The sequence below is a fragment of the Carcharhinus amblyrhynchos genome, chromosome 15 (assembly GCF_965287045.1).
Source record: "Carcharhinus amblyrhynchos chromosome 15, sCarAmb.v2.hapA, whole genome shotgun sequence".
Lineage (NCBI taxonomy): Eukaryota > Metazoa > Chordata > Chondrichthyes > Carcharhiniformes > Carcharhinidae > Carcharhinus > Carcharhinus amblyrhynchos.
In genome coordinates, this window is record NC_137338.1 from 66,639,535 (window position 1) to 66,927,892 (window position 288,358).

Genomic DNA, 288,358 nt, shown 5'->3' on the forward strand with positions numbered 1-288,358 from the left:
GCACTGGTTTAGTATATTTCACACCTTTGGTGAGTTTTGCACTGACTTGGTGATTTTCACATTGGTTTAGTGACTGGTTCAGTGGTTTACACAACGTTTTAGTGATTTCCATACTGATTTTGCGATTTTTCACATTGATTTAGTGATTTTCACACTGATTTGGTGATTTTTCACACTGATTTTGTGATTTTTCACACAGGTTTGATGATTTTCGCACAGGTTTGATGATTTTCACACTTGTTTAGTGATTTTTACACTGGTCTGATGATTTTCACACTGGTTTGGTGATTTTCATGCTAATTTAGTGGCTTACATACTGATTTGGTGATTTTTCACATTGATGTAGTGAGTGATTTACTTGCTGATTTGGTGATTTTATTAGAATCCAGGCCAAAAACTCCGGGGTGTTTTGTAAAGTTAGCCTAGACCCTAAGTTTTACATTTGATTTTGGCATTGGGGAGCATAAGATGTTTCACTGCGGGTATGATTCAAATGATCCACTGGGAAACTTTTATCAAACAAAGTTTATTTAAGAACACAGTAAAATATAACAAAAAGAATTTGCATAACTTTAACCATTTACAAGACTTAAACGTGACACAGAATAACTCCTGACAGCTATCTATATGTGCTGTTCCAAGTTAAAACAATCTCTTACAGATATATATCTTTCTGTAGACTTAGCTTAAAAAATAAGTCATGCTCACACGAAGCTGGATCTTCAGCTTTGTAACACCTACGGAGAGAAATCCAGGCCAGCTGATTACAGAGATATATATATAACCTCAAAACAGCCAAACTTCAGAGAGATAAACTTAATCTTGAGCAGCTCCCAAAAATAGCCAAGCAGAGAACAGAAACTCCAACTCCAGAGAGAGGGAAAACAAACTGTTACTTCTCTTCATTTCGGGCTACTATTGAAAGGCAAAACTAAAAACTGGATTTTACTGTGAAACAAAGCTGTCCCGACCCACAGGACATGCCCTGTCAATCACTCCCAAACAAGATCCACACTGCGATCATAAAGAATCATTAAAACCACAGAACACTGCATTAGCCCAGATTAAAATCAACATGATATCAAACATACTGCCTCAGTAAATTGCCAAGGATGTAGAAACATCCTGCAGAGAAACATGATTAAAATATTTTTCTTAAGCCTCGTTACAATTTTCACACTGGTTTAGTTATTTTTCCACACTGATTTAGTGATTTTCATACTAGTTTATTGACTTTTCTAGTAGGGTAAACACTCATTTACACAATTTTCAGCACTTTTCACACTGGTTTGGTAGGTTACACACTGATTGTGATTTTTCACGCTGGTTTAGTGATTTTCACACTGGTTTAGTGGGTTACATGCTGAATGGATGATTTCCGCACTATTTGGTTTAGTGGTTTTCACACTAGTTTCACAGAATTACAGAATGCCTACAGGACAGAAGGAGGCCACTCGGCCCATTGAACCTGCATCAACCACAATCCCACCCAGGCCCTATTCCTGTCACCCCACACATTCACCCTGTTAATCCCCCTGACACAAGGGTCAATTTATAATTATAGTATATAATTATAGAACCCTACAGAGCAGAATGGGCGTTCCACCTAACCCTCACATCTTTAGAGTGTGGGAGGAAACGGGAATACCTAGAGGAAACCTACGCAGACATGGGGAGAATATGCAAACTCCACACTTACAGCGATCCAGGGTCCTTGGCACTGTGAGGCAGCAATGCTAACCATTGTGTCATCATGCAGTTTAATGACTGGTTTTGTGGGTTACATGCTGATTTGGTGATTTCACACTTGTTTAAAGATTTTTCACTCTTGTTTGATGGGTTACACACTGATTTGATGGGCTACACACTGATTTAGTGATTTTCACACTGGTTTAGTGGATTACATGCTCATTTGATGATTGCACACTGGTTTAGTGATTTGCATGCTAGTTTAATGATTGGGTTAGTGGGTTATGCATCAGTTTTGTGATTTTTCAGGGTGATTTGCTGGGTTTCACAGCGTTTGGTAATTTTTGACACTGGTTTAGAGACTTAACACGCTGGTTTTGACACGCAGTTTTCACGCTGGTTTGGTGATTTTTCACACTTGTTTCATGATTGGTTTTATGGATTAACCACTAATTTGATGTTTTTTATATTAGTTTTCACACTGATTTGGTGATTTTCATATTAGTTTAGTGATTGATTTGGGTAGTTACACATTGGTTTAGTGATTTTCACACTGGTTTGGTGGGTTGCATGTTAGTTTAGTGATTTCCACACTGATTTGGTGTCTGGATTAGTGGGTTTCACACTGGTTTGGTGATTTTTCACACTTGTTTCATGGGTTACATACTGATTTTGTTGGTTTTTCACACTGATTTGGTGATTTTCATACTAGTTTTATGATTAGTTTGGTGGATTAAACACTAATTTGGTGATTTTTCCCCTCACTGGTTTAGTGATTTCATAGAATCCCGACAGTACAGAAGAAGACAATTCAGCCCATCAAGTATGTACTGATCACAGTCCCACACAGACCCTACTCCATACATATATCCTGCTAATACCCCTGACATTCCCATGGCCAACCAACTTAACCCACACATCTTTGGACTGAGGGAGGAAACCGGAGCACTCTGAGGAAACCCACACAGACATGGGGAGAATGTGCAAACTCCACACAGACAGTCACCCAAGGCAGAAATTGAACCTCAGACCCTGGTGTTGTCAGGCAGTAGTGCTAACCACTGGGCCGCCCTGATTTAATGATTTTCACACTGATTTAGTGATTTGCACATTGATCTTAATGATTTGTCACACTGATTGTGTGGGTTACACACTAGTTTAATGATTTTCACACTGGTCTAGCAACTTTACATGCTGGTTTAATAATTTTTTCAGGCGGATTTAATGATTTTCACACTGATTTAGTGATTTGCACATTGATCTTAATGATTTGTCACACTGATTGTGTGGGTTACACACTAGTTTAATGATTTTCACACTGGTCTAGCAACTTTACATACTGGTTTAATCATTTTTTCAGGCGGATTTAATTATTTTCTCACTGGCTTAGTGGGTCGCACACTGATTTAATTATTTCTCACACTGATTTGGTGATTGTCACTCTGATGTAGCAGTTTTTCACACTGGTGCAGTGATTTTTTTTTCACGCCGATTTAGTGATTTTTCACAGTGGTGTTTCACACTGATTTTCTGGGTTACACACACTGCCTCCTCTGGCTTGTCTCACGCCTGCAGACTGATGTGCCCCCGCCTTCCAGCGCTACGTGGCCGGAGCTGGAGTGGGGACAGCGGGTCCCGGGACAGATCGCAGCCGCGTTCAGGGGCTGTGGCCACGGCTGTTGTGTGAGAGGGAGTTGCCGAGCCAGCTCTAGAGTCACCGTGAGTACAAGCAGTAATTAGAGGGATGGTGCCAGAGTAATTTCTGCCGAGAGAACTAATAATTAAAGTGCAGTTAGCTCGAGTCAGTGCAGCCTTGTCTGTAATTGGGGGGGGGGAGAAGCAACTTGCCAATTTCTTAAACTTCATCTTGTCTGAGTGTAACGGGGAATAACACGGGCGGGTTATATCCTGCTGTCGGTAAAGGAATGACCTCCGTTTCTGTAGCTCTCACCACCTCAATTAGCCCCAGCATCCTTCAAAGTATTTTAAAAACTTTGTTTTGGGGTTTAGTCACTATCCCAATATGGGAAACGTGGCAGAGTAGTTGTGCACAGCAAGCTCCCACAAACAGCAGTATGAACCTGTTTGTGCAGCTGAGAAAGATACTCAGCCTCTTTCCAAATGGTGCCAAAGTGGATCTTCCCCCATTCACCCTGGAGAAAATGAAATGAAGTCTCTGTTTAAAAGACCCACCTGGGTCTGCTGAGAGATTTGAACCTAGTTTAAGTCCACTTATTAGTGTAACAAGTAAGGCTTACATTGAGGTTACTGCAAAAATCCCGTAGCCTGCCACGTTCCTGCGCCTGTTCGGGTACACCGAGGGAGAATTTAGCATGGCCAACGCAGCTAACTGGCACGTCTTTCAGCCTGAGGGAGAAAACCAGAGCACCCGTAGCGAACCCATGCAGACGTGGGGAGAACATGCAGACTCCGCACAGACAGTGACCCAAGCCGGAATCGAACACGTGTCCCTGGCGTTATGAGTCAGCAGTGCTAACTGACCGCTGTGCCACCGTGTCGTCCCCGTGGCTGGTGTCACTCGAGCTGGCACTACTCAGCGTCACTGAGGTATACAAACACGTAAATCTGTTGCCTTTAACTTGAGCCCTTGTATGTGTCATGGGGTTTGGCAGCATCCAGTCTGATACAGGATATTCAGGAGATGGTCTCACTTTTTGTCACCCTGGAGACAGTTGTGTGCAAGTAAAGGTGGGCAGGTTGTTAACATGAATGGACCCACCCTGTGCCTTCCTGGGGGGACTTTGAGGTGGAGGGTTATGAAGCATCTCGGATTCTCGCATGTTTTATTGATTGATCAAATTCTGAGCTTGAGCAGTTGGTGATCTAGGTAAGAATGTGTCAATATGGTGGCAGAGACACCCAGTGTCAGCTGTAGTTCACCTCTGAGTCAGAAGGCTGTTGGTTTGACTCCCGGTACAGGAACCCGTGTACAAAATTTTCATGTTAGTGACTTTGTCCTCTAGAACTTAATTGATTTCAGGGACACCATCCAGTCACAATGGTCTTTCAGAAACCTTCGCTCATGTTAGTTCATTCTTAAGTTTCCTCTGAGGTGGTCAAGCAAATGCCCAATTGGGTCAAAGAACAGTGCAGCATAGGAACAGGCCCTTCAGCCCACCAAGTCCGCGTCAATCACTTTGTCCTATCTAGACCGACTGCCTGTATCCCTCTATTCCCCACTTGTTCATGTGTCTATCCAGATCGGATGAATTCAGCGCACTCTCATTCTGTGAATGAAGAAATTACAATCAGAGTTTGTCTAGGTTGGAAAGTGCAGGGAGAGAATGGGAGGGGAGGGGGGCGTGGTGAAGGAGTGAGTGGAGAGAGAACCCAAGAACCATGAAGGCAAGAGAGGACATGAGTTTCTCTCGATGAGGAAGAACAGGACTGAGGACAGGCAGTGAGTGCAAAGATGGCAGTTGGGTGAGTTGCTAGCTACAGGCTATAAATCTGGAATAGCAAAATACTGTGGATGCTGGTGTTGCTGAGGAGGATAGTTTTAGGCTACAGAATGATATTGATCGGCTGGTAAGATGGGCAGAGCAATGACAGATGGAATTTAATCCTGGTAAGTGGGAGGTTATGCGTTTTGGGAGACCTAATAATGATAGGATATACACAATGAATGTAGGTCCCCAGGGAGTATTGAGGAACAAAGATATCTTGGGGTACAAGTCCATAGATCCCTGAAAGTGGCAGCACAGGTAGATGGGTGGTAAAGAAGGCTTATGGAATGCTTGCCTTCATTACCTGGGGCATAGAATACAGGAGCAGTGAAGTCTTGGTACAACTTATTAGGCGCATTGGCTATGCTAAATTCTCCTCCCATCCTGGAGTGTGGCGACTGGGGTCTTTTCACAGTAACTTCATTGTAGTGTTAATGTAAGCCTACTTGTGATGCTAATAAATAAACTTAAACTTTATAAGACATTGGTTAGGCCACAGATGGAGAATTGTGTGCTGTTCTGATCACACTATCAGAAGGATGTGATTGTGCTGGAGAGGGTGCAGAGGAGATTCACCAGGAATTTGCCTGGGATGGGAAGTTTCAGCTATGAGGAGAGACTGGATAGACTGGGTTTGGTTTCCCTGGAGCAGAGGAGGCTGAGAAGGGGATCTGATAGAGGTATCAAAATTATGAGAGTTGGAGATAGGGAAGATTGTAAGTATCTTTTCCCCATGCCAGAGATGTCTAAGACTAGAGGTTTAAGGTCAAGGGTAGGTGGTTAGAGGGAATCTGAGGGTACAATTTTTCACCCAGAAGGTGGTGGAAATGTGGAATGTGCTGCCTGAGGGAATGCTGGAGACAGGTACTCTCTCGACATTTAAGAAGCATATAGTATCCTGGGAATTATTAATTGGGGCATAGAATAAAAAAGCAACGAGACACAATGGTTAGCAATGCTGCCTCACTGCACCAGGGATCCGGGTTCCATTCCAGTCTTGGGGATTCTCTGTGTGGAGTTATGGCATTTGCATGTTCTCCCCATGTCTGCGTGGGTTTCTCTGGGTGCTCCAGTTTCCTCCCACAGTCAGAAGTTGTATAGGTTTGGTAGATTGGCCAAGGTAGCTCTGTGAGGTTACAGGGATAGGGCTTGGGGATGGATTTGGGTAACTCTGGAGAGTTGTGCAGACTCGATGGACTGAACAGTGTCCTTCTGCACTGCAGGGATTCTATAGCTCAATTTATACAAGGCACTAGTTAGACCTCAGCTGGAATATCGTATACAGCTCTGGATGCCACACATATATGAAGGATGTGAATACGTTGGCGAGAGTGCAGAAGTGGTTTACAATAATGGTTCCAGGACTGAAATATCTTCAGTTATGAGGATAGATGGGAGAGCCCGTTCTCTTTGGAGAGAAAGAAGGTGAAGGGGAAATTTGATCTAGATGTTCAAAATCACGAGGGGGCTGGACAGAGTGGATAGGGAAAAACTGAGAATCAGAGGACACAGAAGTGATTGGCAAAAGAGATGATATGAGGAGAAACTTTTTCACACAGTGAATGCTTAGGGTCTGCAAAGCATTGACTGTGGTGAAGGCAGGTTCGATCGAGGCATTCAAGAGGGAACTGGATTATTATCTGAAAAGGGAGAACGTGCAGGCTTACAGGGAGAAGGTGAGGGAGTAGCACTGAGTAAATTGGAGTGCCAGCGCTGACATGATGGCCTCCTGAGCTGTAATGATTCTATGAGAATGGATAAACATGCATGTTTGAACAGGCAGTGGAGAAATCTCTCTGGAGTGACTGGAATGGAATTAACGTGATTTACTGCTGCAAAAATCTGTTGTCCATCTGTTTCTATCAAGCTTTACAAACACAGATGAATGAGTTTACGATAACGTAATACAAATGGTTTAGATCAAAGGGATTTGGTTGGTTATTGAGACATTTTCTAAGAACCACAAGCAGCTTCCACACAACTGTACAAAGAATGTTTCAACATATTTCAGTGTGGGTTTCCTCTGGGTGCTCCACTTTCCTCCCACAGTCCAAAGATGTGTGGGTTAGGTCGATTGGCAATGATAAATTAACCCTAGCATCAGGGGGATTAGCAAGGTAAATATGTAGGGTTATGGGAATAAGGCCTGGGTGGGATTGTGGTCGGTGCAGGTAGCCTCCTACTGCACTGTAGGGATTCTGTAATACAGTGGATGCGCTGTAAGATCACTAAGTGGTGAGTTTTGTGAAGTCTGTATTTGACTCCCGAAGATTCCTGCATCCTGCTAATCAGGATGTTTTATGTGTAAGGTTGTTTTTCCATGAGATGTGTGTGTAGACTTGATTTTGCGTCTTGGTTTATGTCTTGAATGTGAAAGAATATAGCTGACCCCCATCCTAAAAGCCAAGGCAATCGACCCACACATCTGGAAGAGTGCCTCTGATGTTTCAAACACACAGGAGATCCTCCAATCCGGTTCTAGTTGAGTGATACCTTGCTATGCCATGTGATCTTTATCATTTCCTGTTTAAATACCAAAGTGCGGGATTGCTTATCTTGACCAGCATTTGGACTAAGACATTAAACAGACCTTGTGTTTTATGTGCTCCTTTGCAATGATGCACTCAAGTTTAAACAAAACGAAATGTCAACATTCACGAATCGTTCTCTGTCTGCCCACCCATGTGGGCTTTCGAACTATTCGCATCAACATTTATCCAGCAGCGTCTGTGAAGCAAAACACTGCAGATGCTGGAAATTCTAAATCAAAAGGGAAAATGCTGGAAAAGCCCCCCCACGTCTGGCAACATCTGTGGAAAGAGCAACAGAGTTAAGGGCTGAATTGTCTAGTTTCGTACGTAGAAACATAGAAAATAGGAGCAGGAGAGGACTATTTGGCCCTTTGGACCAGCTCCACCATTCATTATGATCATGGCAGATCATCCAACTCAATCCTGTCACCCCGCCCCCCACAACCAATATCCTTTGATCCCCTTCACCCCAAGAGCTATATCTAACTCTTCTAGAAACCATACAATGTTTTAGCTTCAACTGCTTTTGGTGATAGTGAATTCCACAGGCTGACCACTCTCTGGGTGAAGAAATTTCTCCTCATCTCTGTTCTAAATGGTCTATCCCGTATCCTCAGTGTGTGGCCCCTGGTTCTGGCCTGCCCTGCCATTAGAAACATCCTTCCTGCATCTGCCCTGTCTAGTCCTGTTAGAACTTTATAGGTTTCTATGAGACTCCGTTTAGTTCTCCTGAACGTCACCAAATACCAACTCAATCTCTCATACGTCAGTACTGCCATCCTAGAAATCAGTGTGGTAAACCTTCACTGCACACCTTCCAGAGCAAGAACATCCTTCCTCAGATAAGGAGGCCAAAACTGCACACAATGTTCCAGGTGTGGCCTCCCCAAATTGCAGCAAAAGAGCCCCGCTCTTGTACCCAAGTATCACTACCGGCCAGAGTGGCGAATTTGGCATTCTGGATAAATCACCATTCACAGCTGTGGAACCAGAGAATCCCAACCATGGGTGAGATCAGAGAATTCTGGCCAAGCTTTCAAATCCAATAGGGGTAGGATTAGTAAGTTTGCAGATGACACAAAGCTGGGTGGTTAACAGTGAGGTGGAGTGTCTTGGGCTGCAAGAAGATATAGATAGAATGTTCAAATAAGTGGCAGATGGAATTTAGCCCTGGAAAATGTGAGGTGCTAACTTTGGGAGGAGTAATTTGGCAAGAAAGTACTCAACGAATGGTCGGACACTAGGAAATTCTGTGGAACAAAGGTATCTTAGCCACAGATCTCTGAAAGTGGAAGGGTTTGTTAGTAGTGTGGTGAAAAAGGCATATGGGATACTTGTCTTTATCAATTGAGGCATAGATTACAAAAGCAGGGAAGTCATAAGAACATAAGAAATAGGAGCAGGAGTAGGCCATCTAGCCCTTCGAGCCTGCCCCACCATTCAATAAGATCATGGCTGATCTGTCGTGTTGGACTTGTATGGGATTTTGGTGAGGCCACAGCTGAAATACTGTGTGCAGTTCTGGTCACCACGTTACTGGAAAGATGTGATTGCACTGAAGGGGGTGCAGAGGAGATTCACCAGGATGGTGCCTGGGATGGAATACTTAAGTTATGAAGAGAGGTTAGATAGGTCTGGGTTGTTTTCATTGGAGCAAAGAAGACTGAGGGAAGCGACCTGATCAAGGTGTACAAGATTATGGAAGATATGGACAGAGTGGATAAGAGCAGCTTAGTTAAAGGATCAGTCATGAGGACACACAGGTCCCAGGTGAAGGGCAGGAGGTTTAGGGGGGATATGAGGAAAAACCTTTTTATCCAGAGGGTGGTGATGGTCTGGGAGGGTGGTGGAAGCGGGTTGCCTCACATCCTTTAAAAAGTATTTGGATGAGCACTTGGCACACCACAATGTTCAGGGCTATGGGCCAAGTGCTGGCAGATGGGTTTAAAGCGTAGTATAGCACTGGAGCAGATCCTTCAGCCCTCCAAGCCTGCACCGACTGTGATATCTGCTTAAACTAAAACTGTATATACTTATGGAGTCCATATCCTTCCATTCCCATCCTATTCATGTAGTCCTCTGCCCCTTAAATGCAGCTATTGTACCTGTGCCACTATCTTACCTAGGTGGGAGTTCAGGTGCTCCTAATGTGTCAGTGCAGACTTGATGGGCCGAAGGGCCTCTTCTGTGCTCTATGATTCTATAACACTTCTTTGGTAGAATTATAATTTCTGCTGTTAAAAGGTAGGACAGCGGGGATGGTGTGGAGGGTGGAGCAGAAGAGAAGTTCGGGCTTTGGGTGGAGGTTGAGAGTGATTAAATTATCAACATAGCATGAAATCAAAGGCAAAGAAAAGGAGAATGGTTACAGTAAAAGAACAAAGCATTGGTCTAGTGTAGGTGTTAATAGCAGAATAAGGATCAGCACTGTCTGAAAACAAAATAGATTGTGTTACTAGCAGAATAAAGATAGCAGTGTCTGAAAGCAAAAGAGCAGAATATGTTAATAGCAGAATGAAGGTCAATGCTGTCTGAAAGTATGAACATGAGAACAGGATCCAGATTGGCACTTTTCCTTTACTGTTTCTGTCTTTGTCCAGACCTTTTAGGTGCAGAACATGAAACACACTGTCTGTAGTAGTCACTAGTTGTTCTCATGGAAAAATACCCATAGATTTGATTCCAGTGCTGTTAGATGGCAGTGGATGAATGGTGGAAGAAAAGGAATAATAAAGCAAGGCTTAAATATCTGACCTTGACTTTCTTCATACAACATTGGGAACTGAGGCACGCATCCAGCCTGTACTTGGGCGCAGGTTTTTGGGGGTTATGTTGTTGGGGAACAGTAGTTGTAGGAGGGACTTTACTCTCCAACTAACATCGGAATAGGAATTAGGAGCACGAGTAGGCCATTGGGACCACCTTGCTCCGCCATCCAATAAGGTCATGGCTAATCTGGTTGTGGCCTCAGCTCTACTCTCCTGCCTCTAACTCTGCCCCCTGTCCCCCCATTACGCTGCCCCATAACCTTCAACTCTGTTGATGATCGAAGATCTATCTAACTCAACCCTGAATATATTCAATGTCCCAGATACCCTCTGCTCTCTGAGGCGGAGAATTCCAAACATTAACAACCCTCTGAAGTAAGAAATTCCTCCTCATATCCTTCTTAAATGAGACACTGCTTATTTTTAAGCTGTCACCCCTCGTTTCTGATGCCTCCATGAAGGGAAACATCCTCTTGGCATCCAGCCTATTAAACCCCTCTCAGAACCTTATCATAACGCTACCACCTCTCCCACCACGGAATTGGAGTGGGTCCGACTACGGAAATTTCCATTGACCTCGAGTGGGAATTTCCTGTCTCGCTCGAGCGAGGCTGTAAAATCCCAGCTTATATGTTTCAAAAAGATCATGTCTCATTCTTCCAAACCGCAATAAACATGGGCTCAACTTTCCTCAGAAGACATTTATCCCAGGGTAAGTCCTAGTGAGCTTGGAGTTGTAGCCACAATGAGGTCAGTTATGGTCTTATCAAATGATCGAGCAGGCTCGAGGGGCTGAGTGGCTGACTCCCAATTCTTATATTGTTTAAAGAGCTTCTATCGTAAATCTATCCCTGTTTAGGCAAGGCGACTAAATTTGTAAACATTACTCTCAGTGTCCCTGTTTGATCTGATTGGTATGTTTGACACTAGCCTAGACTAGTGGAATCAGTTTCAGTTTGTCCCTGCTGGAACAGTGCAACTGATTTTGGCTTAGGACTTGACTAATTAAATTGTCTACTTAGGAGCTGTGCTTTCTGCACAGCAAGTTATTACCATCGCTCTTCTGGTCTGGCCAGTCTGTTGGGCAGGGTAACCAGGCTGACACGCTGGAACTGTCAAAAGAAAGATTTCTAGTTTGGACCAAGGTGTAGTTTGCAAGGGCTTGCCTAGATATTGATTTCTGAGCGACTTTGGGGATGGGTTGGAGGCCTAGGATGGTCTACTCTTCCCATCTCTCCAGGAGGTTCCACTGTGAGGGGGATGCAGTGCGGTGATGTTGGTCAAAGATGGTCAAGCAGGATGACCTTTCCAACCAGACAAGCATAGATGGAAGTGGAAGAGGCAGTGAGCAGCCCCAGTGTGGCTCAGCACCCCAGGAGACTGGGTAAGAACAAACAACTGTACAGCACAGGAACAAGTCCTTTGGCCCATTACGTCTGCACCGACCCATGACACCTCTCTAAACTAAAGATCTTTTGCCTCCACATGGTCCATATCCCTCTATTTCATACCTGTTGATATATCTGTCAAGATGCCTCTTAAACGTTGCTATTGTATCTGCTTCTACCACCTCCTCTGGCAGCGCGTTCCAGGCACTTAACTTCCTCAGTGTAAAAAAAATTGCCTTTCGCCATTAAACTTCCCCCTTTTACCATAAACCTATCTTTTTCCCAGTCAATTACTAGGGGCCATAGGTTTAAGGTGTGAGGGGCAAGGTTTACAGGAGATGTACGAGGCAAGTTTTTTTACACAGAGGGTGGTGGGTGCCTGGAACTCGCTGCCGGAAGGTGGTAGCGGAAGCAGATATGATAGTGACTTTTACGGGGCTTCTTGACACATACGTGAATAGGATGGGAATTTGGGCCCCGGAAGGGTTTTAGTGCAGGCTTGGAGGGCCAAACGGCCTATTACTTTGCTGTAATTTTCCCAGTAATAGAAGTTTCTACCCTGGGAAAGAGACCATCCATTCTATCCATGTGTCTCTTATAATTTTGTAAACTTCATCCCTCGCCTTGGGGAGAGCCAGGGACTTGGGTAAGGGTGGGTTGGCACTGGCACCTGATTGGCAGCGAGGACCCTGCAGAGAAACGCTGAGTCTCCTGAGGCAGTGATGCTCAGTAGTGTGGAGAAAATGATCCTCTTCCTACAGAGCCTGTGTCTTGCCTCCTTCCAACTGGATCTTAGCATCCGTTCCCTCTGACTTGAGGGGCATTGTGGCTGGGGAGAAAGCAGCTGGTTCTCCTGCTGTTGGCAGCAGTAGACTCTTTTACCTGACGGCAGGCTGGAAGGTGAAGTTACAATGCTGCTCCCACGTTGTACTAAAGCTGGCAACAGTTTCTGACCCAATTTCGTTTCCCAGGACTTTCTCGACTTGTCCCTCCTTCAATTTGCAGCCTGGCAAAATTCTGCCTTTGATTCCTCAGCACTAACATGTTGCATTTGAACAGAATATTCATGCATAGACTTCATACCATAAACCTTTTGCAGTGTTGTTAGTCAGTGAGTATGAAATTCTGCAGAGAGAAGTGAATTCTAAATGTTAATCATATCATAGGTAATTTCTAATATATAAATAAAATTGAAGATCCGTGTCAGCCATGGCTCAGTGGTAGTGTATTTGTCTCAGCGTTTTGCTCAGGACATTGTGGGCTCCAGCTCTATCCTGATATTGAACCACAGAGTCTTGGCTGTCACTTTAATGCAATACTGAGGGAATGTCGCACTGTCAGGTGCCATCTTTCGCATGAATTGATGAACTGAGACATCGCCTCTTCTCTCCATAAGATGTAACACATCTGATGATAATATTTGAAGAAGAGCATATCTCCAGTGTCCTGTTCTTTTCTTTCCCTAAATCAACATGCAGATGATGCCAAGATTGGTGGCATGGTGGACAGTGAGGAAGGTTATCTCCAATTGCAGCGGGATCTTGATCAATTGGGCCAGTGGGCTGATGAATGGCAGATGGAGTTTAATTTAGACAAATGTGAGGTGATGCATTTTGGTAGATTGAACCAGGGCAGGACTTACTCAGTTAATGGTAGGTGTTAGGGAGAGTTACAGAACAAAGAGATCTAGGGGTACATGTTCATAGCTCCTTGAAAGTGGAGTCACAGGTAGACAGAATGGTGAAGAAAGCATTCAGCATTCTTGGTTTCATCGGTCAGAACATTGAATACAGGAGTTGGGATGTCTTGTTGAAGTTGTACAAGACATTGGTAAGGCCAGGCTTGGAATACTGTGTACAATTCTGGTCAGTCTATTGTAGAAAGGATATTATTAAACTGGAAAGAGTGCAGAAAAGATTTACTAGGATGCTACCGGAACTTGTTGGATTGAGTTACAAGGACAAGCTGAATAGATTGGGACTTTTTTCTGTGGAGCACAGGACAAAAGAAAAGGGCAGCATGAACAAGTTGGGCCGAGAGCCCTGTTTCCATGCTGTAATCCTCGTTAACTCCATGACTGAGACTAATAAACAAAGAAATGGCCACCCAGTTATGTCTGAACCGGGTTTAGTCTTGATGAAGATATGCAGAAGTTTACAATCATGTGAATCGATCTCCTTTTGCTGATTGGAATATGAACAGCTTCATCTTCTAAGTGAGTGGTTAAATGTGGCACAATATTATGTCCCAATGGTCATGTAATATCTCACATTCGAATATTACACTCTCTGTAACCTTAGAATTAACAAAACATAAGTAGGGATCTGCATTCATATGGTGCCTTTATGACCTCAGATCCCAAAGAACTTTACAGCCAATAAGATACTTTTCGAAATGTGGTCACTGCGAGGAACCCAGCAACCAATCAGTGCACAGTAAGCTCCCATTATACAGCAATGTGATAATGGTCAGATAAGCTGTTTTTGTTATGTTAGAGTCATTATTTTATAGACCTCTGGAAAGATTTATAAAATAACGAGAGGTATGATAATGGTCAGATGAACTGTTTTTGTGATGTTAGAGTCACAGAGATTTATAGCATGGAAACAGGCCTTTGGCCCAACTTGTCCATGCCCTTATTTTCTGTAAAACTCCTAAGCTAATCCCAATTGCCTACATTTGGCCCATATTCCTCTATACCCATTGTACGCATGTAACTATGTAAATGCTTTTTAAAAGACAAAATTGTACCCGCCTCTACTACTATCTCTAGCGGCTTGTTCCAGACACTCACCACCCTCTGAAAAAATTGCCCCTCTGGACACTTTTGTATCTCCCCTCTCATCTTAAACCTATGCCTTATAGTTTTAGACTCCCCACCTTTGGGAAAAGATATTGACTATCTAGCTGATCTGTGCTCCTCATTATTTTATAGACCTCTACAAGATCACCCCTCAGTCTCCTCTGCTCCAGAGAAAAAAGTCCCAGTCTATCCAGCCTCTCCTTATAACTCAAAGAGCAAGTCCTGGTAGCATCCTAGTACATCTTTTCTGCACTCTTTCTAGTTTAATAATATCCTTTCTGTAATACAGTGAGCAGAACTGTACACAATATTCCAAATCTGGCCTTACCAATGTTTTGTACAACTTCAACAAGACATCCCAACTCTTGTATTCAATGTTCTGACTGATGAAACCAAGCATACCAAATGCTTTCTTCACCACTCTGTGACTCCACTTTCAAGGAGCTATCTGTAACTCTCCCCAACACCTTACCATTAACTGAGTAAGTCTTGCCCTGGTTCAATCTACCAAAATGCATTACCTCACGTTTATCTAAATTAAACTCCATCTGCCATTCATCAGCCCACTGGCCCAATTGATCAAGATCCCATTGCACTTGGAGATAACTTTCTTCACTGTCCACTATGCCACTAATCTTGGTGTCATCTCCAAACTTACTAACTGTGCCTCCTATATTCTCATCCAAATCATTAATCTCAATGACAAATAAAGTGGAACCAGCACTGATCCGTGTGGCACAGGCCTCCAGTTTGAAAAACAATCCACTACAACCACCCTCTCTCTTCTGTCCAGAAGCCAATTTTGTATCCATTTAGATACCTCACCCTGGACCCTGTGAAATTTAACTTTATGCAACAACCTACCATGAGGTACCTTGTCAAAGGTCTTGCAAAAGTTCATGAAAACAGCATCACCTGCACTGCCCTCATCTACCCTCTTGGTTACCCCTTCAGAAAACTCAGTCAAACTTGTGAGACATGATTTTCCACTCGCGAAGACTGTCCCTAATCTGTCCTTGCGTCTCTGAGGCTTGAGATTCCCCTGAATGTGGGCTTTGAGCCTTTTCAGTGGCTGAGTAGTGGGAAAACATCAGCAATTCACTGAACCATAGAAATGATAAAGCACAGAATGGGGCCGTTTGGTCTATCTTATCCATGCCAACCCAGTGACACCCAGGTGCTCTTTCTAATCCCATCTTCCTGCATTGGCCTATAGCCCTGTAACTTACAACACAGAAGGTGCAGATCCGGGTACTGTTTACAAGAGTTTAGGGTCTCTGTCGCCACCACTAACTCAGGTATCAAATTCCAGACACCCTCAAATTCTTCCTTGTGTCCTCTCTACAACTACTGCCACTTATCTTGAATCCTAGTCCCCTGTTTCTAGAAATCTCCGCCAAGGGAAACAATTTTACCCTGTCCACTCTACGTCTTGCCCTTGTTTTGTACACCTCAATCCTGTCACCCCTTAGCTTTCTTTGTTGCAAGAAAATAACCCCAATCTCTCCTCATGGCTACACTTTTCCAGCCCTGGCAACTTCCTCTGTACTCTCTCCAGAGCAATTATGTCCTTCCTGTAATGTGGTGAGCAGAACTGCACACAGTGCTCCAGTTGTGGCCTCACCAGTATTTTAAACAATTCCAACATTGTCCTTTCATATCTTCTACCTCGCCAATTATAACCTTATCTACCTGTACCACTACCTTTTGGGACATACACACTTGTAAGCGAAGAGCTCTCACTTTAAAAGCCTCCCTCAGTATATTCCTGTTTATTATGTAATCCCATTTACTATTTGACCTCCCTAAATGCATTACCGCACACATTGAACTCCGTTTGCCACTTTTTTGCTGCCCACTCCATCAATCCACCTGTATCATTTTGCAGCTTTTGGCTATCCTCTACATTATCCACTACACAGCTAATTTCCCAATCGTGTCCCCCATGTTCAAGTTCAAATTGTTAATATATGCCAATAATAATATATACCAATAATATATTGTTAACATAAAGCCACTCACCTGATGAAGGAGCAGCACTCTGAAAGCTCGTGCTACCAAATAAACCTGTTGATCTAAAAGAGACCAGATAAACCTGTTGGACTTTAACCTGGTATTGAGAGGCTTCTTAGTGTTAATATATAACACAAACAGGCAGGGGTCCCAACACTGAGTCATGTGGAATATCGCTTGAAACAGCTTTCCATTCGTAAGGTCAGTCATCTAGCCTTTGTTTCCTGTTGCTAAGCCAACTTTGGATCCAATTCATCACATTACTCTATATCTCATGGTTTTTAGCTTTTTGGAAGGTTGGAAAATTTCAGCCCAAGAGAATGAAGGCATGGCAGGGATGTAGGGGAAAGGTAGATAGATGATCAAATTGATTTTATTGAACGGCAGAGCAGGCTTGAAGGCCCGGTTTCATAAGAAAAGGTTAGAATGGCTATTTCTTTTTAACTGTCCTGGGAGAGGGGGCAGGGAAATAAGATAAGAAAACGGGCCAGCAACAAGTTTCAATGTGGGGTCCATATTTACATTCGTAATTTCTAATATAAAAAAAACCTACCAACTATGCCGCTTGCAGACCTGGTTACAGTGAACATCGCAGACCTGACTGCATGTTAGGCAAACTACTTTTGGAAAGGGGGCCTTAGACACCCCTGGTCATTGGTATTGGTACCTTGACCCATATGATGGATGGCACACAACCTGCTGTGGTGAGGTGGCACCATGCACCTATAGGATGGGAGAAGCATCTCGAGTCTACAATTCTTTACACAGATTCTTTAGTGAAATCTGCTTTTGTCCTTAAACTCCCCAAACCTTTACAAGACATCATGTCTTCAGCATCCTGGCAGTCTAGTCTAAACCGTGTGTTTTGTCACCATTATACAGATTGAATGTGTAATTTCCAGATTACTGCTGAGTGTTTAATTAATTCCCTATTAGATATTCTAAATCAGGCTTGTCCAACCTTTTCATTTGCACATTATCTTCGTTTTGGGGCCTGGTGAGAAGACTCTAGAACTCTAGTGCAAAAATGAACTGAATTTCAAACACAAATTTTGGGGTTTTAAAGAACGAAACAGTTTGAGCCAAAGGAAGGCAATGCAAGGGCGGCACGGTGATTAGCACTGCTGCCTCACAGGAGTGCTCAGGATCCAGGTTCGATTCTGGCTTCAGGTGACTGTCTTTTTAACGTTTGCCCTGTGTCTGTGTGGGTTTCCTCCGGGTGCTCCGGTTTCCTCTCACAGTCCGAAGATGTGCAGGTTAGGTTGAATGTGTGGCGTTGAGCTTCTTGAGTGCAGTGAAGAGTTTTCCATCACACTCCTGACTTGTGCCTTGTAGATGGTGGGCACACCTTCGGGAGTCAGGAGGTGAGTTGCTCCCCGCAGGATTCCCTGCCTCTGACCTTCCACAGTATTTATATGGTTAGTCCAGTTCAGTTTCTGGTTATGTAACCCCCCCCAGGCTGTTGACAGTAAAAACAAATTCAAAAAAGGGAATTGGGCAAATACCTGAACGGCAGGGTTATGAGTAAGACCAATTCTGTGAGATTAATTGGATGGTTGTTTTAAAGTGATTCTATAAATCCTGTTTATGAAAAGCTTTATAAACTACATTAAGTAAAAATAGTATGGGGGATAATCTGTTGGCCATACTATGCTGGTAAGGAATTCCTAGTTTTTCCAGAGATGAGGATAGTTTAACATTGTGAATAATTTCCGTCAGCTAATTAATTTTCATAGACAGGACCTAGAAAGCAGCGAGATCTGTTTGTAGTTCGTACTGATTGCAGAGCTTTTCCCTGCGTAACTATCGTAAGTAACGTCCTGTAAAACGTCACCAAGTCTCCCTGCAAAAATTCCAAAATTCCTGATACTGGAGTGTGGGAAATTCCAGCTTCCAGCTGTCCGGAATGTTACAGTTAGAAGATTGTAATTGTTTAAAAGGGGAACTATCGTCTGCCACTGCTCTGTTAAAAAACCTTTAAATGCATCCGTAGCTCGCTGGCAAGTCTGACGTAGTTGTAGTGGGACACTGCTTGGTGTTTATAGATGGAAAAGCCTTAAGCAATTGAGCCACAGAACTGTGAGCACTCTGCATCTGGCACTAAAATGACTGAGGGATTTTGAAATGTCTGCAATGCCCTTATATACTGAAGCACCTCAGAGTGCCACATGATTGATGTAGAAAACCTGAATATTGTTGTACTTCCTGCAATGGTCACTTTGAAATGTTCACAATGTTTTTTCAGATATATTATGAATAAAATATATCTTTGCAAAAATATTAAAATGTTAGATAGAGGTTCATTCAACATTTGGTTATAATACATATGAAAATAAACGCTTGTATTTATCAGTACAATTTTTCACTTCTAAAGTTCCAAAGCCCTTTAAAGCCAATTAGAGCAGCATGGTGGCACCTTTTTCCTCGGATGGAGAAAGCTAGCACGGGGGGGCATGGCTTTAAATTAAGGGGGGTAGTTATAGGACGGATGTCAGGGGTAGGTTCTTTACCCAGAGGGTGGTGAGGGATTGGAATGCCCTGCCTGCTGCAGTTGTAAATGCGCCTAGTTTGGGGGCGTTGATCTGTGGATAGGTTTATGGATGGAAAGGGATTGGTTTAGGTTAGTGGGTCATTGTTTTTTAACTGGTCGGCGCAACATCGTGGGCTGAAGGGCCTGTTCTGCGCTGTAATGTTCTATGTTCTATAAGACCAGCAGATAAAGGAGCAGAATTAGGCTATTTGGCCCATTGAGTCTGCTCTGCCTTTAATCATGGCTGATATTTTTCTCATCCCCATTCTCCTGCCTTTTCCCCATAATCCCTGATTAGTCAAGAATCTATCTATTTCTGTCTTAAAGACACTCAATGATTTCCCCTCCACAGCCTTCTGTGGCAAAGAATTCCACAGATTCATCATTCGTTGAAGAAATTCCTCCTCATCTCTGTTTTAAAAGATTGTCTCTTTAGTCTGAGGTTGTGCCCTCTGGTTCTAGTTTTTCCTACTATTGGAAACATCCTCTCCGTGTGTGATGACTTCAGCCAGGCTAATGAAGTTGGCTTGCTAGAGTATGAACTACCTGATCCCAGCGGCCCCCCCTCTCCCGGGTCAGGTGCCTCACAGCATGAGCTGCCTCATGGAAATGTCCTCTGTGCCCTTTGCCACCACACAGAGGCATTTCCTGTGCGGGCTGCTGCTGCACACCTTCCGCTACCACTTCCTTGCCTGTCACCTGGATATACCTTGGCAGGCCTTGTTGCCGCCAGGTGGCAGAGGTCCCCAGTGGAGGTCCCTCTACAGAGGGATCTCCCCCAGTTATCTTGGGGACCTGGGGTGGAGATTGCTGCACACAGCGGTGCTATACAACCGTAGGTTTCTTAGGTTCACAGGCTCCCAAGCTTGCCCCTTCTGTCGTCTTGTGGAGTCCGTGTCTACGTTCTATGTTTTAGATTGCACGCCCTTTTCAGTTTTTTGAAAAACCTTTTATTGATGTTTTGTTAGCACTTCAGTCCCACGCTCCTGATCTACGGGCACCTGCTGCGGAGGGGATGCCGATCTCCTTGTGAACCTGCTCCTGGGTTTGGCAAGACGCACCATCAATAGGTCCAGGCAGCGGGCGATCGATGGGGTCGTCCATCCCGACTGCCTGCCCCTCTACCGTGGCTACATTCGTGGCCAGTTGCCCCTGGAGAGGGAGCGTGCGGTGTCCACGGGTGCAGTTGATGCCTTCTGCGCCCGCTGGGCACCGCAGGGGCTGGGGTGTGTTATAGATCCCGACAATCACATTCTGATTTATTGTTTTAAGTTTCCTTTTGACTTTATTTTTTGTTTGGATTGTTCCTTCTCTTTTGGGGGAGCTGCCCCTTTTAATTTGTCCCTTAGTTAATTTGATTTAGTTTATTAAATTGTTACCAGATCAGAAGTACCTGATGGGTCTTAACTGATGGTTAAATCAGGGATCCTCATGCTCCCTATTTAAAGCAGGTGTGTCAGACTCCCAGCCTGCATTCAGCAGGGAAGCTGGCTGTGTATGGATGAAAGGTGTAAACTTGGTGATGAGACTTTCGCCTCTGTGGAATAATTACAGTGGTGATGAGGAAAAAGGAGTGACCTAAAGGAACTTACTGAACCTCCACACTATTGGGGATAAGCCATTGTTGAGAAAACGTGCTGCTGTTTGGGAAATTAGATTCTTTTGATCCGTGGTGGAGCACTGGGCCCGATATTTGGAAAGGATGAATGACATAATCTCAGATGAGAAGCAAAGGGTTATTTTGCTAACTGCATGTGGATCAGCGATTACGCACAGTTTAACTTTTCCAGAGGCACCAGACACAAAGTCCTGACAAGAATTGTCAAGCTTAGTTGAAGAATATTATGACTGTAAGCCACCCCTGATCCTGCGGAGGTGCCATTTTTATTCCATGTTTAGAGAAGCGGGGGAGTCAGTCACCAGTTTCCTAACAAGGCTAAGACATCTGGCGGAGGCTTGCGAATTCAGGGGGACACTGAATGAGATGCTCTGAGACTGGTTGGTGTGCAGAATTAACGATATGACTATATCGAAACGCCTGTTAGCGGAGGCCCAAGTTGCGGGACCGGCTCAGGACCCACGATTTGGTGGACGTCTGGAGACATCTCCACCCTGGCTCCAGAGCTTTCACTTGGTGAAGCCTGGAGACAGAGCGTCCAGAATCGACCGCCTTTATGTTTTGAGGGTGCAGGGGGCCGGCGTGCCGTCGGCCTCCATGTGGCAGGTGTTTGAGGCACTGGGGATATAAATTGTGAATGGAGGTCAGGTTAAAACAAAAACTTGGGAGTCTGAGGGATGGTCTATGTGTTTTCAACACCTTCTTAATCATTCCTCATTTAATCCAGCGGCTTTTGGGTTTTGATTTGTGCTTGGTCAACATTCCGGAGGAGTTGCAATGCTGTTAGGGAACATATTACAGGTCTGAAGAGGGAGGATGTCTCGGAAGAATCATTAATGAGGGTAGAACTCGGAAACAGGAAGGGGGTAGTACTATGATGGGGGTGTACTACAGGCCTCCCAAAAGTCCACGGAAGTTGAGGAATGGATATGGAAGGAGAATCTGGATAGATGTGGAAATAGTGGGAGACTATAATTTTCCTCGTATTGACTGGAAATCCCTTAGGGCAAGGGTCTGGATGGTGAGGAATTTGTCAAGGAAGGACCCTTGTCAGGCCTCATTTGGAATACTGTGTGCAGTTCTGGTCGCCTCACTATAGGAAAGACGTAGAAGCTATTGAAAGGGTACAGAGGAGATTTACAAGGATGTTGCCTGGATTGGGAGGCATGCCTTATGAAGTTAGGTTGAGGGAACTGGGACTCTTCTCCCTGGAGAGACGAAGGTTGAGAGGCGACCTGATAGAGGTTTATAAAATGTTGAGAGGAATAGATAGGGTGGATTCTCAGAGGCTACTTCCCCGGGTTGAAATGGTCACTACGAGAGGACACAGATTTAAGGTGCGGGGAGGAAAGTACAGAAGTGATGTTAGGGGTAAGTTTTTCACTCAGAGGGTGGTGAGTGAATGGAATCGGCTGCCGTCAGTGGTAGTGGAGGCGAACTCGCTGGGGTCTTTTAAAAGACTTCTGGATGAGTATATGGGATTTAATGGGATTGGGGGTTATAGATAGGTCTATAGATTGGTAGGTGTTGATGTGATCGGTGCAACTCGTGGGCCGAAGGGCCTGTTTGTGCTGTAGTGTTCTATGTTCTAAGGCTTTTTGGAGCAATATGTGGACAGCCCGACTATAGAGGGGGTTATACTGGACCTGATACTAGGGAATAGAACATAGAACATAGAACATTACAGCGCAGAACAGGCCCTTCGGCCCACGATGTTGCGCCAACCAGTTACAAAACAATGACCCACTAACCTAAACCAATCCCTTCTCGTCCATAAACCTATCCACGGATCTCTTAAGTGCCCCCAAACTTGGCGCATTTACAACTGCAGCAGGCAGGGCATTCCAATCCCTCACCACCCTCTGGGTAAAGAACCTACCCCTGACATCCGTCCTATAACTACCACCCCTTAATTTAAAGCTATGCCCCCTCGTGCTAGATGTCTCCATCAGAGGAAAAAGGCTATCACTGTCCACCCTATCTAAACCTCTAATCATCTTATATGTTTCAATAAGATCCCCTCTTAGCCGCCTTCTTTCCAGCAAAAACAACCCCAAATCCCTCAGCCTCTCCTCATAGGACCTCCCCTCCATACCAGGCAACATCCTGGTAAACCTCCTCTGCACCCTCTCCAAAGCCTCCACATCCTTCCTATAATGTGGGGACCAGAACTGCACACAGTACTCCAAGTGCAGCCGCACCAGAGTTGTGTACAGTTGCAACATGACGCTGCGACTCCTAAATTCAATCCCCCTACCAATAAACGCCAAGACACCGTATGCCTTCTTAACAACCTTATCTACTTGACTCCCAACTTTCAGGGATCTATGTACACATACACCTAGATCCCTCTGCTCCTCCACTCTATTCAAAGTCCTCCCGTTAGCCCTATACTCGACACATCTGTTATTCCTACCAAAGTGAATTACCTCACACTTCTCCGCATTAAACTCCATCCGCCACCTCTCGGCCCAGCTCTGCAACCTGTCTAAGTCTTCCTGCAAACTATGACACCCTTCATCACTATCTACCACAACTCCGACTTTGGTGTCATCAGCAAACTTACTAATCCACCCAACTATACCCTCATCCAGATCATTAATAATGAATGAACCCTGGGAATGAACCCAGGGAATGAACCCTGCCAGCTCATCAAAGTTGAAACATGTGGCGAGCAGTGACCACAATTCCATAATCTTTTGGACACTGATGGAAAAGGACGAGTGATGTCCTAGGGTTAAGGCGCTAAATTGGGGGAAGGCTAACTACAGCCAGATTAGGCAGGATTTGGAGGCTGTTGTTTGGGAGAGGCTGTTTGAGGGTAATTCCACATTTGGAATGGAGGAGTCTTTTACGGAGCAGTTGATCGGAGGACAGGCATGTGCCTATGGAAAGAAAGGACAGGAAAGGCAGAATTCAGGAACCGTGGATGACCAGGGAAATAGAGAGTCTAGTCACAAAGGAAAAGGATGCATATATGAGATCTAGGCAATTTAAAGACAGATGAAGCATTTGAAAAATATAGGTAAAGTAGAAAAGAGCTCAAACAGGGAGTTAGGAGGGCAAGAAGGGGGTCACAAAATGTCTTGGCAGACAGGATTAAGGAGAATTGGAAGGCATTTTATACATATATTAGGAGCAAGAGGGTAGCTAGAGAAAGAGTTGGTCCACTTGAGGACATGAGGGAAATTGTGTGTAGAACCAAAGGAAGTGGATGAGATCCTTAATGAGTACTTTGCATCGGTGTTTACAAAGGAGAGGGACATGTCAATTGATGATGTCTCGCAGGAATGTGTAAACCCTTTAGAATAGGAAGTGTTAGGTGAATTAAAAAACACTAAGGTAGACATACCTGCAGGGCGAGATGGCCTCTATCCCAGATTACTGAGGGAGACAAGATTTGAAATTGCTGGGCCTCTCACAGAAGTCTTTGTTTCTTCGTTGGCCACTGGTGAGGTACCAGAGGATTGGAGTATAGCCAATGTTGTCCCATTATTTAAGAAGGGTAGTAAGGATAACCCAGGTAATTATAGGTCAGTGAGCTTGTGATAGGGAAACTGTTGGAGAAGGTTCTTAGGGCCCATACACATTTGGAACCGGATGGTCTTGTTCGTGACAGCATGGTTTTGTATGTGGGAGGTCGTGTCTCACTAATTTGATTGAGTTTTTGAGGAGGTGACAAAAAAATGATTGAAGAGGGAAGGGCTGTGGAGGTTGTCTACATGGACTTCAGTAAGGCATTCGACAAGGTGCCTCGTGGCAGGCTCGTACAAAAGATTAAATCTCATGGGATCAGGAGTGAACTAACGAGATGGATTCAAAACTGACTTGGCTATAGACAGAGTGGATAGTGGTGGAAGGATGTTTTTCTGAATGGAGGTCTGTAATTAGTGGTGTTCCGCAGCAATCAGTGCTGGGATATAATACATTTATAAATGGCTTGGAAGAAAATGTAGCGAGTCTGATTAGCAAGTTTGCAGATGATACCAAAATTGGCGGAGTTGCTGATAGTGATGAAGATTGTCAGAGAATGCAGCAGGATACAGGGATTGGAAAATTGGGTGGAGAAATGACAGGTGGAATTTAATCTGAACAAATGCACGGTGATGCATTTTGGTAGGTTCAGGTCAGGTGGGAGCTATAAAATAAATGGCAGAATAATCAGGAGCATAGATACACAGAGAGATCTGGGAGTACAGGTTCACAGATCCTTAAAAGCGGCAGCACAGGTGGAAAAGGTGGTGAAGAAAGCATACGACATGCTAGCCTTCATCGGACAGGGCATTGAGTATAAAAGTTGGCAAAACATGTTACAGTTGTATAAAACATTGAGTTTGGCCACATTTGGAATTCTGGTCACTACACTACCAGAAGGACGTGGAGGCTTTGGAGAGAGTGCAGAAAGAGTTTACCAGGATGTTTCCTGGTATGGGGGGCATTAGCTATGAGGAGAGATTGAATAAACTGGGATTGTTCTCCCTGGAAAAGCGGAGGCTCGGGGCGACCTGATAAGCTTATAAAATTATGGGAGGTGTAGATAGGGCGAACAATTGGAAGCTTTTTCCCAGGGCAGAAATGACCATTGCAAGGGGGCACGAGTTCAAGATAAGGGGGGAAAGGTTTGGTGGGGATGTGCAGGGGAAATATTTTACCCAGAGGGGGCCTGAAATGCACGGCCAAGTGAGGTGGTTGAGGGCAGTTACATTAGCCACATTTAAGACTTATCTCGATAGGCATATGAACAAATGGGGAATAGAAGGATATGATCAGTTGGTTAGGTAGGTAAATTTGATCGGCGCAGGCTTCCAGGGCCGAAGAGCCTGTTCCTGTGCTGAATTGTTCTTTGTCCTTATTCTGCCCGTTTACAGGTGAGTCACATTCGGAGAGCGACCCTTCAAGCATAAACAGTCTGGGAGGTCGAGGGTCAGTGGGCAGGAAGTGACATTTGTTAGCTGTGTGGGGTTCAGTGGCAGGCCGCACAGTTGTTTCTTCAAGGAAGCTGGGAAAATATTCCACGTGTTTGGTGCTCCGCCCAGCCAGATTCTGGACAAAGTAATGCTAGAAGGCCGTGGGGTTTTCCCAGTGTCTTGTCACATTCATCCAAGTTGACGTCTCCCCAGCGCTGTTTATCTCTTTGTGATGACTCAGTGAATGGGACAATTTTAAAACTGCTGAAAGAACAAAAGGACCCAGGGGTACACAAATCCTTGAAAGTAGCAAGGCAGGTTAAATTCAACTGCCAAAAAAACAGCACAGGGTATCCTTAACTTTATAAATAGGAGCATGAGGAAGTTATGCTAATCCTTTATAAAATACTGGACTGTTTTAAACTGGAGTATTGTGTTCAGTTCTGGGCACTACACTTTAGGAAGGGTGTCAACACTCAGAGAGGATGCAGAAGAGATTTACCAGCAATGATTACAGAGATGAGGAGGATGTCAGTTCATTTTGGAGAGTCTGGAGACTGCTCTAGCCCTATCGCATGGAAGGTTAGAGGATTCCTGATGGTGATGTTCAAAATCATAGATACGGTGATCAAGAAAGTAGGGAGGAATCTCCTCCATTAGCAGGAGGGTTGATTGATTTAAGAGAATTTGCAAGAGATATCAACGGAGTCACGAGAAATATTTTTAGCCAGCAAGTTGCAGTGATCTGGAGTGCACTATCTTAAAAAAAGATGTGGAAGCAGATTCAGTCATAATTTTCAGAAGGAAATTGGAATAATACTGAAAAGGAGAAATATTTGAGGGTCGTAGGGACTGAGGAAGGGTGTGGGTCGTATGGGAGAGGTCTTTCAAAGATGGGTCGAGTTGTTGTTTTGTCCTGAAAGCAACAAACACCAAGGCATTCTGGTGAGTATTTTTTTAAAGACTTGGATTCAAACAGGATGCTCACAGCTGTGTATTTCTGTGCTTATGGTAAAGGGAGTCACATAACAGGCTTGTCAGCAGAGCTGGAGCCACGGATACTAAATTGGCCAAGTGACAGGAGAAGTGAAGTGAACACCATTTCTTCACGTTGAAGGAAAGTAGGCAGAAAGCTTCCCCAGGATTCTTCGCAAGGACCCCTCTTCTTCCTCGATATGCATCCTTAACCTAGACTGGAGTCAAAGGTGGACAAAGTTGGAGTCACAGGTAGACAGAGTGTGAGGAAGGCATTCGGCATGCTTGGTTTCATTGGTCAGAATATTGAATACAGGAGTTGGGACGTCTTGTTGAAGTTGTGTAAGACATTGGTAAGGCCACACTTGGAATACTGTGTGCAGTTCTGGTCACCCTATTATAGAAAGGATATTATTAAACTAGAAAGAGTGCAGAAATATTTACTAGGATGCTACCGGAACTTGATGGATTGAGTTTTAAAGAGCAGGTGAATAGACTGGGACTTTCTTCTCTGGAGCGTAGGAGGTTGAGGGGTGACCTTATAGAGGTCTATAAAATAATGAGGGGCATAGACAAGGTAGATAGTCAATATCTTTTCCCAAAGGTAGGGGAATCTAAAACTAGAAGGTATAGGTGAGAGGGGAGAGATACAAAAGTGTCCAAAGAGGCAGTTTTTTCACACAGAGGGTGGTGAGTGTCTGGGACAAGGTAGTAGTAGAGGCAGGTACACTTTTATCTTTTAAAAAGCATTTAAATAGTTACATGGGTACGATGGGTATAGAGGGATATGGACCAAATGTGGCCAGTTGGGATTAGCTTAAGGGCTTTTTAAAACAAAACAGTGGCATGGACAAGTTGGGCTGAAGGGCCTGTTTCCATGTTGTAAACCTCTATGACTGGGATGTGCGGAGCACCATTTCAGAATTTTCAGGTGATACAAAATGTTGAAGTAGTGTGAACTGTGAGGAAGAGAGCGGATGGTGACATAGGTGAACAGGATCTGATGTGAAGTGAGTTATTTTGGCATAAAGAACATGGAGAGGTGACATAAATAAAGGATACAATTCTAAAAGGGCTGCAGGAGCAGAGTGAGATGGGTGTATGTGTGTATAAATCATTGAAGGAGACAAGCGAGGTAGAGCGAGCGATTAACAAAATATGGGGAATCCTCAGCTTTATAAATAGGGAGATAAGTACAAGAGGAAGGAGATTATGTTAATCCTGTATCAAACTCTGGTGCAGCATCAGTTGGATGTTGTGTCCAGTTCTGGGTACTAAACTTTAGGAAAGATGTAAAGAATTAGAGGCCAGAAAAGATTGTTGAGAAGGGTTCTAGGGATGAGGAGCTTTGCTTACGGATATAGATTGGATAAGCTGGGACTGTTTTCCTTGGAGACGGGAAGGTTGAGAAGAGATTTGATTGAGGTGTTCAAAGTTATAACTGGACAGAGTAGATAGAGAGAAATTGACGCCACTGGTGGAAGGCTGTAGTGATGTGGAGATGCTGGCGTTGGACTGGGGTAAACACAGTAAGAACTCTGGTGTTGACAGACTTCTTACTGGGAAGGCTGAAGTACCAGAGGACACAGATTTGAAGTAATAGCCAAAAAAGAGTAATGGAAAATAATGGAAAACAAAGAGATCTAGGGGTACATGTTCATAGCTCACTGCAAGTGGAGTCACAGATGGATAGGGTGGTGAAGAAGGCATTCAGCATTCTTGGTTTCATTGGCCAGAACATTGAATACAGGAGTTGGGACATCTTGTTGAAGTTGTACAAGACATTGGTAAGGCTACAATTGGAATACTGTGAACAGTTCTGGTCACCCTATTATAGAAAGGATATTATTAAACCAGAAAGAGTGCAGAAGAGACTTACTAGGATGTTACCAGGACTTGATGGTTTGAGTTATAAGGATAGATTGGGACTTTTTTCTCTCGAGCGTAGAAGGCTGAGGGATGATCTTATAGAGGTCTATAAAATAATGAGGGGCATAAATCAGCTAGATAGTCAATATCTTTTCCCAAAGGTAGGGGAATCTAAAACTAGAAGGCATAGGTTGAAGGTGAGAGGGGAGAGATACGAAAGTATCCAGAGGGGCACTCTTTTCTCACACACGGTGGTGAGTGTCTGGCACAAGCTGCCAGATTTAGTAGTAGAGGGGGGTACAATTTTGTCTTTTAAAAAGCGTTTAGGCAGTTACATGAGTAAGATGGCTATCGAGGGGTATGGGCCAAATGTGGGCAAATGGGACTAGCTTAGTGGTTTTAAAAGAACAGGGTGGCATAGACAAGTTGGCTGAAGGGCCTGTTTCCATGCTGTAAACATCTATGACTCAATGGAAACAACAGAGAGAAAGATTCACACGGAGTGTGGTTAGGACCTGGAATGTTCTGCCTGAGAGTTTGGCGGAGACAGATTCACACAGCGAGTGATTAGGATCTGGAATATATTGTCTGAGAGTGTGGTGGAGACAGTCAGCCAGAGCTTTACCATAGTATCTCTACAATGTGGAGGGAGGTCATTCAGCCCATCGGGTCTGTACTGACCCTCTGAAAGAGCACGCCACGTAGGCCCGCTTCCCTGTCCTATCCCTGTAACTCTGCTCATTTACCATGGCCAGTCCACCTAAACCAGCACATCTTTGGCCAATTCTTTCAAGAGGGTATTGGAATATTGGAAGTTTGGTTGGGTTACCGAGGAGTGGGAGTGAGACTAGGGGATTTGCTCGTGAAGAGAGCTGGTACTGGCAGGATGGGCTAAATGGCCTCCTCCTGTGAAATAACCGTCCTAGGTTCCGTGAAATGTGATTCCTCCATGAAAGTCTGCTTTCAAAACAAAGTGACTGATGGCAGGAAGTAAGATATGTGAGGACATTGGTGTCTGGAAGGTGAAATAACTGGTGGTTTCTCTTTCTACGTGTGATGCTGCATCAAGCTCTCGGTGCGTTACTGTGTAGCGGCGCTATAAAATGAAGCATGGGATGGCACTTTCTGGCTGCTCCCTCCACTGCCACCCTCCACACGGCAGGTTTTCCAATGAAGGAGACTACTCACTATTGGCCGCCATGGGATCTTGTGCTTTCATCAATGACCACTTGCATTGCTTGCTGGCTGTGTCACCAGGGAATGCAGCACAGTGGGGGTGGGGAGGGTCACCTTTGGTGAAACCGCGAAGGGCTGGAAAATTCAGCATTACGGATTGACTTTGGCGTACTTGTTGATGCCCCTTCCCATTTCCTCCTTGTCCCTCTCCCACCCCCTCCACCATGTTTGGTGCTCCAATGTGATTATTTAGTCCGGTACCGGGAGCGAGGGAATCTGTCCCAGCAAAGACCGCACTTTTAATTTTGGGAATCTCCCGATACAGCACTCGGAGGCATGGGAACAGTGAGACAAAGGAGAGTCAAAGTTCACTTCATACCACCCTGTGAGTCAATGGTTGACTCATCTTGGCACTCAACTTTTCTCAATGTACAACAGATCCAGATGAAAATCCCAGCAGTGGGGAGCTTTAGAATGCTTCCTCCCAAGTTTGGTGTGGAAAAAAGCGAGCATTTATATTGTGCCAGTCACAACCTCAGCATATTGCAAAGCTACACAGTCAACTAAGCACAATTCTTGGATATGTAGTCAGTGCAGCAACTAATTTGTACACAGCAAGATCTCATAGCCATGTCTTAGATTACTGAAAGTAAAGTATTATTTTCTGATTTACTGAAAAAAATGTTTGGTAACTCGTTACAGTTCTTTGCCCTGCACTAAAGCTATCCACCCTTTAAGAGATGCCACATGCCAATATTCAGTTCTCCCCTCAATCTCCTCTGCCTTTTCACTCACTGTACACCAATCCTAGAAGGAAACATTCTCCAGAGTAACCTTGTAGGTAAATTTCCTCATCTCTGAACCATTTTGCTAAATCTTCCTTTGCATCCTGTCAGGGACCTTCACATCCTCCCTAAAGTGCTGTGACCAAAACTGAACATGATACTCTGATTAGGGCCTAACCAGAGCTTTCGAATGCCAAAACACATGAACTCTCTGCCCATTCCGCTAGCCTGTCTATGTCCTGCTGCAGGTGATTCATATTATTACTATTTAGATATCATCAAATAATGAAATGATACTCTCTGATCCAATCCTGATTGGGGAGCACCCATTTACCACCACTCGCTGAGTTCTGTCCTGAAGCCGATATTTTAACCATGCTGACGCTGACCTATTTCATTTTTCACCAGTGTTTTATGTAATATTTTATGAAAAGCTTTCTTAAAGTCCATGTAGACAAATTCCATTATGTTCTCTTCATCAGCCTTCTCTGTAACTTTTACAAATCCATGCTTTCTCTCCTTAAATAACACAAACCTTGCCAAATCCCTGTTGATCCGTCTCCTCCTTACGGATGGCATGGTGGCACCGTGGTTAGCCCTACTGTCTCACAGCACCAGGGACCTGGGTTCAATGCCGGTCTTGTGTCGCTGTCTGTGCAGAGTTTGCACGGTATCCCTGTGTCTGTGTGGGTTTCCTCTGGATGCTTCGGTTCCCTCCCACACTCCAAAGATGTGCGGGTTAGGGTTGATTGGCCATGCTAAATTGACCCTTTGTGTCAGGGGACTTGCAGGAGAAGTATGTGGGGTTACGGGGATAGGGCCTGGGTGGGATTGTTGTCGGTGCAGACTCGATGGGCCAAATGGCCTCCTGTATTGTAGGGAGTCTGTGATCCTGATTATTGTTTCTAAAACCTTATCCACCACTGATGTTAAATTGACCGATCTGTTGTAATTAGGATTTTCCTGACACCCTTTCCTGAATAAGGGTGTCACATTTACCACTCTCCAGTTCTCTGGCACCTCCCCTGTACCTGGGGAAGATTGGAAGATGTTGACAAGCCCATTCTGCTGTGTCCACCACCACCCCTCGGGACACTTGCCATGTGGACCCTGGGTGACTTATCCACTCGAAGCATGTCCGACATTTCCATCTTGTCTCTCAATCTTCACCCCATCCATTACCCAGACCATCTATACTATTAGATGTTATATATACTATTGTATAGTATATATAAACTACGTATATATAAATACCATTTCTATTTATGCTAACATTTTGTCAGATTTCTCCTCGGTAAACGTCAATACAAGATATTCATTCAGCATTCTAACCTTGCTCTGCATCTCCAAGCACCCGTCCCATTTCTTATCATTACTTAGTATTTATCTGCCAGCAATTGCGTTAGTTTTTATGTTAACTGCCATTCTAATCTCACACTCATTCTTTGCCAATGATTTTATTCTTCATTTTCCCTCTCAATTTATTGTAGTTGACCCAGTACTTGCTTGAAGAATTCCCCTGACATCCATCATGCACCTTTTTTGATGTTTCTCCAACTTCCTGGTCACCTGGCGGCCCCAGGTTTGACTTTTCCTCGTATTGGAACTTCCCGAGCCTGTACCTGAAATATCTCTGCAAAGATCACCTGCTGTGTAGCAATGTCTAGATTTCTTTCTGGGCAGGAGAGGCTGTCCTGTGGTCATTTTGCGCACTCCCAAATAAGGTCCTGGGTCCTCTCTGGAGACCATAGTGGATTTGAGATCATTTTATAACTCGATTCGAGCAATATTAGAACCCACGTTACCTGATCTTATTAAATGATCCCTTTTGTTGTTACGCTTAAACTCATCAGGTGTTTGAAGACCTTCCTGCTTATTGATGATGGCTGGAGTTGCTGGAACAGCAGTGTGCTGCACATGACGGTTATGAGACCAGACGTCTCCTGAATTTGTCCCCATTAACTTGCGGTGGGGAGCGAGAAGACTTGGAAACATTGCTCTGGGACACTCGAGAGTGAAACCCACAAGCCTGGGACCTGAGATAGGCAATGATGCTTCAGCAGGTAAGGCAGATTCATCTTGGAAATCCCTGTGTATGTGAGGGGGGGTCTAAGATCAGGTGAATCTCGCTGCGTTCTCCACACCTTTGTTAACTCTCTTCATTAATTTCAGTGGGAACAACTGCAACTATTAGCTTCTATACAGCGGATAGACTATTTCCAACCCTTTCTGGACACATCATAGAAACATAGAAAAACTACAGCACAATACAGGCCCTTCGGCCCACAGAGTTGTGTCGAACATGTCCCTACCTTAGCGATTACTGGGCTTACCTATAACCCTCTATCTTACTCAGTCCCATTGTACTTAACTAAAAGTCTCTAAAAAGACCCTATCGAATCCGCCACCACCACCGATGGCCCCCCATTCCACGCAGCCACCACTCTGAGTGAAAAGCTTACCCCTGACATTTCCTCTGTACCTACTCCCCAGCACCTTAAACCTGTGTCCTCCTGTGGCAACCATTTCAGCCCTGGGAAAAAGCCTCTGACTATCCACTCGGTCAATACCTCTTAACATCTTATACACCTCTATCAGGTCACCCCTCATCCTTCGTCTGTCCAAGGAGAAAAGGCTGAGCTGCCTCAACCTATCCTCATAAGGCATGCTCCCCAATCCAGGCAACATTCTTGTAAATCTCCTCTGCACTCGTTCTATGGCTTCCACATCCTTCCTGTAATGGGGAGACCAGAACTGAGCACAGTATCCAAGTGGGGTCTGACCAGGGTCTTATACAGCTGCAACATTATCTCCCGACTCTTAAACTCAATTCCTCGATTGATGAAGGCCAGTACACCATATGCCTTCTTAACCACATTCTCTACCTGCGCAGCTGCTTTGAGCGTCCTGTGAACTCGGATCCCAAGATCCTTCTGATTTTCCACACTGCCAAGAGTCCTACCATTAATATTATATTCTGCCATCCTATTTGACCTGCCAAAATGAACCACATCACTCTTATCTGAGCTGAACTCCGTCTGTCACTTCTCCGCCCAGTTTTGCATCCTATCGATGTCTTGCTGCAACTTCTGACATCCCTCCATACTATCCACAACGCCTCCAACTTTTGTGTCATCAGCTGGAACCTTTACTCATTTAATGTCTTCTGTCCCTCTTCTCCCCCTCTACCTTTCACAGTGGTTAGCACTGCTGCCTCACTGTGCCAGGGACGTGGGTTCAATTCCAGTCTTGGGTGACTGCCTGTGTGGAGTCTATACATTCTCTCTGTGTCTGAGTGGGTTTCCTCCGCATACTCCAGCCTACTCCCACAGTTGGAAGTGCTGCTTAGCTGCATTGGCCAAGCTAAATTTTACCTTTGTACCTGAACAGGTGCGGAAGTGTGGTGACTAGGATATTTTCGCAGTAAGTTAATTGCAGTGTTAATGTAAGCCTACTTGTGACACGAATAAATAAACTTTAAAAGACTGATTTGTTCCCATCATTTCCCAGTTCTGATGGAAGGCCGCAGAGCTGAAACGTTAACAGATGCAGGATGACCGGCTGAGTCTTTCCAGAATATTCTGCACTGATTTCAACAGTATTTTGATTTTCGTACAGAATCTTTAAATATCAAATGAAATTCCCCCTGAACCACATTGGGAGATGTTGTACAGGTAACCAGAGGCTTGGTCAAGGAATTGCCTTTTGAGGAAAGATTTTACAAATGGAAGTGGAAAGGGTTAGGGAGGGAATTCCAAGCTTTAGGAACCAGGCAGGATGATGTAAAGCAACGTGATGCAAAATGACTGAACTCAATAAACAGACGGAGTTATAGAACCCGAGGAGAGTGCAGAGGCTAAGGGAGATCATAGACATAAGAATAGGTCATCGTCAGTCTCCTCCTCCCCCTCACTCCTTGCACCCTTTACTATCCCACCCAGTCTAATCCCACTCTCCCCCTCACTCCTTGCACCCTTTACTATCCCACCCAGTCTAATCCCACTCTCCCCCTCACTCCTTGCACCCTTTAATATCCCATCCAGTCTAATACCACTCTCCCCCTCACTCCTTGCACCCTTTACTATCCCATCCTATGTAATACCACTCTCCCCCTCTCTCATTGCGTCCTTTAATATCCCACCCAGTCTAATTCCACTCTCCCCCTCACTTGCCGCACACTACAACAATAACTTATAGAACATAGAACATTACAGCGCAGAACAAGCCCTTCGGCCCACGATGTTGCGCTGACCAGTTAAAAAAACAATGACCCTCTAACCTAAACCAAACCCTTTCCATCCATAAACCCATCCACGGATCTCTTAAACGCCCCCAAACTAGGCGCATTTACAACTGCAGCAGGCAGGGCATTCCATTCCCCTGCCACCCTCTGGGTAAAGAACCTACCCCTGACATCAGTCCTATAACTACCCCCCCTTAATTTAAAGCTATGCCCCCTCGTGCTAGCTTTCTCCATCCGAGGAAAAAGGCTATCACTGTCCACCCGATCCAAACCTCTAATCATCTTATATGCTTCAATAAGGTCCCCTCTTAGCCGCCTTCTTTCTAACGAAAACAACCTCAAATCCCTCAGTCTCTCCTCATATGACCTCCCCTCCATACCAGGCAACATCCTGGTAAACCTCCTCTGCACCCTCTCCAATGCCTCCACATCCTTCCTGTAATGTGGGGACCAGAACTGCACACAGTACTCCAAGTGCGGCCGCACCAGAGTTTTGTACAGTTGCAACATGACGCTGCGGCTCCTAAATTCAATCCCCCTACCAATAAACACCAAGGCACCGTATGCCTTCCTAACAACCCTATCTACTTGATTCTCAGCTTTCAGGGATCTATGTACACATACACCTAGATCCCTCTGTTCATCCACACTATTCAGAGTCCTACCATTAGCCCTATACTCTACACATCTGTTATTCCTGCCAAAGTGAATTACCTCACACTTTTCCGCATTAAACTCCATCCTCCACCTCTTGGCCCAGCTCTGCAACTTGACCAAGTCTCCCTGTAGACTAAGACACCCTTCCTCACTATCTACCACACCTCCGACTTTGGTGTCATCAGCAAATTTACTAATCCACCCAACTATACCCTCATCCAGATCATTTATAAAAATTACAAACAGCAGTGGCCCCAAAACAGATCCCTGAGGCACACCACTCGTAACTGAACGTAACTCGAATACTTACCATCAACCACTACCCTCTGTCTCCTATCCGCCCTCTGTCTCCCTCTGTCTCCTATCCTAAATAACTTATATTTAGATAGCGTCATTAACAGAGTGCAACATTCCAGAGTTCTTCGCAGGAATATTTTGAAACAAACTATGACATTAAGCGACCCAGAGAATATTAAGTCTGACGACTCAAATCTTGGTAAAAAGATTTAAAGAAGGAGTGTGAGATTGAAGTGGAAAGGTTTATGAAAATCCACATTCTTGGGCTCAGGAAGCTGAAGGCACAGCCATCAATTAAATTGATAATGCACCAGGGATCAGTATTAGAAAAGCATAGATATCTCGGTGGGGATGGGGGAGGGGGAAGAGAGATTGGGAGGGATGAGGTCTTGGAAAGATTTGAAAACAAGGATGATTTTTTAAATGAAGGCATTTTGGATCTGGAGAGCAGAAGGTCCCTTATGTGAAAAATGGTATCTGTTGCAGTGCAGCACTCCCTGGGTACTGCACTGTCGCACCAGCCTGAATCGTGTGGTCAACTCTCTGGAGTGGGACTTCAGCCAAACTGAGATGGGAGTAACAGTTCTGTGGTAAAGCTCCCTCCCAATATTCCACCTGAGTAGACAAGGTTTAAACCTACACATGGGAGTTGTGTTATTACAGGAGGCATCAAGGGACTGTGTCGTTCACCCACCCGCCATTTCAATCCAGTAAAAGACAGGAAACTGTGAGCAGTTGCGAGAGGGCAAGTGCAGCAAACTTTGGGCAAGTTCTCGCCACCCTTCCCGCAAGATGTCTTGTCTCTGTTTCTAGCCTGCCGTCTGTAAGGGGTACTTTGTTCAACCTGATTCTTCTCAAATTCTCTTTGTCAACAGGCAGTGGAGTTCGAGAGTTCCTGAAATAAGAAGAGTTCTGTTCCCCCACCAGCTCCCGCAGGCCCAGTGACGTTGAATGGACAAAGCCTGTAGACGAAGGCAATGGATGTCCAGGTGCGGCCACTTCTGATGGGTGGGGTTAATTTAGTACGTTTGGGGTTCCCATGATAGAAATGTTATTAATAATGATGGAGAATGAAGATTAACCAGCGTGCTGAAAGGAAAAGAAACTCTAGTTATGAAGACAGGAACTGGAACAATTTCCCCTTGATCATATTGAGATGGTGTTAGTTACAGAACATGCCTGTTCAGAAAACCTTTTTAGTCTTCAGTATGTTAACAGGAAGTCTTCATCAGTCTCTTGTAACTCTATACATATATACAAGAAACTACTGTACAGGCAGGGAGCGATCTCATTGACTTCCTTCAGCACCGTAGGGATTCTTTCACCCCATCAAGTCTGCACCGACCACAAATCCACCCAGCCCCATCCCTGTAACCCCAAGTATTTACCCTGCTAATCCCCCTGACACCAAGGGGCAATTTAGCATGGCCAATCAACCTAACCTACACATCTTCATGTATAGGTCTACACAGGCCTCTGCTCTATCCCACACTGATCCTAATCCTAGACTCATTTGTCGTCTTCAAGTCCCACTTTAACCCTGTATGTGCCACGACCTTATAGTACAGGGAATAAGGATTCCTCATCGAAGCTCTACGGCGCAGAAGGAGGCTATTCGGCCCATCACATCTGCACTAAGTCTCCGACAGAGCATCTTACACAGGCTCGCAGCCTGACCCATACATTTACCCCACTATCCCCCTGGTTTCCTCACGTCAGTGATGATGGTTTTTCAATTTAACGCTGTGACTGGGATTAGCAGAAATGTATTTACACAGATGGTTGTTTGAACATGGAATGTCTTAGCTCAGGTGGTTGAGGCAAAGAGCTTCACATCTTCTCATAGAGCATTGGGTTAACATTTTAATCAGAGGAAAATACAGGGTTATGGGGAAAGACTGGGGCAGTGGCATTCATTTGGGATTGATACAAGGCGTGGGGAGAGAGTGGGGCAGTGGCATTAGTTTGGGATTCATACGTGACTATGGTAAGAGGGCAGTGGGATTGATATGGAGCTATGGGGGGAGAGTGGTACAATGGCATTAATTTGGGATTAATGTAAGGCTTTATGGAAAGAGTGGGGCAGTGGGATTGGTGTGGGATTGATACAGGGCTAAACATAGAAGATGGGAGCTGGAAGAGGCCATTTGGCCCTTTGAGCCTGGTCTGCTATTCATTGCAATCATGGCTGATGGCCTAATCCTGCTTTCTCCTCATAACCTTTGACCCCATTTGCCCCAAGTGCTATATCTAGCCATCTCTTCACAGAATCCCACAGTGGAAAAGGAGGCCATTTGGCCCATCGAGTGTGCACCAACCATAATCTCACCCAGGCCCTATTCCTGTAACCCCAAATATCTACCCTGCTAATTCTCTGACCTAGGGTCAACTTAGCATGGCCAATCAACCTAACCCGCATGCCTTTGGAATGTGGGAGGAAACCGGAGAACCCGAAGTAAACCCATGCAGACACGGGGAGAATGTGAAAACTCCACACAGGCACTGACCTGAAGCTGGAATTGAACCCAGGTTCATGGCGCTGTGAGGCAGCAGTGCTAACCACTGTGCCATCGTGATGCCTCCTTGAATATATTCAAATGTTTTGGCATCGACTGTTGTTCGTCCATCGTCATCGATGAGGATCTCAACACCATTAGTCATTTTGAGGCTGGTTGCGGTGTGTCCGAAGATGACTGATCAGGCCAATTCGGGCACGGAATGTCCTGGCACATATTGGACAGACTTGTGTAGTCACTGTAGTTGCTGCGCTGGTGGCTCTGGACTTGCGCAGCTCGCGCTTAAGTTGCGCTTCAGCAATACGCCTTGTTTCGTGAGCTTGACAGCCTTTGTGGATGAGGCAGCGCCAGGTAGGGCGGTTTTGTGCCATCATTCCCCAGGTGGTTGTGTCAATGTCAAGCAACTTCAGGGAGGCTTTGAGTGTGTCTTTGTAACGTTTCTTCTGCCCTCCATGCGAACGTTTTCCAGCAGAGTGTTCCCCAAAAAGGAGCTGCTTGGGTATGCGCTCATCTGACATAGGGATGACATGACCTGCCCACCGGGTCTGTGCTCTCATCAGCAGTGTGTGGACTGATGGTAGACTTGCTCTAGAGAGAACTTCAGTGTCTGGTACTTTGTTTTGCCATCGGATGCATAATATTCTGTGAAGACAAGTCATGTGGAAACGATTGAGCTGTTTTACATGCCTTCAATACACAGTCCACGTTTCACAGGCACACAGGAGGGTAGTGAGTAACACGGCGCTGTTGACCTCCAGTTTTGTTGCTGGGCTGATTCCTCGACGTTCCCATACAGTGGAGCGCAATCTACCAAAAGCAGAACTAGCCTTTGCTATTCTGCAGTTAACTTTTGCATCAATAGCCACTGCTTGGGAGAGGATGCTGCCAAGATAAGTGAACTGGTTCACTGCCTGTAGTTTCTGCCCTTTGATTGTGATTATGGGTTCTGTGTACAGTGCATGAGGAGCAGGCTGGTGCATGACTTTGGTCTTTTTAATGTTGATGGTGAGTCCAAAGTTGTCACACGCCGTGGAAAATTTGTCCATGCTGACTTGCATCTCTGGCTCTGAACCAGCATACAGGTCGCAGTCATTGGCAAAGAGGAAATCTCTCTCACTTTGGTAATAGCCTGAAGTCTCCTCAGGTTGGAAAGCTTCCCATCCACTCTGTACTTGAGGCTGATTCCAGTAACACCGTCCTGGAAGGCATCATTCAGCATGGCAGTAAACATCATGCTGAACAGTGTAGATGCGAGTACACAGCCCTGTTTGATGCCATTGGTGACTGGGAGTGTCTCAGAGGATTCTCCGCCATCCAGTACTCTGGCCATCATGGAACTGGCGTACCATTTGAATGAATTTGGGGGGGCAGCTGAACTTTGACATGATCCTCCACAGGCCTTGTCGGCTTGCAGTATCGAAGGCTTTCACGAGGTCAACAAAGGTTGTGTAGAGCTTGCGATTCTGCTCCTGACACATCTCCTGAAGTTGGCGCGCAGGAAAAATCATATCAGTAGTCCCACGACCTTTGCGGAAGCCACGGTGTTACTCTGTAAGCATTGAAATCGCCAAGCAAGATAAGCTTGTTGGTACTGCTCACTGCTAATAGTAGGGTGTCTAGTTCTTCATAGAACTTGTCTATCATCTCATCTGGCTTGTTCATTGTGGGGGCATAGGTGCTGATCAGGGTGGCTTGACTTCTGTTCTGTGGTGGAAGCTGTAATGTCTCAAGCCAGTCGTTCACACCCTTGGGCAGACTATCAAGTTGCCGAACAAGGTGACTCCTGAGGCGAATCCAATTCCAGCATCACAACGCTCATCGCTGCCATGACTGCTCCAGAAAAAAGTGTATCCACCTCCAGTTTCAGTCAACTGACCTACGTTGGCAAGATGGGTTTCGCTCAGGGCTGCAATGTCAATGTTGTATCTTGCAAGCTCTCTGACAACTAAGGCTGTTCTTCTCTCTGGTCTGTCTGCTGTAGGGTTGTCCAAAAGCGTGCGCACGTTCCAAGTGCCGATGGTGAGTGGTATCACCTTGTGTTTTATTTTGTGTGTTCGGCCACAAGATGGGATCCCCGCCAGCCGCGGTAAACTGGCCAAGGTGTAGTACAGCAGGCAATGTTTAGGGCACCTTTTCTAACCCCTTCCTTATTCTACGGAGGTGAGCAGTGCGTTCCCGAAGAGGGCTGCTTGGCCGTCCAGGTAGACGCCGAGTTCCGCTGCTGCTTCGGTCAGTGGAAAGCGACCATTAGACCTGAGTCGCTTGTGTGCAGGTCTGTGACTACAGCTCCCAGTGTATCCACACCTGTTGCTTCGTCACAGGACTTCAAAGGTTGAACACGATGACGATGGTGTCGAGATTAGCACTTCATTTGGATTAAAGTGAGGGCGAGTTGCGCAGTGTCAGCCTCACTCTCTCTTCCCAATTCCCATCTGGATCCAGAGGCAAGACAAGAGTCAAGACGGCTGGAGATGGGACTAGGCGCAGTGGATGACCAGAACGTCTCCTGTATCTTGTCCTGCTCTTCGCGTTCCATGACACTTGCAGAGACTGCCTTCTTGACGGTTGGACCATCCATTGGTTTCGTCCGTTCAATCTGCCGGACTCTGTCTTCACAAGCTGGGATAGACATCTCCCTATCTCACCGAGGGTGTCTCACCCGTCGGCTACCCTCACGTGGTTTAGCCGGCTTGTTGAAGCCATTGCCCGGGGCCTGGCCACTGTTGCATGCAAATGACCACGGAGAGCCACAGGTGAGAGCTGAGTGCTGGAGGGGACAAAGGGTGGACAAACCGCCCTGAAATGGACGCAACATGTCCCCCCACCAGAGGTACTACCCCTTCCTGACACCCCATGCACCCTACTTCCTGTGGGAATGAAATCCACAGGCTCACCACTCGTTGGGTGAAGAAATGTCTCCTCACCTCCGTCCTAAATGGTCTATCCCGAATCCTCGTACTGTGACACTGGTTCCAGACTCCCCCACCATCGCAAGTATTGTCCCTGTATCTACTGTATCCCTGTCTAGTCCTGTTAGAATTTTACAAATCTCTATGAGATCCCCCTCATTCGCATGGACTCCAGCAAAAAAAATCCTAACCTAGTCAATCTCTCCTCATACGTCAGTCCTGGAATTAGTCTGCTAAATCTTTGCTGCACTCCCTCGAGAGCAAGAACATCCTTTCTCAGAAAAGGAGACCAAAACTGCACACAATACTCTAGGTGTGGCCTCACCAAGGCCTTGTATAATTGCAACAACACATCCCTGCTGCTGTACTCAAAACCTCTTGCATTGAAGGCCAACATACCATTTGCATTCTTTACCGCCTGCTGCACTGCATGCTTAACTTCAGTGACTGGTGCACAAGGAGACCCAGGTCCCATTGCACATTCCCCCCCTCTCAATTTACACTCATTCAGGACGCAATCTGCCTTCTTGTTTTTGCTTCCAATGTGAATAACCTCACATTTATCCAATTTATACTGCATCTGCCGTAGATTTGCCCACAACCTGTCCAGATCCTGCAGAAGGATCTCTGCATTTTCGTCACAGTTCACCCTCCCACCCAACTTGGTATCATCTGCAAACTTTGAGATGTTACATTTTGTTCCCTCAACCAAATCATTAACATACATTGCAAATAGCTGGTGGCCTTGCACTAATCCCTGCAGTATCCCACTAATTACTGCCTGCCAATTTGAAAAGCACCCGTTAATTCCTACTCTTTGTTTCCTCTCTGCTAACCAGTTTTCTATCCATCTGAATACTTCCTCCAATCCTATGCACTTCAATCTTTCATATCATCCCTTATGCGGGACTTTGTCAAACTCTTTCTGAAATACCAAATATGTGGGGAAGGAGTGGATTAGTTTGGGATTGATACAAGGATATGGGGCAGTGGCAGTAGTTTGGGGATTGATTTGGGGCTATGGAAAGAGAACGGGTGATGAGATTAGTTTGGTATTGATACAGACAATGGGGAGAGAGTGGGGTAAGTTTGCGATCGATACAGGGCTATGGGGAAAGTGTTGGGCAGTGGGATTAATTTTGAATTACGTTGTATGGCCATGGGATTGCTAACATTTCGAAGTATGCGATTCAATGGTAACGAAAGTGCGAATTGATTTGCCATTTCCCACAACTTTCTGATAGTGCTGGATGCTCTGGAAATAACACTGCCTGGACAGTGATTATTGCTGAACGATGTATCATCAGAGACGTGAAGACAGATCCTACCCTGCTCTTAGAAAAGTAGCATCCAGTGTAGAATGAAAGCATTGGTTGAAATTGTACCTTCCCCCTTGCCCCCAGACTGACATTTAATGTGGGGAGTTCAGGGTGCATAATCCACACTCTGTCACTATCAAGTTACGCTTGGCTGAATGGGTTGAAATTCATGCCCTTCATTGTGTGATTTCTGAGAGGTGTTTGCTATTGTGTCCTTGTTTTTCTGGAGCACATTCCAGTGAGGGGCCGGGTTTAACTGTGGCAAAATTCCAGGGGCTGGAGTACGTGGGTTCTGGATCGTCCCTCAGCCAATTGGGCTGGACTTACCAAGGAACAACTTCATTTCTTGAAGTGACTTCCAACAGATCTGACTAAGTGACCAGCTGTGTATTAGTTTACACAGGATGCTAAATGACTGAACTGAAGATCGACGTGAAGGCAAGGGCTGTGAGATCAATTAACATTGAAGCCTCTCCCAGGGGCCCATGCAGTTACAAGGCTCATTTCAAAAGCTTGGAATGAAGACCATTAACTGTTTGCACAAGTGGATTGTTTATGTGGAGCCAATTCAAAGTGTTTAAACATCAGTGCTTGGTTGTTCAAATCAACAACAACTTGTGTTTATCTAGCACCACAGCCTTTACAGCACCAGAGGGGTCTAGGTGTATATGTGCATAGATCCCTGAAAGTTGGAAATCAAGTCGATAAGGTTGTTAGGAAGGCATACGGTGTCTTGGCGTTTATTGGTAGGGGGATTGAATTTAGGAGCCGCAACGTCATGTTGCAACTGTACAAAACTCTGGTGCGGCCGCACTTGGAGTATTGTGTGCAGTTCTGGTCCCCACATTATAGGAAGGATGTGGAGGCATTGGAGAGGGTGCAGAGGAGGTTTACCAGGATGTTGCCTGGTATGGACGGAAGGTCCTATGAGGAGAGACTGAGGGATTTGAGGTTGTTTTCGTTGGAAAGAAGGCGGCTAAGAGGGGATCTTATTGAAACATACAAGATGATTAGAGGTTTAGATAGGGTGGACAGTGATAGCCTTTTTCCTTGGATGGAGAAAGCTAGCACGAGGGGGCATAGCTTTAAATTAAGGGGTGGTAGTTATAGGACGGATGTCAGGGGTAGGTTCTTTACCCAGAGGGTGGTGGGGGAATGGAATGCCCTGCCTGCTGCAGTTGTAGATGCGCCTAGTTTGGGGGCGTTTAAGAGATCCGTGGATAGGTTTATGGCTGGAAATGGATTGGTTTAGGTTAGAGGGTCGTTGCTTTTCTCTTAATTGGTCGGCGCAACATCGTGGGCCTGTTCTGCGCTGTAATGTTCTATGTTCTAGAATAAAAATGAATCAACACCAAAGGATGAGCTGCTCACATGTATGAAGTCCAAGCTTGGTTAAAGAGTTATGTTTTAATGAGAGTCTTGAAAGGTGAGAGGAAGGGAGCTTGGGCGCCATGGAAGTTAGGAATGCGTTCGACCAGAATCGAAGGAGAACAATGATCTTGGAGGTTGATAGGGCTGGAGGAATTTACAGAGCAAAGAGGCAGAGTATTGGCCCAATCTATTCAACCTTTACTCATAATTTACCCAGAATCAGATGCAATTCTCTAGCTCAGGCCGAACCACTGATTTTGAGTTTCCCAGTGACGCCCAAGGGTACACAGTGACTGGACGGACAATTATGGAGATGTTTGGATCAGGTATTGGATTGGTTCAATCTCTCCCAAAAGTTGATGACTGCTGGCCTTAGGAATCTCAACTACAAATGTTCTTATTCACTGCACATCATTATCAGAAAAAGTTCCTTCAAAAGAATTTAGAATAGGATCAGGAACCACCCAAGTGAACCTGCTCTGAACTGGCTCCAATGCAAGTACATTGTTCCCTAACTCGGGACGTCAGAACTATACACAGTCCTCCCAGTGGGATGCAAGTCTCTCATGTGGCATCATATTGAATGTCTTCGAAAAGCTTTAAATTATATTGTAGGGAAATCCTGTCTTTCTGAAAAGTCTTCAAAATAAATTAAAGAAGGGTGGTAAACGCTAGGGACTGGAGTCAGTGGAAATGAGTGAGAAATCTCTCCACTGGGCTGGAGGCATACCTGGGATGAACAAAGATGGTTGGTGATTGGAGGTAAATCATCTCAGCTCCAGGACATCACTCGGGATAGTGTGCTGGACCCAACTATCAATGAGCTTCCTTCCGTGATATGGCCAGAAGTGTGGATGTTCAAGGATAACTGCATAATGTTCACCATTCGCAACTCTTCATACTGAAGCAATCCAAGTCCAATGCAACAAGACCTGGACAACATTCAGACTTGGGCTGACAAGTGGCAAGCAACATTTACACTACATAAGTGCCAGGCAATGACCATCTCCAACAAGAGAGCATCAAACCAATTCCTCATGACACTCAATGGCATTATCATTGCCGACTCGCCCACTATCAATGCCTTGGGAGCTACCATTTGAACAGAAATTGAACTGGACTAGACACATAAATACTGTGGCTACCAATGCAGGTCAGGGCTTAGGAATCCTGTGGTAAGTAACCTCCTGACTCCCCAAATCCATTTATAAGACAAAAGTCAGGAATATGATCAACAATCTCCACCTGCCTGGGTGGGTGCAGCTCCAACAACACTCAAGAAACTCAACACCACCCAGGACAAAGCAGCCAGTTTGGTTGGCACCCCATCTGCAAACATTCACTCCATCCACCACTGACGAACAGTGGCAGTTATGTGTGCCATCTACAAGATGCACTGCAAGAGCTCACCATGGCTCCTTAGGCAGCACCTTCTAAACCTACGACCACGATCATCTAGAAGGACAAGAACAGCTGATACCTGGGAATACCACACCTGGAGGTTCCCCCCAAATTACTCTCAATCCTGACTTGGAAGTATATCGCTGTTCCTTCACTGTCAATGGGTCAAAATTCTGGAACTCCTTCGCTAACAGCACCATGGGTGTACCTGTACAAAGAAAATACAGTCCAGGAACAGGTCCTCAGTCCTCAACCTGCACCGATCATGATACCTACCTAAACTAAAACTGTATGCACTCACAGAGACTGTATCCTTCTATTCCCATCCTATTCATTTATTCGCTGGTTGTCCCTTAAATACCGCTATCTACGAACTTATTATTCAGACCATCTACATGTTTCCCCAAATCATTTATATACACTAGGAATACCAAAGGTCCCAGAACTGATCCCTGTGGAACACAGCTAGTCACAGCCTTCCATTCAGAAAAGCACCCCTCTCCTGTTACCCTCTCTCTTCTGTGACCAAGTAAAAAGTCTGACAACACCAGGTTTTAGTCCAACCGATTTATTTGATAGTAAACTCACAAGCTTTCGAGAGGGCGTCCCCTTGAATGCTTGTGAGTTTACGAAGAGGGCGTCCCCTCGAAAGCTTGTGAGTTTACTATCAAATAAATCAGTTGGACTAAAACCTGGTGTTGTCAGACTTTTTACTGTGTTTACCCCAGTCCAACACTGGCACATCCACATCATGACTTCTGTGACCAAGCCAGTTTTGTATCCATCTTCCCAGCTCTCCTCAGATCCTTTCATATACTTCAGGGACTGCGGTCGTTCAAGAAGGCAGCTCACCACCACCTTCTCGAGGGCAATTAGAGATGGGCATGGAATGCTGGCCTAGCAGTGACATCTGCTTGACGAGGCCTATTTTGTCTCAGATTATTTATTGGTACTCTAGCTGCACAGTTCACTCAGAGTCTCCTCGGGGTGCAGTTAATACAAGTGATATTTGAGGGACTGTACTTGTTTGTGTTGATGGCTGTCCTGCAGCCCGGTCTTTATTCGATTCGTTCATGGCTGGGCCTGCGTTTATTACCCATCCCTAATTGCCCTTCAATTGAGTGCATTTAAGAGTCGACCACGTTGCCGTGGATCATGTGTAGGCCAGTCCTTTAGGGAAGGAAATCTTTCATCCTTATCTGTTCTGGCCTACGTGTGACTCCAAACTCACAGCAATGTGGTTGAATCTTAACTGCCCTCAGGGATAGACAATAATCTTGGATTGTCTTGGGATAGACAATCCTAGCCAGGGATTCCCAAATCCCAAGACTGGAAAAATCAACTGGGGAAGCACGGCAGATTTACTTCCCGAAAGGACATTAGTGAACCTGATTGGTTCTTACCAAAACCAGCAATGGTTTCACGGTTATCATTAGACTTTTAATTCCACATTTTTATTTAATTCACATCTCAACATCTGCCATGGTGGGATTTGAACCCAGGTCCCCAAAGCATTACCCTGGGTCTCTGGATTACTCGTCCAGTGATAACATCACTATGCCACTTCCTTAAAGGATAATTAGATAACTCAGCACAACCATCCCCAAGTGTGAAAGTATGGAGCAATCATTGTAAGACTTTCCCAGTTCATTCTGGAGTGTCTGGAAGGGACTGAGTGAGTCTGTGACTTGGCTGGTTTGGAAATAAACCTGTCTTATGGTACAGCTGAGCTTCAGATATATTCTTCCTCAACAATGATTGAAATAAGCTGCTGACAGGTCGGTGGCAACAAATTCGATCGTAACTTTCAAAGCAAAATGAGAGATATGCTTAAAAAGGAAAAAAATCTTACAGGCTAAGACTAGGGGGAGGGGAATTAATGGGATAGCATCTTTCAAAGAGCTAGCAATGGTATGATGGGCTGAATAGCCTCTTCCTGTTGTGTATAATTCTCTGATTCTAAGATCTATTGTCTGGACCTGCTTAACTAAACCTTGAATATTTGTTGTTTTGTAAATGTGCAGGAGAAGAGAGAGTCTGAAACTGAAAATGAACTGGAGGAGAAGGAGGCATCAAAGAATGATCCAGAAATACTGAAGGTGAGTGTCTCCTGTTGAGAATTCCATAGTGACCGGACACACAATTAACCATAAGACAGAGTCACGTTGACCAGTGATTAAGCTATGACTGTTTCCCCCTCTCAGTACATTGGAAAGCCTTGTGTTGAGCTACGGCTGGAAGTTTTCTGTTTAAAATACTGATCTGTCCTCACCTGTGTCCGTTCTGGACACCGCACTTTAGAAAAGGGTGTGAAGGCACTGGAGAGAATACAGCAAAGATTCCCAAGAATGATTCTGGGAGGGAGTTGTTAAAGTTACAAGGAGAAGCTGGGACTGTCTACCTGAGTAAAAAAGTGGAGAGGAGATTTGATAGAGGTCTGAATAGAGTAGAACAAGAGAAATTGTTCCCCATTGAAAGGGGCCACGGATTTATGGTGATTGGCAAAGAAAACAAAATCTACGTGAGGAAAAACTTTTACTGAGAGAATGGTAAGGATCTGGAACGCATTGTCTGAAAGTGTGGTGTAGATAAATTCACACAGCGTGGTTAGATCTGGAATAGAATGGGATCCATTTCTTTATTGCTGCCCCTTAGGCCGTGAGACCTATCTATCGATGTCAGATCACACGAACGAATTTGGGGGAGGTAAGCTCCCCCCAAAATTTTCAGGATCGAATTCATGTTAAAACTGGAGTGAATCATGTTGGTTTTTTTTCAGCAAGAGTTTCAAAATGAATCTTCCACACTGTGCATTGAAGAGTGCGCTAGTATGAATCCCATTGGAAATCAGCAGGCAGGCCCTATCCCTGCTGGAGAGGCCAGCAGCATAGTGCTGAGTGGGCCACTGCGCGTGCGCCAATCTGCCAGCGCCGAGATTGGCATATGTGCAGTAGCCCACACTGCCAGCCTCCCAATCGCTCCAGCCCCTGCCCCACGACCCCAAGTCACTGACCATGTGAACATATCTGGGCCAGCCCCGCCTCCCCCGATCTCTGACCCCCACCCTCACAGCAGGCCACGACGCCCCATTCCCACCCCCTTCCCCCATGCAGCTCCCATCACTGGCCGCTCTCCTTCTATCGCCTTGCCGAAATGGAAAGAGGCAGCGGGACTCCCTCCACCCCCACCAATCTCCCCTCCGGAATCCCCGTTCCTTCTGGCTTTGCCCCCTTAGCACTGCCCGATGTCTGGTGGGAAGTGCCAGGGTGCCCCCTGGATATTGCCACTTTGGGCAGTGCCAGAGGACCAGACTGGCACTGCTAAGGTGGCAATGTCCTGGCGGCACCCCCCCCTTTACCTCTGACCCTCTGTGGCCCCCTTCACTGCAGCAGGGTCCCGCCCTGCCAGCTCCCTGCAAGTGGGGAGCTATTGTAAACCCCCTGCTGGAGTGAACCACTCCTGACAGATGGGTGCGGGGAGCACTAGCAGTCCTAAAGCCTTCAATCCCGGGCCCACTAATGGGATTTGAAATACTTTCAAGTTAGCATTTCCGTAACTTATTCAGTTCCGCACAGGTTTCTGGTGCGGAGCTGACGGTGTTGGGAATCTGCCTGCTGGTGGTGCGTGGAGACTGTGATGCCCAGTGGGGAGCCTGCGAAACGGCCTCTGTATAAGGAGCACAGAGGGCTGGGAGAATTGCCCCCTTGGTCTTTCATGCTTATTGTTCTTTTACTCCCAGAGCGGGGATGGTGGAGTAGTGATAATGTCACTGGACCAGTAATCCAGAGGCCCTGGGGACATGGGTTCAAATCCCAACAGGGGAACTGGTGGAATTTAAATTTGGATAATAAATCTGGAATATAAAACTTATCTCGGTAATGGTGATGAATCATCTAAAACTCATCTTGTTCACTTTGTGCAAGGGGCATTTAAGGGGCTTTTAGATAAGTACGTGAATGTGCAAGGAATAGAGGGATATGGACCAAGTGTAGGCAGAAGAAGGTATTAGTTTAATTTGGTGTCATGTTTGGGTTGAAGGCCTTGTTCCTGTGCTGTATTGTTCTATGAAATCTGCCGTTCTTACCCGGTTGGCCTACATGTGACTCCAGACCAGAGCAATGTGGGAGGTTCTGATTGCTCCCGGAAATGGCTAATTGAAACCAACCACACCATGAAAGAATAGATTTTTAAAATTTGGGCCTTGATCACTGGTAGTTTCAAGGTCACTATTACTGATATTTGCATTTTACTTCAGATTTAAGTCGACAGGTAAGCAGTCAGCAGCATTTTCCCCTACGTGTGTTATTTGCAAGGTACTGTATTGGCTGTAGAGCTTTGGGATGCCCTGAGGTAGGGAAGTGCACTATATAAATATAGACCTTCACTGAACTGCTGTTGGATTTGGGTTTATTTACAGAGCGCATCATTGGATATCATTGATATCGGGAAAGGCTTGAAGATGCAGACGGAGAGACCTCACTTAGTGAGTCTGGGACGTGGGAGACTCAGTATCGCTATTACACTGCTGCCCATCAACGAAGGTATGAGACAGCTCTCCGGAAACTCTTAATAAATCCCAATTCTCCTCCTGGCTTGTATAAAGCAGTAACCTCGAATGCATTGACATGTTTTAGACTACAAAGGAATTCATCCAATCCCTACAATGCAGAATGAAGCTATTTGGCCCATGGAGTCTGCACTGACTTTAAAACAGAGCATCCCATCCAGGCCCTATCCCTGTAACCCCAATGCACTTTTTACTCCACTAATCCCCCAAACCCACACATCCTTGGACTGTGGAGGAAACCCAGTCAGACACGGGGAAACTCCACATGGACAGTGGCCCGAGGCCAGAATCGAACCCAGGTCCCTGGTACAGCGAGGCAGCAGTGCTAACCGCTATGCCATCGTGCCCCAAACACAAATTTCATCTTTTAGTACATAGGAACCTGGAATTTAGGGGCGGGAATAAGCCATTTGGCCCCTCGGTCCCCTTTCCTGCCTCCGCCCCCCCTCCCCCTCCCACCCCCAAAACCCTCAACTCTCTAGGTCATCAAAAATCTGTCTAACTAGGCCTTGAGTATATTCATAGAAACTAGAAGCAGGGGTAGGCCATTTGGCCCTTCAGACCTGCTCTACTATTCATCTTGATTATGGCTCATTGTCAAATTCAATATCCTGATCTCCCCTTCCTCTCATATCCTTTGATCCCTTTGGCCCCATGAGCTATATCTAATTTCTTCCTGAAATCAGACAACGTTTTGGCCTCAACTACATTCTGTGGTAGTGAATTTCACACATTCGCCCCCCTCTGAGGAGAAATTTATTCACCCATCGCAGTTCTAAAAGGTTTATCCCTTGTCCTCAAACAATGACCCCTAGTTCTGGACTCCCCCACCATTGGGAACATTCTTTCTGAATCCAACCTGTCTAACCTTGTTCGAATTTTATCAGTTCCTATGAGACCCCCTCTCACTCTTCTAAAGGCCAGTGAATATAATCTTCATATGACAGACTTGCCATCCCAGGAATCAGCCTAGTAAACTTTCACTGTACTCCCTCTATAACAAGGACATCCTTCCTCAGATAAGGACACCAAAACTGCACACAACATTCAGTGATCCAGCCTCCACTGCTCACTGGCGGAGAGAATTCTACAGATTAATAACCCTCTGTGAGAAAGCATCCCTCTTCATCTCTGCCTCGAATGGGGAGACTTTTTATTTTTAAACTGTGTCCCTTAATTCTAGTCTTTCCCACAAATGGAAATATCCTCACTTTATCCAACCTATCCAGTCCCCTCAGGATTGTATTCAGTAAGCCAATCTCTCATTCTGCTAAACTCCAATGGGTACAGGCTCAACTTGTAAGCTAAAGGTACATTATTAGGTTCTTGAGAGAGAATCCTGGAATAATTCAATCTTTGAAATTAAGGAATGAAAGGAAGGTTACGAGGCCCTTTGTCTTAATGGCTGCACAGATTCCCGTTGGCCAACCTGGGTTATGAAATGTTGATGGCTTTTGTATAGTTATCTTTGAATTTGGTCGGTGAAGCCTACCGAGAGATTGTTAGTGGATCTCCAGAGATAATGATGTGCAAGTTTCTCCGAAACTGCCAGATAGCTTATTTTGTTTGGAGTCACAGACAGATAGTGAACCAGATTAATATTTAGAACAGACAATGCTAGTTGTCATTACTATTACTAAGACTAGCTTTATGTTCCAGATTTATGAATTGAATTTATATTCCACCAGCTGCTGTGGTGGGATTTGAAGTAATGTCTCCAGAACATTGGCCTGAGCCTTTGGATTACTAACCCAATGGTATCATTACTGCTACATCACATTCACATGGGAGTGAACTGATCAAGGACATTTGGCCAGCTCTTTCTGACCATATTCCTGTCTTAGAATTACAAAGACAATGTTCAGCCATCTTAAGGATTTTAAATTTTTTTTTAGAAATGACCACTATATATGTATATCAATTCTGTAGAAGGATCATTTGGACTATTTATTAAATAAATAAAGGGTAGAATGGTGGTTAGCACTGCTGCCTCACAGCGCCAGGGACCCTGATTTGATTCCATCCTTGGATCACTGTCTGTGTGGAGTTTGCACGTTCTCCCCGTGTCTGCGTGGGTTTCCTCTGGATGCTCTGACTTCCTCCCACACTCTAACGCGGGTTATGTGAATTGACCATGCTAGCTTGTCTCTTAGTATCCCAATGTGTGTAGGGGGATTAGCAGGGTAAATACATGTGGTTATGGGGATAGGACCCGGGTAAGGTACTCTGTCAGAGAGTTGGTGCAGATGGGATGAATGGCTGCCTTCTGCACTGATAGGATTCTGTGATCTATGAACCTGCTCAACTTTTCTTCATAAGATAACCCACCCATCCTAGCAATGAGGTGGCTGACCCTTTTCTGAACTACTAATGCAATTATATCTGTTTCCAAATGAGATCATAACTATTCATAATGTGGTCTCCCCAATGGCTCTGTACAGCTGGAGTAAACTTCCCTTACTTATGTTCCATTTCTCTCACAGTAAAGACCAACATTCTTTACTGTACCTGCACACTAACATCCTATGATTCATGTACCAGTACACCCAGATCCCTCTGTATCGAAGTTCTTCCATCTCTCCGTTGAAATAATGTATGATTTTATGTTCTTCTGACCAAAATGGACAAGTTCACGTTTCCCCAAATAATTTATCATCTGCCAAACCTTTGTTCACTCATTTAACCTATCCATCTCTCTTTACTTCCTCATAACTTACTTTTCTATCTATCATCGGCAAATTTAGCTACCATCTTTTAACTCCCTTCATCCAAATCATTGATGTGGATTGTAAATAGTTGAGGTCGCAGCACTGCTCCCTGTGATATTCGACTAGTTACAGTTTGCTCATCTGAAAATGATCCACTTAACCTGAAATTGCTTCCTGTTAATTAACCAAGCCTTCCTCCCTGCTGATATGTTACTCCCAACACCATGTGCTCTTATCTTGCCAGACCAGGTGAGGACAGCAGATTTCCCTCCTCAAAGGACATTAGTGAACCAGATTAATATTTAGAACAGTCAATGCTAGTTGTCATTACTATTACTAAGACTAGCTTTATATTCCAGATTTATGAATTGAATTTATATTCTACCAGCTGCTGTGGTGGGATTTGAACCCATATCCCCAGAACATTGGCCTGAGCCTTTGAATTACTAACCCAATGGTACCATTACTGCTGCATCACGTTCATGTGGGAGTGAACTGATCAAGGACATTTGGCCAGCTCTGTCTGACCATATTCCTGTCTTAGAATTACAGAGACAATGTACAGAGTGGATAGGGCAAATCCTTAATCTATCTCCTTGCTTGCTGCAAAAACTTATTCAAATTGAATCCAATTCAAGGTCCTCACAAGGGAGGCAAAAGCTGACAAGAAAAGGCATTGCACCCCATGTTGAGCTTGCTTTGACATTTGACCTTAGTCAAAAGGCTGAGAATGTTTGACTGGCTGACATTTGATAAAGAGACATGACCAGAACCACCCCTTGAAGGTTGATATTCAGTTAAATCTCTGGAAGTAGTGGATCAGTTTAAACAAAACTGAATTCTGTAGGCTGATGAGATGAATCCTTGCTCTATACTGAGTTGCCACATTGCAGACAGGGTGGATGTAGGGATTACAATAAAGGCCAGCTCCCCTGGGTTGGGGAGGGGAGAGTCAGCAAGGAGGGTCCCAATTCTCGCTCACCAGCTGTGGTTCTGACAGCGAGGAGCAGAACAAGCTGTTCTGCTTGTAACAAACTTTCTACAGAGTTCAATTAACTTAGGGGAGCAGAATGACCAGCTTTGACTCCTTCATTTTCTGTGTGTGTGAGAGTCTGAGCTTGTGTGTGTGTGTATGTATGTGTATCTCTGCTGTAAACAACCTCAGAATGAAGAACAAACGCCACTGAAGATTTGTCCCATATCTAAATTGAATCATGATTTGACTTTAATCATTGACAGAGTCTTCACTCCAGATGTAGCAGTGGGCAGCAGGTATTGATTGAAAACAGACTGATGTTGCTTTCAAGTTTAGGGCTCACGATATTGAATGTGGACATAAAAATCACAGTTGTTTCTAACATTATAAAATTCCAGAAGTTTTAATGTAAACCCGATGAGTCCAATTGAGAAGGGAAGTTTTTTTGAAATTAATTTATGCATGTATTTACACTGCTGGCGATACCAATGATTTATTTATTTACTTACAGCGCTGGCTGGCCGGCATTTATTGATGTGGAGATGCCGGCGTTGGACTGGGGTAAACACAGTAAGAAGTCTGACAACACCAGGTTTAAGTCCAACCGATTTATTTGGTAGTAAACTCTCAAGCTTTCGAGGTTGACCTCTTTGTCGGGTGAATGGAGAGTTCACCTCTGCATGGGGAGACCATGCAGACGCTACGACAACGGATGAATGAACACCGCTCGACAATCACCAGGCAACACTGTTCCCTTCCTGTTGGCGAACACCTCAGTGGTCACGGGCATTTGGCCTCTGACCTTCGGGCAAACATTCTCCAAGGCGGCCTTCACCATCCTCGTGTGTGCGGAAGTTGGCTATCGGTCTCTGCTCAGCGACTCTGCGCTGTCGTGTGTCGTGAAGGCCACCTTGGAGAATGCTTGCCCAAAGGTCAGAGGCCAAATGCCCATGACCACTGAGGTGTTCACCAACAGGAAGGGAACAGTCTTGCCTGGTGATTGTTGAGTGATGTTCATTCATCCGTTGTTCGTTCATCGTTGATGAAGAGGTAAACCTCGAAAGCTTGTGAGTTTACCACCAAATAAATCAGTTGGACTTAAACCTGGTGTTGTCAGACTTCTTACAGCATTTATTGCCCATCCCGAGTTGCCCTTTGTGGTGAGCTGCCTTCTTGAACTGCTGTACACCATGTGGTGTAGGTACACCCACAATGCTGTTAGGAAGGGAATTCCAGGATTTTGACCCAGTGACAGTGAAGGAACGGTAACATATTTGCAGGTCAGGATGGTGTATGACTTGGAGGGGAGTTTTCAGGTTGTGGTGTTCCCAAGCTTCTGCTGCCCTTGTCCTTCTAGACAGTAGTGGTTGTGGGTTTAGAAGGTGCTGCACAAGAAACCTTGGTGAGTTCCTGCAGAGTATCTTGTAGATGATGTACACGGCTGCCAGTCTATCGGTGGTGGAGGGGTTGAATATTTTTGGATGGGATGCCAATCAAATGGGCTGCTTTGTCCTTGATGGTCCTGAGCATCGAGTGTTGTTGGAACTGTATTCATCCAGGCAAATGGAGAGTATTCCATCACACTCCTGACTTGTGTTTGTAGATGATGGACAGGCTTTGGGGAGTCAGGAGATGAGTTAATCTCTGCAGAATACTGAGCCTTTGACTTGCTCTTGTAGTCCTGGTATTTATATGGCAAGTCCAATTCAGTTTCTGGTCAATGGTGCCCTCCTGGCTGTTGATAATAGAGGATTCAACAATAGTAATGCACTTAAATAGCAATATGCTATAAAATGTTCTTGTCCACATGGGGATATTAGCAGGTTGTTCTGTTCTTTACAGAATCAGTGTAAATCTGTGGAGGGGGTCACCTGATGCTCCATTAGAACACCCCTGTCTCTAAGACGGGATAATGGAGAGTAGGAGGCTGACGGGTAATCTTATAGAGATGTATAAGATCATGAGAGGCATTGACAGGGTAAATGCATTCAGGTTTGGGGAATTGAGAACTAGGTTTAAGAGGGAAAAGAATTAATGGAAATCTGAGGAGCAATTTTCTTTCACAGAGGGTGGTACATATGAGGATAGAGTTGCCGGAGAAAGTGGTTGAGGCAGGGACATTGACAACATTTAAAAGACATTTGAATAGATATATGGATAGCAATGGTTTAGAGGGATGTGGGCCAAATGCAGGCAAATGGTGTTTGCTTAGATAGGCATTTTGGTCAGCATGAACCAGTTTGGGCCAAAGGGTCTGTCTCTGTACTGTACGTTCTATGATACTATAAATGGACAAACTATACAGAGGACACAAAGTTAAAAGTACAGGAGAGATGCCAATTTGTATCATCTCTTGTTTTTGTTGTTTACTTTGAGTGATCTCTGTGTTCATGTTGAAACTTGGTGAGGGAAGTGGGTTAAATATCTGCCTGTGATTCCCACAGGGCTACTGGGATCTTGTGAGTTTCCAACATCGATCTTCTGGTTTAACTTGCTGTTTGATCTCCTCATCTCTATCACCTCATCCCTCCTCAACTCTCTGCTCCTTTGATTCTTGCCTCTTGTGCTGTCCCACTCTCTTCCATGCCTCTAGGCCTCTATATCCAGGAAAATGCCTCCTGAACCATTCAGCCTCTCTCTATCATTTAGATCCTCTTGGAAATTAGCCAACTTCTACAATCTCCCTCTTTCTCTTGGCCTCCATTTCTATCTGATTTCACTGCTATGAAGCGACTTGGGGCACTGCTCTGCACGCCAGCTGCTCCATCAATGTGAATTCCTCCTAATAATCAATCATCTTTCTTAGTTCTTCATTTTCTTGGAATTGACAACATTTGCCATAATCTTGCTGCCGTTCACACTGGCGAGATCTTATGGGGCCAGCCAATGGTGCATTCCTGCTGCGAGTTTCCCAGCAGTATTCAACAGGAAACCCCATTGACAATGGCGGGATCGTAAGGTTCTGCCACCAGTAAGTGACACACCACCTCCCAATGCCACGAAACACACCGCAGAGGGGGAGGAAAATTCTGCCCGTTTTAATTTGTAGTATGTTAGGATGGCATGGTGGCACAGTGGTTAGCACTGCTGCCTCACAGCACCAGGGAAACTGATTCTATTCCAGTTAGGTTGAGGGAGCTGGGACTCTTTTCCCTGGAGAGACGAAGGTTGAGAGGCGACCTGATAGAAGTTTACAAAATGTTGAGAGGAATAGATAGGGTGGATTCTCAGAGGCTATTTCCCCGGGTTGAAATGGTTGCTACGAGAGGACACAGATTTAAGGTGCGGGGAGGGAGGTTCAGAAGTGATGTTAGGGGTAAGTTTTTCACTCAGAGGGTGGTGAGTGAATGGAATCGGCTGCCGTCAGTGGTGGTGGAGGCGAACTCGCTGGGGTCTTTTAAAAGACTTCTGGATGAGTATATGGGGTTTAATGAGATTGAGGGTTATAGATAGGTCTGTAGGTTGGTAGGTGTTGATGTGATCGGCGCAACTCGTGGGCCGAAGGGCCTGTTTGTGCTGTAGTGTTCTATGTTCTATGTTCTATATGGGTCATGTTTGTGTGGCGTTTGTATATTCTCCCTGTGTCTGCATGGGTTTTCTCCGGAAGCTCCAGTTTGCTCCCACAGTCCAAAGATGTGCAGGTTAGGAGGATTGATCTTGGAGGGTTACAGGAATAGAGCGAGGGTGGGGTGGGGGTCCTGGGTAAGATGCTCTTTTAGGCCATTGCTGCAGACTCGATGGGCCAAATGGCATCCTTTGCAGTGTAGGGTTTCTGTGACAATGTTACTTATTGGTCTCAACCTCTTCAGAGAGTAGTGAGATCAGGAGATGAGGTGAATTGCATTGCTGAGAAAACTGGATGAGGAGCTGAGGGAGAAAGGGACAGAAGTACCTACCAGGCGAGAGGGTGAGATGAAGTGTGGTGGAAAGAGGCACGTGTGTGTAGTATTAGCATGAACCAGTTGGGCCAATGGTCTGTTTCTGTGCTGTATGTTCTATCGAGAGGGCAGTGCCGTGGAGTAACAGTGGGAAGATGTGTGCAACATGTGTCTGAGACAGACTGAGAATCATCTCAGCACTAACATTGCAACCAATGTGCTGGCACCTGGATTGAGAATTCCAGACAAATTGTCCGGCTTATAATGGTTTGTTTCTGATTCTCAGGTAAGACCAGGATTGGCACGGAAGACGCTCCAGTACCTCAGGACATTATATTACAAGGGGAAGATGTGGAAGCTGAGCATTGCTTCATCGAGAATAGGAAGGGGCAGATCAAGCTGTACCCCTGTGGAAACTGCTGCACCATGGACGGGCTTCCGGTAAAAGAACCCACTCAACTGACACAAGGTAGGTGCAGTTTTGCTCATCCGATCTTCAGTTGTCATTGGCACACTATTTTGAAATATGACGGGTGTGTGTGCCATGTGCTGGTGGGCGTGCCAGGCCGGGCGAACGTTCCGGGCAGGCGGGTGTGTGCAGTGAGCAGCTCCAGTTGCAGCCCGGGTAATGCTCTTGTCACTCGTGAACTCTAAACCCTTATTGGAGATCTGCGAATAGAAGTCTGCCACTGTTGGAAATAATTCCAATCCCCTGAATCATCATGAGTAAAGACCAAAAATTGCTTTGGTTCCCTGATTCACGTCATTCAGTCGTACATAAATAGGCATGTTGTCAGCAGAGGTCGTGTTTATAAAGCAGGGTTGAACGTTGCTGTGTATCGGTTTCCGTGGGTGGAATTTGATGTTGCTCGGGTGGATGTGTGCCTGACCCGCAGGTGTGAGAAATCATGCAAAAGGATGCGGGACATATGTATCAACACCATCGCACGCTCGAGCAATATTGCAGCTGGTGTGTGCGAGAGTCAGAAGTGCACCCATAGACAATCCAGCTGGCAATTTAGCCCATTAAAGGGCGAATTACACACGGGTTAAAGTGGCCCATCTGTTCTTATGATTGGTGGGTGGGTGGCCTTTACGTTTTAGCTTCAACTTCGATCCAGGATAAAACTGTTGGGGCTGAAATAAAATTAAAAAGAATGCGTGAGAGCTGAGGTTTGTGTTTGAACGTGCTGCATGGACGGTCTCTCTACGCAGTGTTTTTCCAATGCTATTTACTTTTACCAGGTCTGCCGCTTCCTGAGACAGCTCTGCAATGGTTGTTCCCTTGAGGGAGAACATTGGAAATGCCAGCCCACATCCTCTCGTTTCTCAGTGAATATCGTTTTAATATAAAATTGTCTCAATAATAGTGACCCTGAAACTATCATCAAAAAACTCTATCTGGTTTTTCTTTAGGGAAGGAAATTTGTCAGTTTGGCTAACAAGTGACTTTAGACCAACAGTGCAGGAGAGGCCATTCAGCCCATCAAGTTTGTACTGACACTCTGACAGATTACCTTACCCAGACCCTTTCCCCCAACCCTGTCCCCACAACCACACATGGGCGGCACGGTAGCACAGTGGATAGCACTGCTGCTTCACAGCTCCAGGGTCCTGGGTTCGATTCCTGGCTTGGGTCACTGTCTGTGTGGAGTTTGCACATTCTCCTCGAGTCTGTGTGGGTTTCCTCCGGGTGCTCCGGTTTCTTCCCACAGTCCAAAGATGTGCGGGCTAGGTTGATTGGCCATGCTAAGAAATTGCCCCTTAGTGTCTAGGGACGCGTAGGTTAGAGGGATTAGTGGGTATAATATGTAGGGATATGGGGATAGGGCCTGGGTGGGATTGTGTTCGGTGCAGACTCATTGGGCTGAAGGGCATCTTTCTGCACTGTAGGGTTCTACGATTCTATATTTACTCCACTAAACCCCCATAACCTACACATCATTGGACACTAAGGGATAATTTAGCACGGCCAATCCACCTAACCTGTACATCTTTGGAGTGCTGGAAGAAACCGGAGCACCCAGAGGAAACCCACACAGACATGGGGAGAACATCCACAAAGTCACCCAAGGCTGGAATTGAACCGGGGTCCCTGGTGCTGTGAGGGAGCAGTGCTAATCACTGTGCCACCCCCAAGTTGACCCTTTGAAATTGCCAAGCAAGCCTCTCAGTTCAAGGGCAATTAGGGATGGGCAACAAATGCTGGCAATGCCCACATCTCATGAATGAGTAAAAACAATGTCCACTTCCCCCTCGTTCTCATAACCAGTGGCATCCAGAATTAGATGGAATTGTTGAGGCCTTATCAATGATTTATAAATGTTTGATGCAGCTTCCTGGGTTTTTTTTGTACTATTAACGAAGTCACAGATTGCAAATGTTTTTTAACAACGGTCTCAACCTATCCCCCCACGTTCAATCATGTGTACATATCACGCCCACCCCCGCCCAGGTCTTTTGGTACGACCCCTGTACAATTTACAGGAAGTATTGAGCAAGCTGGAGATGACCTGCAAAGTGGGAGTACAGATTATGAGGTCAGGATTCGGTGAACTGGTTAATGCCTCTGTGCAGAGATTCTGGTCAGAATCACTCTACACAAATGTGAATTTCTGCAGCAATTTCTGCCAGTCCCTTTTGGAGAGGAAGCCATTTGAGATTTATTGCGAGGAATGATTTCATTTCCCAGCAATCCTCCCTCGGAAAAACAGCCACATCTCTCTTCCCCACACCCCTGCCTCGTTCAGTGGGATTTCCTCTGCAGTTATGTGTGAATCTCTGTGCCAATCAATTGAAACTACTGGGGAAGGAAGAGATGTGATTGTTTATTCAGCAATCTCGCCCTCCAACAGAGAGGAGACTGCTACAAAGTCCCGGGTCACCTTTTAATCTCCGGCCGAGAAGCTAGAAGTTGCACTTAAAAATTTGTTTGTGAGATGGGTAATCGTGACCTCGTGGTTACAGCAGCCTAGCGATCAGGTATTAATTCCCATTTGATTGTAAAATTGAATTCAAGAATTGTACTGAATTGTACTGGTGCAAGCCAATAAACATTAAACCTACTTGATTGTTGTAAAAACGCAACTCGTTCACTAATATTGTGCAAGGAAGGGAACATGTACACCCCCCCCCCAATCAGCCTGGGCAGCTAGTGTCAGCAGCTCTGCAGAACGTAATGAATTGCAGGGCTATCCTGTTGGATGGAGGCATCTCCTGGATATGACTTCTTGGGCAGATGTGAAAGATCCCACCTCAGGGCTTTGAGGAAGACATTTATACCTCGAGCTGTATTACTAAAACAGATCAGTTGATCATTTCTCATTTGGGAGATCTTGCTGTGTAAAAATTGATTCTTGTGCTTCCTTACAATATATTTAAAGGATGCTATTGGCCCTGAAGCACTTTGGAATGCCCTGACATTGTGAAAGGTGCTACATAAATGCATGTCTGCCTTTCTGTGTGACTCCAACCTCGCAGTATTTCTGTTGTTCCAACTGACAATCAGGTGTTTGTCAATAACTTAATGTTTGTGTATGAGTCCTAGATAAATACAGCATGTTTCAGTCTCGATGCCCTCAGTGGCAATTATGAAAGGGCAATAATTGTGGCTGTGGCAGCCACATCCCGTAAAGTTTACTTAGTCTATTTATTCGTGTTTCAAGTAGACTTACGTTAACACTGCAATAAAGTTACTTGAAAATCCCTTAATCGCCACACACTGGTGCCTGTTCGGGTACACTGAGGGAGAAATTAGCATGACCAATGCACCAAACCAGTGTGTCTTTCGGACTTTGGGAGGAAACCCATGCAGACTTGGGGAGAGTGTGCAGACAGCACGTGGACAGTGATCCAAGTCAAACTCTGTTTCCTGGTGCTGTGAGGCAACAGTGAAACTGCCCCAAAGAATGTAGATTATTGCAATCCTTAAATGCACATGCACTAGTGTATGTGTGTGTGTGTGTGTGTGCGCGCATGCTCTACGCCTGTGTGCGCACACGTGCTCTACGCCTGTGTGCGCACACGTGCTCTACGCCTGTGTGCGCACACGTGCTCTACGCCTGTGTGCGCACACGTGCTCTACGCCTGTGTGCGCACACGTGCTCTACGCCTGTGTGCGCACACGTGCTCTACGCCTGTGTGCGCACACGTGCTCTACGCCTGTGTGCGCACACGTGCTCTACGCCTGTGTGCGCACACGTGCTCTACGCCTGTGTGCGCACACGTGCTCTACGCCTGTGTGCGCACACGTGCTCTACGCCTGTGTGCGCACACGTGCTCTACGCCTGTGTGCGCACACGTGCTCTACGCCTGTGTGCGCACACGTGCTCTACGCCTGTGTGCGCACACGTACTCTACACCTGCGTGCATGTGTGTGTGCGCATGCTCTACGCCTGCGTGCGTGTGTGTGTGCATGCGCATGTGCTCTACACCTGCGTGCGTGTGTGTGCGTGCACGTGCTCTACGCCTGCGTGCGTGTGTGTGCGTGCACATGCTCTACGCCTGCGTGTGTGTGTGCACATGCTCTACGCCTGCGTGTGTGTGCGTGCACATGCTCTACGCCTGCGTGTGTGTGCATGCACATGCTCTACGCCTGCGTGTGTGCGTGCACATGCTCTACGCCTGCGTGTGTGCGTGCACATGCTCTACGCCTGCGTGTGTGTGCGTGCACATGCTCTACGCCTGCGTGTGTGTGCGTGCACGTGCTCTACGCCTGCGTGTGCGCGCGCACGTGCGCTACACCTGCGTGCGTGTGTGTGCGTGCACGTGCTCTACGCCTGCGTGCGTGTGTGCGCACATGCTCTACGCCTGCGTGTGTGTGCGTGCACGTGCTCTACGCCTGCGTGTGTGTGCGTGCACGTGCTCTACGCCTGCGTGTGTGTGCGTGCACGTGCTCTACGCCTGCGTGTGTGTGCGTGCACGTGCTCTACGCCTGCGTGTGTGCGTGCACATGCTCTACGCCTGCGTGTGTGTGCGTGCACATGCTCTACGCCTGCGTGTGTGTGCGTGCACGTGCTCTACGCCTGCGTGTGTGTGCGTGCACGTGCTCTACGCCTGCGTGTGTGTGCGTGCACGTGCTCTACGCCTGCGTGTGTGTGCGCACGTGCGCTACGCCTGCGTGCGTGTGTGTGCGTGCACGTGCTCTACGCCTGCGTGCGTGTGTGCACATGCTCTATGCCTGTGTGTGTGTGCGTGCACATGCTCTACGCCTGCGTGTGCGCGCGCACGTGCGCTACGCCTGCGTGCGTGTGCGCGCGCGCACGTGCTCTACGCCTGTGTGCGTGTGCGCGTGCGCACGTGCTCTACGCCTGCGTGCGTGTGTGTGCGCGCGCGCACGTGCTCTACGCCTGCGTGCGTGTGCGCGTGCGCACGTGCTCTACGCCTGCGTGCGTGTGTGTGCGCGCGCGCACGTGCTCTACGCCTGCGTGCGTGTGTGTGCGCGCACGTGCTCTACGCCTGCGTGCGTGTGTGTGCGCGCGCACGTGCTCTACGCCTGCGTGCGTGTGTGTGCGCGCACGTGCTCTACGCCTGCGTGCGTGTGTGTGCGCGCACGTGCTCTACGCCTGCGTGCGTGTGTGTGCGCGCGCACGTGCTCTACGCCTGCGTGCGTGTGTGTGTGCGTGCACGTGCTCTACGCCTGCGTGCGTGTGTGTGCGCGCGCACGTGCTCTACGCCTGCGTGCGTGTGTGTGCGCGTGCACGTGCTCTACGCCAGCGTGTGTGTGTGCACTGTATGCCTGCGTGTATTGTGGTATGTGTGTGTGTGTGTCTGTCCTGTGTGTGCATTATGTGAATGTGTGTCTATCCCTCTGTGTGCACGCATTGTGTGTCTGTCTGTCCCTGTATATATGTGTGTGTGCGTATGTGTATTGTGTGTGCCTGTCTGCATGGAAAGTGCGTGTATCTGCCCCATATGTGTGTATTGTGAGACAGCATGTATAGTGTGTGTGTGTATGTATTGTGAGAGAGCGTGTGTATTGTGTGAGTGTGTGCCTGTGCATGTATTGTGTGTGTGTGTGTGTGTGTTTCTGTGTGTATAGATATTGTATGTGTACACGTATTCTGTGTATGTCTGTGAGTGTAGGTATTGTGTGTGTGTCTGTGAGTGTATACTGTTTATGCTGATTGCAATGTGGGTTCCTGAGGGGATTTGGCCAGCCTGTGGAATGCCCTGTTCCGTCTTTTGGGACCCTCCAGAAAGGAATTCACACTGGCATTGCGGGTTGGGTGGTCTTGCAAAGTGGGCACAGCGCACCGTCCCTGTTGAACCTCAACCAGAGTAACAACTGAATTTAAGTAGCGCCTGGGATACAGGAAAGTTTTTTATAGTAGGGTAGGCAAGACAAGATTTTCACACCCACAGGAGCTGGGATGGATTGCCTGGAGCAGTTCCAGCCGGGTCTTTTTCTGGGGAGATGTTGATTGGGTGAAGGAGTCTGCAGCATGAAGCAGACGCTGGAATGTTGGTGAAAGCTGGGGATTTTTATTGGGGAAACGAGCAGAGCGACACCTATTAATTATTGGATTGCACGCATTCTTTCCTGCACAATAAAAAGACTTCTAATGACGAGGAGACGGCTGGCTTCAATAAACATGTTGTTTGCCGCCTCTCACTCTCAGACAGCATTTAAGAGAAAACTTCAGAATGTCCCAGTACTTTGTAAACACTTTGCTCTGGACGCGGTCTCCTCCTAAGGGGCGGTGGGATCCCGGCAGACCCGCGTCTGAGCAGAGGCTGGGTTTGCTGGGGGATTTTAGGTCTCCTGCAGGCTGGAACTGAAGAGAAATTTCCTGGCGTCGCTGTCTGACCAGGGGCTGTCTGCAACGTCTGAGACAGCGATCGCCACATTCCAGAATACCAGACATCCTGTCCGATACAGGAGTGAAGGTCAGTGCCGGAATATGGTGGGGAACGTTTCAGTCTGAAAGTTTGAGGGTGCTTGACAGGGGTGGGGAGAGTTGCCAAACTTTTCCGATGGTCCTGGGGGTAGAATTGAGTGAGAGTGGGGAGGTGCAGAGAAAAGGCTGGATAGTAAGTGTGTGTGTGTTTAAAATCTGTGGCTAACACGCTGCCTTTGGGGGCTGTGCTGGTGTCTTGAGAAATACCCCCAGCCCCCAGTCCAGTGTGGAGTTGCCTGCTCTGGGTGTTTGAATGGTGAGGGCATTCAGAGAAGAGAACTCACTATTGCGGTGTGCAAAAGGGTGTTTAAAACCCTGCAGTGTCACATGCATTTCAGGGGGAAGTCATTAATGGGGTTGCGGGGGTGGGGAGAGACGGGAACAGAAGGATTTGCTGATGGGAATAGAATAGTTGGAGCTTAGTGTGTGCAGAATGGTCTCTCTCTCTCTCTTTCACAGTTCCATTTTTCCAGTAAGTTCAATGATTAAGACTAGTTTGAGCTGAAGTTGATTTGATTTAACTTTTAAGGGGCGTCTTGACAAGTACAGGGATAGGATGTGATCCCCGGGAGGGTAGGGGGTTTTAGTTCAGTCAGGCAGTACGGTCGGTGCAGGCTTGGCGGGCCGAAGGGCCTGGGTCTGTGCTGTAATTTTCTTTTCTCTCTTTGTTCTTGATTTATTATTGTCACATACATAGAACATAGAACATTACAGCGCAGAACAGGCCCTTCGGCCCACAATGTTGCGCCGACCAGCTTTTAAAAAAAACAACACTAACCCACTAATCTAAACCAATCCCATTTCGTCCATAAACCTATCCACAGATCTCTTAAACGCCCCCAAAGTAGGCGCATTTACAACTGCAGCTGGCAGGGCATTCCAGTCCCTCACCACCCTCTGGGTAAAGAACCTACCCCTGACATACAGTGAAAAGTATTGCTTCTTGCGCACTATACAGACAAAGCTATCGTTCGTAGAGAAGGAAAGGAGAGAGTGCTGAATGTAGTGTTACAGTCACAGCTCGAGTGTAGAGAAAGGTCAACTCAATGCGAGGTAGGTTCGTTCAAAAGTCTGATAGCAGCAGGGAAGAAGCTGTTCTTGAGTCCGTTGGTACGTGACCTCAGACCTTCGCATCTTTATCCTGACAAAAGCAGGTGGAAGAGAATATATCCGGGGGTCTGTGGGCTCCTTAACCATGCTGGCTGCTTTTCCCGAGGTAGTGGGAAGTGTAGACAGTGTAATGGATGGGAGGCTGGTTTGAAAATGGACTTCATTCACGACCCTTTGTAGTTTCTTGCGGTCTTGAACAGAGCAGGAACCATACCAAGCTGTGATACAACCAGAAAGAATGCTTTCTGTGGTGCGTCTGTAAAAGTTGGCGAGAGTCAGAGTCTTCTGAGAAAGTTGAGATGTTGGTGGGCTTTCTTAACTATATTGTTGGCATGGAGGGACCAGGGCAGGTTGTTGGTGATCTGGGCACTTAACTTGAAGCTCTCAACGATTTCTACTTTGTCCCCATTGATTAGACAGGGGCATGTTCTCCATAACATTTCCTGAAGTCGATCAGTGTCTCCTTTGTACTCTGGTCCTCATTGTTTGAGATCTGACCCACTATGGTGGTGTCATCAGCAAACTTGTAAATCGATTTGGAGTGGAATTTGGGCTCATAGGTGTAAAAGGGTTATAGTAAGGATCTGAGGACACAGCCTTGTGTGGAGGATGGGAGGTGTTGTTGCTGATCAGTGGGTTAGGCAGTCCAGGATCCAGTCGCAGAGGGAGGAACCAAGCCCCAGGCCGAGGAGTTTGGAGATGAGTTTCTTACGAATAATGGTGTTGAATTCTGAGTGGTAGTCGATAAGTAGGAATCTGACAAGAAAATGTCTGGGGGTTACAGGATTAAAAGGCCCCTCCCCACCCCCCCACGTTCCCTATTTATGCTGCACAGCAGTTCTGTACAAACCATGAAACATTCCCCACTACAACTGACTGACTGAACAGGTTAACTGGATATTTCACACGACTCGTTTGTCCAAGACCCACTGTGTTTAGAGTCTGAGGAAAGGGAGTGACTGCCTCACATACTCCCCTCTCCTCCCAGCCCTCTTCCCCTCCTCCCAGCCCTCTTCCCCCCCCCCCCCCCCCCGGGCCCTCGCCCTCTTCCCCCACCCCTGCCCCTGGCCCTCGCCCTCCTGCCCCCGCCTTCTACCCTCACCCTGGCCCCCCTGCCCTGTGTCCGCCGGCCCCCCCCCTTCCTGTCCCCATGGTAGATCATCGCGTAAGATTAAATCTCACGGAATCCAGGGTGAGGTATCTAAATGGATGCAAAATTGGCTTCTTGACAGAAACCAGACGGTGATTGTAGAGGGTTGTTTTTCAAACTGGAGGCCTGTGACCAGCGGTGTGCCTCAGGGATCAATGCTGGGTCCATTTATTCATCATTTATATTAATGATTTGGATGAGAATATAGGGGGCATGGTTAGTAAGTTTGTAGATGACACCAAGATTGGTGGCATAGTGGACAGTGAAGAAAGTTATCTCCAGTTGCAGCGGGATCTTGTTCAATTAGGCCAGTGGGCTGACGAATGGCAGATGGAGTTTAATTTAGACAATGCAAGGTGATGCATTTTGGTAGATTGAACAGGGCAGGACTTACTCAGTTAGTGGTAGAGTGCTGGGGAGAGTTTATTGAACAAAGAGGTCTAGGGGTACATGTTCATAGCTCCTTGAAAGTGGAGTCACAGGTGGACAGAGGGCATTCGGCATGCTTGATTTCATTGGTCAGGAGTTGGGATGTCCTGTTGAAGTTGTACAAGACATTGGTAAGGCCACACTTGGAATACTGTGTACAGTTCTGGTCACCTTCTTATAGAAAGGATATTATTAAACTAGAAAGAGTGCAGAAAAGATTCATTAGGATGCTACTGGGGCTTGATGGTTTGCGTTATAAGGAGAGGCTGGATAGACTGGGACTTTTTTCTCTGGAGCGTAAGAGGCTGAGGGGTGACCTCATAGAGGTGTATAAAATAATGAGGGGCATAGATAAGCGAGATAGTCAATATCTTTTTCCCAAAGGTAGGGGAGTCTAAAACTAGGGGAGGGCATAGGTTTAAGGTGAGAGGGGAGAGATACAAAAGTGTCCAAAGAGGCAACTTTTTCACATAGAGGGCAGTGAATGCTAGAGGTAGTGGTAGAGGTGGGTACAATTTTGTCTCTTAAAAAGTGTTTAGATAGTTACATGGATAAGATGGATTTAGGGGGATATGGATATGCAGGCAATTGGGATTAGTTTAGGGGTGACAAGTTGGGCTTAAGGGCCTGTTTCCATGCTGTAAATCTCTATGACATTAAGGTATGATTTTAAACAATTAGATAAGGAGACTCCTAGCTTGTTGGTCTCTTTAAGGGTTGTTGGTGAGGCTGCCTAGTGCCCTGGTTCTCTGGAGTTAGCTGACAAAGCAGTGAAGGCCTGAACTGGCCTGAAACCTGCTTTCAACATTGGACGCCGCACGGTATTTGATTTGTTCCTCTGGGTGTTTGAGGGATAAATATTGACCAGGACGTTGGAGGAGAACTTCTATTTATTGAATCTAAATTCACATTGACTTTATCAAAGGTCACTTTAACAGTTTGAATTCAAAGTGAGATAAGAAGCAAGTTTAGTTGACCTCTGTGTTTGATGTATTGTTTTTGCAGCATATCTGATACAATGCTTTTATTTCAACATAGTCTCATCCGACAGACCTCTCTGAGTGACTTGATTGGCACCCCATCTGCCCCCATAAACATTTAATCCCTCCACCAGTGCATATGAACTACAAGATGCACTGCAGGAGCTCACCAAGACTCCTGAAACCTATCATGAGAAGAACATGGTAATACCACCGCCTGCAAGTTCCCTTCTAAATCACTCATACTGACTTGGAAATATATCACCATTCCTTCACTGTCAGTGGGTGAAAGTCCATCCCGAACAGTACTGTGGATGTACCTGCACCACGTGGACTGACTGGTGTCCAATAACAATCCTGGAATTCCATCCCTAATAGCACTGTGGGTGTACCTACACCACATGGACTGCAGTGGTCCAAGAAGGCAGCTCACCACCACCACCTCAAGGGTAATCAGGGACCATAAGATCCTGCAGTGCAGAAAGAGGCCATTTGGCCCATCTGTACCGACCACAATCCCACCCCCAACCCCACGCGTTTATCCTAGCTAGTCCCCCGACACTAAGGGGTAATTTACCGCCCTAGGTGCTAGTATTATTATGTATTAACAATGACCACTTGTATTTCTATACCGTCCTAACGTAACAAAACATCAAGGTGTGTTATAAAACTAGATCTGACACTGATGCACATAAGGAGATATTGTCAGATGACTGAAATGGGTAGGTTTTAAGGAATGTCTGAAAGTAGGAGAGTGTGAAGGAGCGCAGTAGGGTGGGAATTCCAGAGGCACAGGGCTCAGGAAACCGAACCGGTGGTGGCTTGATTCAAATTGGCGATGCACAGGATTAAGGGAGTGCGGATATATTGGAGGGACTGGAGACGACTTATGGAGATTAGGAGGGTGAAGGCATTTGCAAAGAAGGCCAGAGAATTTTAAAATCAAGGCATTTCTTGACCATTGTAGGTCAGAGAGCACAACGGGTAATAGAAAAGGGGACTTGTTCTGAGGCACAACACCAATAGCAGAGCTTTGAATAACCTTGAGTTTGTGGAAATGTGGGAGGGCAACCAGGAGAGCATCGGAATGGGTGAGTCTTGAGGTAACAAAGGTATGGATGAGACGGCGGGGTGGGAGGTGGGGGGGGGATACATAGTTTGGTCTTGTTAATTTGAACAGACAGAATTTGATTCACTAAATGTTGACATGATAAAGACCTGTTTAAGACTTAACGTTTGCCCCCCCGAGCTGTGTCAATGTATCAAAGGTTATTTGATTAGTTTTCCAGAACCCTGCCTTTTCTTCACCTTCTGAATTCTGACTGGGCTCTGACCTTTCACTTGGTTCTAAACTCCTTTACTCAGGAGGGGCAATCACCCCGTTTAGCTCATCCACTCTGTAATAACCCAGATATCTTCTTTTGACTTGCTTTAGGATTGATTAAGAATACCTCCAGTCTGCATTAGAATCCCTACAGTGCAGAAGAGAGCCATTCGGCCCATCGAGTCTGCACTGACCACCAGGCCTTATTCTCGTAACCCCACATATTTATCCTGCTAATCCCCCCCAACACTAAGGTCAACTTAAAAAACAAAGAAAGTTACAGCACAGGAATAGGCCCAACAAGTCTGCACCGATCGTACTGCCCGACTTAACTAAAATCCCCTATCCTTCCGGGGGCCATGTTCCTCCATTCCCATCCTATTCATGTATAAGTCTCTATCGTATCTGCTTCCACTGCCTCTCCCGGCAGCGAGTTTCAGGCACCCACCACTGTCTGTAAAAAAAAACTTGCCTGTACATCATCTTTAAACCTTACCCCTCATACCTTAAACCTAGTTTGGGGGCGTTTAAGAGATTGGTGGATAGGTTTATGGACGAAAAGGGATTGGTTTAGATTAGTGGGTCAATGTTTTTTTTTAAAAATAAGACTGGTCGGCGCAACATTGTGGGCCGAAGGGCCTGTTCCGCGCTGTAATGTTCTATGTCCTATGTTCTATGTTCTATGCCCTCTAGTAATTGACTCTTCCATCCTGGGAAAAAGCTTCTGTCCATGACCCTCATAATATTATAGACTTCTATCAGGTCTCCCCTCAACCTTCATCGTTTCAGTGAGAGCAAACCAAGTTCCTCCAACCTCTCCTCATAGCTAATGCCCTCCGTACCAGGCAACATCCTGGTAAATCTTTTCTGTACCCTCTCCGAAACCTCCACATCCTTCTGGTAGTGTGGCGACCAGAATTGAACACTATATTCCAAATGCGGCCTATCTAAGGTTCTATAAAACTGCAACATGACTTACCAACTTTTAAACTCAGTGTCCCGACCGGTGAAGGTAAGTATGCTGTATGCTTTCTTGACTACCTTCTCCACCTGTGTTGCCACTTTCAGTATCCTGTGTACCTGTACACCCAGATCCCTCTGCCTATCAATATTCTTAAGGGTCCTGCCATTTACCAAATATTTCCTATCTGTATTAAAAATGAAATGTAAAAAAGCTGTGTTAAATCTGTAGTTGGAAAAATGCTAGAATCCGTCATCAAAGAAGAAATAGCGAGGCGCCTAGAAAAGAATGGTTTGATTGAGCAAACGCAGCACGGATTTAAGGGGAAGTCGTGTTTGACGAATTTATTGGATTTCTATGAGGATGTGACTAGTGCGGTAGACAGAGGGGAACTGGTGGATGTGGTGTTTCTAGATTTCCAAAAGGCGTTTGGTAAGGTGCCTTACACAAGGTTGCAACAGAAGGTTAGGGTGCACGGAGTTGGGGGTAAGGTGTTAGCGTGGATAGAGGATTGGTTATAGAACATAGAACACTACAGCGCAGAACAGGCCCTTCGGCCCACGATGTTGCGCCGACCAGTTAAAAAACAATGACCCTCTAACCTAAACCAAACCCTTTCCATCCATAAACCTATCCACGGATCTCTTAAACGCCCCCAAACTAGGCACATTTACAACTGCAGCAGGCAGGGCATTCCAATCCCTCACCACCCTCTGGGTAAAGAACCTAACCCTGACATCCGTCCTATAACTGCCACCCCTTAATTTAAAGCTATGCCCCCTCGTGCTAGCTTTCTCCATCCGAGGAAAAAGGCTATCACTGTCCACCCTATCTAAACCTCTAATCATCTTATATGTTTCAATAAGGTCCCCTCGTAGCCGCCTTCTTTCTAATGAAAACAACCTCAAATTCCTCAGTCTCTCCTCATAGGACCTCCCCTCCATACCAGGCAACATCCTGGTAAACCTCCTCTGCACCCTCTCCAAAGCCTTCACATCCTTCCTATAATGTGGGGACCAGAACTGCACACAATACTCCAAGTGCGGCCGCACCAGAGTTTTGTACAGTTGCAAAATGACGCTGCGGCTCCTAAATTCAATCCCCCTACCAATAAACGCCAAGGCACCGTATGCCTTCCTAACAACCCTATCTACTTGATTCCCAACTTTCAGGGATCTATGTACACATACACCTAGATCCCTCTGTCATCCACACTATTCAGAGTCCTACCGTTAGCCCTATACTTGACACATCCGTTATCCCTGCCAAAGTGAATTACCTCACACTTTTCCGCATTAAACTCCATCCTCCACCTCTCGGCCCAACTCTGCAACTTGTCTAAGTCTCCCTGTAGACTAAGACACCCTTCCTCACTATCTACCACACCTCCGACTTTGGTGTCATCAGCAAATTTACTAATCCACCCAACTATACCCTCATCCAGATCATTTATAAAAATTACAAACAGCAGTGGCCCCAAAACAGATCCCTGAGGCACACCACTCGTAACTGAACTCCATGTCGAATACTTACCATCAACCACCACCCTCTGTCTCTTATCCGCTAGCCAATTCCTAATCCAATTTCCTAAATCACCCTCAATCCCATATATCTGCAATTTCTGCAGAAGGCTTCCATGGTGAACCTTATCAAACGCCTTACTAAAGTCCATATATACCACGTCAACTGCCTTACCCCCATCCACCTCTTTGGTCACTTTCTCAAAAAACTCAATAAGGTTAGTAAGGCACGACCTACCCTCCACAAAACCATGCTGACTATCTCTAATCATTTCATTACTCTCCAAATAACTATAAATCCTATCCCTAATAATTTTTTCTAAAACCTTGCCCACAACAGAAGTAAGACTCACCGGTCTATAATTCCCGGGGAAGTCTCTGTTCCCCTTCTTAAACAATGGGACAACATTTGCCATCCTCCAATCTTCTGGCACTATACCGGTGACCAACGACGACCTGAAGATCAGAGCCAGAGGCTCAGCAATCACCTCCCTTGCCTCCCAGAGAATCCTAGGGTAAATCCCGTCCGGCCCAGGGGACTTATCTATTTTCAAACCCTCAAGAATATCTAGCACATCCTCCTTATCAACTGCAATACTGTCCAGTTTACAACCCTGTAACCTAGTGTTCTCCACAGCTACATTTATGTCCCCCTGCGTGAACACCAAAGAGAAATATTGGTTCAATGCCTCTCCAACCTCTTCCGGTTCCACACATAAATTCCCACTGCTGTCTCTAACTGGCCCTAATCTTGCCCTAACCAGCCTTTTGTTCTTAACATATCTATAGAACGCCTTAGGATTCTCCTTAATCCTATCAGCCAAAGTCTTCTCATGTCCTCTTTTAGCCCTTCTTAACTCACTCTTCAACTCCCTCCTAGCCAATCTAAAGCTTTCTAGTGCACTACCCGAGCCCTCAAGTCTCATCCAGACATAAGCCTCCTTTTTCTTTTTAACCAGCGAATCAACTTTCCTAGTGCACCACGGTTCCCTAGCTCGACCAATTCCTCCCTGCCTGACAGGGACATACACATCAAGGACTCGCAGTAGCTGCTCCTTGAAAAAACTCCACATTTCGGACGTTCCGAGACCCTGTAGTCTCCTAGTCCAACCTATGCTTCCTAACAGCTTATCTAACAGGAAGCAAAGAGTTGGTATCAATGGGTGCTATTCTGATTGGCAGTTGGTGACTAGTGGAGTGCCACAGGGATCGGTGCTGGGGCCTCTGCTATTTACCATTTATATAGATGATCTGGCGGAGGGGGCTGAGTGTAGGGTGACGAAATTTGATGATGACACGAAGATGCATGGAAAAGCAAATTGCGAGGAGGGTGTGGAAAGTCTGCAGAGAGATCTGGATAGGCTGAGCGAGTGGGCGAGGACCTGGCAGATGGAGTATAATGTTGGCAAGTGTGAGATTATCCACTTTGGCAGAAATAATAGTAGGAGGGATTACTTTTTAAAAGGTGAAAAGCTGCAGCATGCTACAGTGCAGAGGGACCTGGGGGTCCTTGTGCACGAGTCGCAAAAACCCAGTCTGCAGGTGCAGCAGGTGATCAAGAAGGCGAATGGAATGTTGGCCTTTATAGCGAGGGGGATAGAATATAAAAGTAGGGAGGTCTTGCTGCAACTGTACAGGGCACTGGTGAGGCCGCAGCTGGTGGTCGCCGCACTTGCAGAAGGATATATTGGCCTTAGAGGGAGTGCAGAGGAGGTTCACTAGGCTGGTACCAGAGATCAGGGGGTTGGCCTATGAAGAGAGACTAAATAGACTGGGTCTGTACTCGTTGGAGTTTAGAAGGATGAGGGGGGATCTTATAGAGACATATAAGATAATGAAGGGGATGGATAGGGTAGAGGTAGAGAGATTCTTCCCGCTCAGAAAGGATAGCAGGACTAGAGGACACAGCCTCAAGATAAGGGGGGTGCAGTTTAGATCGGAGTTGAGGAGGAACTTCTTCGCTCAAAGGGTGGTGAATCTTTGGAATTCTCTGCCTGTTGAAGTGGTGAAGGCTACCTCGCTAAATATATTTAAGTCACGGGTAGATAGGTTTCTGATCGACAGGGGAATTAAGGGTTATGGGGAGAGAGCGGGAAAGTGGAACTGATCCACTTCAGATCAGCCGTGGTCTTATTGAATGACAGGGCAGACTCGAAGGGCTAGATGGCTTACTCCTGCTCCTATTTCTTATGTTCTTATAAATCTTCCAAATTGCATTACCTCACATTTGTCTGGACTAAACTCCATCTGCCATCAGCTTGATTTCAGCCACGTGTTCAACCGATCTATAGGCTGCTACATTCTCTTCTACAACCTTTGTGTCATCTGCAAACTTACTAATCAAACCAGTTACGTTTTCCTCCGAATCATTTATGTATATATTACAAACAGCAAAGGTCTCAGCACTGATCCCTGAGGAACACCACTTGTCACAACCCTCCATTCAGAAACGCACCCTTCCACTGCTACCCTTTGTCTTCTATGACTGGGCCAGTTTTGTATCTACTTTGCCAGCTCACCTCTGATCCCATGTGACTTCACCTTCTGTACCAATTTAGCATGGCCAATCAACCTAACCCGCACATCTTTGGACTGCGGGAGGAAATGGGGGTACCTAGAGGAAACCCACACAGACAGGGGGAGAATGAGCAAACTCCACACTAACAGTGACCCGAGGCCAGAATTGAACCCGGGTCCCTGGTGTTGTGGGGCAGCAGTGCTAACCGCTGTGCCTCCGTGCCACCCAGAAGAATTTAAGAATTTTTGTTTGTTTATCTTGTTAGTTATCACCCCTGATTGGCCCAGAATTAAATGGAGCCAGCTCATCTCTGGAGCATTCTCAATTGGTTAGATTTTTTTCCTGTCCCCTTAAGTTTGAAATGTTGCTTCATAGGTTGCTGGAAGTGCTGTGGCTGATAGCAGCACAGCAAGGACAGAGGTGGCATCGAGACATCTCATCCAGCAGTCTTGCCAACCAAGTTTTTCTCCTGTAGTATAAGTTGCTGTGATTGAATGAAGTTTGGTATTCTTATGTTTGTCCATCTTATGGACATCTTACGTCCATCTTAACATATTCTTATGTTTTTCCAAGATGAAAAACGGATGACACGGTCACTGTCATTGTGGAGTTTGCAAGTGCTCTCCGTGTCTGTGTGGATTTCCTCTGGGTGCTCTGGTTTCCTCCCACACCTAAAGATGTGCATGTTAGCTGGATTGGCCATGGTAAACGCACAGGGTCATGGAGCTGGGAGGGAGCAGGGTTTTGAATGCTCTTCCACAGAGTTGGTGCACACTCGACGGGCCAACTGGCCTCCTGCACAGTAGGAATTCTAAAAGCTTTAGCAACCTGCCTCACTTTCAGCAAGGCTCCCCACTGCTAATGAGGAGATAGAAAGACTGAGATGGCGATAGGGTGAATTCAAGGGAAATCGGATACAGAAAATGAAATCGAGAATAATACTGGGATTCAGGAAGAAACGAAAAGTTTAAAAATGACATCTAATAATAGGGATGAGACTCCACAGTTGAAATGGTTGTTCACTTTGCTGGAGAATGGTATTTGTCAGAATATAAATTTTGCCATTCGAAGGGTACTCACATCACTAAGTACTGAACGAAGAACAACCCAGCAGGGGAAACAGGCCCTTCGGCCCAACGAGCCCGCGCCGCCATTTTAACAAAGCATTTACCTACACCTACCTTGCCCCATGTGTTTGCGAATGGTACCCCTATTGTAGCCAGATTCAGGGGCTCTGGGGAGCCCCTGAATTCAGGGGGGGGGAAATGGGTATTTTCCATCCAAATACTACGATTTCTTAACTTTTCTCAGGGTGTGTGAGGGTGGTCAGCATTTTTGCAAAGCTAAACCAAATAGGCTGAAAACTTGCAGCCGTTTGTACTTTCTGGATCTTCTCTTCCTCCTCACAAGATGCTGATTGATTTGCAGATTAATTACGGACGTTAAAGCCCGTGTCGTTTGGCAGCGAGTACGGGACCAGTGTTTCTGAAGCAGGGAGTAATTGTTCTGATTGGAGAGTTGAAGGAGGGATTCATTCCAGAGTTGCATTCATAATGTTTTCCTTTTGTCTTTGACCAAATATGGTGATGGATAGGGTTCCACAATCTCTGCCCCCCACCCCCTGTCCTCCCAACTAACCGCCTTCCTGCCTGAAGCTCCCAATCTGTTTTGGGAAATGTGTGGGCCATGAGACATCTGTGGAATTTGCCTGCCTTTTCGTGTTGGCTTTTGTGCAGATTGCAAAGGATGGCGCTTCAAACAAAACAAAAAGAATTGCAGTTTAAAAGGAATCTTGGCGAGCAGAATGTGAGTGAGCATCTGGCACGTCTAAGGATTGAATGCTTTCCAGATGTTAGGAGCTGTGTGCATGAATAATAAGCCTTTCTGACAAAGGTTCTGTGGCGAAGACTTGATGACACAGCAATTCTAATCCCGTCCTGGCCATTTGAAGAGATTTGAAGAACTGTTGCCTGCTTCTGACTAGTAGAAACAGAAGGTAAAAATTGCCATTAACAGTTAGCATTGCAGGAGTTTGTGCAGCGTGATTGTGACCAAGGGGTGCTGTAAGCCCCACTGGGGTTCAGAAGAATGCGAGGGGGTCTCATTGAAACGTATGAAACTCTGACAGGACTGGACGTTTCCCCTGGCTGGGAGGGTCTAGAACAAGGGATTACAGTCTCGGGGTAAAGGATAGGCCATTTAGGACTGAGGTGAGGAGAAATTTCTTCAGGTGGAATTCTGTAACAAAGAAGGCTGTGAAAACAAAGGCACTGAATGAAAGAAATACAGGATAGATAGATTTGATTTATTATTGTCATACAGTGAAAAGTATTATTTCTCGTACGCTATACAGACAACACGTATCATTCATCGAGAAGGAAACGAGAGAGTGCAGAAAGTGGTGTGACAGTCATAGCTAGGGTGTAGAGAAAGATCAACTTAACCATTCAATAGTCTGACAGCAGCAGGGAAGAAGCTGTCCTTGAGTTGGTTGGTACGTGTCCTCAGACTTTTGTATCTTTTTCCCGATGGAAGAGAGAATGTCCAGGGTGTGTGGGGTCCTTAGTTATGCTGGCTGCTTTGCTGAAGTATAGACAGAGTTAATGGATGGGAGGCTGGTTTGTGTGATGGATTGGGCTACGTTCGTGACCTTTTGTAGTTCCTTGCGGTCTTGGGCAGAGCAGGAGCCATACCAAGCTGTGATAGAACCAGAAAGAATGCTTTCTGTGGTGCGTCTGTAAAAGTTGGTGAGAGTCGTTGCTGACATGCCAAATTTCCTTAGTCTTCTGAGAAAGTGGAGGCGTTGGTGGGCTTTCTTAACTATAGTGTTGGCATGGGGGGGACCAGGACAGGTTGTTGGTGATCTGGAACCTAAAAATCTGAAGTTCTCACCCCTTTCTACTTCATTCCCATCGACGTAGACAGGGGCATGTTCCCCTTTATGCTTACTGAAGTCGATAATAATCTCCTTAATTTTGTTGATATTGAGGGAGAGATTATTGTCTTCATAGCGGTTCAGCAGATTCTCTATCTCATTCCTGTACTCTGCCTTGTCATTGTTTGAGATCTGACCCACTACGGTGGCGTCGTCAGCAAACTTGGAACTCGAATTGGAGCGGAATTTGGCCACACAGTCATAGGTGTATAAGGAGTATAGTAGGGGGCTGAGAACACAGCCTTGTGGAGCACTGGTGTTGAGGATGATCGTGGAGGAGGTGTTGTTGCCTCTCCTTGCTGATTGTGGTCTGTGAGTTAGGAATTTCAGGATCTCGTTGCAAAGGGAGGTGCCACAGCCCAGGGGATGAATTTCGTGGGAATAATGGTGTTGAAGGCTGAGCTGTAGTCAATGAATAGAAGTCTGACACAGGTGTCCTTGTTATCTAGGTATTCTAGGTTGAGTGCACGGCCAGAGAAATGGCGTCTGCTGTGAACCTTGTGCTGGTAGGCTAACTGTAGTAGATCCAGGTAGTCCGGGAGGCTGGAATTGATTCATGCCATGACTAACGTTTTGAAGCACTTCATAATAATCAAATCAAACCTTGTGCCTGTAACATAGAGTAAGTCATTCAAGGTTATGAACGAATTCTGAAAAATGGGATTCGAATAGTTAAGTGGTTTGTCTTTGATTGGCGTAAGTGCAGTGGGCCGAAGGGTCTTTTCTGCACTGTGTATCTCGTTAACTCTATGACAGGAGGAGGCAATTCAGCCATTATGAATCTATATTTGAGTTCCGTTCTCCCTCATTAGCTTTATATCAGTCGATAGTCTTGCCTAATGAAAATTTCAGTCTTGACGAATTCAATTGGCCAGTCAACGCAATTCTCTGCGGGAAGAAAATTCTGGATTTCCACTCCCCAGTGTGTGAATGACGACCTCCTGGCGACATCCATGAATAATCTCGCTTTCATTGGAAGGTGACACCCCTTGTTCTGGAACTCCAGGCCGGGTGGAAATCATTTCTCTCTCCATCCACCTAAACGAACCCACTAATCATCTTAATCGTTCCTGTGTCAGTGCAGACTCGATGGGCTGAAGGGCCTCTTCTGCGTTGTATGATTCTATGATCCTGAGTCTTTGACTGTCAACCGGTTCACATAATTTAACCTTTTTGGTTGTGATATTCATCCGCTGCATCCTTTCAAGGTCATTTGACTCTTTCTGAGGTTGGTGTCAGAATGGACTACAATATTCCAGATGTAGGTCCGAGCAGAGCTTTGTTGAGAGGTTACAAAACATTCATCCCATTGCTTCCGTGCTGTCCTGTGATAAAAGTCCACATTCCCTAAGCCTTTGTAATTATTTATGTATTTGGACCATTTAGCGATTACGCTGGGAGAAAGATAGGACAGTAAGAAGTCTCACAACACCAGGTTAGAGTTCAACAGGTTTACTTGGCATCAGAAGCCATGAGCTTTCAGAGCGCTGGCTGCCCCTTCGTCAGGTAAGTGGGAGTTCTAATCACAAACAGGGCATATAAAGACCTGTTGGACTTTAACCTGGTGTTGTGAGACCTCTTACTGTGTTCACCCCAGTCCAACGCTGGTATCTCCACAGAAAGATAGGAGGCAGTGAAGTTCACAAGGGCCAGCTCTGGCACTGCTGCTTTTCCTGATATACATAAATGACATGGATACTGGAATTTCCAGACTCGGAGGAGTGGCACACAGTAAGGATGACTGTAACAGCATTTAAATAGATGGGCAGAATGGGCAGGCAAGTGGCAAATGCAGTCTAGTTGAGAAATGTAAGATGAGGCATGGGGGAGGCAATCTCAATATAAAGGCACAGCCCAAAGTCTGTACAGATACAGAGGGAACTGAGAGCGCATGTGAATCGGTCTTTAAAGGTGGTGGAACATATTGAGAGAGAGAGTGAGAGAGAGATTAGTCAAGTGCCTCGGATCCTGGGCTTCACAATTAGAGGTACAGAGTACAAAATAAGTTATCCTGTACCTTTATAAAGCTCCGTTAGACCAGAACAAGAGTAGTGTGTCCAATTCTGGTCACCTCATATTAAGGAGGATGTGACGGTCCTGGACAGGATGCAGAGGAGATTTACTAGATTTACTAGATTCCTCTGGGAATGAGGGATTTTATCGACAAGGCTACGGTTGGAGAAGCTGTGGATGTTCTCCTTGGAGTATAGGAGATGGAGGGGAGATCTGATGGAGGTACATAGAACACTACAGCACAAACAGGCCCTTCGGCCCACGAGTTGCGCCAATCACATCAACACCTACCAATCTACAGACCTATCTATAACCCTCAATCTCATTAAACCCCATATACTCATCCAGAAGTCTTTTAAAAGACCCCAGTGAGTTTGCCTCCACCACCACTGACGGCAGCCGATTCCATTCACTCACCACCCTCTGAGTGAAAAACTTACCCCTAACATCACTTCTGTACTTTCCTCCCCGCACCTTAAATCTGTGTCCTCTCGTAGCGACCATTTCAACCCGGGGAAATAGCCTCTGAGAATCCACCCTATCTATTCCTCTCAACATTTTATAAACTTCTATCAGGTCGCCTCTCAACCTTCATCTCTCCAGGGAGAAGAGTCCCAGCTCCCTCAACCTAACTTCATAAGGCATGCCTCCCAGTCCAGGCAACATCCTTGTAAATCTCCTCTGTACCCTTTCAATAGCTTCTACATCTTTCCTATAGTGAGGCGACCAGAACTGTGCACAGTACTCCAAATGAGGCCTGACAAGGGTCTTATAAAGTTGCAGCATTACCTCCCGATTCCTAAACTCAATCCCTCGATTAATGAAGGCCAGTACACCATACGCCTTCTTGACCACATCCTCCACCTGCGAGGCCGATTTAAGAGTCCTGTGGACCCGGACCCCAAGATCCTTCTGCTCTTCAACACAACTAAGACTCCTGCCCTTGATAGTGTACTCGTTCATCCCGTTGGTTCTGCCAAAATGGATGACTACACATTTATCCGCGTTGAAGTCCATCTGCCACTTCTCCGCCCAGTCCTGCATCCTATTTATGTCCTGCTGCAACTTTTGACATCCTTCCAGACCATCCACAACACCACCGACCTTCGTGTCATCAGCGAACTTACTTACCCATCCCTCCACTTCCTCATCCAGGTCATTTATGAAAATAACAAACAGCAAGGGTCCTAGAACAGATCCCTGGGGCACTCCACTGGTGACTGACCTCCATGCTGAAAAAGACCCATCCACAACCACTCTCTGCCTTCTGCAGGCAAGCCAGTTGTGGATCCACAAGGCCAAAGGCCCTTGGATCCCATGCCCTCTCACCTTCTCAAGAAGTCTTGCATGGTGTACAAGATTATGGCAGGTTTAGAAAAGATAGGCAAAGAAAAGCTGTTTCTGTTAACTAACGGTACAAGGACCCAGAGACACAGAGCAAAGGTTTTGGGCCAGAGAAATAGTTGGTGGAAATATGAGGAATTCGATTTTTACACAGTGAGTGGTAATGACCTGGCACCGGTGCCCATGAGGCTGGTGGAAGTGGAGACGACCAATTTTGAAAAGAAATAAGAAGGAAAGCAGAGCTTATAGAGTGGATTGCTCTACAGGGAGAAGAATACAAGCATTGGGCTGAATGGCCTCCTGAATAGTTCTGACTCTATTGTTGATTGCCGTTTCTTGGACACCAGTGGATAATGTATTACTTTTGCACATTGAATTCCACTTGCCACGTTTTGTTCACCTCAATCTATTGCGATCCCATTGCAGGCTGTGTCTGGGTTTGTGCGTGTTGATAAATCTGAGAGTTCATATAACTGGGTGTATGTTTTCTATTTGTCTGTCCATCTGTCAGTTTAACCACCTTGGCCACACTGGCAAGATTTCCATTTGAAATCCTGTCATATCCCAATGCTGGATCATTCTGCCTCCAATTAATATTAAAGGAAGTGTCCCCAGTTTCCATCTCCCCCCTTTCCTCGTTGTAGGGCACGGGAGAAGGCCCGATGTGGTGGGAGAGATCTGTCGGTCCTCTGCGACTGCCTGCCCGATCTACACCACTACCACAGTCGGCCAGGGGTGGCACCCTTCAGCTACCCCACCACCGGGGAGAACTATCATGGCAGCTTTGACCCTGTGATCTGGTGCAGATTCATAATCATATTATTGCTAGTCACACGTCAGTCAGAAATGGGGAAGGTGTCCCTGGAAAGGTGGAGCTCCAAAACAGATGACACTGTTGTATTTGTTTACTGCAGGTTGTATTCTGTGCCTCGGCCAATCGAACTACTTTCGATTCAATCATCCCATCGAAGCCAGACGGATAAAGAATATGAAGCCCGACAATGAGAACGTAATCGCCTCACCCAACTTGGTTCCAGGTAGGAGACGTGAATATTTGGGGCCTAACGTGGTGTTCTGGGAGGTTGGGCGAGTTGCTTTGTCTGTCCGTGCTTACAGGATTGCTGTGTTTATTTTCAATGCCTGAGGTGCTGTGTCCCACCCTCACGTACTGCATCTTCAGGTGGGGATGGCTGGGACACTGGTGGGAAAATAGAACTGACTGTGAGCTAAGTCTCACTCTCTCCAGCAAAGAAAGCTGCTGTATCTTAGCTTGAACTTCACCAGCCAGAAAACGTGGTGAACCTGCCCAATATCTTTGCTCTCCGTTTCCCGTTACCCAGCCAGTTTCCTAACAATAATTCCCCTTCAATTCCATCGGTTTCAATGTTAACTAACGGTCTCTTCTGAGCAATCTTATCAAATGCCTTCTGAAAATCATAGACAATCCCCCGTTCAACCCCCCTCAGAAGGTTCATGAGGCAATGATCACCCTTCATAAATCCGCGCTCTCTCTCCTGATCCGCTGAAGTGTTTTGTTACTCTGTCCTTAATTACAGATTCTCGTAACTACCCAGCAGCAAATGTTAGGCTAACTGATCTATAAATCCCTGGTTTCCTCCCACTCTTTCCTCCCCCCCCCCGCCCCCACTCTTTTTTAAAGAAATTTTGCAATCTAAAAAAACACTCCCTGATTCGAGAGAACTTTGGCAGATTAGAATTTGGATATCAACAATATTTTCCCTATGTTTGGTAAACCACGGAATTGAAACCGTTGGCTCCTGAGGTTTGTGACTCTTTAATGCTGCTAATGTGTTATTTTGTTGACTTAATATTAATTTTCTTGGGATGTTTTGCATGTTGACTTCTATCGTGAATATTGACACAAAGTAGTCATTTAAGATATCTTGTCATTCGGAGTTGCCATTGGCTGTCTGTTTTAAATAAGGTCATAACATCATCAGGAGCAGGGTTAGGCTATTCAGTCCATCTAGCCTGTTCTGTCATTTGACACAATTGTGGCCTTAACTCGATTTTCCTGGCCCCCATTGCCCTTAACTCCCTTCCCTGTCACACATCTACTGAATTTAGCCTTGAACATGTTCAATGATCCAGCCTGAAATCTTCTGAGAGGAGAAATTCCTCCACATCTCTGTCTCAAATGGAAATAATTTACTGTTGATTTTCATATTCCTTGCAAAGTACTATTCACACTAGCTTTTCGTAGCTTTCACTATCTAAATATCACTGTGTAAATCCTGCGTTTCCAGCAATAATCTGTAGTCCACGGGAGTATCGCAATGACTCCCCAACCAGCTCTCTTGGGGTACAGCTCACTGGGGTGGTGTCCAGAACGTACAAAGATGCGCGGGTTAGGTTGACCAAGCTAAAATTGTCCCTTAGTGTACTAGGATGCTTAGGTTAGAGGGATTAGTGGGTATAATATGTAGGGATATGGGGGTGGGGCCTGGGTGGGATTGTGGTCGGTGCAGACTCGATGGGCTGAAGGGCCTCTTTCTGCAGTGTAGGGTTGTATGATTCTGTGATCGTCTGGGGACAGAAACTGAAACAAATCTGGTCTAATTCTTATATTATTTCTGACAGATTTTCCCAACATCAGAGAATACCAGGCAGCAACCCAGAGCCCGGCCTCCAGACAGTTTGGATCGGAATCGAGTTGCCATGGCTACGCAGATGACAACGCCATGCAGAATGTGGTTAACCTGATGAAAATGAGTCGGTATGTGGCACGGACTGATGGGAGGGCCCGGAGCCCCGCCGAGATCTCGCCCACTGAAGGAAGGCGATTCACGCCCAGAGTGCTCACCAGTCGCAATGCCACACCGCCACCGTTTTACCCTCAGTTCTCTCCCACCGCTGCGGACAGACCAGCCAGTGGTGGCTTCCAGAGGTTCTTTCCCGTCAGGTCGGCGGTTCAGCTGGCGGGCTCACCAACTCCTCCACAGAGTCCCCTGTCACCCATGGCTTCCTCCCCCTATGACGTCTACTGGGGGAGGAGACAGGAGCTGTGGAATGGTTCGCGAGCTCAGGGCCTTGCTTACGGGAGGCCCTTCATGGAGAGCCCCTCCAAATGGGGCGCGTGGGACGACACAACATTGCCGGAGAGCACCTGTTTGGGCCTCGGGTCAGTGCGGGCCGCTGTAAACCGTGGCAAGGAGTCGGCCAGCATGCCGTCCAGCCCGAGGATGGCTCGCAAGTTGTATCTGTCGTCCAACCCCATCGATTATTGCCCCTCTGCCCGGGGTAGGATTGCCATTGGTGAAGGGGCTTTTGGATCTGGTTCGCGGGCCAGGGAAGCATCCGCGAGTTGCCTCCGGCAAATGGGAGTGTACAGTCGCTCCCTCCCGAAACTACACAAGGCCGGAGACAACCATCTGGTTCCGTTTGCGTCCATTCAGTCTGGTGATTGTTTCAAACTGACAAATGTCTCGGATGAATCTAGGGATTTGGGTCCAAGGTACTTCCCTCTACCAATGAAAGAAGCTCATTACCCACACACAAACCAGACAGTGTCACCGTATTCGAGTAACGCAGCGGAAGGCCATGAGGAACATCACGTTACAGGAAGTCCGAGGGTCGCTCAGAAGATCTCCCTAACTTCGCCCCATTTGCACGGCAGAGATAGTCCGTTTATCCTCGATCCCAGGAGGAAGGAGTATCAGAACGGAGGGGGGGACTTCTCTGCCGATGGCATCGACCAGGTCTTCTGGAGTCAGAGCAGCCCCCTGGAGCCCCACACTGCCGACGGGGCTAAACTGACGGCACTGGGACAGCGGTCTGCTTCTCCCGCCTTCCGCAAGCGCACCAGCAGCATCAGCTCGATTGGGGGCAACGAGGAAGATTTAAGGGGTTATCATCAACGTCAAAAGGAAGAGAGACTCCGTGAACAGGAAATGGAGCGTCTGGTGAGTAGAGAGGCCCAGAAAGCGATGGCATTGTTGTCCTGCAGTTTGAGGAGATTAACTGGACGGACCCTTGACAATTTGCTGATGGACTTTTCATTATGGGTTCAGGCAGAGTCCACACACCTAACCTAGTGACAGATTTTACCCTCAGACTGAGGGAGTGAGGGAGAGCTCAAACAGAAGTTGAGATTTGTGAACTTCTAGTATGTTCCAGCAGTGCCTTGACTGAATTATTGGCACAGGGTCACAATAGCTATCAGCACACTGGGTGGACCTACATCACAGCACTGCAACAGTTGAAGAAGGCAGCTCACTACCACCTTCTCGAGGGGAATTAAGGATGGGAAATGATTAAAAAGTGATTGAGTTTTAGATTTGTCAAGGTTACCCCTTGTGCATCAGCTGACTTTGGTTTTCACTTCCTTTCAGCCCTTTATGGAAGGCATTCACAACATTTATGTGGTCCTAGGTTTACTGGAGATGCTACAAAAAGATCATTATTATCCTTTCAAGTAGGAATCTGATAAAACCGATCGTTCCAAAGGTCTGAAATAGGCCCAAAGTGTCCACAGTGGCAGCTGGGTTTTCCATTGCTGAGATACATTGCCCACCACGTTGGTAATTGCAGAGGTGTTCAGTGTCCCTGTTTAAAACGGGCACTAGGAACATTCTGGATGTCAATAGGGGCCTGCAGTCTAATTGAAGCCTCCCTAAACAAATGGTGGGCCCGAGGCCTGTGGCCTAGCGTGCTGGCCTTAAAGGAACTGCCATTAGCTGCAAGATACAAGGTGTCTAAAATCCTCAGTGACATTGGGAGATGCAGGGGTCTTGCATTTAACTCCACAGGAGACACTGCCAACTTACACTGCTCTATCCCAATCAATATGTACCATCCCCATCACCCTGTAAGTGATTCCTCCTCTCCCAGTTAATCTCCCTCTCCTGCTCCTGATTGATGCCCTCCACAGTCTGAACCCATTCGTCCTTTCTCCTCCTCATCCATCCTGCTGATAGCTGATTCCATTCCTGCTCAATTTCTATCCCCACCCTTGGCCTCCACTCTGTTTTTCCTGAACTATGTCCTTGTAGATTTTTATAATGTAGAGATTGTCTGTCTGTTGGCCACAAGTTGAAACCAATCACATTCACATCTTGTAATTCAGCTTGACCGTCATCCTTATGCAAGTGTGGGGGAATGAATGAGTGAGAGAGAGAAAGAGAACATGAGCGCGTGCACTCAGAGTGATGAGTATGTGGAAGTGAAAAAGAGCAGCATTGTATCCGAGAATTTCCCTTTTGCTCCTTTTTATTTCCACGTTTCAACTCTCTCTCTTGTGGCATCCCACTGCTAATTCTGTGATTTAAGCCCTTACAGTAATTAACATGTCATCATGGGAACATATATTGGTGGGTATCCAGTGTAGGAAATAGAGAGACTGTAATCATCTTGTGGTTTTTTTTTTAAAGCATTTACCAATTTATGAAATGTGGGTGTCACTCACAAGGTCAGCATTTATTGCCCATCCCTAATTGCCCTTGAGAAGATGGTGCTGAACTGACTTCTTGAAACCACTGCTTTCCCTGAGGTGTAGGTACACCCACAGAGGGCGGCACAGTGGTTCGACTGCTGCCTCACAGCTCCAGGGACACTGCTGCAATTCCTGGCTTGGGTCACTGTGTGTGTGGAGTTTGCACGTTCTCCCTGTGCCTGTGTGGGTTTCCTCCAGGTGCTCCGGTGTCCTCCCACAGTCCAAAAATGTGCTATTTAGGTGCATTGGCCATGCTAAATTCTTCCTTAGTGTACCTAAACAGGCGCCAGAGTGTGACGACTAGGGGATTTTCATCGTAACTTCATTCCAACATGAATATACTTGTGACTAATAAATAAACTTTACTTTAATGCTGTTAGGGAGGGAGTTGCAGGATTTTGACCCGGTGACAGTGAAGGAACAGTGATATAATTCCAAGTCAAAGTGATGAGTGACTTGGAGGGGAACCTCCAGGTGGGTTTCCAAGTATCTGCTGCCCTTGTCCTCGATGGAAGTGGTGGTGAGTTTGGGAGATGCTGTTTCTGCCTGTCACATACTTTTAGAAGTGAGAAGGCATGCTAGAGCATGAACATGGTGCGTAGAGTCTATATCTCTGGAGAAACACCTTTGAAGGTGTTTGTAAATATTGTGACGGTGAGTTTTGCTTTCCAAAGGAAGAAGCAGAAACTCCAAGGTAACAGTTTCTGGATTATTACCTGAGCCACTGGAATTGGACAAATAATATTAGAAAACAGAATGGCTGGTGGGAGAAGTGTGTACCAGTTCTTGGACATTGGCACCAGTACTGGGAAAAGTAGAATCTGTAACACTAGGATGGTTTATACCTGATCCATGCTGGGACTGATGTCCTATGAGCCATCTTACTAGGGAAGTAGAGAGAGTTTTATACTGAATGTTGCGGGCAAAGAATCAAAATTTTGGAAAATGTGATAAACCAAAGAGTAGAGACAAGGCAATAGAGAAAGGTACTAAAATGGGAAATGATAAACTGACCATGAAAGGAAGGGACAGAGACCATAAACCTAAGAGTAAGTCAGTGGACAAGGCTGGATGCTACAAAAGTAGTAAAAGGATAAAGCTAAAGGCTATGCATCTGAATGCATGTAGCATTCAAAACAAAACAGATGAAGTGATAGCTGAAATAGAAGTTAATACATACAATGTGATAATACTAAAAGAAGTACAACCTGATAGCTATCACAGAGATGTGGCTACAGTAAAACATGGATTGAGACCTGATTATTGAAGGGTATATGACATTTCAAAAGGAAAGGAAGTTGGGTAAAGGTGGAGGGGTGGCTGTCTTAAGTAAATGTAGTATTAGCACATTAGAGAGGAGTGACCTAAGTTCAGAAAATCTGAATGGAGAAGTAGTTTGGGTTGAAAAATTATAAAGGCAAGAATTCACTTGTGGTTGTGGTGCACAGGGCCCTCTAATTGCAGGACAGGGGGGTAACATACTGACATGGATTGAAGATTGGCTAGCTAACAGGAAACATACTTGGCATAAATGAATCTTTTTCTAGTCGGCAGGATGTGACAAGTGGTGTGCCACAGGGATCAGAGCTGGGGCCTCAACTTCTTACAATTTTTATAGATCTCTTGGATGAAGGGACTGAAGGTAGGGTTGTAAATTTGCTGAAAACACACAGATGGGTAGGAAAGTAAAGTGTGAAGCGCACACAAGGAGGCTACAAAGGGACATAGGTTATTGGCAAATGGTGTATAATGTGGACAAATATAACATTATCCATTTTGGCAGAATAAAAAGAAGCAAATTATCTAACTGGTGTCAGATTGTGTAACTCTGAGATTCAGAGGGCTCTGGGTGTACTTGTGCATGAATCACAAAAGGCTAGTATGTAGGTACAGGAAGTAATTAGGAAAGCCAATGGAATGTGATAATTTATTGCGAGGGGAATTAACTACAAAAGTGGGGAGGCTAAGCTTCAATTGTACAGTAAAGAGTCTCTCAACACCAGGTTAAAGTCCAACAGGTTTATTTGGTAGCACAAGCCACAAGCTTTCGGAGCGCTGCCCCTTCATCAGGTAAGTGGGAGTTCTGTTCATAAACAGGGCATATAAAGGCACAAACTCAATTTACAAAATAATGGTTCGAATGCGAGACTTTACAGGTAATCAAGTCTTAAAGGTACAGGCAATGTGTTGAGAGAGGGTTAAGCACAGGTTAGAGATGTGTATTGTCTCCAGCCAGGACAGTTAGTGAGATTTTGCAAGCCCAGGCAAGTCATGGTGGTTATAGATAGTGTGACATGAACCCAAGATCCTGGTTGAGGCTGTCCCCGTGTATGGAACTTGGCTATCTGTTTCTGCTCAGTGATTCTGCATTGTCATGTGTCGTGAAAGCTTACCCGAAGATCAGAGGCCGAATGCCCGTGACCGCTGAAGTGTTCTCCAACAGGAAGAGAATACTCTTGCCTGGTGATTGTTGATCAGTGTTCATTCATCTGTTGTCGTAGCATCTGCATGGTCTCCCCAATGTACCATGCCTCGGGACATCCTTTCCTGCAGCATATCAGGTAAACAATGTTGGCCGAGTTGCGAGAGTACGTACCTGGTGGATGGTGTTCTCACGTGAGATGATGGCATCCATGTCGATGATCTGGCATGTCTTGCAGAGGTTGCTGTGGCAGGGTTGTGTGGTGTTGTGGTCACTGTTCTCCTGAAGGCTGGGTAGTTTGCTGCGGACAATGATCTGTTTGAGGTTGTGCAGTTATTTGAAGCAAGAAGTGGGGGTGTGGGGATGGCCTTGGTGAGATGTTTGTCTTCATCAATGACATGTTGAAGGCTCAAAAGAAGACGTCGTAGCTTCTCCGCTCTGGGTAAGTACTGGACAATGAAGGGTACCCTGTCCGCCGTGTCCTGTGTTCGTCTTCTGAGGAGATCAGTGTGGTTTTTCGCTGTGGCACGTTGGAACTATCAATCGATGAGTCAAGTGCCATATCCTGTTCTTATGAAGGCAGCTTTCAACGTCTGGAGTTGCCTGTTGCGATCCTCCTCAACTGAGCAGATCCTGTGTATACAGAGGGCTTATCCTTAGTGAATGACTTCTTTAACGTGTTTCGGGTGGAAGCTGGAGAAGTGGAGCATCATGAGGTTATCTGTGGGCTTGCGGTACAGTGATTACTGAGGTGACCATCCTTGATGGAGATGCGTGTGTCCAAGGATGCAACCGATTCCGGAGAGTAGTCCATGGTGAGTCTGATGGTAGGATGGAACTTGTTGATGTCGTCATATAGTTGTTTCAGTGATTGTTCACCATGAGTCCAAAGGAAGAAAATGTCATTGATGTATCTAGTGTATAGCTTTGGTTGAAGGTCCTGTGTGATGAAGAAGTCTTGTTCGAACCTGTGCATGAAGATGTTGGCTTATTGAGGTGCGAATTTGGTCCCCATGGCTGTTCCGTGTGTCTGGATGAAGAACTGGTTGTTGAAGGTGAAGACATTGTGGTCCAGGATGAAGCAGATGAGATGTAAAATTGCATCTGGAGATTGGCAGTTGTTGGCGTTGAGTACTGAGATAGTTGCAGCAAAACCATCGTTGTGGGGATGCTGGTATAGAGTGCCGTGACATCATTGTGACAAGGAGTGCTCCTGGTTCAACTGCTCCATGTGTGCTGAGTTTCTATAGGAAGTCTGTAATGCAACAAAAGCTGGGGGTTCTTTGTACAGTGGGTTTCGGGACACCTTTGATGTAGCCAGAGAAATTTTCACACAGGGTCCCATTGCCCTGTGGCCGGATGTGTTGGCTTTGTATATCTTCAGGAGGCAGTAGAGATCTCCAATGTGGGGAGTACGTGGGATAAAAGCACGGAGGGTGCTCTGAAGGTCCAGATCAAAGGTCTTGATCGGTCTGTTGAGTTGACGGGTGTGTTCTTTGGTCGGATCTGTGGGTAACTGTCTGTTGTGTTCCTTGTTGTTCGGTTGTTGGTACACTTCTCTGCAGTAATCCATTCTGTTCAGTATGACGATGACCCCTCTTTTATCTGCTGGTTTGATAACAACGTTGTGGTTGGTCTTGAGAGCGCGGATGGCGTTGCGTTGTGCTTGGGTGATGTTCGGGGCTGTCTCGTGAGTGCGGCTGATGAATTTGGTGTTGACACACCTTCCGATGGCTTGGACATACATGTCAAGTTGAGGGCAGCAGCCTTCCGGAGGAGTCCAATTCGATTCCTTCCTGTTTGGTTGCTGCACTGCGGATCTCTCTGTCGGCTGCTCCGGTTCATTGGCTGTCTCATTGTGTTCGCTGTTGGCCTCTTGGGGTTTGTGGAAGAACTCCCGTAGCCTCATTCACCTGATGAATTCTTTGGTGTCTGCTCTGAGACTGATGGGGTCTATTTTGGTGTTGGGGCAGAAATTAAGCCCTTGGCTGTCATTGATGAAGTTGAACATCTCGCCAAGGTCATCCCTACACCCCCACTTCTTACCTTGAAACAACCGCACAACCTCAGACCATTGTCCGCAGCAAGCTACCCAGCCTTCAGGAGAACAGTGACCATGACTCCACACGACCCTGCCACAGCAACCTCTGCAAGATGTGCCGGATCATCGACACGGATGCCATCAGCTCACATGAAAATACTATCCACCATGCATATGGTACATACTCTTGCAACTCGACCAACGTTGTCTACCTGCTACGCTGCAGGAAAGAATGTCCCAAGGCATGGTACATTGGGGAGACCATGCAGACGCTACAGCAATGGATGAATGAACATCGCTCGACAATCACCAGGCAAGAGTGTTCTCTTCCTGTTGGGGAACACTTCAGAAGTCATGGGCATTCAGCTTCTGATCTTTGGATAAGTATTCTCCAAGGCGGCCTTCACAACAATGCAGAATCACTGAGCAGAGACTGATAGCCAAGTTCCACACATGAGGACGTTCTCAACCGGGATCTTGGGTTCATGTCACACTATTTGTAACCCCCATGACTTGCCTGGACTTACAAAATCTCACTAACTGTTCTGTCCGGAAACAATACCCATCTCTTTAAGCTGTGCTTAACGCTCTCTCCGCTCACCTGTCTGTACGTTTTAAGCCTTGATTAGCTGTAAAGACTAACATTCCAAACATTATTTTGTAAATTAAGTCTGTGTCTTTGTATGCCCAGTTTGTGAACAGAATTTCCACTCACCGGATGAAGGAGCAGCGCTCTGAAAGCTTGTGGCTTGTGTTATCAAATAACCCTGTTGGATTTTATCCTTGTGTTGTGAGACTTCTTACTGTGCTTACCCCAGTCCAACGCTGGCATTTCCACATCAACTGTACAGGGCATTGGTGACACACAACTGGTGTATTGTTTACAAAATTGGTCTCCTTTATTTAAGGAAAGATATTGGAAGGAGTTCAGAGAAGGTGCACTAGAGTAATACCAGGAATGGGCAGATTGTCTTCAGAGGAAAGGTTAGGTTTGTATCCACGAAAGTTTAGAAGAGTAAGAAGTGACTTGATCAAGACCTTTAAGTTCCTGAAGGGACCTTAATTACTCTTGTCACAGAATCTAGAACTAGGGATTACTGTTTAAAAATAAGAGGTCACCCATTTAAGAAATGATACCAAGATTGGTGGCATAGTGGACAGTGAAGAAGTTTTATCCAGGATTGCAACGGGATCTTGAATCAGTTGGGCCAATGGACTAATGAATGGCAGTTGGAGCTTCATTTAGATAAATGCAAGGTGATGCAGTTTGGTAGATTGAACCAGGGTAGAACTTACTCAGTTAATGGCAGGGTGTTGGGGAGAGTTACAGGACAAAGAGATCTAGAGGTACAGGTTCATAGCTCTTTGAATGTGGAGTCATGTGTGAGCAGGGTGGTGAAGTAGGCATTCAGCATGCTTAGTTTCATTGGTCAGAACATTGAATAAAGGAGTTGGGATGTCTTGTTGAAGTTGTACAAGACATTGGTAAGGCCAGGCTTGGAGTACTGTGTGCAGTTCTGGTCATCCTATTATAGAAAGCACATTATTAAACTAGAAAGAGTGCAGAAAAGATTTACTAGCATGCCATTGGGACTTGGTTTGAGTTATGAGAGGCTGGATAGATTGGGACTTTTTTCTCTGGAGCATAGGAGGCTTAGGGATGATTTTATAGAGGTCTGTAAAATAATGAAGGGCATAGATCAGCTAGGAAGTCAACATCTTTTCCCAAAGGTAGGGGAGTCTAGAATTAGAGGGCATAGGTTTAAGGTGAGAGGGGAGAGATACAAAAAGGTCCAGAGGGCAATATTTTCACACACAGGGGTGGTGAGTGTTTGGAACAAACTGCCAGAAGTAGTAGTAGAAGTGGGCACACTTTTATCTTTTAAAAAACTCTTAGACAGTTACATGGTAAGATGGGTATAGAGGGATAGAGCCAAACACGGGCAATTGGCACTAGCTTAGTGGTTTAAAAACAAAAGAGCAGTGTGGAGAAGTTGGGTCTAAGGGCTTGTTTCCATGCTGTAAATCTCTATGACAAGGATGAAGAGAGGTTTTTTTTCTTGAAGGGTGGTGAGTCTTTGGAACTCTCTTCCTCAAAAGGCAGTGGGAGCAGCATCCTTGAAAGCAGAGCTAGATAGATTCTTGATTAACAAGAGGGTTATCAGGGGTTTGCAGGAAATGGGATTACAATCAGATCAGCCATGAACTTATTGAATGGCGGAGAAGGCTCAAGGGGCCCTAAACTTAATCTTTCTGCCCGTTCATACGTTATTACTGCAACTTGGAAGGTGTGCACACATCAGGACAAATGTAAGAAGAGTTAAATTTTGTTTGCAGGAGAAAAAGGTGCTGACTTTTTTGGCAAATCAACTTCTGGTTGGTTGAGCCATTGCCATGGAGAACACACCAGGGAACTATGGTCCCCCATACTTATATTTGATTCAACAAAAAGTGCAATGCCCAACACTTTTGCCTGTAGGTGACAATTTGAAATCCTGGTGTTCTGGCCTGATGTGTGCAATTTGAAAAGTTTTGACAGGATGTCTCTTTATCAGCAATGCACGGTTCTGCATTGCCACATGAATACAAGGCATGTATCTTATCTAGTGCAGCCTGATAAATAGACAACTTAAATAAATCTTATGTGTAACAGTAAGTAAAGAGACATTATCATTCATTCTTACCACTATATATTTTTTCTCTCTCTCTCTTAGCTTCTCTGAGCCTCTCTGTTGTTCTGCTCAGCCTGTTTCTCAGCCACTTTCTCTGGAGCACAGTGTGTTGGGTTTTCTGGGGCGAGAGAGGATTTGGAAAGACCTTTTTAACAGATCTATCCAGAGACAGTGAAGCAAGTCTTTTCTGATTGGTGCTTGGAAAATAATGATTGTTGAATTGCTTTTGAATGAACCAAATAAAGTGAAATAAAGCATAGGTGATGGAACTGTTCCTCCCCCTGTCTGTTGGCCTGTCTCTCTCTCTCTCTCTGTCTCTCTGATTTTCCTCTCCACGATCTCTCTCGCTCACAAAGTAAAAAGAAACAGGAAATTTGTTTTTCTGCAAAGGATTGCACTTACTCCTGCTTTCAAACAGAGTTGACATCAGAGTTTCTTATGAAACTATTTGGGAATGAGCTTGCTAAATCCTTATTGGAGAGTCACAATGGTGTGTGTGTGTTTGGGGCAGTATCCATACTGCAGTTTCTCTGACTGGGGACTCTAATGTCACTGGATGGTGATCATTCTAAAGTGAGCATCAAATTGTAAGAACATGAGTGAAAGCACTTGAGCATAAGATTTGGAGCAGAAGTTGGCCATTAGGTCCCTCGAGCCTGCTCTGCCATGTGATACGATCATGATGGATCTGATTGTGGTGTCAACTCCACATTACTGCCTGTGGATTTTGTTCCTTCGTTGATCAAAAATCCACCTAACTCAGCTGAGAATAAAACAATGGCCCAGCCTTCACTACTGTTGAGGAAGAAACTTCCAAAGGCTAACAACCCTCTGAGTAAAGTAATTCACCTTATCTCCGCCTTAAATAGGAGACCTTGTATTTTTTAAACTGTGTACCCTAATTCTAGATTCTCCCACAAAGGGAGAAACAGCCTCTCAGCATTTATGCTGTCAGGTCCCCTCAGGATCTTGTATGTTTCATTATGTACACCTCTCATTCTTCTAAACTCCAATAGATACAGGCCCAGCCTGTCCAACTTTTCTTCATAAAATAATCCCCTCGTTCCCAGAATCTGCTAAGCGAACTGTCTCTGAACTGTTCCTAATGCAATTCTTAACTAAAAAGATCAATGTCCGAAACATCCAACCTTTCCCGCAGTTGGGCTTTTCCAGTCCTGCTGCAGTGAATGGCTGAGTGCCAAATTCTCCATTCTCGCTGGCAATGGGGCAGCGACAAATGAGATCGGAGAATCCCATCCCAAAACTATACATAGTACTCTCGATGCGGACTCACCAATGCCCTGTACAACCATAGTGAAACATCCCTACTTATGAAGAATATCCATTTTGCTTGCAATAAACACCCAACAATTCAATTAATTACCTTTCTAATCACTTTCTGTGCCTGTAATTATAATTCATGTACCCGGACACCTCTGTATCTCAGCTCTGCAATCTCTCCCGTTTAATCTATCTTTTATTCTTCCTGTCAAAGCGGCCAGCTTTGGTAAGATTAGAAGATCCTGCCAGTGGGAAGGATGGAAAAATCCTGCCCATTTCATCCTCTTGACAACTTACTTTCCTATATTTGCTGTCAGGAGCAAATTTAGTTCCCAATTTAGCCTGATCCTAAACATTGATTTTAGTTGAGGCACCAGCACAGCTCCCTGTGTCACTCCATTTGTTACAACTTGTCAACCCAAAAATGACTTTCCTCTCTGCTTCCTGCTGTCAATTCTCTCTGCATGCTAATATTACCCCCAGTACCATAAACCCTTATTTTGTTTAGTAACCTTTGATGTGGCACTTTATTGAATGGCTTTTGGAAATCCAAGTATACCACCTCTCACTTTATCTACTTTTACTTGTGTTATTTATTTAAGTGGTTGTACGATTACTATAAGAGTTGGCCATATGCTTTGATGGTGATGTAATTGGGATGTTCCACAGGCTTCTTTTCAGTTTCATTTTCTACTCTACACAGTTAACAAGCTCCTGCAATAAACCTGTTGTGTATCATGCTGAATGTATGTATGCAAACCACATCTTTCTCTTTCTGTGGAAAACCCACAACCTCTAACATAGTTAGGACGTTACAACTTGTTATACCTGCAAAACACCAAAATAAATTGGTCAAACAGGATTTCCCTTTCACAAAACCATGTTGGCTCTGCCTGACTACATTCTGGCTTTCTAAATGTTCTGCTTTTGTGGTCTCAATAATAGATTCTTGCATTTTCCCAACGACAGACATTTAGCTAACTTGCCTATAGTTTCCTGATTTCTGTCTCCTTTCTTTGTTGAATAGAGGTGTTGAACTATGAATGGTAAGATTTTAATCTTAAATGAGGGAAACATTCTGCATTTTTCATTGAGGTGTGATTGGTTGAATTCTTGTAGTTTTTAAGTCAAAGTTTTGATATTTCTCAACTTCTGAATTCTGATTTGAAAGGATTTTGAGTCTTTGCAGTAAATGGTTTGGGGCTGGTGTGGGTTAAGTTACAATTGGCAGCATTTTACAAGTCACAAGTTTACAGAGTTGGGTGTTGATAGACAGGCAAAGTCAGACGATGATAAAGGGCCAATTGGGGAGGATGTAAAAGTGATGACCAGGAATAAAGCAATTAGTCCCACAATGCAGGAGTGCTGAGTAAATCCCTGACTATTTCAGGCAGATTTATCCTGATTGTCAACTTGGAAATCTCTTTTGGAAGTGGGTGATGGAGTCAAGGCTTCAGTCAGCAGCTTCCAGAATTTACCTCAGAAAGCCATACTTCAATCAATCTGATCGCTTCACATGTTTCTGCCATTGCAAAGACTCTCCAGTGTGTGTGGCCTGTCCATGCTGAGAAAGTGGGGGACTAGATGATAGGGATGGGCTGGCAGGGGAGGGATCACCCAGTGGGAGTTTGCCTGGAGTTGTGGAGGTGGTGTTGTGTACTGAATGGGAGAGAAGCTATGGTGGAGGGAGTCTTGAGTGGGAGGAGCTTACATCTGTTTGACAGACGAACGCTGATTTAAGCTTTTCCCATTGTTTCCTCCCATCTAGTCCATGAGACCGATCTCCTTTTCCCACTAAACTGCTGATCACCAAACTATCCACACTGGCCACCATGTTAGTCTTTTTTTTATTCATTCATGGCGTGCGGGTGTCGTTGTTACCCGTTTGTTGCACATCCCACGTGCCTTTGAGAAGGTGCTGTGAGCTGCCAGCTTAAACTGTGGCCGTCCTTGTTTCTAGACCACAGGGTTTGCTGCAGTTCAAGAAGTCCCATCTCCCACCTATTTTCCTCTCCAATGTTCTTGACCCTCCCAAATCTGTTGCATCGTTCTCGGAACTCCATGTTTGTATCCTCCGATTAGATTTCCGTCTTGTCTCAGTAGCGAACCAGCTCTTATTAAAGTCACAAGTAACATCCCGTGTGACTGTGAAAAAGGGAAACTTCCGCTCCTTGTCCTTCTCGTGCCCTCTGCAGCCTTTCACACGGTTTGACCACACCATCCTCCTTCAACACCCTCTCCACCATCGTCCAGCTGGGTGCGACTGCTCTCACCTGCCTCCAATCTTATCTATCTAACCGTAGCCAAACAATCTCTTCCTGTTCCCAGCCCATTATCTCTGGTATTCCCCAGGGATCTATCCTTCACCCGCTCCTATTCCACATCTACATGCTGCCCCTGGGGTGAAATCACCTGAAGGTGCTGTGTTAGTTTTCACTGACGACCCCCAGCTCTACCACCTAGGACACAGATCGAACATTACAGCGCAGTACAGGCCCTTCGGCCCTCGATGTTGCGCCGACCAGTGGAACCAATCTAATGACCCTCGAACCTAAACTATTCCGATGTTATCCATATGCCTATTCACTGACCATTTGAACACCCTTAAAGTTGGCGAGTCCACAACTGCTGCAGGCAGGGCATTCCATGCCCTTACTACCCTCTGAGTAAAGAACCTACCTCTGACATCCGTCCTATAATTACTACCCCTTAATTTAAAGCTATGTCCCCTTGTGTTAGCCATCACCATCCGAGGTAAAAGGATCTCACTGTCCACCCTATCCAATCCTTTGATCATCTTGTATGCCTCAATCAGGTCACCTCGTAACCTTCTTCTCTCCAATGAAAATAACCTCAAGTCCCTCAGCCTTTCCTCATAAGACCTCTCTTCACTCCTGCACTGCTGTTACATTATCAACTGCTTCCCCAACCCATATCCAGTACGGGATGAGCAGATACTTCCTCAAATCAAGTATTGGGAAGATTGAAGCCATTGTTTTCAGTTCTCACTCCAAATTCCATTCCCTAGTTACCCACTCCGCACATCACCATGGTAACAGTCTGACATTAAACTGGTCTGTGTGTAACCTCGAAGTGATATTTGAGATGAATTTCCAATCTCATATTCGGACCATCACCAGGACCACCGATTTCCATCTCTGTAACTTTGTCCCCTGTCACAGCTCATCTGCTGCTGAAATCCTCACTCTTGTTTCTGTTACTTCCAGATTTGACTATTCCAACACACTGCTGGCTGCCCTCGCACATTCTAACTCCTATAACTTGAGGTCTGCCTGTGTCTTAATTCCTGTTCCCTGTTCATCGCCTGTACTCTCTGACCTACATTGGCTTCTGGTCAAGTAACATCTTGATTTAAAAATTCTCATCCTTGTTTTCAATTCCCTTCACGGCCTCATGTCCTCCCTATCTCTGGAATGCCCTCCAGCCCCACAGTTCTCTGAGGTTTCTGCGTTCCTTGAATTCTGAACATCTCTGATTTTGGTGGCCATGCCTTCAGCTGCCTTGAGACTTAACCTGTCTGTCTCTCCATCTTACTTTACTCCTTTGAGACACTCCTGTATCTATCTCCTTAAATAGTTTGGTGAAGTGCTTGGGACAGTCTGCCCTGTTAAAGATAAAAGCAAAACACTGTTTGAGCATTGGTGTTAAAATAATTCCCACCTGCTCCAGGTTCCCTGAATTTTCCTTGTTGTGGGATCTGATCAATGTTCAATCGGACACAGGAGTGCGAGCAAGGACACTAAATCCAGTGGGAGAGGTAAGGCAGGGTCAGTGCGCCAAGGCCACACAATATCAGTCTCCCTATGGGACCTGAAGGAAAGTGGGTTACTGAAATCTGGAGGGGATATGTCCACTTCCCAAACCGGTGGGGCTCCTGCTTTTCTCGTATGTGACGCTCTGGGTCTTGGAAGAAGGGCAGTGCAAAAGGATTCTAAGAATGGCTGGGCCCCCAGTGCACTGACTGAACGGAACAGGCCAATCGGCCCTGACGGTGTGTGGGGATGGTCCCTTTTAAGATCAACCTGCAGAGTAGGAGTCACATGATCCAGGGAACCAATCACAGAGTAGGATGGGGGGGGGAGGAAATCACCTGGGTGAACTGTTCCAGAACCTTCTCAGGAGCTGACTGCAGCCATGAGGCTGCAAGGCCCTTTGCCTGTAATTTACCTAGTTTTCCCCTAAACTAGTGAAGAAGCATACTTATATTTGACAACAAAGCTTTTTAAAAAATTATCCTCGGACTGAGTATCAAGTTTACATTGAAATTGAGAAAAGAAAATTGTTCTTTTCAAGAAACCCCACGTGAACAGATAGATCCATTTGACTCTTCCACGGAGTAGTAGGCACAATATGTAGACCACTTGAGTGAACGAAATAGGAGAGGTGAAGACAATTCTTCTGAGTGCTTGTGGAACCCAAACTTATAATCTGATTTCACAGCCCCAAGCGTGCCTGACTCCAGATCATTACGAGTATGGCTCCAAGGGTCGTGTGACTCTATCAGGGAGCAGGGTGGGGAATCACCCTGTAAAGCAGGGGTTTCTGTTCCAGAACTTTATGAGGAGTATTTACCTGTGGTGTTTTTACCCACCCCCACCCCACCTTCTCTGTCCTCACTGGCAGCTGGGAATCTCCAGTCCCGCTATTGTGAATGGGGATTTGGCTTTGCACCAAATTTTCCATTCTCACTGGCAGCGGCGGTGCAACAGCGGAGAAATCTGGCTACAGTCTGTTGTGTTTTCAGTTTAGTAAGGAAATGACACAGCTTCATTCAGATTGGGCCGACTCGGAGTAATGAATACAGTATGGGGGAGGCCCCAGAGGCAAACAGAAAATGCTGGAAAATGTGAGCAGGTCTGACGACATCTGTGGAGAGACAATAGAGCCAGTGTTTTAAATCTGGATGACTCAAAACGTTGGCTCTACTCTCTCTCCAAAGATGCCATCAGACCTGCTGAGACTTTCCGGCATTTTCTGTTTCTGTTTCGGATTCCTGCATCCGCAGTATTTTGCTTTTGCCTCAGAGACAAAAACTGTCCCTGTCCAGAAAGTGAATGCTTCAAGCTGCTGACAGATCAGGTTTACAACTTGGATGAACGGAAGCTTGCACTCATTGAGCTCCTATATTAGCACATCCCCTGACACCAGATCCCAAGGCCGGTCTGTTTGGATAGTGTTACTTACCCAGTTGTTCCAGTCTGTGTTTAACCTCATGAGTTTTTACTGCTTGTTGATCTGAACATGAGAGCGGATGTGGGGATGTCTTGTCAGAATATCACTTCCATCCACCCAGTTGGCTGCTGGAGGGAGGGTTAAAATCGAAGCATTTTTTTTTATGCTGCTAATTTGCTAAAGAAAAAATTGAAAATCTGGGTGAAAAGGACAGCACTGAGACCTACCTGCTGATCAGTATTTTAATTAACTCAAGAGGTGAAACCATCAACATGAGGTTTAATCCACTGGAAGCCCCATTATCATCATGTGAGGTAAGTCCAAGACAACCCACTAATGCCGCGTTATATTTTAATTGGGGCCTTGTGTCTGCTAAATAAATCTTTGCTTCTACGGTGGGGCGGTACCTCTTTATAAGCTAACTGATAATTGGTGTGGCTGATGAGTGTTGGTAGTTTAAGTGAAGCAGTTTGGCCCACGTGGTCCCATTTCATTCGCTTATTAGAGATTTTTTCTTTTTGAATTCTTTGTCTTTACATGGCACGGTGGCACAGTGGTTAGCACTAGGGATCCACCTTCGATTCTGGCCTTGGGTGACTGGCTCTGTGCAATTTGCACATTTTCCCTGTATCTACATGGGTTTCCTCCAGTTCAGTTTTATTTTCTAAGTTTTTCTGGACTCTGGACTGGTTCCTACAGATTGGAGGGTAGCTAATGTAAGCCCGCAATTCAAAAAGAAAAGTGGAGAGAAAGCGGGGAACTATTGAGTCTAATGTCGGTACTGGGGAAGTTGCTAAAGTATTATCAAAATTTCATAACTCAGCATTTGGAAGGCATTTGTATAATCAGACAAAGTCAGCATGGATTTACAAAGGGGAAATTATGCTTGACGAATCTGTTGGAATTCTTTGAGGATGTCGCTCGTGGAGTTGACTGAGGAGAACTGGTGGGTTTAAAGAACAAAGAAAATTACAGCACAGGAACAGCCTTTTGGTCTTCCAAGCCTGCACTAACCATACTGCCTGAATGAACTAAAATTCGCTACCCTTCCAGGGACCATATCCCTCCATTCCCGTTCTGTTCATGTATTTGTCAAGAAGGCCCTTAATAGTCACTGTCATATCTGCTTCCACTACCTCTCCCGGCAGCGAGTTCCAGGCAGCCACCACTCTGTGTCTAAAAAAAATTTGCCTTGTATGTCTCCTTTAAACCTTGCCCCTCGCACCTTAAACCTATGCCCCCCCAGTAATTGACTCTTCCACTCTTGGAAAAAGCTTCTGACTGTCCACTCTGTCCATGCCCCTCATAATTGTCTTCTACCAGGTCGCCCCCTCAACCTCTATTGTTCCAGTGAGAACAAACCAAGTTTCTCCAGCCTCTCCTCATAGCTAATGCCCTGCATACCAGGCAACATCCTAGAACATAGAACACTACAACACAAACAGGCCCTTCGGCCCACAAGTTGCACCAATCACATCCGTATCTACCAAGCCAAAGAACTATCTATCCTGGTGAATCTCTGGTAATGTGGCAACCAGAATTGAACACTATATTCCAAGTGCGGCATAACTAAGCTTCTATAAAGCTGCAACATAACTTGTGAATTTTTAAACTCAGTGCCCTGGCTGATGAGGGCAAGCATGCCATATTCTTCCTTGACTATCTTCTCCATCTGCGTTGCCACTTTCAGTGACCTGTGTACCTGTACACCCAGATCCCTCTGCCTATCAATAGTCCTAAGGGTTCTGCCATTTACTGTACATTTCCTATCGGTATTAGACCTTCCAAAATGCATTACCTCACATTTGTCCAGATTAAAATCCATCTGCCATCTCTCTGCCCAAGTCTTCAACCAATCTATATCCTGCTGTATCCTCTGATGGTCCTCATCACCATCCACAAATCCACCAACTCACTAATCAAATCAGTTACATTTTCCTCCAAATCATTTATATATATATTACAAACAGCAAAGGTCCCAGCACTGATCCCTGAGAAACGCCACTTGTCACAGCCCTCCATTCAGAAACGCACCCTTCCACTGCTACCCTCTGTCTTCTATGACTGAGCCATGATATGAGATGCCGGGGTTGGACTGGGGTAAGCACAGTAAGAAGTCTCACAACACCAGGTTAAAGTCCAACAAGTTTATTTAGTAGCACAAGCTTTTTAAGTGTCACTCCTTCAGGTGACACTACTCACCAGAAGAAGGAGTGACACTCTGAAAGCTTGTGTTACCAAATAAGCCTGTTGGACTTTAACCTGGTGTTGTGAGACTTCTTTTTATGACCGACCCAGTTCTGTATCCACCTTGCCAGCTCACTTCTGTTCCCATGTGACTTTACCTCCTGCACCAGTCTGTCATGTGGGACCTTGTCAAAGGCCTTACTGAAGTCCATATAGACAACATTCACTGCCCTACCCTCATCAATTATCTTCATCACTTCTTCAAAAAACTCTAAGTTAGTGAGACACAATCTCTCCTTCACAAAACCATGTAACCTCTCACTAATACGTCCACTTATTTCCAAGTGGGAATAAATCCTGTCTCGAAGAATCCTCTCCAATAATTTCCCTACCACTGATGTAAGGCTCGCCAGCCAGTAATTACCTGGATTATTCTTGCTACCCTTCTTAAACAAAGGAACAGCATTAGCTATTCTCCAATCCTCTGGGACCTCCCTTGTAGTCAGTGAGGATACAAAGATTTCTCTCAAGGCCCCAGCAATTTCCTCCCTTGTCTCTCTCAGTATTCTGGGATATATCCCATCAGGCCCTGGGGACTTGTCTACTTTAATGTTTTTCAAGAACCCCAATGTCACCTCCTTTTTGAACTCAACATGACTCAAACTATTTACACATCTTTTCCCAGACTCATCATCCACCAAAGTCCTCCTTCTTAATGAATATTGACGCAAAGTACTCATTTAATACCTCACCCATTTCCTCTGGCTCCACACATAGATTCCCTCCCCTCTCCTTGATTGGGCCAACCCTCTCCCTGGCTACCCTCTTGCTCTTTATATATGTATAAAGAGCCTTGGGATTTTCTTTAATCCTGCTGGCCAATGACTTTTCGTGACCCTTTTTTAGCCCTCCTTATTCCTTGCTTAAGTTTCTTTCTACTTTCCTTGTATTCTGCACTTGCTTTGCGTTTTCACAGCCTCCTAGTCTTGACAAATGCTTCCTTTTCTCAAGGACTAGGCTCACAATATCTCTCATTATCCAAGGTTCCCAAACCTTGCCATACTTATCCTTACAGGAATATGCTGGTTCTGAATCCCTATCAACTTACACTTGAAAGCCTCCTGCATGTCAGATGTTGATTTACCCTCAAACTTCTGCCTCCAATCTACATTCTTCTGTTCCTGTTTATTTAGACTTTCTGAAAGCTTTCAACAAGGTCTCACATAACAGAGTACTACGTAAAGTTAAAGGACATGGGATTGCAGGTAGTACCTCTGAGATGGATAGAAAGCTGGTTAGCAGATAGAGAAGCAAAAAGTTGGCATAAATGGGTTTTTTTCTGACTGGCAATCAGTGAGGTTCCGTAAGGATCTGTGCTAGGACCCCAACTGTTCACATTATATTTTAATGATTTGGAAGAGGGAACTGAATGTATTATCTCCAAATTTGCAGATGATAAAAAATTAAGTGGGAAGGTGAGCTGTGATGAGGATGCAGAGATGCTTCAGCATGATTTGGACAGGCTGAGTGTGGGGGCATCTGCATGGGAGATGCAGTATAATGTGGATAAATGTGAGGTTATCCAGTTTGGTAGCAATAATAGGAAGACAGATTATTACTTGAATGGGTGTAAATTGAGAACATAAGAACATAAGAAATAGGAGCAGGAGTAGGCCATCTAGCCCTTCGAGCCTGCCCCGCCATTCAATAAGATCATGGCTGATCTGTCGTGGCTCAGTTCCACTTTCCCGCCCTCTCCCCATAACCCTTAATCCCCTCTCTTATCAGATGGATCCTCAGACCTTGGAGTCCTCGTGCATCAGTCGCTAAAAGTAAGCACACAGGCAGTAAAGAAGGTGAGAGGATTTGAGTATAGAGATAGGGATGTATGGCTGCAATTGTATCGAGTATTGGTGAGGCCATATCTGAAATATTGTGTGCAGTTTTGGTATCTTTATCTGAGGAAAGATGTCCTTTCTATAGAGGGAATACAGCAAAGGTTTACGATGCTGATTTCTGGGGTGACGGGTCTGTCATATAATTAGGAGACACTAAGTCAGTTAGGGTTATATTCACTGGAATTTCGAAGTGTGAGAGGGAATCTTGTAGATACTTTTAAAATTCTAACAGAGTTAGGCAGGGTGGATTCAGAAAGAATGTTCCCATTGGGAGGGCATCCAGAACTAGGGGTCATAGTTTGAAAATAAGGGGTAGAACTGAAGTGAAGAGAAATTTATTCACCCAGAATGTGATGAATGTGTGGAATTCACTACCACCAAATGTAGCTGAGGCCAAAAAGGTGGTTTGATTTCAAGAAGAAATTAGATACAGCTCTTGGGGCTGACGGGATCAAGTTTTATGGGCGGGGAAGGGAGGGAACTGGATATTGAATTTGATCAGCTATGATCAAAATGAATGGTGGTGCAGGCTCGAAGGGCCTAATGGCCTACTGCATCTAGTTTCTATGATTCTATTCTTCTGTTGCTGAGTGTGACCTCCTGACTGGAGTACATCTCTTGGCTGCTGCTCAGTTTTGAACCATCTGATTTGGTGTTCAGATTCCCTGCCTCCCCTTGTCTTCCCCCACTCCCTCAACCTTTCCCCACTTCCCCAACCTCCACAACCATCTCCCAAGTTTCAGCCATTGTAAAGAAGTTGCTTTAGGTTAGTTAATAGAACAGCCAGACTTCCAGAGGTGGGCTGGCTTGAGATTTGAAACTGAGAAACACTTTCTCCAGGATACTGAGCTGCAGCAAAGATCTTGATAAACTCGAGTCACATAACTCCCCTGTTTTGGACTGTTTGTTCGACAAGACTGTTCTATCTTTCTCTGTGCCTCATTTGAATTGTCAGATTAATGGACGTGATGGTCACTAATGGCAAAGAAGGAATCCATTCAACCCATCGACTCCTTGCTGGCGCTCTGTAGGACATTCCAGCCTGCCTCATTCTCGATCCTCGCAAGTTGATTTCTTTTCAGTGTGGGATGAGTTTCCTTTCGAAATGATATCTATTGGGTGAAACCTGGTCAGAGCATGTGGTGATGGACCGCTTTCTGTTAGATCAAGTATGATTTGTACTGTATCTCACCGGAAGTGGGAGCTGATAATACAAGGGTCTTGTTAGCTTCTAACTTTACAGTTATTCACACATTGCTACCACTGATGCTATCTTATCAGCAGAAATGCAGCTTCTAATGATCCTCTTGTAAAACTGCAGTTTGGTTAAGGGGACTGGCTGTTCTGTTCAATACATTTCCCATTCTTCGTGCAGAGTTCCATTCAGTGAGCACAAAGCTCAGGGTGGCACGGTAGCACTGCTGCTTCACAGCTCCAGGGTCCTGGGTTCGATTCCCGGATTGGGTCACTGTCTGTGTGGAGTTTGCACATTCTCCACGTGTCTGCGTGGGTTTCCTCTGGGTACTCCGGTTTCCTCCCGCAGTCCAAAGGTGTGCGGGTTAGGTTGATTGGCTGTGCTAAGAAATTTCCCCTTAGTGTCCAGGGATGCGTAGGTTAGTGGGCATGATATGGGGGTAGGGCCTGGGTGGGATTCGGTGCAGACTCGATGGGCTGAAGGGCCTCTTTCTGTTCTGTAAGGTTCTATGGATTAAGAGCATCAGTGGATTGGTCTTCAGTCCATGTGCATTTTGGGCATATTACAGAATTTGATTTGACATTGGTGTAAATGGACAAGAGGAGCAGTGCTGGGCTAGCCGAGGAGTTGAATCATACAGCACCAACAGACCATTCAGCCCAACCTACCTGCGCTGGTTCAGGATCATCCTACTCCCTACTTGTTCCCCAGAGCCCTGTAAAAAAAAAAAAATTTCCCCTGCAAATAGTTATCCAGTTTCCTTTGGAAATGTATAATTGAATCTGCTTCCACTTTCAGGCAATAGGCTTTCCAAATCGTCATAGCTTAGTGTGTTATAGGTGGCACAGTGGTTATCGCTACTGTCTCACAGTGCCAGGGTCCTGAGTTCAATTCCAGCCTCAGCTGACTGTGTAGAGTTTGCACGTACTCCCCGTCCCTGCATGGGTTTCCTCCAAGTGCTCGGGTTCCTCCAAAGTCCAAAGATGTGCAGGTTATGTTGATTGGCTGTCCTCAATTGCTCCTTAGTGTCAGAGGATTATCAGGGTAAATATGTGGGGTTATGGGGATAGGGCTTAGGTGGGATTGTTGTCAGTACAGGCGCAGTGGGCCAAATGGACTCTTTCTGCACTATAGGGATTATACAAAATCATCTTCATTCCTCTGAATAAAATTGTGGCAGGTGGATTTTACTGTGGGGAAGTGTGTGAACCAAATAAAGGATAGATCCAAGCATTTTTAAATGGTGAAAAATTAGGACTAGTGAAATTCCAGAGAGTGTTTGGAGTTCTTGTACTAAAATTAGTAAAATTAGTGTTTGGAGTTCATGTACTAAGATTACTAAAATTAAAAAAGGGGAGGAAGATCTTCCATGGTTTTACATTGGAATTAGTGTGTTTCAAGACTGAAATTGGGCTTGTTCACTAACCATGACCCCATCAATATGATTAAATACATTTAATATTTCATAATGAGTTATAGAAAACGCTTAATCATTTAATAGCACTATCATCAACATTAAACGGTAAAAACGAAAGAAATATTTACACTTTGGACACAGAGGGAACGCCCAGCTCTCTTAGTCAATGTTGTGAGCAATCAACCTGCACCTCACTTCACTTGCCCTTGCATTACATGTGTTTCACTCCAGTCATATTCACAGACATCTTCAACCTCTCTTTACAATGATCTGAGGTCCCTCCCTATCTGCTTCAAGAAGACGACCGTCATCCCGGGACCTAAGAAAAACCATAGTCATGGCATGAATCAATTCCAGCCTCCTGGACTACCAGGATCCGCAACAGTTTGCCTACCGCTGCAACAGGTCCACAGCAGACACCATCTCCCTGGCTCTGCACTCAACCCTGGAACAAGGATACCTATATCAGACTCCTACTTATTGGCTATAGCTCAGCCTTCAACATTATTATTCCTACAGACCTCATCTCCAAACTCCGTGGCTTGGGCCTCAGCACCTCCCTCTGTGACTGGATCCTGAAATTCCTAACTCACAGACCACAATCAGCAAGGATAGGCAACAACACCTCCTCCATGATCATCCTCAACACCAGTGCTCCACAAGGCTGTGTTTTCAGCCCTCTACTACATTCCTTATATACCTACGACTCTGTGGGAAAATTCCCCGCCAATTTGATTTTCAAGTTTGCTGACGACACCACCATAGTGGGTCAACACTCAAACAATGATGAGACAGAGTACAGGAATGAGATAGAGAATCTGGTGAACTGGTGCGGCAACAATAATCTCTCCCTCCAATGTCAACAAAACAAAGGAGATTGTTATTGACTTCAGGAAGTGTAAAGGAGAACATGCCCCTATCTACATCAATGAGGACAAAGTAGAAAGGGTCGAGAGCTTCAAGTTTTTAGGTATCACCAACAACCTGTCCAGGTCCCCCCATGCCGACACTATGGTTAGGAAAGTCCATCAGTGCCTCAGCTTTCTCAGAAGACTAAGGAAATTTGCCATGTCAGCTATGACTCTCTCCAACTTCTACAGATGCGCCATAGAAAGCATTCTTTCTGGTTGTATCACAGCTTGGTATGGCTCCTGCTCTGCCCAAGACAGTAAGGAACTGCAAAAGGTCATGAATGTAGCCCAATCCACCATGCAAACCAGTCTCCCATCCATTGACTGTCTACACTTCCCATTGCCTCGGCAAAGCAGCCAATATAATTAAGGACCCCCCCCCCCTCCCCCCCAGACTGCGGACATTCTCTCTTCCACTTCCTTCGTTAGGGATAAAGATACAAAAGTGAGGTCATGTGCCAGCTGAGTCAAGAACAGCTTCTTCCCTGCTGCTGTCAGACTTTTGAATGGACTTGTCTTGCAGTAAGTTGCTCTTTCTCTACACCCTAGCTATGACTATAACACTACATTCTGCACTCTCTACTGTTCATACTCTATGAACAGTATGTTTTGTCTGAATGGTGCGCAAAAAACAATGCTATTCACTGTATGTTAATACACGTGACAATAATAAATCAAATCAAATCATAACAATAGGGAAAAAACTACACGGATGGAAATCACTGGAATGTGATAACACTGCGTGCGGCCAGTGGTCAACAAAATGTCTCCAGGGCCATATTCAGAATGCAGCTGGGCTGCAGGTTATCCATCTTCCTGTGCAGCTTAATGGGATCGAATGGTCTACTCCTGCATTCCTGCTGTCCAGTTAGCATAGTCTTAAATTTGTTTATTGATCCTGCTGCTCGTCGAAATGTTTCCCCTCATTTACTCAATCTAAACCCTTCATAACTTTGTGCATTCTCTCAAATCTTTCTTCGACGTTCTGTGCTCTAGAGAGAACAATCCCTGCTTCTCCACATCAACTGAAGTTGCTGGTATTATTCTCATAAATCTCCTCTCCAAGGCTTCGACAATCTTTCTGAAGTGTAGCGCCAGCAAGGGACAGAATAATCCATTTAATGATGAACTAGTGATCCATAAAGATTTGACTAAGGGTTATCTGGACTTGAAATGTCAGCTGTTTTCTCTCCTTACAGATGCTGCCAGCCCGACTGAGATTTTCCAGCATTTTCTCTTTTGGTTCCAGATTCCAGCATCTTCAATAATTTGCTTTCATCCATAAAGATTTCCCGTTAATTGTGTGATTTTACACTCTACGTAGCCCAAGATCCCAGACAAGACATCAGAACACTTCAGCAAGCGTATAGACACTCCAATCGTTTACAACTGATGGGACACCCAGCCTGCCAATGTTCAGATCCTTTTCCTGCCAGCACAGTGTAGAAGGGACTGTGGCCTGGAATACAGCCTCACCTCAAACACCAGTACTGAAGAGTGGAGGAGGGGACACAATCATTCCCCACTATCTTGGCACCCAGGTTGATAAGGTTGTTAAGAAGGCGTACGGTGTGTTAGCTTTTATTGGTAGAGGGATTGAGTTTCGGAGCCGAGAGGTCATGTTACAACTGTACAAAACTCTGGTGCGGCCGTACTTGGACTATTGCGTACAGTTCTGGTCGCTGCATTATAAGAAAGATGTGGAGGCATTGGAAAGGGTGCAGAGGATGTTTACCAGGATGTTGCCTGGTATGGTGGGAAGGTCTTATGAGGAAAGGCTGAGGGACTTGAGGTTACCTTCATTGGAGAAAAGAAGGTTACGAGGTGACCTGATGGAGGCATACAAGATGATCAAAGGATTGGATAGGGTGGACAGTGAGAGCCTTTTACCTCGGATGGTGATGGCTAACATAAGGGGACATAGCTTCAAATTAAGGGGTGGTAATTATAGGACGGATGTCAGAGGTAGGTTCTTTACTCAGAGGGTAGTAAGGGCGTGGAATGCCCTGCCTGCAGCAGTTGTGGACTCGCCAACTTTAAGGGCGTTCAGATGGTCAGTGGATAGGCATATGGATAACATTGGAATAGTTTAGGTTAGAGGGCCATTAGATTGGTGCAACATCGAGGGCCGAAGGGCCTGTACTGCGCTGTAATGTTCTATGTCTATCTTCCCGTCTTTCGGAAAAGAGAATGAATCATCAGAGACGTGGGTTATGGGTGGGCTAGACTTTGGAGGAAGAGGTGACTTTGGACCCGTGGATCCCAAGGCCCTTCATTGCTGGTGTTTTTCTCATTGAGTTAGAACTGGGTAAAGGAGCTGGAGTAGACCATTTGGCCTCTCAATCCTGCTCTCCCTTTCAGGAAGATCATGGCTGATCTACTTGTGGCCTTAACTCCACTTTTCTGACTGTGCCCTATTACCTTTGACTCCTGTAGATCGGATGGCCCAGCCCCCACTGCCCTCTGCGGTAGAGAATTCCCAAGATTAGTGACCATCGGAAAGAAGTCCCAGTTTTAAATGGGTGATCTCTTATTTTTAAACTGTGCCCCCGGTTCTAGATTCCCGCATGAGAAGAAACACCCTCTCATATCCACATCGTCAAACCCCCTCAGAATCTTTTGTGTTTAGATAAGATCATCTCTCATTCTTCAAAACTTCGGTGAACATTGGTTTAACAGCCTCTATCTGCTTGTTACACCCTCACAGAACTCAAATAAATTTATTAAAAACAATTTTTTTCCGTAAAACCATGTTGATGCTGTTTGATTGTATTACGATTTTCTAAATGTCCAACAACCACTTCTCAGGAATTGATTCCAGCATTTTCCCAATAACAGATGCTAAGCTAACTGACCAATAGTTTTCTGTTCTGTCTCCCTCCTTTCTTGAATTGTGGTGTTATTTAGGTGGTTTTCCAATCAGCTGCAACCTTTCTTTAAAACCCTTGGAGGCAGCTGATCAGGTCTAGAGGACTTATCAATCTTTAACCCCTTTAATTTTCCTAGTTTTTTTGCTTCAAGTGATACCGATTATTTTAAAATCGTCTGTTTCTCATCCTGCTTTTCTTTTATTTTCTGGATGTCTTTTCTGTCTTTTTTCTACGAAGATAGATACAAAATATTTAGCAATATAGAAACATAGAAAAACTACAGCACAATACAGGTCCTTCGGCCCACAAAGTTGTGCTGAACATGTCCCTACCTTAGACATTACTAGGCTTACCTATAACCCTCTATCTTACTAAGTTCCATGTACTTACCTAAAAGTTTCTTAAAAGACCCTATTGAATCCGCCTCCACCACTGTTGCCGGCAGCCCATTCCATGCACCCACCACTTTCTGAATGAAAAACTCACCCCTGACACCTTAAACATCTGTCCTCTTGTGACAACCATTTCAGCCCTGAGAAAAAGCCTCTGACTATCCACTCAATCAATACCTCTCAACATCTTATACACCTCTATCAGGTCATCCCTCATCCTTTGTCTCTCTAAGGAGAAAAGGCTGAGCCCCCTCAACCTATCCTCATAAGGCATGCTCCCCAATCCAGGCAACATTCTTGTAAATCTCCTCTGCACTCGTTCTATGGCTTCCACATCCTCCTTGTAATGAGGCGACCAGAACTGAGCACAGTACTCCAAGTGGGGTCTGACCAGGGTCTTATATAGCTGCAACATTATCTCTCGACTCTTAACTCAATCCCTCGATTGATGAAGGCCAGTACACCGTATGCCTTCTTAACCACAGCTTCAACCTGCGCAGCTGCTTTGAGCGTCCTATGACCTCGGACCCCAAGATCCTTCTGATCTTCCACACTGCCAAGAGTCCTACCATTAATATTATATTCTGCCATCCTATTTGACCTGCCAAAATGAACCACTTCACAGTTATCTGGGTTGAACTCCATCTGCCACTTCTTCGCCCAGTCTTGCATCCTATCAATGTCTCGCTGCAACTTCTGACATCCCTCCACACTATCCACAACACCTCCAACCTTTGTGTCATCAGCAAATTTATCAACCCATCCCTCCACTTCCTCATCCAGGTCATTTATAAAAATCACAGAGGAAGGGTCCCAGAACAGATCCCTGGGGCACTCCACTGGTGACCGACCTCCATGCAGAAAAAGAACCATCTATAACCACTCTTTGCCTTCTGTGGACAAGCCAGTTCTGGATCCACAAAGCAATGTCCCCTTGGATCCCATGCCCCATCACTTTCTCAATAAGCCTTGCATGGGGCACCTTATCAAATGCCTTGCTGAAGTCCATATAAACTATATCTACTGTCTTCCTTCGTCAATGTGTTTAGTCACATCTTCAAAAAATTTAATCAGGCTCATAAGGCATGATCTGCCTTTGACAAATCCATGCCGACTATTTTTAATCATATATCTCTCCAACTGTTCATAAATCCTGCCTCTCAGGATCTTCTCCATCAACTTACCAACCACTGAGGTTAGACTCACTGGTCTATAATTTCCAGGGCTACCTCTACTCCCTTTCTTGAATAAAGGAACAACATCCGCAATCCTCTGGAATCTCTCCCGTCTCCGTTGATGATGCAAAAATCATCACCAGAGGCTCAGCAATCTCCTTCCTCGCCTCCCACAGTAGCCTGGGGTACATCCCATCTGGTCCTGGCGACTTTTCTAACTTGATGCTTTTCAAAAGTTCCAACGCATCCTCTTTCTTAATATCTATGTGCTCAAGCTTTTCAGTCCGCTGCAAGCCTGCACTACAACCACCAAGTGAATACTGAAGTAAGGTATTCATTAATTACCTCTGCTATGTCTTCCGGTTCTATACAAGCTTTCCCACTGTCACACTTGATAGGTCCTATTCTTTCATATCTTATCCACTTGCTCTTCACATATTTGTAAAATGCCTTGGGGGTCTTCCTTAATCCTGCCGGTCAAGACCTTCTCATGACCCCTTCTGGCTCTCCTAATTTCCTTCTTAAGATCCTTCCTATTAGCTGTATACTCTTCTAGATCTCTAACCTTTGTTCAAAGTCTTTGCCAGTTCCTCATTTCCAGATATTAATTCCCCAGTCTCATCCTCTAAATGATTACTTTAGCTACTCTCTTCCTTTCTATACATTTGGAGAAGCATTGTTTTTCTATTTCTTTCCAGTTTGCTCTCATGTTCTAATTTTTTTCTCTTTATTTTGATCTTCCTCTGCGGATTTCTTAAGCTGCAGTCACTTTAAAGATGGGCAGTGAATGTTGGCATAGCCAGTGAAGCTTTCATCCATTGATTAAATAAAAGAGACTTAGGGCTGACTGACCAGCAATTCCCATATTCTACAGTTACAACACATCACCTGTCCACCCAACTTTATTAGATATTGTTTAACTAATTAGGATTTTAGGTTTAAAAAAATCACAATAATTATCTGTGGTTATATGAAGTAGTTTAACTAGTTGAGCTATGAATTTAGTTCTGTATTTACGCCTCTGTAGTATCAGTTTAAAGTATTTCCTCAATTTAGAGAAAAAAATGAAACTGTAAAGTTCACTAACCAATCACCTATGTGCTTATGTAATTTATGCCTCTGGAGCTTGGGTCTCTCCGTCTCATATTCCCTCTCCTGACCCACTCCTTGTTCTGTTAAAGACAAAAGCAGCACCTCTTCCTTCACTGAGTTGCTTTCCTAGTTTTCAAATTCTTGAGTTTAATACTGTGTCAAAGCTGGACTCTGTTGAGCTGGTCTCTATTTACTTAACGTTGATTAGTAGAAGCACCTTCCTTTTTCTTCATCTAGTATCTCGATTTAAGAGAATAAGCTGAGGATTACTTGTCAGAACCAATTTGGAACTCAACTCCTAGAGCGTCCTTTATTGTAGTGTTTGCTGCCATACACTGTATGTGTGCAGTTGCACTATTTGACTTGGTGATGTGGTTGTGAGCGATGGAATAGATGACAGCCAGGAGCAGAGAATAAAATGTTTATGTAGCAGAAAATAAACTCACTGCTGTGTTATTTCTCCTGCTCATAGAATCAATGCAGATAGAAGCCCTTCGGCCCATCGAGTCTGCACCGACCACAAGCCCACCCAGGCCCTATCCCCATTTCCCTACATATTTTACCCACTAATCCCTCTAACCTACATATCTCAGGACACTAAGGGGCAATTTTATCATAGCCAATCAACCTAACCTGCACATTTTTGGACTGTGGGAGGAAACCGGAGCACCTGGAGGAAACCCACACAGACACGAGGAGAATGTGCCAACTCCACATAGACAGTGACCCGAGCCAGGAATCGAAGCCAGGTCCCTGGAGCTGTGAAGCAGCAGTACTAACCAGTGTGCTACCGTGCCACCCGTGTTCTTCAAATAACAGAAGGTGTTTATTAACCTTGCCTCCAAACGTTGCTTTCTCACAAGTTTAGAGGAGTGAGAGGTGACTTGATCGAAGTATATAAGATCCTAAATGGTTTTGACAAGATGGACATTGAAAGGATATTTCCTCTTGTGATTAAGTCCAGAACCAGAGGGCACCCTTTTAAGACAGAGATGAGAATTAATTTTCAGTGAGAGAGTTGTGCGACTTTGGAACTCTATTTCAGAAGGTGGTGGAGGCTGGGACATTGAATGGTTTAAGTTGGAGGAAGATGGTTTGTTGTTGGACAAGGGGATCAAAGGTTATCGGGGGTGGATGGGAACGTGGAACTCAACAGATCAATCGTGACCTTATTGAATGGTGGAGTAGACTGGAGGGGTCGAATGGCCAGTCCTGCTACATGAGTAAAATGTTAGCAACTAAGGACAAGTAACTGATGGAGAAATATGAGATGCTGTAAATGAGTGTTTATAACACAGGGGTTATGGGGAACATCTAACATAGCTCCTGAAAACAGGTCTTGCTTGACAAATATGATTCACTTCATCATACAGTGCAAAGTAGAATGTTTTCACATTAAAAATGAAGAAATATCCTGACACAAAATGCAACAAAATAAATAAGTGACTGATGGATACTTGTCTTCAGGAAATGAGTACTCAGGAATGTTAATAAACAGGAATGTTATTCTTCTAATCAAATTTCATTAAATGAACAAAAATCAGCAATGCTGAAAATATTCAGCAGGTCCTGCAAATGGCGTGATTGGTTTTTCAAGCATGAACAAGTTGGCATCAGCAGCCACCTTGTGTTAGCATGAGACACAATTCCAAAAGAATCGCTACAGTGCAGGAGGTGGCTATTCAGCCCATCAAGTCTGTACCAACTCCCCGAAGGAGCATCCCATCCAGCACTGGTCCTATCCCCGCAACCCCATGCAGCATTGCACATGGCTAATCTACCCAAATTGCCACCTTTGGACTGTGGGAGGAAACCCACGCAGACACGGGGAGAATGTGGAAACTCCACAAACTCAACGTTGTATTACAGCTCAGCAGGCTTCTGAAAACTACTTAAGTTTAAAAACATTGACTTGTTCTCAAGACGGAATCAATATTGGAAAAGCCAGGTCTATTACCACACTGGTCACTTTCGGATGTGTTCGTTGTGGAACTGAGTCAAGTTAAGACTGGTTAAGGATAATCCTTTGCGGAAGGATTAGTGAACTGTTTGGTGTTTGTACTATAATGCACACTCATATTTTCCTCAAATTGCTCACTGCCAGATTTAGTAATTTCTGTTCCATAACTTGCTATGGTAAGATTTGAGGGTATGAGGGGTGGCATAGTGGTTAGCAGTGCTGCCTTGTAGTGCCAGGGAACTGGGTTCGATTCCCAGCTTGGGCCTCTGTTTGTGTGGAGTTTGCATCCTCTCCTGTCTGCGTGGGTTTCCTCTCAGTGCTCCGGTTTCCTCCCACAGTCCAAAGATGTGCGAGTTATTCAGCTAAGCTAAATTAACCCTGGTTTTGGGGTGATTAGCAGGGTAAATATATGGGGTTGGGGAGATAGGGTGGGCTCGATGGACCAAATGGCCTCCTCCTGCACTGTAAGGATTCTGTGACCATTGGCCTTTGAGTCCAATAAGCTAACGGCAGATTTGGGCTAGTTATAGGTATCCAGGGACATGGAGCAAAGGCTGGTAAATGGACTCAAGAGGTTGCCATGAGCTAGTAGGAGAGTAGGCTGGAGGGGCTGAATGAGTTGACCCTAATGTTCATACTTTAATGATTCAGTGACTATTGTGATCTCAATTTGCAGGAACGGCAGCGTTTGGAAACCATTCTGAACCTTTGCTCGGAATACAACAAGACAGGCGACAGCACAGCAGTAGCAGCAGTCAGCAACATTGAGAAGATTGGTGAGCAGCTACAGAAACTGGCTCTGTCGCCAAGCAGAGGGAGCTCGCCACACCGAGAGCCCAATGAGAACAGCTGCAGTGAAATGGAAACAAGAGCTCTGGCTGGAACCTCGCACGGTTCGCCCTCCGCGTTCGACCTGAGCTCGTCGGATCGGAGATCGGCCAGGCACAGCGGCTCCCTGGAGCCCGACAGCTGTGTGGAGTTAAACCGCTCCCACACCGGGAGGTCCTGGCGGCTGTCGACTCCCAGTCCAGCTGAGTGCTCTCTAAAGATTCTGGCTGATTCGCCGTCTCCTCGCCAGCACCATGGCCCTGTAGAGAGATTGTGTCCATTTGGTGACGGTGTGGAGGCTGGGGTCTCTGACGACAGCTGCAACCCGGTGAGTTCTCCTTGATCGATGCACCAGGCTTTTCCCTGGCTCCAGATTCCCACCAGGCCTCTGAGAATCCTGGTATTGAAGGTGTGCATGGACACCTTCCAGTAGTGGGATCATCTTCATACTCCTGGGATGTGAATCTAACCTTCAGCTGTGTGGGTGATAGTGAATGGGAAACACATTTAAACCATCATTATCATGTTTAATAGCAGGGAGAAAGAGACAGGGCCTAGAATAGGTACAAATTGACCATTTCCTGATTGGCATTGTTACTCAAGACCAATTTTACAACCCTTTTTTTTTGAAATAAGGTTTTACAAACAATTTGTTTCAGTTTGAAGCAGTTTAATATCAATTTCCTCTGCTCACCCTCCAAAGAGCTCAGCTGTCTACACTTACAGCTGTCACTTAACACATAGTTGGCCCAATGCACGTTTCATTTGACTGGGTGTTAAGTGACAACGGAGTGTCAAAGAGTAGATGATCTGGTGCCCAAAGACCCTGTAATTTCCATTTGGAATGGTGTGAACTGGCACCAGCTTTCCTAAGCTGTGAACTGTAGATCTTTCCAGCCCAGGAAGGTGCCATTCAGTTCATCAAGTACGAGGTAGCTCTTGACTCAAGCAATCCCTGGATTCTCGCCCCACGTTACAATTTCATCTGCTTTGCATATTCACCTTCACTCTCTTCAAAAGATCCAATGTCCATGAGGCCCAGTATTCCGAACAGTAAGAACAAGTTTTGCCCCAGTTGATGGGTGGAAGAGGGAAATGTGTAAACAAGTTGTATACCAGTGGGAGCAGCAGAGTTGATTTCCACGGGCTACTGTTTGGAATCACCTCGATTAGTAACTCGAGACCTGATGTTGGACTTCAGTGCTACGCAGTGACATCCAACACGAAGAGCTGATGTCTCGCATTGTTTTGTTTTAATTCATTTTGGGACATAGACATCTCTGACTGACCATCCCTAGTTGCCTTTTGGAGGCAGTTGAGAATCAACCATATTGCTGTGGCTCTGGAGTCACATGTAGGCCAGACTGGGTAAGATTTCCTTCCCGAAAGGACATCAATGAACCGGACAGGTTTTTCTGACAATTGACAATGGTTTCACGGTCATCAGTAGATTCTTAATTCCAGATATTATTTATTGAATTCAAATTCCACCGTCTGTCATGGCGGGATTTGAACTTGGGTCCCCAGAAGGTTAGCTGAGTTTCTGGATAAATAATCTAGTGATAATACCACTCGGCCATTGCCTCCTTGTAAACATTCCTTCTGCAACAGTGACTTGGTCACTGCAGGTTTTTAGACTTGAGAAGTTAAGCATAGTTAGGTCTTCAGGTCAATGGTTAGATGGGAGTGTAAGGATTGATAGAATGATTGGTGAACATTTTTCACTCACAATACTTTCCAAACTCGGATATAGAGACATGGAGCCTGGAGATAGCTGAATATTTTCTGCCCCCCTCCAATGGTTAACTTTGTTCCACTTGAACTGACAAAAGCTACTAATAGACACAGAATGAGAAGAACAATTTGCTCAAATAAATTGCTATTAAAGACCCCATGATCTTTTAAAACATGGTCGTCAAAACATTTGTGTCACATGATCATTGAACCGTTTGATGATTGGCTAGAAGCTGACGGTTCTGGGTAAACGTTGAGGTGACTGGTGCTTGTATCACTTCCTGTTAAAGTTCAACTGAAATTATCCAGTTTCCCAGACTTTCCAAATGAACATGATGTTTCAAATCATGCCTGCACTCAGGGACTGTATGTGCTACAGTAGTCAATAAAATGCCATGCTGTTGTTTCAGAAACAGGAGCTTTGTGGTAATTTTGGCAGTTGTCACACAGCGAGCACTGGGGGAGAAATGCCATTGGGATGTGTTGGTAGGCAGATGGGACAGCTGGTGGCTGTTCCATTACGGCATCTGGAAGGAGTGTTTGTGGAGAGGGGGAGAGAATGGCATGGCGCATTAAAGGTATAGAACCTTAGAATCCCTACAGTTCAGAGGGACAACGTTCAGCCCATCAAGTCTACACTGACCCTCCAAAAGAGCATTTTACTCCCCCTCAGTGTTTATACTCAACAAAAACCACCTCCAAACGATTATTGTCAAAAGTGATCAGCAGCATCTTTATTCCAGCTTTCTTTTAATTGCAATTATTTTATTCACCTCAACTACATAGAACATTACAGCGCAGTACAGGCCCTTCGGCCCTTGATGTTGTGCTGACCAGTGGGACCAATCTAATGACCCTCTAACCTAAACTATTCCAATATTATCCATATCCACTGACTATTTGAACGTCCTTAAAGTTGGCGAGTCCACAACTGCTGCAGACAGGGCATTCCACGCCCTTACTACCCTCTGAGTAAAGAATCTACCTCTGACATCCGTCCTATAATTACCACCCCTTCATTTAAAGCTATGTCCGCTCGTGTTAGCCATCACCATCTGAGGAAAAAGGCTCTCACTGTCCACCCTATCCAATCCTCTGATCATCTTGTATGCCTCAATTAGGTCACCTCGTAACCTCCTTCTCTCTAATGAAAATAACCTCAAGTCCCTCAGCCTTTCCTCATAAGACCTTCCCACCATACCAGGCAACATCCTGGTAAACCTCCTCTGCACCCTTTCCAATGCCTCCACATCTTTCTTATAATGCGGCGACCAGAACTGTACACAATACTCCAAGTGCAGCCGCACCAGAGTTTTGTAAAGTTGTAATATGACCTCACGGCTCCGAAATTCAATCTCTCTACCAATAAAAGCTGACACACCGTACGCCTTCTTAACAACCTTATCAACCTGGGTGCCAACTTTCAGGGAGCTATGCACATGTACCCTGAGATCTCTCTGCTTGTCCACACTACTAAGAGTCCTTCCATTAGCCCTATATTCAGTACTCCTGTTATTCTTACTGAAGTGAATCACCTCACACTTTTAACTACTTCCTGTGGCTTTCTGGGTAAGGACATTTCTCCTGAACGGTGATGAAATGAGATCTGAGTGTGACCTCCCCACTGTGCAAACACTGAGTTGAATTTTCCACGTCACAGCAGGGTGGGGTGGGGAGATGGGCAGGTCCGGAAAATGCAGAAGGCCTTTCAGAGATCCATCACTTTTTGGTGGCCTGGAAGATGCAGACAGCAGGAAGGATCCGGAAACTCCGGCCTCTCCACAGTGGCCTTTCATATTTTTAAGAACACCACCTGGGCCCCTCCCTTGGCATCCCCATTCCAAAGGGAAGATTAGAGAAGACCGGAGTTAATACTAATGGCTACAGAGGAGGCTGCTCACACTCACTATTATCTCAGTGACTGAATCAAACACCGAAAGGTGGTTTACTCAGTTGGTACCATCTTTGAGCCAGAGATTCAAACCCCACTCCAATGACTTAAGCACAAAGTAAAAAGTCTGACAACACCAGGTTTTAGTCCAACCTATTTATTTGATAATATACTCACAAGCTTTCGGGGGACACCCTCTTCGTCAGGTGAATGGAGAGTTCTGGCCTCAGACAGAGCATATAAAGCACAGACAGTTCAGAGATTAGAAACTGTCTGTGCTTTATATGCTCTGTCTGAGGCCAGAACTCTCCATTCACCTGACGAAGAGGGTGTCCCCCGAAAGCTTGTGAGTCTATTATCAAATAAATAGGTTGGACTAAAACCTGGTGTTGTCAGACTTTTTACTGTGTTTACGCCAGTCCAACGCCGGCATACCCACATCTTAAGCACAAAGTCCAGGCTGGCATTGCTGTGCAGCACTGAGCGAGTATCTATAATCACTTAATGCCTATCTCAGCTCTCGGTGAGGATAGGTCTGGCAGTGCCAGTCCAAGTCACCGTGGCAGTGCGCTTTTGTCACCTTCAAAGCTACCACAGGAGACACCTACAACCTCACTCAGTAAGAACATACAGATATAGAACATAGAACACTACAGCACAAACAGGCCCTTCGGCCCACAAGTTGCGCCGATCACATCAACACCTATCTATAACCCCCAATCCCATAAAACCCCATATACTCATCCAGAAGTCTTTTAAAAGACCCCAGCGAGTTCGCCTCCACCACCACTGACGGCAGCCGATTCCATTCACTCACCACCCTCTGAGTGAAAAACTTACCCCTAACATCACTTCTGTACTTTCCTCCCCGCACCTTAAATCTGTGTCCTCTCGTAGCGACCATTTCAACCCGGGGAAATAGCCTCTGAGAATCCACCCTATCTATTCCTCTCAACATTTTATAAACCTCTATCAGGTCGCCTCTCAACCTACGTCTCTCCAGGGAAAAGCGACCCAGTTCCCTCAACCTAACTTTATAAGGCATGCCTCCCAGTCCAGGCAACATCCTTGTAAATCTCCTCTGTACCCTTTCAATAGCTTCTACGTCTTTCCTATAGTGAGGCGACCAGAACTGCGCACAGTACTCCAAATGAGGCCTGACAAGGGTCTTATAAAGTTGCAGCATTACCTCCCGACTCCTAAACTCAATCCCTCCATTTATGAAGGCCAGTACACCATACGCCTTCTTGACCACCTATTCCACCTGCGAGGCCGATTTAAGAGTCCTGTGGACCCGGACCCCAAGATCCTTCTGCTCCTCAACACTACCAAGACTCCTGCCCTTGATAGTGTACTCGTTCATCCCGTTGGTTCTGCCAAAATGGACGACTACACATTTATCCGCGTTGAAGTCCATCTGCCACTTCTCCGCCCAGTCCTGCATCCTATTTATGTCCTGCTGCAACTTTTGCCATCCTTCCAGACCATCCACAACACCACTGACCTTCGTGTCATCAGCGAACTTACTTACCCATCCCTCCACTTCCTCATCCAGGTCATTTATGAAAATGACAAACAGCAAGGGTCCTAGAACAGATCCCTGGGGCACTCCACTGGTGACTGACCTCCATTCAGAAAAAGACCCATCCACAACCACTCTCTGCCTTCTGCAGGCAAGCCAGTTCTTGATCCACAAGGCCAAAGGCCCTCGGATCCCATGCCCTCTCACCTTCTCAAGAAGTCTTGCATGGGGGACCTTATCAATGTGGTGTGAAAGAAGCTCTGTGGTTGAGGTGCTACTTGATTCAATGGCCACAAAAGGTCAGGAGTCCTCAAGTGGCCTCACGTCTCCTGAGCGCAAGTCTTTCCTTGTCACCGGAGAAGAAAGATATGCGGAGAAATGAAGGTTGTTCTCCTTGAGCAAAGAGAAGTTTAATAAGAACAACATTGCAATGAAGGGGAAGCTGAGGGATTAGGGAGAAACGGTTTTCATTGGCTAGAAGGTCAGCAACCAGTGGGGGGAGACTTTCAGAGAACTGAGGAAATGAGAATGTTTTTTATTCAGACAGTTATGGTTGAAATGGCAGTGGGAGCAGTTTTATGAGAAACCTTCAAAAAGGGCATTTGATAACTTGTTATAATAAAGGAGAGATTTACAAAGCTATTGGGAAAGAGCATCTGAGTGGCACTGATTGGTTAGTTGTTCTGTATTCCAGCGAATACATCCTAACCTAGACTTTGAATAGTGTGGAGGAGCAGAGGGATCTAGGTGTATGTGTACATAGATCCCTGAAAGTTGGGAATCAAGTAGATAAGGTTGTTAAGAAGGCATACAGTGGCTTGGCGTTTATTGGTAGGGGGATTGAATTTAGGAGTCGTAGCGTTATGTTGCAACTGTACACAACTCTGGTGAGGCCGCACTTGGAGTATTGTGTGCAGTTCTGGTCCCCACATTACAGGAAGGATGTGGAGGCTTTGGAGAGGGTGCAGAGGAGGTTTACCAGGATGTTGCCTGGTATGGAGGGGAGATCCTATGAGGAGAGGCTGAGGGATTTGGGGTTGTTTTCGCTGGAAAGAAGGCGGCTAAGAGGGGATCTTATTGAAACATATAAGATGATTAGAGGTTTAGATAGGGTGGATAGTGATAGCCTTTTTCCTCTGATGGAAAAATCTAGCACGAGGGGGCATGGCTTTAAACTAAGGGGGGGTAGTTATAGGACGGATGTCAGGGGTAGGTTCTTTACCCAGAGGGTGGTGAGGGATTGGAATGCCCTGCCTGCTGCAGTTGTAAATGCGCCTAGTTTGGGGGCATTTAAGAGGTCTGTGGATAGGTTTATGGATGGAAAGGGATTGGTTTAGGTTAGTGGGTCATTGTTGTTGTTTTTTTTTAACTGGTCGGCGCAACATCGTGGGCCGAAGGGCCTGTTCTGCACTGTTATGTTCTATGTTCTATGTAACCAATTTAATCTCTCCTCATTTGTCAGTCCTGCCATCCCAGGAATCAGTCTGGTAAACCTTCTCTGCACTCCCTCCCGAGCAAGAACATCCTTTCTCCAATAAGAAGACCAAAACTGCACAAAATATTCCAGGCGTGGCCTCATGTCACTGTGGCGTCTGCACGTTCTCCTCGTGTCTGCCTGAATTTCCTCCGGATGTTCCGGTTTCCTCCCACAGTCCGAGAGACGTGCTGGTTAGATACATTGGCCGTGCTAAGTTCTCTCTCAGTGTACCCGAACAGGTGCCAGAGTGAGGTGACTAGGGGATTTTCTCAGTAACCCCATTGCAATGTTAATGTAAACCTACTTGTGGCACTAATAAATAAATTTAAAATTTAAACTTAACTTAAACCTAAACCTAAACCAAAGCCCTTGTATAATTGCAGCAAGATATCCCTGCTCCTGTACTCCAATCCTCTCTGTATTAAGGCCAAAATACCATTTGCCTTTTTTTACTGCCTGCTGCACCTGCTTGCTTACCTTCAGTGACTGGTGTGTGAGGGCACTCAGGTCTGGTTGCACATTCCCCTCTCTTAATATATGGCCATTCAGATAGTAATCTTCCTTCTCACTTTTGCTACCAACCTCGCTCTTATACACATTATACTGCATCTGCATTGATTTGCCCATTTACTCAGCTTGTTCAGATCACACTGAAGCATTCCTGCATCCTTCTCACAGCTCTCCCTCCCATCCAGCTTTGTGACATCTGCAAATTTGGAGATGGTACATTTAGTTCCCTCATATAAATCATTAATACATATTGTGAATGGCTGAAGTCCCAGCACTGATCCCTGCAGTGCCTCACTCGTCACTGCCTGCCATTTGGAAAAAGACTCATTTGTACTCTTTGTTTCCTGTCTGCTAACCAGTCTTGTAGCTATCATATAGCCACCCCTGTCCTACCACCTTCACTGGTTTGTGCGCATTTACCCGAGGAATGACTTGGCCTCTTTCCATTTGGACCCTCGGTTTTATATTGTCTCTCCGTCTTCTGCCTATTATTTACACTTCCTCCTTAAAAGCAGCGAATATGCCATTGTGTGGATGGCTGAGATATTTGTGTACTGACACCATACTCAGAAAGGGATGCAGTCCGGAAGGAAGAATGGGATTGTAGTGGATCTAAAACAAGCTAAAATATGATACAGCATGGTCAGGGAACAGCATCTGGAGCACTCTGCCTGTGGGCTGGACAAGTGTGACATGATGCAAATGATTCAGTGCTGACAGCTGTAGCCATTCATATTGTCTTAAAAAAGGAAGGAGCATGACACAGTCCGGTGAGATTTCCACATCAGCTCTATCCCGGGTGTTGTTTTATACTCACGGTGATATTCCTCACTGCTGCTGCAGAGCTGGTGGAGCCAGTAACTCAGCACTGCTCCTTTCACGAGAGATGTGCAGTTTTCTAATCGAGTCAGTGAGAAACTCGATGGTTCAAGTCACGGGAATGAAAACGGGAGGAGGAGTTTGGGGCAGATGTTGTTAAAAATGTGCCTGACCTGAACGGGCTGTGAAGTGCAAGGACTCGTGCGCATCAGGGGGCATTTCCTGTGGGGAGGAGGGAAGCTGTGGCAAGGTGCGCGATGGTGGCTGTTCCCCAGCCTGTCAGGAGGGACACTTGCTGAGGAGATGTGTCACCCCCAAGCTGTGATACAGAAGCCCCGCTCAGCGCACTCCGCTTTACTGTCTACGCACATCAAGAAACCATACAGCAAAGTGTTAGAGATACAGTGGGCCCCGAGAAGGGCAAAGAAGCAGTTTCAGATGAGATTCAGAAAGAGATCAAATACAATTACTGTACACAGTGAATGGGGAAATCAGATAGAAGTAGTGTACACAGTGAATCGAAAGATCAGATTGAATTACATCACATAAAGTGAATGGAGATGTCAGATAGAATTTGAGTACACTGGGGAGATCAGATGGAATACTGTACACAGTGAATGGAGAGATCAAATAGAATTACTGTACGCAGTGGATGGAGAGATCAGAATTACTGTACACAGTGAAAGGAGCAATCAGGTAGAATTCCTGTCCAGCGTGAATGGGGAGATCAAATAGAATTCACTGAATTGGGAGATCGCACTATTCACTGAATTGGGAGATTGGATTGAATTACTGTTCACACTGAATGGAGAGATCAGATGAAATTACTGTACACACAGTGAAGGGAGAGATCGGATAGAATTAGTGTACACAGTGAATGGAGAGGTCAGATAGAATTATTGCACATGCTGAATGGGGAGATCACATAGAATTACAGTACACAGAGTGAAAGGGGAGGTAAGATAGAATTATTGTACGGAGTGAATGGAGCGATCGGAATTACTGTACACGGTGAATGAAGAAATCCAATAGAATTCCTGTACACAATGAATGGAGAGATCAGATAAAATTACTGTACCCAGTGAATGGAGAGTTTGGATTGAATTACAGCACACAGAGACAGAATTACTTTACACAGAATGGAGAGATCAGATCAAATTACAGTACAGAGTGAGGGGAGACATGGGTAGAATTAGTGTACACTGTGAATAGAGAGGTTAGTTAGAATTGCTACACACATAATGAATGGAGAGATAGGATAGAATTAGTGTACACTGTGAATTGAGAGATTGGGATCAAAGGTTATGAGAAAAAAAAACTGAATTAGGCTATTGAGTTGGATGCTCAGCCATTATCGTAATGAATGGTGGAGCAGGCCTGAAGGGGCCTCTCCAGGCCTCTTCCTGTGCCTATCATCTGTGTTTGTATCTCTCCGTTCACTGTGTGTACACTGTGAGAAATCAAATGGAATTACTGTACACACAGTGAATGGAGAGATCAAATGGGATTACTGTACATAGTGAATGGGGAGATCAGAGAGAATTAGTGTACAGAGAGTAAATGGAGAAATCATAGAATTACTGCGTGAATTTGGAGATCACATAAAATTACTATACACAGTGAATGGAGAGATCAGATGGAATTACTGTACACAATGTAGCCAAAGATCAGATGAAATTACTGTGTACAGTGATTGGAGAGATTGGATAGAATTACTGCCCATACAGTGAATGGCAAGATCAGGTAGAATTACTCTACATTGTGACTGGAGAGATCAGGCGTAATTGTTGTACACAGTGGTGAGATCTCTTAGAATTACTCTACATTGTGACTGGAGAGATCAGGCGTAATTGTTGTACACAGTGGTGAGATCTCTTAGAATTACTGTACACAAAGTGAATGCAGAGATCAAATACAATTACTGTACACATTGTGAATGGACAGATCAGACAACATTATTGTGCACACAGTGAATGGATAGATCAAATAGAGTTACTGTACACAGTAAATGGGGAGATCAGAGAATTACTGTACACACAGTGAATGGCGAAATCAGACAAGTTGTGTACATAGTGAATCGAAAGATCTGATAGAATTATATTACACATAGTGAATGGAGAAATTGGATAGTATTACTGTACACAGTGATTGCAGAGATCAAATATAATTAGTGTACACAGTGAATGGAGAGATCAGACAGAATTACTGTACACAGTGAATTGGGAGATCAGTTAAAGTTACAGTACCCAGTGAATTGAGATTGGATTGAATTACAGTACACATAAATGAAGAGACAAATTACTGTACACAGTGAATGGAGAGATCAGTTCAAATTACTGTACACTCTGGGGAGATCACATAGAATTACTGTACACACAGTAAAAGGAGAGATCAGAGAATTACTGTACACAGTGAATGGAGAGATTGGATTGAATTACTGTAAGCACAGTGGATGGAGAGATCAAATAAAATTACTGTACCAGTGAATGGGGAGATCAGATAGAATTATTGTACACACAGTGAATAGAGAGCACAAAGAAAATTACAGCACAGGAACAGGCCCTCCAAACCCACACCAACCATGCTACCTGGCTGAACTAAAACCTCTACCCTTCTGGGGACCATATCCCTCTATTCCCATATTAATCATATATTTGTCAAGATGCCCCTTAAAAGTCACTATTTTATCTGCTTCCACTATCTCCATTGGCAACAGTTCCAGGCACCCACCATCTGTCTCGAAGATCTCCTTTAAACCTTGCCCCTTGCATCTTAAACCTGTGCCCCCTAGTAATTGACTCTTCTATCCTGGGAAAAAGCTTCTGACTATCCACTTTATCTATGCCTCTCGTAATCTTGTAGACTTCTATCAGGTCGCCCTTCAACCTCTGTCATTCCAATGAGAACAAACCAAGTTTCTCCAACCTCTCTTCAAAGCTAATGCCCTCCATACCTGGCAACATCCTGGTAAATCTTTTCTGTGCCCTCTCCAAAGCCTCCACACCCTTCTGGTAAGTATGGCGACCAGAATTGAACGCGATATTCCGAATGCAGCCTAACTAAGGTTCTATAAAGCTGCAACATGACTTGCCAATTTTTAAACGCAATGCCCCAGCTGATGAAAGCAAGCATGCCATATGCCTTCTTGACTACCTTCTCCACTTACATTGCCACTTGCAGTGACCTGTGTACCCCTACACCCAGGTCCCTTTGCCTATCAATACTCTTAAAGGTTCTGCCATGTACTGTACATTTCCTATCTGTATTAGACTTTTCAAAATGCATTACCTCTCATTTGTCCGGATTAAACTCCATCTGCCATCTCTCCACCCAAGCCTCCAACTGATCTATATCCTGCTGTATCCTCTGATTGTTCTCATTGCTATCTGCAAATCCACCAACCAAGTCCGCAAACTTACTAGTCAAACCAGTTACATTTTCCTCCAAATCATTTTTATATACTACAAACAGCGAAGGTCTCAGCACTGATTCCTGAGGAATGTCACTTGTCACAGCCCTCCATTCACAAACGCTTCCACTGCTACCCCTCTGTCTTCTTTGACCGAGCCAGTTTTGTAACCACTTTGCTAGCTCAGCTCTGATCCCATGAGACTTCACCTGCACCATGAGGGACCTTGTCAAAGGCCTTACTGAAGTCCATGTAGACAACATTCACTGCTCTGCCCTCATCAATCATCTTTGTCAATTCCTTGAAAAACTTGATCAAGTTCGTGAGACACAACCTTCCCTTCACAAAACCATGTTGCCTCTCACTAATACATCCACTTATTTCCAAATGAGAATAAATCCTGTCCTGAAGAATCCTCTCCAATAATTTCCCTACCACTGATGTAAGGCTCACTGCCCTGTAATTACCAGGATTATTCTTGCTACCCTCCTTAAACAAAGGAACAACATTGGCTATTCTCCAATCCTCTGGGACCTCCTCTGTGTAATCCAGTGTCCTCCACTGAAATCCCACTTACCTGATGAAGGGGCAGCACTCTGAAAGCGAGTGGCTTGTGCTACCAAATAAACCTGTTGGACTTTAACCTGATGTTGTGAGACTTCTTATTGTGTGTACCTCCCCTGTAACCAGTGAGGATACAAAGATTTCTCTCAAGACCCCAGCAATTTCCTCCCTTGCCGCTTGAGTATTCTGGGGTATATCCCATCAGGCCATGGGGACTTGTCTACCTTAACGTTTTTCAAGAACTCCAATACCACCTTTTTGATCCGAACATGACTCAAACCATCTACACACTCTGTGCCAGAGTCATCATCCACCAAGCCTTTCTCTTTGGCGAATACTGACGCAAAGTACTCATTTAATACTTCACCCACTTCATCTGACTCCACGCAGAGATTCTCTCCCCGAGAGATCAGATAGAATTACTGTACACACAGTGAATGGCAAGATCAGATAGAATTACTGTACATTGTGACTGGAGAGACCAGATGTAATTGCTGCACACAGTAAATGGAGAGATCTCTTAGAATTATTGCACACAGAGCGAATGGAGAGATCAGATTGAATCAATGTACACAGAGTGAATGGAGAGATCAGACAGAATTACTGTATACAGTGAATGGGGAGATCAGACAGAATTACTGTATACAGTGAATGGAGAGATCAGACAGAATTACTGTATACAGTGAATGGGGAGATCAGGTAGAATTACTGTACACAGTGAATGGAAGGATCAGATAGAGTTACTGTACACTGAATTGGGAGATTGGATAGAATTACTGTACACAGTAAATGGATCAGATAGAATTACTGTTCTCTGAATTGAGAGAGCGGATAGAATTACTGCACACAGTAAATGGAGAGATCCAACAGAATTACTGTTCTCTGAATGGGTAGGTCAGATAGAATTAGTGTACACATAGGAAATGGAGAGATCAGGTAGAATTACTGTACACTGGGAATGGAGAGATCAGATTGATTTACTGTACACAGTGAATGGAGAGATCGGACAGAATATTATATACAGTGAATGGGGAGATCAGATGGAATTGCTTTATACACAGTGGATGGGAGATCAGATAGAATTATTGTACAGATGACATAGAGATGAGATTGAATACGTGTACACAGTTAATAGAGAGATCAGGTGGAATTACTATAAACAGTGAATGGAAAGATCGCATAGAATTACCGTACACACAGTGAATTGAGAGATTGGGAAGATATTCCCAATGGTGGCAGATATCAGAACCAGGAGTCACAGTCTGAATTTTCAGGGTAGACCATTTGCGACAGAGGTGAGGAGACATTTGTTCCCCCAAAGACTGGTGAACCTGTGGAATTCATTACCACAGGATGTTATTGATGCCAAAACATTGAATGTATTGAAGAGGCGGCTGGAGAGAGCACTTGGTGCAAATGGGATCAAAGATAATGGGGGAAAAGCAGGATTAGGCTACTGAGTTGGAGGGTCAGCCATGATCGTAATGAATGGCGAAGCAGGCTTGAAGAGGCAAATTGCCTCCACATACTCCTACCTTCTGTTCCTATCAGATAGAATTCCTGTACACACAATGAGTGGAGAGAGCAGCAAGATTTACTGTACACAGTGAATGGAGAGATCAGATAGAATTACTATACATAGTGACTGGAGAGATCTGACATAATTGCTGTACACAGTGACTGGAGAGATCTCTTAGAATTACTGTACACAGTGAATGGAGAGATCAGACATAATTACTGTACACAGTGAATGGAGAGATCAGATTGAATCAATGTGCACAAAGAGAATGCAGAGGTCAAATAGAATTATTGTACACAGTAAATGGAGAAATGAGACAGAAATAGTGTACACAATGAATGGAAAAATCAGATTGAAATATATTACACACAGTGACTGGAGAGATCAGATAAAATTACAATACACACAGTGAATCGAGACATCAGATAGAAATACTGTCCACATGAATGGTGAGATCAGATACAAATATGTACACAGTGACTGGAGGGATCTGATACAATTACTGTACACAGTGAATGGGGAGATCAGATAAAATTACTGTGTACACAGTGAATTGAGAGATTGGAATCAAAGATTATGGGGAGAAGCGGATTAGGCTTTTGAGTTGGATGATCAGCCATGATTGTAATGAATGGCGGACCAGGCCTGAAGGGCCAAATAGCCTCCTCCTGGTCCTATCATCTGTGTTTCTATTAGATAGAATTCCTGTACATACAGTGAATGCAGACATCAGATTGAATTACTGCACTGATGAATGGAGAGATCGGATAGAACACACAGTAAACGGAGAGATCTGGTGGACTTAATGCAGTCACAGTGAATGAGAAATCAGATAGAATTATTGTACACAAGTGACTGTCTACAGTTAATAGAAAAATCAGATGGAATCACTGTAAAAAGTGAATGGAGATCGGATAGAATTACTGCACTGAATGGAGAGACAGATGGAATTACCGTACACAGAACGGAAACATCAGATAGAATTACTGGACCCAGTGAATAGAGAGATCAGATTGAGTTACTGTACACAGTGAATAGAGGGACAGAGGGAATTACTGAACACAGTGAAGGAAGAGATCAAATGAATTTACTGTATATCGGATTGAGAGTTTGGGATCAAAGGTTATGGGGAGAAGTAGGATTAGACTATTGAGTTGGATGATCAGCCATTATCACAATGAATGGCGGACCGGGCTCGAAGGGGCAAATAGCCTCCTGCTGCTCCAATCTTCTGTGTTTCTATCAGATAGAATTCCTGTACACACAGTGAATGGAGAGATCAGAAAGATTTACTGTACACACAAAGGATGGAGAGATCAAATAGACTTACTATAAACACAGTGAATGGAGAGATCGAATAGAATTACTATACTTCACTCAAAGGGTGGTGAATCTCTGGAATTCTCTGCCCGTTGAAGTGGTGGAGGCTGCCTCGCTAAATATTTTTAAGATGCAGGTTGATAGGTTTTTAATAGGCAAGGGGATTACGGGTTATGGAGAGAGGGCAGGAATGTGGAACTGAGCCACGACAGATCAGCCATGATCTTATTGAATGGCGGGGCAGGCTCGAGGGGCTAGATGGCCTACTCCTGCTCCTATTTCTTATGTTCTTATAAACACAGTGAATGGAGAGATTATAAATAGGATTACTGTACACAATGGGCGGCTGCAGCACAGTGGTTGGGCGGCATGGTGACATAGGCACTGCTGCCTCACAACTCCAGGGACCTGGGTTCAATTCCTGGCATGGGTCGCTGTCTGTGTGGAGTTTGCACATTCCCCCCGTGTCTGCATGGGTTTCCTCCGGGTACTCCGGTTTCCTCCCACAGTCCAAAGATGTGTGGGTTAGGTTGATTGGCCGTGCTAAATTGCCCGCAGTGTCCTGGGATGTGTATGTCAGACGGATTAGCAGGGTAAATGTGTGGGGTTGTGGGGATAGGGCCTGGGGTGGGATTGTTGTCGATGCAAACTTGATGGGCTGAATGGGCCTCCTTCTGCACTGTATAGTTTCTAAGATTTTATGACAGTGAATGGGGGGATCAGGTGGAATTTCTGCACACAGTGAACTGAGCAATCGAATCGAATAGAATAGCACACTGGGAATGGGGAGATCGGATGGAATTACGGTACACACTGGGAATGGGGAGATCAGATAGAATTACTGTGCACACTGGGAATGGGGAGATCAGATAGAATTACTGTGCACACCGGGAATGGGGAGATCGGATAGAATTAGTGTACGCACTGGGAATGGGGAGATCAGATAGAATTACTGTACACACTAGGAATGGGGAGATCGGATAGAATTTCTGTACACTGAATGAAGAGATCAAATTACTGTACACAGTGAATGGAGAGATCTGTTAGAATTTCTGTACTACTGTACACACAGTGAATGGTGAGATCGGATAGAATTATTGTACACACCGGGAATGGAGAGATTGGATAGAATTAGTGTACACACAGTGAATGGAGAGATCAAATAGTATTTCTGTACACAGTGATTGGAGATATCAGATAGAATTACTGTACACTGGAGTGATCGGGTAGAATTACTGCACACAGTGAATGGAAAGATTGAATAGAATTACTGTACACATAGTGAATTGAGATATTCCCAATGGTGGGGCAGTCCAGAACCAGGGGTCACAGTCTGAGTTTTCAGGGTACGTTTGGGACGGAGGTGAGGAGAGATTTGTTCGCCCAGAGAGTGGTGAGCCTGTGGAACTCATTACTATAAGTAGTAGTTGCTGCCAAAACATCAAATGTAATCAAGAGGCGGCTGGATATAGCACTTAGGGTGAATGGGGTCAAAGGTTATTGGGAAAAGGCAGAATTAGGCTATTGAGTTGGATGGTCAGCCATGGTCATAATGAATGGCGGAGCAGAATCGAAGGGCCAAATGGCCTCCTCCTGCTTCTATCTTCTTTTTGATTTCATTTCATTTATTATTCTCACATGTATTAACATATAGTGAAAAGTATTGTTTCCTGCGCACTATACAGACAAAGCATACCTTTCTTAGAGAAGGAAACGAGAGAGTGCAGAATGTAGTGTTAGGGTCTAGCAAAAGATCAACTTAATAAACTAAGTCCATTGAAAAGTCTGACAACAGCAGGGAAGAAGCTGTTCTTGACTCGGTTGGTACATGACTTCAGACTTTTGTATCTTTTTCCCAACGGAGGAAGGTGGAAGAGAGAATGTCTGGAGTGCGTGGGGTCCGTAATTACACTGGCTGCTTTGCTGAGGCAGCGGGAGGTTTAATCAGAGTCAATGGATGGGAGGCCGGTTTGTATGGTGGATTGGGCTACATTTTGTGAGCTACAAAAACCTTTTGTGGTCTTGGGCAGAGCAGGAGCCATACTAAGCTGTGATACAACCAGGAAGAATCCTCTCTATGGTACATCTGTAAAAGTTGGTGAGAGTCGTAGCTGACATGTGAAATTTCCTTTGTCTTCCGAGAAAGTAGAGGCATTGGTGGGCTTTCTTAACTATAGTGTCGGCATGGGGGGTTCAGGAGAGGTTGTTGATGATCTGGACACCTAAAAACTTGAAGCTCTCGACCCTTTCTACTTCGTCCCCATTGATGTAAACAAGGGCATGTTCTCCTTTACACTTCCTGAAGTTGATGACAATCTCCTTCGTTTTGTTGACATTCAGGGAGAGATTATTGTTGCCGCACCAGTTCACCAGATTCTCTATCTCATTCCTGTACTCTGTCTCATCACTGTTTGAGATCCAACCTACTACGATGGTGTCGTCAGCAAACTTGAAAATTGAATTGGAGAGGAATTTGGCCACACAGTCATAGGTGTATAAGGAATATAGTAGCACGCTGAGGACACAACCTTGTAGGGCACCGGTGCTGAGAATGATTGTGGAGGAGGTGTTGTTGCCTGTCCTTACTGATTGTGGCCTGTGAGTTAGGAAGTTCAGGATCCAGTCGCAGAGGGAGGTGCCAAGCCCAGGCCATGGAGTTTGTGTTTCTATGTTGGAATTCCTGTTCACACTGAATGGAGAGATCAGAAAGACTTACTGTACACAGTGATTGGAGAGATCAGAAAGATTTACTGTACGCAGTGAATGGAGAGATCAGAAAGATTTACTGTACGCAGTGAATGGAGAGATCAGAAAGATTTACTGTACGCAGTGATTGGAGAGATCAGAAAGATTTACTGTATGCAGTGAATGGAGAGATCAGAAAGATTTACTGTACATACTGAATAGAGAGATCAGATAGCATTACCGTACACGGTGAACGGAGAGATCAAATACAATTTCGATACACACAGTGAATAGAGAGATCGGATAGAATTACTGTACACAGGTAATGGAGAGGTCAGAGAATTATTACGCACAGTGAACGGACAGAATCAGGGGATCGGAACATTAGGTCAGCAAGCGTAGAGACTGGGGATGAGCATGGGGCCAAGACAAGGCTACCTAAGAGGAAAAGCAATCTGGGGGAGGGTGAACTCAGTGGGCCTGGAGGTCTTAAGTGCATCTGCTTCAATGCAAGGAGCGTAACAGGCAAGATGAACTTAAAACCTTAATGCATGCGCGAACTTGGATGTGGTTGCAATGACAGAGACTTGGTTAAAAGGAGGACAGGACTGGCAGCTGAATATTCCAGGGTAGAAATGTTTTGGGTGAGACAGAGGAGGGGCTAGAAGAGGTGGAGGAGTAGCTGGTTCGGGAGCAGATTACAGCAGTACAGAGGGCAGACAATTTGGAAGGATCATTTTACAAGACACTGTGGATAGAGCTCAGAAACAGGAAGGATCATGTAACGAGACAATGTGGGTAGGGTGCAGTCACTACGCTGGGGGTATACTACAGGCCTCCCAACAGCCCATGGGAAGTTGAGGAATGGATATGTAAAGAGATTTTAGACAGGTGTAGAAAAAAATAGGGATGTTGTAGTGGGAGACTTTAATTTCCCTCATATAGACTGGAAATCCCTTAGGGTTGGGGGTCCAGACAGGAAAGAATTTGTAAAATGTGTCCAGGAAGGTTCTTTGGAACAATATGTTGATAGACCAACTAGAGAGGGGGCTATACTGGACCCAGTACTGGGGAATGAGCCCAGTCAGGTCATCAAAGTTTCAGTGGGGGAACATGTGGCAAACAGTGACCACAATTCTGTAAACTTTCGAATAATCATGGAAGAGGATGAGTGTTGTCCTATGGGTAAGGTGCTGAATTGGGGGAAGGCTAACTACAGCTGGATTAGGCAGGATTTGGTGGCTGTTGATTGGGAGAGGCTGTTTGAGGGTAAATCCACATCTGGCATGTGGGAGTCTTTTAAGGAACAGTTGATAGTAGTGTTGGACAGGCATGTGCCTGTGAAAAGGAAGGACAGGAAAGGTAGGATTCGAGAGACGTGGATAACCGGGGAAATTGTGGGTCTAATCAAAAAGAAAAAAGAGGCATACATAAGGTCCAGGCAGCTAAAAACAGATGAAGCGACGGAGGAATACAGAGAAAGTAGAAAAGAACTCGAGCAGAGAGTTAGAAGGGAAAAAGAGGTCATGAAATGTTCTTGGCAGTCAGGACTAAAGAGAATCCCAAAGCATTTTATACATACGTTTGGAACAAGAGGGTTGGCAAAGAGTTGGACCTCTCAAGAACAAAGGAGGGGAATTATGCTTAGAACCCAAGGAAGTAGGTGAGATCCTAAATGAATACTCTGTATTAGTATTTACAAAGGAGAGGGGCACATTGATTGGTAGTGTCTCAGAGGGATGTGTAGACCCGTTAGAACAAATCACAATTACAAGGGAGGAAGTGTTAGGTGTTTTAGGAAGCATTAAGGTCAACAAACTCCCAGGGCCAGATGGCATCTGTCTTAGATTACTGAGAGAGACAAGAGATGAAATTGCTGGGCCTCTAACAGAAATCTTTGTTTCTTCATTGGACACAGGTGAGATCCCAAAGGATTGGAGGATAGCAAATGTGGTCCCATTATTTAAGAAGAATAGCAAGGATAACCCGGGTAATTATAGGCCAGTGAGCTTGATGCCCATGGTAGGGAAATTGTTGGAGAAGATTCTTAGAGAGAGGATCGATACACATTTAGAACTGAATAGTCTCGTTAGCAATAGACAACATGGTTTTGTACGAGGGAAGTCATGCCTCACAAATTTAGTTGAGTTTTTTGAGGAGGTGACAAAAATGATTGACAAGGGAAGGGCCGTGGATGTTGTCTACATGGATTTTAGTAAAGCAGTTGACGAGGTCCCTCGTGGCAGACTGGTGCAAAAGGTTAAATCTCACAGAATCAAAGGTGAACTAGCTAGATGGGTACAGAACTGGCTCGGCCATAGAAAATAGAGGGTAGCAGTGGAGGGGCCTTTTTCTGATTGGAGGTCTGTGACTAGTGGTGTTCACAGTAAAAAGTCTGACAACACCAGGTTTTTGTCCAACCTATTTATTTGATAATATACTCACAAGCTTTCGAGGGGACTGCCTCTTCGTCAGGTGAATGGAGAGTTCTGGCCTCAGACAGAGCATATAAAGCACAGACAGTTTAGAGATTACTGATTAGAATGCGAATCCTTACACCTAACCTGCTGTTCAAGACCTGAAGTGGCTGATAATGTGAGTGGAAGGAGCACTGATCACAGTTTAAAGAGATGTGTATTGTCTCCAGACAGTACAGTAAGTAAATACTCTTGCAACTCGGCCAACATTGTCTACCTGATACGTTGCAAGAAAGGATGTCCCGAAGCATGGTACATTGGGGAGACCATGCAGACGCTACGACAACGGATGAATGAACATCGCTCGACAGTCACCAGGCAAGACTGTTCCCTTCCTGTTGGCGAACACTTCAGTGGTCACGGGCATTCAGCCTCTGACCTTCGGGTAAGCATTCTCCAAGGCGGCCTTCACGACACACGACAGCGCAGAGTCGCTGAACAGAGACTGATAGCCAAGTTCCGCACACATGAGGATGGTCTCAACAGGGATCTTGGGTTCATGTCGCACTATCTGTAACCCCCGTGACTTGCCTGGGTTTGCAAAACCTCACTTACTGTACTGTCTGGAGACAATACACATCTCTTTTTAAACTGTGATCAGTGCTCCTTCCACTCACATTATCAGCCACTTCAGGTCTTGAACAGCAGGTTAGGTGTAAGGATTCGCATTTTAATCAGTAATCTCTAAACTGTCTGTGCTTTATATGCTCTGTCTGAGGCCAGAACTCTCCATTCACCTGACAAAGAGGCAGTCCCCTCGAAAGCTTGTGAGTATATTATCAAATAAATAGGTTGGACTAAAACCTGGTGTTGTCAGACTTTTTACTGTGTTTACGCCAGTCCAACGCCGGCATACCCACATCATGACTAGTGGTGTTCCACAGGGCTCTGTACTGGGACTTCTGCTGTTTATGATTATATATAAATGATTTGGAAGAAGATGTAGCTGATGTGATCAGTAAGTTTGCGGACAACACAAAGATTGCTGGACTTGCGGATAGTGATGAACATTGTCAGAGAATACAGCAGGATATAGATAGGCTGGAAAATTGGGCTGAAAAATGGCAGATGGAATTTAATCCAGATAAATGTGAAGTGATGCATTTTAGTATATCTAATGCAGGAGGGAGCTATACAATAAATGGCAGAACCATCAAGAGTATAGACGCACAGAGGGATCTGGGTGTGCAAGTCCACAAATCCTTAAAGATAGCAGCACAGGTGGAAAAGATGATGAAGAAGGCATATGGCACGCTTGCCTTTATTGGACGGGGATAGAGTATAAAAGTTGGCATATGTTGTTGCAGCTATATAGAACGTTGGTTAGGCCACATCTGGAATACTGCGTCCAGTTCTGGTTGCCACACTACAGAAGGACGTGGAGGCTTTGGAGAGAGTACAGAAAAGGTTGACCAGGGTGTTGCCTGGTATGGAGGGTATTAGCAATGAGGTGAGATTGAGTAAACTAGAGTTGTTCTCCCTGGAAAGACGGAGGATGTATTTTACACAGAGGGTGGTGGGGGCCTGAAATGAACTTCCAAGTAAGGCAGTTGAGGCAGACACACTAAGATCATTTAAGACTTACCTAGACAGCCACATGAACACACTGGGGATAGAGGGATACAAACGGATGGTCTAGTTAGGAACACATGGGCGGTGCAGGCTTGGAGGGCTGAAAGATCTGTTCCTGTGCTGTATTGTTCTTTGTTCTTTGAATTACTGAACACAGTGAATGGAGCGATCAGATAGAATTACTGCACACAGTGACTGGGGAGATCGGAGAATTCCTGTACATAGCGGGTAGGTCGTGCCTTACTAACCTTATTGAGTTTTTTGAGAAGGTGACCAAAGAGGTGGATGGGGGTAAGGCAGTTGACGTGGTATACATGGATTTTAGTAAGGCGTTCGATAAGGTTCACCATGGTAGGCTTCTGCAGAAAATGCAGATGTATGGGATTGTGGGTAATCTAGGAAGTTGGATCAGGAATTGGCTATCAGATAGAAGACAGAGGGTGGTGGTGGATGGTAAATATTCATCATGGAGTACAGTTACGAGTGGTGTGCCTCAGGGATCTGTTTTGGGGCCACTGTTGTTTGTAATTTTTATTAATGATCTGGATGAGGGTATAGTTGGGTGGATTAGTAAATTTGCTGATGACACCAAAATTGGAGGTGTGGTAGATTGTGAGGAAGGGTGTCATAGTCTGCAGGGAGACTTAGATAGGTTGCAGAGCTGGGCCGAGAAGTGGCGGATGGAATTTAATGCGGAGAAGTGTGAGGTAATTCACTTTGGTAGGAGCAACAGATGTGTCGAGTATAGGGCTAACGGGAGGACTTTGAATAGTGTGGATGAACAGAGGGATCTAGGTGTGTGTGTACATAGATCCCTGAAAGTTGGGAATCAAGTAGATAAGGTTGTTAAGAAGGCGTACGGTGTCTTGGCGTTTATTGGTAGGGGGATTGAATTTAGGAGTCGCAGTGTAATGTTGCAACTGTACACTACTCTAGTGCGGCCGCACTTGGAGTACTGTGTGCAGTTCTGGTCCCCGCATTACAAGAAGGATGTGGAGGCGTTGGAGACGGTGCAGAGGAGGTTTACTAGGATGTTGCCTGGTATGGTGGGGAGGTCCTATGAGGAGAGACTGAGGGATTTAGGGTTGTTTTCGTTGGAAAGAAGGCGGCTAAGAGGGGATCTTATTGAAACATATAAGATGATTAGAGGTTTAGATAGGGTGGATAGTGATAGCCTTTTTCCTCGGATGGAGAAAGCTAGCACGAGGGGGCATGGCTTTAAATTAAGGGGGGGTAGCTACAGGACGGATGTCAGGGGTAGGTTCTTTACCCAGCGGGTGGTGAGGGATTGGAATGCCCTGCCTGCTGCAGTTGTAAATGCGTCTAGTTTGGGGGCGTTTAAGAGATCTCTGGATAGGTTTATGGACGAAAAGGGATTGGTATAGGCTAGTGGGTCATTGTTTTTGTAACTGGTCGGCGCAACATCGTGGGCCGAAGGGCCTGTTCTGCGCTGTAATGTTCTATGTTCTATGTTCTATGAATGGAGAGATCAGATAGAGTTACTGTTCACAGTGCATGGAGAAATCAAAATTATTGTACATAGTGATTAGGGACCTCCGATACAATTATTTCAATTGATCAAGATCCTGCTGCAATCTGAGATAACCTTCTTCACTGTCCATTATGCCAACAATCTTGGTGTCATCTGCAAACTTACTAACCATGCCTCCTATATTCTTATCCAAATCATTAATATAAATAACAAATGACAGCAGACCAGCACTGATCCCTGAGGCACACCGCTGGTCACAGGCCTCCAGTTTGAAAAACAACCCTCCACAACCACTCTCTGGTTTCTGTCAAGAACTCAATTTTGTATCCATTTGGCTACCTTACCCTGAATCCCATGAAATTTAAGCTTATGCTACAATCCACCATGCGGTACCTTGTCAAAGGCCTTGCTGAAGTCCATGTAGACAACATCAACTGCACTGCCCTCATTTACCCTCTTAGTTACCCCTTCAAAAAACTCAATCAAATTTGTGAGACATGATTTTCCATTCACAAAGCCATGCTAACTGTCTCTAATCAGTCCTTGCATCTCCAATGTCTGTAGGTCATGTCTCTCAAAATACTTTCCAATAACTTATCTGCTACAGATGTGAGGCTCACTGGCCTGTAGTTCCCTGGCTTTCCCTGAAGCCCTTTCTAAACAAAGGCACAACATTTGCCACTCTCCAATCTTCAGACACCTCACCTGTGACTATCAATGATTCAGATACCTCTGCTAGGAGACCTGCAGTTTCCTCCCTAGCCTCCCACAAGATAATCACGTCCTGGGGATTTATCTGCGTTGATGCGCTTTAAGACTTCCAGCACCTCATTCTCTGTAATGTGTACACTCCTCAAGACATCACTAATTATTTCCCCAAGTTCCCTAACATCCATGCTTTTCTCAGCAGTAAATACTGATGAGAAATATTCATTTAGGATCTCACCCACCTCCTGTGGATCTGCACTTAGATGACCTTGTTGATCCTTAAAAGGCTCTATTCTCTCCTCAGTTGTTCTTTTCCCCTTTGTGTATTTGTAGAAGCTCTTGGGATTCTGCTATGCCTTATCTGCCAAAACAATCTGATGTCCCTTTTTGCCCTCCTGATTTCTCTCTTAACTCTCCTCCTATACTGTTCAAGGGATTCACTTGATCCCAGCTGCCTATGCATGTTCCGTGCCTCCTCCTCCTTCTTCACCAGGGCCTCAATATCCCGAGTCATCCTGGGTTCCCTACTTCTACCAGCCTTGCCCTTTGCTCCAAGAGTGTGCTTACTCTGATTAACACACTTTTGAAAGCCTCCCACTTACCAGATGTCCCTTTGCCTTCACACAGACTTCTCCAAATAACTGTTGAAAATTCCTGCCCGATACCATCAAAGTTGGCCTTGACCCAATTTAGAACTTTAACTTTCGGGCCAGATCTATCATTCTCCATAGCTATGTTAAAACTAATAGAATTATGGTCACTAGTCCCAAGGTGGTCCCTCACTAATTCTTCTGTCTTCTGCCTCAGAGAGTGGTGAGCCTGTGCAACACGTTACCACAGGAGGTTGTTGATGCCAAAACATTGAATGTATTCAAAAGGCAGCTGGAGAGAGCACTTGGTGCGAATGGGACCAAAGATTATGAGGAACAGGCAGGATTAGGCTATTGAGTTGGATGATCAGCCATGATCGTAGTGAATGGTGGAGCGGGCTTGAAGACGCAAATGGCCTCCTCTTGCTCCTATCTTCTATGTTTCTATCAGGTAGAATTCCTGTACACATGGAATGGAGTGATCAGATAGAATTACTGCATGCAAGGTGAATGGAGAGATTAGACAGAATTACTGTACACATGGTGAATAGGGAGATCAGAGAGAATTACTGTACACAGAATGGCGAGACAGATTGAATTACTGCGCACACACACATTGGAGAGATCGGATACAATTATTGCACGCAGTGAATGGAGAAATCAGAATTACTGTACACAGTGAAGGGAGAGATCAGAGAATTACTGTACACAGTGAAAGGAGAGATCAGATAGAATTACTGCACGCAAGGTGAATGGAGAGATTGGATGGAATTACTGTACACCGAATGGAAAGACAGAAAGAATTAGTGTACACAGTGAATGGAGAGATACTGCAAGCTGTGAATGGAGAGATCAACTGAAATTACTGTACAGACAGTGAGTGGAGAGAGAGAATTGAATGACTGTAAACAGTGAACATAGAGGTCGAATAGAATTACTGTCCATAGTGAATGGAGAGATCAGACAGAATTAATGTAGTGAGTGAATGGCGCAAAGAGATAGAATGCCTGTAAACATAATGAATGGAGAGATAAAATGGAATTACTGTATACACTGAATGGAGAGATTGGATACAATCACTGTATACAGCGAGTGGAGAAATCAGATAGAATTACTGTACACATAGCAAATGGAATGATCAGATAGAATTACAATACACAATGAATGGAGAGATCAGATTGAATTATTGAACACACTGGGGAGGTTAGATAGAATTACTGTACACACAGTGAATGGAGAGATTGGATTGAATGACTGTAAACAGTGAACAGAGAGATCGAATAGAGTTACTATCCGTAATGAATGGAGAGATCAGATAGAATTACGGGACACAGTGAGTGAAGAGATCTGAATTACTGTACGCACAGTGAAGGCAGATCAGATAAAATTTGTATACACAGTGAATGGAAAGATCAGATAGAATTACTGTTACCACAGTGGATGAGAGATCAAACAGAATTAATGTGCACAGTGAGTGGAGGGATCAGATAATTACTCTTCACACAGATTTGAGAAATTAGACAGAATTACTGTAAACAGTGAATGAAGAGACCTGAGAATTACTGTACACACGGTGAGTACAGAGATCAGATAGAATATGTATTCACAGTGAGTGGAGATCAGATAGAATGGCTGTACACAGTGAATGGCAAGATCAGGTGGAATTACTGTACACAGTGTATGGAAGAATCAGAATTAGTGTACAAGCAATAAATGGAGAGATCAGATAGAATTGCTGTACAGATACATGGGTAGATCAGATCAAAATTCTGTACACACAGTAAATGGGGAGATACGATGAAATTCCTGTATGCACAGTGAATGGGGGTATTGCATAAAATTCTTGCACACACAGATTAGAATTCCTGTACACACAGACCAGTTAGAATTCCTGTACACTTGAAAGGGGGAATCAGATAGAATTACTGTACAGTGTGAATGAAGAGATCAGACAGGATTCCTGTACACCATGTATGGAGGGATCAGATAGATTTAGTGTACAAGCAGTAAATGGAGAGATCAGATAGAATTACTGTAAACGGAGTGAATGAGGAGATCAAATCAAAATATTGTACACATAATAAATGGGGAGAGAAAATGAAATTCCTGTATGCACAGTGAATGAGGGTATTTTATAGAATTCCTGCACACAGTGAATGGAGAGATCAGATAGAATTACTGTAAACACAGTGAAAGGAGAGATCAACTGAAATTACAGAGTGAATGGAGAGATCGGATAGAATTACTGTACACAGTGAATGGGGAGATGAGGTGGAATTACTAGAAACAATGAATGGAGAGATCGGATAGAATTACTGTAAACACAGTGAAAGGAGAGATCAACTGAAATTACACAGTGAATGGAGAGATCAGATACAATTAGTGTACACACTGAACGGGGAGATGAGGTGGAATTACTATAAACAATGAATAGAGAGATCAGATATAATTACTGTACACACGTAATGGAGAGATCAGGTGGTATTAATGTATACACAGTGAATGGAGAGATCAGAAAGTATTACAGTGCAGCACTCCCTCAGCGCTGACCCTCTGACAGTGCAGCACTCCCTCAGTACTGACCCTCTGGCAGTGCAGCACTCCCTCAGTACTGACCCTCTGGCAGTGCAGCACTCCCTCAGTACTGACCCTCTGGCAGTGCAGCACTCCCTCAGTACTGACCCTCTGGCAGTGCAGCACTCCTTCAGTACTGACCCTCTGGCAGTGCAGCACTCCCTCAGTACTGACCCTCTGGCAGTGCAGCACTCCCTCAGTACTGATCCTCTGGCAGTGCAGCACTCCCTCAGTACTGACCCTCTGGCAGTGCAGCACTCCCTCAGTACTGACCCTCTGGCAGTGCAGCACTCCCTCAGTACTGACCCTCTGGCAGTGCAGCACTCCCTCAGTACTGACCCTCTGGCAGTGCAGCACTCCCACAGTACTGACCCTCTGACAGTGCAGCATCCCTCAGTGCTGTCCCTCTGACAGTGCAGCACTCCCTCAGTGCTGTCCCTCTGACAGTGCAGCACTCCCTCAGTGCTGTCCCTCTGACAGTGCAGCACTCCCTCAGTGCTGACCCTCTGACAGTGCAGCACTCCCTCAGTACTGTTCCTCTGACAGTGCAGCACTCCCTCAGTACTGACCCTCTGACAGTGCAGCACTTCCTCAGTGCTGACCCTCTGACAGTGCAGCACTCCCTCAGTACTGTCCCTCTGACAGTGCAGCACTCCCACAGTACTGACCCTCTGACAGTGCAGCGTTCCTCAGTGCTGTCCCTCTGACAGTGCAGCACTCCCTCAGTACTGACCCTCTGACAGTGCAGCACTCCCTCAGTACTGTTCCTCTGACAGTGCAGCACTCCCACAGTACTGACCCTCTGACAGTGCAGCGTTCCTCAGTGCTGTCCCTCTGACAGTGCAGCACTCCCTCAGTACTGACCCTCTGACAGTGAGGCATTTCCTCAGTACTGCTCATCAGATAGTGCAGTGCTCCCTCAGTACGGACCCTTTGACAGTGCAGCCCTCCCTCAGTACTGACCCACTAACAGTGCAGCACTCCCTCAGTACTGACCCTTTGACAGTGCAGTGCTTCTTCAGTACTGACTGACTGTCAGTGCAGCACTCCCTCAGTACTGACCCTTTGACAGTGCAGCACTCCCTCAGTACTGACCCTTTGACAGTGCAGCACTCCCTCAGTACTGACCCTTTGACAGTGCAGCACTCCCTCAGTACTGACCCTCTGACAGTGCAGCACTCCCTCAGTACTGACCCTTTGACAGTGCAGCACTCCCTCACTACTGACCCACTGACTGTGCAGCGCTCCCTCCGTACAGACCTTTTGAAAGTGCAGCACTCCCTCAGTACTGACCCTCTGCACAGCGCTCCCATGTCCCAATACCATTAATAGCCAATAAATTCCTTTTGAAGTGTAGTCACTGTTAGTAAGGAGGGAACGCATTAGACAAGTGGGTGCACAGTGGCACAATGGTTAGCACTGCTGCCTCACAGCAGCAGGGACCCGGGTTCAATTCCGGCCTTGGTTGACGTGTGGAGTTTTCATGTCCTCCGGTGTCTGCATGGGTTTCCTCCGGGTGCTGTAGTTTTCACCCACAGTCCATTAAATGTGCAGATTAGGTGGATTGGCCATGATAAGTTGACCATTAGTGTCAGGGGGATTAGCAGGGTCAATACTTCAGGTTGGGATTGTTGTTGCAGGCTTAATGGGCCAAACAGCGTCCTTCGGCAATGTTATGATTCTATGGAAGTAGTGCACAGTGAGTTCCAAAGGCAGCAAGATGATCTGATGAAGATGGGGCAGTCGGTTTTAGTGAGGGATTGACTGTGTTCTTCACTGAGGTGGACTCCCCTGATTGTCTTCAGAGTCATGATGTGGCTATGCCAGTGTTGGACTGGGGTAAACACGGTTAAAAAGTCTGACAACACCAGGTTTAAGTCCAACCGATTTATTTGATAGTAAACTCACAAGCTTTCGGGGTTTGTCCCTTTGTCAGGTGAATGGAGAGTTCTGGCCTCAGACAGAGCATATAAAGCACAGACAGTTTACAGATTACTGATTAGAATGCGAATCTTTACACTTAACCTGCTGTTCAAGTCCTAAAGTGGCCGACAATATGAGTGGAAGGAACACTGGTTCCACGTTTTTCCCAAAACAGTGGCAAGGTGTAAGGATCTGACTGAAAACCGGGGTGCAGGGAAATATCCCGATCTTCCCAACTTTTTAACGCAGGGAGGCATGTTTTGTATCCTCATTGTATGGAGGGTATTGGGGGACTAAAGTCTCTGGCAAGCTTGTTCCCAGAGAGATCGGGGTGCCCTTTTCAAAGGGCAATGACGGGAGAAGGAGTCCTTAATGCAGTTTTCAAAACTCTGTTCAAAACTGCATTAAAGACTTCCTCCCCCATCATCACTGGCATCTGAGCCTTCCCCTAATGACTGGCATCAGCTCTTTGGGGCATCAGTCTCTTCCCCATGATTGACTTCAACCCCCATGGGAAGCAGACCCCCATCTGAGACCTCCCCGTCACAAATCCCTTTGCGGCCCTCTCGTGAGAGATTCCAGCCACAACAGGATGTCAGCCCATGTTTAATGGGCAGGAAAATCGCCCCCTAAGATGCTCCCCACAAAGATTTATGCACTTTATCACTTTAAGGTGGCTGGGTGAAAATGAAAACCAAACTCCCCCTGAACGCACAGGCCGGGAATTCGGGAACAGTGAACATTGGGAATTTTTGGCACAATCTTGTTTCTGAGTCCATTTGCAAGTATCTCATTTGAAGTCAACTGAAACAAGTGATCCTCAATGAAATAATTTGATGTTTGATTTTCAGGAGGAGAAGGAATTGGATGAGAGGAAGAGGACAGGGAGAATTTCTCAGCTGGAAGAAGAATGCATGTTCATCCTCAATAATGTGGAGGAGATTAACCGAAAAATCAAAGAGCTGGATAATCAAATGGAGGAGTCTTCACAAGAGGTAGTGCATGAATAGTGGGGGGTGGGGGAGCGTGGATAGTGGGGAGGGGAAGTGGATTGTGACGGAGGGGGGATGATTTTCCCAGCTTGGGGAGGGACAATGGTTTCAGTAGTATTGTAGCAAATTGTAACTGTTGCAAATTCAATTCCATGTGCACAAATGTGAAGTCATAGAATCTCTACAGGGCAGGAAGAGGCCATTTGAGTCTGTACCGGCCACAATCCCACCAGCCCCTATTTCCGTAACCCCACACATTTACCCTGCTAATCCCCTGACACTAGGGTCAATTTAGTGTGGTCAATCAATCTAACCCACACATCTTTGGACAGTGGGAGAAACCGGAGCACCTGGAAGAAACCCATGCAGATACGAGGAGAGTGTGCAAACTCCACACAGACAGTGGCCCGAAGTCAGAACTGAACCTGGGTCCCGAGCGCTGTGAGGCAGCAGTGCCACCCCCACAAAAGTCATCCACTTTTGTCTGAAAGCGGACAGACAGGGAACTCTTTGAATGCTGAACAGCGAGAGACTGTCAATGTCCTAGGATAATTTGAGGGATCAAAGATATAGATCATTAAAACATCACGGACAGGCACAGAAAATGATCAGGAAGACCATTGGAATGTTGATGTTTAATTCCTGAGGACTGGAATACAAGAGCTAGTGGTCATTCTTCAAGCACACAAAGCCCTAACCTAGCACACCTGGAGTTACTGTGAGCCCTTCTGGACACTCACTTAGGAAAGACACTGTGAACGTTGAGAATGATGCCGGACTGCAATGGTTAAATTACAAAGCAAGAGAAAACAAACGAAGTTTGTATTCCCTGGAATTCAGAAGGTTAAGGCTGATTTGATCAGGGTTTTCATGATGTAGAGATGCTGGCGTTGCACTGAGGTAAACACAGTAAGAAGTCTCACAACACCAGGCTAAAGTCCAACAAGTTTATTTGTAGCAAATGCCACTGGCTGTCGGAACTGGCTGTACACCTGATAATCAGTTGTGCGGGACTTTGTGAAAGTCCCGCACTTTCTGGAAGTCCAAATATACCACATCGACTGGTTGCCTCTTGTCAACTCTACTAATTACATCTTCAAAGAATTCCAACAGATTTGTCCAGCATGATTTCCCCTTCATAAATCAGTGCTACTCTCTCTGATGCTGCCATTGCTTTCCAAATGCTGTGTTATAAAATCTTTGAAATTAAATTTGAGAATTTTCCCCACTGCCGGTGTTCAGTTTATTGGTCTATAATTTCCTGATTTCTCGCTACTTCCCTTTTTGAATTTTGGAATGACATTAGCTCCCCTCCAATCTTCAGGAACTGTTTCAGAGTCTATAGAATTCTGGAAGATGACCATCAATGCATCCGCTATTTCTAGAGCCACTTCCTTAAGTACTCTGGGATGTAGATTATCAGGCTATAGAGAATGTCATTTGGCAATTTGTTTTTAGCTTGTGCGCCAAATGTCCCAAAGAAATTTCTCTTTTTGATGATGTGATAATGTGGACAATATGAATGGAATGCTTTTATCCGTCGTGATGTTGTAGGCCTGATGTTGTTGACAGAAAGAGAAGGAAATTGTATGCGTTTTTTTTTTCACAGATGGAGATGGAGCGTGCTTTGTTGGAGGGGGAGAGGGACTCTGAGATCGCACATGTCCAGCATGAGAAAGATGTATTAGAGCAACTCCAAAAGAAGATAACTGATCTGGAGACCAGTGTTACATCCGAAAAGGCAAAGGTAGGAAGAATTGAAGAGGATTGAACTGTAGAGTCAAAGGCAGTCTGATTGTGGCTTTCATTTCCGTCTTGTCTTGGAGAGAGAGCTAATGTCTGCTCTCAGAGCCAGTGAGCACACAGAGCTGAAGTGTATCAGAGCCTTAAGAATGTCTTGTCGCTTGACCTGTGTTCTAAGTCAATGGCTCAACAGCACTGTCCAATTTACAACAGCGTAGTTTGGGGAGGAATCAGTTTAACAGTTCAGGAACGAAGAATGCCCTGGGGCCCGTTTTCTCAGGAAATTGGAGATTGCAGACTTATTAAGCGAATTACTCATAGTTAAAACAGAAAACAGTGGAAACACTTGGTATGCATAGAGGGTGAAACAGAGTTCACGTTTTAGGTTTGGGACCTTTCAACAGGCTGGAAGATCCCCATAGATCCCTACAGTGCAGAAGGAGGCCATTCAGCCCATCCAGTCTGCACCAGCCTCTGAAAGAGCACTCTACCTAGGCCCACACCCCTGCCCCGCTCACTCCAGCCCTATCCCCGTAATCCTGCACATTTTTGGACACTATGGGGCAATTTAACATGGCCAATCCAATACACCTGTACATTTTTGGACGGTGGGAGGAGACCAGAGCACCCAGTGGAAACCCACGCAAACACAGGGAGAGCATGCAAACTCCACATAGACAGCCACCCAAGGTGGGTCCCTGGTGCTGTGAGGCAGCAGTGCTAACCACTGTGCCGGCCATGTTTGAGATGAATGGTTGCTGACCAGTTACAGAGTCGTTTGGGGAGGGCAGAGATGGGGGCGGGGCAGGAAAAGATCAATCAGGAGAGGCCAATGGGTGAAAGGTAGGATGATGCAAGGTGGAAGGAAATGATAAAGGGGAAAATAAAGAAAGAAAATTGTATTTAGAAGGAGGAGTAAACTATTAGCGTGTTAGAGAAACTGGAAGGTCTATTTCCATTCCCTCCCTGGCCTCCTGTACTGTTTTAATGAAATTCAGCGTGAGCTCTTGAAACATTCAGCTTTCACACCAAGTTTAACAACTTTGTATCATAGTCCCCACCCTATTTACTGTCAGTCGTTCCATAAGCACTGAATGAGCCAATCTCAATTCCTCCCCACAGTCCCTGCCTTCTCCACAGAATCAATACATTCTGGTTATAGCCACTGGGGTTATATATATTCCAGGGAATAGTGTCGGGTGCAATTCTCCCAAAAAATTCTCCGTGTTGCTCCCAGTGGGAAAACTGGTGAGATTCCCGCTGGGAGCCTGGTTGTGATTCAGTTTGCAATTCTCTCGCACTTAGAATTTATTTTAGAGCGGGGACCTTTCCAAAAGACAGGGTTGACCACTTAGAGATCGTTGTGCAGTTTTTAATGGTCACGCCTCCCCTTCCTCCACATCACCCACCGTTTCCCCCCATACATACACATGCACGCACTCACACACACACACACACACACACACACGCACACGTGCACATACACACATGCACACACACACACACACATATACATATATCATAACTGTACACCTGACGTGGAACACACTCTCACCTTGACCCGAGGGTCAACCTCTCTCACTAAATGTCTGGGTCACACCCTTCCCCTTTCACTGGCATTGGCGTTTTCCCCCAAGTCAGCGATACCCCGCTATGGGTTGCCTAAGGCTCTGCCCCCTTCACACACCCCCTTTCTGGACCCACTCCTTGCCAGTGGCACCCTGCACCAGTCTGGCACTGCCAGGGTGCGGGGCAATGCCAGAGCACTGCCCAGCAGGAGGTCCCCGACCTCCTGCATGCTTCAATGGCCTTTGAGCCTCCTGGTGTGGCCGTCGCGACTTCTCCATTTGATTCGTGTCGGACCCTCTGAGGGCCCAAGAATCCAACTCCAAACCAACGCTGGATATTTAAATGATTATTTAGATAGCTAATCTGGTTCGTGCCCTTGCCAGGTTACGTTGTGACCCAAGGGCTGGGAAAATCCCAAAGTGGCTTCTCCCTGGGCATGAGTGCGCAGGACTTGGGAATCGCAGCCATTATCTTTGAGCACTTCACCAAATAAATGGTGGGGGGCAAAAATATCCAGTAAAATGATGATTAATTCTTCAAGCAGACTTGTTCTTGAGGAGATTACTCTGTCTGCCAAGATATAGTACAGAAGGTCAGAGCTTCACAACTTCCACTTCAGTTACGTAGATATAATCTGGGCTCACCTTCTACTGCATTACTGAGGGAGTGCTGCAATGTTGGAGGTTCTGTCTTCCAAATGACACATTATACTGAGTGTTAGGCTGAGTTTCCCCTTTCCTGGGAAGATTCCATGATACTGTTTGTAGAAGAGCAGTGTTTTCCCCTCAGTGTCCTGGCCAATATTAATCCCTTAATCCAACAACAATGGATTACCTGGTCATTATCACATTGCTGTTTTGGAAGCTTGCTGTGCGTCAGTGAGCTGCTGTGTTTCCTACATAATGGCACTTCATTGTCTGCTTTGGGATAATATAATGCTGTGAAAAGCAACTGTCTTGGTGCACACCCTTATGTGTATCTAATTCTTTATCTGTTTGCATTTTTGTTGCAGTGTTCAGAGAGGAATAAACTGTAATAAGAAAATAGCATCAACCACCAGATACTTAGCAGATGACTAAAGTATGATTTTGGAACTGAGTGATTGAATCTACATTCAGTCTGTGTGTCTGTGTATGCTTGTTGGTACATGTATGTCTGGTGCATGCACACACTGCAGTCTCAGTTAACATCTGACAAGGTCACAAAGGCCATTCCAAATGCACACAATTAAACATGTTGATCTCGGGAATCAGACAAGAATCAACAGGATTAGGAAACTCGGAGGCAAAGATTTTAATCAAACTAAAAGCAGTTGGTGGAGAGCATGGCAGTTTCGGTGGGGTGGCTACAGAGTTGGCACAAGGGCTGTGTGTTATCCCCACTTTCTGATTTATCACTGCCTCTGATCTCTGAAGATACCCTCCTGCCCCATCCTCCCATCCCTAGCCTCTGATCTGCTTTGATAGCCACAGTATTTATATGGCTGGTCCAGTACAGTTTCTGATCAATGGTAACCCCCAGGATAATGGGGAATCTGGCAATGGTAATACCATTGATGGTTAGATACGTTCTTGTTGGAGATGGCCATTGCCTGGCATCTGTGTGGCACAAATGTTATTTGCCACTTGTCAGTCCAAGCCTGAATATTGTCTAGGTCTTGCTGCATTTGGACAGGGACTGCTTCAGTATCTGAAAAGTTGCCAATGGTACTGAACTATTTGGCAGCATGGTGGCACAATAGTTAGCACTGCTGCCTCACAGCGCTAGGGATTTGAGTTCAATTCCCGGCTTGGGTGACTCTGTGTGGAGTTTGCACGTTCTGTGGATCTCCTCCAGGTGCTCCGGTTTCCTCCCGCACCCTAAAGATGTGTACGTTAGGTGGATTGGCCATGCTTAATTACCTCTTAGTATCAGGGGAATAGTAGGGTGGATACGTGGGGTTACAGGGATAGGGTAGGGATTGTTGCCAGTGCAGGCTCTGGGCAGAATGGCCTCCTTGTGCACTGTAGGGATTCTATGATTCTATTCTATGAACATTGTGCAATCAGTGAACATCCTCAATTCTCATCTTATGATGGAAATTATCCATTATTTTGTTGCCCATATCCAAACTCGCACAAACTCCTTGTTGCCTGTTGGTGATCTGTGTCGACTGACCCCCATCAGCTCTTGTCTGGGCGATGCCTCAGTTTTAAAATTCTCACCCTTGGTTTCAGATTTGTCCATGAACTCACCCCTCTCTACCTCAGATATCACCTCCAACCCCACTACCACCACCTACTGGTAGTATATAGTAGAAGACCCTTGTCAGGCCTCATTTGGAGTACTGTGCGCAGTTCTGGTCGCCTCACTATAGGAAAGACGTAGAAGCTATTGAAAGGGTACAGAGGAGATTTACAAGGATGTTGCCTGGACTGGGAGGCATGCCTTATGAAGTTAGGTTGAGGGAGCTGGGTCTCTTTTCCCTGGAGAGACGTAGGTTGAGAGGCGACCTGATAGAGGTTTATAAAATGTTGAGAGGAATAGATAGGGTGGATTCTCAGAGGCTATTTCCCCGGGTTGAAATGGTCGCTACGAGAGGACACAGGTTTAAGGTGCGGGGAGGAAAGTACAGAAGTGATGTTAGGGGTAAGTTTTTCACTCAGAGGGTGGTGAGTGAATGGAATCGGCTGCCGTCAGTGGTGGTGGAGGCGAACTCGCTGGGGTCTTTTAAAAGACTTCTGGATGAGTATATGGGGTTTTATGGGATCGGGGGTTATAGATAGGTGTTGATGTGATCGGCGCAACTCGTGGGCCAAAGGGCCTGTTTGTGCTGTAGTATTCTATGTTCTATGTTGTTCTAATATAGTTGAAATATAGTGTTCAATTCTGGTCACCACACTTCCAGAAGGATGTGGAGGCTTTGGAGAGGGTACAGAAAAGATTTTCCAGGATGTTGCCTGATATGGAGGGCATTAGCTACGAGGTGAGATTGGAGAAACTTGGTTTATTTTCACTGGAGCGACGGAAGTTGAGGGGAGACCTGATTGAAGTCTACAAGATTATGAGAGGCATGGACACAGTGGACAGTCAGAAGCTTTTTCCCAGGATGGAAGGGTGAATTAATAAGGGGCATAGATTTAAGGTGCAAGGGACAATGTTTAAAGGAGATGTATGAGGCGGATTTTTTATACAGAGAGTAGTGGGTGCCTGGATCTCATTGCCGGGGAAGTTAGTGAAAGCTGATATGGTAGTGACTTTTAAGGGGCATCTTGACAAATAAGTGAATAGGATGGGAATAGAGGGATATGGTTCGCAGAAGGGTAGGGGATTTTAGTCAAGTGGGGCAGCATGGTCAGCGCAGGCTTGGAAGGCTGAATGGCCTATTCCTGTGCTGTAATTTTCTTTGTTCTTTGACTTTTCTCTCTAAATTTGCAACATTCCCTTGACTCTGATCTCATGGCCAGGATATTTCGGATGATGCCATCCCATCCTGCCATCCCTGCCAACTCTGCCTTTCCCATAGCCCAGGTCATACTCTACTGATGTGGGATTTCTGCTTCTCGGGAAGTCCTGCCTTTGGCCGACAGCCCTCTTGTCCATACAGCAAGAGGAGAGGAACTTCCTGAAGATGTTGGAGGTGGAGTTCCAGATTGAATGGAAAAGTTAGTTGAGGAAAGGGCTGGACTGGAAAGTTGGTGATTGGAATTTTTGGTGGGTGCGGGGCCTGGGAGGGTGGTCCAATGGCCAGCAGATCTTAAGGGCAAGTTAGAAGAGGGCTTCTGATGGAGGCTTCAACCCCCCTCCTCAACTCCATGCCCTCCCCACTCTGCTATCAATTGGGAGCCTTGCCTCCTTTGCTTAGGCAGAATGGCCACCCTCAATCCCTCTTTCCTTTAAACTTTCCACCCTGGTCAAAACTTTCTCACTCAGGATTTTGGATGCAATCCCAAAATCTTCGTTATGGCTCAACTTCGGCTTTTCATTTCTCAGCCCTGTGTGAACCATATGGATCTCCTTCCCGCATTCTGGGTGCTATTGCAATTTGTCGCTATACAACCATGCTTGTTACAGTGCTGATGTAATGTGGCAGTTTCCGTGAACATTAAAGCATAGAATCCCTACAGTACAGAAGGAGGCCATTTGGCCCATCATGTCTGCACCGTCCACAATCCCACCCGGGCCCTATTCTCCTTTATTTATCCTGCTACTCCCCCTGACATTAAGGTCAAGTTAGCATGGCCAATCAACCTCATCCATATATCTTTAGTCTGTGGGAGGGAACTGGAGCACCCGGAGGAAACCCTCTCAGACACAGGAAGAACATGCAGACTCTGTACAGATAGTGACCCAAGGCCGGACTTGAACTCGGGTCCCTGGTGCTGTGAGGTGGCAGCAGTGCCAACCACTGTGACACCTTGCCACTCTCTTTGGGAGTTGTATCCAATCTTGGTATTGTTATCCAACTACAAATCGAATCCTGGCTTGCTTTGCCATAATTTCTTTCTGCAGGAGAGTGTCTATAAGCTATTAATTGGTTTGTCTGGTATGTACGTGCATGATCTGGAACAACACTGCATTCTTTTACTGTTTACAGTTAGTTGGCTCGTCAATGTGGGAAGATTTCCCCCATGCAGACTAGCCTGAGTGTGTGGTTCAAAAATTAAGGGTTGATTTAATTAAAGTGTTTGAGATGATTAAAGGATAGCGTGAAAGAAAGTATTTTCTCTAGCACAGAGCGAAGTCAAAAAGCCTTTCTTCACAGAGAGAGTGCGTGTAAAGCCCTCCTGCCTAAAGAGTTGTTGAGATTGGATGCCACATGAAATTTTAAAACTGAGATTGACTCCTTTTCCAGAGCAGGTGTGGTCAGGAAGGCGAATGGGATGCTGGCCTTCATAGCGAGGGGGATTGAATATAAAAGTAGGGAGGTCTTGCTGCAGCTGTATAGGGCATTGGTGAGGCCGCAGCTGGAGTACTGTGTGCAGTTTTGGGCGCCGCACTTACGCAAGGATATTTTGGCCTTGGAGGGAGTGCAGAGGAGGTTTACTAGGCTGATGCCGGAGTTGAGGGGGTTGAACTATGAGGAGAGGCTGAATAAACTAGGCTTGTACTCGTTAGAGTTTAGAAGAATGAGGGGAGATCTCATTGAGACGTATAAGATGATGAATGGGATGGATAGGATAGAGGTGCAGAGACTCTTCCCGCTCAAAAAAGACAGTAGGACTAGGGGGCACAGCCTCAAGATAAAGGGGAGGCGGTTTAGAACGGAGTTGAGGAGGAACTTCTTCACTCAAAGGGTGGTGAATCTCTGGAATTCTCTGCCCGTTGAAGTGGTGGAGGCTGCCTCGCTAAATATTTTTAAGAAGCGGGTTGATGGGTTCTTGATAAGAGAGGGGATTAAGGGTTATGGGGAGAGGGCGGGAAAGTGGAACTGAGCCACGACAGATCAGCCATGATCTTATTGAATGGCGGGGCAGGCTCGAAGGGCCAGATGGCCTACTCCTGCTCCTATTTCTTATGTTCTTATGAAAATGTGGGCGAACAGAATTCGAGCACAGGTTAGCCATGGGTGGGGCAGGTTGGACAGACCAAATGGCCTCCTCCTGTTCCGATGAAACCTGCCCTTTGTTAGACAGTTTAGCAAAAAGAATTGTTCCCCCTTTCCCCCACCCCGGCCCCCAGCCCTTTCAGCCCCATTCCAAAGCTGCTATGTTTAGTGTTGCCAGGAGGCGGGCGTTGTACCCGCACGCACAGACTAATTTTAAGTCACCTTTCCTTTGTGTTATTTCTGTGCTCTGCTTTTCAGGAAAAGACACATTTGAAAACTGAGAGAGAGAAAGTAGAGAGGCTGCAAGAGGGTTACTCTGAGTTGAAGAACAAGCTTGCTAACTGCCCAGATTCCATGAGAAAATGTTTACAGGAACAGTTGGAGAGGGTCAGTAGATTACTGGTTCCTGAGTTTGTGTTTTACACCCATTTACTTTCCAGAAGTCAGCAGACTAATTCTGTGCCTTTGCAGTGTTACGTGTCACGCCTACCACGTTCCATCCACTGTTAGAATGTGTGTCAAACTCTCCCACCATTTCCATCAGAGATCATTCAAGATGCTTCCTGGAAATAATTCCTCTTGCAACTTTATTCCCTCATTAAGTCAGATTAAACTGTTGAAAAACAATGCTTTAGACAGAATGCAGGGAACAATCCAACATTTGCCTGTTTATCAATAACGTGAGTAGGTGTAGATACTTGCCTTTTGCTGATTACTCTGCCCTGATGACCTTTGTATCTCTGCTGAAACTTGCTCTGTGATACGACCGTTCTGGCCAGGATTGTGTTGTTCAGTCTGAGCATGTGCGGAGTATCAGTATCAACCAGGACAATCTGTGACACGCAGGAACAGAACAGCTTTAATATGTAACTGGTTATTATTCCCAAAACTAATTGCAAAACAAAGGACAAATTTCAAAAATCTTCCTCAGGCAAAGTTTATCGTGGTGCTTTTGCTAAAGCAGACTGTGTTTTTCCTAAGACAGTGCGTGTGTGTGTGTGTGTGTGAGAGAGAGAGAGTGTGGAGATGGGGTGGATTGGGGTGAAAGTGTACGTAGGGCTGTGTATGTGGGGCGTATATGAGAGTAGTGGTGGGTGTGTGAAGGGTATATATGAGGGTAGCTGTGGGGGTGTGTGGGGGGGTATATATGAGGGTACCAGTGGATGGGAGTTTGTGGGAGGGGGGTTGGGGGTTATGTATCAGGGTGGTGGTGTGTGTTTGGGGGGGGGGTATGTAGCTGTGGGGGTGTATGTATGAGGGTGGGTGTGGGGGTATGTGTGTGTAGTTGTGGGGTGGGTGAGTGGAGGGTAAATATGAGGGTAACTGTGGGATGTGTGGGGTAAATATGAGGGTAGCTGTGGGGGTTTGTGCGTGGGGTATGTATGAGGGTAGCTGTGGGGGTTTGTGTGTGGGGTATGTATGAGGGTAGCTGCGGGGGTTTGTGTGTGGGGTATGTATGAGGGTAGCTGTGGGGGTTTGTGCGTGGGGTATGTATGAGGGTAGCTGCGGGGGTTTGTGTGTGGGGTATGTATGAGGGTAGCTGTGGGGGTTTGTGTGTGGGGTAAATATGAGGGTAGCTGTGGGGGTTTGTGTGTGGGGTATGTATGAGGGTAGCTGTGGGGGTTTGTGTGTGGGGTATGTATGAGGGTAGCTGTGGGGGTTTGTGTGTGGGGTATGTATGAGGGTAGCTGTGGGGGTTTGTGTGTGGGGTATGTATGAGGGTAGCTGTGGGGGTTTGTATGAGAATGAGGGTAGCAGAGGGTGTATGTATGTGAGGGATGTGTATGACGGTAGCTGTAGGTGTGTGTGTGTGTGTATGAGGGTAGTGGTGGGGGTTTGTGTGTGGGGTATGTATGAGGGTAGCTGTGGGGGTTTGTGCGTGGGGTATGTATGAGGGTAGCTGTGGGGGTTTGTGTGTGGGGTATGTATGAGGGTAGCTGTGGGGGTTTGTGCGTGGGGTATGTATGAGGGTAGCTGTGGGGGTTTGTGTGTGGGGTATGTATGAGGGTAGCTGTGGGGGTTTGTATGAGAATGAGGGTAGCAGAGGGTGTATGTATGTGAGGGATGTGTATGACGGTAGCTGTAGGTGTGTGTGTGTGTGTATGAGGGTAGTGGTGGGGGTTTGTGTGTGGGGTATGTATGAAGTTAGCTTTGGGGGTATGTATGAGGGTAGCTGTGGGTGTGCGTCCATAGAGGAGAGAGAGGGAAAAGCAGTTTTGTGGATTAGACACATGTAGTTTGTTTGTATAACCTCCTGCAACCTGAGGTCTCTGCGCTCCTCCAACTCTGGCTTCCTGAACATCAGAAATTCCTTCACTCCACTGTTGGAGCCTTGTCTTCAGCTGGCAAGGTTCTAATCTCTGGAATTGCCTCTCTAATCCTTTCTCTCCCTCTCCTTTTTCAAGTTGCTTCTTAAAATCCCTCTCTTTTGCCAAAGTTAGCTATCCTAATATCTTCTTGTGTACCTTGGTGTCTAACTTTGTCTGCTACCATTTCTGTGAAATACCTTGGGATGTTTTTGCTGTTTTCCAGGTGCTATATGAATGCAGGTTGTTCTGTTGTAGATCCCTTAGCTCTGGGAAACAGACTGTTTCTGTCTCGTTCTGTGGGTTGCAGATGGTTTGGCATCACATTGAATCTAAGAGAGCTTCAGGGTGCACAATAGCACTCACATCTGATTTACCATAGCTAACCTCATGAGGTTATTGGTTCTGTTGTGTGGGATGTGTGGTGTGTGGGCTGCTGGAGATGTCACTCATTTGGAATGCAGTGTGAAATTGGGTGAATCTCCTGCACCACAAGTTTTGACCACATTTTTGCACTCCAGTGGGGAGAGAGATTTTCGTAATGCCATCACCATCAATTATTGCTGGTTGTTGGAGTTCAAGTAAATTCCCAGACTGCTGGAAAGTTTTTATAATTAAAAGTAATTCTTAGTGGCTTCCTTGGAAATGATGTGTTTTATCCAAAAAGTCGCTCATTTTTGTGTGGTTATCGCGAGCTCTTCCTAATCCCAGGGACTGAGGAACATTCCCATCAAACAACAGGAACAGAGCAAGGACAAACTAGGGGCTGTAATTGCCACAAAGTGCTTATTCCCATCAGGAATCCATCTTGTGTTCAGCCAATCATGTTATAATGATCAAAGCATAACATCACTCTTGGTGATGAAGGAAATGCTGCAGCCAATTTATGTACAGCAAGCTCCCACAAATACCGGAGAGAGAAATGAGCGGAACCTTTCTGTTTTCAGTCATACTGGTTGAGGGATGGCTATCTTGAGGAGAACTCCCCTGTTCTCCTTCGTATGCTGTCATCAAGTAATACCTCGGAAAGAGTGATGATGACCGAGTGGACTAAGTAAAGAACGACTTATAAACAGGGATAACTATATACAGAGAGTGATAAAGATGTTACCTATTACTCCAACTCCAGTCTCCAGAATGTCGGGGAGAGCCCAAACTCAGCCTCAGGATTAACACGCTTCAGCCTGATTGGCAGAATGGGTAATATGAACCCCTAAAACCTCAACCCTTAAAGGGGCTCACTACCTTTAACATCCAGCTGAGAGAGGGGGTGGGGTCTTATCTGAAGGACTGTAGTCCTGACAGCGCAGACTTCCTCAGGCTAGATTCTTGGGCTCAAGTCTCTGGAGTGGGCCATGAATCTCCTGACTTGTGAGATGAGCCAAGGCATGGCTGGCGTGGAGTTATTTTAATGTTCCTCTATTTATCCTGCTCCGAAGACGGGTTATCAGCTTTTCCCGAGCTCTCAGTTTTACTGCATTACATTGTGGATATCACCTTCAGTACAAGGGATTCCTCAATGACATTGGGTTACACTGGGTGGGGACCAAGACATCAAGAATAATTTCTTTGGGAGACTGATTCTCACCTCCCATCATCATATCTTTTGGCCGAATATTTTCTCCTCTATCTCCATCTCACTGGTATTGAGCTGGTATTGACACCTCTCCTGTTCCTGAATTCTAATCGGTTCTTGTTGATTCTTCTCTCTCCACTGTTATATGTTTTCTTGACCATTTCTTCCTTCCTTTCCTGTGCTTTTCTTTCCTGAATACTTTGAGACCAGGACTGTTAAATCTGCAATCCTCCACATGGGGACAAAGAATCATTACAGCACAAGAGGCCATTTGGCCCATCAGGTTAACGGTGCTACGTGTCTCAGGTTACTCTTTGACGATCTGCTTACCTTTGTTCTGCCATCAACACATTCTGATGTCTTAATGTGTCACTTCAACACCCATCTCAGCCATGACCACCACCCTTAATCTTTTTGTCTATGACATTTTTGTCAATCTCTCCCTCGCCTCTATCCAGCTCCTACTGTTCCCCCCCCCACAATCCCAGGCAAGTTCTTCATCCATTGGAATGTTGCTTATTCTGGCACCAGGGAAACAATGCAACATACGAGGTCGGTCAATGGTTTCAGAAGTTCAAGTCAGTCCTCCTGATGATTGCATTCCACGCAACAGTGACATTTCTAGGCTTTATAGTGCAGCAATAAAGAACAAAGAACAGTACTGCACAGGAACAGGCCCTTCGGCCCTCCAAGCCTGCACTGCCCATGCACCCAACTAGACCATTCGTTTGTATCCCTCTATTCCCAGTCTGTTCATGCGGCTATCCAGTTAAGTCTTAAACGATCCCAGCGTGTCCGCCTCAATCACCTTGCTTGGCAGTGCATTCCAGGCCCTCACTGCCCTCTGTGTAAAATACGTCCCTCTGACATCTGTGTTGAACCTTGCCTTCCTCACCTTGGACCTGTGACCCCTTGTGTTCATCACCTCCGACCTGGGAAAAAGCTTCCCACTGTTCACCCTATCTATGCCCCTCACAATTTTATACACCTCTGTTAGGTCACCCCTTATCCTCCGTCTTTTCAGGGTAAACCCCAGTTTACCCAATCTGTCCTCATAGATAAGACCCTCCATACCAGGCAACATCCTGGTAAACCTTTTCTGCACTCTCTCCAAAGCCTCCACATCCTTCCGGTAGTGTGGCGACCAGAACTGGACTCAGTATTCCAGATGTGGCCTAACCAACGTTCTATATAGTTGCAACATCATATGCCAACTTTTATACTCTATGCCCTGTCCAATAAAGGCAAGCATGCCATATGCCTTCTTCACCACCCTCTCCACCTGTGCTGCCACCTTTAAGGATCTGTGGACTTGCACACCCAGGTCCCTCTGTGTGCCTATACCCCTGATGGTTCTGCCATTTATTGTATAGCTCCCCCCTACATTAGATCTACTGAAATGCACCACTACGCATTTATCTGGATTAAATTCCATCTGCCATTTCTCCACCCAATTTTCCAGCCTATCTATATCCTACTGTATTCTCTGACAATGTTCATCACTATCCACAACTCCAGCAATCTTTGTGTTGTCCGCAAACTTACTGATCACATCAGCTACATCTTCTTCCAAATCATTTATATGTTATCACAAACAGCAGAGGTCCCAGTACAGAGCCCTGTGGAACACCACTAGTCACAGACCTCTAACTGGAAAAAGACCTGTCCACTGCTACCCTCTGCAGACATTTGGCCTCGCAGAGCCATGGATTTCCTCCACTGCAGGGTGTCTGTTTCACCTCGGGTTCAGGGTCTAGATAAGATTTTTTCAGGACTTACCTGTCACCCTAAGAAAGCTACTTGACTATTTTTTTTAAAAAAAGCCATTTTTATTTATTTACAGTATACAAATCTCAGTAACCCAGTGGTTGGCACTGCTGCCTCACAGTGACAGTGACCTGGGTTCAATTCAGGCTTTGGGTGACTGTGTGGAGTTTGTATGTCCTCCCCATATCCTCTTGGGTTCCTCCGGGTACTCTGGTTTCCTCCCACACTCCAAAGATGTGCAAGTTAGGTGGATTGGCCATGGTAAATTGCTCCTTACAGTCCAAAGATATGCATGTTAGTTGAATTAGCCATGCTCATGTTCCACTTCAATCACTCAGTCTTTGGGGAAGTATCAAGAGAAGATTGGCTGTTTCTGTTATGTGTCACATAGAATCATAGAAAACCTACAGTGCAGAAAGAGGCCCTTCGGCCCATCGAGTCTGCACTGACCACAATCCCAGCCAGACCCTACCCCCATATCCCTACACATTTACCCACTAATCCCTCTAATCTATGCATCTCAGGACACTAAGGGGCAATTTTAGCATAGCCAATCAACCTAACCCGCTCATCTTTGGACTGTGGGAGGAAACTGGAGCACCCGGAGAAAACCCATGTAGACATGAGGAGAATGTGCAAATTCTACACAGACAGTGACCCAGGCCAGGAATCGAACCCGAGTCCCTGGAGCTGTGAAGCAGCAGTGCTAACCACTGTGCTACTGTGTCACCTGATACACAGGCTGGTTTTCAGAATTTCTTTGCAAGTTGCTGATAACACAATCTTCTCCGTTAGATGAAGCCCGTGAAACCTGGTCCACTGATGGTGGCCTGGCAGTTCTGGGTTTCCTTGTATTGAGGACTGGGCCTGTGGAGCTACTCATGGCATTCAGGAAGAAGGATAAAAAGGCTGAGGCAACAAAAGATAGTAATAATGTCTGTCATAGAGCAATCCCTATTGTAATGGAGCGATCCCTATTGTAATGGAACGATGCCTATTGTAATGGAACGATGCCTATTGTAATGGAACGATGCCTATTGTAATGGAGCGATCTTTATTGTAATGGAACGATGCCTATTGTAATGGAACGATGCCTGTTGTAATGGAGCAATGCCTATTGTAATGGAGCAATGCCTATTGTAATGGAGCGATGCCTTTATTGGAATGGAGCTATCCTTTTTCTAATGGAGCAATTATATTGTAATGGAACAAGCTTTTTGTAATAGGGCTATCATGTTTGCAGTGGCGTGATCGTATTGTAATGGAGCGATCCTGGTTATGGTGATGCAACCCCCAACTGCAGTTTACTGAGTATTTGATGGGGTTCTGTCTCTCCAGGATGGTGAACAGTTGGATTTGGAGGTGAAGCGATACGACGATTTGGAATTTCAACAGCTGGAACAGCAGAGCCGGCTTGAAGAGGAGAAGGAAACTCTCTCCAAACAGCTCCTGGGTGAAATGGCTGAGTACCAACAGATCATTATAGCAAGAGAGGTGAGGATCACTGACTCTCATTGTAGCAATAGACTGTATGATTAGTAAATCCCTCAGGGCTCCACTGAATTGAAGCTTGTTATGTAAACCTTCCACACTATGATTTTAACCTCCACTTACAGTGCCTCTACTGGCAGGAGCAGGTAATTACAGTTTATGGGGTAAAATCTGTCGTCTTTGGTGTGCAAGGATGTGGAGCAAATTGACAGCCTATTTCACACCGTACTGAATTGTTGGTTTCCAAATGGAAAGCTGGATCATTTGGAACCCGTCTCGCACTACAGGAAAGACCCTTTTCAGCCTTGAATAGTTTCCATTGGTGGGGGATTCCATTTCAAATGGGGAACGCAGTTATGGACACAGCAATCAGAAAGTTCACAGCAACGTAGGATTTTAACAAATCACCATCAGTGGATGGGTTACGTAGACAGAGGATGATGCTAACATGCATAAAAGCCGGCACTTCATTTGGGTGAAATTCGGGAGGTTTCTCACCTACATCTTCATTGGCAGAGTTAGATCTGTTCTGAGAAATATTGGGTACAATGGACTAGTCAACCACCCCCTACAGCAATCGGGAGTTTGAAACTCTCAATGATCACTTGTACCTACACACGTACAAAGCCAGCAACTGCAGTAGGCCACTCAGCCCATTGAGCCTGCTCTGCCTTTCAGTGAGGTCATTGATTGTAACCTCCTGCCAACACCCATAACCTTTCACCTGCTTGTTTATCAAGAATCTCTCCAATTCTGCCTTAAAAGTATTCAAAGACACTCCATCCGCTGCCCCTTATGAGGGAGTGGCAAAGACTTGAGCCTCTGAGAGAAGTCATTTCTCCACGTCTCTGTATTAAATGGGTAACCATTTCTTTTTAAACAGTGACCTCCGGTTCTAGATTGTCCCATAAGAGGAAACATCCGCTCCACATCCACCCTATCAAGACTCCTCAAGTGTAATTGAGTTTTTTAGAGCTTCTTATTAGAGGAACAGCTTGAGAGGGAGAAAGAGACATTCCTTCTGAAAGCTCTGGTTCATTCAGGTCCATCATGGGGAGGGACCCAATTTGGCTCCAAAACCGTATAATGGATTTTTAATGCCCTCAGGGTGGGTAGGGATGGTTAATCAATGTCAACATCGCACCAGTGATTACAAAGTGTGTTAACGTGGCGTGAGGGAAAGGTATTATGAAAAGAAAGACATATCATCAAAGCTTTTTATCTCACGCTCATTAGGACAAATTCAAGAATGCCAAATTTCAAATTTACAATACAGGAGAAAGGGCCGCTGATCGGTTGGCAAGTTGGCTTTGATTGGCCAAAGTGTTGCCATGTAGAAAACAGTGGGCTAGAGAAATCTGGAAGCAGCACACATTCATACGCAGCGACCCATTCACTGTAAACATCAGGAACCCTTATGCCTTCTTGAATTGCCCAGAAGCTGGAGGAGCCTTTAGTTCCCCATTGCTTTCACTCTTTTTTCCCCCCACGGTATAAATTGTTGTGATGGTTTGAAATTTGACATTCTTGCATTTGTCCTGATGAGAGAAAAACCTTGAACAACATTCACTAGGTTCACTAGGCTGATACCAGAGATAAGGGGGGTTAGCCTATGAGGAGAGATTGAGTAGACTGGGTCTGTACTTGTTGGAGTTTAGAAGGCTGAGGGGGGATCTTATAGAGATATATAAGATAATGAAGGGGCTAGATAGGGTAGAGGTAGAGAGATTCTTCCCGCTTAGAAAGGATAGCAGGACTAGAGGGCACAGCCTCAAAATAAGGAGGGGGGAAGCAGTTTAGATCGGAGTTGAGGAGGAACTTCTTCACTCAAAGGGTGGTGAATCTCTGGAATTCTCTGCCCGTTGAAGTGGTGGAGGCTACCTCGCTGAATTTACTTAAGTTACGGGTAGATAGGTTTCTGATAGACAAGGGAATTAAGGGTTATGGGGAGAAAGCGGGAAAGTGGAACTGAGCCACTTCAGATCAGCCATGATCTTATTGAATGGCTCGAAGGGCTAGATGGCCTAATCCTGCTCCTATTTCTTATGTTCTTATGTAACATGCCTCCCTTTTCCACAAAATTCCAGTACTGGATTACCAAGAGGACAACATTGTATGTTTTTAAGCTTAGTTTTTTTTTTGTCACTTATTTACTTACTAATAAACTTTGAAGTCTGAACTCGGTGCTGAATGGGCTGCTGTTGAAGATTGTTCTCATTGCTTTCCTTTGACAGAGAAGAATCACGTCATTGGGAAATCAGGCTGGTCAGATTGAACAACAGACTGAGCTGGAGCGACAACATTTCAGCAAAGAGAAGAACAGCTTACTCGCCATGCTGCAGCGAGTGAGTGTTGTAAACATAGCAGCTGGCTCCTCTTCTGAAATACTCTGCATCTTCCCAAGAAAAGCAAGGGATACATGCTAAGTGATCCCAACATAGGCACTGTCTTTTATTGAGCGTGTTCCCCATTGCGTGACAGTCCAAGGGGAATGATGTTCGCAAGGCAAAGACATTGAGGTTGGGGAAGAAAAGCCCATGGGAAATGAAAGGAGGGTCCAAAGGAGGTGAAAATAATTTTAAAAACAAAACAAAGGATAAAACATAGACAATCTGACCTTTGACCCAGAAAGGAAAGCAGGGCTGAATTTCATTAGAACCCTGATTGCTGAACTCTGTCATAGATCATCATAGAACCCTACAGTGCAGGAAGGGGCCCTTTGGCCCATCGAGTCCGCACTGAACACAACCCCACCCAGGCCCTACCCCCATATTATACCCACTAATCCCTCTAACCTCCACTACCCTGGGCACTAAGGGGCAATTTCTTAGAATGGCCAATCAACCTAACCCACACATCTTTGGACTGTAGGAGGAAACCCACGCAGACATGAGGAGAATATGCAAACTCCACACAGACAGTGACCCAAGCCGAGAATCGAACCCAGGACCCTGGAGTTGTGAAGCAGCACTGCTAACCACTGTGCCGTCCATTAGTTTCTCCTGGGAACGGGCTAATTGTGGAACTAGCTCCAGGGTTAATTTTCCAACTCGCTCTCCCCTCAATAACAGAAGCATTATTTCAGTTGGTTTCAACACTGGATTGTTTTAATTTTGTGATATTTATTGTTCTTGAAATTTGGCAGTCCAATCTGTAAGAACCTTAGCAATGTAAGGCAGGTCCTTGGATTGTGGTTAAATATAGGAAAACTCGCAGTTACCAATCATGGGATTACATAGGGTATGTAGCACAGAGGCAGACTCTTGGTTTTCTCTGGTACTATATCTTTTTAGAAAGAGTTATTAAATATGTGTAATAGTGCCCCAGCCATATCTTTAGAACAATTTGTGTCAAGGGGTATGGGGAGATTGCTGGAGTATGGTGTTGAGGTAGAGGATCAGCCATCATATTGAATGACAGAGTAGACATTAAAGATTAATTGGCTTACTCTTTTCCTATTAAATTTCTACGTTTCGGTCAATCTTGTCAATTCGCCATTTGGCTGTGGAGAGTTGAGTTTTTGGTGTGGTCAGATAGACTCAAATCAATGATGTTATCTCGCACTCAAGGTGATCTCTGATGTTATGATCCTCGCCCTTTCACCTCTGCAACCATCACTGCTGTGACCCTTGCCCTGTTACCTCTGTGATCCCCTGCACTAGATCTTTGCCCTTTCACTTCTACAATCCCCTGTACTCTGACCCTTGCTCTTTCAGCTTTCCTCAGTTTCATAAGGAAACTTGAATAGTGCCATGAGTGGAGTATAAATAGCAGATTGAAATAGTTTTCCTGATGATTGAGATCCTCTTTGTATAAATAGCAGATTGAGGCAGTTCCACAGCATGCACATAGCATTGTTGAAAGTTGCTAATTACCTTTAGCTGTCTCCGTGATGTTGGCTGTGATTACTCTGGAATGCTCCATTCAAATACGGGTGGTCAGTGATTGGGTTCCCAGCATTGGATGAGAGGCGTTTGCCAAATCTCAGCTCCTGCTTTCAGCAGGGTACTATTGCATGGAGAGTCAACAAGAGTCTCAGATTACAGGATGAGCTCTTAGTTTCCCACAGTGGCATGAAAACACCGGCTGTGCGGGGCCCCAAACCTTCTTCCTGGAGATAAAAACAAAATATTGCGGATGCTTAATTCTGATACATAAACAGAAAATGCTGGATAATCTCAGCAGGTCTGACAGCATCTGTGGTGAGAGAACAGAAGTTGGACTGGGGTAAACACAGTGGGAAGTCTCACAACACCAGGTTAAAATCCAACACGTTTATTTGGTAGCAAAAGCCACTAGCTTTCGGAGCGCTGCCACTTCATCAGGTAAATGGGAGTTCTGTTCATAAACAGGGCATATAAGGACACAAACTCAATTAACAAAATAATGGTTGGAATGCCAGTCTTTACAGGTAATGAAGTCTACAAGATACAGACAATGTAAGCAGAGAGAGCGTTAAACACAGATTAAAGAGATGTGTATTGTCTCCAGACAGAACAGTTAGTGAGATTTTGCAAGCCCAGGCAAGTCATGGTGGTTACAAACAGTTTGACATGAACCCAAGATCCCGGTTGAGGCCGTCCTCATGTGTGCAGAATTTGGTTACCAGTCTCTGCTCAGCGACTCTGCATTGTCGTGTGTTGTGAAGGCCGCCTTGGATAACACTTACCTGAAGATCAGAGACGGAATGCCTGTTACTGCTGAAGTGTTCCCCGACAGGAAGAGAACACTCTTGCCTGGTGATTGTCAAGCGGTGTTCATTCATCCATTGTCGTAGCGTCTGCATGGTCTCCCCAATGTATCAAGCCTCGAGACATCCTTCCCTGCAGCGTATCAGGTAGACAACATTGGCCGAGTTGCAAGAGTGTGTACCGTGTATCTGGTGGATGGTGTTCTCACATGAGATGATGGCATCCGTGTTGATGATCCGGCATGTCTTGCAGAGGTTGCTGTGGCAGGGTTGTGTGGTGTTGTGGTCACTGTTCTCCTGCAGGCTGGGTAGCTTGATGAGGACAATGGTCTGTTTGAGGTTGTGCGGTTGTTTGAAGGCAAGAAGTGGGGGTGTGGGGATGGCCTTGGCGAGATGTTCGTCTTCATCAATGATATGTTGAAGGCTCTGGAGAAGATGTCATAGCTTCTCCACTCTGGGGAAGTACTGGACAACGCAGGGTACTCTGTCTGCCGTGTCCCGTGTTTGTCTTCTGAAGAGATCAGTGCGGTTTTTCACTGTGGCACATTGGAACTGTTGAGCGTTGAGTTGAGAACCATATTCTGTTCTTATGAGGGCATCTTTCAGCATCTGGAGTTACCTGCTGTGATCCTCCTCATCTGAGCAGATCCTGTGTATATAAAGGGCTTGTCCATAGGGGATGGCTTCTTTAACGTGTTTAGGGTGGAAGCTGGAGAAGTGGAGCATCATGAGGTTATCCGTGGGCTTGCAGTACAGTGAGGTGCTGAGGTGACCGTCCTTGATGGAGATGCGAGTGTTCAAGAATGTAACTGACTGTCACTGAAATAACTATATGATGACATCAACAAGTTCCATCCCACCATCAGACTCACCACGGACTACTCTCCAGAATCGGCTGCATTTACAGAGGAGATGTCAGGGGTAAGTTTTTCACTCAGAGGGTGGTGAGTGAATGGAATCGGCTGCCGTCGGTGGTGGTGGAAGCGAACTCACTGGGATCTTTTAAGAGACATCTGGATGAGTACATGGGATTTAATGGGATTGAGGGTTATAGATAGGCCTGGTGGGTATGGATATGATTGGCGCAACTTGTGGGCTGAAGGGCCTGTTTGTGCTGTGGTGTTCTATGTTCTATGTAAGAGAAACACAGGACACGGCAGACAGAGTACCCTTCGTCATCCAGCACTTCCCCGGAGCGGAGAAGCTACAACATCATCTCCGGAGCCTTCAACATGTCATTCATGAAGACAAACATCTCGCCAAGGCCATCCCGTCATTCCCACATCCCCACTTGCCTTCAAACAACTGCACAACCTCAGACAGACCATTGTCTGCAGCAAGCTACCCAGCCTTCAGGAGAACAGTGACCACAACACCACACAACCCTGCCGCAGCAACCTCTGCAAGACGTGCCGGATCATCGACATGGATGCCATCATCTCATGTGAGAACACCATCCACCAGGTACACGGTACATACTCTTGCAACTCGGCCAACATTGTCTACCTGATGGGCTGCAGGAAAGAATGTCCCGAGGCATGGTACATTGGAGAGACCATGCAGATGCTATGACAACGGTTGAATGAACATCGCTCAACAATCACCAGGCAAGAGTGTTCTCTTCCTGTTGGGGAACACTTCAGTGGTCATGGGCATTGGCCTCTGATCTTCGGGTAAGCATTCTCCAAGGTGGCCTTCACGACTCACGACAACGCAGAGTCACTGAGCAGAGACTGATAGCCAAGTTCCATGCACATGACGATGGCCTCAACTGGAATCTTGGGTTCATGTCACACTATCTGTAACCCCCATAAACCCCCATTGCCTGGGCTTACAAAATCTCACTAACTGTTCTGTCTGGAGACAATATACATCTCTTTAATCTATGCTTAACCCTCTCTCCACTCACATTGTCTGTACTTTTAAGACTTGATTACCTGTAAAGACTCGCATTCCAACCATTATTTTGTAAATTAACTTTGTGTCTTTATATGCCCTGTTTGTGAACAGAACTCCCACTTACCTGACAAAGGGGCAATGTTCTGAAAACTTGTGGCTTTTGCTACCAAATAAACCTGTTAGACTTTAACCTGGTGTTGTCAGACTCCTTACTGAGAGAGAACAGAGCCAATGTTTCAAGGCTGACCATATGTCAGAGCTAGCTCCAGACTCAAAACATTGGCTCTATTCTCCTTCCTCAGATGCTATCAGACTTGCCGACATGTTCCAGCATTTTCTGTTTGTTTCATTCTTCCAGGGAGAATCACAGCAAATTTTTCAACAAGTGGGCACCAGGAAGAACTTGTCTAAACTTGTCTTTCTTGTACTTTGAGTCTGGAAGAGGTGATCTTATTGAGTTTTATTGGTGGGGGAGACTCGGGGAGAAAATATTCCTCTGGTGGGGGGGACAATCTCAAAATGAGGCCTTGCCATTTTGGATATTATCAGGAATCACAATGGGTAAAAGAATTCTGGAACATTCTGGCAGTTTGGATCTTTCCAACCCGAGAGGGATGGATTTTCCTGTTTGTAACAGTTATCAGGAAAATGAAACTAAGGCAGAAGTACGTTAGCTGGGATCTGTTTGGATAATGGTACAGTCTGGAGGGGCTGAATGACCTCTTCCTGTTACAGTTTCTCTCAAACAGGTGCAGCAAGGGTCAATCTCCCCCCCGCCCCATAAAGTGGGAGGAGTTTGCACGTTCTCCCCATGTCTGCATGGGTTTCCTCCAGATGCTCCACTTTCCTCCCGCACTCCTCCAAAGATGTGCGGGTTGGGTGGATTGGTCAGCGCTAAATTGGCACTTAGTGTCCCAAGATGTGTTGGAAAGGCGGATTAGCCATGGGAAATATGCAAGGTTACTGGGATAGAGCGGGGATATGGGCCTGGGTAAGATCCTCTTTCAGAGGGTCAGTGTAGACTCAATGACCTCTTTCTGCACTGTGGTGATCCTATGCTTAAATATCGCTTTAGGTAACATAAATCAGCTGAAACTAAATTAAAAACTATTTCTTTTCCTCCTCAGGAGAAAGAGAATTTGATGAGTTTGGAGAAGATGTATTATGACAGTACCGGTGGGGCAGGTCTCCCCATTAATCCCAACATATTTAAGGAGGTAATTATATCCTTTCAGCCTCATATATTGGACTTTAAATGATACTCTTCCATCTACTTAGCCTGCCCAGATATTAGCGTGAACAGTGTAAAACCAGCTACCTCGATTCTTTTAGAAACATTCCTGATACCCTGCTGAATTCCTGATTGCTGAATTCCTGCCACACTGAGAGGAAACTTGGCACTGACAATGTGGAGCTCCCCGTAAAGCTTCTCACTCACTCACTCACTCAATGATCGGTTTGGAGGTGTATGCTTATAGAAGCATAAGCTGGGAATACAGACCATTTCCAATAGCTCGAGTTACCCCTAACTTGATGCAGCCGACCTGACCCTCCATCCCCGACCCACACCCTGCTTAGGCCGTCTGCGATAGCTCACAGTTTGCCAGTCGGGTGAGGTCTGGTCACTTCCTGTTCAACGTGTAAATTGCCAGAGATTCTGTGGACGGTGTAACAGTCCCGTTCCTGCGGTTAAAGGTGAAACAATCTTTTGGTCTTAAAACTCTGCCAGTTGGCACATATGGTCAAAGCTGCACTGCAAGGGATTAATATCTATAAAGAAAGCGTCATGGGATGGACTAAAATTGTACCTTTTAGTTTCAGAAGGGGCTAGATTAATTTTAATCTGGAGTTAGTTTTGGTGGTAGGATAAGGAGGTAGCAGGAGAAGCTGCCTCACCCCCTGTCAAGCAGCTGTGACAGGATTGGGTGCGACACAGGGCAAAACCAGTGTCAGATTTTACTATTGGTTGAAATCATTAGAGAGCGCTATTGGGTGTGATGTAAATCTGACCCTTTACCCCTTTCCCCATTCCCTTGCGTTTCCCACTAAATTAGAATTTACTACTACAAAGTTTATCCTGGAAGGTAGTCACGCTCAGTTGCTTAGGGAAAAAACAGGGAGGGGGACAGGAGGCAGGGAGGGAGTACGGTTGCCATGGAGATGAGCCCACTGGAACTTTGGCCAAAGAAGGCTTTCCTCAGAAAATGCAATGACCAATTGCAGCAAATACTCCTGGAGATAGGGCAGGTGTCTGCCATTGTTTTGCCACGTGGTCACCTACTTTCAAATACTTACAGTACAATTCAGCTTCCCCCAGCCCTCACTGTCCTGTTTAACTATCAGATCTGTGCAGCAACTTCCTCTCCTCTGATGATGCTGTTTACTATACTTTTCCTTCTTTTTAACCTTTCTCTCTCTGCTCCTTCACCTCTTCCCTCTCAGGGCTATGTGACTGTCAACCAGATTAATCAGTTGTACAACAGCTCAAAGGCCAGTTGTCCCCCTGATTCTGTTGCCGTTTCGCCTGAGGCAGTTGCCGAAGCTCCCGGCCCCCAACAGGTAACTGCAGCTCATCACCGTGGGGGCAAGACTTGGCCTTGGCAAATTGCCAGCTGACCGGTAAAGAGAGCGGGAAAAGGGTCATCACAGCACCAGGAAGGGTTAGAAATCTATCAGGCCATTGCATGGGGTCTGGTGTTTGGATGCCTTGGGATCTGCCTGAAATGAAATCTGACCTTAATTGTTTTGATATGAAAAGGAGCCCCCCCCATCCCTCCATCATTCCCATTTCACATCTGGGCTCCTGCCTAAACTCATTTCCCCCAGTCAAGGCTTACCTGGTGCAGAGAAGCCTAACTGATGATTCTGGAAGGGTTGGTTGAAGGCCATCCAAATGTGGAGCTGGAAGGAGGAGGAGCTATGCTCCCAGAAGAAGAAAATCCTTATTTCCCCGTCTTACTGTTTATTTCTGGGTCCAATCTATCTGCACTTTTGCCCTTCCTGTGTGTCCAGCTCATTTCCTCTCTTGGACTCTGGGCCTTATTGTGGGCTGGAATTGGTAAAGCCCCTGGATAGCCCTTTGACAGGGCCTAATTTATTTGGATGAGGCCAGCAGTACAGTGAGGCCTGGCCATTCTCCTTCCACGTGACACCCGAAATGCAAAGCGTTTGTGTGGCATTTCAATCCCTCCCCCTCCACCCCTGCTCCCAGCGTCTAGCAGGCTGGCTGTGTCACATTGGCACTCGGTCGGCACTCCAGCTAACTCTTGCTGGATTGTTCTGGAATGTTTCTCAGGCCCTGCCGTCATTGCCCCGTTGAATCCATCATCCAGTGGCTCGAGGATGAGAGAACCTGTCTCTGATGAGATGGGCTGCAGCTTCTCCTGCCCCCCACAGGGATTTACAGGGTCATGGCACTGGCTGTTCTGGTTTCAGCCCCCACCCCTGCCTCAGCCTGCTCATGTCAGCCTCCACCATCACACCCCAGACTGAGGTATTTGCCATCTCTGAGCTGACTCTCAGTCTCCTATTCAAAGTCACCAAACGGGCAGTGTTGATTAACACCCAATTACTCTGTGCTGGGTTTGTTTTAATTGCTTTTGTTGGTTTAGCAAGCAGAGCCATCGCCTCCCCGACTTGGATGTGAACCCCCTCCTCAACTGTCCTCTCGCCCTGTGCCCAGACCACCTGCGGTGCACTGGCCTGATGATGTGGCACCTTGTGTAGATTCTGCTGCTTGTCCTGCTGTATCTCCTCCTCTTCCTTCACCACCTCCACTTCCTGCTAAAAAACATAGCAGACGCAATCAGGTATTGTCTGCATGTGTCTCCTTCTGCGACCTCTGTGTGAAGTCCTCTTATCTGTGAGCTTGGTGTGACTAACATTTAAAACAGAGTAAATGGCCCTCTTACAGGGGTTATTTATACAAACCTCCCGAATACAAATCTGCTGTCTTTCAACTCCAATGTGAAAATAATTAATATTCTCCCCTCCCTCTCTCTCCCCCTTCCCCTCACCTCCCTCTCTCTCCCCCTACCCCTCACCTCTCTCTCTCCCCCTTCCCCTCACCTCTCTCTCTCTCCCCCTTCCCCTCACCTCTCTCTCTCTCCCCCTTCCCCTGCCCTGCCATGCCGTGCCCTGGGGGTGGGGACGAGAGCCTGTGAGAGGCCCGCCGCCCCCTCGGGTGCCTGCACCCTCACGCTCTCCCTTTCGCGCAGTCTCTTTCTCTCCAGAACAGTGTGTCTTAAAGAATTCTCTGTCGTTTTCTGCAGCTTAACTGTAAGTTTCTACTAACCATTAGAACTATTTGCACATAGTAAAGGCCTGGGAGCTGTCTCCACGTTTAGGTCTATATACATTTCTGCTCAACACTACACTGACCCTGGGTCTGGGTCACATCACTGTGTGGATAGTACTGACCTCCACCCCACATTAACCCTGTATGTACCATATCTTTATACTACACCTGCCTCCCCCACATTAAAAGTTATCAGTCTCATGCATTTTACATTGTTTCTGTATTATGACTATGACTTTATTATCATTACAACAGTCTCACTGCCTCTTTAGTCTGTGAATTTGCAAGTAAGGTGGGCCAGAGGCTGAACAGCTCTTCCATATCTCGTTTGCTGTTCTGCCAGAGGAATGGTTGGTTCTGTTCATTCTGGCTCTTCCTGTTGGCCTGAAGATGGACTGGGATCTGGGTATCTTTCCTCCTCTTTCTTCATGTTGCTAAGTGACTCTGGCTGCTCAGTGGTTGCTGCTAATCTAACTCATTCAATGTGGGACAGACAAACATAGCGCTCATCTCCGTATCGTGTGTGCGCTTACGCAGTTTCAGTCCCTGAGAGGTTGTGGGTGAGTGTTAAGAACGTAAGAACATAAGAAATAGGAGCAGGAGTAGGCCATCCAGCCCTTCGAGCCTGCCCCGCCATTCAATAAGATCATGTTCCTGTGGAGTGGAGAAGATTGAGTGGTACGCAGGCCTCTGCTTTTTTCTTGTCGATGGTGGGAGGATCCTACCAGCTCCCTGTATCCCTTGTGGTTTGCAGCATGCTGGCTGGAAGCAGCAGTGTGCGCACAGTCGTTGGTGTGACCAGTTTTACTGAGATATAAGTCGAGGCTTCTCAGACTGCTGACCACTCTCTCGTACCATTTCCACTGGAGTTTTCGTGGACAGGAGGTCGATCGGACCACTGAGAAGGTTTCTGTGTCCTTCGGTAAGAATGGACAAACTTGTTCCATAAAGACAATTTGGAACAGAAGTCCCAGCCAGAATACTTTTATATGTTTGAGTATTTGATACTCTGCCATTCTGTTCGGCCAATGACAGATGTTGTCTTGACATTTTTTGCCATCTGGAGGGGATCCAGCACTCAGCAGGAATTCCTGTTCAGGAGAGAGGGAGGATAAAAGCCAAGTACTGCGGATACTGGAACCTGAAACCAGAAGAGAAAACGCTGGAAAATCCCAGCAAGTCTGTAAGGAGATGTTTCCCCTTGCTGCCGTCCCCACTCCCCCCCCCGCCAACTCCTCTTTCCCCCCCGCAACTCCTCTTCCCCCCCCCCCAACTCCTCTTCCCCCCCGCAACTCCTCTTTCCCCCCCCCCCAACTCCTCTTCCCCCCGCAACTCCTCTTCCCCCCCAACTCCTCTTTCCCCCCCAACTCCTCTTCCCCCCCCCCCAACTCCTCTTTCCCCCCCAACTCCTCTTCCCCCCCCGCAACTCCTCTTCCCCCCCCCAACTCCTCTCCCCCCCACTCTCTCCCCCCCCCAACTCCTCTTTCCCCCCAACTCCTCTTCCCCCCCCCAACTCCTCTTTCCCCCCCCCAACTCCTCTTTCCCCCCCAACTCCTCTCCCCCCCCAACTCCTCTTTCCCCCCCAACTCTCTTCCCCCCAACTCCTCTTTCCCCCCCAACTCCTCTTTCCCCCCCCAACTCTCTCCCCCCCAACTCCTCTTTCCCCCCCAACTCCTCTTTCCCCCCCAACTCCTCTTTCCCCCCCAACTCCTCTTTCCCCCCCAACTCCTCTTCCCCCCCCAACTCCTCTTTCCCCCCCAACTCCTCTTCCCCCCCCAACTCCTCTCCCCCCCCAACTCCTCTTCCCCCCCCCAACTCCTCTTTCCCCCCCAACTCCCTCTTCCCCCCCCCCAACTCCTCTCCCCCCCCCAACTCCTCTTTCCCCCCCAACTCCTCTTTCCCCCCCCAACTCCTCTTTCCCCCCCCCAACTCCTCTCCCCCCCCAACTCCTCTTTCCCCCCCAACTCCTCTTCCCCCCCCAACTCTCTTCCCCCCCCAACTCCTCTTTCCCCCCCAACTCCTCTTCCCCCCCAACTCCTCTTTCCCCCCCAACTCCTCTTCCCCCCCAACTCCTCTTTCCCCCCCAACTCCTCTTTCCCCCCAACTCCTCTTTCCCCCCCAACTCCTCTTTCCCCCCCAACTCCTCTTTCCCCCCCAACTCCTCTTTCCCCCCCAACTCCTCTTTCCCCCCCCAACTCCTCTTTCCCCCCCAACTCCTCTTCCCCCCCCAACTCCTCTCCCCCCCCCAACTCCTCTTTCCCCCCCCAACTCCTCTTCCCCCCCCCAACTCCTCTCCCCCCCCCAACTCCTCTTTCCCCCCCAACTCCTCTTTCCCCCCCCAACTCCTCTTTCCCCCCCCCAACTCCTCTCCCCCCCCAACTCCTCTTTCCCCCCCAACTCCTCTTCCCCCCCCCAACTCCTCTTTCCCCCCCAACTCCTCTTCCCCCCCCAACTCCTCTTTCCCCCCCCACAACTCCTCTTCCCCCCCCCGCACTCCTCTTTCCCCCCCAACTCCTCTTTCCCCCCCAACTCCTCTTTCCCCCCCCAACTCCTCTTTCCCCCCCAACTCCTCTTTCCCCCCCCCAACTCCTCTTTCCCCCCCAACTCCTCTTTCCCCCCCAACTCCTCTTCCCCCCCCAACTCCTCTTCCCCCCCCGCAACTCCTTTTCCCCCCCAACTCCTCTTTCCCCCCCCAACTCCTCTTTCCCCCCCCAACTCCTCTTTCCCCCCCAACTCCTCTTTCCCCCCCCCAACTCCTCTTTCCCCCCCCAACTCCTCTTTCCCCCCCAACTCCTCTTCCCCCCCCCGCAACTCCTTTTCCCCCCCAACTCCTCTTTCCCCCCCCCCAACTCCTCTTTCCCCCCCCAACTCCTCTTTCCCCCCCAACTCCTCTTTCCCCCCCAACTCCTCTTTCCCCCCCCAACTCCTCTTCCCCCCCCAACTCCTCTTCCCCCCCCAACTCCTCTTTCCCCCCCAACTCCTCTTCCCCCCCCAACTCCTCTTTCCCCCCCCCAACTCCTCTTCCCCCCCCAACTCCTCTTCCCCCCCCAACTCCTCTTCCCCCCCCGCAACTCCTCTTTCCCCCCCCCCAACTCCTCTTTCCCCCCCCAACTCCTCTTCCCCCCCCGCAACTCCTCGTTCCCCCCCCCAACTCCTCGTTCCCCCCCCAACTCCTCTTTCCCCCCCCCGCAACTCCTCGTTCCCCCCCCAACTCCTCTCCCCCCCCCCAACTCCTCGTTCCCCCCCCCAACTCCTCTTTCCCCCCCCCAACTCCTCTTTCCCCCCCCCAACTCCTCTTTCCCCCCCCCAACTCCTCTTTCCCCCCCCCAACTCCTCTTTCCCCCCCCCAACTCCTCTTTCCCCCCCCCAACTCCTCTTTCCCCCCCCAACTCCTCTTTCCCCCCCCCAACTCCTCTTTCCCCCCCCGCAACTCCTCGCTCCCCCCCCAACTCCTCTTCCCCCCCCCAACTCCTCTTCCCCCCCCAACTCCTCTTCCCCCCCCCAACTCCTCTTCCCCCCCCCAACTCCTCTTCCCCCCCCAACTCCTCTTTCCCCCCCAACTCCTCTTTCCCCCCCCCAACTCCTCTTCCCCCCCCAACTCCTCTTTCCCCCCCCAACTCCTCTTTCCCCCCCCCCAACTCCTCTTTCCCCCCCCCAACTCCTCTTCCCCCCCCAACTCCTCTTCCCCCCCCAACTCCTCTTCCCCCCCCAACTCCTCTTTCCCCCCCCCAACTCCTCTTCCCCCCCCAACTCCTCTTCCCCCCCCAACTCCTCTTCCCCCCCCAACTCCTCTTTCCCCCCCCAACTCCTCTTCCCCCCCCAACTCCTCTTCCCCCCCCAACTCCTCTTTCCCCCCCCCCAACTCCTCTTCCCCCCCCAACTCCTCTTCCCCCCCCCAACTCCTCTTCCCCCCCCAACTCCTCTTCCCCCCCAACTCCTCTTTCCCCCCCCAACTCCTCTTTCCCCCCCCAACTCCTCTTCCCCCCCCAACTCCTCTTCCCCCCCCCAACTCCTCTTCCCCCCCCAACTCCTCTTTCCCCCCCAACTCCTCTTCCCCCCCCAACTCCTCTTCCCCCCCCAACTCCTCTTTCCCCCCCCCAACTCCTCTTTCCCCCCCCAACTCCTCTTTCCCCCCCAACTCCTCTTCCCCCCCCAACTCCTCTTTCCCCCCCCAACTCCTCTTTCCCCCCCAACTCCTCTTTCCCCCCCAACTCCTCTTTCCCCCCCCAACTCCTCTTCCCCCCCCCAACTCCTCTTCCCCCCAACTCCTCTTCCCCCCCAACTCCTCTTTCCCCCCCAACTCCTCTTTCCCCCCCCAACTCCTCTTTCCCCCCCCCCAACTCCTCTTCCCCCCCCAACTCCTCTTCCCCCCCCAACTCCTCTTTCCCCCCCCAACTCCTCTTTCCCCCCCCCAACTCCTCTTCCCCCCCCCAACTCCTCTTTCCCCCCCCAACTCCTCTTTCCCCCCCAACTCCTCTTTCCCCCCCCCAACTCCTCTTCCCCCCCCAACTCCTCTTTCCCCCCCCAACTCCTCTTTCCCCCCCCCAACTCCTCTTCCCCCCCCCAACTCCTCTTTCCCCCCCAACTCCTCTTTCCCCCCCCAACTCCTCTTCCCCCCCCAACTCCTCTTTCCCCCCCAACTCCTCTTTCCCCCCCAACTCCTCTTCCCCCCCCAACTCCTCTTTCCCCCCCCCAACTCCTCTTCCCCCCCCCAACTCCTCTTCCCCCCCCCAACTCCTCTTTCCCCCCCCAACTCCTCGTTCCCCCCCCAACTCCTCGTTCCCCCCCCAACTCCTCTTCCCCCCCCAACTCCTCTTTCCCCCCCAACTCCTCTTTCCCCCCCAACTCCTCTTTCCCCCCCAACTCCTCTTTCCCCCCCAACTCCTCTCCCCCCCCAACTCCTCTCCCCCCCCAACTCCTCTCCCCCCCCAACTCCTCTCCCCCCCCAACTCCTCTTCCCCCCCCAACTCCTCTTTCCCCCCCAACTCCTCTTTCCCCCCCCAACTCCTCTTTCCCCCCCCAACTCCTCTTTTCCCCCCCAACTCCTCTTTCCCCCCCAACTCCTCTTTTCCCCCCCCAACTCCTCTTTCCCCCCCAACTCCTCTTTTCCCCCCCAACTCCTCTTCCCCCCCCAACTCCTCTTCCCCCCCCCCAACTCCTCTTCCCGCCCCCTTCCCCACCCCGCCCTCACCTCTGCCCCACCATTAACCCCGCCTCACCCTCGCCACCTGCCCCCTCGCCCCTCGAACCCCTGTCCCCCCTTGCCCCGTCCCCACTTGTTCCCCAACCGCCCACCCCCGCGCCCCATCTTGTGCCCCTACCCTGTCCTCGCCCTCACCCCATCCTGCTCCACCCTCGCCACCCGCCCCTTCACACTCCACCCCTCCAATGCCCTCGCCATCCTCTCGCAACTTGACCCCCTCTTGCCCCCACCCCCTCTTGTCACCCCTCTGTTGCCCCCACCCTACCCTCACCCCCCATTCCACCATCACTCCCGCCCCTCACCCCCCCCCTCGCCTCTCGCCCTCGCCCCACCCTCACCCCCACCCAATCCCTCGACCCACGCCTCGCCCCTCGCCCCATCTGAACCCTGGGCCTCCTCCCCTCCCCACCCCGCTTGAACCCTGGGCCCCGAGACCACTGACCCCGCCCCGCTCCCACCTCGAGGCCTCTGTCTGTGTCTGAATCTCCTGGTTGCTGTGGACCCTTCTCTTGCCACCCTCCTGCCCTCCAGCTCCCTGCCCCTCTCTCCGATTCCTCGCTGTGAGGGCCGGATGTTGAGGTGAGCAATGAGGTGCAGCTTTGCCTTACAGGAGGTTAGCCTGAGTCCATCGCTAAACAGGAGTGCTGACCCCAATATCTGAGTGAAATTAAAGTAAAATGACTTCTAATAGAGCAACTCAAAACTGGGACGTACTGTGTTTTGTTGTCCTTCATGGGGAAGATTTATTGCTAATTCACAATCATCTGGGAATCGGGGTTCAAATCCCATGACAGCAACTAGTAGAACTTAAATGCAATGAATAAATCTGAAGTTTAAGTTAGTCTCGATAACGGTGACCAGGAAGTGCTTGTGACCCTGAAAGGAAGTGTACCTTTCAAAGCATGACTTTAGCATGGACAGTGTTCTATTTTGACGTGTGTTATATTTCTACTTGTTTGCTAGAGATACTCATTTGAATATATTACGTTTCATTCCAAAGAACTTCCGTACTCTGGAGGATAGAAGGAAACAAAAAGAGGGTGTGTATCTGAGCGACACCGTGCCCAGGAAAAAATATGGTTCGACTACTGCATCCAAGTATAATAGTGCGACTCTGGGTCACAGTTCAACCCCTAAGGTCAGTCAATGAACAGAATAATCGCTAACAAATAGAGCACTATTTGTGTGAAAGCTGAGCCACATCTATAGTATCTGGTGTGTTACAGACAGATTCAGTGCTGCTTTGGAGGTGAAAGCAGACTTGAAATTGAGTCTGAGCCTAATCTACCTCTGAGCAGGAAATTCTGGTTTCAGTCAGGACCCCATAGGGGGAGCTCCCACCCCAGTGGGGAGTGACCGTTCAGTATGATCTGGGGATGAGAGCCATGATCACCTGGACTGTGGAGTTGGAGCAGTAGAAAGGGAACCATCCATGGCTCCAAAATGGACCTCGGCAGTCTCAGCATTTGATTCACTCCCAACTCATCCTGGCATTGGATTGGGTGGGCAAAGCAGGAGCTCACCTATATCTACGGGTTGAGTGCAAACATTCGCTCCCTCTGCAAACATTCGCTCCTGCTAAATTTCACTCCCTCCGCAAACTTTCACTCCCTCCGCAAACATTCACTCCCACCGATGGATAGTGGTAGCCATCTTTACCATTGACAAGATGCATTGCTGCAACTCACCAAAGTTCCGCAGACAATACCTTCTAAACCCCATGACCATGACCATTTAGAAGAACAAGGGCAGCAGATACCTGAGAACACCACCACCTGGAGGTTTCCCTCCAAATCACTCACCATCCTGACTTGGAAATATGTCACTATTCCTTCGCTGTCACTGGGTCAAAATCCTGATTCCCTCCCTAACAGCACTGTGGGTGCACCTACACCTCGTGGACTGCACCGGCTCAAGAAGCTGGCTCACCACCATCTTCTCAAGGGTAGTTAGGGCTGGGCAATAAATGCTGTTCTGGTCAGTGACACTTGCATTCTGTAAATGAATAAATAAACAGAATGTCCTCTGAGCTCTCTTCTCATGTCTGTTTTGCCAGTGGAAGTGGTAGCTGTCAAAAAATATCGAGAAAGAATTAACTGTTGTGATACTGACTCTGCAATTGGTAACTGTTCATTTAAGCTCCTCATTTTTACACATTGTATTTAATTTAGAGCAGATTCCAAACTCACTGATAAAGGAGAGAAACATCAAAAACCATGCTGAGAGCCCAGCTTCAATTCCTCACAAGTGTGTGAGATGCCTTGGGTGAACAGAGCAGAAGGATTGTATTGAAAAGTGGGCCGAGTCTTTGACCCAGCGAGGCCAAGAAAACGAGTCACGTGTGCTTCTCTCTAACTTTGATCCAAGGATAAAAGTCATTAATTAAATTAAAAAGTCTTGATGTTAAGCTGGTTGGCCTGTGACTCTTGAACGCAGCCTTCATGGGACTGTGTGAAACTCAAAGGCAGGGATACGAATGACCTTTGGTGTGTCACATCAAAGCCTTGCCACCTACTCACTCACAAGGCTGGCAACTCGGAGAAGAATCACTTCCAGTCTTCTTTGTGACTGGTGTCAAGGCTGGCAGTGAACTATCCTGTGTTGACTGCTGTCAATCAGTCCACTTTTATATCAGCTTGACTTTTCATTCTGGGCAACTTCAGTTTTAAAAATGATGTACCAATTTTCAGACTGTTGCTGCATCATAGAATCCCCACAGTACTGAAAAGGCCATTCGGCCCATTGGATCTGCAGAAACTCTGACAGAGTATCTTATCCAGGCTAAAATGAGGTGGATAAAGGGTTGTCTCCATGATGGTAACCATAACAGCCAAGTTGATTGTCATCATTTGGTTCACTAATGTCCTTTAGGGAAGGAAATCTGCCATCCTTACCTGGCCTGGCCTACATGTGACTCCAGATCCACAGCATGTTGTTGAGTTTTAATGCTGGCCTAGCCAAACCCCATGAAAGAATAAAGAAGTGCTGAAAGGTGCGAGTTAAATGCCCGTTTTTCCTCCACGTTTTCCTCATGTGATTCCAGTTGATCAGGGAAGCACTGGAGGAAAATTTCAACAAGTCTATTTATCTAAGTAGTCTTACATTAACACTGCAATAAAGTTCCTGTGAAAATCTCATAGTCGCCACACTCTGGCACCTGATCGGGTACACTGAGAGAGAATTCAGCATGGCCAATGCACCTAACCAACACATCTTTCTGACTGTGAGAGGAAATCAGAGGACCTGCAGGAATCCAATGCAGGCACGGGGAGAATGTGCAGACACCACTGAGACAGTGACCCGAACTGGAAATCAAACTCAGGTCCCTGGTGCTGTGATGCAACAGCGCTAACCACGGTGCTGCCCAAAATTGAAGTAATGAAGGAAGAGGAGGAAACTTTTATTGAGGCTTTTATGGTGGGAATCTTTCCTGAATTCTGAAGAAATTCCTGCAAGAGGTTGGTGAGCTCAGCAGCAAGTATACTATCTGATAATTGAATGTGTGGAAAGCAGCCCAAATCCCCAGTGAGAGGGATAATTAGCTACTGAAAACTTGGCTACATGCATGATTTTATAGTGAGTTGCTTCCTCGTGACCAGCAGTGGTGCACACATTGCAGTATAACTCCAGACTGCCCACCTGCACGATTGGCTTTTAGAGAATGTTGTACTGTATTTGAATGTGATCAATCTGTAAGCAATGCTTTTTCAAGGAGAATTGTCCAGGGTGAAATGTATTGGGCCAAGATCAGCGGGAAGTTATGGCAGCTGGATCAAGAGTTGGATAAAATGGACAATGTGTTCTAGCTCTGTCTCCAGCATACCTCCACTCAATTTCTCCGTTACTACGCCCAAAACAATCATTCCACCTAATTTCTTAACATTGACCCTGGTTCTGTGAATAAAGTGACTACAACTGCCCTTGGGTAAATTTACTTGTTACGAATTACTTGTTAACAGAATAGTTCCATTTCTATCTGTCCCACAGTCTCACTCACCACTGCAACAAAGCAACAGCTGCGGTAACATCCTACCTCACAACATGACGCTGACTGCCAAAGAGTTGGATATTAGAAGGCTGCAAGGACACAAAGGTCTGTAAGATCCACAATCTTCCCACTTAATGTAAAACTAAACATGTCCAAATGGTCATGATATTACTGGTCTCTATGCACTGTGTGAAATTACTGGTCACTGTGTTGTGTGTGATACTGCTGGTCTCTGTGCTGTACATGACATTACTAGTCTATGCTGTATGCAGTATTACTGGTCACTGCACTGTGTGATATCACTGGTCACTGTGCTGTACATGATATGACTGGCCACTGCTGTGTATGATATTACTGATCTCTGTGCTATGTGTGATGATGTTTGTCTCTGTGCTGTGTGTGATATTGCTGCTCCCTGTGCTGTGTGTGATATTACTGGTCACTGTGCTGTGTGTGATATTACTGCTCCCTGTGCTGTGTGTGATATTACTGGTCACTGTGCTGTGTGTGATGATGTTTGTCTCTGTGCTGTGTGTGATATTGCTGCTCCCTGTGCTGTGTGTGATATTACTGGTCACTGTGCTGTGTGTGATATTACTGGTCACTGTGCTGTGTGTGATATTACTGCTCCCTGTGCTGTGTGTGATATTACTGCTACTTGTGCTATGTGTGATATTACTGCTCTCTGTGCTGTGTGTGACATTACTCATCTTACTGGTCACTTGTGTGTGATATTACTGGTTACTGTGTTGCGTGTGATATCGCTGGTTTTGGTGCTCTGAGATATTGCGGGTTACTGTGCTGTGTGATATTACTATGACTGTGCTGCGTGTGATAGTACAGGTCTCTGTACTGTGTATAATATTACTTATTTGTGTGCTGTGTGAGATAATACTGGTCACTGTGCTTTATGTGATATTACTGCTCTCTGTACTGTGACATTATTGGTGACTGTGCTGTGTGAGATATTACTTGTCACTGTGCTGTGTGATATTACTGGTCTCTGTGATGTATGTGATATTCCTGTGACTGTGCTACATGTGCTATTACTGGTCACTGTCCCATGTTTGAGGTTACTGTCACTGCTGTGTGTGATATTACTGATGCCTATGTGTGAGCAATATTTTTGGTCACTACTGTGTGTGATATTACTGGCCTCTGTGCTGCAGGTGATATTACTGGTCTATGTGCTGTGTGTGATATTATTGGCTACCTGCTATACCATGTTACTGGTTACTGGCATGTGATATTATGGTGACTGTGCTGCATGTGATATTACTGGCCTCTGTGTGGTATGTGATTACTGGTCACTGTGCAGTATGTGATATCACTGTGACTGTGCTGCATTTTATATTACTGGTCTTTGTGCTGCAGGTGATATTTACCGGTCACTGTGCTGTGTGGGATAGTACTGGTCTCTGTGCCTTGTGTGATATTACTGGTCTCTGTGCCTTGTGTGATATTACTGGTCACTGTGCCGTGTGGGATATTACTGGTCACTGTGCTGTGTGGGATATTACCGGTCACTGCCGTGTGGGATATTACTGGTCACTGTGCTGTGTGGGATATTACTGGTCATTGTGCCTTGTGTGATATTACTGGTCACTGTGCCGTGTGGGATATTACTGGTCACTGTGCTGTGTGGGATATTACTGGTCACTGTGCCTTGTGTGATATTACTGGTCACTGTGCCTTGTGTGATATTACTGGTCACTGTGCTGTGTGGGATATTACTGGTCACTGTGCCTTGTGTGATATTACTGGTCACGGTGCCATGGCTGATATTACTAGTCTCAGTGCTGTAAGATATTACTGGTCTCTGCGCTCTGTGGTATTACTGGTGACTGTGTTCTGTGATATTACTGGTCTCCCTGCTGGTTAATATTATTGGTCACTGTGCTGTGTGTGACATAACTGGTCACTATGCCGTGTGTGATATGACTGGTCTCTGTGCTGAGTGTAGCATTACTAGCCACTGTGCTATGTGATATCACTGGCCACTGTGCTGTGTGTGATATTACTGGCCACTGTGCTGTGTGTGATATTACTGGCCACTGTGCTGTGTGTGATATTACTGGCCACTGTGCTGTGTGTGATATTACTGGCCACTGTGCTGTGTGTGATATTAATGGTCTCTGTGCTGTGTGACATTACTGGGCTCTGTTGTGTGCGATATTATTGGTCAATCTAGTATGCAATATTATTGGTCACTGCTGTGTGTGATATTACTGGTCTCTGTGCTGTGTGTGATATTACTGGTCTCTGTGCTGTGTGTGATATTACTGGTCTCTGTGCTGTGTGTGATATTACTGGTCTCTGTGCTGTGTGTGATATTACTGGTCACTGTGCTGCGTGTGATATTACTGGTCACCCTGCTGTGTGATATTACTGGTCTCTGTGCTGTGTGTGATATTACTGTCATTCTATTACTGGTGACTCTTGTGTGTAATATTGTTGGTCAATGCTGTGTGTGATATTACTGGTCACTGTGCTGTGTGTGATATCTTTGGTCCCTGTGCTGTGTGATGTTACTTTTCACTGCACTGTGTGTGATATTACTGGTCACTATGCTGCATGTGATATTACTGGTCTGTGTGCTGTGTGTGATATACTGTCCATTGCTCCTTGTGATATTACTGGACTCCATGCTGTGTGTGATATTGCTTGTCACTGTTCTAGCTGTGATATTACTTGTCTGTGCTGCGGGTGATATTACTGGTCTCTGCATTGAGTGTGATATTTCTGGTCTCTGTGCGATGTTACTGGTCATTGCTGTGTGTGATATCACTGGTGTCTGAACTGTGTGTGATATTAATGGTTTCTGTGCTGTGAGTAATATCACTGGTCTCTGTGCTATGTGATATTCCAGTTCACTATGCTGTGTGATACTACAGCTCACTGCTGTGTGTGATATTGCTCGTCACTATTCTTGCTGTGATATTATTTGTCTGTGCTGAGTGTGATATTACTGGTCGCTGCTGTGTGTGATATTACTCGTCTCTATTGTGTGTGATATTATTGATTACTGTGCTGTGAAATTACTAGTGTCTGTGCAGAGTGTGATATTACTGGCCACTGTGCTGTGTGTGATGTTATTTGTCACTATGCTGTCTGTTATATTACTGGTCTCTGTGCTGAGTGTGATATTAATGGTCTCTTGTCTGAGTGTGATATACTGGCCTCTGTGCTGTGTGCAATATCACTGGTCTCTGTGCTGTGTGCGATATCACTGGTCTCTGTGCTGTGTGCGATATCACTGGTCTCTGTGCCGTGTGTGCTATTACTGGTCTCTTGTGTTAGATAGTATTGGTCACTGCTCTATGTGATATGATTGGTCACTGTCTGTGTGATATTACTTTTCACTACGCTGTGTTATATTACTGTCTCTATTCTGCGTGTGATCTTTCTGATCTCTGTGTTGTGTGTGATATACTGTCCACTGCTGTATGTGATATTACTGATCTCTGTACTGTGTGTGATGTTGCTGGTCTCTGTGCTGTGAGATATTATTGGTGACTGTCCTGTGTGTGATATTACTGGTCACAGTGATGTATGACATTACTGGTTACTGTGCTGTGAAATATTACTGGTCTCTGTTATGTGTGATAATATTTGTCACTGCTGTGTATGATAATACTGGCCACTACGCTGCATGTGATATTACTGGTCTCTGTGTTGTATGTGATAATGCTGGTTTCTGTGCTTTGTGTGATATTGCTGATCTCTGTACTTATGTGATATCATTGGTCTCTCTGCTGTGATGTTACTGGCCACTGTGCTGGGCACTATTACTTGTCAGTGCACTATGTGATATTATTGGCCTCTGTGCTGAGTGTGCTATTATTCATTCTCTGCTGTGTGTGATATTACTGGTCATTGTGCTATATCATTGGTTATTGTGCTGTGTGATATTACAGCTCACTGTGCTGTGTGTGATATTGCTCATCACTATTCTGGCTGCGATATTACTTGTCTGTGCTGTGTGTGATATTACCAGTCTCTGAACCAGTTGATATTACCGGTCTCTTTGCTGCCTGTGATATTTCTGGTCACTGCGCTACGTGCTATTACTCGCCCCTGTGCTACGTGCTATTACTCGCCCCTGTGCTACGTGCTATTACTCGCCCCTGCGCTACGTGCTATTACTCGCCCCTGCGCTACGTGCTATTACTCGCCCCTGCGCTACGTGCTATTACTCGCCCCTGCGCTACGTGCTATTACTCGTCCCTGCGCTACGTGATATTACTCACCCCTGCGCTACGTGATATTACTCGTCCCCGTGCTGTGTGATATTACTCGTCCCCGTGCTGTGTGATATTACTCGTCCCTGCGCTGTGTGATATTACTCGTGCCTGTGCTGTGTGATATTACTCGCCCCTGCGCTACTTGCTATTACTCGTCCCTGTGCTACGTGATATTACTCGTCCCTGTGCTGTGTGATATTACTCGCCCCTGTGCTGTGTGATATTACTCGTCCCTGTGCTGTGTGATATTACTCGCCCCTGCGCAACTTGCTATTACTCGTCCCTGTGCTACGTGATATTACTCGCCCCTGTGCTGTGTGATATTACTCGTCCCTGTGCTGTGTGATATTACTCGTCCCTGTGCTGTGTGATATTACTCGTCCCTGTGCTGTGTGATATTACTCGTCCCTGTGCTGTGTGATATTACTCGTCCCTGTGCTGTGTGATATTACTCGCCCCTGCGCTACTTGCTATTACTCGTCCCTGTGCTACGTGATATTACTCGTCCCTGTGCTGTGTGATATTACTCGTCCCCGTGCTGTGTGATATTACTCGTCCCCGTGCTGTGTGATATTACTCGTCCCCGTGCTGTGTGATATTACTCGTCCCCGTGCTGTGTGATATTACTCGTCCCCGTGCTGTGTGATATTACTCGTCCCCGTGCTGTGTGATATTACTCGTCCCCGCGCTGTGTGATATTACTCGTCCCTGCGCTGCGCGATATTACTCGTCCCTGCGCTGCGCGATATTACTCGTCCCTGCGCTGCGCGATATTACTCGTCCCTGCGCTGCGTGATATTACTCGTCCCTGCGCTGCGTGATATTACTCGTCCCTGCGCTGCGTGATATTACTCGCCCCTGTGCTGTGTGATATTACTCGTCCCTGCGCTGCGCGATATTACTCGTCCCTGCGCTGCGTGATATTACTCGTCCCTGCGCTGCGCGATATTACTCGTCCCTGCGCTGCGTGATATTACTCGTCCCTGCGCTGCGTGATATTACTCGTCCCTGCGCTGTGTGATATTACTCGTCCCTGCGCTGCGTGAGATACTACAGCTCACTGTGCTGTGTCATATTTCTGGTCACTGTGTTGCATTATATTACTTGTCCCTGTGCTGTATGATATTACTGGTCTCTGTCCTGTGTGATATTACTGGTCTCTGTCCTGTGTATGATATTACTAGTCACTGTGTTGTGCGATATTACTGGTCACTGTGTTGTGTGTTATAACTGGTCTGTGTCCTGTGTAATATTACTGGTCACTGTGCTGAGTGTGATATTACTGGTCTCTAGGAGAATATTTGCTCAACTGATACCTAGGATAGGGGGCTGTTAACTTATGAGGAATGTGACAATTGTTAGTATCATAGGAATTAGGAGCAGAAGTAGACAAATTCAGCCCTTCAAGCCTGCTCTGCCATTCAATCAGATCAAAGCTGATCTCTCCCTGGTCCCAAATCCACCTGCCCACACATCCCTCAGATCCCTTTTTTTATTAGAAATATATCTCTAATCATTCAGTGATTCAGACTCCACCACACTACGGAGCAGCGAGTTCCAGAAATTCACCACCTGCGAGAAGTAGTTCCTCCTCATCTCAGTTTTAAATCTACCGCCTTTCAACCCAAGACCAAAGATGTGCATGTTAGATACATCGGTCATGTAAATTGCCCCTTAGTTTGGTTAGAGGGATTAGTGAGATGTATGTGTGGCGTTACAGAGATAGAGCCTTTGTAGAATTGATGTCAGTGCAGACTCGAAGGGCTAAAAAGCCTCTTTCTGCACTTTAGGGACTCGATACGTGTGACCTCTTGTTCTAGATTGCCCCACAAGAGGAAACATTTGGTCTACATTTACTTTATCAATCCCTTTTAAAATGTTATATACCTTAATCAGATCCCCTCTCATCCTTCCAAACTTCAGCAAGTATAAACCTAAATGTTTACCCTCTCCCCATACATCAACCTCTTCATCCCCGGAATCAATCTAGGTTGGAGTTGTATCTATCGGAGTTTTGAAGAATGAGATGATCTTCTTGAAACATTTCCACAGATCCTGTGGAGACTTGACAGGGTGAATGCTGACGGGATGTTCCCCTTTTGGGAGAGACAAACACTCAGAGACACAGTTTAAAAGCAAAGGTTCTCCAGTTTAAGACAGAGATTAGAAGAATTTTTTCTCTGAGAGTTGTGAATCAATGCATCTCTATTTCCCAGGCAGCACAGGGAGGCAGAGTCATTGAATATTTTTAAGGCAGGGGTAGATATGTTCTTGACTAACACGCAGGTAGGAGGTTGCCAATGGATAGGCAGGAAAGTGGGGTTGAAGTTCCAATCAGGTCAGCTATGATCTTATTGAATGGAGGAACAGGTTCGAGAAGGTGAATGGCCTATTCCTCATTTCGATATTTGTATGTATTGCTTATCTGACCCTGGCTGCTGTGTGGTCACTGACTAAATGTCCAACTTTTCTCTTGTCTGCAGGGAAATCAAGAAAAGGTACGAGACCCGAATTGCTGCTTAGTTTTATTTGCGTTTGCCACTGCTGGTTGTGTAAGCTGCTACAACTTCACTCTTACTCGATTAACTTAAATTATAATGTCACCATGTTTTGGGGCAAAAGGAAAGATATCTTTTGGAGTTATGAGCAGCAGCCTAAATATCCCTTGAGAAAATGATACCGTTTTCCCCCTCGGGGATGCCCTGATGAAGGCAGCCCTGGCAGACAGTTTGTGAGCTGTTGTGTGTTTGTCCTGTCGATCCCAGCAGTTCGAAGGAGGCTCTTGAATCTGAAGACAGTAATATCTCACAATTAGCTATTTGTGAGGCGCTGTTGGGCATCCATGATTACCTTTCACCTTGCAAAGCACCTCTTTCATCTCCACCTTGTTTGCCAGCTGCTGCTTTTGATGCATTGTGCAAGAGTTTTTGATTTGATTTGATTTGTTGTTGTCGCATACAGTGAAAAGTATTGTTTCTTGTGCCCTATACAGACAAAGCATACCATTCATAGAGAAGGAAAGGACAGAGTACAGAATATGGTGTTACAATCATAGTCAGGGTGTAGAGAAATATCAATTTAATATAAAGAAGGTCCATTCAAAAGTCTGATGGCAGCAGGGAAGAAGCTGCACTTCATTGATTGGTACATGACCCTTTTTATCTTCTTCCTCATGGAAAAAGGTTGAACTAAGCCCAGGGTGCGTGGGGTCCTTGATTATCCTGGCTGCTTTTCCAAGGCAGCAGGAAGTGTTGACGAAGTCATGGGATGGGAGGCCGTTTTGCATGATGGACTGGGCTTCGTTCATGGCACTTTGAAGTTTCTGCTGTCAAAGAGTGGCTGTGGAATAAGAGGAGATGGGATTTTGTTCGGTCTTGTCCCAGACAGCTGATTGTGTCCCAGTGGTACACATCACATCTTGTATGCTGCAATATGTCGGTCATGCTTCAGTTGGTTGCACAGGTATCTCTGAATCATGAGGTTTTGAGTTCAAATCCTACCCCCAGGTTTGAGAAGTCAAAGTCAGTGTTCCAGTAAAGTACTGTCAGAGGTGCTGACAAATGTCTCTTCTAACAACTAAATTTAAGATATCAGTCAAACTCATCACGGGGCAGCAAAGTGGCACAGTGGTTAACACACAGTGCCAGGACCTGGGTTCAATTCTGGGTCCTTGTGGAGTTTGCACATTTTCTCTATCTGTGTAGGTTTACTTTGGGTGTTCTGGTCTCCTCCCACACTCCAAAGATAGGCAGATTGGTGGATAGGCCATGCTAAATTGCCCCTTAGTATCCAAAGGTGTGTGGGTTAGGTGGGTTGACCATGATAAATGCGTGGATAGGGTGGGGGTGTACCTGGGTAAAATGCTCTTTCGGAAAGTTGGTGCAGATGCAGTGGCTGCCTTCTGCACTGTAGGTATTCTATGATTTGCACTTGCTAGAAGCAACACAGTCGTACATGGGGAACCTGTGTCTGTGAACAAAAGGAATATGCTCAGGCCCTGCTCCTTTTTGAATTATCCATAAACTTGGGGGAACCTATCGTTCTTCTTTGCTTTCTCCATGGCAACATCCTAGCCAATAAGAGTCGACTTGTCAACCTTTTTCCTGTGGTATAAATTGTTTTGATTGTTTTAAATTTGGGCTCTGTGTTTGTCCTGATGAGTGGGAGATGAAAAGTTTCAGCAGCATGTCTCTCTTTACACCAATATTCAAATAGCAGTGGGTTTTTGCGACAAAGATTATGTACAGGATTGCAGAAGAGTAGAAGTGCACCTTTTCACTTCCCATTACTCTCTCCCTGTCTTTCTCTCTCTCTCAGACAACATCACTCTCTGAAGTCCAAACAAATAGGTATAAACAAAATAGACCCCCTATAAAGCTGCCACACAAAATGCAATTCAATTCCTGATTTAGCTGAAATTGTTTGGAAACACGAAAGAGGATAAAATCTAATAGACATTTTATTTTAACTGTGAATTATCAGTGAGACAAATGAAAATCAGCAACTTTGTAAGTTCTTTCTAACTGGGAAAATTTCCAAAACAGACTAGATCAGCAGATGCTCTTCAAATGTGAATAAGAATCAAGTGGATCCCTTGAAGAGTATCAAGGTTGTTGGAATAGATTTGAGAGGGAAATCAGGAGGCAAAAAGGGAAGATGAGATTATAGATAAGGCAAAGGAGAATCCAAAGAGTTGCACAAGGTTAAAGAGCTTCTACAAATACGTAAAGGGCTAAAGAATAACTAGGGAGAGAGTAGGGCCTCTTCAGGATCAACAAGGTCATCTGTGTGCACATCCACAAGAGATGGGTGAGATCTTAAATGAATATTTATCATCAGTATTTAAGAAAGGCATGGATGTTAGGGAACTTGGGGAAATTAACAGTGATGTCTTGAGGGGAGAGGAGGAGCTGCTGGGTGTCTTAAAGCACATCAAGATAGATAAATCCCCAGGACATAGTGGGAGGCTAGGGAGGAAATTGCAGATCTCCTGGCAGAGATATTTGAATCATCGACAGACGCAGGTAAAGTCCCTGAAGATTGGAGGGTGGCAAATGTTGTGCTTTTGTTTAATAAAGGCTGCAGGGAAAAGCCTGGGAACTACAGACCAGTGAGCCTAATGTCTCTAATGGTTAAGTTGTTAGAAAGGACCCTGTGAGGCAGGATCTACAGGCATTTACAGAGGCAAGATCTGATTTAGGACAGTCAGCATGGCTTTTGTGAGTGGAAAATCGTGTCCCATGAATTTGAGTTTTTTAAAGGGGTAACCAAAAATAGTAGTGACAACAGTGCAGTTGATATTGTCTACATGGATTTCAGCAAGGCCTTTGGCAAGGTATCGTGTGGTAGATTGTTGCACAAGGTTAAATCTCACGGGATCCAGGTGAAGTAGCCAATTGGATACAAAATTCTCTTATTGACGGAAGACAGGGTGGTTGTAGAGAATTGTTTTTCAAACTAGAGACCTGTGACCAGCAGTGTGCCTCAGTTATTTGTTGTTCTGTTAATGATTTGGATGAGAATTTAGAAAGTCTGATTAGTAAATTTGCAGATGATACCAAGATTGGTGACATAGTGGACCATAAAGAAGGTTATCTAGGATTGCAACAATGGGCCAGTGGGCTGATGAATGGTAGATGGAGCTAAATTTAGATAAATGCCAGGTGGTAGATCAAACCAGGGCAGAACATGCTCAGTTAATGGTAGGGCATTGGGGAGAGTTGTAGAACAAAGGGATCTAGTGGTATAGGTTCATAGCCCCTTGAAAGTGGAATCACAGGTGGACAGAGTGGTGAAGAAGGCATTCAGCACGCTTGGTTTCATCGGTCAGAACATTGAATAGATGAGTTGGGACATCTTGTTGAAGTAGTACAAGACATTGGTAATGCCAAACATGGAATATTGTGTACATTTTGGGTAACGCTGTTTTAGAAAGGATATTATTAAACTAGAAAGAGTGCAGAAAAGATTTACTAAAATGCTACCGGGACTTGATGGTTTGAGTTATAGGGAGAGGCTGGATAGACTGGGATTTTTTTTTCCTGGAGAGTATGAGACTTAGGGGTGATCTATAAAATAATGAGGGGCATAGATAAGGTAGATAGTCAGCATCTTTTCCTAAAGGTAGGGGAGTCTAAAATTAGAGGGTATGGTTTTAAGGTGAGAAGGGAGAGATAAAAGGGTCCAGAGGTGCAATTTTTTTCACACAGAGGGTGGTGAGTGTCTGGAACAAGTTGCCTGAGGTAGTAGTCGAGGTGGGTACAATTTTGTCTTTTAAAAAGCATTTAGACAGTTTAATGAGTAAGATGGGTATAGAGGGATATGGGCCAAATGCGGGCAGTTAGGACTAGCTTAATGATAAAAACCGGGTGGCATGCACAAGTTGGGCCAAAGGGCCTGCTTCTGTGCTGTAAACCTTAATGACTCTAAGAGTCATGGTTTGTGGGTTAGTGAGGAATCGTGCTGGCTGAGTCAGTGTTTATATTCTTGTTGCTGCAATTGATATCAATCTGAAGGCAGGTACAGGGAGAAGCTAATCAGTTTTAGAAAACAGCCTGTGAAGTGCTTTCTTTTGGTTGAAGTTCATTCTTTTGATTTAATTTTGTCTTGCAAATTCTCCCCAGGAACATCCTCGCACTCCAAGGGGATTCGTAGAAAAGGTAAATGTCACGACTCGGAGAGAGTGGGATAGATTTTTGTTTCTTCACATGATCACATGTTCTGCAATGGGATATTGTATTACGGGTGGAATTCTGTGATGGGATGCTTTATTAAAGAGGGAATTCTGTAATATAATTCTGTATTACAGGTGGAAGTCTGTAATGGAATGTTGTATTACAGGTGGGGTTCTGTAACAGAATGCTGTATTATGATTGGGGTTCATTAATTGAATGTCATATTATGTTTGAACTTCATAGTGCCATATAGGCTTACAGCATGGAAACAGGCACTTTGGCCCAATGTGTCCACGCCACCCTTTTTTTTGAAACCTGCAAGCTAATCCCAATTGCCCACATTTGGCCCATATCTCTCTATACCCATCATACCCATGTAACTACCTAAATGCTTTTTAAAAGACAAAATTGTACCCGCCTCTACTACTACCTCTGGCAGCTTATTCCAGACACTCAACACCCTCTATGAAAAAGTTGTCTCTCTGGACACTTTTGCATCTCACCTTAAAGCTAGGTCCTCTAGTTTTAGACTCCCCTACCTTTGGGAAAAGATATTGACTATCTAGCTGACCTGTGCCCCTCACTATTTTATAGACCTCTATAAGATCACCCCTCAGCCTTCCATGCTGCAAAGAAAAAAGTCCCAGTCTATCCAGCCTCTCCTTATAACTCAATCCATCAAGTCCCGCTAGCATCCTAGTAAATCTTTTCTGCACTCTTCCTAGTTTAATAATATCCTTTCTATAATAGGGTGACTGGAACTGCACATAGTATTCCACATGTGGCCTTACCAATGTCTTGTACAACTTCAACAAGACGTCCCAACTCCTGTACTCAATGTTCTGACCAATGAAACTGAACATGCTGAATGCCTTCTTCACCATTCTGTCCACCTGTGACTCCACTTTCAAGGAGCTATGAACATGTACCCCTAGATCGCTTTGTTCTGTAACTTTCCCCAACATCCTACCATTAACTGAGTAAGTCCTGCCACGGTTCAATCTACCAAAATGCATCACCTCACATTTGTCTAAATTAATCTCTATCTGCCATTTATCAGCCCACTGGCCAATTGATCAAGATCCCATTGCAATTGGAGATAACTTTCTTCACTGTCCACTATGCCACCATCTTGATGGCATCTGCAAACTTACTAACCATGCCCCCTATATTCTCATCCAAATCATTAATATAAATGACAATTGCATCCCACAATAGCAGTTCTGTAATTGGATGTTGTGCTTTGGTTGGAGTTTTGTTATGGGTGGTGGTATTATGGGTGGGGCTTTGTAACGGAATGTTGTTATTACAGGTGGGGCTCTGTAACGGAATGCTGTATTATGGGTGGCGTTCTGTAATGGGTTGTGGTATTTCGGGTGGGGTTCTATAATGCGAAGCTGTACCGCAGTTGGGGTTCGGTAATTGAATGCTGCGTTACGGGTTGGATTTTGTACTGGGATGCTGTAGTGTTATAATGGAATGGTGTCTTGCAGGCTCCGGGGAACTTGGATCCCATTTTATCAATATTCAGTGAATTAACTCTTCTTTTACTTTAATGTTATATCAGATACATTGGACCTTGTGATTTCAGGATATAGACTTTGGCCTCTGAACCTCCGTTATAAACAATTTCTAAAATATCAATGTCATTGTTGAGAGCAGCAACTTTTCAAAGTTCAGTCTGAATTTAACATCTGTGTGGATCGTGCAAAGTAACAGCTCACCATTCCCCTTTCAAATCTTCCTGCTGCTGCCAGGGAGTTTTACAGGTGGAAGAGTTTACAGAACTTAGCTTGGATTGCATGATATAAATTGGCCTTGGGCAGAAAGACTGAGACGCTGGGGTGTTTTGTACATCAAGAGGAAGTCACTCCTATAACTTTGGGAAGAGTTTGGCTGAGGGAATAGGGTTTGATTGAGCTCCCTATTCAGCGGCTTTCTGTAAACGGCCAACAAGTGGGCTTCAGAGCTTCTGCCGATCTTGGAAATGACCCCTCCCCCCTCTCTACCGTGTAGGAGTTGTTGACTCATGCGTGTTTTCTGGCCCCCGAGCAGCCCATGAATATTTACTCTGGTTTTGATTAACACCAGCTGGAAGTCTGGAATTCATGCCAGCCTGGGGTTTTATAGATGTAAACGCGGATGGAATTTGTTTACAACAGCTTTCGATGCTGCTCACTGCCACAGTCACGGCTTTCACTCAATGGCTGATTCTCCAGATACTCTGACCCTTATACTCAACTCCTGTCTGGTGGTCAGGCCCTTTGTCTTGGGCTGAGCAATAGCCTCACTTTCTACACCAATATAGAGAACATAAGAAATAGGAGCAGAAGTAGGCCATCTAGCCCTTTGAGCCTGCCCCGCCATTCAATAAGATCTTGGCTGATCTGTCGTGGCTCAGTTCCACATTCTCGCCCTCTCCCCATAACCCTTAATCCCCTCGCTTATCAAAAACCCATCAACCTGCGTCTTAAAAATATTTAGCGAGGCAGCCTCCACCACTTCAACGGGCAGAGAATTCCAGAGATTCACCACCCTTTGAGTGAAGAAGTTCTTCCTCAACTCCGTTCTAAACCGCCCCCCCGGCGCCCAAAACTGCACACAGTACTCCAGCTGCGGCCTCACCAATGCCCTATACAGCTGCAGCAAGACCTCCCTACTTTTATATTCAATCCCCCTCGCTATGAAGGCCAGCATCCCATTCGCCTTCCTGACCACCTGCTGCACCTGGAAGCTGGGTTTTTGCAACTCATGCACAAGGACCCCGAGGTCCCTCTGCACCGTCGCCTGCTGCAGTTTTTCGCCACGTAAGTAATAATCCTTCCTACCATTATTCCTACCAAAGTGGACCACCTTGCACTTGCCAACATTAAATTCCATTTGCCAGCTCCTGGCCCATTCGCCCAGCCTATCTAGATCCTTCTGCAGACTCTCCACACCCTCCGCGCAATTTGCCGTTCCACCAATCTTGGTGTTATCAGCAAATTTCGACACCATACACTTGGTTCCCTCCTCCAGATCATAAGCTGGTGGTGTAGTGGTGGTATTGTCACTGGACCACTAATCGAGAGGCCAAAGCTAATGCTCTGTGGACATGGGTTCAAATCCCACAATAGCAGTTCATGAAATCTGGAATATAAAACTTGTCTCAGTTTTGGCGACCATTAAATGATCATCAATTGTTGTAAAAATCCATCTGGTTCACTAATATCCTTTAGGAAAGGAAATCTGCCATCCTAATCCAGTATGGCCTCCGTGTAACTCCAGATCCACAGCAATATAGTTGACTCTTAACTGCCCTGTGAAATGTCTGAGGGAGACACTGGTTCAAGAGCAGTTAGGGGTAGGCTGGCTAAGATCATGTGTATCAGATCTAGCCCAAGATGGGATGCAATGTCACTTTGGATTCTGTTTGTCTCTGTTGGGGCCATGAATTGGATTCAGTAGTAATCTGAATTTAGTTTTTGAGCAGGCAGTGAATGGATTTGAGTTTACCTGGCTCACTCTGAGCATTGGCTTTGTAACTTTAAGTTTGGAGTTTTAAAAATTTTTTTAAAATGTGGACTGCCACATCCGAGGAATGAACTTTAAAAATGACAGATTTCCGAGGCTGGGACTGGACTGGGTAGCCTGCTGTGTGCTGGGTACAGCCTTGTGAACCACACTGATCGATCTGGGTTTTAATTCAGCGGTTTGCATGGCTCTCAGACATGGTGCTTTCTCACACAATACCAAGATTCGTCAAATATCAAATGCAACAACTAAATCCTCTGCTACACATGTATCTCACTTTGGCAGAATATTCTTTGCATTGTGATTGTATGAGGGTGGGTGTGTGTATATGTGTACACCAGTGTGTCCCTGTGTCTGTATGTGTGTGTGTGAATGTGTGTGCCTGTGTCTGCCAGTGTGTTTGTGTGTGTGTGTGCGCCTGTATCTGTATGTGTCTGCCAGTGTGTTTGTGTGTGTGTGTATGTGTGTGCGCCTGTATCTGTATGTGTCTGCCAGTGTGTTTGTGTGTGTGTGTATGTGTGTGCGCCTGTATCTGTATGTGTCTGCCAGTGTGTTTGTGTGTGTGTGTATGTGTGTGCGCCTGTATCTGTATGTGTCTGCCAGTGTGTGTGTATGTGTGTGCGCCTGTATCTGTATGTGTCTGCCAGTGTGTGTGTATGTGTGTGCGCCTGTATCTGTATGTGTCTGCCAGTGTGTTTGTGTGTGTGTGTGTGTGTGTGTATGTGTGTGCGCCTGTATCTGTATGTGTCTGCCAGTGTGTGTGTGTGTGTGTATGCCTGTATCTGTATGTGTCTGCCAGTGTGTGTGTGTGTGTGTATGCCTGTCTGTGTGTGTCAGTTTGTGTGTGAGAGCTTTGATCGCAGAGTGTGATTTTGATGCCCCCAACAGTTCAGAAAATGGATGACAGGAAACTTGAGTGAGGCGTATCACTGGGAAGAATTTTACCGAGACCAAGAAGCCTGACCGTGGAGTCAGGAAGTGGGTCCTGATTCGCACAGAGGCGGGATGGGGGGACGTTTGGACCCCGGGTGGATTTTACTGCAACAGCCAGTTAGGAAATACTGATGAGATTGCCAACCAATTGAGTCAAAGAGCTGCTGGTCCAATCAGACACACTGAAACCTCAGCTCACCATCCATAGAGCGAGAGACCGCCTTCATATTGAGAGGCGTTTGACAACTGTGTTCCTGAACAGGCCATTTGGCCCCCCAAGCCTGTGCTGGCACACAATGCCTTTCCAAACTTCCAGAATGTTCTTATTTCTTGAGGTGAACCATTTTCCCTGATTTATGACACTGGTAATGTTGGACCCAGACTGGATGTTGTATAGTACATTTTGTAAATGCATTTGAAATCTTTCCTCACAAAAAAACAGAAAATGCTGGAAAATCCCAGCAGGTCTGACAGCATCTGTGGGGAGACAATAAAGCCAATATTTCAAGTCTAGGTGACCCTTCGTCAGACGGATCAGAGGCCATTTGTCCTCAATAAGGTCAGGAGCTCACTAGATGTGTTTGTAGTTGTTGTCCAACACAGGTCAACATTGAGTACTGGCAAGTCAACTACAGGAACCATCGCGGGCAAGCCCAAATCCCAACCTCCAACGACAGCTGAGCAGATTTAAAAACAAATTCATTCATGGGAAGTGGACATCTCTGGTGGGACCAGTGTTTATTGCCCATCTCTAGTTACCCTTGAGAAGGTGGTGGTGAGCTGTCTTCTTGAACCACTGTAATCCTTGAGGTGTAGGTACTCCCACAGTGCTGTTAGGGAGGAAATTCCAGGATTTTGACCCAGTGACAGTGAAGGAACAATGATGTATTTCCAAGTCAGGATGGTGAGTGACTTGGAGGGGAACCTCCAGGTGGTGGTGTTCCCAGGTATCCGCTGTTCTTGTCCTTCTAGATGATAATGGTCATGAGTTTGCCTTTGGTGGGTGAGGAGCTAGGACTACTTGTCCTCAGTATTTCAGGAGCAGGAAAACACCTGAGATGTTGGGGAGGATGGATGGTGTCTCAGACTTTCAGCTACTGTGGGACTGGAAGCTTTTTTGAGCGTCTAGTGGATGTTGTTGTGTAATGGTCCATGTTCTCACAGCGAGCTGTTCACACTCACGTTGCGATGGGCCATTCAGGAGTGAGATGCAGCCCCATCTTTGACAGTACATGGAGTTGACAGCAAAGTGGAACTGGCATGCCCCCTCCGAATTGTTGGTGGACGCTACCACCTGAGACCAGTTGTCTCCTCAGCTGGAGAGCTGGATCCCACCTGCAATAGGGGAATTTCAGAGCTGAAATGTAGTTACTTTCCGGGCAGACTGATTTTGTGCTTGGACAAACCTGAGGTAAGCAGAGAGAGAGTCTGAGGGGGTTTGGGAAGAGTCAGACAATGCCTAATTTATCATGGTGAATATTTCGAGGAGGTCACAAACAAGGTTTCCAGAAGGTAGTTGACTGTTGGCGACAATGAGAGTGCATGGAACTGAAGGCAGTCCATTGACGTACATTAGGAATGGGTCATGGAACAAGGCCTGGGGAATTTGGGGATTGTAGTTAGTGAGCCAAGTGATGGATTGAGTCATCCCCACTATTACTGATGGCTTTGGATTCACTCTGAAGAGGTAACTGCTTCTCCTCATCTGGTTTCGGAGTTGGTCTATTTCACTAGTTTACTCTGAAGATTGGAAGGGTTTGAATGGAATAACTGCTATTTTTGCTCTGTGGCAAGGAACCCGCCAGCACCATGCCAATGACGGGCAGAGGATCAGAGCGCAGGATGATGTCGGTGCCGATCGTTCTCCCTACACTGTCAATGGATGCAAGGACAGCGCCTTCGACGCCCTGAGCTTAGACAGCTCCGACAGCGTGGACACCAATGTCTCCGCCTGTTCTCCAGACAACATCTCCAGGTAAGAGTTTTCTCTGCCTCGGGATTTCCCCCTCACCCCATGAATAGTTATTTCTAGGAGCAATGCCCTCTCTTTTCCAGCTTTATAAACGTCGGGCAGCAGGAGCAGACACCTCGGGATGTTCTGCTGTGCTGTATCTTTGGTCAGCTGTCTTTACCCATCCATGAAATTTCCTAACATTGGGACTCTGTTACTTTACTGGCTGTTCTCCATTAAATTAAGCTCATCACAAACTCTACTGCCCAAATCCTAATGGAATCCTGTTCAACTATTACCCGCTGTGATCACTGATGTACCAGTGTCTCGTGCTCTAACAATGCCTCATGTCTAAAATTCTTGTCTGTCTGCTCCTTTCTGGCCACTTTATCCTCATCACTTCCTTATAATCTCAACTCTGCAGAGAGAGACCATTCAGTCCATCAAATCTGCACTGACTCTCCAAAAGCACATCTTATCTTTGATTTAGTTTATTATTGTCACATGTATTAGTATAAATAACAGAGCATACCATACATAGAGAAGGAAAGGAAAGGGTGCAGAATGTAGTGTTACAGTCATAGCTAGGCTGTAGAGAAAGATCAACTTAATGTGGGGTAGGTCCATTCAGAAGTCTGATCGGGGCAGGGAAGAAGCTGTTCTTAAAAGAACAAAGAACAGTACAGCACAGGAACAGGCCCTTCAGCCCTTCAAGACTGTGCCAACCATGATGCCTGCCTAAACTAAAACTGTATACACTTACCCAGTTTGTCTCCTTCCATTCCCATCCTATTCGTATATTCACTAAAATACCCCTTAAATGCTACTACTGTACCCTCTGTGTAAAAAAACTTACCTTGCACATCTCCTCTAAACTTTTCCTCATTCACCTTAAACCTATGTCCCCAGTACTTGAATTTTCTACCTTAGGAAAGAGCATCTGACTATCCACTCTGTCCATGTTACTCCATCTTGTAAAGTGCTATCAGGTCGCCTCTTAACCTCTATCTTTCCAGATTGAGTCGATGTGTGTACTTTTGTATCTTTTCCCGATGGAAGAAGGTGGGAGAGAGTATGTCCCAGGATGAATGGTTTCTTGCGGTATTGGATAGAGCAGGAGCTGTACCAAGCTGTGATACAACCAGAAAGAAAGAATGCTTTCAATGGTCTTTCTCCTCTACACTATCCTCGTAACCCCATGCATTTACCAATTCCCCTAGCCTTTACTTGGAGGAGGTAAAGGGTTGGTGGACCTTGGGGCAGTTTTTGTATGAGTGAATATTTTGAGGAAGGTTGATGGTGACAGATTTGAAGGGAAGGGGGGAGTGAGACCGTGCTGAAGCAGAAGACCATGAGCAACACCAGTAATCTTGTTTGAGCAGCCAATCCCAAACTATGTTCAGTTACAAAGATGCTTGGAATTTACCACTTTGACATAGAGAGCAGGTGGACTCTGCCCTCTGAAGTGGCATCTTTGGAGGCAGGGCATTTAGTTGAGCAGGAGGGGGAAATGGATGGATACCATGATGCTTTCCCCCTCCATCCCAATGAAGACCAGGGCAAGCAGGCCACTGCCTGAGGCCCCTAAATGGAGAATTAATGACCACCTACAGGCCTGTCACCACGTGGGAAGCTTGATATTTCCAGACGAGTCAGTGGGAGGGGGTGGGATTTGGCAGAATCCATCCTTCAAAGACACTCACTGCCAGATTGAGAGAGACATTATTGTGAAAGAGGGGGCCCCATGGAGAAACAACCTCCTGCCCTTGCTACTAACCCCTGACCCCTACACCCTCCTACACACCCCTGCAATCCCCTACTCCATGAAACTACTTCTACCATTCCATTCCCAGGGCCTGGCTCGCTTTGTCATCCTGGGTCTCTGGTGACTACCTTTTCTACAGTAGCCACTGTTGACCCTGTGAGCAAAAGAGCCGCCACCGATTGGCTCAGCAAGTGTGACCTCTGCCCCAGGGTCCTGATCCCAGCCGTCCTCTCCATCAACTGATTGGTCTGTGAGGTGGCGAGGAGCTTCTCTGGCTGGCTCTCCCAACCCCCCCATCATTGCCTCAGCAAGATTTCATCCTGGGACTGCTTTGTGCCAACACAAACTGGGGCAGGAGAGAATAATATTTGATGCAGAACCTGGCATCTTGAGTGTGATAAACTGAATTTTCCGATGACACGAGATTGGTCTGACGGTTTGATGGACCACATCCAGCTGTTAGCGGTGTGCAAAACAAAAGACCAGAGAACGCTACCACCTGATGTGCGCACCCCGGCAAGATGAGTAAAAGCTCAAGTGTGATTGATCGTGGCTTTTGATGCATGGTTTGAACCAGATGTTTCCTATTAATAACACACAATCCCTTTGATGTCAAAAAGAATAGCATCAGTCAACAGCAGTGCTGGTGCTAGACACTGAACTGCTGTTTAGCAACATGGCTGATTAAAAAAAAAATTAGCTGTTTAGTTAAGATCAAACTCTCTAATTGGGCAGTAAAATATGATGCTAAAATACAGCTGGTTCACTGGTTGTAACTTGAGCAGTATCTCAGTAATGGTTTGGTACTGAGATGGTCCACCTTCCCTTGTAACAAATTGGTTGGGTGAGATTGAGTGTCTTGGATTACGGGAAGATATAACAAGATGGTCAAATGGACGGATAAGCAGCAGATGGAATTTAACCTTGAAAAGTGTAAAGTGATGCACTTTGGAAGGAGTAATTTGACAAGGAAGTATACTACGAGAGGTCTGACACTGGGAAGTTCTGAAGAACAAATGGACCTTGGGTGTTTGTTCCAATATCTCTGAAAGTGGAAAGGCAGGTTTATAGGGTGATAAAAAAGGCATTTGGCACACTGGCCTTCATCAATTGGGGTATAGATTACAAAAGCAGAGTGGTCATGTTAGAGTTGTATAGAATTTTGATGGAGTACTGTGTGCAGTTCTGGTTGCCACATTATGGGAAGGATGTGAATGCACTGAAAGGGGTCCAGAGCAGATTCACCAGGATGTTGCCTGCAATGAAACATTTAAGTTATAAGAAGAGGTAGGATAGGCTTGGGTTGTTCTTTTTCTGGAGCAGAGAGGACTGAGGGGGTGACCTGATTGAGATGTTCAAGAGGGGCACGGACAGGGCGGATAGGAGCAACTGTTCTCCTTAGTTGAGGGGTCAGTTACAAGAGGGCACAAGTTAAAAGTGAGGGATGGGAGGTTTAGGGGGCACTTGAGAAAAAACTTGTTTTAACCCAGAGCTTGGTGACGGTCTGGATTGCACTGTCTGGGAAGGTGGTGGAGGCGAGATATCTCACATTCTTTAAAAAGTACCTGGACAAGTACTTGACTGGTCGGCGCAACATCGTGGGCCGAAGGGCCTGTTCTGCGCTGTAATGTTCTATGTTCTATGTTCTATATGTTCTGCACTACCGTATTCTGCGATTGTTCAGTGGTCTGAATAATCAACTCCGTAGATTCTTTCAATTCACCAAGGTCCACTTGCTCACTCAGAAAAGATCCTTTTCTGTGGGAATCCAAACTCTCCCCTGATTTTTATCTCACTGCTGCTTGTGGGAGCTTGCTGCACACAAAATGGCTGCCACTTTCCTACATTATAGCAATGATTACATTTCAAATTGTTTTTCATTGGCTTTTGAGGACTTTAGGATGCTCTGTGGTTGTAAGAAGCACTGTGTAAATGGAAATTTTGGCTGCTTTAGCCTTATTCTGATATCCTAACATTGGTGACAGTATTCACCCCAAGGTGTTGACATAGATCCTCAGCGTCATTTTATTTGACAATTTTTTTTAATCCCATTCCTGGGATTGGGCATCTCTGGCTGGGCCAGTATCTACTTCACTCAGAGGGTGGTGAGTGAGTGGAATTGGCTGCCATCGGTGGTGGTAGAGGCGAACTCGCTGGGGTCTTTTAAAAGACTTCTGGATGAGTACATGGGATTTAATGGGATTGGGAGTTACAGATAGTTCTATGGCTTGGCAGGTATAGATGTGATCGACGCAACTTGTGGGCCGAAGGGCCTGTTTGTGCTGTAGTGTTCTGTGTTCTATTGCCCACGAATGCCATTTCAGAGGGCAGTTTGGAATCACATGTAGGCCAGACTGGGTAAGGACAACAGATTTCCTTCCCAAAAAGGACATTGGTGAACCAGATTTTTTTTTATGCAATCAACAATGGTTTCATGGCCAGCGTTAATCCCAGATTTTTATTGAATTCAATTTTCACCATCTGTCGTGGGATTCAAACCCAGAACCCCAGAGGATCCCTGGGTCTCTGGATTACTAATCCAGTGACAATACCACGAAGCCACCACCTCCCCACAATTCTAACAAATAACTCAATACCAGCAAACAGGTCCAAAAAGATGTCTATAAACCAGATGGGACATTGGAGCATACCCTCCTTTCCCCAGCTCCATCTCTCCCATCTAGATCCCAAGGAAGCCAATTAGTATCCCTCAACCAGACTCTCAATATCTTGGCCATGTGACGTCTCGCTCACTCTCAAATACCAACTGCTGCTGCTTTCGTCTGAAGGAGAAACCCTTCTGTTAACTTTTTCTCTGCTGGCAGAGCACAGTGGGGCATCTGACACACAGCACTGCAGTCTGTGCAAGACAAACACGGTCGTAATTTTAGATCCATGGAACCATAGAATCCCTACAGTGCAGGAGGAGACCATTTGGCCATCGAGCCTGTACCTACCCTCAGAAAGAGCATCTTACCCAGGCTCACCCCCACCCTATCCCCGTAGCCCCACATATTTACCATGATCAATCTACCTAATCTTGGGACACGAAGGGGCAATTTAGCATGGCCAGTCCACCTAACCGGCACATCTTTGAACTGTAGGAGGAAACCGGAAAGCCTGGAGGAAACCCATGCAGACACAGGGAGAATGTGCAAACTCCACAGAGTCACTCGAGGCCAGAATTGAAGCCGGGCCCCTTGCGCTGTGAGGCAGCAGTACCAACCACTGTGCAACTACGACATTTAACATTAATAAATGATGAGTTGGGACTTTGCAGCAGACGTTTCTTTTATTGTTTACTCTTCTCCTACGTGGGAGATGAAGTAAGAGGTATCTTTAGTGTGGACTCACTAGCATGGAAAAGAAAAGGAGATGTCAAACTCACCGGGATTAAACTACCTAAACAAACTGGAAATATACTTAATCTCGGCACTTCTGTAATTCAACACAAATCAGAGCAGATAGGCTTTGGAAGCACCAAGACAGGTTTAATCCAAGGCCACAGCACAGATCAAAGTCCCAGGTGAAATTAGAAGGTGGCATCCTTCCACAGATACTTGTCTTCTTTGACCGAGCCAGTTTTATATCAACCTCATCAGCTCACCTCTGATCCCATGCAACTTCGCCTTCTGCACCAGTCTGCCATGAGGGACCTTGTCAAAGGCCTTACTGAAGTCCATGTAGACAACATCCACTGTCCTACCCTCATCAATCATCTTCGTCACTTCCTCGAAAAACTCAATCAAGTTCATGAGACATGATATCCCTTTCACAAAATCATGTTGCCCCTCACAAATACATCCACTTATTTCCAAGTGGGAATAAATCCTGTCTTGAAGAATCCTCTCCAATAATTTTCCTACCACTGATGTAAGGCTCACTAGCCTATAATTATCTGGATATTTCTTGCTACCCTTCTTAAACAAAGAACAAAATTGACTCCCAGCTGCCCTCTTGTAGCCAATGTTATATTTGAGAGAAGATCCCTTTTGCAATGAAACTCTTTCAAAGTGTAGGGGCTGGACTCTGGGCTATTCCTTCATTAAAGTTTTGTCATTTAAAGTAGGGGCTCTGTGAGAAACTCTTGCTCCCAGCCCAATTCTTTGCAGCATTAGTAATACCAAAAAAATGGCCAGTAAGAATTTTGGGAATTGCTGAAAAGACAGCCATGCTGCTGAAGTTTTTCATCAAGACAAATACAAGAATACCAAATTTCAAACTATCACAACAATTTATACAAGAGGAGAAAAAGACGCTGATCGATTAGCAAGACACTGGCTAAGACGTTGCCATGGGGAAAACAACTGGGAACTGTTGGCTCCCTGAGTTCCTGGGTATATCAGAAAAAGTGTACTGCCCGAGCATATTCCTTTTGTTTGCAGAGACAAACTCCCTGCATGTGGATATGTGTTGCTTTATAGCAAGCATAAATGAGTCACGTACTTCCCCTGTTGGATTCTCCTTGGATGATCCACCCTGTCCTCTATTGATACAATCTGGAGTCCAAAGGGTCAGGGATAAGGACAACCCTCGTGGCTGGAGATGAACTTGGAGTGGGAGGTGGAAGATCCCCTTGTTGGAGTCCACATGCAAACCAACGACATTGCTAGAACATGGAATAGGGTTCTACTGAGAGTTGAAAAATCAAATTAGTTGAAAAACTAAATTAATAAGCAGAACCTCAGAGGATTATTGTGGAGCACCATCGGCACCATGTTCAAATTGACATTGGATCAAAAAGACCAGGGAATTGATTGTGTGCTGAGAATGTGTGCTGAAAATGTGATATGGAAGACACAGGGAGTTTTGATTCATGGGGGAATCTAACACCAGTACTAGGGCGGAAGGGACCTGGTCCATTGGCACGGCTCCACCTAATGAACCTGAGTTTTAGGGCTGTAGACAGAGTTTGCAATTAAGAAGAGTGGGGAGGGGAGAGACTTCAGGTGGGAGGGAATATATAATTGTAAAGAGAAGGGACAAGGCTACAGTGCAGTGTGGTGTTCCAGAAAAAGGTAAGCAGAATGCAACAGGAATAACAATAATAGTGCAAATAAGGTCAAATCAGGAAAAAGTAGTAAACTGTTCAAATCAACAGTGTCTTATCTAATTGCGCAAAACATTCTTCACAAGAAAGAATGGTGCAATTCGAGATAAATTATCCGATGGCCAACACAGAGACATGTGGACCAAAGCTGCAAAATAAATATTTCAAGGACACCTGACCTTCAGTTGAGATGGATAAAATGGAAAGGGGGGGATGGAGGTAGCCGCTTCTGGTGGGACGTTACCTCTAATAATTAAAAGTGTCGTAACAAGGCTCAGAAAACACTGATGGGAGTAGTATGTAGGTTTTCTGACAGTTGTTATTCTGTTACCCAGAATATTAATCAAGAAAGCAGCTTACGTAATGGATAATCATGGGGAAATTATTTTTCTGTATTCTGGACAAACTAAATTAGTCAAAGTGGTTAGGAGGACAAGTTCCTGAAATGTATTTAAGACCGCTTCCTAGAACAATCTGTCAAGGATTCTGTCAGAATCAATTCATTTTAAATCTTGTTTTGTGTAAAATCTTATAGTGAGGGATCTTCTCAGGAAGAGTGATCATAATGAGAATTTCACCTTGAGTTCACTAGTAATTTACATTAATCCCAAGGTATTTCTTAGAATTTTCCAGCTAAACTTTTATTTTCTCTTTTAATTAATTGCTTGACCCATCTTTCTGCATGTCCCTCTGCTTTCACGTTTTTCAGCCTTTCGTGTGGAACTAAATCAAATGTTTTCTGCAAATCCATTTGCATACCGTAAGACTTTTCCTATATAAGAACATAAGAACTAAGAGCATGAGTAGGCCATCTGGCCTGTTGTACAGCCTTAATTTAAACACTTTCCAAGCATTCCAGTTTAATGAGACAAATAAGGACAGGAATTCAATTATTTCTTCTTCTTGGTCTCTTTGAGTTATTGCTTCAAACAAAGGACTGTAGTGTCTTTTATCCACAGTTCTCCACTCACTTGCAGAAGATTCTCTGTCATCCAGCAAATTGTGTAACCAGAAACCAATCATATGGCTTGAGCGTCCAATGCAATTATTTCTGAACAATGCCATTATGCTTCGTTCAAATGGCAAACTCCATACATATAGAACAGCCATAAAAATCAGAGACACAATGTCTGCGTCAATGTAACCAACTTCTCTGATGTGACCAACACAGGAAGTTTCGGATTATAGCTCCCAGACCAGAGTCTTTCTTACGACTGCATCTGGTTTTAATCTATAAGTTGACCAAAGATCCCAGCATGCTTCACTCTGTCGGAGATGCCATTTTGAAACCACTATTGTCATTACTGTTGTTAAATTATTATTGTAGCTGCTCTTTCTCCACCCACAGGCTCTTTGAGCCTGCTCCACAATTCAGTAAGATCGTGGCTGATCTTTTCGTGGACTCAGCTCCACTTACCCGCCTGCTCACTATAACCCTTGATTCCTTTACAGTTCAAACGTTTATCCAGCCTTGCCTTAAAAACATTCAATGAGGTAGCCTCGCCTTAAAAACACTCAATGAGGTAGCCTCAAGTGCTTCACTAGGCAGGGAATTCCACAGATTCACAAGCCTTTGTGTGAACAAGTTCCTCCTCGACACCGTCTTAAATCTGTTTCCCCTTTTTTGAAGCTATGCTCCTTAGTTCTAGTTACACCTGCTTCTATTTTATCTATTCCCTTCATAATAAATCAACTTGTGTGATTGCTTCCCATGCCTGAGACCAAACTGGAACAGCAAGTCTTGCTTAGTGGAATGTGGGTGAACTGTGGACTGGATGAGACACGTGCTGAGAGAAACTTCTCGAAAACCCCACGTTTCCCTCAGCAAGGCTGCAGTGCAGTGCATCCCACGAGTAACCCAGCAATAACCATCGCTTACAAACAGCCATCATGGGTAGATTTCTCTTGCTGAGTTTATACAACTTTGCAGCAGTCATCAACTTTATTATAAATTTAGTATTAGTGCCAATTCAGATACCTTCAGCTGGTTTTAGTTTGGAGAATGACAGAGTTTCTATTTTGCTTTGTGTTTTTGAGCAGTGCCAGTACGTTTAACGTTGCCAAGCTTGAAGAGATGGAACGTTTGCTAAAAGAAGCTCAGGCTGAGAAGGCGTGGCTCATTGAAAGCAAAGTGAGTTCTTGGCTGTTACATTGACAGACCATTTCCCAGTGAAGTCACTGCACTGTTACGTTGGCAGATCAGGAGCGCAACAGTGGTTAGCCACACAGCAGCAGGGACCCCAGTTCGATTCCAGCCTCGGGTCGCTGTCTGTGTGGAGTTTGCACATTCTTCCCATGTCTGCATGGGTTTCGTCCCACACTCTGAAGATGTGATTGGCTATGCTAAATTGCCCTTTAGTGTCAGGGGAATAGCAGGTTAATGGGGAAAAGGCCTGCATGAGATTGTTGTCAGTGCAGGCTTGATGGGCTGAATGGCCTCCTCCTGTACGAAAGGAATTCCATGACTCTAAGTAATCTGTACAAAACATGAAATCCATTTCATTGTAACCCCCAGTGAGAAAATTCAAGTGCTATTCCTCCAACACCCCTGTGTTCCATAGGTCCAGAGAATCCCTACAGTGCAGAAAGAGGCCATTCGGCCCATTGCATCTGGACTAGCTTTCCAAATGAGCATCATGACTTGGTGCTGTTCCTCCCTGCCTTTTTCCCCATATCCCTGCATATTATGGGATCATTTTGAACAGAAACATTGTCCTCTTGAGTGGCTCAATTGTACTTGCTCCCTAGAGAGCAAAAAGAGGCCATTCGGCCTAGTCTCCAAAACGGCATCTTACCCAGATACTCCCTTCTGACCTATCCACTGTAGCACATTTAGCATGGCTAATCCATCCAACCAACTCAATTATGGATTATGGGAGGAAACCGGAGCACTGCACAGACATGGGGAGAATGTGTAAACTCCACACAGTCACCCAAGGCTGGAATTGAACCCAGGTCCCTGGTGCCGTGAGGCAGTAGTGCTAATCATTGTGCCACCCTAGGACTTCCAATGACCTATATTGACCCCCAGTCGGGCAATGCTTCCAATTTAAAATTCTCATCCTTTCATTTTCAAATCCCATCATTGTCTCACTCCACTATCTCATATTCATCTCTAGATCCACAACCCTCCGAGGTATCTCTTCCAATCCTGCCTTCTTGTCCTTCTCCTACTTCTTTCACTCCATGATAAGTGGTCATGGCTTTAGCTACCGGCCCTGAAGTCTGGAATGCTCTCCTTAAACCTAAGCGGACTACCTCTCCCTCTCCTGTTTTAAGGTGCCCCTTAAAATTGTCCTCTTTGAACAAGCTGTGGCTAATATGAGGGAATTAATTCAGGTTCCAGCAAGGTTCATCACTTGAATACTACCATCACAATGCGATGGACTCAATGGGCTGAATGGCCTCCCGTGCCATTAAGACTCTGAGATAAGGATTGGAATTCTCCGGTCCTGCCACCAGCACACCCCCCCATGGGTTATGGAGTGACATCAATGGGAAATCCCATTGACTGCGGTGGGACTGGAGAATCCTGCCGCTGGCAAACAGCATGGCTCCTTCCGCTTCGGAAAACACATGACTGGGAGGCCGGAAAGTTTTACCCCACCATATTTCCTTAAGTGAGAAATGTTGTTTGATCAATTCTTGTGAGGTTATTGCCTCAACTTTGGGAGAGAGGTATGGTTATTGCTTCAGTAGGGTTACTATTCATGATTCAAGCAAGGATTGTTATTATTATTAACATGGAATCCTCAGATACTGAAGTAGTTCCGTGTCCAAATGCAGTAAGATCTGGACAATATCCAGGCTTGAGTTGCCAAGTAGCAAGTAACATTCGCGCCTCATGAGTGCCAGGCAATGATCATCTCCAACAAGCGATATCAAACAATCACCCCTTGATATTCAATGGCATTACCATTGCTGAATCCCCCACTATGAACCTCCCGGGGGGTCCACTGACCAGAAACTGAATTGGACTATAAGTACTGTGGCTACCAGAGCAGGAAAAAGGCTAAGAATGCTGTGGTGAGCCACTCACCTCCTGACTTACCAAAATCTGCCTATAGAATCCCTACAATGCAAAAGGAGGCCATTTGGTCCATTGAGTCTGCAACAAACACAATCCCACCCAGGCCCTATCCCCATAACACCGCATATGTAACCTGATAATCCCCCTGACACTATGGGTCAATTTAGCATGGCTAATCAACCTAACTTGCACATCTTTGGACTGTGGGAGGAAACCAGAGCAATCGGAGGAATCCCATGCAGACACGGGGAAAACATGCCAACTCCACACAGTGATCAAAGCCGAGAATTGAACCCAGGTCTCTGGCGCTGTGAGGCAGCAGCACTAATCACGGTATCACTAACATCTACAAGACACAAGTCAGGACTGTCATAGAATAATCTCCACTTGCCTGGATGAGTGCAGCTCTAACAACACTCGACAAAGTAGCCCACTTAATTGCTAGCCTTTCCACAAACATTCAGTCCTTAAACTGGAGATGAACAGTAGTAGCCGTGTTCATCATCTATAAGATGCACTGCAGCAACTTACCAAGGTTCCTTCGACAGCACCTTCCAAACCCACAACCACTATCAGCTAGGACAAGAGCAGCAGATACCTGGAACACCACCACCTGGAGGTTCCCTTCCAAGTCACTCACTCTCCTGACTTGGAAATATATCATCATTCCTTCACTGTCGCTGGGACAAAATCCTGGAACTCCCTCCCTAATTGCACTGTGGGTGTACCTACACCTCAGGAACTGCAGCAGTTCAAGAAAGCAGCTCATCACCACCTTTTGAAGGGCAACTAAGGATGGGCAATAAATGCCAGCAATATCCATACCTACGAATTAATTTTTGAAAATTGATGTGAGGAGGAGAGTGATACTGTCCCTGATGTGGGTATGAGGGAGTTGGGATGTTTTTTTTCTCTCTCTTATAAAGGACTATTGAACCTAGATAGCAGAGGGGGATTAATGAACCCTTGTAGTGTGCAGTAGATCACTCGTTCGATAATGCTAATGTTTATGTGATCCAAGTCACATTTCTTGAGCCAGAATTAATCGTTGTTTTCTGCAATAAGTGTGTGAGTTAAAAATTATGTTTTGCAATTGAGGAGCGAGAAATGGAAGCGAAGAAACAAGCTCTACAGGAGGAGAGGAGTCGGAGAGAGCAGCTGGAGAGGAGATTACAGGAGGAGACAGAACGTAGACAGCAGCTCATCGAGAAGGAAGTTAAAATGCGTGAGAAGCAGCGGTCACAGGTATTTCACACAATCAGGGGCTGTTTCAGATCAGAGGATTTTGATCACCAACCTTCGGGACCAGAGCTGGCAAACCTGGTACCCAGCCTGTGTTGGTTTATTTACTCGTTTTGTTAAATTCTGCCAACTTGGTGATTTGGGACCAACTCATCTGAGCTTTTGGTCAATCTCCATTCTAAACCCGAAGGTCCACTCCTGTCTCCAGTTTGGCAGTGGGAGCCAGCGTAAGTCTGGTACACAGCTGGTGAGGTGATGCCCACAGGCAGATGTCACGAGGACTCTGTGTGGCAATTAAGTTTGTGATTTGGTGTGGCTTGCCCCTCTAGAGAAAGAAGAGTTTTATGATTTAAGAAACTGATTATTATCAGACCTTTGACAACGAGGTATCAGCGTTGAAGCTATAGGCTGACAACACACTCTCACCATTTCCTCTCTTGTTCCTGTGGTGCCCCCATCTGGTCCAGGATGAACTGCAGTTTCCTCAAGATAAATATTGACAAGATAGACACCAATTTTTTCAGTACCCGTCTCAACCTCCAATCCCTGGCCACGTATCCACCTCTCCCCTGAACCAGCCATTGGTGTAACCTGTTCACAATCTTGGTGTCACTGTGAGCCCCACATTCGAAGGAAATTTCAGCTTTTTGAAATGAGAATAGGAATAGGAGTCAGCCATACGGCTCCTCGAGCCCTGTTCTGCCATTCAGCTAGATCATGACTGATCTGTGCACTCTTTTCCTGCACTATCCCCATATCCATTGATACCTTTAATATCTAGAAATCTAATCAATGTCTGTCTTGAAGAATTTCAATGATTGAACTTCCACAGCCCTCTGGGGTATAGAATTTAAAAGATTCACCACCCCCAGTGAAGAAATTCCTCCTCATCTCAGTCCTAAATGGCCTACCCCTTATTCTGAGACTGTGTCCCCTGGCTCTAGACTCCCCAGTAAAAAGTCTGACAACACCAGGTTTTAGTCCAACCGATTCATTTGATAGTAAACTCACAAGCTTTTGAGGGAGTCCCCTCGAAAGCTTGTGAGTTTACTATCAAATAAATTGATTGGACTAAAACCTGGTGTTGTCAGACTTTTTACTGTGTTTACCCCAGTCCAATGCCAGCACATCCACATCTAGACTCTCCAGCCAGAGGAAATATCCTATTCACATCTACCCTTTCATGCCGTGTAGAAATTGTCTACGGTTAAATGAGATCACCTCTCATTCTCCTCATTTTCAGGGTATACAGGCCCAGATTCCACCACCTCAGGAGTTAGTGTGATAAGCATTTGCTGCAGATTCTCTATTGCTAGTATACCCTTCCTGAGGCAAGGAGACCAAATCTATACACAATACTCTAGGTGTGACTCCAAGTCTCTATTCAATTGCAGCAAAACATCTTTACTCAAATCCCCTTATGTTGTGTTAGGGGCTATCACGATAGTTTTCTTGTTGTATTTAAAAATGGTCATTCCCCTCAAGTAGCCAAACAAAGTAACAGACTAATTTCAAGATGATTTATTAAACTATAGGACTCTGAATGTCCATTCAGACCAGAGTGAAAGATTCCAAAATCCAAAATCTCAGCTTTGGTTACTAGTAATCAACACGTACCAATAACAAGAATAGGAGTTGTCTCCATCTAATCATTAAAGGTTACATCATATCTGGGGTTACAGGTAAAGGGCCTGGGATTGTGGTCAGTGCAGACTCGATGGGCTGAATGACCTCCTTCTGCACTGTAGTGATTCAGTCAAAATGCAGTTTTTAAAACAAGTCACTTTACATTTGCTTAATCATAAAATCAAGTTGACATAAGGTTTTTACTTGCCTTAATTAAGAATTGTTTTCCCCGATCTTTAGACATTCCAACTGTTCCTGGTTATTAGAACATGGATCACTCCCTTGTCCAATGCAGATATTTATTGTCACGTGTATTAACATATAGTGAAAAGTATTGTTTCTTGAGTGCTATACAAACAAAGCATACCAATCATAGAGACGGAAAGGAAAAAGTGCAAAATGTAGTGTTACATTCATAGCTAGGAATAGAGAAACATCAACTTAGTGCAAGGTAGGTCCACTCAAAGTCTGGTGGCAGCAGAGAAGAAGCTGTTCTTGAGTCGGTAGGTATGTAATCTCAGACTTTTGTTTCTTTTTCTGAAGGAAGAAAGTGGAAGAGAGTATATCTGGGGTGCGTGGGGTCCTTAATTATGGTGGCTGCTTTTTTCGAAGTGTAGACAGGGTCAGTGATTGGGAGGCTGATTTGCATGATGGCCTGGGCTTCATTCATGATCCTTTGTTGTTTCTTGTTGTCCTAGGCAGAGCAGAAACAAAGAACAAAGAAAAGTACAGCACAGGAACAGGCCCTTTGGCCATCCAACCCTGTGCCGATCATGGTGCCTGCCTAAACTAAAAGGAGTCCATATGCTTCCAATCCCACCCTCTTTGTGTATTTGTCTACTTGCTCTTAAATGCCGCTCTCGTTACCTGCTCCCGCCACTTCCCCAGGCAGTGCATTCCAGACATTCACCACCCTTTGTGTAAAAAATTTGTCTTGCGCATCATCTCTAAACTTTTCCCCATGCACCTTAAACTTATGTCCCCTAGTACTTGAATTTTCTACTCTAGGAAAGCATATCTGAATATCCACTCTGTCTGTGCCACTCAATCTTGTAAACCTCTATCAGGTCACCCCTCAACCTCCGTCGTTCTAGTGCGAACAAACCGAGTTAATCCAACCTGTCCTCATAGCTAAGTGATGCACCATAGAAAGCATCCTTTCTGGTTGTATCTGTAGAAGTTGGAGAGAGTCATAGTGGACTTGCCAAATTTCCTCAGTCTTCTAGAAATTAGAGGCATTGGTGGGTTTTCTTAACTATTGTGTTGGTGGGGGCAGGGGGAGGGGGGGAAATTGATGATCTGGACACCTAAAAACTTGAAGTTCTTGACCATTTCTACTTCGTCCCCATTGACGTAGTCAGGGGTATGATGTCATGAGCTATGCCCAGACTAATGATCTTGGTGCCTGCCTGTGAAGGCTCTTATAAGAAGACATTTGTGTGATTTCACCTTGCGATGAAGGTCAGCAGACCATTTGCCTTCCTATTTGCTTGCTACACTTGCATGTTAGCTTTCAGTGACTCACAAATAAAGAAACTTGGGTTCCTTTGGACATCGGCATTTCCCAATCCCTCACCATTTAAGAAATACTCTGCTTTTCTGTTTTTTCTGCCAAAATGGATAATTTCACATTTATTCACTTCCACCTGCCCATGTTCTTGCCCACTCACTTATCCTGTCCAAGTCCCCGTGAATCCTCCTCAATCTCACAATCCCACCTGGTCCTGTAGAATAAGAACATAGGAATTGGGAGCAGAAGTAGGCTTGTAGCTTTCGAGCCTGCTCCACCATTCGATCAGATCATGGCTGACCTCTCCCTGGTCTCAAATCCACCTCCCCCACTGATCCCCTTATATTATTATTTTAGAAATACATTTGTGAAATGAAATGTTCTGTCTGCTGAGGAATGAGTTCTGAATGTGAAGCTTGGAGAATTGGGAATGAGGAAGTAAAGTAAGTCAGCAGCTTTGCAATGTGTTGTTGAAGAAGGATGTGATGGGTGAGCTGGGTGGAGAAGAGAATGACTGAAGAACTGAATGAGGCTGGGGGAACGAGAGGACTTTAAAATAATATTAAACAAGACAGATAAGGTTTTGGGCATGTTATCCATGCAGACAGTTTGGAACCTAATCACACAAAGGATTGACAGAAGAGAGAGAAGCTGATAGTGAAGGAAGCGACAGTTGCAGACATCTCTGACGTTTGATAAAATGGGGCCACTTTGCTTTTAACAAATGTTAAAAATCTTCGAGAGTCTACATCAGAGATTCATCAAATTGGTGCCTTGGATTTGAATCGCTAATTCTGATAAGTGATACTGCAACTATTTCTACTGGAATAACAATTAGATTGTAGAGTTTTGGGAGAGTAAATAGGAAAAACAAACTGGGCAGTCGGTAGTGAGGATCAATCAATTTAAAAGTAATTAAGAGAGATTGAGGAGAGAGTTTTGAAGATATTTATTGATTGCCAAATCAATGAATCCTTCACCTCAGGGAGTAGTTGAGGCACAGATCCTGGCAACTTTAAAGGGAAAATTGGGCTTATATCTGAATTGGTAATGTACTGGACTAGGGAGAAGAGACTGAATAGTGGGGTTAGTTTTGGATTAATACAGGGCTAGGTGGAGAAAGTGGGGCAGTAGGATTAGTTTGAGATTGATACAGGGCTAGGCAGAGAGAGTGAGGCAGTAGGATTAATTTGGGGAGTGATACAGGGATATGAGGAGAGAGTGGGTCAGTGGGATTAGTTTGGGATTGATACAGGACTATGGGGAGAGAGTGGGATCATCATAGAATCCCTACAGAAGGAAGCCATTCAGCCCATCAAGTCTACACCTTCCACAATTCCACCCAGGCCCTATTCCATCAGCCCTCATTTATTTACCCTGCTAATCTCCCTGGCACTAGTTAATATTTAGCATGGCCAATCAACCTGATCTGCACATCTTTGGAGTGTGGGAGGAAACCGGAGCACCTGGAAGAAACCCATGCAGACATGGGGAGAATGTGCAAACTCCACACAAACATTGACCCAAGCCGGGAATCGAACTTGGGTCCCTAGCGCTGTGAGGTAGCAGTACTAACCACTATGCACCCTATTAGTTTGTGGATTAATACAGGGATATGGGGAGAGAGCGAGCAGTGGGAATAGTTTTGGGATTGGAAGGACGTAGAAGCTATTGAGAGGGTACAGAGGAGATTTACAAGGATGTTGCCTGGACTGGGAGGCATGCCTTATGAAGTTAGGTTGAGGGAGCTGGGACTGTTTTCCCTGGAGAGACGAAGGTTGAGAGGTGACATGATAGAAGTTTATAAAACGTTGAGTGGAATAGATAGGGTGGATTCTCAGAGGCTATTTCCCCAGGTTGAAATGGTCGCTAAGAGAGGACACAGATTGAAGGTGCGGGGAGGCAAGTACAGAAGTGATGTTAGGGGCAAGTTTTTCACTCAGAGGGTGGTGAGTGAATGGAATCGGCTGCCGTCAGTGGTGGTGGAGGCGAACACGCTGGGGTCTTTTAAAAGACTTCTGGATGAGTATATGAAATTTAATGGGATTGGGGATTATAGATAGGTCTATAGATTGGTAGGTGTTGATGTGATCGGCGCAACTCGTGGGCCGAAGGGCCTGTTTGTGCTGTAGTGTTCTATGTTCTTTTGATATGGGGCTATGGGGAGAGAGTGGGGCAGTGCCATTAGGTTGAGTTTTGAGACACGGTTAGGGTGAGACCATGGGATTAGTTTGGGAATGATACAGGGCTATGGGGAGAGAATAGGTTGTGGGATAATGGAACTTGTTTTCAACTTCTATCAGACTTTGCTGGTTCCCAAATTTCTTTTGTAAAAACTCTATTAGTAATTATTTGTTTTTAAATACCCATCTAACTCTCAGCTTCCATCACATTTCAGACAGGACCTTCCAGAACAATACTGAGTGAAAAAGATTCTCCTCTCCCCATTTGTTCTTTTGCCAATGGTTTGAAATCTCAGATTTCTGGTTACTCTCCCATGCTTTGTAAGGAACCGTTTTTCTCCATCTTAGCTTTTGGACCCCCTGATTATCTCAGAAACATCCGAGGATTTTCTCCTCTGGGGAGAATCGTTCTAACCTCGCCAGCAAACACTCCTCACAATTAAAGTGCCACATTTCTGGCCACATTGTGGTCAACCACGTCATTAATCTTTCCACTGCCATCACATTACGCCCATTATGTGGTGCCCACATTTGTCCACAAACCTCCAGCTGAGGTCTAACCAGTGATTTAGAAAGTCCTGGGGTGTTTACTTTACTTTGATAACCAATGTGTTGTTTTGTAAAACTCTGCCACTTCTAAGGATTTATATGTACACCAATATTTCACTTCCAATCATCTCTGTCCATTTCCATTTTTCAAATATCCAGTAGTTACCAATGTAAAATCATCTGGTCTGTTATTTCCTGGTTTATCACTCTCTGTTTTCCATAAACTAACGTCAGTCACTCCCCTAATTCTTTGTGCTGTGATGTCCATCCCTCTCCAGTCCTCCATGCCGTGACTTCAGTCACTTACCCAGTCCTCTGCGCCTACTCCAGTGTTCATTGAGGATTGACAGATTGAGGTTAATATCTTTGCCATTTCTAACTTTGCTGCTTTCAGCAACTGTGGCTGCATTCCATCTAGACCAGTCACTTAGCAATTTTCAGAATTGTTAATGTTTGTAATGCATTTTCTCCATTTCAATCCATTCCTCTCTATTAGTGTCACTTTCACATCATCCACTTTCCCCTCATTAGATAGGTTGCCTCCCTGGGCGGCATGGTGGCACAGCGGAGACAGCACTGCTGCCTCACAGCACCAGGGACCTGGGTTCAATCCCTTGGGTAACTGTGCAAACTCCACACACATTCTCCCCATATCTGCATGGGTTTTCTCCCACAGTCCAAAGATGTGCAAGTTAGGTGGATTGGCTATGCTAAATTGCCCCTTAGGTGTCCCAAGCTGTGTAGGTTAGGGGCATTAGCAGAATAAATACTGAGTGGGATTGTTGTTCAGTGCAAGCTCGATGGGCCAAATAGATATGGGGAGAGATATCTCCCCAAATAGATTCTATGAATACATCAGCAAATACTCTGTCATGACACACTTTGGCTTCTCAGCAGGTCCAACATCTCCCTGGCTTATAGATTTTGTAAATCTATAAGCTGTTTTAATGGTTAATTTGATGTTGCTGCCTAATCTCCTCTCATAATGTTTCTTCGCCTCCCTGGGTAATTTTTTTCAATTTCCCCTAAGCTGAATATAATCATCCTTGTTAACTGACCTTGTTGCTGCCATTTTTCAAAGACCTCTTGCCCCCTCTCCCAAGATGGAACTCGTATCCTTGGCCTTCTAAACTGTAGTTTGTGTAATCTCTCCTTATAGTTTAACCTTTAAAATCCAGGCATCCTCATCCGAATCCTTCCCACTTCCCTACCTTGCTGTCCTCTTAACATGGTCCTTAAAACCTTATTCTTCAATAAACATGTGGTCGTCTGCCCTCGGAGTTGCTTGTCGATGATATTGCTGATTTTAAAAGACCTATTAATTTTAAAAGCCATATTTGACGATATCAAAGGCCCAATATAAAGACAAGAAGTTGTTATGGTAAAGACGCTGAATGAATGTCTGGATTTCTGGTGTTTGTCTTTGCAGGCCAGGCCCCTGACCCGCTACCTCCCAGTCAGAAAGGAAGATTTTGACCTGCGAACACACATTGAAACAGCTGGCCACAATGTGGAAACTTGTTACCATGTTTCCCTCACTGAGAAGACATGTCGTGGCTTCCTGGTCAAAATGGGCGGCAAAATCAAAACCTGGAAGAAGCGATGGTTTGTCTTTGATCGAACCAAACGCACTCTATCATATTATGCAGGTAGGAGCACTCCGCACCATTGGATTCTATCTACTCGCATCCACAGCCACTTTCAACTCTATCATCATTTCGGTTTAGTTGTTAACACAGACCGTAAAATGGCATTCGAACGTTTAAAAACTGTGTGGGGGTGGTGGGGGGGACGAGAGAGAGAGAGGATGGGTTGGAGCGAGTGGGAAGGGATGTTTCATCACCTCAAGGAATCTGTGGAGTTAAAATCCAGTGTTTCCTTCCAAGAAATGTCAACATCGCTCGATTTTCTCTTTTTTTTCTCCAGATAAACATGAAACCAAATTGAAAGGAGTGATATATTTTCAGGCTATAGAGGAAGTTTATTATGACCATTTGAAGAGTGCACACAAGGTAAAGCTATTTACTATTATAATACAGAGATGCCAGCTGAGCTTATTCATGAAGGTGTGTTCTCAATACTGATCCTCCCCTGAGGTGTGGTGATCCGCAGGTTAAATCACCACAAGTCAGCTCTCCCCCGGAAAGGGGAGAAAAGGCTATGGTCATCCGAGACAATGGCAACTTTACCTGTGCAGAGTCACCAAGTATATTAACTATCCATGTCCATACAGAGCATACTGTACATCAACCATCTGTGTACAATCAGAGTCACCTTGTATATTAAGCATCTGTGTTGATAGACACAGTCACCCTCTCACTGATCTAATCAAAAGTTCTTTGTACATTAATCTCAATTGTAAAATTGCACCAGTGCCCCTGTAGAATTTATGCTATGGCTGTGTTTACTTACTAGTCTGCACACCATAATACTTTGTAAATGTTCCCTCGTGCGCAGATTTTTAATACTTCCCAGCAGGGATTGAGTTATAATTTGCACTGAGCACTGACTAGTTTTAGTAAACAATAGATAGCAATGGAGCTGTTTAGAGCTGGCCATATAGGCGGCTACTCAGAGTGATTTGGTAATATCCTGCCATCAGGCTGCTCTTGTTATACCAGCCATTAAATATCACCGGCACATCACATTCACACCAGTATGCCTGCTTTGAAGAGTGATGACTGTCAAAGAGAACTCACCTTTTTGGACTCTATCAGCAGTTTTCTCCTTAAGCTCCCAACTCTTTGTTTATTTATTGAGGTTGTACCCTGGGTGTGACTGATGGGAGAGTAGAGTTGTTACAAGTCAGGTTGGATACTTCAAGGTGATCTATGAAGCTCGCCTGACCTGTAACGTTTTGTACTGAATTTGACTAGGATGAGCATGAGATGTTTCGCTTCAGGTATGTTTCATCTGACCCACAAAGAGTTTTTATCTAAAACAAAGTTTAATTAAGAATATTGTTGACATGTATAGTAAGACACTTAGCAAGAACTTGTAACAATTACAACGATAATGTGTAACCTAAAGGAAATATCTCTAATGTGTTCCAAGCAAAACCAACATTCAATACACAAAATCCTCCAAATAACCACAAAACAGGTTAGGTTAAAGCCCACGTGTTACAGGAATCTCTCGTGTTACAGGACGGCGCAACATCGTGGGCCGAAGGGCCTGTTCTGCGCTGTAATGTTCTATGTTCTATGTTCCTCTTGCTGAAAATCCTTTGAAGAAACTCAGAAGAGATTGTAATTGAATCTATTTCCCAAAACACAACTTCTTTAAGTCAGAACCAAACAAAGAGAAGAGACTGCTTCTTAGCTTGCTGCTAAGCTGCTTCCAAAAACACACTGCCCAAGACAAAACTAAAAGCCCAAAGGAAAAACCCTATCACCCGACTGCCACAGCTTAGCTCCACCACCCCCAATGACATCACTGAAGCTCTAAGCTGCATGATTTTTAAAAAAAAACTTTCTTGAAGGTGCACTCACATGACAGAGTGTGGGTCATAGTGTTTTGCCGTCCCCCCAGTTCATCTCTATATCTGGGAATGTGAGTCACAGTCTTTCCCTCTCTCCCATTCCTGTCTCTTTGGGAGTGTGGATCACAGCCTTTCTCTGTTCCCCTATTCTGTCTAGCTGGTTGAAATACAGCCTCTCTCAATTTAAAGCAACATCTCTTTAAAGCAACAAAGCAGCCCAATGATGGCAAAGGGAACATCAGTTAGCTACACGGGTCAGGAATGTGCTGATTCACAGGATAAACATCACAGCATCAGGCTGCCCTGTCAGAAGTGAGGACATTGAGATTCCTTTAGGATTTTAACTCAGTGTAGGGATCTGTGCAATGTGGAGACATTGCAGGATGATAGTCCAGTTGGTCATCATGCTTTGAACTTTGTATTCTGTTTCAGAGCCCCAACCCATTACTTACCTTCAGTGTAAAGACTCGAGACCGGATCTTCTATATGGTCGCACCGTCACCTGAGACCATGAGGATTTGGATGGATGTGATTGTGACAGGAGCTGAAGGTTATACTCAGTTCATGGTTTAAAGGAGAATTTCATGTCATTGTAACCTCACTGTGCATGCAAAGATTTATATAAATGTGTGTATGAGACTCAAAAAAAAACCCTCTCATGGCATTATCTATGTTATCTTGAAGGTATTGACAATCATACAGTTTACTTATTAAAATAGCAAATTATTTTACATCATTGGAGCAAGTTTCTGCCTATAGTTGATCTGGTGCCCCAGTGTGTGAGAATGTCACCTGGAATATATATATAAAGGTGCCTTCAGTGTGGCATTAAAGATGGAAAATCTGCTTCAAAGTGGATTGACAGAATTCGAAGGGCAGTCTTGTCTATTTTTGATAGAGTATTAAATGGTTAGCTGGTCTACATTATACATAACATCGCACTTGTATATTTCAATTAATAATCCTATAGGATTCCTGATCAGACACCAGGCCCACTGGGAAACAGGGTTCCTGCCAAGGTTGCAGAGGCCTATTAGGTGAAATAGCCAATGCCTGAAACTCCGTCAGTGCTGTAATGGGCATTGCGGGGCTTTTGCCCACTTAGTAAGCGCACACATCTCCCCAAATAACTACCATGTTTCAAAGTAATCACCCTGTTTGTTTCAAGTGGGTCCACGTACTGTTAAAGATAGAAGGACAGATGATGACAGTAATTTTATATCTTGTCTGTCAGCACTGACATGGCAATCTTTGGCAGGTGCTGACAGTTCTTGTGGCCTCTGAAAATTGGTGCCAACACATTGAGATTACTTTCCCTGAGAAAGGCAAGTGTATCAGTGGAAGTGGCTATTTCCAGCACTGAGCCAGACAGTATAGATCTCGGAGGTTTGGTAAATTCTGGATTTTTATATGGGTTATGACGGCCAGAAAGGAAGCAAAGTGGAAAATCTGATGGAGGAGAATCTCACTTTTAGCTGCCTCAGTTGGTTCCTGTATAATGGTCAGCGGTTTGTGATGAAATTGCCATGTGTATCACCAAGATTTTATTATTCAGCTAAATAACAAACCCCATGATATCGCAATCAGCTAACTGTGGTTCCTGTTATTGGAGCAGTCAGTTTATCAGCTGCCTCTGTGTACATGCATCTATGTTCAATATTTATTCAGTATTATTTTAAAAGTATATGTAAGGATTACAAATATCTAAGGAATTTTATATGTAACACAGTTTGGATTATTTTCCTATTTAAAATGTATTTGATATAATATTGCATCTTGCAAGCAAGTTTGAATAAAAAATGAATATCTCCTCCTCTGTTTTGTTTGATCCTTAATTAAATAAAATGATGACGTGTTGTTATACATGTTGCTTTAAGTGATAGTTTGACTTTTCTCATCTTCAGAGGTTTGTATTCACCCCACTGCTCTTTCTGATAAATATTAATGGGGAGGTGATGGTCTAGTGGTATTACCATTAGACTATTAATCCAGAAATTCAGCTAATGGTCTGGGGACCCGGGTTTGAATCCCACCACATCAGATGGTGGAATTAGAATTCAATTTTTTTTTAAATCTTGAATTAAAAGTCTAATTTTTGGATTTGGGCCAGTGTCTGTGGGAGTTTGCGCATTCTCCCCGTGCTTGCGTGGGTTTTCTCCAGGTGCTCCGGTTTCCTCCCACACCCCAAAGATGTGCTATTAGGGTGATTGGCAGTAATAAATTGTCCCTAAATTAGTTTCCCTCAATGTGGATGGCCATAAAACAATAGATAAGGGTAATGGGTGGAGGGGGGGACCGGTAGTGTTAAAATGGCAGCACGGGCTCGTTGGGCTGAAGGGCCTGTTTCCTGGGCTGTTTTTGTTCTTTGTTCTTTGTAATGCTGACCATGAAACCGTTGTCGATTGTCGGAAAACCCCATCTGGTTCACTAACATCCTTTAGGGAAGGAAATCTGCCTTCATGTGACTCCAGAGCAATGTGGTTGATTCTAAACTGCCCTCCAAGGGCATCTTGGGATGCCAATGTCCCATGAATGAATGAAAAGGTCATGATCTAGGCTTGGTTTTAACGCATCAGGGAGAATTTTCTCATCCCGCCCACCATGGGAATCGTAGCAGGGCAAGGGATGGGGACCACGCAAAGGTCTGTTGATCTCGGATGGAATTTTCTGGTTTTGGGGAAGTGTGGCCGTAAAGCCCCACTCAAAAGAGCAGTGAAGAGAATAGTGCCAGTTTTCAGGGGGACTCTGGCTGTCTGGAGGAATGGGTACAGACATGGCAGATTAACATAAGTGCATACCACCGTATGAGACACCGTAGTGAGACATTTCGGAAGGAAGACTGCGGACTGGCAATGTAAACTGAATGGAACAATGTTCGGTGGGCTGCAGAGAAAATGAGACCAAGTGTTTTACAAACAGTGATGTAGAATGCAGGATCTGACCGTGTCACTGTATCTCCCTTTCACACTCTCCCTCTCCTACGGTTTGTATTTTGACACATCTCTGAATTCTTGATTGAATAACATCCTGAGATATTTCAGAGTTTCTTGTTTAAAATAAAAACCAATCTTAATGATTCTACTGGGGTGGCACGGTAGCACAGTGGTTAGCACTGCTGCTTCACAGATCCAGGGTCCTGGGTTCAATTCCTGGCTTGGGTCACTGTCTGTGTGAAGTTTGCACATTCTCCTCGTGTCTGCATGGGTTTCCTTCAGGTGCTCCGGTTTCCTCCCACAGTCCAAAGATGTGCAGGTTAGGTTGATTGGCCATGCTAAGAAATTGCCCCTTAGTGTCCAGGGATGCGTAGGTTAGAGGGATTAGTGGGTATAAGATGTAGTGATATGGGGGTAGGGCCTGGGTACGATTGTGGTCGGTACAGAGTCGATGGGCTGAAGGACCTCTTTCTGCATTGTAGGGTTCTATGATCTACTTAGGACTCAGGAACTGTCAAGGAAATTTAGCTTCTCACTCTGAAACTATTAAAAATTATATTAAGAATTGAATCAGACTGTTCCCATTATGGAACTGTGCACTGTCTCTACTGATACACACGTTAGGATATTTGAAGGGATATGCAGGTTGTGGTTGAATGAATTAAATTACAAGATAAAAGCAAATGATTGTAGATGCTGGAATCTGAAACAAAAACAGAGAATGCTGGAAAATCTCAGCAAGTCTGACCGCATCTGTGGAGAGAGAATAGAGATAATGTTTTAAGTCACGATGATCATTTGCCACCTCTAATAGAGTCATCCTGTCTCAGATTGGACTATTTCACTCTCTGTCTAAATGAAGAATTCTATCATATTATGATCACTCTTCCCCAAGAGATCAATTAATCTTTTCCCATTGCACAGAACCCAGTCTAGACTAGCGTGTTCTCTGGTCTAAAAATCCATCACATATATACTACAGGAACTCCTCCACCATAATATCATTACTAGTTTGGTTTACCCAATCTATATGTAAATTAAAGACACCCACAATTACAGTTGTATCCTCATTGCTTGCACCTCATTTTTTGTTGAATAGCTTCTCTTGTATCTCTATTATTGTTTGAGGGCCTATAGACACCCCCAGTAATATTTCCTGTCCCTTGGTATTTCTTATCTCCACCCACAGATTCCAGATCATGATTTTCTAAGCCTTCCTCACTATTGCGTTGATTTCCTCCTTTACTAACAATGCTAACCCACCTCTGTTTTGTCTGCCCTTTCTAAATAATTAATACCCATGGATATTTAATTCACACCCTTGGTAACCCTGCAGCCATATCTCCATAATTGCAACATGTAAGGTGGGATTTTCCAGCCGCTATTGCCTCAAGATCGGAAAGACCCACCCGAAGTCAACAGATCTTTGCAATTTCCCGCCTGCTTCAATTCCCGTGGTGGGCAGGACAATAAAATTCCACCCTTATGGCCATAGGTATACAGCACAAATAAAGGGCCTTCAACCCATCTTGTCTGCACCAGTCAAAGACAAACTATCTAACCATGTCATAACCATTTATATCTATTTGTGCTCTTAATGTTGCACACATAAGGACACTCCACAAACTTGTTGAATAGTGACGCTGGATTGTGTAGATAGCCTACTTCTACTCCTATTTCCTATATCCCGGGTAAGAGAACCACTTGAATAATCATGTGTTCCATAATAAGTGTTCTATCTACATCATTGTATGCAACCTAACTTTATCTACATACATAGGAACAGGAATAGACCATTCAACCCCTCAAACTTGATCCAATTGGATGATAGTCAATTTGCATCTTAATTCCATCTACTCACCTTGGTATTTAATTATCCCTTAAATGCAACTCTGGGTAGCAAGCTCCACCTTTAAAATCCCATTCTCAGGGGAAAGGGGCGTCTCCTGAATTTCCTACGATTGGCTATTTTATATTGTGGTGTGACGGGGGGACAGTATTGCTGATATGTGCCCTATCATTTTCTAGATTATATCCACTCCTCATTCAACATGGCTGCTGAGTGCAGCCATGCCTACCAAGATGGCCACAGGAAGTCACATGACAGGCTGATGACGAATCAGTGCCAGCAAGGATCAGTTGTGCAACCTTATTGGAATACATAAAAGGAATGCTGCCTAAAGTGGAAGCCTTAGAGTGAAAGGTAGGGTTGCCTACTGTGTGGTTTGTGGATGATGAATTAGATTTAGAACTTGAGAACCACCTTGATAGCTATAACCTTTTCCGTTTTCACCTCAGTTAATTAATAAATTGTTTATTGACTGGATTTCTAGGTATCTACATTGTGCTTCAGAGTTCTACACTGATCATTGCCTGATCGATATCACTATTTATTTCCCTTTGTTTTGATTTCCATAATTGGAAGTTCTTTCTCCATGTTTATCCTTTCATGATCCTAAAGAATGCTAATGAATTAACGAAGGATTTTCTTTAGATTGGACAGGCCTTTTGTCTCTGGCCTACCTAACGTGGCCAAGTATGTAATGCTGGAAGTGTGAAAATCAGTAATTATTCTGCTTCGTCTCTGTTTCAGTGACGATTATCAGGTTTAAAACAGTCACTTGCCTCAGATAAATTTTACAAATTAATGTGCTGGATTTTCCAGCGAGGTTTCAGAACCTGATGACGGGTCTGTATGGGGGCTCTGCACTTGCCCATGCTGTCAGCGGGCTCACCAGTGCGACCTTCCAGGAGGCAGTCTGCCTCTGCCCTCACCATCCTGTTCAGGATGGGGGATGGGATTCTGAGGATTCAGGCCCATTCAGAGAGCTCACAGCACGGACAGGCTGGTGGGGAAAGCCTTCTGCAGGGTTAGTAATGGATACGCCTCTGTACACAGCGAGGACTGTTTCCATGTTGGTAAAATATTGCTGCCAGTGCAAAACGGCCCCCACGCGGGGTCTTAAATGATCGGCTGCTTCCACAGACATCCAGAAATATAAGATCAGGAGGAGGCCATTCAGCCCCTTTGAGGCAGTTCTGTTGTTCAGTGAGATGATGACTGATCCAATTCGATTGGATGATTCTATACATTATAACTGGAAACAAGTTTCAATATTCTGCTAACAATTAATGATGGTTGCCCTATTAAAAAGCACAGAATTAAAATCCTGCTCTATTCAATACGTAGCAGGGATTGTTTCAGCCGCTATATAACAGAGTAGTTGAGGTATTAAATGAATATTTTGCATCTGTATTCACTGTGAAGAAGTATGATGTAGTATAGAAAGCAGAAAGGGGGGCTGTGATATAATGAACAGATTAGCATTAAGGAGGAGGAGGCTTTAGCAGTTTCAGCAGGATTATAAGTTGATAAATCTCTCAGGTCCAGACGTAGTGTATCCTAGACTGCTTGCAGGGGCTGTGATGTTAATTTTCAAATCCTCTCTGGCCATAGGAGAGGTCATGATGTGGATATGCCAGTGTTGGACTGGGGTAAACACAGTAAGTCTGATAACACCAGATTTAAGTCCAATCGATTTATTTGATAGTAAATTCACTAGCTTTTGAGGTTTCCCTCTTCGTCAGGTGAATGGAGAGTTCTGGCCTCAGACAGAGCGTATAAAGCACAGTTTACAGATTACTGATTAGAATGCAAATCTTTACACCTAACCTGCTGTTCAAGTCCTAAAGTGGCCGACAATGTGAGTGGAAGGAGCACTGATCACAGGCATTCAGCCTCTGACATTCGGGTAAGCATTCTCCAAGGTGGCCTTCACGACACACGACAGCGCAGAGTTGCTGAGCAGGGACTGATAGCCAAGTTCCGCATACATGAGGACGGTCTCAACAGGGATCTTGGGTTCATGTCACACTATCTGTAACCCCCTGTGACTTGCCTGGGTTTGCAAAACCTCACTTACTGTACTGTCTGGAGACAATACACATCTATGTAACCTGTGATCCTTCCACGCACATTATCAGCCACTTTAGGACTTGAACAGCAGGTTAGGTGTAAGGATTCGCATTCTAGTCAGTAATCTGTAAACTGTCTGTGCTTTATATGCTCTGTCTGAGGCCAGAACTCTCCATTCACCTGACGAAGAGGGTAACCTTGAAAGCTTGTGAGTTTACTATCAAATAAATCGGTTGGACTTAAACCTGGTGTTGTCAGACTTTTTACATAGGAGAGGTGCCAGAGGACTGGAGGACAGCTAGTATGGCACATTGTTCAAGAAGGTCATTGAGTCAAACGTCAGTAGTAGGGAAACAATTCTGAGAGACAGAATTAATCTCATGTCTAACAATTTAAATTGAATAGTTTGAGGAACTGACAAGGCCACAGCTAGAGTATTGTGTGCTGTTCTGTTCAACGCACTATAGCAGGGATGTTACTACATTAGGAAGGGTTTGGAGGAGATTCACCAGGATGTTGCCTGGACTGGAATGTTTCAGCTATGAAGAGATGCTGGTGAGGGTGGTGGTGTTTTCCTTACAGAAGAGAAGGCTGGGGATTGAGGTGTGTTAAATTATGAAGGCATAGATAGAAATAAAACATTTCCCCATAGCAGAGGGATCAATAACCAGGAGACATAGAGATATGGCCAGGGACATGGGATGTAGAGGGGGGTAAAACTTTTTCATCCAGAGGGTGGTGGGGCTCTGAAACTCACTGCCTGAAAGGGTGGTAGAGGTGGGAACTGTCTCAACATTTAAGAAGCTTTTAGATGAACACTTGAAATACCATAGCGTACAATACTGTGGACCATGTGCTGGAAAATGGCATCAGAATGGATAGGCATTTGATGGCTGGCACAGGAACGATGGGCCAACGGGCCTCTTGCTGTGCTATAAAACTCTGACTCTGAGTAATGATGATGTGGAGATGCTGCCATTGAACTGGGGTAAACACAGTAAAACATAAGAACATAAGAAACAGGAGCAGGATTAGGCCATCTAGCCCTTCGAGCCTGCCCCGCCATTCAATAAGATCATGAATGATCGGAAGTGGATCAGTTCCACTTTCCCGCTTTCTCCCCATAACCCCTTAATTCCCCTGTCTATCAGAAACCTGTCTACCCGTGACTTAAATATATTTAGCAAGGTAGCCTCCACCACTTCAACAGGCAGAGAATTCCAGAGATTCACCACCCTTTGAGTGAAGAAGTTCCTCCTCAACTCCGATCTAAACTGTCCCCTCCTTATCTTGAGGCTGTGCCCTCTAGTCCTGCTATCCTTTCTAAGCGGGAAGAATCTCTCTACCTCTACCCTATCCATCCCCTTCATTATCTTACACATCTGAAGGGGATAAAAAGTCTGACAACACCAGGTTAAAGTCCAACAGGTTTATTTGATAGCAAAGGCCACTAGTTTTCAGAACAGTTGCTGCTGCCTCTTTGTCAGGTCAATCCAGTTCACCTGACGAAGGGGCAGCGCTCCAAAAGCTAGTGGCTTTTGCTACTAAATAAACCTATTGGACTTTAACCTGGTGTTGTAGACTTCTTTCTGAGTAATGATATCAGAATGGCAATTAAAATGAGCAAAGCCAATCTTTCACAGAAATTTATTGACAATGTGTCACCTCGTTCAGAGGAAATACGTTACATGGAAGATTGCAAGGTATTCACCAACTGCCCATACAGTCTGCTTCAATGTTATTAGGACAATGGAATAGGAGAGACAGTTACATTGTGAAGATAGTCATGATATCAGGAAGTTATACATTGTAAAATCTTAAGTTTCAAACATTCACGTAAAACTTCACTGGAATTCAACATCCGAGCTTTCAGTCTACACAATGTTGTTCAAATTGTTGAATTCTAAACGCTGTCATCCATCTTCAGCATCTGTGGTTTCGCCATACATATTTCTTGAAATGTAAAAGGATGTATACATTAGTTCTCCTCATGGAAACATTGGCTCTTTTGATTTCCCCCATAGATCTATCCTTGACCCCCTTCTATTTCCCATCTATGTGGATCCACCACCCCGGGCAATGTAACCTGAGCTCACCAACACCTTGTTCTGCCATTAATAAATTATCAGACACCTTGGGTGGGATCTGCAGGCCACGCTCACCCCCAAACGGGAAAATCCCGCTGAGATTAACAGATGTTTGCGTGGTCCTTGTCCCTTCCACTACAATTCCTGTGGCAGGCAGGACGGGAAAATTCTGTTTCTTATTTGACATTAAGGCAGAAATTTCCTCCCATTAAATAGTGGGAAGACTAAAGCCATTGTTTCAGTTCCTGCTGAAACCCCCTTTCCCTAGCAACTGACTCTATCCTTCTCCCGGGTGACTGTCTGAGATGAAACATCTTGGTGTTGCACTTGACCCTGAGACAAGCTTCTGAACTTAAGGACAAAAGTTAATGCCCTCCCCAGGTTTGGTGGCAGGAGGGTGGCAGTGGGAATAGTGTCAGCTTCCGTTCCACCCCCATTAAATCTGAGATCAGAAGGCAGTCCACTGCCAGTTGAAGTCCTTATTCACCCACTGGTGGGCATGGGGCTCTCCATGTGAAGCAAATCCTGTTGGGGTTGCTTGCGGATTCCCAGGGGATTCCCTCACCCAAAGGCACCCAGTCCCTGATCCAGGATATTTGTTTCAGCACCAAGGAGGAAAATGGGATTGAGACAGTGAATTAACTCCACACACCATTCCCCCTCTCCCATTTTCCTCCTTTAAGATACTCTATAAAATCTGCCTTTTTGACCAAGGATTTGGTCAACTGTTCTAATGGGAAGCGGGCAGGAAAGTGGAGTTGAAGCCCAAGATCAGCCACGATCAAACAGAATGGCAGAGCAGGCTCAATGGGCTGATTGGTCCATTCCTCGTTGTGTTTCTTTTCCAATGCCTCCTGATACCAACTCTATAACACTTCTATGAAGCACCTTGGGATGTTTTATTACATTAACGGTGCTAATATAAATATGTCCTTGTTGTTTACTAGGCATGTAATTTCAAAGTTCTCAATTGATTGTCAGAAAGGAATCTGGTCTACTCTAACCCAATCACCTAATCTACTCCTTTATCTAATCCATTGGAATCTCAATCCACTCTAACCTGTTCTATTCCAACCTAATTCTATTGAATTTGTTTTAATCTAATCTGCCCAACTTTGACCTATCATCTCTAAACTACATCAACCTAATTATCTAATGTATTCTAATCTTTTCACCATCACCTAACCAATATATTTGGGCTGGCATGGTGACACAGTGGTTAACACTGCTGCCTCATAGTGCCAGGGACCTGGGTTTGATTCCTGGCTTGAGTCATAGTCTGTGTGGAGTTTGCGCATTCTCCCCATGTCTGCATGGGTTTTGTCCGGGTTCTCCAGTTTCCTTTCACAGTCCGAAAGATGTGCGGGTTAGGCCCTCAGCGTAACTGAACAGGTGCCAGAGTGTGATCTTCACAGTAACTTCATTGCAGTGTTAATGTAAGCCTACTTGTGACACTAATAAGTAAACTTAAAACTATTCATGTTTCTAATTGAAATTAATATATCTAAATCTAGCCTCATTTACTTTAATTTAGTTTAATAATTCTAATTTTATCCAATCAACAATGATGATCGCTAATCTTTGAGACTGATAATGTTCGTCGGAATTTGGGTTGCTGCTCTGCACCGTGTTTTAGATGGGTTTATCTCTGCTGAAATAACAGGAGCAGATCCCCCGGGAAATGGGTGTAATGGAGATTGTCTGGAATCTGAGCAGCCCAATAGGTGAATTTGGATGAGATTCATTGTACACAAACATGAATGGTCTCCCATTTCAATTCTGAACTAAATTTTGAGATTGGGCAGCATGTATCGGCTTCTCAAAAACAGCGTTTAAACTCAAAACTGCTTACCACCTCCTTCCGAGATACTAAAAGCACTAATTTCCCAAGATTTTGGAGGATTGATATCCGATGTTAACCTGCAAAAGAAGAAACATCATCGTGGAATGTTCACACTGCCTTTCCAAAAGGCTATTCTAGTAAATGTTTCACTATATATTTAGACACCGTCACATAAATGATAACTTTCCTGCTACTTGTGGCCAGATTCATGCAGACAGGCCCCAAATCAAATATGTGGTCAAATAGGAACTCCATGTCAACTAACAAGGGTAATTCAAGTTGGCATGACAACTACAGGGAATGTCAACATCACTCCCCACTGACAGAATATTTAGTGATTGTAAATCCAGAACTGCTTCCAATTCCCGCTGTTTTTCAACTAACAGGTTTGGTTTCAAATTGATCCCTTACACTGATTTGTGATGGCTCCCACATTGAGAGTTCCCTGCAATTGTTACTGTCAGAGGCTTTCTTGCAAATGGTGACCAGATTTACTGTGCTGTGTCCTGGGAAGTAAATTTGGGTTTGCTGGGTCTAGCCTGATTTACATTGCATTATAAAGGGAACTGAAGGGAGGGGACCAGAGAACTGAGAAAATTGAGACTCTCCACAACACAATTTAAACTAATTCGATAAAAATCTTAAGGAGGAGGAGCTGTGTGCTGCTAGCTTTGTCCCTCCATTATCACTCTTGAAAGCAAATGATCTTTTTCTCCCACTTCTGTTGTCCTACACCCTAGTACTTTGAGAGCCCGTGAAGAATCTGTGGCAGGAAGAATTGTTCTGGTCATTATCTGTCAGGATGATGTCATATAAAGACAAATGGCGATCTTTAAAATTATGAAGGGGTTTGATAGAGTGAATAGAGAGACTTTTCCACTTGTAGAAAGATCATAATCAGGGATCATTAATGTATGATAGTCGCTAATAAACCCAAAATGGGGTTCGGGAGAAACCTCTTTACCAGATGCCATGTGGAGTAGACAAATAAACTAGATACATTGAAGGAGTAAACACACAATGAGAGAGGAATAGAAAGATTTGATGTCATCCCTGTAAATCTTTTTCGCATCTTCTCCATTAACAAATAACTTCAGTGCGTGTTTCTATCAGTCACTTCTGCTCCCAATCATAGACTGTGGGAGAGAAAATCCTGGTAGGTTATAGAAATTTCAAATAATCGGGGATTTAAGTCAATGATGAAGTAGTTGCAATAAGTGAAATGACCTCAGATCATTTGTGGGACATGGGTGTTGCTGGCTGGCCACCATGTATTGCCTATCCCTAGTTGCCTGAGGGGAGTTGTGAGTCAATCGGATTGCTGGAGTCACATATAGGCCAGACCAGGTAAGGACAGCAGATTTCCTTCATTAAAGGACATTAGTGAACCAGATGGGTTTTTCCAACAGTCGACAATGGTTTCATGGTCATCAGTACACTTTCAATTCCAGATATTTTTTATTGAATTCAAATTCCACCATCTGCCAAGGTGGGATTCGAAAGTGGATCCCTGGAATATTAGCTGAGTTTCTGGATTAATTGTCTAGCGATGATACGACTAGGCCATCGCCTCCCCTAATAGGCTCATAGTTTAAAAGGGAAACTGCCTGCATAAAGGGTGGCACAGTTGTTGGCACTATTGCCTCACAGCTCCAGGGGCCTAGGTTCGATTCCCGATTCACGGTCTGTGTGGAGTTTGTACATTCTCCCTGAGTCTGTGTGGGTTTCCTCCAGGTGCTCCAGTTTCCTCCCACAGTCCAAGATGTGCAGGTTAGGTTGATTGACCATACTAAATTGACCCTTGGTTTCCCAGGATGCATGGGTTAGAGGGATTAGTGGAGTAAATGTGTAGAGTTACAAGGATAGGACCTGGGTGGGATTTTTGTTGGTACAGGCTCGATGGGCTGAATGGCCTCCTTCTGAACTGTAGGCATCCTATGAAAGGCACATAAGAATGAGATTTGAACAATTATTTCTAATTTAAACATGTATTTTGGTATTTTAAACACTAATTGATACTTTTATAAAGTATTTGTGTGTTTTAGCCAAGAGGAGGCTGCTGTGAGGAATGATGGGATAAAGCCTTAGTAGACAGAACCACATTCTTAGGAAACAATTAAGCCTCAGAATGTGCAAGTTCTTATCAGTGAGCAATAAAGTTCCCAGGGCTACTTTATAAATAGAGTTTTTCACACTGTCTAGATAAGACCTCCCTTCTCAGATATGAGAATGTACATCTATCTTATTTAGCCGATGATGAATCAGGAGTTGGTGGGCAACTTAGCTTTGGCTTTGTAGCTAAGTGTCAGGGTTACTAGGCAACAGAGGAGAAGCATCAGCAATAGGGGGAGGAAGAATCTGGTTTCTACAGACCAATGAAATCCATCATGTCAGAGAGTACAATTCAATTGGCTAAAGTATGTGACAGATGTTATTAATGATTGATTTATATTGAAAATGAAATGGGGCGGCACGGTAGCACAGTGGTTAGCACTGCTACTTCACAGCTCCAGGGACCTGGGTTCGATTCCTGGCTCGGGTCACTATCTGTCTGGTGTTTGCACATTCTCCTCGTGTCTGCGTGGGTTTCCTCCCACAGTCCAAAGACGTGCGGGTAAGGTTGATTGGCCATGCTAAAGTTGCCCCTTAGTGTGCTGGGGTGTGTAGGTTAGAGGGATTAGCGGGTAAATGTGTCGGGATATGGGGATAGGGCCTGGATGGGATTGTGATGGGTGCAGACTCGATGGGCCTCTTTCTGCACTGTAGGGTTCTATGTTCTATTTTTTGATTTAATCATAACCATTTGATTTGAGAAATGTATAATTGATTGTGTATTGTAACTTCAGAGTTATATTGGAAAGCTCAGAGTCTTCTCTGTAGAGAGGTATTGGACTGACTAATGTTATCTTTCCCATCGATCGTTTAATAAAGATGCGTCTTTAATCCAAGATACAGGCTTTTGTGAGTCTTTGTATTGGCGATACCTAGCCTCCAAAGAACCCCGCAACACAGACACTCTCTCAATAAAAGATGGTATGCAGCATCAGTCTACCATACCTGTATTGTTTCTTTCCAGAGGTTTTCTGGATCTCCCACACCCACGAATGCTCATATACGGGATTTACAGTCTGAAGCGTACTGACGATCCCAACAGCTGAACAGGGGAAGGGACATAATATCAGTAACGAAAGTTTAGAATCAATTCTTACTTGTCATTCTAATCAACTGGGGGAATTCTGGGAAGGAAGTCTCCTTTGGCACTATGCCTACACATGGAAACGAGCGTCTCTCTCTCTCGGTCAATGGAACGATCACAACTGCCAACAGAACTGAAATCTATCTCTACACTGCACCAACTCGACACTTCCGTAGAACTCTTATATTTACCCACTATTGGGCTCAATTCTTACTTCTAATCCACGTAAGTGTAGAAACATATGGTTTATGATTTCTCCTTAGCTTTTTAGTACATAATAAACTTTGTTTTAACTCGAGAAAGCCTGGTTAAATTGTCTCCTTTTGAAACATAACTATTGGGTCTAGAAAAGGTATCCAAGGGAAAGGGAACCTTGATGGACTAAACCTTGTTGCCTCCAGCAGAGGGTGGGTTGAATAAAGACAGGGAGTCTGTCATTCCTTCCCACCTATCTTGATAATTTTGAGGGTACCCAGCTGGATGGTGACCAATTGAAGGGTCTTGCCCGTATCAACAAATTTTGGGGAACTTTATCTCGAACTAGTTGTAAAAAAAAAATTTGATTTGCATGTCTCAGTGAAAATATCAGGGTCGGAATTCTACACCCCGCTACAGTTACAAACCAGGATGGAGAATTTGGCACTCAGCCAAATCTCTGTTTACTGCAGCGGGACCAGAGAGTCTCATTGTGGGAGAGGTTGTTGAAGAAATTGGCTTTAAGGTGAGATCTCTCTGTTCTCCTCAGGTATTAAGATGATCATAGAATGGCACAAAAGCAAAATGGGTAAGAGGACTGACAAAGGAAATTATAGAGAGACTCCGATCTAAGGAAAAAGCATATAGACTGGTCAAGAAAAATAATAGGTCTGATGATTGGGAGCAGTTTAGAATTCAGTAAAAAAGGACCAAGGGATTGGTTGAGAAGGGGAAAATACAGTACAAAAGTAAGCTTGCAGGGAACATAAAAACTGACACTAAGAGTTTCTGTTGATTTGTGAAGGGAAAGAGATTGGTGCAGACAAATGTAGGTCCCCTACAGGCAGAAACAGGGGAATATATAATAGGGGACAAAGAAATAGCTTAGCAACTGAATACATACTTTGGTTCTGACTTTACAAATCAAATGCCAGAAATGTTGCAGAATGCAAGATTTAGTGAAAGGGAAGAACTGAGCGAGATTAATATTAGTAGAGAAATGGTGCTGGGAAAATTTATTACAGTAAGAAGTTTCACAATACCAGGTTAAAGTCCAGTAGGTTTATTTGGTAGCAAAAGCTGTTGGACTTTAACTGGTGTTGTGAGACTTCTTATTGTGTTTACCCCAGTCCAACGCCGGCATCTCCACATCGGGAAAATTTATGGCATTGAAGGCAAATAAATCCTCAGGGCCTGATAATCTACATCCCAGATATTTAAGGATATTTAAGGTCTAGAAATAGTGGATGCACTGATGGTCATCTTCTAGGATTCTATAGACTCTGGAATAGTCCCTGCAGGTTGGAGGATAGCTAATGTCACTCCAATATTCAAAAAGGGAAGTGGAGAGGAAACAGGGAATTTTAGACCAGTAAACTTAATGTCGGTAGCGAGGAAAACTCTCGAATCGATTATTAAGGACTTTATACCGGAGCATTTAGAAAGTAGTGGCAAGATTAGACAGAGTCTAATGGAGGTGCAGGAAGGTAGAGAAATCCCAGGGAACTGATGAAGTGTGTCCCAGGACATTGTGGGAGGCTAGGGAGGAAATTGCGGTCCCCTCGTGAAGATATTTGAATCATCGATAGTCCGAGGTGAGGTGCCTGAAGATTGGAGGATGGCAAATGTTGTGCCTTTGTTTAAAAAGGGCTGCAGGGAAAAGCCTGGGAACCATAGGCTGGTGAGCTTCACATCTGTGATGGGTAATTTGTTGTAAGGTATTTTGAGAGACAGGATCTACAGGCATTTAGAGACGCAAGGACTGATTAGGGACAGTCAGCATGGCTTTGGGAGTAGAAAATCATGTCTCACAAGTTTGATTGAGTTCTTTAAAGGGATAACCAAGAAGGTCGATGAGGGCAGTGCAGTTGATGTTGTCTACATGGACTTTAGCAAGGGCTTCGACAAGGCACCGCATGGTAGGTTGTTGCATAAAGTTAAATCTCACGGAATCCAGGGTGAGGTATCTAAATGGATACAAAATTGGCTTCTTGACAGAAGCTAGAGGGTGGTTGTAGAGAGTTATTTTTCAAACTGGAGGCCTGTGACCAGTAGTGTGCCTCAGGGATCAGAGTTGGACCTACTGTTATTTTTCATTTATATTAATGATTTGGATGAGAATATAGGGGATATGGTTAGTAAGTTTGCAAATGACACCAAGATTGGTGACATAGTGAACAGTGAAGAAAGTTATCTCCATTTGCAATGGGTTTTTGATCAATTAGGCCAGTGGGCTGACGGATGGCAGATGGAGTTTAATTTAGACAAATGTGAGCTGGTGTATTTTGCTAGATTGAACCAGGCAGGACTTACTCAGTTAATGGTAGGGTGTTGGGGAGAGCTGCAAAACAAAGAGATCTAGGGGTACTTGTTCATAGCTCTTTGAAAGTGGAGTCACAGGTGGATAGAGTGATGAAGAAGGCATTCGGCATGCTTGGTTTCATCTGTCAGAACATTGAATACAGGAGTTGGGACCACTTGTTGAAATTGTACAGGACATTGGTAAGGCCATACTTGTAGTACTGTGTGCAGTTCTGGTCACCTTATTACAGAAAGGATATTATTAAACTAAAAATAGTGCAGAAAAGATTTACTAGGATGCTACCGGGACTTGATGGTTTGAGTTATAAGGACAGGCTGGATAGACTGGGATTTTTTTTCTCTGGAGTGTAGAAGGCTGAGGGGTGAGCTTATAGAGCTCAACAAAATAATGAATGGCATAGATCAACTAGATAGTCAATATCTTTTCCCAAAGGTGTAAAATTAGAGGGCATAGGTTTAAGGTGAGAGGGGAGAGATACAAAAGTGTCCAGAGGGGCAATTTTTTCACACAGAGGGTGGTGAGTGTCTGGAACAAGCTGCCAGAGGTAGTAGTAGAGGCTGGTCTTTTAAAAAGCATTTAAACAGTTACATGGATGAGGTGGGTATAGAGGGATATGGGCCACATGCGGGTAATTGAGACTAGCTTAGAAGTTTAAAAAGAAGGGCAGCATGGACAAGTTGGGCTGAAGGGCCTGTTTCTATGCCGTAAACCTCTTTGACTCTATGAGTCAATATGGATTTATGGAGGGGAAATCATACTTGACAAATCTGTTGGAATTCTTTGAACATGTACCTAGTAGAGTTGACAAGATGGGACCATTAGCTGTGGCATATTTGGACTTTCAGAAAACGTCTGACAAAGTGCCCCACAAGAGATTGTTGCGCAAGATTAAAGCACATAGGATTGCTCAAGTTTATTGGATGGATAGAAAACTGGTTGGCAGAGAGGAAATTAAATTAGGAATTAATGGATGCTTTTCAAATTGGCAGGCAGTGAGTGGGGTGCCACAGGGATTGGTGCTGGGACTCCAGCTATTCACAATATATATTGATGATTTGGATAAGGAAACAAAATGTAACATCTCAAAGTTTGCAGATGATACCAAGTTGGGTGGGAAAGTGAACTGAGACTCAGATACTGAGATCCTTCAGAATGATCTGGACAGATTGGCTAATCAATGGCAGATGCAGTATAATTTGGATAAATGTGGAGTTAGTCACTTTGGAAGCAAAAACAAGAAGGCAGATTACTACCTGAATGGTTGTAAATTGGAAGATGGGAGTGTGCAACAGAACCTGAGTGTCCTTATGCACCAGTCACTGGAGGTAAGCATGCAGGTACAGCAGGCAGTAATGAAGACAAATGGCATGTTGGCCTTCATTGTGAGAGGTTTTGAGTACAGCAGCAGCGATGTGTTGTTGCAATTCTTCAGGGCCTTGATAAGACCATACTTGGAATATTGTGTGCAATTTTGATCTCCTTTTCTGAGGAAGGATATTCTTGCTCTCGAAGGAGTGCAGCAAGGATTTACCAGGGGATGGCAGGATTGATGTATGAAGAGAGCTTGACTAGGTTAGGAAGGTTTTCGCTGGAGTTCAGATGAATGAGGGGGGACCTCATAGAGACTTATAAAATTCTAACTGGGCTAGACAGGGTAGACACAGGGAGGATATTCCAAATGGTGGGGGAGTCCAAAACCAAGGGTCACAGTCTGAGGATTCAAGGTATACCATTTAGCACGGAGGTGAGGAGACATTTCTTCACCCAAAGAGTGGTGAGCCTGTGGAATTCATTATCACAGGAAGTAGTTGATGCCAAAACATTGAACGTATTCAAGAGGCAGCTGGATATAGCACTTGAAGTGAATGGGATCAAAGGTTATGGGGAGAAAGCAAGATTAGGCTATTGAGTTGGACAAATGGCAGAGTGTTCTTGAAGGGCCAAATGGCCTCCTCCTGCTCCTACCTTCCAAGTTTCGATGTTTCTATGAATTCCTACAGTGCAGAAGAATGCCAACAGGTCCATTGAGGCTCAACCAACTCTCCGAAACAGTAAGTTAACTTGGCCCATCTCCCTATCCTATCCCTCTAACCCCATGTATTGACCCCGCTAATCTCCCTAACCTTTGGAGTGTGGAAGGAAATCAGAGCATCTGAAGGAAACCCATGCAGACACAGGGGAGAATGTGCAAACTCCACACAGACAGTCACCCGAGGCCAGAGTTGAACTCGGGTCCCTGGCACTGTGAGGCAGCAGCGCTAACCACTGTGCCAGCAATGACAGAGACTTCTGTATTCAGATCTATCCGGAGTTCCTTTTTTTCCTGGATAGTTCTGAGACGAGCTTTCAGAATGTTGAGTTACAAGTGTGAGGTTTATATGGTTATTCTGTTTTAGGATTAATATTATTTGGTTTATAAGATTATCATGGTTTGGAACTATACCTTCAAATGTGGGTGAAATGAAAGGAGTTACGTGAGCCATGTTGGAGGCTGCCTGAATGTGATGGAATTCTTCCCGCTTGCCTGGATGAGTCCAGCTTCAGCAACATTCAAGAAGCTCAACACCATCTAGGACAAAACAGCCCCACTTGATTGGCACCCCATCCATAAATATCCATTCCCTCCACCATTGACAAACAGTGTCAGGGGAAATTTGAAAAGCTCTCAAGGCCCTGGTCTTGCTTATACTATAACCTAGTCAAAATGTCTTGAAGTTGAAATGAATTTGATGATCATAGACTAAGATGCTCTACAATAGATTTTTGCACTTCATATTTTCTTCAGGATGATCAGGTGACGAGTGGAAAATGAGAAACAAAACCCCCCCAACTTTTTTTGTTCTAGCTCCCAACAGCCACAGGTTAGACATAACATTGGCTTGTGTTCAGGATGCTTTTCACTGGAGTCCACCAAGTATGTCAGTCCAGTCATCATGTCCCAGTTAATGTTTAGTTTCTAAAGTACTTTATAAAACAGTTCTTACCATCACTGGGTGGTGTTAATGGCCCTCTTTTCCATGGAATGCTGGTTGTTTCTGAAATGAATCAGATTATTTAAAACAATAACTTTGCTGCATATTGTTGCTTTGACTTTGACACTTTTCTCTGTGAACTGTATGGGTTTGTCACAACTGAAGGGTTTGGGATGTTAGATGTGACTTAACAATCCCACGTGATGGGCCTCGCCATCTCTCTGCCAGTCTTTATTAGAAAATAAGATTATATCTTATTTAGATTTAAAAGTGGAGAAGATTTTGATGGGTATAGATAGAGTGAATGTAAGCAGGCTTTTTCCACTGAGGCTAGGGGAGAAAAAAACCAGAGGGCATGGGTTAGGGGTGAAAGGAGAAAAGTTTAAAGGGAATATTATGGGGGGGGCTTCTTCACGCAGAGAGTGGTGGGAGTGTGGAATGAGCTGCCGGATAAAGTGGTAAATGCGGGGTCACTTTTAACATTTAAGAAAAACTTGGATGGGTTCATGGATGAGAGGGGTGTGGGGGGATATGGTCCAAGTTTTTCTCGGATTTTCCTCGGATGGAGAAAGCTAGCACGAGGGGGCATGGCTTTAAATTAAGGGGGGGTAGCTACGGGACGGATGTCAGGGGTAGGTTCTTTACCCAGCGGGTGAGGGATTGGAATGCCCTGCCTGCTGCAGTTGTAAATGCGCCTAGTTTGGGGGCGTTTAAGAGATCTCTGGATAGGTTTATGGACGAAAAGGGATTGGTATAGGCTAGTGGGTCATTGTTTTTGTAACTGGTCGGCGCAACATCGTCGGCCGAAGGGCCTGTTCTGCGCTGTAATGTTCTATGTTCCATGTTCTATGTTCTAAGTGCAGGTCGGTGGGACTAGGCAATAAATGGTTTGGCACAGACAAGAAGAGCCAAAAGGCCTGTTTCTGAGCTGTAATTTTCTATGGTTCTAAATATTGGTGATGTTGTTCTGACTGTTATTTCACAGTTGAATATTCCACCACAACCAGAACCACAAAACTTCAGCAAGTGTAACATGGGTCAGTTGTTTTAGACAAGCTGGGTATTCAGTTTCATTGACTTCAATGGAGCACTCTATATAGAGCATGAGGTATAATGGGTATGAGCTATCCAACCCACTTCCTGGGTCCAACTGCACCCTTTGTGGCTCCATAGTTATTCCGAGTGAGCTCTTATAGATAGTGCACACTCCTGCTTTGTTAGCCTTCCCTGGTAAGGCACTGTCCAGAAGTAATCCTTCCATAGTGAGGCACTTGCTATGATTCACATCACCTCCCTTTGCTATTTTAGACAAGAGCCTTGGCATATTGGGCTGTATTTTGTATGGAGTGTGGTTAAGTCCAAAGGGAAAATAGACTTCAGTCAGAGGTGTGATTGCAGCTTTCGATGTTGAAAGCAGCAATTGTAAGGTGAGAGAAGATATGGGGCAAAGGCAGAAAACTGGAGCTGGGGGTGCAGATCAGTATAATTGAATGGTGCAGGAGACTCAAGGGGCAGAATGGCCTCCTCCTGTTATAATGTTTCAATAGTCCTAAGGGGGAACCATCAGAAGTAACACATCATTGGGCAGAAATCCATACCCATTGTGTAGCACTCTCTCTTTGGGATGGCCTATTGATACAAGGTGCTTCTCAGTACTCTGCATTATCACTTCTTTTGAATGATATTAAAAAAAGCATTTTCTACCAAGTAGTTCTGTTGCTTCCATGAGATCAGAGATGAAACGCAGCCCAGTATCCTCAAAGACCTCAACAGTGTTTCGCCCACCACCGTATGAAGAGCCAAAATCATAAAAATCCTTCCTGTAGAAAACCTATTCAGTCAGAGAAAATATATGTTACTTTTGTTGCAAATAATGTCCAATTTCATGGTCCATGTGCTTAAGATTATAACTTATACTTGGGGGATTGAATCTGTTAACATGTAGCATGGGAGATTGGTAAACAAAGTGATGACGGTTTAAAGGGTGGTCTGCTTCTGTTGTCTGAAATCAAAGGTGGAAATGGAAAAACATGGAACACTGTTGTCAGTAAAATAATACCTCTGAGACTGTTAGTGAGTCAAAGTACAACGGCTTTATTACAAAAGCTTTTGGGAGAAGCCGGTTCCCAAAGCGGTCTGTCAGACTTCTCTCCGAATACAAATAAGTGTGGATATTTATACATTATGTTTCCTAGTTCCAGTCATGATCGCAGTTTTTTCGACTCCAGTCACGATCACAGTTCTTCCGGCTCCAGTCACGATCGCAGTTAAGAAGATAAGAACATAAGAACATAAGAAATAGGAGCAGGAGTAGGCCATCTAGCCCTTCGAGCCTGCCCCGCCATTGAACAAGATCATGGCTGATCTGAAGTGGATCAGTTCCACTTTCCTGCTTTCTCCCCATAACCTTTAATTCCCCTGTCTATCAAAAACCTATCTACCCGTGACTTAAATATATTTAGCGAGGCAGCCTCCACCATTTCAACGGGCAGAGAATTCCAGAGATTCACCACCCTTTGAGTGAAGAAGTTCCTCCTCAACTCTGATCCAAACTGCCCCCCCCCCCCTTATCTTGAGGCTGTGCCCTCTAGTCCTGCTATCCTTTCTAAGCGGGAAGAATCTCTCTATCTCTACCCTATCTATCCCTTTCATTATCTTATACGTCTCTATAAGATCCCCCCCTCAGCCTTCTAAATGCCAACGAGTACAGACCCAGTCTATTTAGTCTCTCTTCATAGTCCAACCCCCTCATCTCCTGTATCAGCCTAGTGAACCTCCTCTGCACTCCCTCCAAGGCCAAAATATCCTTGCGCAAGTGCAGCGACCAAAACTGCACACAGTACTCCAGCTGCGGCCTCACCAGTACCCTGTACAGTTGCAGCAAGACCTCCCTACTTTTATATTCTATCCCCTTCGCTATAAAGGCCAGCATCCCATTCACCTTCTTGATCACCTGCTGCACCTGCAGACTGGGTTTTTGCGACTCATGCACAAGGACCCCCAGGCCCCTCTGCACCGTAGCATGCTGCAGCTTTTTGCCTTTTAAATAATAAACCCTCCTACTATTATTTCGACCAAAGTGGATAACCTCACACTTGCTAACATTATACTCCATCTGCCAGGTCCTCACCCACTCGCTCAGCCTATCCAGGTCTCTCTGCAGACTTTCCACACCCTCCATGCAATTTGCTTTTCCACTCATCTTCGTGTCATCAGCAAATTTCGTCACCCTACACTCAGCCCCCTCCTCCAGATCACCTATATAAATGGTACATAGCTGAGGCTCCAGCACCGATCCCTGCGGCACTCCACTAGTCATCAACTGCCAACCAGAATAGCACCCATTGATACCAACTCTCTGCTTCCTATTAGACAGCCAATCCTCTATCCACGCTAATCAGACTCCAGTCACAATCGCAGTTCTTCTGACTCCAGTCACAATCACAATTCCCAGCTCCAGTCACGCTCGCAGTTCCCGGGTCCAGTCACAATCACAGTTCTTCTGACTGTTTCAGCAGTTTCTTCCTTTGTGTAACTTGTGTGGTCGCAGCCATCTCAGTACTGTTCCCCCTTTCAACTAGCCGTTATCGCACTTAAACATCTGCAGTTGTTTAACTATGTTTAGCTAGCAAGCAAGCCTACACAAACAGATAAGGTTTGCAATGCTCTTGCACAAATTCTAACTACAAAATTCATTAACCCTTTCCCTTCTTCGGCATCTTCTGAGAGTCTTGAGGAAGGTGAGATGTTGTCATCAGAAGGGCTTTAAATTATTTATATGGTTTCCCAGAGCAAAGGAAATGTTTGGGAATGGGAGATAATGGGTGGGATTTACCAAATAAAATGGGCTTTCCCATTGAATGCGCCTTTGGCTCTGCCAAACCCATAGTAGAGTGGATTGTCAGGGGGCTGGAAGATCCTGTTGGTGTGGATGGCTGGGAAACCTCACCCAGTGAGTATGAATCTCTATCTGGGACATGCCAGTGGCATTGTGGGGATAGCTGGCAGGGAGGTGGTTTTCCTGCTTTGTATCTGTGTGATTTTTGTTTTCTCAGATACATGTTAACCCTTTATGCACCAGGCTCTTAAAATCTATTTGGATTCTAAGAGTGTTCCACTGAATATTTTGGAATGCAAAGATCACTGGCTCTCATTATCTTAGGCCAGCAAGATCTAAGATCCCTTGTGCCGGGATAAAAAGGACTGGGGAGATCGTGCACTCAATTGGTTTAATGGAAATTGTGAATTCATTATCTGTGACTTTTACCAGCAATCATAGAATAACTGAATTATTGAATATTTACAGCACAGAAGGTCCATCTCCGCAAGAACAACTCAGCTAGTCCCCTCTCCCCTTCCTCTTCCCCAAAGATACTATTTTTCCTCTTAATATAAGTAGCTAATTTCCTTTGAAACCTGTAATGATACTGCAGATGGTAATTACTGGCCTGCTCAAATGCTGAAGTGAAACTTGAACAAGCTATCACAATTTGCAATTTGTATTTTGTAAAGAGAAGGTTATATGCATTGAAGTCAGGAGGAGAAATTTCAAACCACTCTTGGAGATTGTAAATATTAAATTTAAACATTAAGTTTTAAAGAAAGAAAACTTAACTGTGTAAGTGTAATCTTGTGTGTTTAATAATAGTTATACAATCTCCCCCCACTCCAAAGAATCTACTTGTTAAAACCCCTTTTAGGCAATAGCGCTCATAGATTTTAATCTGTAAAACATTCCAGTAATATAACCACAAGTGTCCACTGTTGCTTTAGGGAACGTTGCTGTCTCCCACTCTCGTCCGAGACTTGACAGCTAACACTTGTACTAAAGCCACGCAGACTTGGCTTCTTTGAGGACGGCTGCAAGTTCCTTTCTTCACAGGTCTGTTTTCAGCACATATGCACTTCAAGATCTCATGACCACATCCACCTATACAGCCTTTAATCTCGCTTTAAATATGTTTTCCCCCTTTCACCTTTAAATCTATTGCTATTGCCTCACTTTAGAAGTTCCCTTTCCAAGGACAGACAGATCTTTCCTTCTTTTATAGCTAATGCTTTTGGGTAAAAATAAATTTAATACTTGCTTTAAGATCTTTACCAATTACACAATTTCCTTTTGAAATACGCCTCCCTCATCTTCCTAATGCAAATTTATTTTCAAGCTGGTATTCCACCTTTCTATTCATCACTAGTATTCCTCTTCAACCCTGCTCATCTCCATTTCAAAACATTTGCTTTCAAACCGAACCCTTTTTTGATGTTTTTAACTTTGCAGTCCAACTATTTCCAGACTAATTAGTCACACCCTCACACACACAAGCCTGTTTGGCAGTATACCGTAGTGATATTGGGAAAATATTGAGAAGTATTATATTTTCTGTCACAAAGCCTTGGTTGAATCTGCCTCCACCACACTTGGGCAAGGTATTCCACATTTTAACCATATACTGCGAAAGACGATTGTCCATCACCTTAAATCTGTGCATTTTGGTTCTTAACCCTTCTACGCATAGGAACAATATTTCATTGGCATGAATTGTCAGGAAGCGTTTGGTACCCGTCACCCTGAGAGACAGTGGGGAATGCATCTCGGCTGAATCCAACAGGCCATCAGCAGGTGATGGAAGTCCTGCCTCAGAGAGCTGTCAGCCGATCACATCTCCCCAGCTCCTCCAGGTATGGCGCTGTTGTGGCCAGAACAGGTAGTGCAGTGCCATTCCTGAGACATGTTCTCAGTCCCACACTTCAGGTCATACCAAGGATCCTGGGGAAGGCAGGGTGGGGATACCCTAGGAGAGGCCAGGAGGGCGGTGGTCTCTTTGTCAGGTAGGCCAGTGGGGTGGGAGGGGCAGAGCCCTCTGGCCCCTGAGAGGAGGGTTTCCCAGTCTGAAGAGGTAGATTGAGGTGCACCTGGAATTGGACACAATACTCGAGCCAAGGCTAAACCAGTGATTTTTATAACTTAGTATGTTCTATGCCTGTATTTATAGTGGCCCAGATTTCTGAATGCAATATTAACAGCTCACATCTGTCCTGCTACCTATTTGTACATCTCTATCCCCAGGTTCTTATTCTCAATTAATTTTCCCAATTCCCTTCCTGCACCAATAGGTGCACTAAGGCAGACTTTCATCTGTTTCCATAGCTCGTAATTCCTGGAACAGATCGCTAGTCTATTGCCAGGGGCTTAAAGCTTGAGTGGGGGCCACTCATAAGAACATAAGAACATAAGAAATAGGAGCAGGAGTAGGCCATCTAGCCCTTCGAGCCTGCCCCACCATTCAATAAGATCATGGCTGATCTGTCGTGGCTCAGTTCCACTTTCCCGCCCTCTCCCCATAACCCTTAATCCCCTCTCTTATCAAGAACCCATCAACCCGCTTCTTAAAAATATTTAGCGAGGCAGCCTCCACCACCTCAACGGGCAGAGAATTCCAGAGATTCACCACCCTTTGAGTGAAGAAGTTCCTCCTCAACTCCGTTCTAAACCGCCTCCCCTTTATCTTGAGGCTGTGCCCCCTAGTCCTACTGTCTTTTTTGAGCGGGAAGAGTCTCTCCACCTCTATCCTATCCATCCCATTCATCATCTTATACGTCTCAATGAGATCTCCCCTCATTCTTCTAAACTCTAACGAGTACAACCACATCAGACATCGCTGACCAGAGTCTTTCCCGACCTTACCGCCTGCCGTTGGTATGTTTGGAAGGGTTTGCAGGTTGCTTAGCTGCAATGTGAATACTATTTCCTTGGCCATGTCCTGGGGTGGGATTTGAACCTGGAGTTACAGGCCAGAGGCAGGGAAGCTACCCACTCCACCACAAGACCTCATCTGCGCAATCAATAGTCTCCTTTAAAATTGTAACCTTTAATTTTTCTCTCCTACTTCTATCAAACAGAAAATGAAAAAGAAACAAAATAAAGATTTGCATTTATATATCACATTGAGTGACTCCTGGATGCCTCAAAGCGATTCACAGCCAATGAAGTGCTCTTTTCAAGTGTAGTTACCAAGGTAATATAGGAAACATGGCAACAAATTTGTACACAGCAAGATCCCACAAACAGAAATATAATTGTGACTTGACCTGTTTTTGTGATGTTAAGGGATAAATATTGCCCAGGACGCCAGGGCAGCTCCCACGCTCTTTTTTGAGAGAATGTAATACCCGCTCACACTTCACAGAACACACCCTCTCACACTTGACACAACACACCCCCTCACAATTCACACAACACATGCCCTCAACAATTTACCCCCTCACAATTCACACAACACATGCCCTCAACAATTTACCCCCTCACAATTCACGCAACATGGGTTGACGAGGGAAGGTCGTGGATGTTGTCTATATGGATTTTAGTAAAACATTTGACAAAGTCCCTCATGGCACATTGGTGCAAAAGGTTAAATCTCATGGGATAAAAGGTGATTTGGCTAGATGGGTGGAGAACTGACTTGGCCATAGAAGACAGAGGGTAGCAGTGGAAGGGTCTTTTTCTGGCTGGAGATCTGTGACTAGTAGTGTTCCGCAGGGCTCTGTGCTAGGACTTCTACAGCTTGTGATATATATAGATGATTTGGAAGAAGGTGTAACTGGTGTGATCAGTAAGTTTGTGGATGACACAAAGATTGGTGGACTTGCAGATAGTGATGAACATTGTCAGAGAATACAGCAGGATATAGATAGGCTGGAAAATTGGGCAGAGAAATGGCAGATGGAACTTAATCCAGATAAGTGCGAAGTGATGCATTTTGGTAGAACTAATGTAGGAGGGAGCTATACAATAAATGGCAGAACCATCAAGAGTATAGACGCACAGAGGGACCTGGGTGTGCAAGTCCACAGATCCTTGAAGGTGGCAGCACAGGTGGAGAAGGTCATGAAGAAGGCATATGGTATGCTTGCCTTTATAGGATGGGGCATAGAGTATAAAAATTGATGTTACATCTGTGTAGAACATTGGTTAGGCCACATCTGGAATACTGTGCCCAGTTCTGGTCGCCACACTACCAGAAGGATGTTGAGGCTTTGGAGAGAGTACAGAAAAGGTTTACCAGGATGTTGCCTGGTATGGAGTGTCTTAGCTATGAGGAGAGATTGGGTAAACTGGGGTTGTTCTCCCTGGAAAAACGGAGAATGAGGGGCGACCTAATAGAGGTGTATAAAATTATGAAGGACATAGATAGGGTGAACAGTGGGAAGCTTTTTCCCAGGTTGGAGGTGACGATCATGAGGGCTCACAGGCTCAAGGTGAAGGGGGCAAGGTTTAACTCAGATATCAGACGGACATATTTTACAGAGGGTGGTGGGGGCCTGGAATGCACTGCCAAGCAGGGTGGTGGAGGTGGACACACCAGGATCGTTTAAGACTTATCTGGACAGCCACATGAACAGACTGGGAATAGAGGGATACAAACGAATGGTCTAGTTGGACCAATGAGCAGCGCAGGCTTGGAGGGCCGAAGGGCCTGTTTCCTGTGCTGTATTGTTCTTTGTTCTTTGTTCGTTCTAACACACCCCCTCACACAACATAATCCCTTCACAATTCACGCAACACACTCCCTTACAATTCACAAACACACCCCTTCATGCTTCACACAACACACCCCCTCACACTTGACACAACATACCCCCTCACACTTCACACAACACCCCCTCTCACACAACACACCCCTTCATACTTCACACAACACATCCCCTCACACAATATACCCCTTCACAATTCACACAACACACCTCCTTACAATTCACACAACACACCCCTTCGCACTTGACACAACACACTCCCTTACATTTCTTTGGATTAAATTTTCAATGGTTTTCCAATGAACCCTCCATCAGTAGGTATGGCCCTGTCAGTGACATAAGGACTGTAATAAGTCTCACAACACCAGGTTAAAGTCCAACAGGTTTATTTGGCAGCACAAGCTCTCAGAGAATCAGGCTTCTCACTCAGGTGAGTGAGGAACTGTGTTCACAAACAGGGCACATAAAGACACAAACTCAATTTACAAGATAATGGTTGGAATGTGAGTCTTTACAGGTAATCAAGTCTTAAAGGTACAGACAATGTGAGTGGAGAGAACGTTAAACACAGGTAAAAGAGATATGTATTGTCTCCAGCCAGGACAGTTAGTGAGATTTTGCAAGTCGTTGAGGTTACAGGTAGTGTGACATGAACACAAGATTCCAGTTGAAGCCATCCTCGTGTGCAGAAATTGGCTATCGGTTTCTGCTCAACAATTTTGCGTTGTCATGTGTCCTGAAGGTCGCCTTGGAGAACGCTTACCTGTAGATCAGAGGCTGAATGCGCGTGACTGCTGAGGTGTTCCCCAACTGAAAGGGAGCACTCCTGCCTGGTGATTGTTGAGCGATGTTCACTGATCCATTGTCATAGCGTCTGCATGGTCTCCCCAGTGTACCGTGCCTCGGGACATCCTTTCCTGCAGCGTATCAGGTAGACAACGTTGGCCGAGTTGCAAGAGTGTGTACCGTGTACCTGGTGGATGGTGTTCTCACATGAGATGATGGTATCCGTGTTGATGATCCGGCACATCTTGCAGAGGTTTCTGTGGCAGGGCTGTGTGGTATTGTGGTCACTGTTCTCCTGAAGGCTGGGTAGTTTGCTGCGGACAACGGTCTGTTTGAGGTTGTGTGATTGTTTGAAGGCAAGAAGTGGGGGTGAGGGGATAGCCCTGGCGAGATGTTCATCTTCATCGATGACATGTTGAAGGCTCCAGAGAAGACATCGTGGCTTCTCCGCTCCAGGGAAGTACTGGACGACGAAGGGTACGCTGTCCGAAGTGTCCCGTGTTTGTCTTCTGAGGAGATCGGTGCAGTCTTTTACTGCGGCATGTCGGAACTGTTGATCGATGAGTCGAGCGTCATATCCTGTTCTTATGAGGGCATCTTTCAACATCTGGAGGTGTCTGTTGCAATCCTCCTCATCTGAGCAGATCCTGTGTATATGGAGGGCTTATCAGTAGGGGATGGGCTTCCTTAACATGTTTCAGATGGAACTGGAGAAGTGGAGCATTGTGAGGTTATCTATGGGCTTGCAGTACAGTGAAGTGCTGAGGTGATCCTCCTTAATAGAGATGTGTGTGTCCAAGAATGCAACCCGAAGCGGAGAACATAGAACATAGAACATAGAACATTACAGCGCAGAACAGGCCCTTCAGCCCACGATGTTGCGCCGACCAATTAAAAAAGCAATGACCCTCTAACCTAAACCAATCCCTTTCCATCCATAAACCTATCCACGGATCGCTTAAACGCCCCCAAACTAGGCGCATCTACAACTGCAGCAGGCAGGGCATTCCAATCCCTCACCACCCTCTGGGTAAAGAACCTACCTCTGACATCCGTCCTATATCTACCACCCCTTAATTTAAAGCCATGCCCCCTCGTGCTAGCTTTCTCCATCCGAGGAAAAAGGCTATCACTGTCCACCCTATCTAAACCTCTAATCATCTTATATGTTTCAATAAGGTCCCCTCTTAGCCGCCTTCTTTCTAACGGAAACAACCCCAAGTTACGACATCTTCTCTGGAGCTTTCAACATATCATCAATGAAGATGAACATCTCGCCAAGACCATCCCCACACCCCACTTCTTACCTTCAAACAACTGTACAACCTCAAACAAACCACTGTCCGCGGCAAACTACCCAGCCTTCAGGAGAACAGTGACCACAACACCACACAACCCTGCCACAGCAACCTCTGTAAGACATGCTGGATCATCGACACGGATGCCATCATCACACGTGAGAACACCGTCCACCAGATACACGGTACACACTCTTGCAACTCGGCCAATGTTGTCTACCTGATACGCTGCAGGAAAGGATGTCTCGAGGCATGGTACACTGGGGAGACCATGCAGACGCTATGACAACGGATGAAAGAACACCGCTCGACAATCACCAGGCAGGAGTGTTTCCTTTCTGTTGGGGAACACTTCAGTGGTCACGGGCATTCAACCTCTGATCTTTGGGTAAGCATTCTCCAGGGCAGCCTTCATGACACACGACAGCGCAGAATTGCTGACCAGGAGCTGATAGCCAAGTTCCGCACACATGAGGATGGTCTCAACCGTGGTTTTGGGTTCATGTCACACTATCTAGAACGCCCACGACTTGCCTGAGCTTGCAAAATCTCACTAACTGTCCCGGCAGGAGACAATACACACTATTTTAACCTGTGCCTGGTCCTTTGTCCACTCACATTGTCTGTACCTTTAAGACTTGATTACCTGTAAAGACTCGCATTCCAACCATTATCTTGTAAATTGAGTTTGTGTCCATATATTCTATATTTGTGAACACAACTCCTCACTCACCTGAAGAAAGAGCCTGAGACTCCGAAAGCTTGTGCTACCAAATAAATGTTGGACTTCAACCTAGTGTTGTGCGACTTCTTACTGTGTTTACCCCAGTCCAACACCGGTATCTCCACACAGTGATATAAGGTTCATGACAAATCCACCTGTAGGAAATCACAGCAGAGTAACTGACCCACTGGAGTTTACTTGCAGACATATCCTTCCACAGAAGCTATTCATTTCAAGTTGTACGAAATCTCAGTTTAATCTTATTTCAACTATTTTACTCAACTATTAGTTCCAGATAAAATGACTGAATTTGTGTATTTGTCGATAGTTTCCACTTAATAGATGCTGCTTCTATTTGCCATAGGACGAGGGGTACAGGAAAATCCATGGGAATTACGGTTGGTGCTCAGTTAAGGAGGTACTCACGCGTCTGAAAATACCGAATGAATCTCTCACCTTCTGAAACGTACTCATGTCCTTATTGGGTCCATAAAGCCGACTGTCCACAGCTTGTACAAAGACATCGGAAACAGCCTCAGAGACAACTGACAGCCTTAGATCGTGTTGGTTGTTAGCTGTGTACAAGGCAGGTTGTATCTGAAACTGTGAACGACAATCAGGTCTTCAGCCTCAACGTATCGTATAGAATACAACTAAACTGCAGGAATCAATGCAACATTGGTTACACACACTATCCGACGTGAATCGCACTGAGATTAAAATCGGGCAGCAGAGGGTAAACCAATGTGGCACCCAATCCTCTGACAATTGTTCCCTGCCCCACCATCACACAGGAGTCCAGATCTATAAAATCAAAAAGAAAGGCTTGCATTTCTCTAGCAGCCATTCACAACCTCATGAATACCCTATACAGCCAAGGAGGTTTACTGACTGTTGTAATGTAAGAAGCAGCACAACCAATTTGTGCACAGCAAGCTCCCTCAACACACAGCAATGTTATCATAGCCAAGCACTCTGTCTTGGTGATTGGTTGGAGGATGAATATTGGTCAGTATATTAGGAAACCTGTGCTGCTCTCCCTCCAGATAATGTAGTTGAATCTTTGAACATCATCTGAGAGGATAGAGAGACTCCTAGCTTAACATCTCTCAGCTGACAGGAATAATTGTTGGGATTGCACCTTAACTGATATAACACAACATTGCCCAAAGAAAGACTAGTTGTCAGCTGTCTTAAAACATCTGTTGAATATTGGTGGAAATTACAAAGTTCAACACTGTAAGAACACATATCACCAAAGGTCTTTACACATCCCTAACACACAGAACTCATCACAAACCTTCGAACTGCAAGGGTCCTCCACCTCCACACGTACCGAGTCTGAGACAAAGCTTTTGTTACCCTTAATATTTGTAAAGTAATAGGCAATGATGCGAAAATAAGGCACCATATCCTTTGTGATTGTGATTGGAAATGAAGTGTTGTCAGACCTCCTAATTCTCTCAAAATGCAGCAATTTTCCTTTGTTGAGCACCTGGAAGATTAAATATTTGTGATTTTGGTACTCGGTCATAAAACAAATCCATTTTCCAAATGGAAAAACATCACATTTATCATTTCACAGAGATTGTAGCTTAGAAGGATATTTTTAAAAATTAATTTTATTAAATTTTAGCTTACCTTTTCTATGCAAAATGTTTTTTCTTTTAAACTGAATTCTTATCTTTCAGTCCGAGATTGAATCAGCCACTTACGTTCAGCAGAAGGGTCAATCTAACTGGGTCATTTCTGAATTCTGCTATTTTTAAAAAGCATTTAGATAGTTACATGGGTACAATAGGTATGGAGGGAGATGGACCAAACGCGGGCAATTAGGATCAGCTTAGGGGTTTAAAAAAAAGGGGGACATGGACAAGTTGGGCCAAAGGGCCTATTTCCATGCTGTAAACCTCTATCATTCTATGACTCTATGAATGAACTATCACAAAACAAATTCCTTCCAGTAGAAACTGTCAGAACCACTTAAATTGTGGATTTGGAGCAGAAGTAAGCCATTCAGCCCCTTGAGCCTGCTCCACCATTCAGTAAGATTATCGCTGACCTGATTGTGGTCTGAACTCAACATTCCCACCTACCCGATTAACCTTTGACTCCATTCATTGAATGTATGCTCTTTCTGTCAATAAATCTGATCATTTCATTTAAACCTGTACATGTATCTTTATTTATTTATTTGTTTATTCGTCTTTCTGTCTCAATGTATATAAATACCCATTCATGGTCTACCTATGATAGCCTAGTGGTTAGCACTGCTGCCACACAGTGTGTCAGAGACCTGGGTTCGATTCCCGGCTTGGGTGACTGTCTGTGTGGAGTTTGCACATTCTCCCTGTGTCTGCGTGAGTTTCCTTTGGGTACTCCAGTTTCCTCCAAAGGTGTGCAGGTTCGGTTGATTGGCCATGCTAAATTGGCCGTAGTTTCGGAGGGATTAGCAGGGTAAATATGTGGGGTTATGGGGGTAGGATGGGATTGTTGTCGGTGCAGACTTGATGGGCCAAATGGCCTCCTTCTGTACTGTAGGGATTCAATGATTGTACCTATGATAGAATAATGGTTAGATTACGAATCTAGTAATCAACAGGAGTAATCCCAAAAACATCAGTTCACATGGCAGGTGAGGAATTTAAATGTAGTTAATGAAATAAGTCTGGAATCAAACAGATAGTTTCATATGTCCATGACCATAAGATGATGTCAAATTAAATAGAGAAAGGACAAAAGCCACACTGGACAATGCAGCCATGGGTGCACTTTGCTCAGAAAAATTCTAGTAAAGTGGGCAAGAAAATGAGAGGTTTTCTCATCCGTTTTTCCAGCAATGTAACTAATGGTAATTTACAGCACTATGTGCAACACAAAGTAATTCTCACCAGTAGTGGGAGACTAGAGTCTTGGTTCGCTGGGAGCACTCTCCTTCCTGGGAGATCTGTTACTATCCCCATCCCACTACAGACATCACCCATCCCCCACTTCATAGACATCAACCCTCACCCCTGCCCCTTGCCCCTTCCAAGGACCCCGAAGCCCTCCAATCACTGCCCCCTCCCCCAGTCAGCTCCCTCATCTCAATGTAGAGTTACACCATTCCCTCCATTCCTATGGACTTCTGCCCCTGTCAGGCCCTGCCCTCAAAAGGCTCCACCGCATGGCTGTGCCAGGGTGCCAGGCTGGCACTGCCAGGGTGCCAGGATGGCAGTGCCAGGCTGGAACTGCTCAAGAGGCATGTTGTGGCCCTGCCCCTGACCATCTGATCCCACTGACATCATTTAGGATAGAATCAGGGATATAGTTCTCTCATCATTGGCTGTGAAATGTTCCTATACTTCCTTTGGATAGACAATTTCATTTGTAAATGATATTTTTCTAACAGCTTCTAGATTTTATTTAGAATTTCTATAATCTAAATGCACAATGAAATGTTCAATTCCACCATTCCTTTGTTCCTTACTCATGTATGTACATCAGAGTTTTTGAATACCAGAATCTGAATCTTAAACCTCTCGGTGATGCCAGCCTGAACCGCACTGTGGTCATTGCAGCACACATCACATTTTCCATTAGACAGGCAATACACCTCATTTAGTCTCAAACTATCAGCTATTAGCTGGCTGTAGCTTCGTGATAAAAAGATGGGAGTGTTTTCTCTGATAGTGTCTCAATGACATAGAAGCTCTGGAAATCGACCCCAGAAGAGTCAGGAAATCAATGCACAAGTCAGCTTGATGCGTCATTAATCACGGTGGCAATCGTATATACCTTGTTTGTTCCTTAAATAAATTACATTAGCGATCTGCTAAATTGAAACGTCTGCCGTTGATATAAATTACATGCGACTGTTTGGAAAAGGATGGAATCACATTGGTTTCCCACTCCTTTTCAGTGGAATGACTGCAGTGCAACGTGAGGAAGTAGCGGGGAGACTGGATTTCTTCATCTGCACAGCTCAATTGGCTAGATCGCCAGAATGTGGTGTATCTTGGCATTTTGGCTAAGATCAAGCATCAGATCAAGCCCAATAGGGTGCCATGCCTTATCTCATCAGATTGGATCTTGTTTGTCTCTCTTGTGGGCACCCTGATTTGAAATCAATTGGATTTTGCATTTACTTTTTGGCACAAGCAAGGAATGGATCTGGGTTTGTCCGATCCAGTCTATAAATTAGAAATAGAGTAAGAAAAAATAATTTAAAAATTAACACCAATGATATGGTTTCAATCCCTGTACCGACTATGGCAGTTCATGGAGATCTGCCTCCCTATGTTGGCCCATGCTGGTGGAATGGTATCCCTGAATCAATGTAACCAATTGTGTCTCTCTCACTCTTGAATGGAGAGATACCGATAGTCTTTTGTAGTCTTGGGCTAATTACAGCATTGCAAGAAAGGCTAATGGTCTGTATAAAGTGGGCATGACCACTGAAACATAACACTCTGTTCAATTGCCTGGTTCCCAGAGACCAATCAATGCAGCAAAACCATATCACAATGCAATTTAATCTAGATTCACATCATACATCATTAACTTACCATATAATAATAGTAGTTGACACTGCTGATATCTAACTGACTGAAAGCTGATAATGTCACATTAATGATATTTCCAGGGTACAGCAGGGCATTTGGCACATTTATATGTAGATACATCTGGTTGCTGTAATGACGTTTAATTGCTATTTCACTGCTTACTTCAGTCCCACTGGCTTTAGTTCCAGCAGTGACCTGGGGAGACAAAACAGACAGCTAAATAAAACAGGATTTCTTCTGCTTGCAGTGTTGGTATCACAGAGTAACATTTGTGTTCTGCCAACATTTTGTAAAATTATGAATATTATGAACAATATGGTAACGACTAGATAATATGTTTTAGTGACATTAATTTGAGGATGAACACCACAACAAACTACTCTGTTCATCTTTGAAATAGAGCTGTGGGACCATAAAATCATAAAATATAGGAGCAGAACAGGCCATTTGGCCGATCAAGTCTGCTCCACTATTCAATGAGATCATGAAGATCTGATATGACGATCCTGAACTTTGCTTTCCCACCTTATCCTTATAACTCTTGATTATAGCCGTAGCACTGGTCCCTGTGGCACTCCACTAGTTACAGGTTGCCATCTTTGAAATATCCCTCTTATCCCAACTCTAATCACTTAGCCAATCTTTTATCTGTGCTCATATACTATCCCCAACACCATTAAGTAGCTTATTGTGCAATACCTTATCAAACCCTTTTTGGAAATCGAAGTAGATTATCCCTTTACCGAACCTACCTGTTGCCAGCTCAAAAAATTCCAATAAATTTGTCAGGCACTATTTCCCTTTCTAAATACTCTGCTGTCACATCCTTTATAATGGACTCTAACATTTTCCCAATGACAGATGTGAAACTAACTGGCCTATAGTTATCTGTTCTTTTATCTTCCTCTCTTTTTGAATAAGGCAGTTTTCCAAGCCTTTGGACTTTTCCAGAATTTAAAGATTCTTGGAAAATTACTACCGTCCATCTACTATCTTTGTAGCTACATCCTTTAATATCCTAGGATGCGACCCATCAGGCCCAGGGGACTTATCGGCTTTTGGCCCTATTACTTTCTCTAATACTTTTTCTCTAGTGACAGTTAGTGTATCTATTGCCTCCCTCTTTTCCGTCCCTTAACAACTTAGTAGTTTTGGAATGCTATTAGTGTCTTCCACAATGAAGACTGGGGCAAAGTATTTATTTAACTTCTCTACCATTTCATAGTTCCTCCTATAATAAATAATTATTTCCCCAATCTCATTCTCTAAGGGGCCTATGTTCACTTTGGCCACTGTCTTCCTTTCTTTTATTTGAAGAAGCTCTTACTGTCCATTTTTATATTATTTGTTGGTTTACCCTCAGTGTTTATCTTGTTTCTCTTTATTACTTTTTGGTCATCTTTTGTTGGTTTTTAAAATGTTTCCAATCCTCTGGCTTACCACTAATATTTGCCACATTGTGTTTTTACTTCCAGTTTAATACTATCCTTAACTTCCTTGGTTAGCATGGTTGGTTTATCTCCTTTCTAGAATCCTTTGTTGTGAATCATGAACTATCTTTATAAATGTCTGCCATTGCTGGTCAACTGTCTTTTCTGCTATCTCCTTTCCCAGCCAACTCTGCCCTCATTCTTTTATGATTACTCCTGTTTAAGTGTAGCACAGTTGTTTCTGATTTAAGTGCCTCACTCTCAAACTAAATACTAAATTTCACCATGTTATGGTCACTGTTTCCTTAGGGATTTTTACTTCGAGATTGTCCATTAAACCTGTCTCATTACACATCCCCAGACCTAAATTAGCCTGACCACTTATATCCAACCGAACAGGCAAATGGGACAAGGGTGCTGTTTCACCTGAAAGGAGACACCTCCAATAGTACAGCAGTCCCTCGGTGTTACAATGGAGTGCCAAACTTGGTTTTCATGAGCTCAGGTCCTGGAGTCAGACTTGAATACTACAATGTTTGCTACAATAGGCTGTGTTCTCCACACCACATCCCCAATTGCACATCAACAATTTGCATTCATGTAAAACCCATAATATTGCACTTCACAGGGATATTATGAAGCAAGATACAATACTAGTCTACATAAGGAGATAATAGGGCACGTGAACAAAAGTTTGGTTAAATAGGTAGGTGTTAATGTGTGTCTTAAAGGAGAACTGCTTCTTTCCCACCTTCTTTCATCAGGAAAAAGATAAAGAAGTCTGAGGACATGTACCTACCGACTCAAAAATAGCTTCTTCTCTGCTGCCATCAGATATTTGAAGGGACCTACCTCACATTAAATTGATCTTTCTCTACACTCTAGCTATGACTGTAACACTACATTCTGCACTCTCTCCTTTCCTTCTCTATGTTTTGTCTGTTTAGCACGTAAAAAAACAATACTTTTCACTATATACTAACACATGTGACAATAATAAATCAAATCAAAACCAAGGTAGAGAAATGAAGAGATTTAGGAAGGGAATGCCAGATCTTGGGGCTCTGCAGTTGAAGACACAGCCACTGATCACGGAGCGATGAAAGTTATCGATCCTCAAGATATTGGAATTTGAGGAACACAGATATCTTGGAGAGTTGTGGGTGAGGATAAGGTTACAGAGTTGTGGGTGGAGAAGCTATGAAGGAGCCAAGAAGGAGAACTTGAAATTGAAACATTGTTTAATGTAGGCCAGTGGACACAAAGACCAGTAAAATAGTTTGAATATATATATATTCTCACCTTAATATATATACCAGTTGCGTTTTCAGGAACAGAGAAGGAGAGACTCAGTTCACCAATACTGTCAGTAAATTCTTCTTGTGTAGCTTGTATGTTTTTTTCCTCTGAGATAATTATATCAGTTTTGATCAGTACTTCAGAGATAGGAGAACCATCTGGATAGGTTATTGATGCCTGGAAAACAATATGGCAACAATGACAACTTAGCTTCTTTCTCTATCAATGTGATAAAACGTTCTACCTCGGGTGGCACGATGGCACTGCTGCCGGATCTGGGTTTGATTCCTAGCTTGGCTCACTGTCTCTGTGGTATTTGCACATTGTTTGTGTGGATTTCCTCCGGGTGCTCCAATTTCCTCACACAGTCCAAAGATGCATGGGTTAGGTTGATTGGCCATGATAAATTGTCCCTTAGTATCCTGGAATGCGTAGGTCAGAAGGATTAGTGGGGTAAATATGTTGAGTATGAGAATAGGGCCTGGTTGGGATTGGGATTGGTGTAGACTTGATGGGCCGAATGGCCTCCTCCTGTAGGGATTCTATGATTCTCCCTCCCATTTCTACCAGGCGTATGGGGTAGAAATGAGTCTGGGATGTAGTGTTAAATTGGAGATGTTGATGGGGTGGTGGGGGAATGGAGTCAGGCCTCCCCACTCTGTGTTTCACACAGTGGGAGGCAGCAGGCTGTTTGCCGGGATATTCTGGTCCTGCTGCTGGAGCCCATGGATTTTCCGATTGACTTTATCCCACACCACTGGGAAACCCGCAGTGTGGGTGTGCTGGAGCAGGACCAGATGATCCCGCCAGTGTGAACAGTATTGTGTCAGGTTTTATTTACAATGAAGCTTTGTTTGCCTCCTCGGGTGAAGGTTGAAGAGTTCACGGCGCTGTTTCTAAGAAGTGCAGGTCTGCCCAGTGTCAAGGTCAATATCTAGGGTGGAATTTTACCTCCTGCCCATCGATGGGTGGGGTGTGCCCGTATACTCGCGTGAGAGCTGAGAAATCAGGATCACATCCGATTTTCGGCTCTCACGGTTGTACCGGAACTGGATTTCAGGCACAGTCAATCTTTCACCCATTTCCAGCGAAAGGCTGAATAAATTATTTAAGTTTATTAGAACATAGAACGTTACAGCGCAGAACAGGCCCACGATGTTGCGCCGACCAATTAAGAGAAAAGCAATGACCCTCGAACCTAAACCAATCCCTTTCCATCCATAAACCTATCCATGGATCTCTTAAACGCCCCCAAACTAGGCGCATCTACAACTGCAGTAGGCAGGGCATTCCAATCCCTCACCACCCTCTGGGTAAAGAACCTACCCCTGACATCCGTCCTATAACTACCCCCCCTTAATTTAAAGCCATGCCCCCTTGTGCTAGCTTTCTCCATCCGAGGAAAAAGGCTATCACTGTCCACCCTATCTAAACCTCTAATCATCTTATATGTTTCAATAAGGTCCCCTCTTAGCCGCTTTCTTTCCAACGAAAACAACCCCAAACCCCTCAGTCTCTCCTCATAGGACCTTTCCTCCATACCAGGCAACATCCTGGTAAACCTCCTCTGCACCCTCTCCAATGCCTCCACATCCTTCCTATGATGTGGGGACCAGAACTGCACACAATACTCCAAGTGCGGCCGCACCAGAGTTGTGTACAGTTGCAACATGACGTTGCGGCTCCTAAATTCAATCCCCCTACCAATAAACGCCAAGACACCGTATGCCTTCCTAACAACCTTATCAACTTGATTTCCAACTTTCAGGGATCTATGCACACATACACCTAGATCCCTCTGTTCGTCAACACTTATTGTATGTAATGTCGATTTTAATGGCATTAGTGAGCTCGGCACGGAATCGCCCAGGCTCACGAGGGTCTTTATGGCCTCACTGGGCACGGAATCACCCAGGCTCACTTGCCTTTATGGTCTCACTGGGCACGGAATCACCCAGGCTCACTTGCCTTTATGGTCTCACTGGGCAAGGTTCTCCCTGGAGAGGGAAGCACCTGCTCCCATGAATGGGAAACAATTCTGCTGCTATCACCAGTAGACTCGGAGGCCACTGAGGCCCCCATGGAGAGGCCGAGAATAAGGAAGAATGCACCCTTGGGCAGTGCCAATAGGGCAGCTTCTCAACATCCGCCGGGCTGTGGCAGAGGTGGGGCTTGAAGGGGTGATGCCTGGAAGGGATGGGGCCTGGAAGGGGTAGGGCCAGACCATGGGACCCCGATCAGGGACGGAGGGGTGGCCCGCTGCCACTCTGCCTATGATTGGTGGGGGCAAGGAGGGGGGCATGATCAGCCATGGGCACTGGCAATTGAGGGGGTAGTGGGGGGGAGTTGGTTGAGGCTCCAGCAGCAGAAACCTGACAGATATCCCTCTCTCTCTGTCAGGCCTCTGCGGTTGGAATTGCACGTCAGCCACAGAGGTTATAAACTTCCAACGCCGGCGCATCCACATCAGTCAAAGAAGACAGAGGGTAGCAGTGGAAGGGTGTGTTTCTGAATGGAGGGCTGTGACAAGTGGTGTTCCTCAGGGATCAGTGCTGGGACCTTTGCTGTTTGTAATATATATAAATGATTTGGAGGAAAATGTAACTGCTTTGATTAGTAAGTTTGCGGACGACACAAAGGTTGGTGGATTTGCGGATAGCGATGAGGACCATCAGGGGATACAGCAGGATATAGATCAGTTGGAGACTTGGGCAGAGAGATGGCAGGTGGAGTTTAATCCAGACAAATGTGAGGTAATGCATTTTGGAAGGTCTAATACAGATAGGAAATATACAGTAAATGGCAGAACCCTTAGAGTATTGATAGGCAGAGGGATCTGGGTGTACAGGTACACAGGTCACTGAAAGTGGCAACGCAGGTGGAGAAGGTAGTCAAGAAGGCATACGGCATGCTTGCCTTCATCGGCCGGGGCACTGCGTTTAAAAATTGGCAAGTTATGTTGCAGCTTTATAGAACCTTAGTTAGGCTGCACTTGGGATATAGTGTTCAATTCTGGTCGCCACACTACCAGAAGGATGTGGAGGCTTTGGAGAGGGTATAGAAAACATTTACCAGGATGTTGCCTGATATGGAGGGCATTAGCTATGAAAAGTTGGAGAAACGTGGTTTGTTCTCACTGAAACGACGGAGGTTGAGGGGTGACCTGATAGAAGTCTACCAGATTATGAGAGGCACGGATAGAGTGGATAGTCAGAAGCTTTTTCCCAGGCTGGAAGAGTCAATTACTAGGGGGCATAGGTTTAAGGTGCGAGGAGCAAGGTTTGAAGGAGATGTACGAGGCAGATCTTTTACACAGAGAGTAGTGGGTGCCTGGAACTTGTTGCCGGAGGAGGTAGTGGAAGCGGATACGTTAGTAACTTTTAAGAGTCATCTTGACAAGTACATGAATAGGATGGGAATAGAGGGATATGGTCCCCGGAAGGGTAGGGGGTTTTAGTTCAGTCGGGCAGCATGGTCAGTGCAGGCTTGGAGGGCCGAAGGGCTGTGTTGTAATTTTCTTTGTTCTTTGTTCAGATGTCTGCACATGTGCAGTAGCTCCCTCTGCTGCAGGCTGGCGAGTTAAGCCCTACCCAATGCTAGTAGTAGCTAGAAACAGTCTAGCCCATTGTTTCATGCACTAAAACCTGCCCAAAAACCGGATCGGCAACTCTCCCATCTTCATGCGACTGTACACTGAGGACATGATTTTACCATTTTCATTCTAAGTGCTGAATCTGGGCATAATGCGGTTCCGACTTAGAAATCTGCTTTCAGGCGCTCCCATACGCACTCGGCCATCTCCGTCCCATTCGCGTTGTGGGTGGGGCTTAGCACGGCCAAAACGATTGGAGCCCTGAACTGCACATGTGCAGTAGGAAAAAAATTTGAAAAAGTGTGTTCGTGTCAGATCATTCCCAGGCCACAGGAAGCAGAGAAAGCGGCTCGGGAGCAACAGGTGGGAGCGATGGCCCCCACACACATCACTGAACCCCTTATCCACACCCCCCCACTACCCACACACATCTCTGTCCCCCTTATCCACCCCCCCCCACTACCCACACACATCTCTGTCCCCCTTATCCACACCCCCCCTCTACCCACACACATCTCTGTCCCCCTTATCCACCCCCCACTACCCACACACATCTCTGTCCCCCTTATCCACCCCCCCACTACCCACACACATCACTGTCCCCCTTATCCACACCCCCCCCACTACCCACACACATCACTGTCCCCCTTATCCACCCCCCCCACTACCCACACACATCACTGTCCCCCTTATCCACCCCCCCCCACTACCCACACACATCACTGTCCCCCTTATCCACCCCCCCACTACCCACACACATCACTGTCCCCCTTATCCACCCACCCACTACCCACACACATCACTGTCCCCCTTATCCACCCCCCCCACTACCCACACACATCACTGTCCCCCTTATCCACCCCCCCCACTACCCACACACATCACTGTCCCCCTTATCCACACCCCCACTACCCACACACATCACTGCCCCCCTTATCCACACCCCCCCCACTACCCACACACATCACTGTCCCCCTTATCCACCCCCCTACTACCCACACACATCACTGTCCCCCTTATCCACCTCCCCACTACCCACACACATCACTGTCCCCCTTATCCACCTCCCCACTACCCACACACATCACTGTCCCCCTTATCCACCCCCCTACTACCCACACACATCACTGTCCCCCTTATCCACCTCCCCACTACCCACACACATCACTGTCCCCCTTATCCACCCCCCACTACCCACACACATCTCTGTCCCCCTTATCCACCCCCCCACTACCCACACACATCACTGTCCCCCTTATCCACACCCCCCACTACCCACACACATCACTGTCCCCCTTATCCACCTCCCCACCCACTACCCACACACAAGGGGGAAATGCTGATAAAGTTGGGTGGGCAGTTCATTAATTTAGTTTAAATGCATGCAAATGCATTTAAATAGCCGTTGCGCCTGTTTTGGGTTTCGGTAAAGTAGCAATCTGCGCAGAATCGGGTGCGGATGGCGATAATGTCCTCTCACCCGGCTTTATCATGCTTTCACACCCAAAAATGGGCACGAGGCAATGGTAAAATAAGGTCCTATGAATTTATCGTGTAAAATTCTAGTTTAAGTTTACTTATTGGTATCACAAGTAGGCTTACATTAACACTGCAAAGAAGTTTTTGTGAAAATCCCCTAGTTGCCACACTCTGGCCCCTGTTGGGGTACACTGAAGCAGAATTTAGCATGGCCAATGCGCCTAACCAGCATGTCTATTGACAATGGGAGGAAACTGGAGCACCCGGATGAAACCCACTTAGACACGAGCTGACTTCATGCAGACAGTGACCCAAGCTGGAATTTAACCTGGGTCCCTAGTGCTGTGAGGCAGCAGTGCCACCATCTAGACTGAAACCAAGTAGCTGGTGATTATCGCCCTGCTGTTTATGAAATCTTGCTGTGCACATATTGTGTGTTTTACATTCCAGCAGCAAAAACATAAGAACCAGGAGCAGGATTAGGCCATCTGGCCCCCTCGAGCCCACTCTGCCCATTCAATAAGATCATGGCTGATCTTTTCATGGACTCAGCTCCACTTACCTGCCCGCTCACCATAACCCTTAATTCCTTTACTGTTCAAAAATGTATCTATCCTTGCCTTAAAAACATTCAATGAGGTAGCCTCAACTGCTTCACTGGGCAGGGAATTCCACAGATTCACAACCCTTTGTCCTTATCTGCTTCCCTTTATTCTGAGGCCATGTCCTCTAGTTTTAGTTTTACCAGCCAGGGGAAGCAACTTCCCTTCTTCTCTCTTATCTATTCTCTTTATAATCTTATATGTTTCTATCAGATCTCCCCTCATTCTTCTGAATTCCAATGAGTATAGCCCCAGCCTACTCAGTCTCTCCTTCTAAGCCAACCTTCTCAACTTCCTCTGCACCCCTTCACTGCCAATATATCCTTTCACCAGTAAGGAGACTAAAACTGTTCTCCAGGTGTGGCCTCACCAGCACCTTATACAGCTGCAACATAACCTCGCTGTTTTTTAACTCCATCCCTCTGGCAATGAAAGATAAAATTCCATTTGCCTTCTTAATTACCTGCTGCATCTGCAAACTAACTCCTTGTGATTCTTGCACAAGGTCACCCAGATCCCTCTGCACAGCAGCATGCTGCAATTTTTTACCATTTAAATAATTGCCCCTTTTGCTGTCATTCCTACCAAAATGGATGACCTCACATTTACCATCTGCCAGATGCTCGCCCACTCACTTAGACTATCTATATCCCTTTGCAGACATTCACACTCCCCTGCACACTTTGTTCTGCCACTGATCTTAGTGTCATCTGCAAACTTTGACACACTACACTTGGTCTTCAACTCCAAATCATCTATGTAAATCGTAAACAATTACGGTCCCAACTCTGATCCCTGAGGCACACCACTAGTCACTGATCGCTAACCAGAAAAACACCCATTTACCCCTTACTCTTTGCTTTCTGTTAGTTAACCAATCCTCTATCCATGCTAATACATTACCTATAACACCATGCACCTTTATCTTATGTAGCAGTCTTTGGTGCGGCACCTTGTCAAATGCCTTCTGGAAATCCAGATACACCACATCTACAGGTTCCCCATTGTCTACTGCACATGTAATGTTCTCAAAGAATTCCACCAAATTAGTCAAACATGACTTCAGGTACTTTACTGGTGAGACATCCTCAGGTCATGAAAATTGTTTTTAGAAAGGAAATCTCACTTGTACTTGGTAAAGTCAGGTGGTTGATATGATAACATCTCAGCTCTCCAAGTACCCAGGAGGAATTTCTGAACTATGTAAATTGAAGGGCATCAAAAATCAAATGGAGGACTGAATCTTTGCAATAGCGAAGAAGTGCTCCATCATTGCGAAAATGGTCCTGGAGGGCAAAATGCAAGGAATGTGGCCACTTTCATAGTGCTGAAACATGGGGAATTCATGACTTGTTACAGTGTAGCTGCATCCTGTCACATCTGGTTTCCAGTCAATCGGAGTAGGAAACATGACTGGCAGATGGGGTACAAGGAGGTGTAAATTTTGCGTAATTGTATGGATATGTAAGGTACCCTTTTTGATATGGCCTTGGAATATCTTTGGGAAAGATCAGGTGCCCTGTGGGAGATGTAAGATGCTCTTCGGAATTGTTAAAAGTGGAAATTGATGTGTGCAAAGAAGGCATGAACTCATTGGAACCCTTAGGCTCATTAGAACTATCTAGAGAGCTGTCAAACGGAGCAGTGAAGATATCGAGGAATTTAAAACTGCCACCCTTTAAATATTAGAAAGAAAAACTGCCTGCAGTATTTTTTTGAAAATTTAATGTTTGTTATACCGGTATTTGTTGACATAAGCCTAAGGACTATTGTGACTGAAATAGTGGGTTTCCTCCAGTGTTCCGGTTTCCTCCCACTAACCAGAGACGTGCAGGTTAGGCGGATTAGCCAGGCTAAGTTGCTTCTGAGTGTCCAAAGGTATGTAGGGTAGGAGAATTAGTGGGATAAATGTGTGGGGTTAGGGGGATAGGGCAGGGCTTGGGCTTAGGTAAGATGCTCTGTTGGAGAGTCGATGCAGACTCAATGGGCTGAATGGCCTCCTTCACTACCGGGATTATATGATTCCATGTAGAGGTGAAAAATCTCTAAGTTTGTATTCCCAACTTGAGAGCTAAAATTCAGGTATGAAACTTACAGCTTTAATTATGTAGGTAACCCCTTGTCTATAAGATTATTTATTGCAACACCTGTCCAATGACACCAGAAATGTCTTGTTGAATTTTGCACAGTCCATCGCTCCCGCTTATCGGAGTACACTGCCTGTCTGGACAACCTAATCCTAAAGGATTTGCAGGGCACATCTTATTGTGACACATCCGGTCCGATGTTGAAAGGTGTTCTTGGAACTAGTTCTGCTGGAACTCACATACTCACTGCACCAATCACACAAGGAGAGAAATGAACTGATCAGATTGTTAGTTATTTGTGCTGTCTGAGTGATTCTGAAATCATGAAGTTCTGTACATTCCTCAGCTTATGTAGAGTGCAGCTCATTGAGGCATATTGCTATTCTGCATTTAATAAAATGGGCTGTCTGTGGAATAACCAGCTAGGATTTGTAAAAATGCATTTAAGGGATGGGGGTGTCGCCGGCTAAGCTAGCATTTATTTGCCCTTCCCTAATCACCCTTGAGAAATATAGAGAGAGTGAGTGCCCTTGAGGAACGTAGAGGTTTGTTTGGTTTCTTCAAAAGCATCTGTTCAATCTCAGCAGATCTGGTATCTCGAACTCTTTTATTCCAGTTGTAGGGGTTAGTGTGCGAGGTTGGAAACAATGCTTAGTGATAATGAAATCTGTTGGATTTTGAGTGAAACCAAGGCATTGATCAGGTGGATTCCTCACAGCTTCCCATCTTATTCGAGTTATATTAGAGCCCTTGGGCCCATTGTGTCTACACTGGCCTTCAAGCACCTGTCTATTTTCATCCGATTTTCCAGCATTTGGTCTTGTATGCTACGGTGTTTCAAGTACTCATCTAAATGGTTCTGAAATGCTGTGAGTGTTCCTGCCACCCCTTCAGGCAGAGCGTTCCAGATTCCCACCACCCTCTGGGTGAAAAAGTCTTTCCTTACATCTCCTATAAGCCTCCTGTCCCTTAACATAAATCTATAGCCCCTGGTTATTAACCCCTCTATTATGGGGAAATGTTTCTTCCTATCCACTCTTTCTATGTCCCTCATACTTTTTAAAACCTCAACCGGGACCCCCTCAGCCTTCTCTGCTCTAAGGAAAACAACCCCAGCCTAACCAGTCTCTCTTCATAGTTGAAATGCTCCAAACTGTCCTGGTTAATCTCCTCTGCACCCTTTCCAGTGCAATCACATCCTTTTCGGTTGTGTGGTGACCAGAACTGCACACGATCCTTGAGTTGTGACGTCATGACCGTTTTATACAGCTCCATCACAACCAAGCTGATCTTATATCTATGTCTCAGCTAATAAAGGCAAGTATCCCATATGCCTTCTCAACCGCCTTATCTATCTGTTCTGCTGCCTTCAGAGATCTTTGGACATCGTCTGTACTTCCTAGCGTCCTACTGTATTCTGTTGCCTTGTTAGTCCTCCCAAAATGCATCACCTAACACTTCTGAGGGTTGAATTCTACACGCTGCTGTTCTGTTCATCTGACCATCCCATCTATATCATCCTGTAATCTAAGGCATTCCTCCTTGCTATTTACCACCACCACTTACTTCCAAGGATTTCATCCCTGATTATCTGGGAGTTCTGAAATAAGTCATCACTCCCGAAGTGCAGAAAGATAGGAAACATCATCCAAAGGAAAGACGGTGAATTCAAGGGGCATAGATAAAGGAAATGAGAAATGCAAAGGGAAGGATAAGCCTCCAAAATCTAATCTAGAGAGAGGGAAATGTGATTGAGAAACCTATAACAGTAAAGGGAGGAAAAAGGAAACAAGTCCAAATATAGACTTAGATCAAGGAAAAGAAGGAGTAATAGAGCAGTGGCAATCAACGGAGATGTTATTTAATACATCCTTCAGCAAGTACTATGCATAGAAACCAGAGGAATCTTATTTCTTTCACCAAAGAAGGCAGTCAAAAATTTGGAAGAACTGAGCCAGAAACAGACCAAGAACCAGCACTATAACTCTCAATGGAGACCATCCCAGGCGGGAGAAGTTCAAAGAGAGACTATCGCTTTCTCAAGTCTGACAAGAACTCAATCAGGGAGAGTTGTGTAGCCTCTTGACAGATTCAATCTGTGCAGTCAGAGACTTGGGCGAGGAGACGGGTCATATGCAAATATGATGTAAAAACATATATGACCAAGACATGGATGGAGTTGTAGTTTGAGCTTAATGTGTGGGAATATGTGTAAAGAATGTGTTGTAAGAGACACATGACCTAGAGTTGAGAGGGAGAATGTTCCTAGCTTCAGCAGAGTTAAACTTAGTCTGTGTGCCATTCAGTTACATATCATAAACCAGTTATTGTTTAGACATACCAATGTTTCAGCAAACGTTCCCCACACAGTCCAATCAACATACAACATTAACTAATACACCTCTCTTCTATCTTTTCCATGCACAGGAATGTAAATACATAGGCAAATTGATGTGAAAGTCACAAGGGCCTGGGGTGTAAAACCGGTGGGATCACTTGCAGCATCATGACTGGTCCGGTATTTAGTTTAACTGATGTCAGTGCAGCTAAATTTTCAGGCTGGCCTGTTTCAGTTTTACATAGAATCCCTACAATTCAGAAGGAGGCCATTTGGCCCATCGAGTCTACACCGACTCTCCGACTGAGCATCTCACCCAGACCCGACCCCGCCCCGTCCCTGCAACCCCACACATTTACCCCACTATTCTCCAAACCCTAGGGGGCAATCTACCTAACATGGCCAATCTACCTAACCTGCACATCTTTAAGCTGTGGGAGGAAACCGGAGCACTCGGAGGAAACACACGCAGACAAGGGGAAAATGTGCAAACTCCACACAGACAGACATTCACCCAAGGCTGGAATTGAATTCTGGTCCCTGGCGCTGTGAAGCAGCAGTGCTAACCACTGTACCACTGTGTCATGTGCAATATCACCTGCTTGACATTACTACCTGTGCCCATTACACCCCCTCCCCTGACTTCCTCCATTCCCCGGGCAATTTCATTGTGAATTCATACATACCAGAATCTGAAAAGGAGCTCCAGGTACAAAGAAGCGTTTTGTCTTTGTCAGGTTAATAGTATAATCCGGAATCTCATTATTTTCCTTTTTTCCTGTGGGCACTACATAGCGGGACACAAAAATCATTTGTTGATTAATTTGAACACAGAGCACCACCGCTGGGCTTTTCTCAAGATCTCCTGACAGACTCAAATATGCCTGACACAGTCTCTGGGCCTGAGCACTCAGGCCTGTGCCACCACAACGAGCTACAAAAGGCTGTGAATGTAGCCCAATCCATCACGCAAACCAGCCTCCCATCCATTGACTCTGTCTACATTTCCCACTGCCTCAGAAAAGCAGCCAGCATAATTATGGACTCCACACACACCAGACATATCCCCTTCTACCTCCTTCCGTTGGGAAAAAGATACAAAATCTGAGGTCATGTACCAATCGACTCGAGAACAGCCTCTTCCCTTCTGCTATCAGACTTTTGAAAGGACCTACCACGTATTAAGTTGATCTTTCTCTATACCCTAGCTATGACGGTAACATTACATTCCGCACTCTCTCATTTCCTTTTCTAGGTACGGTATGCTTTGTCTGTATAGTACACAAAAAACGATACTTTTCACCGTATACTAATACAATAAATCAAATCAAAAACCTGCCTCAGCGAGACAAAGCAAGAATCCAGCTGAAAAGTGGAATATCTATGTGCAGGTGAATGGTCTAGATGGGAACAAAGAACAAAGAAAATTACAGCACAGGAACAGGCCCTTCGGTCATCCAAGCCTGCACCGACAATGCTGCCCAACTTAACTAAAACCCCTTCCCTTCCGGGGACCGTATCCCTCTATTCCCATCCTACTCATGTACTTGTCAAAACACCCCTTAAAAGTCACTACTATATCTGCTTCCACTATCTCCCCCGGCAACGAGTTCCACGCACCCACTATTCTCTGTGTAAAAAATCTGCCTCGTACATCTCCTTTAAACCTTGCCCCTCGCACCTTAAACCTGTGCCCCCTAGTAATTGACTCTTCCACCCTGGGAAAAAGCTTCTGACTATCCACTCTGTCCATGCCTCTCACAATCTTGTAGACTTCTATCGTGTCCCCCCTCAACCTCCCTCGTTCCAGTGAGAACAAACCAAGTTTCTCCAACCTCTCCTCATAGCTAATGCCCTCCATACCAGGCAACATCCTGGTAAATCTTTTCTGTACCCTCTCCAAAGCCTCCATATCCTTCTGGTAGTGTGGCGACCAGAATTTAACACTATATTCCAAGTGCGGCCTAACTAAGTTTCTATAAAGCTGCAACATGATTTGCCAATTTTTAAACTCAATATCCTGGCTGATGAAGGCAAGCATGCCATATGCCTTCTTGACTACCTTCTCCACCTGCATTGCCACTTTCAGTGACCTGTGTACCTGTGACCCAGATCCTTTTGCCTATCAATACAGGTTTGCCTATCTTAAGGGTTCTGCCATTTACTGTATATTTCCTATCTGTATTAGACCTTCCAAAATGCATTACCTCACATTTGTCCAGATTAAACTCCATCTGCCATCTCTCCGTCCAAGTCTCCAACTGATCTATATCCTGCTGTATCCTCTGATGGTCCTCATCGCTATCCGCAAATCCACCGACCTTTGTGTCATCCGCAAACTTACTGATCAATCCAGTTACATTTTCCTCCAAATCATTTATATATGTTACAAACAACAAAAGGTCCCAGCACTGATCCCTGAGGAACACCACTTGTCACAGCCTTCCATTCAGAAACACACCCTTCCACTGCTACCCTCTATCTTATTTGACCGAGCCAGTTTGAGTCCACCTTGTCAGCTTACCTCTGATCCTAGGGAAACTAGGTAACCCCTGAGTGATAAATGAGCAGGAAGAGAATGTTAAATGAAGAAGGGAGACCTGGAATAGGGTGAAACACTGGGTTGGCTACATGGGCAGATTCTGTGCCATAAAAACACCAGTAATTCTATATAAATAACAACAAAGTTGAACCCAAAAAACGGGCAAGTATAATTTAATTTCATTTACAAAACCAATAGCCAAACACCTTCATGAATCAATATCCTGTAAAGTTTGAAAGTCAGTTGAAAGTGCAGCAGGGACGATGATGAGTTTGAACTTTGGGTGCTATGAGTACATAGTAGGGCAAGAGTCTTGTTTATACTTAGATTCCATGGAAACTCCTATCAGTGTGAGACCAGCAGAGTTAAACACCAGAACAAATAGGAGGGACAGACAGGAAAGTGGTGTTGAGGCCATGATCAGATCAGATTGAATGGTGGCGCAGGATTAACAAACCTGATGGCCTACTCTTGCTATTTCTGTTCTTGTACCCCTAGAATGGTAGGTTGTGCTGCAGTGGGTTATGTCCCACTTCTGAACCACAAGCTCTGGGTTTGGTTCCCATGATGTGGAGATGCCAGCGTTGGAGTGGGGTAAACACAGTAAGAAGTCTCACAACACCAGGTTAAAGTCCAACAGGTTTATTTCGTAGTAAATGCCACTAGCTTTCAAAACGCTGTTCAAGTGAGTGGAGAGTTCTGATCGCAAACAGGGCACATAAAGGCACACATAGTTTACAGAATACTGATTAGAATGCGAATCTTGAGTAGCAGATGTAAGAGCAGATTGGCTGTAATTCCTTACAACATGCCAATAACAGGCAATAATAATGGGAGAGATTCTTGGTCAACTGTGCTTGTTGACACTGCTCAAGCTATAGACTCTAACTAGCGACATTTTTCAGAAGAAAGAAGCCATGGAAAACACACGTAAGATGTGTTCCTTCCACCTTGTGCATCTACAAATGTAGAAAGTCAATAGTTCTTAACTCATTGCAATCTTAGTAGTTCTCATTTCTGGAGTTGCTGGTCAAAGATGTAAAGAAACTCTAAATTTGCCAATTGACAGAAAGATAGCTGATCCTTTTCTGAGGGCTTAGAGTAGAAGAGAGAGGAAGAAACTGCTTCAATTCGCAGGAGGAAGCAAAGAACAAGGATTCAACTTAACTGATAAAACCAACCTGAGGGGAGATGGGAAGAAAGAGTGGGAGTTATGATCCAGGATGCCCTACTTGAGACTATGCTGGAAACAGATTCAGTAATAACTTTCCAAAGGGAATTGAATAATGACTTAAAAGGGGAAACCTTTGCACGGCTGTGGCAAAAGAACAGAGGGAGTGTGTCTAACTAAATAATATCTGGATTGACATGAAGGGCTGAATGGTCTCCGACTGCACTCTGAGATTCTATGGCTAGCAATCCATACAGAAAAAAGGCCCATTCAACGCTTCACCTGATAATCTGTTCCATCAGTGGAATTAAATATCTGGAGCTGTGTAGAGTGAACAGTGACCCTAAACCTTAGGTGAATTTCTAGCCTGTGACTTGGGGATTGTACGAATTGTGTGACTGCTTAAAGTTTTTAGTTTATTAATTGCATGTTAATTGTATTATTAAGGTTAAGAATACATGAGGAAAAGGCATGGATTGATTAAGTATCAAGCATATATAAAGACTAGAGGGACAATGGTAGGTTGGAGACAGAGATATGTAATACTGAATTCTGTAAATGAAAAGATTAGTGTCTATTTTCATGCATCATCCTCAGGTCTAGGCAGATGTTACGACAACGGATGAATGAGCATCGTTTGACAATCACCAGGCAAGACTGCTCCCTTCCTGTTGGCGAACACTTCAGCGGTCACGGGCATTCGGTCTCTGATTTTCGGGTAAGCGTTTTCCAAGGTGGCCTCACGACACACGACAGCGCAGAGTCGCTGAGCAGAGACTGATAGCCAAGTTCCGCACACATGAGGACGGCCTCAACTGGGATCTGGGGTTCATGTCGCACTATCTGTAACCCCCATGACTTGCCTGGGCTTGTAAAATCTCACTTAAGTGTCCTGTCTGGAGACAATACACATCTCTTTAACCTGTGCTAATGCTATCTCCACTCACATTGTCTGCATTTTGAATAGCAGGTTAGCTGTAAAGACTTGCATTCTAATCAGTATTCTGGAAACTGTGCGTGACTTAATATGTCCTTCTCTGATTAGAACTTTCCACATGCCTGATGAAGGAACACCATTTCCGAAAGCTTGTGGGATTACTGTCAAATAAACTGGATGGACTCTAACCTGGTGTTGTGAGTCTTCTTGCTAGGTTCCATTTAACATAGTTGGCTAACCATGTGCAAATAAACGTCAGCCATGGAGATTTTAGGCAACCACAAAACCACGTAGGCATGTTTTTCAATTGGGTCTCCTCATGTCCAACTATTTACACTCCCACCCTTCATTCCACCCCCGCCGCCCCTCTCTCTGGTCACACCAGCTGGGGAAAAGTCCATGTCTGCCCACCCCGAGGGCCAGTCTCTGCTCCCCTCGTCCAGTCACCTCTCCCAGGTCCCACCCTGAATATTCAGGCTCCCGAACGTGTTCTTGAGGGTCTGGACTTTTCTTGCCCACCCCTTGCTCAGCGGAAATTCTCAACGCTCAATATCATTGGGAAGAAACAAGTTTGCTCAAAAGTAAAATATCACAGCAGTCTGAAAATCAAGACACAAAGTGCTGGAAATACTTAGCAGATCAAGCAGCATATGTGGAGAGAAACAGATTTAACATTTCAGGTCAATGACCCTTCATCAGGATTAAGTTTGCATCTTTCTAAATACCACTGATGAAATCATTTCTAAAACTGAAAAAAGGGATATGTCAGATATCCATGAAGCTCCCAGCAAATATCTTTTCTTTCTCCATACACCTGACCCTGGTTAAGAATGAATGGAAGTATTCAATTAAGACTTACCTTCCTCTTTAATCTGAAATTTCCTGTAACCCTGGTATACGGAAAATGACGTAGGTGCTCCCTGTATCTCAAAGTCTCCAACTCTTGAATGAAACAGTAAATAAAGTAAGTAATTTCAAATACTTTTCACAAAATAATATTCCAATGTGTAAAGTTGTGATCCTTCAATCGTGGAGGAATGGATGGTTCAAGTCTTAGTTCTTTCCTATAAAGACTTAGATGGGCTGTTTGTATAATGACTCCCAAAGAGTATTTGATTTGACTTATTATTGTCACATGCACTAGCATATAGTAAAAAGTATTGTTTCTTGCACATTATACAGATAAAGCATAAAGAAGGAAAGGAGAGGATGCAGCATGTAGTGTTACAGTCATAGTCAGGGGTGTAGAGAAAGATCAACTTAATGTGAGGTTGGTCCATTCAAAAGTCTGGTGGCAGCAGGGAAGAAGCTGTTCTTGAGTTGGTTGGTACGTGATCTCACTTTTGTATTTTTTTCCCAACAGAAGAAAGTGGGGTCAGGGTGTGTGGGGTCCTTAATTATGCCATAGATCAGTATGTGGGGCTGGGATAGTGTAGCAATTACTGAAACATGGCTAAGAGGGAAACAGGACTGGCAGCTCAATGTTCCAGGGTACAGGCGCTATAGGAAAGATAGAACAGGAGAGGGAGTTGCACTTTTGATTAGGGAAAACATCTCGGCAGTACTGAGAGGGGATATAACTGAGGGTTCAACCACTGAGTCTATATGGGTAGAAGTGACAAATAAGAAGGGGGAAATCACTTTGATAGGATTGTACTATAGGCCCCCAAATAACCAGCGGGAAATTGAGGAGCAAATACGCAAGGAGATTACAGATAGCTCCAAGAAAAATAAGGTGGCAATAATAGGGGATTTTAACTTTCCCAACATTGACTGGAGGGGGACAGCCATAGTATTAGAGGGTTGGATGGAGAGAAATTTGTTGAGTGTATTCAGGAGGAATTCCTCATTATGTGGACGGCTCAACTAGAGAGGGGGCAAAATTTGACCTCCTCTGAGGAACTAAGGAAGGGCAGAAGTGTTAATGAGGGATCACTTTGGGACCAGTGATGATAAGTCTGGCCCAGAAGTTAAAATTCTAAATTGGGCAAGGTAAATGTTGATGCTATTAGGCAGGAATTTTCGAAAATTAATTGGGGGAGTCTGTGAGAAGGCAAAGGGACAGTAAGTGGGAGGTTTTCAAAAGTGTGTTAACCAGGGTTCAGGGTAGGCACATTCCTCTTAGAGTGAAGAGCAAGGCTGGCAGAAGTAGAGAACCTTGGATGACTCATGGTATTAAGGCCCTGGTCAAGAAGAAGAAGGAGGCACATGACATTCATAGGCATCTGGGATCAAATGAATCCCTTGAAGAGAATAGGGGGTGTAGAAGTACAGTTAAGAGAGAAATCAGGAGGGCAAAAAGGGGACATGAGATTGTTTTGGCAGATAAGGCAAAGGAGAATCCAAACAGCTTCTACAAATACACAAAAGGCAAAAGAGTAACTGGGGAGAGAGTAGGGTCTCTTAAGGATCAACAAGGTCATCTATGTGCAGATCCATAAGGGGTGGAAGAGATACTAAATGAATATTTTTCATCTGTGTTTACTGCTGAGAAAAGCATTGAATTAAGGGAACCTGGGGAAATAAATACTGATGCCTTGAGGCGTGTACATATTACAGAGATCGAGGTGCTGGAAATCTTAAAGCGCATCAAGATGGAGAAATCCCCAGGATCTGATGAAGCGGAGCCCAGGACATTATTAGAGGCTATGGAGGAAATTGTGTGTCCCCTAGCGGAGGTATTTGATAGTCACGGGTGAGGTGCCTGAAGATTGGAGGGTGGCAAATGTTGTGCTTTTGTTCAAAAAGGGCTACAGGGAAAAGCCTGGGAACTACAAACCAGTGAGCCTCACATCTGTGGTGGGTAAATTGTTGGAAGGTATTTTGAGAGATGGGATCTATAGGCATTTAGAGACACAAGGACTGATTAGGGACAGTCTAATATGTAAGGATATGGAGGTAGAGTCTGGGTGGGATTGTGTTCAGTACAGACGCGATGGGCCGAATGGCTTCTTTCTGCACTGTAGGGTTCTGTGATTCTTTCAATTTATTCCACTGAGTTTTGCAGAAACGGACCCGAAACACTGGGCAAGATTTTCCATGCTACCCGCCACGTGTTTTGAGGTAGCGGAGGTCACCCATCATTGGCCAGCGGCAGGATCTTCTGGTCCCACTGTTGTCAACGGGATTTCCCATTTTATGTAGCCCTGCTGGAACACCTGCAGTGGGGTTCACCGCCAGTATGACCGGAAGATCCCACTGATGGGAAAATTCCGGTCAGTAACCCCGTTCCTACCTCCATCAATGCAGCCAAACCTGCTGGGTATTTCCAGCATTTCCCATTTTTTTTATTTCAGAGCCCCAGCATCTGCAGCATTCTAATTTTATTTTAGATGTATTGGCACTTGGCACACAGAAGATTGTTTTGAACAAAATCAGAGACTCACATTGAGGAAGGGATGTTCACTTCGCCCCTGCAGACTGCGTCTGAACCTTGTTTATGACTCCTTGCTTCTGCCACAACATTGCCTGAATGCTAGAACATAACAAAGACAAATTCTATGTTAATATCAGTAACTTCAGTCTGATGAGAATTACTAGCCAGTGTGAAGGGGGCATTTTTGCTTGTACCATTGGAGAACTGAAAAGAAGCAAAAAAGGACTCGCATTTACATTGTTCTTTGATCATGAAGCAGGCCAAGGACAGGAAGATAAGAGTGGGATCAGGAGGGAGAATTGAAGTGACAGGAGACCAAAAGCTCAGGGTCGTGTGATGGACTGAGTGATAGAGCCTGTTTCCAAGCTGTAAATCTCTTCGGCCCAATTTGTCCATAAGGTGTAGTGAATGACTGCTTTGCAGGTGGTCTGCAAAGCATTGGTTTAATCCGCATCTGCTCTCTCCAATGTGGGAAAGACCACATGTGAGGAACAAATACAAGATACGAAATTGAAAGAAGTACAAGCAAATTGCTGTTTCATTTGGAAAGAAACATTCCCCTGAACTGTATTGGTGCCAAAATCCTTTCAGTAAAGGAATTATGTACCAGTGGACTGCAATGTAATCGTGTCTGTGACAGTACATACTTGATAACCAGGACTAAAATAACAAGGAATCACTTACCCAGATTTGCATTTTGACATCACACCTCGAGAGCTTCATCTCATGGTCAAGGGAAAAGGTTTGAAATCGCACTGGAAGCAGATTTAATAATTACAATGTGAGAAAATGTGCATCTAACAATCATAGATTTATAGAATCCTTACAGCGCAGAAGGAGGCCATCCAGCCCATCGAGCTGCATCAACAACAATTCCACCCAGGCCCTATCCCAATAACCCCATGATTTACCCTGATAGTCTCCCTGACACTAAGGGGCAATTATGCATGGCCAATAGATACAGAAACATAAAAGATAGGAGCAGGAGGAGGCCATTTGGCCCTTCGAGCATGCTTTGCCATTTATTACAATCATGGTTGATCATCCAACTCAATAGCCTAATCCTGCTTTCTCCCCATAACCTTTAACCCCATTTGCCCCAAGTGCTATATCCAGCCACCTCTTGAATACATTCAATGTTTTGGCATTGATTACTTTGTGGCAATGAATTCCACAGACTCACCAATCTTTGGGTGAAGAAAGGTCTCCTCACCTCCTGAATTCTCAGATTGTGACCCATGCTTTTGTACCTCACCCCCCCCACCAAAGCAGGAATATCCTCCCTGCATTTAGCCTGTCTAGTCCTGTTAGAATTTTACAAGTCGCTATGAGAATTGCCCCTCATTCGTCTGAACTGCAATGAATACAATCCTAACCCAGTCAATCTCTCCTCATACATCAGTCCCCACCACCCCCGGACTCAGCCAGGTAAACCTTTGCTACACTCCCTCGAGAGCAAGAACATCCTTCCTCAGAAAAGGAGACCAAAACTGCACACAATACTCTAGGTGTGGCCTCACCAAGGCTTGTATAATTGCAACAACACATCCCTGTTCCTGTACTCGAAACTCTAGCAATGAAGGCCAACATGCTATTTGCTGCACCGCATGCTCACCTTCAGTGACTGGTGCACAAGGACACCCAGGTCCCGCTGCACACTCCCCTCTTCTAATTTACAGCTATTCAGGTAGTAATCTGCTTTCTTGTTTTTGCTTCCAAAGTGAATAACCTCTCATTAATCCAAATTATACTATATCTGCCATTGATTAGCCCACTCACCCAACATGTCCAGATCATCCTGAAGGATCTCATCTGCGTCACAGTTCACCCTTCCACCCAACTTGGTATCATCTGCAAACTTTGAGATGTTACATTTTGTTCCCTCATCCAAATCAGTAATATATATTGCGAATAGCTGGAGTGCCAGCAGCGATCCCTGTGGCACCCCACTAGTTACTGCCTGCCAACTTGAAAAGCACCCATTAATTCCTACTCTTTGTTTCCTCTCTGCCAACCATTTTTCTATCCATCTCAATACACTTCCCCCAATCCCATGTGTTTTAATCTTGCACGATAATCTCTTGTGCGGGACTTTGTCAAATGCTTTCTGAAAGTCCAAAAATACCACATCTCTACTGGTTCCCCCTTGTCAACTCTACCAGTTACATCTTCAAAAAATTCCAACAGATTTGTCAAGCATGATTTCCCCTCCATAAATCTATGTTGACTCTGTCTGATCCTGCCACAGCTTTCTAAATGCTCTGCTATAAAGTGCTTAATAATTTTCCCCATTACCGACGTTAAGTTTACTGGTCTAAAATTCCCTGTTTTCTCTCTACCTCCCTTTTTGAATATTGGAGTGGCATTGACTACCCTCCAATCTGTAGGGACTGTTCCAGAGTCTTTAGACTCTGGAAGATGACCACCAATGCATCCACTATTTCTAGAGCCATTTCCTTAAGTATTCTGGGATGTAGATTATCTGGCCCTGGGGATTTATCGACCTTCAATATCATCAATTTTCCCAACACTGTATCTCTACTAATATTGACCTCCCTCAATTCTTCCCTCTCACTTAATCTTGCATTCTCCAACATTTCTTTTGATTTGTGTCCTATTTTGTGAAGTCAGAACCAAAGTGTATATTCAGTTGCTCAGTTATTTCTTTGTCCCCTATTACTACATTCCACTGTTTCTGTCTGTCTGTAGGGGACCTACATTGTCTTCACCAACCTCTTTCTCTTCACGTAGTCTTTATGTTCCCTGCAAACTTACTTTCTTACTGTATTTTTCCTTCTTAATCAATTACTGTTTGCATAAGGATGTGCATGTTATTGATGTTTTTCTCTTTTAATCCAGAGGTGCTTCGGTCCGCCTTGTTGTCCAACGAGGGGCATACACGCGATGGGTCGTACAAGGGCTGCTCTTGGAAGTTTCGAGAGTAGCGTAGTGCTTCACGTCATTAGTGTACACTTAGACTGGACCAGATGCTGGGCAACACGACAGCTCAGTGACTATCACTGTTTGCTGCGCAGACACATGGATTTGGGCCAGTGTCAGTGGGAGTTTGCGCATTCTCCCCGTGCTTGCGTGGGTTTTCTCCGGGTGCTCCGGTTTCCTCCCACACCCCAAAGATGTGCTCTTAGGCTGATTGTAACAAATTGTCCCTAAATTAGTCTCCCCTCAATCTGGTTTCCAATGTGGAGTGCCATAAGCGTAGACAAGGGTCATGGGTGGAGAGAGAACTCACAATGTTGAAATGGTGGCTCAGGCTTGTTGGGCTGAAGGGCCTGTTTCCTGTGCTGTGTTGTTCTTTGTTCTTTGTTCAATCCCTCAGTCCTTCCTTGCTGAATTCTAAACTGCTCCCAACCCTCAGACCTATTATTTTTCTTGGCCAATCTGTACACTTTTTCCTCTCTCTAATTTCCTTTGTTGGCCCTCTTATCCATTTTGCTTTTGTGTCACGCAGGAATAAACAGTTTCTGCAGTTCCTCCATGTGCTCCTTGAATGTTTGACATTGCCTTTCCGCTGTCATCCCTTTAAGTAACGCTCCCCAATCTATCAATGCCAACTTACACCTCATATCCTCATATTTTCCTTTATTAAGATTCAGCACCCAAGTCTCTGAATCAACTACTTCACTCTTCATCTTGATAAAAAATTCTATCATGTTATGGTTGCTCATCCCAAGAGGTTTTGTACAACTAGATTGGCAATGATTCCCTTCTCATTAGACAGTATCCAGTCTAAAATGGCCTGCTTTCTCACTGGTTTCTCCACATATTGGGCAAGGAAACCATCCCACATACACTCTAGCAATTTCTGCTCTACAGTATTGTGGCTAATTTGATTTGCTGATCTATATGCAGATTAAAATCACTCATGATCACTGATATTCCCTTATCATATGCATCTCTAATTTCATCTTTAATACCATTCGCAATATCACCTCTGCAGTTTGGGGGTCTATATACGACACCCAGTAATGTTTTTTGCCCTTTGGTATTTCTCAACTTTACCCATACAGACTCCAAATTGCCAGAGATAATATCCTTTCTCACTGTTGTGTTAATTTCCTCTTTAACCATCAATGCCACTCCACCACCTTTTCCTTTACGCTTGTCCTTCCTAAATATCAACTGCCCTGAGACATTCAATTCTCACGCTTGGTCACGCTGCAGCCATGTCTCTGTAATCCCAGTTATATTGTACCCGTTTACATGTATCTGTGTGATTAGTTCATCAACTTTGTTACAAATGCTCCATGCATTAAGGCACAGAGCCTTTAAGCTTGTCTTTTTAACATTGTTTGCCTTGCTCCCAGTATTTTTCTCTATAGCCCTGTTTGAACTTTGTCCTTGGTTTCTCTGCCTATCACTTTTCTTATTCGTTTCTCTGCCTTTTGTATTTGTCCTTGCTCCCTCCTTCTCTGACTCCTTACATAGGTTCCCACCCCCCTGGCACATTAGTTTAAACCCCGCCAATGCTTTAGCAAATTGTTCCCCTGAGACATTAGTCCCAATCCTGCCCAGATGTAACACATCCAATTTGTACAGGTCCAACCTTCCCCAGAACTTGTCTCAATGCTCCAGGAATCTGAAATTCTCCCCCGACACCATCTCTTCAGTCATGTATTTATCTGATATATCCTGTCATTTCTACTCTGACTAGCACATGGCACTGGTAGTAATCCTGAGATCACTACCTTTAGGGTCTGATTCCTTAACTTCCTTCCTAGCTCCCTATGTTCTGCTTTTTTTAACCTATGCCATTTGTACCAATGTGTACCACAACCAGTGGATGTTTACCCTACCCCTTCAGAATGTCCTGTACTCGCTCCGAGACATTCTTGACCCCAGCACCAGGGAGGCAACGTAACAATCTGGAGTCTCGTTTGCAGCCACAGAAATGCCTGTCTATTCTCCTTACAATTGAATCCCCTATAACTATTGCACTGGCACACTTCTTACCCCTCCCCTCTGCAGCAGAACCAATTGCAACGCAACGAGTTTGGCCGCTGCTGCTTTGAGAATGAGGTCCAAAGTGGTATATCAGTTTTGCAGGGGAATGGCCACAGGAGATTCCTGCATTACCTGCCTATCTCTCTTGCTCTGTCTGGTGGTCACCCATTCCCTGCCTACCTGCGGAGCCTGAGCCTGCTGTGCCATTCAATCAGATCCTGGCTGATCGCTCCCTTTGCTTCATGTGGCAATCAGGATGAGGAGAAGCTGGTGAGCTTTCTTCTCCCTCTGTGGCAATCCTGACTATACAGCCCCCTGGCCACGAGTGCCAGTTCACCCTTGCCCCATCTCCCTCTCTCCCAAAACACTCCAACTGATCTTTGACCTGTGTCTCACACAGCAGCTCCGAGATGATAAGGATGGGAGAGCGAGGCCTGTATCATTGGACTGAGATAATGGCCTACAGAGTACTGAGAATGGTGCAAAGTGGATCAGGAAATGGGTGGGTTCCCAATGAAGGCCGAGTTAAAGCTGATTTCGGGATGACGGGACATCGGACTCATGAGTTCCTGCCTGAATGAAGGATGTTTCCGAAACTAGGAACGTGTGTGTAGGCTCTGAGATCTGCCTCAGACGTCCTGTGGACAGTCACAGTTGCCATTCTCAAGGCAACAATTTCACTTTGTTAGACGGTCCCTCTGCCACGCTGGGGCCAGTAACATTTAATTGCAGCTTCTACACAATCCACAGCGTAGCCCCAGGAACCTCAACAGAAGCAAAGGCTCTCATTGTGTCAAACATAGGTTTTGTTTGACTTTCTGTATGTTTATAACCATTCATTCCTTGCTGGCTCTTCAGCAAAGTGATCCAACTAGCCCCATTCTCCAACCCTTTCCCCATTTTTCTGCCTTTCACTATTTATCCAATTCCTTTGTGACAGTTCCTGTTGCTTCTGCATCCATTATCAGACAGTAAGTTTCAGACCAAAGCAACTCTCTGACGAAAACAAATTCTTCTCTCTGGCTCTTTGACAAATACCCAAACTGGTGTCCTGTCTATTACTTACGCTACGAAAACCCATCACCATTTAATTAAATCAATTCAATAAATAATGAGGGGCATAGACAAGGTAGATAGTCAATATCTTTTCCCAAAGGTAGGGGAGTCTAAAACTAGAGGGCATAGGTTTAAGGTGAGAGGGCAGAGATACAAACGTGTCCAGAGGGGCAATTTTTTCATGTACAGTGTGGTGTCTGGAACAAGCTGCCAAAGGTAGTGGTAGAGGTGGGTAAAATGTTATCTTTTGAAAAGCATTTAGATAGTTACATGGGTACAATGGGTATAGAGGGATATGGGCCAAATGCGGGCATTTGGGATTAGTTTAGGGGTTTAGGGGCAGCATGGACAAGTTGGGCCAAAGGGCCTGTTTCCATGCTGTAAACTTCTATGATAAATCTCTATGAAATCCTCCTCTGCTCCAAGATAACAGGCCAGAATTGAACCTGGGTCCCTGGCGCTGTGAGGCAGCAGCCAACCACTTCTGCCATGGGGAAAAGGTTCTTACGATCGATCCCACCTATGCCTCTCGTAATTTTGTAAACGTCTATCAGATCCCCCCAAATCCCCTCTGTGCCAGGAAAAGCAAACCCAGTCTCTCCTCATAGCTGGAACTTTCCATCCCATACAACATCCTGAAATTTTGACATCCTTCCAACTACATGGAACTCAGAATTGGACTGAATACATCCACTCCAGGCCAGCTAGTGATTTATGAAGATTAACAGATTAGAAGATTAGAACATTCTTAGACTCGATGTGTTTATTTTTCACACCAAAGGTTCTGTATTCTTGTTAACAGCCATATCAGCTTATCTTACCATCTTTGAAGATTTGCTTGTGCAAGTCTTTTTGCTTATACTCCCCATTTAAATTGGACCATTTCTGGGAAGCTGTATGTGCTCCTGATAAGTCCTGACTGTAATGGGGTGATTCAGACATATCAACACATAGGCCATTCAGCCTCTGAAGCCTGCTCCACCATTCAAAAAGATCATAACTGATCTATTTGTGTTTCGAGTCCCACACGTTCCCAGCTACTCCCAATAACCTCTGATATCATTTCCTGAAACAAACTTATCTATCTCTACCTTAAAAATATTCAGTGACCCCCCCACCTCCACTGCCTTCTGAGACAAAGTTCCAAAGGCAGAGCTCTCTGGAAGAGAATAATCCTCATCCTTGTCCTATACTTCAATTCAGGTCTCTTTCTGTAGCTAATAGTGTCAGTCTCAGGGTACTCACCTTTAAAATTAGAGGTATCCTTACAGGACAGAGAAAGTCCTGCCAGACAGTGACCCGAGGCTGGAATTGAACCGGGTCAGACAACCGAGTTTTATCTGTTTCCAAAGCTAGAGGTCGCTAGCCTGTCCCCAGGGACTGATAGTTTGAGGGGGGTCACTCCACATTACATAGGGCTGATGAGGAGTCTCTCCCATCCTTATCGCCAGTGTAGGAATGTTTGGAAGGATTTGCAGGGCGGCATGGTGGCACAGTGGTTAGCAATGCTGCCTCACGGCGCCAGGGACCCGGGTTCAATTCCAGCCTTGTCTGTGTGGAGTTTGCACATTCTCCCCATGTCTGCATGGGTTTCCTCTGGGTGCTCCAGTTTCCTCCCACAGTCCAAAGATGTAAGGGTTCGGTTGATTGGCCATGCTAAATTGATCCTTAGTGTGAGGGTGATTAGCAGGGTAAATTTGTGGTGATATGGGGATAGAACCTGGGTGGGATTGTTGTGCAGGCTTGATGGGCCGAATGGCCTTCTTCTGCACTATAGGGATTCTATGACACTCAAACTGTTTGACCGCGTGATGAATGCACATTCCTTGGTGGGATTCTGACATGGAGGGCAAGGAGGCTACCCTCTGCACCATAGAACTTCCTCTATCCAATAAGGATCACCCCTAATTTTAAAGGTGGGTACCCTGGGACTCGCAGAAAAACCTTCTCACACTCTTTATTAATTATCTTTATTAATTATTGCTTTGACGTTGCTTTATCTTTGCTCAGCAAGTTGTTAATTTTCTTCAAACATCAACATTTTATTGAAATTCATGTTTACGTCAATCCGTATCTTTTTGAAATTTGCTCACCTGCCCATGAGAGAGAAAAAAATTGAAATGTGGCCTGCTCACACAAAAAGGTTGGACAAGTTTTCTCTATTCTCATTCACACTCTCCATTTACCTCAGACTGATTGATTGGCGACACACTGTTACTTACATAGCTCCAAGAGGCCATGTAGAGAAGAATCTGCAGTTTAGGCCTCAAACTGACGGCAACTTCCTGTGCAAAGACTCATGGGAATCAAACCAGCAAAGGCTATGCTAACAACCTTTTCACCGCTCACCTCTGGACCATTGCAAATTAAATTGTAGCTGTCGCGATTATGAATAACACAGCTTTATCTAGTGTTTACCTGTATCATTGGGTTTGTAGGTGGGTTTGTCGGTTTCAATGAAAGTGAAGTATGGTGTCGGCCGGAGGTGGAGGTGAACGAATCTCCTCCTCATAAAGAGCTTGGGAATTTCCGCGGCCAGAGTAATATATGGTGTCCTCCCGGTTAATTCACATTGCACCAACTTTTCTGGGAGGACCTGAGACAGTGGGATCACAAGGGTTATGCAGGATAATATCCAAAAACAGCATCAAATGACTTGACTGGAGAGAAGTGAGGCTCTAGGGTCCATTAGCAGGAAGTGTTGTGGTGGCTGACTCATGATATAGCTTTTAGGAGCGAGAAGGACACATTCCGCATTGGACCAGAGGGTGCAGCTTACAGTAGGGGAGAGACTTTATAGGAAACACTTGATCCATCTGATTCACTGCTTTTGATCACCTGAAGGATCGAGGAAGAATTCTCCACATAGAACATAGAACATAGAACATTACAGCGCAGAACAGGCCCTTCGGCCCACGATGTTGCGCCGACCAGTTACAAAACAATGACCCACTAACCTAAACCAATCCCTGCTAGAGGCTTTGGAGAGGGTGCAGAGGAGGTTTACCAGGATGTTGCCTGGTATGGAGGGGAGATCCTACGAGGAGAGACTGAGAGATTTGGGGTTGTTTTCGCTGGAAAGAAGGCGGCTAAGAGGGGATCTTATTGAAACATATAAGATGATTAGAGGTTTAGACAGGGTGGATAGTGATAGCCTTTTTCCTAGGATGGAGAAAGCTAGCACGAGGGGGCACGGCTTTAAATTAAGGGGGGGTAGTTATAGGACTGATGTCAGGGGTAGGTTCTTTACCCAGAGGGTGGTGAGGGACTGGAATGCCCTGCCAGCTGCAGTTGTAAATGCGCCTAGTTTGGGGGCGTTTAAGAGATCTGTGGATAGGTTTATGGACGAAATGGGATTGGTTTAGATTAGTGGGTTAGTGTTGTTTTTTTTTAAAAGCTGGTCGGCGCAACATCGTGGGCCGAAGGGCCTGTTCTGCGCTGTAATGTTCTATGTTCTATGTTCTCGTCCATAAACCTATCCACGGATCTCTTAAACGCCCCCAAACTAGGCGCATTTACAACTGCAGCTGGCAGGGCATTCCAGTCCCTCACCACCCTCTGGGTAAAGAACCTACCCCTGACATCTGTCCTATAACTACCACCCCTTAATTTAAAGCCATGCCCCCTCGTGCTAGATTTCTCCATCAGAGGAAAAAGGCTATTACTATCCACCCTATCTAAACCTCTAATCATCTTATATGTTTCATATATGTTTCAATAAGATCCCCATCATCTTATATGTTTCAATAAGATCCTCTTATTGGCTCTCCTCATTGGCTCTGGGCGTTGTCATTGGTACTGAGTTTTTCAGGAGTTTATATGGCAGGGTGGGGTGAGACGGAGAAGAAGAATGGGCTGGGCAGGTGACACACGGTATTGACTGGCTGCTGTGCTAAGGTGTGGAGATGCTGGCATTGGACTGGGGTAAACACAGGAAGAAGTCTGACAACACCAGGTTTAAGTCCAACCTGGTGTTGTCAGACCCCGTGCTGCGCTAAAGGACAGAGAGGATGTGACGGCAATTCTTCAGCTGCCTGTCAATTTCACGCTTTCCGATGTTCGAAAGGGAAACACCAGCCCTGAAATTCAAAGGGGCTTTCCTTATTTCCTCCTGAAAGCCTAAGAGGAGCCAAGAAACCCTGGGGATATCATCCCTTACTTGGTCCTCCAGGGCTTCAGACAGTTGCACCAAACAAGGAAGCACACCCAATTCCGGTCAGGCCCTGGGAGTAAATGGGGTGGACAAAGTGAGACTAGAAAATTTACATTGCAAGTGTATAACATAGAAGCCGTTCACAGTAAATGTCTGGAGTGAATGGGCTGTGCGTGGCAATCATCATCAGATTGCCAATCCACTCATACACAGCCTCTGCATTTCTCATCCGGACTTCCGAAACTTGGAGTGTACCTGCTCTGGGAGTTCTTCCTTGTAGTGAAGGATCATTGAGGAAGCCAAGCCAAAACCCCTTTATCTACACTGTCTGCTATATTTTGGTTAGACTTCATTCACTAACGCAGTGGAGAGCATTGAGACATTTGAAGAGTTTTTCATTGTGTTAGCGGATGGATGTGAATAAGATGAGTAGGCACAATGCCAGGGTATCAGCTGGATAGGGTGTCAAGGTGGGTATGGTGTGTGGAGTGGTAGGAGGAGAACTGGATGAAAGGGTGGGTAGGCCAGCAGCTAAGTAGGGTGATAGGGTAGGTCAAGTCAGGTTGGTGGGAGTTGGACGCTCGGGGGGGGAGGGGGACGGGGTTATGGTGGTCAGTGAAGAGTTGGAGAGTCAGCGATAGAGGCTGAGGTGGTCAGTGAGGAGTTGGAGGGCGAGGGGAAGGGGCTGGAATGGTCAGTGAGGAGTTGGGGAGGGCAGAGGGTTGAGGGGATTTAGAGGGCCAGGTAGAGTTGGAGGGTTGGGGAGAGTTTGGAAGATCAGGGGGAGCCAGAGTGGTCAATGGGGAGTTGGAGGGTCCGCAGGAAGTCGGCAAGTCGAGGGAGGTGGGGGATCAGTGGGGAGATGAAAAGTGGGCAGAGAGCAGGAGTCAAAAGTGAGCAGGAATCAATGATGCTCAGTTTGAGTTTCACCAGGGTCACTCAGCTCCTGACTTCATCACAGCCTTGGTTCAAACATTATCAAAAGAGCTGAACTCCAGAAGTGAGGTTGGAGAGACAGCCCTGGGCATCAAGGCAATATTTGACCAAGTGTGGCTTCAAGAGGTCCTAACAAAACTGGAGTCAATGTATATCAGAGAAAACCCTATGCTAATTGGAGTCATATCTGACACATAGAAAGATTGTTGTGATGATTGGAGGTCAATTATCTCAGCTCCAGGACATCACTGCAGGAGTTTCTCAGGATGATGTCCTAATCCCAACTTTCTTCAGCTGCTTCTTCAATGGCCTTCCTTCCGTCATAAGGTCAGAAGTGAGGATGTTCACTGAAGTTTGCACAATGTTCAATATAATTTGTGACTCCTCAGATACTGAAGCAGTCCCTATCCAAATGCAGCCAGATCTGGACAGTATCTAGGCTTGGGCTGACAAGTGGCAAGTAGCATTCACAGGATCCAGGCAATGACCATCTTCAACAAGAATGAATCTAACCATCGTCCCTTGACATTCAATAGCACTACAATCTCTGAATGCCTCACTAAGACCATACTGGGGGTTACTGTTGATCAGAAACTGAACTGGACTAGCCATATAAATACTCTGGCTACCAGATCAGGCTGGGAATTCTGCATCAAGTAGTTCACTCCTTGACTCTCCAAAGCCTATCCACTATCTACAAAGTACAAGTCAGGAGTGTGATGGAATACTCTCTATTTGCCTGGATGAGTGCAGCTCCAACAACACTCAAGCTTGACACCATCCAGCACAAAGCAGCTCACTTATTGGCATCACATCCACAAACATTCACTTCTTCCAGCACCAAACCACTGCAATGTTTCACCACCTAATCCGGATAAGTCAAAGACTGATTCATATATCTTTTTAACTTTTACTTTTGACTCATTTTCATGAC

General features: G+C 45.3%; 1 protein-coding gene and 1 long non-coding RNA gene across 2 annotated transcripts; both read left to right on the forward strand.

Annotated features, from left to right (window-relative positions):
• Positions 1 to 3,303: 3,303 nt before the first annotated feature.
• LOC145353002 (uncharacterized) lies at positions 3,304 to 36,699 on the forward strand. The gene is made up of 3 exons (XR_013888633.1): positions 3,304 to 3,408; positions 32,373 to 32,582; positions 36,592 to 36,699. It is a non-coding gene; the product is annotated as an uncharacterized LOC145353002 (long non-coding RNA).
• A 10,576-nt stretch (positions 36,700 to 47,275) lies between these two features.
• phldb2b (pleckstrin homology-like domain, family B, member 2b) lies at positions 47,276 to 221,896 on the forward strand. Its single transcript, XM_080204108.1, has 23 exons — positions 47,276 to 47,331; positions 49,650 to 49,773; positions 57,648 to 57,830; positions 81,459 to 81,581; positions 83,146 to 84,467; positions 115,379 to 115,858; positions 145,168 to 145,311; positions 146,918 to 147,055; positions 161,135 to 161,290; positions 163,522 to 163,632; positions 169,004 to 169,093; positions 170,319 to 170,435; positions 171,488 to 171,685; positions 178,377 to 178,514; positions 181,364 to 181,469; positions 188,092 to 188,106; positions 192,232 to 192,267; positions 198,523 to 198,703; positions 207,535 to 207,625; positions 210,623 to 210,769; positions 218,064 to 218,283; positions 218,561 to 218,646; positions 220,548 to 221,896. The coding sequence occupies exons 2-23, from the start codon at positions 49,692 to 49,694 to the stop codon at positions 220,686 to 220,688; spliced, it is 4,305 nt and encodes a 1,434-aa protein (XP_080060234.1). The 5' UTR covers positions 47,276 to 47,331; positions 49,650 to 49,691; the 3' UTR covers positions 220,689 to 221,896.
• Positions 221,897 to 288,358: the final 66,462 nt, after the last annotated feature.

Bases quoted from the DNA above. Each gene is read 5' to 3' on its own strand.
- phldb2b (XM_080204108.1), top strand. From the start codon at position 49,692: ATGCAGACGGAGAGACCTCACTTAGTGAGTCTGGGACGTGGGAGACTC. The intron at 84,468-115,378 runs GTGAGTAGAGAG...CTCAATTTGCAG, and splicing joins AACAGGAAATGGAGCGTCTG to GAACGGCAGCGTTTGGAAAC. The intron at 161,291-163,521 runs GTGAGGATCACT...TTCCTTTGACAG, and splicing joins AGATCATTATAGCAAGAGAG to AGAAGAATCACGTCATTGGG.